General features: G+C 38.5%; 1 protein-coding gene across 1 annotated transcript; it reads right to left on the minus strand.

The window, feature by feature from the left end:
- Positions 1-11949: 11949 nt before the first annotated feature.
- LOC309392187 (uncharacterized protein) lies at positions 11950-177056 on the minus strand (the record flags this gene model as incomplete). Its single annotated transcript, XM_081953188.1, has 18 exons — positions 11950-12281; positions 23669-23875; positions 51504-51663; positions 56728-56891; positions 61026-61143; positions 61788-61864; positions 64052-64304; positions 65036-65254; positions 113138-113259; positions 131517-131605; positions 136806-136929; positions 138305-138559; positions 161221-161460; positions 164679-164802; positions 169624-169691; positions 172517-172698; positions 176873-176959; positions 177041-177056. The coding sequence occupies 18 exons, from the start codon at positions 177054-177056 to the stop codon at positions 12180-12182; spliced, it is 2607 nt and encodes an 868-aa protein (XP_081809314.1). The 3' UTR covers positions 11950-12179.
- Positions 177057-288358: the final 111302 nt, after the last annotated feature.

Raw genomic sequence — 288358 nt, forward strand, 5'->3', positions numbered from 1 at the left:
TGTGGAATTTAATATCATTGTCAATCTATAAAACTTTTACAACCTAGTCTTATTTGCACAGAGATTACATCCCTAAAGCTCAGTGCCAAAGACACATGTTAATAAGCTCACAACTTTTAATTAAGCAATATGTATAAGTAGATTCCCATTAAGCTGTGATTTGTGGGCAAGTTCATTACAGTGGGTTTCAGCCACTAGACACATATTCAATACAAATCAAGCAGCCTGCATATTATCCAGCTTAATGTGAGTCTACTTGGGATATTTTATCACCCCTTCATGATGGTGATAGAGAGAACTATATTTCCTGTAAGATCGGGGGCAGAGACTAAAAACCTTCTAATGACCTCTTGTTGCTTCTTTATCCTGGGTGTTATTTACATTAGCTGGCCATTATTCACATCGTTCCTCATATTTCTGTACAGGTAACAAATGTCAGCAACTTGGGGCAAAGACCATGGGAGATATGAGAATTAGGAGGAGGTGAGCAGAAGATTTATTTCCATTCTCAGGGGTATAGCCCAGCAGAAGGTCCTCCTAGCAGAAATGAGAGGCCAGGTTTTGCCAGCCAGCTCTTTCTTCCTTCTGCAGATGGTGTCACCTTGTTCCACAAGGTCTGCCAGTGATCCAGAACAGATGACAAGGAAGAGACCATCCTTTCCTATTATCTCTTTTCCTTCTGCTCATGGAAACTGCTTCCATCACTCACCATATTTCCTAGATAAAAATTGTTAAAGGGAACACTAACACCATTTGGGTTGGTGAGGAGAATAAGAGTCTGTCATGCACCACATACTATACCTTTATTAATTGATTGGTTGGTTGGTTGGTTTGATAATTGGATTTTCATCCTGTAACTCAAAGTGGGGAACATATCCAATACTCCTTCCTCCCCATGACAACAATCCTGTGAGGTGGGTTGGGATGAGAAAGATTGACTGGCCCAAAGTCTCCCAGATGACTTTCACATCTAAGGTGGGACTAGAACTCACCAACCTTTGGATTCTAGTCTGGTGCCTTAAGATTAGAAAATACTGCATCTCCAGCACTCATAACCTTTGTTACTCTGGTACTATAATTTAAGAGGATTCTAGCTGACTTCTATTGAACAAATAGTCTGAGAACCAAGCTAAACTTTATATTATATACATAATTGCACATAATTGTTTGGTTATTGTAAAGCTAATAGTGGGTGGGAATGAAGGTGAATAATAACAAGAACAGGGATAAATTATTATTATTTCCTTATGCTGTTGCTCTAAGACAGGTGTGTCAAACTCAATTTCATTGAGGGCCATATCAAGGTTGTGTTTGACCTTGGGGGTGGGCAGGAGACTTGGTCAGGATGGTCATATCCAGCTTAACATAATTTGTGGCGGGGGCACCTGTGGTGGCCCAAGCACTCTGCCAGCAAAAACGGGCTCCCAAGCTCCGTTTTCAACTGTCATGGCCTCCTGCAATCCTCTGCTAGCAAAAACGGCACTCAGGAAGGCCACCCCCAGCCCTCCTGAGCTCCATTTTTACTGGCAGAGGCACAGTCCTTCACTGTTTCCAGGGCAGCCCCACGGGCCAGATCTAAGCACCCCATGGGCCATATCTGGCCCCCAAGCCTTGAGTCGACATCCCTACTCTAAAATATTCTCTCTCTGAAGACAGTTTTATCAGAATACATTTTACTGTATTAATATGGCAATAGTGGATAGTTTTCATCCATCTGCAAGTAAGCACAGGGCTTGCTCTTCAAGGGAGGAACCAATTAAATTCTTTCTTCACTCCACTCTGATCCTATTAATTAACAGTTCATGCCCCTGGTTTATTTTAATTTTTTTAAAAAAAAAATCCGACTCATTACATACAAAGACTCTTTGAAAAATATTTGAAATTTAATTTACTCTCTTTTTCCTAGTTCACTAATTGCACTGACTCATGTGAAATATAGTAGTTTTTAACAAGATAATAGTCTCTTCTAACATCTGTGATTGGGTTGAAGTCCTAGAGAAGTGCCGCAAAAATGGAACATCTCTACGTAATCCGGCTGTGTTATTTTTCAACGTTCACATTCCATGCTATGGAACAGAGTTGCATAAGTCCGACTAACCCAATCTTGCTTCCAATGGTATGATTACAATGACATCATTGCAGTTTTATTCATAAATTTAAATATAAGGTGTACAACAATGGTACAGTCTCTCTACAGAAGTAATAGCTTCTCCAGCTCTGTCTCTGGAGCTTCTTTTAAAATAAGAGGATGGACAATCATATCTCATTTATGGTTTAATTACAGGTTGGGTTTTTGCATATTGCAGAGGATTGGATTACCTCTGGGGTGGAATTCAGCCGGTTCAGATTGGTTCGGGCAAACCGGTACCCCCGACGATCAGCTGGGGAGTGAACCGTTTTGCTCCGATGATCAGGTGCCCACCGTTATGCTTTACTTACCTATATCGTTTCAGCTGATTTGCGTGGCAGAGCGGATTGCCGCGTCTCAACTTTGTTACTCCCCAAAAGTAACATGGAAGGTAAGTTTTGTTAAAACTGTGCACACGTGCACAGCACACGATCACCAAAAGGTGGGTTAAACCGGCAGTGGTGGCACTGATTATGCAATTGCTGTGGTCCCTTCCTACTCTATACTTTTAAGATTCTAGGGTTTAGAAAGGAATACAAAGGGACGGGAAGGGGGAAAGGGAAGGGGAAAATGCAAGGGAAAATTGAGGAAGGAAAAAAGAAAGGGAAGGGAAAAAGGGAAGGGAAGAGGCCCATTTTTTTTAGCAGCAACTGGGACTAAAATGTGTTCAACACATGTCTGATGCAATCATCAGTTTGTGTATAGTCTGGAAAAGCAAATCAATTGACGGGAATAAGGCATGGCTCAGTTTTTCATATTAAAGAACACAGCCAATATGTCATCTCACAATCCACCTGAGAAATATTTGGGGCACTGCATCTAATCATTTCTTTTCCACAGGTAACTTTTAAGTTATTGCTCTAAGTAGTTTCGGGACTTAAAACTGCCAAGTTGTAACAGGGTTTATGTCAAGTAGCTGTCAATAATAAGTAAGGATGAGGAGGAATTCAGAAAGCTATTTTCTTTCTCAGATTAATGTATGAATCAATCAATCAATTTAGGTCTACTTCACAACTGGCACCCCAGCTTATTTCTTAGACATCATAACTGTTGCTATCACTGTTATCATTCCTGCTTTTTCCCTCTTCCACCCCCCATCCTTATTTCTATTTCTTCATTTGTTTAAATAAATGCCTTCCCAGGATTCCTGCTACATGTTCTGAAAATTGCCTTGTGAAATGTCTTCAAGGATGTTATCAAAACTGATATTTTATGTTTTTCTCTTAATTATAGAAGATCCCCTCAGCCCTTGCTGTTAATCAGGTTTTCTGCCACAAAAATTGAAGTGAGAGGAAAGACATGTCATCAAACTAGTATTTTCAAGGCAGGTTTAAAAAAATTCAAGATGGCGCCCATGATGGTATCCAAGCTCCACCCCTTTTTATGTGTGGCATACTTTTAAAAGGTTTAAAGAGGTTTATATACACCATCAGGGCTATCATCTTGACTTTGTTAACCACACTTGCAGACATTCCTGCATCAGGCCCATCATCTCCAGAAAGATATCCACAGCATCATTTACAATATACATACCAGAACCAGAGATGGGTTCCTCCCTGTAGGGTATAGTACGCCAGAAGAGGTAGTAAAAATCTGGCATACTGGACCAGTAGCAATGGCGGCCTGACCACACACCCATATGGGTTCTCTGGTCACCACTCGCTCGCCCGCCCAGTCTCTGCTCTGCAGCTTGCCTGCCTGAAGCGCTGTGACCCTGATCTGTCTGCTAGGTAAGCCTGTGAGTTGAAGCTTAGCTGGCTTTGGCTGCGCCCGAGCTGGAGGAGACAGTGTTTGTGAGCCTCGGAGCTCCCAGGTGGCTCATGTGCTCAGGGCATCTGAGCTGGAGTAGACAGTGTTTGCGAGCCTCTCAGTTGGCCCATCTGCGCAGGGTGCCCGAGCTGGAGGAGACAGTGTTTGCGAGCCTCGGGGCTCCCGGTGGCCCAAATGCACAGGGCACCCGAGCTGGAGGAGATGGTGTTTGCGAGCCCCGCTTCTTCTAGGGATGGCCTTCTCCTCCCTTTCCCCCTGATTTCTCCTCCTCTCCCCACGCCACAATAAGTGGTGTGTGTGTGTGTGTAAGGGGGGCTGGATGGAACAGATGGTCGAGCATATCAAAAGGGAGTCCCACACCGGCTCTCAGAGGAAGGAGGCAAAGATGCCAGCATCGGGCTTGCCTTGCTTCCCTTACTGCCCCCTCCTCGCCAGCTGCAGCTTGGGCCCTGCCTGCCCTGCTTAGCTGCAGCTGGCCGGGAAAGCGGCAAGGGGGCAAGTGGTAAGGGAAGCAAGGCAAGCCTCATGCCAGCATCTCTGCCTCCTTCCTCCAAGATGCGGCGTGGGACTCCCTTCCACTCCACTCACCCATTCACAGCTGCCTGCGCTTCGGCCTGCTCCCCCTGTGTTTTCCCTGCATCTCTGCCTCCTTCCTCCGAGAACTGCGACAGCAGGGAAAGGGAGGCTTCTTTGCCAGCCTCCCAGCTGGCAAAACAGAAATTTTCACCAACTGGAAGGGATGTGTGTGAGAGAGAGAGAGAGGAGGGGGAGAGAGGGAGAAAGAAAGAGATAGATAGATGATAGATAGATAGATAGATAGATAGATAGATAGATAGATAGATAGATAGATAGAAAGAGGGAGAGAGAGACACAAGAAAGAAAGAAAGGAAGGAAGGAAGGAAGGAAGGAAGGAAGGAAGGAAGGAAGGAAGGAAGGAAGGAAGGAAGGAAGGAAGGAAGGAAAAGAAAGAGAACTTATGACCACAATTAAGCCCAAAATTTTGGTTGCTAAGCAAGAGAGTTGTTAAATGAGTTTCACCACATTTTACAAGTTGGCCACGCCTACCGGGTCACATGACTGCCAAGCCATGCCCAGAAAATAGGCCACACCCACAGAATAGGTAGTAAAAAAATTTGAAACCCACCCCTGATCAGAACCCTACCTTCAAGCCATTCAGATGCCTAACTGCATAAGAGATGCAGCCCAAAGATCAGACACTGCAATTATTTTAAATCTTGTTTTTTAAAGCAGAAACAAATGAGCAAATAAATAAAAACCTATTGTATTTTTCAGAGTGTAAGACCCACCTTTTTCCCTCAAAAAAGAGGCTGAAAATCTGGGCGCGTCTTATACACTGAATACAGCATTTTTGGCCTCCCCAAAACCCACTCCAAGCAAGAATGGCCATGCATAGCCTTTAGGAGGCTTCCAGGGTGCTCCTGGGGGCTGGGGAGGGCAGAAAGGAGCGAAAAACAGGCTGTTTTTTGTCATCCCCCCAGCCCCTGGGAGCATTCTATAAGCCTCCTAAAGGCTATGCATGCTTTTTTTTAAAATGAAAAACAGGACTTTTTTGCTTGTTTTTGCCCCCCCAGCCGCCGCCCCCCCCCCACCCCCCGGAGCACTCTACAAGCCTCATAAAGGCTCTGCATGCCTTTTTAAAAAAAAACAAAAAATGGGCCCATTTTCGTGAAAAACAGGCCGTATTTGGGAGGTCTGCAGAGTGCAAAATCTTTTTTTTTTTTATTTGCCTCTTCAAAATCTTGGTGCATCTTATACTCCGAAAAATAGGTTAATATTGCAAAATATACAGACTTCAAGGAATTTTTTTTTCTTAAGGATGGTTTTGGAAAAAAAATTGACCAAATAGTTATGGGCATCAGTAGAATTACGAATTCTACTGAAGAATTATGGATTAGACTAGATTCAAAGTAATCTGTTCACCCCCAAGCAAGATTCCAAATACCATTTAGGGGAAATGACTGCAACATATTTATTGTGGATCAGCTCCCATTTAGAGATACTTTGTGCTTTCTGAACAAACGGCATTTTCTTACCCAAACTAGGTAACATCATCAGTGGTAGTGACAATTAGCCTTTGATGAGGTTATCTAGCTTGGATAATGAAATATCTGCAAGAAAACAACCAGGTTCAGAAAACACCAAAGACCCCTCATTTCAATCCTGAACTACAAATATTCTCCTTGATTAGCTCCCGTTTGTTTATTTGAGGGGAGGGAATATTAGTTTATAGTACTGGAGACAGGCCCTTCATATTATTGCTGCAGCAATCAATTTTCTATAGCCATAGTTATTTTGATATGGGTTATTACAATTATATGAATAAAATAATAGCTATAAACCATCAAAGAGCTATAAGGATTAATCTCTAATTCAGATCTGTTTGTAATCAGAATGGAGAAACCCATTCTCTCCGATTTGTAAACTATTCTTGGAATGAAAGAAAGCAAGAATGCCTATATTTATCTTTGTACCAACTTTGTATAGCATAAATTGATATGCCTCTTTCTTAAAATATACATTTTTAAATACAATTTTCTTTAGAAAACAGATTTAGTACATGATGTTCCCTTAACATGTGATTGTATGGTCTTTGAGCGGGGAAATGCATCACAAAATTCAAAAATATGGAATTTGAAGGATGTTCTAATCCCCTAAACAAGTTGAAAAGTAAAAATGAAATGAATTTCCTTAAACAAATTTCCTTGGACGTCTCTAGCCATAAATAATTAACAAGTTACCTTAATTAGGCATGAATAATTGCAGAGTAGCAAATATAGAGCAGTATTTTTATAGGCCAAGTCATTCTTTTTTGAAAAATAAAAAAGAAAGTGTATGAGAAAAAAATTCACATTTGGAAAGTTCAAAACAAAGTTAATCAATATTTAGCAAGGAAAGAGCAAAGAAAACATATTAAATATGTTGTTAAGAAGGATAATAAAGCTGTTCCCAATCACAAACCATTTTCAGCTAATTTCATTCTACCATTTATTCACTCACTCTAATTCGGTTTATTTTTTCCTACATAAGTTGCTGCCAGTCTTGATTCTAAAACATTAGAATGTGGGTAAGGAAAGCAAATAAGACAGTGCTTATCTTTCTTGTCCACATTAACATAGAAATCAGGAAATGACCACTTTTCACTGAATTATTACCGTTCCATCAAGTTTAGTACCTTGCACCTACTATGCATAACCCCTTGACATATATCTTTAAAAGTCAGTGTTTCCGAATATGAACTCTTTTTGGGATGAAGGGAGGCAGGGAGGCAAGCAGGAAAGTAGGCAGCCAGGGAGTGAGGAACGAAGGAAGGAAGGAAGGATGGTTTATGGTGGATTAATTTCAAAGTTATGAAATTTCTGTTCCATGGGGGACCTATTATAGCAACAAAAAGAAACGGTTTTATCAATTTTATAATATAGCTGGTTTCTCCCTATTTTTTTCTTGAATATTTTTGACAGTGTTGAAAAACACCATGTTTTGTTCCCATTTTGGAACATACTTCCTTGTTTGCTTAAATGAGTTGCAGTCCAGGACTGCCTTCTTCCCCGTGAACTCTGAGGACCATTGAGGGTGCAGCAGCAGTGTCATTTGAATGTTGGTGGAGATAGAAGTGAGATTTTCTGTATAGAATTTGTGTTCTTGTCTTTCTGGTAGTACATGCAAGGGTGAAATTCAGCAGGTTCTGACAGGTAGCGGAAATTTTTGAGTAGTTTGGAGAACTGGCAAATACCACCTCTGGCTGGCCCCAGAGTGTGGTGGGAATGGGGATTTTGCAGTATCCTTCCCCTGCCACGCCCAGCAAGCCACACCCACAGAACCGGTAGTAAAAAAAATTGAATTTCACCTCTGAGTACATGGGTTCGGGTTTCGGCTGTATCTGATACACCGGACCCAAACCCCTGTTTTTCTCTGTGTGTGTTCACTTGGGATTATTTAAAAGAATCTCCTATGAAAGTGATGAATTTTGAAAGCTGGGTGTTGAGCTGCATTTAAGGAGTTAACACTGTGTTGCTTTAGGAAAAAAAAAAACACTTGCACTTGGTCCTGTCTTCTTGCAGAGACAGGACCAAAGATGCAACTATTAAAATCAAATGTCAAAAAAGAGACTGTTCTTATTAGCTTCCAGAAGCCTAAAACGAACAGTTCCATGTTATCAAGCAAATGGTTTGCACTAACCAATTATTAACTTCTGATAAGCTCCATGTCAGTTCTGAAATTGTACGACTGGGTCTGCAGACGAGAGAAAATAAATCTGTACCGTCTCATAAAGATGATAAAGGAAAACCAGGCTATTACAGTTGTAACATGCTAATGACAGACCTTCTATTTTATATGAGAAGTAAGAAAATACATTTCGTGCAAGTGGTAGCAAGTGAAACAATCCCGGGTGTATTTATATGCCAACTCCAGTCTGCAGATTCTTTGCAACACATTTTGCTCTCCAGCTTTCAAAATCTCTGTGAAATATAAATTGACAAAAACGTTCACGTCAGGGAGGTTTCATGGGTAACTATTAAAGGCTAACTTTCTTAAAAGATTTAATTGACCTCTCAAAATATACTCTGAACTTTCAGCTCTCTCTTAAATAGCATTAGGATTAGGATGCTATTTAACCTATTCCTAATTTTTGCAGAGAATGAAGAAGAGCATCTAGCATTCTTTCAAAGAGCAGTTCTATGCATACAATGTGATTAAGATACTGCAAAGAAAAGATACTAAATAGTTCTTTAGCAAATAGCTTGGTTTGTCCACAAATAATATTTTAATATTTTATGCTGTTTTGTTAATATTGTATCCTGTTTTGCCACTTAAGTCATACTTTTGTCATTAGTTCATGACAGTGTAATTCAGAGGACTGACATATTCCAATAAATAGGCAAAAAAATTACACAACCAATGAAAAGATGAAAGTGTGATACAAATGTGAAAAAAGTGAATATTGGCCTTCGGAAATGAACTCATTATTTTTAAAATTATCATGCATTTGTTTATTTGATGGTTTCAAATAATTGTTAACTTCTGGTGACTGCCTGGTGAAATCACTGGATATATATATATAATTATTCTCTTGTTGAAGTGTTCAGTTTTGGAGATTAACCTGGTTCCTTCAAAATTAATTTCATGTGCTGTAGCTTTAAGGTGCTGGAAAAGGGAGGAAATTTTTTTCTTTTTTTCTTACTGCGTTCTTGTGTTCTGCGACACGTGCATTTAAATACATACATACACACAAACACACACACATGCATGCATGCCTACGCACACAAACACGAAAACATTAGTCGAAATTGTCAGGAAATGTGGAGACTCAATGACAAAAAAGGACCAAAAGAATCATCTTTTCCATCAAAAATCAGAGAAGCTAATGTAATTTTTGACTGGAGGTCAACATTGGCCATAGACATGTTTAGTTTATTTATAAATGAAATATAAAACCTATCAATAGACTCTGCGTTGTCCTTCTCAAACTCCTACGCTGATTCTTTACAGTGGTGCTGATCAAATTTTAAATGTGTGCCGAGATTTAGGATGTTCTTGGGAAAGCTTCATGGGCAAATATCCCTGCAAAAGGATGTATGGATTGATCCCACAGCTTAAAAACTCCTTCAAATATAAAAGTATTTGCTTGCATTTGGGAACTGGGTGAGTTTGACAAGTGTACATGTATAATTTGGTTTGAAGAAATATTTTGTTGAAATTACTCTCATGGTAGATCTTTTGCATCAAGCAGGGGGTTTAATTTGATGGTTCATATGGCTCTCTTCAATATTATATTCTACAAAACACAAATTTAGGAAGCCTTAATGAAAATATGAAAGATTTAACAGCACTGGTATTTAAGTGTGTTGTTGCTCAGAATGAAATAGGTATAATGGAAGTTGGTTGGTTTACTGCCAATTAATTCTGCATACTGTTTTATCCTGCACTTTCCCACTTAGGTTATAATCCCTGTACAATTTTTCCCATACTTGCACTCATTCAGCTGATTCCCTAAGTATTGCCAATTTATTTATTTAATAATAACCAATGGCTTAGCAGTGCTGAAAATACTGTTTCCAATAGTAAGCTCTCATGCTGTGATTGGTGAAGTGGTAAGTAATTTGCTTTTAATGCTAGCACATACCACTTAGCACTATATTTAACTGTATGATGAAAATCTCTAATTTTTCATCAGTTTGCTTTAACTGGTTCTCACTGCAATCCATCTACTTGCAGTGGGAGCTTTTCTGCTGGGTTGGTTTTAATAGACCTTCTCTCCAGTCTACAACAAGCATTTTAATTTTTAATTCATACTTATGTCTTTATCTTATAATAGACTGGAACTACAGATGAGGGAGTATGTTGCAGATAATAAGAGCACAGTGGGTACCTAGGGAAACTATGCCACTAAAAAGGTTCCTTATTTACACTTTTCAGTAATGACTATATATATTCACTTATACAGGAGGAAATTGTAAAAGGAATTCCACCATAGGCAGGCAATTATTATGTGACTATAACTAAGTGATATGAATGGGATAGTTAATAGCTGCAGAAGAGAATGCAATTTGTACAAGTTAAGTGCCAAATTCTATTACATATGCATCTTATCAGTTAAAAAAACAATAGGATTCACACAGGATTTAGAAAACAGTCATAAGAACTCAATATACATTTAAGTCTACACTTGGATTAAATGTTTTTTTAAAGCCACAAAATTTTTAAAGTTCTTTAACATTGTTATGCATTTATTTACTAGTTATAGGAATTAGCAGGATAAAATGAGGACTAGATTAATCATTGGATTATGTCAACTACAAACAGTGGATTTAATCATGTTGAATTCTCATTTAAAAGACCTGGATATGTTCCTATTTTCCTGATTTCAGCTGTTGTTATATACAGTAGAAGGTATTTGTTTCATAATGGCATTGAAATATTATAAAGTTGCTTAGACCAGTAGTTCTCAAACTGAGTAACTTTAAGATTCACAGTCTTCAGCTCCCAGAATTCTGCAGGCAGCATGTGATAGATAATTAGATAGATAGATGATAGATAGATAGATAGATAGATAGATAGATAGATAGATAGATAGATAGATGATAGATAGATAGATGATATATATGATAGATAGATAGATAGATAGATAGATGATAGATAGATAGATAGATAGATAGATGATAGATAGATGATAGGTAGGTAGGTAGGTAGGTAGGTAGGTAGGTAGGTAGGTAGATGATAAGTGGATAGATAAAAAGCTAGAAAGATTAGAAAGAAAGAAAGAAAGAAAGAAAGAAAGAAAGAAAGAAAGAAGGAAGGAAGGAAGGAAGGAAAGAAAGAAAGAAAGAAAGAAAGAAAGAAAGAAAGAAAGGTAGACAGATAAAGATAAGATAAAGATAAAGATAGATTTGCATTCCTTATCTCACCAATTCGCTTACCAGCCTACCAGATACTTTTCCATCCACATTTCTACATTTGGGGGCCCTCTGTCAGAGACATGCCCGGTTCTTAAATATGAAAAAAATAGATAACATAAATTTAAGAATTCATTGAACTTACAATTATTTTTACTTATATGGAATGCAGGGCAGGAAAACGCTTCATTTGGCCCATTGATCTAGGCAACAAAATGACTGCAGCCTTAAATTCCAAAAATATCTCTTCTGCTTACATGTTAGTGATGCATGCTTGAGTTCTGCTCCAATGTTCAAAGAATGCACATCAGGGGCAAGGAAGACACAAAGAAGGTCCTGTAAAGGACACAGACAAAAACATACCCACCTACCAACCCATCCACTCATACACACATGCACGCGTGCACGCACACGCACACACACACAAACAAACACCAGCTTTCCTAGAAATGCCATTTGAAGTCCATTGTAACAGAATGCCTCCCCCATTTTACTATGGCAAGATTACCAGGACGTAGAAAGAATCCAACTCATCTTACTGTCTTCTTTTATTAGAAGTGCTCAAGATTTCACTTTGGACATAAATCACTGCAATCAATCAACTTATTCCCAGATAAGCGTGCATAAGACAGAAGCAACTATTTCTGTTTTATAGGTAGCAAACAAATGTTTCTGCAAACAAGTCTTCTGTTAGTTCCCCCAAACATTACTCAACAATCAGGGTGAAGAAATGAGGGTTTGGGGAAGAGGGTTGAATAATGTTTTTTGGTTTGGTGTTTTTTTTTTGCTGAACTCTTTTAATTATAAGGCTCATTCTGCTTGACAGTTTTAGTCATTTCCAGCCACTGAACTAATACCTTCCCATCTTCTTATTTCCCTGAAGAAGAAGCTTCCATTCCACTTCTGTGCTCCACAAAGTCTGCATTGACTTCATGACATGCAAAGTTGATTCCACTGACGTCTCCAAATGTCTAGAAAATACAAGATTCAGAGTGATTAACGGTGGGCTATTTCAGAGAAATATTATGTCAGATCAAAGAGAGCTGGAATTAATATGTACATTCACAACTGAAGACTTAAATACACGATGAGAGTCTAGTCATACCGACCTTTGCTTTCATGGGAAAATTAAATATAACAAAATAGAAATCGTTGCTTAGGGCCAATCTTTTTCCTTTCATAGGATAATTGGCAGGTAGGAAAGAAAAAAAAATTCATGGGGAAAAATGCTTGACTTGGTTTGTGAAGATCTTGAAGATCTGAACAAAACTATTGCAGTTTCATAACTAAAAGGTGATCCGATCCACTGCTATGTTACATATGGATGATGATCTTATGAGTTTATGTGAATCTCAAGACGAAGCTAATGGGAAAGTTATTCCCATGGAAGTGGTCAGTCAGTTCATGTTGCCAGAAAAGAACAATAAGTTACTGGTGATATGGGCAATTCTCAAAAAAAAATCCATTACAAAAATTAAAGAAATAGAGAGAAAAATCTTATCATATTTTTACATTCTAAACCAGGACTGTCAAACTCACGCCCCATGGGTTGGCTGCATCATGCGCTGGCCACGCCCCCTGCTCAGTTTAGCGAAGGCAATACATTACGTGATGCCACCGTGATGACCCAATCCTTAAAATAAGAGTTGGAATAATGACAGCGTTCTAAATACCATGCATGAAATCAATCAGAGACCAAGGCAGAATCATCCTTAAGGTTCCAATTTAATCATACAGGCATGTTAGCACTTTGCTATCGAATTCCAACTCTGATCTTCTTCCTGGAATTCCACCCAGTTGAAAGTTCATGATCTTATCCCCACACCCACAAATCCATCACATGTTCCAATCATCAACTTCCACGCTGGCATCTACACCCCTCTGCTTCCGGTCAGGTGTCGAGGTGTGGAGACAAAAGATGACCTTGAGCTTCTATAAAAGAATGACAACAATACATTCCACAAATCTACTCCTTTCTATTCCCCCCTCCCAACTACTACACTAATGAAACAGCATAGGAAAATTAATAGAAAGTGTGGCAGGCCAAAGATCCTAAAAAGAACATTACAAGCCTGACACTGAGTTTGACACCTCTGTTTTAAACCAAGGATGTCCAACCTTGGGAACTTTAAGACTCATGGACTTCAGCTCCCAAAATTCTCCAACTAGCATTGCTGGCTGGAGAATTCTGGGAGTTGAAGTCCAGGGGTCTTAAAGTTCCCACAATTCTAAACCAAAAGCTTCCCAATCCAATACTCATGAAGCTGCCTCATCCATGTCATTTTTCAGGCTCCACAGCAATCTTCTTCCGTAACTATTTAGAGGTTCTGGCTCTTGAAGTTCCACAAATCCAAAGGGCACCTGAACTGAGTAATACGCAGGTTTCACAAACCATTGTTATTAATGTAGCTGGCTGGGATCACCTCCCTACAATCCACTCATCCTCGGGGTGAAGAAACTCTGAAACATATTGATGAAGCTGGAATGCAACTTTATTCATTTGGATCAGTTGTTTATGGATTGGTTTATGATTTTTGGCTTATAATTTATACTCTCAGACTATCTTTATTTTATCCTCTAGTTCCCAATCTTAAATATTGAAATAATGCAAATAAACATAAGTATTTTGAAGCTGTGCTGATTTCAATAGAAATAGTTTAATATATTAGTTTGTAAGCCACCGAAAGTGTATGGCATACAAATCATTGTAAATAAAGCAATGAATAACTTCCACATTCAATTTTTGATTGAAATTAATGAGTTTTTAAAGGTTTTAAACTATGCTGAGACTGATCTACATATTCCAGTTTAATGGATACTACCACAATGTTTAGATGTGCTGTTACAAACATTAGTTTTGTAATGTTTGTAAAAACTGACATATAATAAATTGTAACATGTCTTATAAATATATCTCAAATGTGCTAAGGTATTGGACATAGCTTGCATATTAAATTAATTGAAGGCCAAGTCATTGTTTTTAACAATGACTCAATGGCAGTAACCTTTTATAATTAATCAACTTCTCCCAAAAGTTCACTTCACGGTATAATTATAAAAGTAAGCAAAATTATAATTGATGCATTTTGTCAATCTGTGTAGCTGGAAGGTACTTTTTGAAAAGGTTATGTTTTCATTTAAGTAAATTGAATTAATATTGCTTTGGAACTATCTTTGACGTTTTATGATTTTTTTTAAAAAAAATCTTAAAACAGCAATACCGTATGCTAAAGAAAATTACAAAGATTTATATGCTTAAAATATTGCTTAAACTTATGATTGAGGGCATACATTTGGAAAGAGAATGAAATCAGACACAAAATCTAATCTGATGGTATCCATTGTGAAAAGCCTTAGTAGGCCCCAGAGAAATTAAAACAATAGTTGTCAACTATCATGTTTAATGTGACAAAAAGGGAAAATTGATTAATTACATGGCTGGGGAGTAATAGTATTAATTGTATTTAATTCTCCTTAAATGTAAATGAAAATAACCTGAAATATAATTCTGCAATATAGTATTTTGCCCTGGTCTCCGCTATTATTTTGAGGAATTTAGGACTCAGCATTGCAGTTAAGGGCCGGGTACAAATGAGAGGCTAAAAAAAAAACCATGAATTCTTTTCTTAAACCAAGTAAGTAATATGCTGACTAGTCCTTCCTCTTTTCCTTCCTACCCTAGAATAGGCATATGCTTGATTCCTTGACCTTCATTATCATATGTTAGGACGTATGGGCTTGCTACATCTGTGGGACAGATGTAGCAAGCTGAAATTTCAAGCTTGTGCAAAGATCCTTCCTCATTTATAAGATGCAATAGAGAAGCTACCCTACCTTCATAAATTAATCTTTTTTTTTAGCAATCTAGATTGGCTAAAGTGCACTGCTTCCGGGTTGAAGTTGAAACAAAATTCAAAGGGATCCTTGAGTGATTTTCTGAGGTGACTAATGTAAAGCTTGTGGGCATCATTGCCTCTTTCCTTCCCATGGAGTTGTAAGCCCGCCTGGCCCATATTCTCAACATCTTCTCTTCTTTCTCTTTCCTGTCTCCCTCAAACACTGCTCCCGCCACCATACTTGCCTGTTCATCTCTTCCTTACTGAGATGGTCTCTGCAGGAAGAACAGCCTGCCAGGGTAGCATATGAATACCCCATAATTCCATTCACCTATCAATCCTCCCCATATCTTCATTTCACCAAATATTTAAAATATCTACTTTATGGTCCAGGCATAGCCCAATCAAATGTTCTGTGCATAGGAATTTAGTGCATAGAATCTGTGGCTCTTTCCCAGTTTTCTGTATCTCTTCATTGACATTCCAGATATGGTAACCCAGTCATTTTATGATCTATTCCATTGTCTCTGACAGTAATTGTCCTTTGGGGGAGGAGGTGCAAGTGTTCAGAATAACATTTTTGCTTATATATACTGTATATATATCATTGCATATTTTTATGCTTGATTGAGGGTTTCCTTCTTGAGCGGGCGTTGGACTAGAAGACATCCAAGGTCCCTTCCAACTCTGTTATTCTGTTATTGTGATTCTATGTTTGTGTAGTGCATTGAAAATATTAGGATAATGCTTCTCAAAGAATAGAAGATTTTGTATCTGCTTCTCTACCTTACTCTCAGAATTCTTGAGATATATCTGACAGTTTTCACTGATATTTGCAACTTTAGCTTGAAACAATTTGAAATTCCTCTTTGGGAATTTCTCAGCAGTTCAGCTGCAATTGAATTAGTTACATGAGAGGTTAGCTAATCATTGTTATTACTCACTGATTTAGAATCTATTGGAAGTCTTCATGCTTCTTTTAAACTGCACGAACTAGTGATGTTTCATCTATGGGCCCGAAACCACTGATCTACTGCATCTGAGCACATTATTGACAAAACCAAGCTCGCTTTATATGTGCCCAATTTCAGTAAAACAATTTCTCACCAGGCATTGAGTTAATCAGAAACAGAGCTTCAACTCTAAACATAGAGCTTCAAATCTAAACAGCATGAAGTTGCTGGGGATTTTTTTCCCCTCTCCAAAATAAAATATTAGATAACGATCTTATTTTTCAAAGATCATCAGTAGCTGTAAACAAGTATCTTAACTGAGAGCTGTTTTACACGCTATTATTCCAGAGGAGAAAAACAAATAGCTCTTCATTTGATAAAAACACTTTTTTCCTCAAACAGACACAAAATATTCATTGCTCCTGAGATTAAATATCTAAATATTGCTTCTGAAGGAACAGCTGTCAGCTTAAATCTAAAATCTAGTTTGTTTACCAATCGTATTTTATATTCGTTAGAAAATGACACCAAATGGCAATAACATTGAAGGAAGTGTTCTGCTGGGGAATAGATGTGCCCTTTGGTTATAGTATATGTATCTTGATACATAATGCCAGTATATCTTTCCTAGAATTATGTTAAATATGTAAAAAGCCTTACCCTATAAAGGTAAAAATGCTGGATGAGTCCAAGCTATAATTTAGCATTAGTGTCAAGACTGTTTCAGAAAATAAGCTACCATTACTGTTTCATTCTTTTTAAGTGTCACTCAGCATACTGTATCTGATCTTGCATTCAAAATAAGCCCTTGATGAGTTTATTCACTTTTCAAGACAGAGAAAGGAGCTGGAACTTCATTCACAGCATATGGATGGATGTAAATAGCTTTGCAAAGTAATAAGCTAGTAACCACCCTCCCTCCAGTAAGGGAGCGGGGAGACAGTAGGATATCCATTGAGGAGAGGTTTCTGTTGATTCAAGCAGCACATACATGTTAAATGCAAATAATCCCCCACCAAATACTTAATCCAGACGATGATGGAGCTTTCCTGGTCAGTCAAATAAATGATGACATTTTGAAAGATATAAAACTAATACAAAACTTTCCATGGCTTTCTCAAAGTAGCCTGCCATGCTACTTCACTCAGCCTCCAGTCTCTGCCGCTTTTTATGTAAGGCAAGACACTGAAATATTTTCACCACAGAATATTTAATAGAAAAATATATCCAGCGCAGAGGTGGGTTGCTAATTTTTTCACTACCAGTTTGGGCGTGCTCCTGCGCACGCTCCCGTGCGCATGCGCAGAAGCTTCTGGGCAGGTCCATTGCTGGGAGAAAGTGGCAAGAAGGTGACAAGCAACAGGGAGAAAGCAGAACTATTTAACTCATTTTTTGCATCTGTCTTTACACAAAAGGATAAAACAGTCCAATCTATCAAAACAAAAATCAGATTAGGAACACAAATTGAAATAGGGAAGAAAATGGTAAGTGAGCACCTGTCTACCCTAGACGAGTTCAAATCACCAGGATCGGATGGATTACACCCCAGGGTTCTGAAGGAACTGGCAGATGAGATCTCAGAACCACTGAACTATATCTTTCAGAGATCCTGGAGCACCGGGGAACTACCAGAGGACTGGAAAAGAACTGATGCGGTTCCCATCTTCAAAAAAGGGAAAAAAACAGATCCAGGAAACTGCAGACCTCTCAGCCTTACCTCAATACCAGGAAAGATTCTGGAAAAGATAATCAAGCAACGAATTAGCGAACACCTAGAAGTAAACAAAGTAATAGCCAAAAGCCAACATGGGTTTGTCAAAAACAGATCATGCCAGACTAACCTTATTGCATTCTTTGACAAAGTGACAAAATTAGTGGACCAGAGGAATGCCGTCGGTATAGTTTACTTGGACTTCAGTAAGGCATTTGACAAGGTAGACCATAACCTACTACTAGATAAAGTAGAAGAATGTGGGTTGGACAGCATCACCACCAGATGGATTCGTAACTGGCTGACCAACCGCACTCAACGTGTAGTCCTCAATGGAACTGCATCTACATGGAGGGAAGTATGCAGTGGAGTACCCCAAGGCTCTGTTTTAGACCCAGTACTCTTCAACATCTTCATCAATGATTTGGTTGAGGGAATAAATGGGGAACTCATCAAATTTGCAGATGACACCAAACTGACAGGAATAGCCAACACTCCAGAAGACAGGCTTAAGATACAGAAGGATCTTGACAAACTTGAACATTGGGCACTATCTAATAAAATGAAATTCAATGGTGAAAAGAGTAAGGTTCTACATTTAGGCAACAAAAACGAAATGCACAGATACAGTATAGGTGGTACCTTGCTCAATAGTAGTAACTGTGAGAGGGATCTTGGAGTCCTAGTAAACAACCATTTAAATATGAGCCAGCAGTGTGCAGCAGCTGCCAAAAAGCCAACACAGTTCTAGGCTACATAAACAGAGGCATAGAATCAAGATCACGTGAAGTTTATAATGCCTTAGTATGGCCACACTTGGAATACTGCATTCAGTTTTGGTCACCACGATGTAGAAAAGATGTGGAGACTCTAGAAAGAGTGCAGAGAAGAGCAACAAAGATGATTAGGGGACTGGAGACTAAAACATATGAAGAACGGTTGCAGGAACTGGGTATGTCTAGTTGAATGAAAAGGAGGACTAGGATAGACATTATAGCAGTGTTCCAATATCTCAGGGGTTGCAACAAAGAAGAGGGAGTCAAACTATTCTCCAAGGCACCTGAGGGTAGAACAAGAAGCAATGGGTGGAAACTAATCAAGGAGAGAAGTTGTGAATGCCCCAACACTGGAGGTCTTTAAGAAGATGTTGGATAGCCATTTGTCTGGAACGGTATAAGGTTTTCTGTCTAGGCACGGGGTTGGACTAGAAGACCTCCAAGGTCCCTTCTAACTCTGCTATTGTATTGTATAAGGTGAGCAGAGCCTCTCACCACCACTACTATTAGTTCGGCCAATCCAGGCCAAACCTGCAGTAACCCACCTCTGATCCAGTGTTCCAAAAGACAGGAACAGACTCCTCGTTGGAAAACAATGAACAGAAAAATTGCAGCGTTTTAAAAGCACTGCTGTTATTTACATCACAAGTTTTAATCTATTACAATTCTACTGCAATTAAATTTTAAATCCCTTCCACTGCATTTAATCCCCCCAAGAAATTGGATTGCACAGTTCTTCCTGCACCAATGGATAATCTACCAAACTAGTTTTTGGTGCTGATATAACTCATAGTCTTTCAACCACTTTTCTTCTCTACGACATGTAGTCTTCCATAACTAAGTGGCAGAAAAATAGCTCTCTTAAAAAAAAAAAAATCTAAGCTGAAAACATTACAAGCCCTTCCTGTCTGTCCCAGCACAGCTATGCAATCATAGTGGCACCAGAAGCCTGGTTTATGTAATTGCTTTTATGGGGCCAATAAATACTTTCTACTAGGGAAAATAAAAATAGTTCTCCAGCTTCCTTTGTTCATAGTTGTGTGTCAATTGTTTTTCTTTTGGAATGTTTTTAAGTTTGATGTAGCTGTTTTTGATTTGTCAGAATTTTTCCCAATAGAACTGTTCAAGAACTAAATCATTCTAGAACGGCTCCAAGCTGAGAAGATCCCACTTCAAGTTCAGGAGACTTCCAACACAATTTGGAACAACCCATTTTGAAATCAAAATAGGGCCTATTTATAAGGTGACCAATCGTCCTCCTTTAGGGAGGACAGTCCTTCTTTTGTAAGTTCTGTCCTCCCTCGAAAAGTGTCCTCCTACATGTCCTCCTTTTCGATATTTGAAGACTAATCTGTTGTGCGTTATGTGACGTATTTGTATTTGACATGACAATTCGTCAAGGCTCGATATAGTGCAGTATAAGACGCGATTATGAGATGCATGCGCTCCACACGGGAGACCTTGAGAGAGAGCGCCGCACGCAAGTGGCTTTGTTTACTTCTTACCGAAGCACGACACGGCACATATGCCCGCAGTAGACTCACGGCACATCAGCAGTTGAATGACTCATGGTAATTATTTCTTTGTCAGTGAATATTTAATTATACAGAGGTAAGTACAATTCACGTTTTATTAATTCATTATCTATTTAATAATTTCCAAATATGTATAATTTTATTTATAAGTTTATACAACCCTGTTGTCAACAGAAGTGTAAAATAATTTAAATTTTAGTGAAGTTTATTTGCTTATGTTATTAAAGTTTCAATTGCAATAATTAATTTTATTTATTCATAATGTGCTTGCATCGTTCGTGTAGCTTTATATTTTATTTTTAATTTTAAATTTCATTTAGAGATGGAAAAATCAAAAAAGAGGAAATGCCATTTCAACGATCAATTGAAAAAGGAATTTCCATTCCTCATATCAAAGAAAGATGCCATTGTTTTCTGCAATATTTGCAGAGGAGAATTTTGTATTGCAGTTGGGGGCAGAGCTATAAGGAAACACTTGTACACCAACAAACATAAGCAATCATTAGATGCATTAGCTTCCAGTCTAAAGTAACAGTTTTTTAAAAAACTTCAAATTATTCTGAAGATGAAAAACAGTTAGCTGCAATGGAGGGAACATTTGCATATCATACCACAATCAAAGTTTTTGTAGTATGGATTGTACAACTAAATTATTGAAAAAGTTTCACAATGCTAAATTTTCATGCGCCAGGACAAAATGCGAGGCTATTATTAAATCAGTATTTAAAATGACTGTGATAAAATATTTACAGCAGACTTGAAAACTGCAGCATTTGTAACGGTTTTATCTGATGCATCAAATCATAATGATACCAAATTGTATCCAATACTAGCAAGATATTTTAATATTACCAAGGGGATTCAAGTAAAAATTTTAAATTTAGAATCCATTGAGGGTGAAACTGCTGAAATTTTGTCAAACCATCTATACAGAGTAATAAATGAAAACAATTTGAAATCCAAAGTTGTTGCACTAACAGCTGATAATACAAACACAAATTTTGGTGGGCGAAGACACAAAGGGGTGAATAATGTGTATGTAAAATTACCAGATTTACTCCAAAAGAAAATACTAGGAATAGGTTGTAATGCACATATTTTGTCAAATGCAATCAACACGGCGTCATGTGCCATGACAATTGATGTAGAAGTAGTAATAACCATAATTTATTTGTATTTTAGTCGTTTTACCGTTCGTGTGGCTACTTTAAAACAATTTTGTGAAGAAGCGAATGTTGAATACAAAAAACTTTTAGGATATTCAAAAGTTAGATGGCTTGCTCTAACACCTGCTGTAGAGCGTGTTCTACAATTATTTGAGCCTCTCCGTTCATATTTTTAGACAAATGTCCTAAAATCCTGGAATCGTTTTTCAATAATGAAATATCCGAGATATTAATGTATTTTGTACACAATCAAGCATCTATTTTTCACCAAACGATTCAAAAGATTGAAGGTGAACACATTTCAGCTACAGAAGTTAGTCTTATTTTGAATGACTTTATCCTTCAATATAAATCTCAATTTGAAGATCAATTTCTTCCTTTAATTATAAAAAGAAAATTGTCAGACTTGGAGGAATCAAATCCGGGCATAACGGAAAAGTTTATCAAAGAAGTGCAGAATTTTTACCAAACATGTTTTCAATATATCGAAGAATGGTCTGAAACAAACATCACGGGAAATAACAGTTTTCAATGGTGTTTTTTGACTTCATCGCAAGTATATTGGACAGATATTGAATCTCGTGTTGAGTTTTTATCTAAAGAAATGCCAGACATTAAAATAGACGACAATTGTCTCTTTGAAGAAATTAGAAGACTGAATGTATATTTAAATTCTGAAAAATTAATACAATGGGAAAATCAAAACGTTGAAATTGATAAAAGATGGGTGGATATTTTCAGCCATTTCAAAAATGAACATATTTCATGTGAAAATTTATTTATACTTGTTCAATTTATGTTTTGCTGCCCTGGAACTAATGCAGCAGTTGAAAGAGTTTTTTCAATTGCCAATGATTTTTGGACAAATGAGAAATCGAGATTGAATGTTGATACTCTAGCTGCAGCACTTGCCGTAAAATTCAATATGAAGGATATTTCTTGTTCAGATATTTCCAATATATTGTTAGAAGATGATACATGGACAAAAAATATTAATTCAATGGAAAAGTACTCATTTAAATAATAATTAACAGGCATGTAAGCATAATTACAGTATAAAATGTTACAAATGTTTTTATTATGCATATATCATATTTTAGTGTATTATTGTTGCAATGAATAAAATATTTCTTTTATTTACGATATTTTTCCCCAATTTATTTGTCCTCCCTTTCCTTGTAAAAAAGTTGGTCACCTTACTATTTAGACATATGAAATGCTTACATATCTCTATTCCTTCATTGTCAAAAAAAAAAAAAAGACACACAAAATAGTGGAGCAAATTACTCTACATTGTCTCTATTTCTTAGAAGAAAGGGTTAGAGACAAGTTTTAAAAAATAGCTGAAAATCTGAAGATTATGGCTAACCTAGATGGCAAGTGAGATAAGCAGAATATGTCTATGGAGATTCTAAGAAGCTTCTTAGATAAGAAGCGAAATGTCTTCAAAGAAAAACTAGAAAGTCCAGTTGCCTCTTCAAAAAGCACCTTTGGGATAAAGAGAATATGTAATAAAACTGATACCAGCATTTGACAGTTTTTGTATTTAGTTATTTCCTAGTTCTGATTTAAATATACAAGGGTTGATTTAAGATAACTCATGAGCCAGAATAAGGAGTCTTATTGGAGTCCAAGGCCCTGGATAGTTTGAAAGTTTTGATTCTAGTTTTTGTTTCACTCTTTCCCATCTCTCTGGGTTTCCAGAAGTTTCCCTGCCCTAAAGAAAGGGAAGAGGCAAGCCTTAACATTAGGTAATTAGTTTGTTGCCTCACAGACAAGGTTTGATTTATTATAAAGGCAGAGAAAATGATTATTTATTTTGTTTCTACCTTTTCTTTTTTTAAAAAAATGTCTGGAATAGAAGAGATCATGGCTTGCTGAGGCTATTACAGGTAGTCCTTGACTTATGACCATAATGGAGCTTGCTCATTACAGTCATAAATTGGGACAGTCATAAAGCAGGTCGTCATGACAATTTTGCAAGCTTTTTTTTTGTGGTGGTCATTAAGCGAACGTCACAGTCCTTAAGCAAACCAATTGTTCACTATGAGCTAGTCTTTTTCAAAACCCAAAGGTAAATGTGATTTTCCACAAAAAGATCATAAAATAAGGTCATGTGACCACGAGTTATTGCAAATGACTTTAATTGTAGGTTGGCTGCCAAGTTCTCTACATGCAGTCATGTGACCATAGAGGAGAGGTGGCTAGATAAGATCCATCCTAACTTCGCACGTCGAGGACTACCGGACTTCAGCTTGGTAGGTTGGAGGACCAACCATTGTTTTTTCTCAGGCGGCGAAGGGTTTTTGGATCAGCTCACTTTTGCAAACATTGTTTTCAATGAAAATGCCATTGTATTAAACAAGGATGCTTGTACTTACCTCAACAATAGCCCCACCGGGGAGTCTAAGGAAGTGCCTGTACAATTCTTGGAAACCTCCAAGATGAACTGTATATATCATGACATGAATGGTGATGCCTCTGGAGTTTCCTGCAAATTTCAATTTTTCATCTTGGGTGTGGGTGTCGCTGCAGGAGGTTTGGGGCTGCTTGGCATGGTCTTCCCAGAAGTATTCATAGACAACCACCTTTCAAGACAGAGATCCTTGGGTTAATTATCCATTTTTAAGGAACAGCTTAGCTATATCATCCAAATATTACAAAAATAAAATAATCCTATCACCTAGAGAACACAGCATCTGTCATGAACTCTCCATCATTCTAGGGGTGGGCTTCAAAAATTTTAGCAACAGGTTCTCTGCCCTGTTTCTGGGCATGGCCTAGCCAGCCTCCTGCACCATAGTGTGTGGGGGGGTGGGGGAGTTCGCCTTCCCCAGGCTCCGGAGGCTTTCCTTGAGCCTCTGGGAGGGCGAAAACTGCTTCCCCCAGGCTCTGGGGGCCAAACAAGGGCCCATTTCCAGCCTACCAGAACTTCCAGGAGGCCCATTTTTTCCCCTCCTCGAGCCTCCATGTGAGTCCTGTACTTATTTCATATCCAAAATGGGCCACGTGGGGATTCCTGGGAGGGGAGGGGTAGGAGGGGAGGAGCACGAGGGGCAGGGGCAGCCAGGGGTGAGATTTTGAGGTTCTCCGAACCAGCCATAACGCTATGTGTTCTCCTGAACCCAGGTGAACCTGTAACAACCCACACTGCATCATTCCCAATTCCTACATGTGGTGAATTAAACCATTTTGCCCTTTCTTTCTTTACTCTGATAAGAGGAAGGAAAGGCACAAAATTCATTTTAGGAGCATGCCAGAGCAACAAGAAGCCTCTGGGAATGGTGAAGCCACAAGCAGACTTGGAGCCATCATGGCAACAAGACCTGCAGAGATTTCAGGAAGAGGTAAAGGCCTAAGAACAAATACTGTTCTTATTCCATTCATCTAGTAGAGAGGAAGATTTTCTACTTGCAGGTAGTTCTCGACTTACAATCATCATTGAGCCCAAATTTTATATTACTAAGCAAGACAGTTGTTAAGTGAGCTTTGGCCTATTTGACAACCGTTCTTGCACCATTGTTAAGTGAATCACTACAGCTGTTAAGTTGGTAACACAGTTGTTAAGTGAATCTGGCTGCCCCGTTACTTGTCAGAAGGTCTCAAATGGTTGATCACATAGCCCCGGGACACTGCAACCATCATAAATACACACCAGTTGCCAATCATCCAAATTTTGATCACATGGTCATGGGGGTACTACAGTGATCGTAAGTGTGAAGAATGATCATAAGTCACTTTTTCAGTGCCATTGTACAGTAACTTTGAATGGTCACTAAACAAATGGTTATAAGTGATGGGATTCAAAAATTTCTTATTATCAATTCTGTGGGCATGGCTTGGTGGGCATGGTGTGGTTTGGTGGGTGCGGCAGGGGAAGGATACTGTAAAATCCCCATTCCCTCCCCACTCCAGGAGAAGGTTACTGCAAAATCCCCATTCCCTCCCGATCAGCCGGGACTCGGGAGGCAGAGAATAGATGGGAGTAGGGCCAATCAGAGGTGGTATTTACCGAGTCTCTGAACTACTCAAAATTTCTGCTACTGGTTCTCAGAACTGGTCAGAACCTGCCGAATACCACCTCTGGTTATGAGTAGAGGACTACCTGTACTGGATTTTGTGGAGCCCGCCAGGAACTACTGGATTTCCTAACCCTAAAAATGTAGATATATAGTAAATGCATATGTTAAAAAAAGGTACAGTATTGTAGCTGTATATATTTCAAAAATGATTCAGAAGAATTGGTTCAGATTTCAGTCAAGACCAATACTATCTCTCTGCTATTCATTAAACCAACCCATATGTTTTCAGGCTTCCACGCAAGCCAGGGACCGGTGGGGGAGAGTTTTCACTTCTCCCAAATAATATATCCATTCATTTCTGAATAATTCAGAAGGCAAATCTGTTAAGAGGCAGGACGGTTGATATCTAACATGCCTGAATAACCTGAAGTAAGTGCCAAGAAGACAGCTCTGTTGTCATCCGACATCTCTATCATTAAGTTAATCAAAACAAGTCCACTCACCAATTCATAGGCCAAATGTGGCCTCTTAAATCTGCTGAGACAGACTAGTCAAGAAATGGTGCATATCAGTCATGTCAGAGGCACTGAAGACAGTGAAGATCTCAGTTCACAAGAGCTGACAAGACAGCTCAAAATGCCAGAACAGCATCCAGGAGCCCTTTCATGAAATCCATCCTTCAGCAAAAAAACACATTAGGGCAGTAATTCAGTGATAAGAGGCAGGCCGGAACAGGTTCAAAATGCTGAATATTTCACAGTACTGTTAATTAAAAGAGGGGTGCCCTGCTTTTAATCGCATGATAGCCATTTCAATCTGATAGGAAGACAGACACAAATGTCCTTGTAGTTGGTTTAGCTTGTTATGACGACAAAATGTTGTTTGGATCTAACACAATTTACTAGTAATTTAAGAAGGCTTTTCATTTCGTATTTCCTATTTCTTGGGAAGGAAAAGGTAGGAGAAAACTGAAACCTGTACGCACACTTCAGAAAGCCTCACAATAATTTTGAAGGCTTTGTTTTTCCCTTCTGTGATGGATTTTTCAGGTCCTCATTTACCTCAATGGTGAAACTCCAGTGCTTATTTCACAAGAACTGCACAAAAGAAAGAATTTGCACCCTTCTAGCATTCACATGCTGCTTGACTGCTACAGACAAACAACTAGCCAATATTCTTTCTATCCAAATTTAACAGAGAGAGAGACAGAGAGAATCTTGAACATTTAAAAGTTGCATATTTGATGTTTCACTAGGAACAGTGGGAGAAACAGTATTTGGTTGACATTTTCTTTTTCAATAAGAAAATTGTTGCAGCTAATATTTTTGACTTCAGCTTTGTATTAGACTTTCAATGATGTATTGTTTTGTCTGAACAATATTCTCCCTGCTGGTAGAATATAACGACTGCCATTCTGGTTTTATAAATGAAGATCAGCCGATTGGCCTAACTGTAATTTCGGACATGACTCCCTGCTGTGGGCCAGCAGGAGCCGTTGGAGCTGCAACCAGATTTTGACAGTGAGGGGCCTTATGAGTCGGTTCTGGAAGATGTGGAGGACCCTGGACAGGGTTCTGACTCTGAGCAGGGATCAGAGAGGCTGGTTGGCCACCAGGAGGAGCCTGAGGCATGGAGCAGTGGTGAAAGCCAAAGGGAGTGTGATCCTGATGTCATGCATTGGAGCAGTGGGGAGGAGACGAGGGAGTGGGTTCTGGAGGCTCGGCAACGGAGGGCTGATAGACACAGAGAACAGCTACGCAGTTACAGGAGATAATTGGACCCAGGTGGTTATAATTAGGCTCCTCTCAAGACGGTATATAAGGAATGACTTTCCGGAAGCTGTTTGCAGGATTCAACATATTTACAAGCGCTGGAGCAGCTGTCTTATCTGTGTCTTATCTTGGCAAGCTGGATTGCTGCCAAGGTCTAGTCAGTGTGTTAATAAATCGTCTTGCAGTCTTCTTGTCTTGGAGTGCTTTGGTATACGAAGAGGGGGGTCAGAACAACTCCCATATCCAAACTCTTGATGGCAGCTACAGGTAATTCTCAACTTACAACCATTTGTTTAGCATCAAAGTTATAAAGACCTGGAAGGGGTGGGTGGGTTGAGCCCCACAGTCATGTGATCAAAATTCAGGCGTTTGGCAACTGGCATGTGTTTACAATTGGTGCAGCATCCGAGGGTCAAATGATTGCCATTGGCAACCTTCCCAGCCAGTTTGTGCAAAGCAGAGTCAATGGGGAAATCAGGATTGACTTAATGACTATGGTTCCTTAACAACTGCAGAGTGATTCACTTACAACTATGGTAAGCAGTTATTAAAGTTGGCCCAATTCACTTATCAACCCCCTCGCTTAGCCAGTTATGGTTGTCAAGTCAAGGATTACTTAACATGCTGGATGTCAGGCTGCCCCCAGTTATTCCCCAGGAAATAATAACCCTTGACTCCATAAGTTTTAGAGAAAAGGTACTTTTACTAGAGATGCTGAGTGCAGTTTGAATGAGGCAAGCTCTGAAGAAAAATTGTGTGAAAACTGTATATTGAAAGCAATCCCCATCGTCCAAAACCTTCCCCCTGGGAGAGCAATCCAATCAGGTCTCGTTCTGATGTTTCAGAACTCGGTGCCTCAGCTGCTGGTGTAAATTCCTTTCCCAGGACTGACGTCCTTGAAGTTGGACCTCTGGTTCCTGTTAGGGTCCATACTTCCCAATTTCCAATGGCATTCTTTCATACTTCCCAGATGCCCCCTCCCCCTGGTTATGGCAGTTGTTAGTAAGCTTCAAAGAGAGTGAAGATGAGCAGCTGACATATGAACCAGATTGAGCTTCATTCTCTGTCCAGTTGGAAAATTTATTGGATTTGAGTTTGGTTGGAAAGAAATAAAAGAGTGGAACATTGTAAAGAACTGTAAGATGCAACGGTGATTGGTACTTGTTATTATGCTTGTCTAGGGCAGGCTGAAAGCTACCTGGCAGCACACTTTATATCTGGGTGATTAACCTAAAACTCCAGGATGTATTCATTAACAGAATTATATGGTTGCTGAGGTCCATGTAGGATGGGCTTTGTAATGTTTGCAATATGGTTTTTGTAGTACTGTTGTCCTGCCTAACTAACATGGGTTTTCATGTATTTTAAATTTGCTTTTTTCAACTGTATTAAAACTTAATCTCCAAAAAGAATGTTTTTAAAAATCCTTTTTTTAAGGAACCTGGACTGCCAGAGCATTCATTACCTTGTAGATAGTAATAGCAATAGCACTTAGACGTATATACCGCTTTACAGTGCTTCACAGCCCTCTCTAAGCAGTTTACAGAGTCAGAATATCCCCCACACACACACACACACACTCCAGGTCCTTGTTTTATCCATCTTGGAAGGATGGAAGACTGAGTCAACCTTGAACCTGGTGAGATTTGAACTGCCAAATTGCAGGCAGAAGACCGTCAGCAGAAGTAGTCTGCAATACTGCACTTCAACCACTGTACCACCATGGCTAGATAAAATAGTTTTATTTTCAGCTAATGAACAACAGAAGAATTTAAGCCCAGCGTTGATTGTACTATATACTCTTACCCATTCTGACTTCTTTTTTTTTTTTGCAAATGTTTCTTTTACTTTTATTCAAATAAAAACCACAATGCTGTTTTCTATGGTGATGCTCACATACTATTGAATCCTCTAATTTTAAAGATGTAACTGGGCAGATGATTATTTCTAAACCAATTGATTTTTACTTTGACATTCTTATTTGTGCTAGGTATGAAACCAATTGTAAGCCATTTTTCCAGGTTCTTCTGACTCAGATTGGAGACAGTGTACAGTAGGTAGAACCTAAGGCCAGATTTGGCCATCACTGCCCAACTTAGTAGGGAGTCTTAAAGCAAACCAAAGAAGACCAATTGGCAAATACAGCCAATTAAAAACCAGACAATTGTTAAGATGTAATCAGGGCTCACACTCAGGTTCCCAGATGGAAATGCTAGTAGAGGTCTTCTAGTCCAACCCCCTGCTCAGGCAGGAAGCCCTGTTAAGCCAATTTGTCATTTCAGACAAATTGTTGCTTGTCCAATCTCTTCTTTAAAAATGTCCAATGTTGGAGCATTCACAGTAGCAGGTTGTTCCACTGATTAATTGTTCTAACTGTCAGGACATTTTTCTTTAGTTCTAGGTTACTTGATTAGTTGCTGGATAATTATTCCATAAACATCTGTTACCATAATTGTTGTTGGTTTCTGTTTCAATCCAAAATGTGGATTGAATCCCACCCAGGCATCTAACTCTGCCTTGCTTTGAAATATATGGTATGTAAAGGAGCCATTCTTTCCTAAACTTAGTTAAATTTGTGTTAATTTAACTATCAATTTTACCAATGCAGCACATTCTCCAAATTTAATCCCCTAGTCTAAGAGTAGTCACTGTAAGCAAGATGATTCTTTTTTTCATAACCTCCTAGGTTTATCCTTACTGAAGTCATCAAGTGTTTCAAATTTGCCCTCTTTCTCAAATTGCTTTTTATTTTTCCAGGTATTTGTAAGTACATTAAACCATGGTAAATTCCTTCTTTCGTTGAACAGTTCCTGTTGTGTCTAAATTCTGACAGCCAGGACGACATGATTCTACTCTGAATGTGTAATATTTACCACTGCAACACATGTTTGCAGTTTTCTTCCAGATGCATGCACGCTTCTTATTTGAGAGCCACATTGCACGAGATTTATATGCCTACATAGATTAAGAAAATTTGCCAAACTGGGAATTTGCCAGCAGGTATCAAGAACTGAAACAGAATTCAGTTTGGAAGGAAGGATATGAGTATGTTAGGAGAAACAGATGCATCAATTACAAGTACAGAACTGATCTCTTTAACCGATACCAAGATCCTGGAACAGTAAAGTCAAATCCTCCCTAAAGAAGACTTTTTTCCCCTCTATACTATTATTATTATTCTCTATATAATTCATGTTGTCTTGTATTTTCTGTTATGGATTGCACCAGTAGAGGCTAAACCAATTTCATTGTATACATGTTGTACAATGACAATAAAGGCTATTATTATTTTCTGCAAAACATTAGGGTGAAAAACAATATCAGTAGGGCTACCTATTGTGAGTTTAACTTGTCCCATCCTGCTTTTCATAAGCTTAACCAATAAGATGTAATTTACATTACAAGCATTTAAAGCTCTTTCCTAGTTAAAAGTTAAACTTTCCCCTCACACATATGTGCTACTCATTCCCGACTCTAGGGGACAGTTCTCATCTCCATTTCAAAGCTGAAGAGCCAGTGCTGTCCAAAGATGTCTCCATGATCATGTGGCCGCAATAACTAAATATTAAATGTGCATGGAACGCTGTTATCTTACCTTAAGAAACTTGGGAAGGTGAGAGTAATCATTTCTGAAGATGGCAAAATAAGGTTGCGGGGAAGCCTATTGTATAATGCTATTTGCATTTATATAATGGATCAGTTCTTTTATTTAAATTTCCCAAATCTATAACAATAAGGAAAGGTGCTAAGCACTAGAGTCAGCATTTACAGTGTTAAAAATAATTAGAATATCTTCCTCCCTTCCTTTTTCTGTTTTTTTTTTAAAAATCCATTCAAAATGTAAACAATACTTCTCTCCAGGCAGACATTTTTTTTTTCAAATTGACAAAATGCCTTTGAATTTTTATGGATGGAGGACAGATTAGGTTATTTACACACCATTTTAAAAGATGGGCGGATGACTTTGCCAGGACTGCCTAAAAACCCAGGAAAATACCTGAGAACCAAATGGGCACATTTTTCTTACACAAACCATTATACCCCAATCAATATAGTAGCTGGTTAGAAGTTTAAAAGACAGCATCCCTACATTGCTTCGAACCCTGAGGACGAGCAGTGCAATGTAGTGACTAGTGCAGAAGCTGAGTTTGTTGTGAAAGTAAAATTGTTAGTTCTTAATTGGTGGAATATTGGCAGGAGGAAAATATGATGGGCCACATTCGTTCAGCAGAATTAATTAGTCCGGTATGTTAGTCCAGAAGCAGCAGATGCACCAAAGGTTTTCCATGACCTTTGATTTTTTCATAATCTGAAAGGGGGAAAAAAAACCCATTCCTAAACCATGAAATAGGATTTACTCTCTGTGATGATATATATATATATATATATATGAGAAAATGTGCATTTCACTGTCAGATCCTTTCAGACATAGATATAACTAAGCTTCTGTTAGAAAAGTAATATTTTGGGAACATTTCTCACCCGGGTTCACATTCTCAGTTCACACTGTGAAGGGGCAGTCTTTACCACGCTGGCGAAGTATATAATTCATTTGAAGATCTGGAGAGCTGTGCAAAAAATAATAATGATAACCATAACTCAGAGGCCAAGTGAGTCCAAATCCATCTCTTTGTGACTCTGCTCCAAGTCGACATCATTATCAGCTCAGCAGCTTTACTCCATGAACTGAGCTCCACTGTTCAATCAATGTCAGAATATTTTGGGTACTAGCTATTGGGGGGAAATGGCTTGGCAATGTGTCAGCTTGCTGTTTTCCAAGCTTGATTCATCATAGGTCTTTTCTTGGACACGCTATTCATAGTCCTGGCTTTCAGCATCCAAGGACAAAAAGAAAGGAAAAGGCTGGGGGGAAAAACAGCAAATGACTTTCTATCATAAAGAACCATTTCGTTGGGTTGGACCAATTAAAAAAAAATTGGACTAGGTTTGAAAGGGACTTTGCAGGGAATGCTTTTGGGGTTTCCCTTCCTACTTTTCCATAGTTTCAGAATATTGGGGAAGGTGTGAATGGGAGATTTGGGGTGTTGGTGGGGTCCGTATGGTCTGAAATCCTTTGGGTGCTTGTTGTGGAATGGAAATGGCACAGGTAGTCCTCCACCTATGACCACAATTGAGCCCAAAGTCTAGGTTGCTAAGTGAGACAGTTGTTAAGTGAAGGAACGATCATGTAGGGCAGGGCTGTCAAACTCCCGGCCCATAGGACGGATGCATCATGCACTGCCCATGCCCATGCATGGTTTAGCAAAGGGGGAAAGTCCTGATACGTCACGTGACAACGCCATGACGATGTGAGTTTGACACCCCTGATGTAGGATATGATTTGGATATTACCAATTGTCTGATTGAGATCAGTGCCACGCTATCCCATAAAGACAGGATAGGGATTCTGCTGGCATGCCAGCTACTTAGTAGCCTGACAGTGGCTCTCAATGAGTCCTTGATGCACAGTGGGGATTGGGATAAAGTGCCAAAGGCAAATACATCGGGGTAATTCAATCTCCATGACTTAGGAGAGGAGTCTGGTCCAGCTTGTATGTCCATGGCCTGTCCTTGATATACTCAGCTGTGACATGCACGAGTAGACTTATATTACATCTGGCCTTTACTTTGGGGCAGATGAGACATGATCTGGAGGTGAAAGACACTGTCCTTTTCTTTGGTCACATTGTACCTCATAAATGCCTTGGACCTACAGGGAGAGCTGGCCCTTTATTACAGTGGTGAAATTCAATTTTTTTTATTAGCAATTCTGTGGGCATGGCTTGGTGGGTGTGGCAGGGGAAGGATACTGCAAAATCTCCATTCCCACCCCACTCTGGGGCCAGCCAGAGATAGTATTTGCCAGTTTTCCGAACCACTCAAAATTTCCACTACCGGTTGTCCAGAACCTGTCAGAAACTGATGAATTTCACGTCTGCCTTTATATTAGTCCAGTGGTTCTCAACCTGTGGGTCAGGACCCCTTTGGAGGTCGAACGACCCTTTCACAGGGGTCGCCTAAGACCATCGGAAAACACATATTTTTGATGGTCTTAGGAACTGAGACACCAATTTTATGTTGGGGGTCACCACAACATGAGGAACTATATTAAAGGGCTGCGGCATTGGGAAGGTTGAGAACCACTGTATTAGTCCATTACAAGCCTCTAATGAATCCAGAGGAATTTCAGTTTAGGGGATTTCCTGACAATCAGATGGGCAGCTCCATTTTGAACCTGGTCAATTTCTGGAATGTTAAATGAGATTGCACCTATCTGCAATCTGTTGAGGTTGCTATAAAAGTTGCTGGGAGAGGCCATCCATCAGTTTATAGCGTGATATCACTATCAGCTGTACATTATCATTTCAGGTAGAGCTAAGGATGCTCTACAAATCCTGAGCCTGGTAGCAGTCACTAAGATCTGGATGGTGTAAAATGTCATTAGATTGAATCCCTCAAGACTGAGGCCCTGGTAATTACTCTGGCTGATATTAGGTTCCTTTTCAGCAAATAGGTTCAGGGTCTGGTGCAGTGGTGAAATTCAAATGTTTTTACTACCAGTTCTGTGGGTGTGGCTTGGTGGGTATGATGTAGCTTGGTGGGCGTGGTTTGGTGGGTGTGGCAGGGGAAGGTTACCGCAAAAACTCCATTCCCACCCCACCCCTGGGGTCAACCAGAGGTGGCATTTGCCGGTACTCCGAACTATTCAAAATTTCCGCTACCAGTTCTCCAGAACCTGCCTGAACCTGCTGGATTTCACCCCTGCTCTGGTGACCTCTAGAATTCACAGCTCCTGTTTAAACCACATACAGAGATTGTCCAGCTTCAGTTGGTGCACCAGTTACAATCCTACCTGAACTAAGATGCTCCTGCCAATATTTATTTTGTGGACTGATCACCATATGAACAGATTAGCATAGTGCCCTCTGCACTTGGATTGCTGACAGGTGTCCTGCACGAGTTCAAGAAATAACAACAATCTGTGAGTAGTAGCCAATTTTATAGTGAACTTATTAATTAATTTGAGAGGTAGAGATAATGCTTTGTCTGGGAGGCTATAAATCAAGAGCCAGGAAATACGTAGAAATGAACTCTTATCTTTTAGCCAGAACACATCACCAGATGTAGTTCAAAACTTGTTTTAAAACAGAGAAAACCAGGACTTCAGAGCCAGAATCCATAAAATCATTCCATGGTTATAGCTGAAGGTTCAAATTTCAGGTCAAGACGAAGCCAAAGGTGCATAGGACTAAAGATAGGAGAATTGTTTGCACTGCGCTAAGAGAAAAGAGTCTGGAAGTTCTTATGACTAAGTTAATCAATCAAATCAATCAATCAAATTTTATTTGATTAGCCGCAACCCTCTCCCGAAGGACTCGGGGCGGCGTACAGTCAAAAAGATAAAATACACATAGGACACACATACATACGAAAAAACAAGGACAATTACATTTGTGCATGGAGGAGAGTAGACCTGCAAGTGAAAGACAATAAACACAGCTAAAAACACAGTTAAAACACAGTTTAAAATCCCCTAAATAAAATTGCTGAATTAAAAACCCCTCAGGAGCGTAACGAAGTTATGGTTGGGCCAGGCCAGATATTTGAAAAAGGTGGGTCTTGAGCTTAACACGGAAGGAGCGGAGGTCTGTAGTGGTCCTAATATCCGGGGGGAGGTCATTCCACAGGGCTGGGCCCGCCACAGAGAAGGCTCTGCTCCTAGGCGCCGCCCCATGACATTGTCTAGTGGACGGCACCTGGAGAAGTCCCTCTCTGTGCGAGCGAATAGGTCGTAGGGATGTATGGGGCAGAATACGGTCCCGGAGGTAACTAGGTCCTGAGCCATGGAGCCATGGAGTTAAGGGAGTTGGCATCCTCTCCTTGCCAGAAGATAACCTAACCACCTCTGCTTGGCTATTCAATGGCTGCCAGTGTGTTCTTGGGTTAAGTGCTGTATCAACATCAGACCCATCATTATGTGAGTCATCCCCCACCTGCTCAATTTTGTTGTCCCTAGAACAGGGTGTCAAACTCACATCATCACAGCATCATCACATGATGTATCACAACTTTTTCCCCTTTGCTAAACCGGGCATGGGCGTGGCTAGTGTGTGACGCATCCAGCCCGCATCCCGGAACAGTTTGACATCCCTGTTCTAGAAGCTGCTTCTAGAGCTATTGATTGCCTGTTAAGTTCAGACTAAGTCTGAACTTTGAGATTCAGGCAGGCAGCAGCCTCCTTAAATGTTAAAATAAACCTATTTCATTTTACTTTTCACCCCTAGCTTATTGTTTAGGGCAGTCACTGGGTGATAGGGTTGGTGGTGAGAGGAGTGAATTGTTATTGTGCTGGTATTAGGCTTCTCCTTGGTTGAAAAAAAATACTTTTTTTTTAGAAAAATGTATGTGTGTGCAATTAAAAATGTTACATAAAGTGTACCTCTGAATCAATATTTGTAGAAGTGAAACAGTGTTATAGGAATTTCTTTTGCCCACCAGGCTCTTTTTCTTAAAATATTACCTCAATTTTTTTCTTTACCATTTATATTAGAGGTGGTCAACTATGGCCCCTTTTTGACCTGTAGATTTCAACTCCCAGAGCATGGCTGGCTCAGGAATTCTGGGAGTTGAAGTCCACAGGTCATAAAGGGGCCATTGTTGACCAACCCTGATTTATATCATAGTATTCATACAGCAACATCAATGCCATCAAGGATACCTCTGTCCACTATTGTTCTTCTTTATCCGCCTCATCAAGGTTTTTTTTTGTTCAGCCAAAACATCAGACAACACAAACAAACCAACAAAAAGATTGTGCCGATTGTTTAGCCAAAGCTTTAGCTGAAGTAACTAATGTTTCATTCTGAGGTAACCAGAATGAAACATTATTAAAATGAAATTTCTGAATTAAACACCACCTGAGTATGTCTTCAGAGTAAATTTGTTTACTGGTTGGCATTGTATATGTCAAGCCCCATGAAGGGAAGCAAGATTAAAGAAGCCAGAACAGCACAGATTTCAGTAAGGCATCTTTAATGCTAATTCTGAGATAAACAAAGAATCTTGAAACGGCCTAGTTCAGAGTGAGCTAATTAAGGAGCATCTTTATAAATTTTTGAAAGACTTTTTCCTGTGTTTAAAATAAAAAAAGAAACTAAGCAATCTCAGACAAATGAGAATAAGGATTATTTATGGTCTTTCTTCCCTAGTTGTGATGTAACTGCTAAAACATGCATCTGCACATCGGCTGGAGAACCATGCCATAATGAGTAAGAATAAAAAGTAAAAAGGATGGTTTCATGTGTTAATCACTTGAGATTTTTATATGAAACATTCATAAAGTGCACAAATTCAAGTGTTCGATAGACTAGAATAAGGGTGTCAAACTCAAGGCCCGGGTGCCAGATGCGGCCTGCAGGGTGCTTAGATATGGCCCCTGGGGATGCCCTGGAAACAGCAAAGGACCCACAGTGCCTCTGCCAGCGAAAATGGAGCTCAGGAGGGCCCTCCCAAGCTCTTTTTTTGCTGGCAGAGAGTTGCAAGAGGCAGTCACAGCCAAAAACGGAGCTTGGTAGCCTGTTTTCTCTGGCAGGGCACTAGGACCACCACAGGCGCCTCTGACATGAGTGACGTTAAGATAGCCACACCTATCCTGGCCATGCCCACTCCAACCCCCTGAGGTCAAACACAACCCTGATGCAGCTGTCAATGAAATTGGGTTTGACACCCATGAACTAGAATGAAGGAAAACTAAGTATTAATTAACTCTCAAGATAATTTACAAGTATGTTCATCACCCCAGTTGCCCAACCTGGTGATAAGATCCTTGATCAATGGCATGTGCTGAGAAAGACTGGTTAAAACATGAAAGACAACAGGGGAAAAGATGAAGGAGCAATCAGAAACAACTATGGATCACCAACCCAGTGGTGGGATTCAAAAGTTTTTCCTACCAGTTCTGTGGGTGTGGCTTGGTGGGCATGGCATAGCTTGGTGGGCGTGTCAGGGAAGGATACTGCAAAATTCCCTCCCAATCAGCTGGGACTCAGGAGGCAGAGAATAGATGTGGGTGGTATTTACCGGTTCTCTGAACTACCCAAAATTTCCGCTACCAGTTCTCCAGAACTGGTCAGAACCAGCTGAATACCACCTCTGCATCAACCCCAGCATGCTATTAGGCATACAAGCATAGTTCTAATCCCCAGTCCAATAATTCAATTTTCTCAAATATTGTGAATATGTTTGAGATACTTGTGTGATTCTTCAGTTGTTGCTTTTGGGGAAAACACATAACCAAAGTTGGATTATGCCATTGAACTCAAACATAAGTGACTGTAATCAATCTGTGATTGGACTAGAAGAATTTAGTCTATTTTTATGTTCTATGTTTCTGTAGAATGTCATCCCAAGCACGATCTTATATGGATTTGTGCAGGAATGCATTAAATGGGTTTTAGTCCTGAGCTAATATAGCAGAATTAGAAGTTCATCATGTCATATTGTAATATCTATATTAAAGTGGTTAGAAACACCTTCAATGTAAACTAGAAAAGTACAAACCATGAAGCTAATGATCTCTGAATGAAATAAAGCTGTGTGGCCTAAAAAGGCGACAATAACAGCATTTTATTTAGGATTTAGTGGCAAGAATATCAGATCACTTCCATTTACTTTTATTCTTTGAACAAAATATGGGGTGTTTTATGCATTCAAGTAAAACGGCTTGTTTATTCTAGCTGTTTAACATTTGTCAAGGGATTTACCAACCTCAGGCAACTTTTTCAAGGCTCATTAAAACCAGACCACAGACAAAACTTGTGGGCTCAAGTCAGGCCAATGTAAGCCTACAGTCTGTGATAGTGTTACACAAGTTGACTAAAGTTGAATAATGCTTCTTGGTGAGATATTTTGCTTGTGCCTTCTTTGCTGGCTTCCATATACATCCATGGATGATAAAAGTCTCCCATTGGAAATCAGATTTCTACTTAGTGAGGAATAAATCAAACTTTCATGAATGGCTCTTGAGCTGATGATGTTATCATCATATGAAAGCCATAGGAAAGTCAGGACACTTAAGTCCCATTAAAAAGAAGAGGAATTTAATTTTGCAAGGATGCATAAAAATGAAATATGAAATATAAGAAGAATACATCAAGAAAAGGTGAATCCTTTTAAGAAGAAAGAAAAAGTTTTTAAGTGAATGATTTAGAAATAAGTGAACTTAGCTGAACTGAATGATGATTAGACAATATACTATTGTATCAGACTATACGTATAAAGAATAAAAGAGTAATGAACTTGAAAAGCATATTGCTATATATGAACTCAGCCATTGCTCACTGAACAACAGAATATCTATTTTCACTGGTGTATAACCAACAAACATCAATGTTATTCAAATGTATACTCTAAATTGTAGATGCACTGATGGTGAGCCTGAAGAATTCTATGGTAAATCACCCAAAGTACTAAATCTAGAAAGGATTTAATACTACAGGAAGGTGACAAGCAAAATTGGAATTACAGGACATTGATAACTATTTGAACACAATACTACAGGACAGAACTTAAAAGAGTTTTGTGAAGAGAAGCTTTTCTTAATTACCAACATCTGCTTCTAGCAACATAAATGCAGATTCTACAACTGGATATCACCAGATGAATTGTAGGAGAATCAAAATGACTACATAACAAGAAACAGAAGCTATAGGATAAAATCCAATTACTTAGGACACTTCCAATTATGAGGTATGGAATTGATCAGGAATTACTGATATCAGATATCCAGGTTTACTTTGTAACTTCCAATTATGAGGTATGGAATTGATCAGGAATTACTGATATCAGATATCCAGGTTTACTTTGTAACTTTAACCTGGATATCTGATACCAATAATTCATGATCTGTTCCATACTTCATAATTCAAAGTGTCCTGGTGTGACAGCAAAATACAATTTGGGGATCATACTGTTAATATAAAAAGATAACTGTAAGGAACATATTTACTATGCTTAATTTATGCCAAAGGGGTTCTGAGAAACTATGGGAAAGGGTAAGAAAAGTTGTGAAAGCTGAAAACAGGGGCAAAAAATCCCACAAATATCAAAGTGCATTTAGGATAAGCTATGATGATAGGCAGGGAAAAGCAAAGAAGAAAAGCCTTGGGCAACAAGAAGGACATGTGACAACCGAAGAGAAAGAGAAGCTATCTCAATCAGGAACATCAACAAAGAGAAAAAAGTAAGAATAAAAAAAAAAGATCTTTATTAAAGATTAGAGAGTTTCAAGAAAATTTATACCTAATGTTGAACTACGGTAAAGTACTTACGGGAGAGATTAGGCAGAAGCAAATGGGGTTAAAAGAAGTTACACTATATTTAAATACTTTACCAGAAGGATTAACCACTGAAGGAAACATTTACAGAGGGATAATTTGTTCAGAAATTAACAGAATAATAAAGTTGGAAGGCATCTTGGAGGTCTTCTAGTTCAACCTCTGCTCCCCACTCAAGCAGAAAACCTTATACATTTCAGACAGGTGGTTGTTCAGTCTCTTCTAAAAACCTCCACTGTTGAAGCCCAACAACTGCTGGAGACAAGCTGTTTCACTGGTTTATTGTTCTCACTGTCAGGAAATTTCTCCTTAGTTCTAGGTTGGTTCTCTCCTTGAGTAGTCTCAGTCCATTGCTTCTTGTCCTGCCTTCCAGAGCCTTGGTGGTTCAGTGGTTAGAATGCAGTATTGCAAGCTAATTCTGTTGAATGCTGTCTGGCAGCAGTTTGGCAGTTTGAATCTCACCAGGCTCAAGATTGACTCAAGATTGTCTTCCATCCTTCTGAGGTGGATAAAATGAGGACCCATATTGTTGGGGGCAATATGCTGACTCTGTAAACTGCTTAGTGAAGTTGTATATAAATCTAAATGTTATATTACTATTGCTTTGGAGAATAGATTGGCTCCTTCTTCTTTGTGGCAGCCCCTCAGAGATTGGAGCACTGCTACCATGTCACCCTAGTCCCTCTTTTCATTAAAATAGACCCAATTCTTGCAACAGTTCCTCATATGTTTTAACCTTCCATCCCTAATTATTTTTCTTGCTCTTCTCTGCATGCTTTCCAGAATTTTTCTAATGAATTGACTTCACTAGAAAGTAACATATAATAGGGCGTACATCAGCTGTGAAATAAGGAAGCAACAGGTACAGGCAAAATACCAACTAAACCATTTAAATAGATCAAATAGCTAACGGAAGATGCATAATGAAGAGACCAAAAATTATACTTTTGCTTTATTTACAGAAAGGTGTTTAATGATGTAGATAGGAGTACAAATTTGGTCTTGTGTTTAAGATACCATCTAGAAACCAAGAGACTGTGATTTCCAGTTCTGCCTTAGGCATGAAAGCCAGCTGGGCGACTTTGGGCCAGTTACCCTCTCTTAGTACAGAGCATCAATCTCAGGTGATAAACAGCAGGTGAATTCCTGTTACAACCAATAGGTCAACACTTAATTGATCTGAAAAAAGAGGACCCTGAACTTGCAGAAAACTCTAAGAATAAAATAAACTGATCATGTAGATAATACCTAGTGATTCTTTCCAACATAACTTTAAAATGAACCTGTAAAAATGAAATTGGAAGGTATTTCTGTGACAACAGATAAAACAATGAATTTATATATATGGCTATGAAAGATGGATGTTAAGAAAGGACAAAAAATGAGTACCTTAGAATTATGATTTTAGAGGCAGTTGCAAAGATAATAGTGGACAGCAAAAATCACCTCTCAATCATTCCTGGACAAGAAAAAAAACCAGCTGCTCTCTTGATGTAATGATCAACAAATAGAGATTTATTTACACAACAAGGCAGAATACTAGATATTTAGACAGTGGCTGATTAATCCAGAAAACGGACAGACTGGAATTTCTTTGGAGAGAGCTTGATTTGACCATACACCATAATCAAAGAGAGTAATGGTTACTATAAATGACACTCCAGGCATGTATTTAACAACTTCCCTTTCTCTCCTATTAAAACAATTTGCCATTTACTAGTAACTTATGGTGTTGTTTGTGAGTAGCACCCAAGATTCTGGGAGATATTTTTTGGTTCTTGGACTTCTAATATTTAACTTTCGCTCTTAATAGATAGCAATATAATTAGTCAAGAACTTTTCTTCTTCCTAATGGGGCTAGCCCAGACACAGTATTGAACAGGTAGAACTTCCATGAAGATATTTCAAATCACCTCATGTCTGCTTGGAGCAATTCTGTTAAATGAAGAACTTCAAGCCACCTGAAGTGTTGAAATGTTAACAATGTCAGAAAACTAATTATCATATTTACACTTGCACACTTCAGACCTGCTTGCTAATTAATCTCTGTGAACAGGATGCCATGAATCAAATAATAATGTCGGATCATATGAGCTTAAATCTGTAGAGTAACCCAACCTCTGAGCAAACACAAATGCTTACAATAGAAGTGACACAAAAGTCCTGCTTTATACCGAGTTTTTTTTTTTTTTTTTGAAAAAAGACATGTCAATGAAGTGTTGCAAAATAAAAGTCAGGAGGTTTTATTATTCTTATCTGCTCATTAATTCACTAAATCGGAGGAGAAAGTTATGTAATTATTTATTTCATTTCAGGAATAATTAAAATAACTATTCTAAACCTTAAAAATATCTGTCATGAACAAAAAGCATCAGGATCAGAAAGAATATCATAAACATATCAAGGAATCATCTTTTTAAAATGTAATAATATACTTTTGAAAAGATATGCCAGACCAAGGATATTGAATTAGAGAACTATTCTGACAGGTTTCTTCTTGCAATTTCTTCTTCGATACTGATTGTACCATTGGAACAAATGTTTCATTTGCCCAACAAACAAGCCAGGATCAAAAGCTATTAGCTCATGTCAGTAGAACATCCTATTAATTACCACAAAACACAACCACACGCATGCAACGCACAGAGCACTTCTTCTTTGCAGTTTTCCAAATTGCTCAGATGAATAGTTTGCATATCTGCTTAAGTATTATGGAATTGTTTATGGAAATCAACACCTTCATTCCAGGTATGAGAATCAAAAGCCTGGCAAGATGACAATTGATTAGATATTTCTGCATCATTGCTTTATGTAATTAATCTTCTCATTACAACTTTTCAAAGTTTTAACTTTATCAGATTACCCCAACATTTTTTGAAGCCTAAATATTTCTGGTCATCCTGGAAGTTTTATTTTATTTATTAAATTTATTTGCCGCTGATCTTATTTCAAAGTGACCCTGGGTAGTTTACAGCATTAAAACCATAAGAGAAATATTCCTAAAACAATAAAAATGGAGTTACAATAAAACATAAAGTTATAATTAAAAGATGATGAGGGAAGGATCAGGAGGGGAGGTGCGTTTGCCTCTTAAGTCATCAACCATCTCCAGTGCGATGCTTCCCAATTGAAGCCCCATGCCATCTGGCAGAGCCAGGTCTTCAGGCTCTGAAGAAATGTGTACAGGTGCTTTTTGACTTACATCAGTTCATTTAGTTCATTTAGTTAAAAGTTACAGCAGCACTGAAAAAATGACTTGTGACCATTTCCCACAGTTATGACCGTTGCAGCATCCCCATGGAGACATAATCAAAATTTGGATGCTTGGCAAGTGATATTTATGATGGTTGCTGTGTCCCTAACCCTTTTGCAACTTTCTTATAAGCAAAGTTAATGGGGAAGCCAGATTCACTTAACAACTCTGTTACTAATGTAACAACTACAGTGACTCACTTAACAACTGTAGCCAGAAATGGGGCACAACTCACTTAACAATTGTCTTGCTTAGCAACAGATATTTCGGGGTCAATTGCGGCTGTAAATTAAACACTGCTTGTAATAAGCAAACACATAATATTCACAAATATTGACGTTTTACTACAATATGTCATTTTGGCTTAAACTGTAGTGTGGAACAAATGCACTGCCCAAGTATCAGATTTCATGTGGAAAAAATAAAAGTCCTTGGAATACTTCCCAAGAGCTGTTCTCTTCCTCTTCTTTTTCTGTTTCCTTCCAGAATGTTGTAGCATGTGATCATCTGATATAAACCACAGAGACCTTGCCTTATTTCATAGAACCATTTTGGGCTAGAACTTTATTTTCTTCCTTGATGATTCATGCAAAGAAAAGCATGCCACCAACATTGGACAATGTCTGGCTATGCTACCACTGAAAATCCGCAGGATGGTTTCCATTAATTCATTAATGAATAACATTCATTTTTCATTAGGATAATTTATTAAAGCAAACCTTTGTGTGTCCCACATCTGTTAAAATGATACTTTTTAAAAAGTGCCTGCCTAACATGTTCTCTGGGCAAATGAACGTTGTTTTTCATCAGGCCTGTATTTAATTTTCTTTTCCTAATCTCTATTTTCTCCTACACACAGATGTAAAAAAAAAAAGATCCATAGACTTCAGTACCAAGCATGTTACCATACTGATCTAGTTAAATCCAGGTGCCTCTTAGAGATGCCCTCCTAGCTCGTAATGGTTTTTTTTAATGTTTCTGGACCCAGAGGCAAACGCCAACCAACAATGGGAAGGACTGTTCACAATGGTGGCTTTGTTGTTTGTGTTTTGTGTTCAATTTTCCTATACTTACTCTTTAGCAAATTCATAAGCAGTATGCCAATTCATAAAAAAAGACAACACTATTTTATATCTATCTGTCTGTGTATATACACATATATACATACATACATACATACATACATACATACATACATACATACATACACACTAGTAGCTGGCTACCATGTTTCGTGACAAAACTATGTGATCAGGCTATGCAGGAGAAATTCAGTTCACAATCCATTGGCTCACTGGTGGTGAGAGATTGAAACACATAAGGGAATATCGCTCCTTCTGCCTTGAGTCTGGAAGCTGATCCATAGATGGAAGGTGTAGAAGGTGTAGACATTTTGGTGAGGTACCGACATTTAGTACTGTAAGGAGCCCTGGACCGCTCCTGAATGAAAAAGTGGAATGTCTGTCAGTTTGAACTGAGGTAACGGAATGTGAGGCAACTGGAAGTTGGAACAGAGCTCTTTTCAGGTGGGGAGGGGGAGTAGAACTCCTTAGCATCCGAGCGTGTTAATTACTGTATAAGAAATAGTCATGATCTGATGGTCATTTCGAAAAATCCTTTCTTAGCAAACACACACCACACACACACACAAACAGGTATACACACTTGAATTCACAAAAGGATGCTGTTACTAATGTTGCCAAAATACCACCATCAACTCCATAGATATTTATTTGCTAATTTTCTGTTTCATCCAGGAGTTCAAGCTATCATACACAGAATTTCCTGTGTCAATTTTCCCTTAAACAACCCTGTGAAGAACATTGGAATAAGAGACCATGGTTGATTTAAAGTCACTAGTGAGCTTCCATGACAGAAAGCAGAAATGAACCAGGATCTCCCCTTTCCTAGGAGAAGTTTTAAAAAAATGAACCCAATGAAGACTGATAATCGATACAGGATACTGAATGGAACAGAATCCCACAGAAGGTCCATGTATTATAAGTTAAGGCTTCAGTTATTGCCTACTGTAAATCTAAAAGCCTGGGCTCATGATTGAAAAATGAAACAATCTTCATCAGATAATAAAACCATCTGGTTATTTCACAAAGTTATACTATCTATGCAATAAATCTATTGACTGTGCTGCTGTAAAACGCAATAACAAAGCACTTGAAAGAAATAGCCCTGGCTTTTTGCTGCACCCTGTTTCTGTATGCTTTTAATATAGTTCAAATGATCCATAGTCCTCCATTCACTCCTGATTATGTGGCTTCTGATGTTTCTCTTTATAAACTGCTGAAGCCCATTAATAAAGATTGGCTAGATATGGCATGTTTCTACATCAGATATTTGCAAAAGCTCTGGAGAACAACGCTGCAAAAATAATTCAAATTGTGGGCATCTCCAGATGGTATATTCCCACACAGAACTGGTAAAACCCACCCTTACTACAGCTTGCATATAAAAGCAAACACTGAGAGCAGACCAGAAGTGGTATTCAGCCAGTTCTGACCAGTCCTAGAGAACCAGTAGCAGAAATTTTGAGTAGTTCGGAGAACTGATAAATACTATCCCTGACTGGCCCTGCCCCCATCTATTCTCTGCCTCCCAAGTCCCAGCTGATCAGGAGGGAATGGGGATTTTGCAGTAACCTTCCCCTGGAGTGGGGAGGGAATGAAGATTTTACAGTATCCATCCCCTTCCAAGCCCACCAAGCCGTGCCCACAGAACTGGTAGTAAAAAAGTTTGAATCCCACCACTGGAGTAGACCTAGCTAAGCCGGCTTTGAAAAGTTCAGCGGGTAGTTGGAGTTAACTAGTTGGGGTTGCAGAATGCTGGCTGGGGTATTCTAGAAGTTAAGTCCATATAGCTTAAAGTTGCTAAGATTGAAAGACTCTGTCCTAAAACAAGGCAGAGACTATCTATTACCATTTTATTGGCCCGTAAACTCCATGGATTAAATCAAGGGTTCCCAAAACTAAGGGGAGGAGCTCCATTTTGGAAGATGAAGAAATTCTAAGGACAGATGTAAGGAATCTATTTTTTTTAAAAAAAATAAAATCTGCATGAAAAATAGAATTTTTCAATGAAGAATTAAATGGACTAAGAAGCTTGGCAGAAATAAATGGACTATTATGGAAAATAATAAATTCATTTTACGTTTATGATTTTATAAGTTGAATTTTTATTTTTATTTTTTTTAAATTGCCTAATTCTACTTACAAACCAAAACAGTGTATCTATTTTTTATTTTTTATTTTAATTAATGAAGTGATTTTTGGGGGGTTGTTTTTATTCAAAGGGACAAGACCTTGAGTGGGAGAGAGGTTTGACTATTGGACTGCTGAGAGTCAGACTGATCGTGAGGTAATGGCTCACCATCAAGAGAAGGACTATAGTGACAACAGACCCACCAAAATCATTGGGTTATTGCTGAGTTTCTTTTAAAGCAATGTTCTTGGGAAGCTTGAATCTGTTTTTATTATTTACAGACTTTAATTAACACTGGTGACCTTTTTTTGCAAAAACATATTATTCACTTTCCTTAGCATTCTCCTAGAAAAAACACATGTTCTGACATAACAATGTGTCTTATAACTGAGCAATGAGAAGTATTCAAGGCAAAATTAAAATCCTTTTCCAGTGTAGGGCCTGAATTTCTAACTGTTAACAAGTAATAATGCATAATAGAAGATGAATAGCAGCTAATATAGGGTAGTTAAATAATATATATTAATGACTTGTTTATTAAAACATTAATAAGTTGGCCTGAGAGTAACAAATGTAGCTTACTTTGACAGAAACTATGTTTATTACAGACCCCACCCCCAAAATCTTGCGTGTTCAAATTAATTACAAATATATTTTCCATTTACAAAAACCCTACTGATGACTGGTTTTTCAACTTTTCCTATAATGCCATATAGAATGAGGAAATTATTCCTACTCTCATTAAACTAATTTTTCCATGAATTGATTTCATTTCCCAAAGATAACTTGATGGGATTTTGTGAGGATGATACTCAAGCTGTATGTTATGAGACTTTTCAAAGAGAATGAGATATCTCTGCTGAACATTTAATTGCAGTTCATTTCTATTTTTTAATTGCCAAGTCAATGATTCACATATAAACATCACCAGGTGTATGTTCCTGTGGCTATATTTTCCACATAGGATCCATGGGGTGCAGTGGTTAGAATGCAGTATTGCATACACCTGGTGATGTTTATATGTGAATCATTGACTTTGGCAATTAAATAATAGAAATGAATTAACAATACTAGAACTGCAATTAAATGACCAGTAGACATATCTCATTTGCTTTGAAAAGTCTCATACCTTACAACTTGAGTATCATCATGCAGTATTGCAGGTTGGCTCTGCCCACTGCCAGGAGTTTGATCCTAACTGGTTCAAGGTTGACTCAGCCTTTCATCCTTTCGAGGTTAGTAAAATGAGGACCCAGATTGTTGGGGGCAATATGCTGATTCTGTAAACCACTTAAATAGGGCTGTAAAGCAATATGAAGCAGTATAAAAATCTAAGTTCTATTAGACTATTCAGTCTCAAACAGTTATGAACAAGCATTGACTTTCTGCAATTCACCCTTGAGAAAACACAACCACAGGGCTATAAAGAAAGAAAAAACCTCACTCTAAAATTGTTGTTAGGTAGGAATAGAACTACTTTAAAAATGCTTTATATTGAGCAGATACAAATAGCAATTGCTTCCAAAGATTTGGGACAGAAGTTTTTCCTCCCATTTTTGAAAATATGGAGACTTCAACCTGGAAACATCACCACAAAGAACAGATACTTCGAACTAAAATGTATCCATCTATTTACTGCATGACTTTCCCCGGGGTATGCTCAAAAAATCAATATTGGCGCTGCAATCCACATAAAAAAGCTTGTGGTCACCATCTTGACTTTTCTGTAAATCCCCTGGGTTCTTTGATATTGAAAGATGCTATATTTTTCCCCACCACAAGTAGCATCAAATGATGAAAAGAATAAAAATCCCTGATCAACCTTCGCCACACATCCAAATGAATGAGTAAATTAATAAATTTGTACAGGCACTGAAATTGCATTCAAAATCCCCATCATAAAGCAACAATTATACCATAAATACATTTGAGGACATGCAATCTGTGTAGTTCAAAATGGTATTATCCTACTGCTACTAATGAAGTCCTAAGGCACAAATTTGTTAAACATATACTTTTCCATGGGGAAATAATTGGGTCAATAATATAAAATTCATTGTCCTATTATTTAATTGCAAGGGAAAACCATGAATATGTGTGCTACAGTGTGGCTTAATGGAAAACATTATATCCTGACCTAATCATATCAACCTTATGCTGTCTAATTAAGAATGCAAAAAAACCACCAGAGTTGAAAAGATTAGTTCCAGTTTTAGCTGTTTGTTGCCTATTATCACTATATGTGATAAATATAATAATGGAGGGAAAAAAATATTTGTGGCTTGGAAAATGTCTTCAACACTGTGAAAGTAACCCTTTTTCTTTTAAATAAATAAAACGGGGGGAAGCCACCTTTTAACTTTTCTGGAATGTGGTTGTCTTTTCACCAATGACAAATTGCTCTGTTGAATAGTATCATACTTAAACAAAGAGAAAACCCCTGAATTCTCATTCTATTGAAAATATATCTGCTGTAAATATTATTTTAATCAAAGGAGTTCATATTCTAGAGTATGAATTAAGAAGCAGTTTTTTAAAGGACATGCATTAAGTTTAAAATTAGCTGGGGTGAAAAGTTTCTTCTCAGTTCATCAGTTTTTTCCAGCAAGAACCTGATTTTAAGCCCTTCAAAGCAGCAGCGAAATCCTCTGAAGTCTGCTACCGGTTCGGTGAGTCTGCTACCGAGCATGCACTTTGTGACATGCGCACTTGAGGAGCACCCGCACAGCACTTAAAAAGGAACATTTTGAAGCCTTCCGAGTCTACAAAGGTAAGTAGAACAGCAAGAGGTGGGGAATCCACTGTGCCACGTGATTTATATTAGCTAGAATGCAGGAAATCTAACGATTCTAGCTAATATAAATCGTGCATCACAGCTGATCATTGCCCAGCTGGTTGTCAGAAATACCAGTTCACCCGAACTGGTAGCATTTTTTACTACTGGTTTGGGCAAACTGGGTTGAACCAGTAGCATTTTACCCCTGCTTCAAAGGTTCTTTTAAAGACCACAAGTATTGTAGAAATGGTACTATGCTGTTATGGGATAGACAGTAATAATAAAACTGGAAACTGTTTTCTTCCATCACTCTGCCAAATTCTGTGTCCAGTTCTTTTCATACCTAAGAACAACTAAACTCACAAAGTACCAAAAAGATAATGGCAAAGTTGGGATAGGTGGAATGAGTGTCTCTCTAAATCCAAGTATACTTAAGTCACACTGAAAACTAATTTAAGTTTATTCCTTATCGTTGTTAGCAAGAAGACACAACAGATCAATTGAAAAATGGCAATGATCTGAGATCCACAATGATGTATAAATTTTGTCTTTTACAGAAATATGTTTTATTAGGTAGTAAAATTCTCTATCAAATTTTCCTGAGACAAAAATTCTTACTTTATACTAGGGAAATACTTTTGAATTCTATAAGCTCTTGATTTCCAGTGTGGCCTGAGGACATGAAGGTTTATCGGTGTGCACAATCTTCAACTGGTCTTCAACAGTCCTGAAGCCAACCCTTTTCTAGACCTAACATGTCATAACATTAATTTATGTCATTAGTTTGGATTGCCTTCAACATTTAAGAGACATTGAAGCATTGGATATATGGGAAGGGAGTTGCGTATTTGCAACTTTGGAAGGTGCTTCTAACAATAGGAAGAACTAATGTTCCAGAATCCTCCAGTTGTGCAAATTTTTGCAAGGTCAGAGGACATCCTCATTTTTAATGAAGTTCCTGTATCTCAGGGACACAATTAAAAAAGCCTTTGGATCTCCATAATAATTGACAGCACTTCCAATGGTCCAATGTTTCTTCCACTATCTGCAGATTATGTAATTATTGGATGCAAATATGGTAACATCTCTTATCTCCTTCCGCTTAAACTCCAATGCAACCCCAATGGACAGAAATGGATGGGGTTGATTTTTTTCCCCATTATGAGATGCTGTCTGATATTTTTTTAAGAGACAGACACCTGTGAATGGTTCCATTTCTTAAGCAACTCTCGCTTATCTTTTGCAACTCTTGCAGCCATGTTCTATATAGTCTCTGGCTGAACTTGAAGAGTCTTCCCCTAATTTCCTCATCAATATCTATGTACTGAATGTGCCATTGATTGGGTATGATTTATGATATATATCTTTTTTTGCTTTCTGACTTTCTTGTACATAGGCAGTCTTCGATTTACAACAGTTCATTTAGGGACTGTTTGAAATTACAATGGCACTGAAAAAAGTGACTTACGACTCCTTTTCACACATAAGGAAGAACATTATAACATCCCCCATGGTCACATGATCAAAATCAGATGCTTGGCAACTGGCATCAACCTGATATTTATGACAGTTGCAGTGTCCCAGGGCCATTTGATCATCTTTTGAGACCTTCTGACAAGCAAAGTCAATGGAGAAGTCAGATTCACTTAACAACTGTGAAATATTTCACTTAGCAACAGATATGTTGGACACAATTGTAAGTCGAGGACTACCTGTATTTGCCAATTGCTCCAAAGAAAACACTTGAACATTCAGTTCATGTTATTTTACATGTATGCATTTATTCATCTCTTCCACATTCTTATTACAGTAATGTATTTCTCCTCTGAAAAAGTCTTAGAAGCCACCTGTCTGAAATTTGATGCATTTTCTCCTTACGGAAAAGTTTCTCTGATGTTTTTCCTTGGCAACAGAAAACAGAAGTGGTTTGAACATGGTTTGCTTTCTTCCTAGATTGCTCTTTTTTACTTCCATCTTGGTCTATGGCCTTGTTAATTCTGGGGCTGTTCCATTCTAGAATTAAAGAGCTTCCACCTTGTTTCAATTTTTTTGAGAACAACCAAGGTGAATTGTGTCCCTAATTCCAAACAACCAATTTACGGGCACTCTAAAAAACAATCCACACAGATTTTAAAATAGCCTAATTATATATATATATATATATATATATATATATATATATATATATATATATATATATATATATATATATATATATATATATATATATATATATATATATATATATATATATATATATATATATATATATATATAACTATTGTAAAAATAAATACTTTTATGAACTTTGGAGTGCTTTACCCAGTTTCTCAACAATTATTGTCTCGTTTGGCTGAGGGGAGAAAAGCTGCAGACATTTGTATTTTCTCCCGTGCTAGTCAATAAGATGAATGGAGCTTCCACCTCAATAAATCTTTCTTTGGATTCAGGCACTGGATTGACTGAACAATCTGTAGTTCAGTCTGGAGAGAATTAGGCCATATATGAAGTTCCAGAGTAGTCCTCTGAATTAAATCCTGTGGTTTATACATGGTTCAAATCGTGTCATTTATTGACTAGGATATTTTTTATAAAAAGCCACGGACATTTTGTTGGAAGAAAATGCATTCAAGAAACCCTTTCACTGCTTCGAAAACATTTGTAATTTGTATGTTTAGCTTACTTAAATCAATCAGCCACTCACAGAATCACCAACTTTTTGTCTCTCTGGTATGAATGACCTCATTCAGATTAAATCAACTATCTTGCGGCCTAACTCCATTAGCGGGAGGGGGAGAGTGAAACACTGCAGAATGAGCAAGCCTGTTTCAAGCACTCTACTCACCTTTCGTCTTTCACCGCCGATTCCCCTCCATTGTTCTGCCTTTTTCACAAGGTAGCTTAACTCTTGGAGAGAGATTTCCAGGTCACATGGGACAAAGAAAGAGGTCTCATCACCTCGAATCCTCTGGAGCAAATCTAATAACCAGCTTTCATTGTATAGCCTAAACAAGAAGGGAAAACCTTTTTACCCATCTTCATATACTCTTTTACTTTGATGGCGTTGCTCTTTCAGTTTATCCCTTTAAAGGGAAACTTATTTGTGGGACTGTTTGCATTTGTAATAAAGAAAAATAAAGTTTCACTTTAGCTTGTGGAAGAACACTGCTTGATATTTGATGCACTGATTGCCTGCACTTTTACTTAGAAGTAAGTGCAGTAGGTGTATCTTGCAAGTATACACATTCATTTAAAAATATAGTTATGCCACAAAAATGTGTTTGGTCTTTAAAGGGTGACAGAGCTTTGTATTTTGAAATAACATTTCTTCAAAGCTAAAGTAAACCAATTCATTGTTTAAGAACTACATAGTCACCACATGTTGCAGTTTATAATCAGAAAATTAAAAAGTGGTTTTTTTTTAAAGATCAATGTTGGTATTAAGCATATCTACATCTGAGTCCTTTTGGAGAAGGGCGGCATATAAATCCAAATAAACCAAACCAAACCAGTATATCTATATTTTAGAGAAAAAAAACAGTAGCTGCATGAAGGAGAAAACACTATCAGACAATTATTGTGCTGATTAATAGACCTAATATAGAAGTCCTCTTGTGGCTAGTTCATAACATGGAAATTAAAATTTGCTTATGTTGTCCAACCATGATTCATAATTCCTGTGTGGGTGCTTCGACTTGAAGATTCTTTCTAAAATATAGCAAATGTGAGCCGTTATTCATATTAAGAAAGTAACTTGATTTCCCACTTACTGTCCTACTGGATGAGAATAGGCTTTTCCAATTATATTTGCTTGGTTAATGAAACGTTTTTAATTATGAAAGTTTTAATTTGGCCTGATTATTTCCAGCTTCCTGTCATTTTCTATATGATGTTTTAGACTGTATGACAGCTTTCTATCTTTAATTTCACACTGAGGAAATTTAAGAAAGCATGGCTTGGTAATAGTCACTCCTTCACAGATACATCCAGAAATATGTGCCTCTTGCCACATTTTCATCTTTGTTTTGTCCTTGTCTCAGGAGATAGATTGATTTCATAATATTTGATGCCCTATCCAAATAGATTCTAGAGTAGGATAAAAGAACAAACAACAATGAACAATCTGAATATCATCAATGAATAATCTAAAACATTTTAGACATGATTAAACTAATCTGACATCTAATACAAGAAGACTGCTCTGTTTTCCTAATACTAATGGAGAAAGGAGTCATCCAAGCCTCCAATGTCTCACAAAATAGAGACTGCTCATGAGCAGGTTGGCCCATATCTCTTACAATGAGGAGTCATCCATAATTGGCTTTCACTTTATGGCCAGACTAGATGGCCATCTTTGACTTTGGCATAGAGAACTATTGGAGAACACCAACATAAAACTAGAGCAGGGATCTAGTATGAGCTAGACAAGAACACAAAATCAATAGTAGGTGGTGCCAGTTTATACAATACATTATGTCAATAACTATATTTGTATACTTTTTCCAAAATGTAGGTTAAATAGTTTGCTTTTACTAGTTAGTGATGCTAAGGCATGATTCATTTTGACTGATTTATATTGAATCTGAACTGTATTTTCCATGCCTCTTTTATTCCTTACTCTTGATTAATATATTAATTTGCAACAATAATTTGTCATGGTTGATTAATTTTTAGAAGCTAAGCTTGATATAACAGCTTGTAGAGGATAGATAGTGAACCTATTGACCTTCAGAAATAGTTGATCTAACACTCCTAAGAACTGACATTGTTGGCACACCAGTTAGAGATGCTAAATAATAATTCATTTGTACCTAAAAAGTCACAGGTTCTCTATCCCTGAATTCCATACAGATTTAATTCAGTATGACATATTCCTACTGAATATTGTATGGAGCTCTCATCTGATTCTCTTAAACTGTCAGCTTCACTGTATAGGCTTGTGGGAGGAACCTGTACAGCCAAGAATCAATCAGAAAATAATCAACTGTAATGGAGATAAATCAGTTTTATAACATGGCTATTTGCCATTCCAAATATAAGAATTGTGTAAGTCCCAAGTTAATTTTACCTATAAAAATCATTTGAATGTGATATGCATAGAAGTGCAAAAGAGCAATAGATGTAATGCTTATGCATGAAAAGATGCTTATATGCACATTAAACCGAAATATCTGTGTACAATTTGATGTCTGTAGCCACTCGGAAATAAATTTATAGACAGTTCAGTTCACAATAACAAAAAAGTTTTTTTTTTCAAATTCAGGTTATAATTATAATTTACGCTCCAAGTTTTCCATACCGTAACATGTTTAGAAAGTTGTAATGTAACCAGTTTTGCTGTGCATGCTTTGTTTTATTATTCTGTTATGAGAGTTTTGAAAGATACATTGTCCAATGAAATACTCTTTTCTTTATTGCAAAACATTATGGAAAGATTGATTCAGAAGGGGGGGAAAATGTTGATGATCCTCCACCTGTTCCTTAGACAATAAAGATGTTCATAATATTCTGATTGAAAATCTGCCTTACGAATATTTTAATTTAAATTAATTTTCCTGAGTAATAAATGACAGCAGCTAAAACTTATAAAACCATATGAAATCCATGAAGCCGGTGATGAAGAAGACATTAACATCTACAAAAAAAAAATGAATTAATTAGATTGCCAATACTTTGAATTTGCATACTGCTTCCAGGAATGTGGATGATTTGAAATCCTTTGATAGGATGTTAGATTGCCCATGTATTCCTCAAAGCTAAGAGCAAATATGTAAAATTTGCCATCCTCAAAGGTATCTTATTATTGTCTACGGAGGTTCTCTGTCATCCAGGTCCCTTGGAGGTTTATGTATCCTCAGGGTCACCTGAGTAGTGTTCCTGGTTCCTGTAATCTGCAATGTTTTCCTTTGGAAATCCATTTCTACTCCCACTCCATCGAAAGAGTGTTTTAGCTATCCCAAACTTGATAAAAGTCTGTAAAGATTCTCAGTCATCCAGGTCATGGCTATCCCAAAGGTACTTTTTCAACAGGCAACTGGACTTTGCCTGAGTTCAGCAGTGAAGCACAGCTCCCCAACACAGTCCTTTTAGCAGTTCCAAGAAGGCTCCACACTGTTTCGCACTGGTGACCCTGAAGACATAGATAAACCTCCAAGTGGTGTCAGGTAAAGGTTCCCCTCGCACAAATGTGCTCGGCGTTCCTGACTCTAAGGGGTGGTGCTCATCTCCGTTAGAAAGCCAAAGAGACAGCGCTGTCTGAAGACGTTTCCATGGTCATATGGCCAGCATGACTAAATGCCAAAGGCACATGGAACGCTGTTACCTTTCCACCAAGGATGGTTCCTATTTTATCTACTTGCATTTTACATGCTTTTGAACTGCTAGGTTGGCAGAAGCTGGGACAAGTAACGGGAGCTCACTCCGTTACACAGCGCTAGGGATGCGAACCATAGAACTGCTGACCTTTCTGATCGACAAACTCAGGGTCTTAGCCCCTGAGCCACTCTGTCCCTAAGTAGTCTCAATGACTCTCTAAAGGAATGCAAATGACCACCTGTCTGCAAGGAATATAAATCTTTCCATTCACCACTATCCAGTCAGAGCTGAAGAAGTTTCTGGGATGAGAAGCGAAATGTCTTCATAGAGAAACAAGAAAGTCCAGGTGCCTCTTGAAAAAGCACCTTGGGGACATCTTATTAATCTTACTTTCCATTTATGTCTATACCAATATTAAACTTCAGTCTAATTTTCATTAGATTAGAACTAAAGGGTAATAAAACTTGGCTCCTGTAACTAAATAGGATACATGAGTAATGCATGACATTCCCCAACTGTATCTCAGGTGGTCACTGGTAGAATTTGTCATTGTATTTAAGGCACCTGGCTAAAAACCAGGAGACTGTGTGTTTTAGTTTTGCCATGGGCATGAAAGGATAACCTTGGATCAGTCACTCTTTCTCTGTCAGAGAAAGGTTAGGTTCAAGCAACAGGGCAGTTGGTAAATTCCTTTTGCAACCTATGGATCAGTAGATCTGAAAAAAAGCAGACCCCGCAATGGGGGGGGGGGATGCTAGAAAGGAAAAGAAGGGAGGGATCATTATCCTTAACTTGTAAAATTAACCAACAGAGTAAAAAAGAGGGATGATTCAAAAATGGTCATTGATTGTTCCTCTTGCTTTGCTGTGTGTGTGTGTATTATGTATTTATATGTATATGTATATATATATAGTGTGTGTGTGTGTGTGTGTGTGTGTGTGTGTTCCAGCATAACTCTGGAATTCCTTAAGCAATTTCAACCAAACTTGGTACACAGATGACTTACTCTCTGGAAACAAATACTGTGGGGGTAAGACTCCCCTAACACTCCTTGGGGTGTGTTCTGTTAAGCCTGTTGTGCCTTAAAATGGCTTCTATTGTACTGCCGTAAAATGGCTTCTACTATACAGCGCAGTGGAGTTGCCATGGTAACGGCTTCACAACACTCCAGAAGGGGGCTCCCTCTAGTAAGGGGAAAAATCCAACATTACAAATTATGTTTGGTCCCGACATTTTCCCCCTATAAATAAATACCCAGACCGCGCTGGGTTATCGCCTAGTTTTAGCATAAATAAGATCAAACTCTCTGGGAAGTAGACAAAGCTAGGATCACTCTATCAATACAGGGAGTCCTCCACTTACAACAGTTCATTTAGTGACCATTCAAGTAACGACAACACTGAAAAAAGTGATGCATGAGCATTTTTTACACTTACAACAGCATCCCCATGGTCACGTGATCAAAATTCAGAAGATGGACAACTGATTCATATTTATGAGTCAGATTTATGATGCATTGTCCCAGGGTTATGTGATCCCCTTTTGTAACTTTCTGACAAACATAGTCACTTCACAACTATGCTACTTACTTAACAACTGCAGTGATTCACTCAATAACTACGGCAAGAAAAGTCGTGAAATGGGGCAAAACCCACGAAACAAATGTCAAAGAAATTTTGGGCTCAATTGTGGTCATAAATCGAGGATTACCTGTATGTTTGCTGCAGGCATCTTAAGGGAGATCTAGGACTTACCTGAGCCAATATAGATGCAGAGTTGCAGATGAAAATAAAAATAGGACTGCATAAAGTAACACTGTGATCAATGCTCCAGGAATTCCAGTCTGCTCCGTTCTTAGAAAAAGCCAATACAGCTTGGCACAGTCGGCAGTGGGATTATCAGCGGTGTAATGAAGCCGCTGAAATTACATTAAAAGGATCAGGGTAAGAAAACAGTAACGATGAGAAATAGTACCAAAGGTTTGCAAAATATTGCTACACCAGGTCTTGTGGTAGCTTCACCAATAAGGCTTTATTAAGGACTGTTGATGATAAGGCTTCCTGAAAGGCAATTTTTTTCACTGTTTACTTTCCTCTTTTTTTGTTTGTTTTATTTATTTACTATTCTTTAAACTGGTACAGTCCTGATGTCATATGAGGAAAACACAATTGTGGTCAGTTATTTTAGCATCATGGGGATGAATCAGCTTTCTCTGATGTGTGTCTTCACTCTGCACTTTATTTTAAAATAAGTTCCAATCTCATTGACTTTAGTGCAATTTAATCTTAAGTACTCCCAACACTGTAATGGAACCTAATTGTAGGGACAATTTGATTCGGTGGATAAAATGCCGTATTTTTCACTATACAACCCAGCTGTGTTTCTATCTTGGGAACACCAGGCATATTTCAGGTTCAAGACTCAGGGCATAATACAATTATTTTTCATACCTGGCCAGATTTATTCCTTTAATTAGAACCAACTTTTCCCTTTATCCTTTCACCTTCAGGGGACAGGGAAGTGAGGGAACAACAATTGGTAGGCTTGTCTTCACAGCTCTGTGAAACTATTGTAAAAAAAAAATTGTCTTTGTGTATATATGAATCTTTATATTATGTCAATATCTGAGTGACATTAAAATGTACGTCAATCAGAAATCTATCTCGTGGTTAGGATGCTAGGTTGGAGGTTAGCAAACCTGCGTTTGAGACCTAGTACTGCTGAGTGGCTGGGTAAACTCCTATCATTAGCTCCAGCTCCTTGACAGGGACATGAAAGGAGCCCCCATGGGCAACTCTGATGTCACTGGCTAATCCTTTGAACCCAGAAGTGCCTTAAATAATGGTTGTGGCATACTTAGTGCCTGAGCAGCACAGCTGAGAGATAATAAAATAAGTAAGCTATCCATCTTAAGAAAACTACTTTTTGAAAGTTGATTTTCAAGAATACGAGTTGCAGCTTAAAAGAATCTCGTGTCGAGCTATGTATCCTTAAACAGGCAGCAGAACCCAAGGTTCCAAGTAAAGATATGAGAAGAAATGGAGGACGTAATTTATTTACAGTAATGAGGAATTTGCAAGGGTGAAGCTTAAAGAAATGTGGTAAAAAGGGAGGGGAGCTATTAAAGGATTAGGTCACTGAAGAAAATTTCCTTATAAATTAGAAACCATAACAAGTATATTTAACCCCAGAACCATGTGTTCAGATCAATCCCATGCCTAAACCATAGCACTCAGCCGTGTTTCTATTCAGAGCAGTGGATTAATATTGATGGGTTAAAAGTTTTAGAATTAAAACAGTATTCTCTTGCTTTAATTTAAACTTTATTAAATTATGCAAAGAAAATCTCAAATACAAACTTCAGTCTTATATTTTTAAAACAGGAAACAAAGTGAAATTGCTTTATAGTTTTCTTACAGACTTGTTATATTATAAGTAATAGGCGTGTGAGGGTTATGTCACACGTTATATTTAAAGAAAAACAAAACAAAGCTTGTAACTTTCTCTGCATATTAATAAGAAAAAAAAACTGATAACGTTGTAGTGGTTTCACTTGAAAAAGAAAACTGTATTCATTAAATCACTACTAATGTAAACTTTGCATTATCATGAAAGGGTGAACTCTTTAGTGCCTGCATTTAACCTGGTTATCAAACCAACCAACCCATTTTCTGGGTTTACCTAATACATTAAGCCCTAAATTAATCAAACAGAAAGGTTTTACAGACAGCTGTTAAATACAAAAATAGCAATCCAAGCTAATTCCTATCAAGTCTAATATGCTCTTTGGTATATTAAGCTCTTTCAATAGATCTACTGTATTGGCCCCTGAAATAAGCGCTTGGCCTTATTTTTGGGCAGGTCTTATTTTTGAGATGCAGGAGGCCCCTTAACCTCAGTCTGTGGCCCGCAGATTAGCTGATCCAGAGTGGGCCAGAAGTTCTGTCTCTGTTTCTAGCACACTCTTGCCAGCCTTAGCAATACTGCGGCTGCTGCTCTTTTTGCAACCACCACTAAGAGAAGGGATACGGTAGCTAGGGTTTGTGGGAGCAGCCCCCATGAGGCCATTCCATGTAGATGGCAGGTGCATGTGGGGACATGGGGCATGTTCCCCCCTTCCCCCAGGAAATGGCGGGGACTGGCTGCAAATGTGTTTAAATATTTTAGGGGAGGGCTTATTTTCAGGGAAATAGAATAGTTGTGTGACCATAACACAGTGTCTTGATACCTGGTGTTCCTCTGTCCTGATTCATGACTCCCACCACATACAAACGGAGATTATTCTTGAAACTTCACTCTGAATGATATATAGTCATTCCAAGATGAAATGGGAAGCATGGTTGCCCCCAGCAAAATGGAGGTTAGACAATCACAAGTAACTATTGCAATTCTCCCAATAAAAATGCAAACCTATCGAGGCACTTTCATTCTCTATTTTTCCCTACCACTAAATCTTTCTAAGTTCCCATTAGAAAGCTTGTCAAGGTAGAAGAGAACTGTCAGGCTCAGTTCTCAGTCACTGATTCTTCTTAGCTTTTATTCTCATCTCATCTTTACTTTGAATTCCCGGATAGCGGTGATAAATTTATTTTTTAAAAAAATTCAAAGTTGGCACCCAATCTTATAGGTTTGTTATTATCATAATCAATGAACATTGAACGTAAAAATATACTAGATACTCCAGGCAACAAATAAAATATTCAATATCAAACTAGAAGGTGACAGCTATGTAAGATATCCAAGGATCAAAATCAAATGGTTGTTAATATTGTCAAAGCAGTATGTATTTAATAAAGCATAGAAATATTAGACATATTTCTACAATCAAAAATGAATAAACTTATAATGAATTATGGTCTAGAAAGATTTCAAATATTTACATGGCAAAACTTTACTTTATACCCATATTCTTTATACATTTCTTTTCTAAAATACCACCGTCAGATGAGCGATATCATTTCCTTTAATAACAAAAATGAGAGTGAGTCCAGAGGGGACCCTATTTTCCAAGACTATCACTCTGTCTGCTTTCATAAGCACTAAGTCCACTTAAAATTTAAAAGATATTAGATCATTAGAATAGTTCATGTCATATTACCACAACATAATACTTTAAAATGCTTGATCTAAAATAAATTGATTGGCAAGTAATCTAAAATAGCAGCTGAAAGAATGCCAAAGGCGGGAAACAAAATTGCTAATACAAATATGGAAAACATATGTAAAGGATTCAGTTTCATTTCGAAATAGTATATGTCTCTTTACATGGTATTCAGTGAAATGTGTTCCTTGTGAGAATAATTTCTGATAGAGAATATTGGCAAGTTTGTCACAAGACAGCAAAATGTTTTATTCAGAACTTTTCCAATTAATCAAATGAGAAGTGGTTTGGGATCTACAAATTGTAGATCTTTGAAAAATATTGACCAATATTTTGTTTAATATAACAAAAAGTAAATATACTATCTGTAAGGCAAAGTTGATCTCCTGACATCAGCCACAATTTAAAAATGCATAGCCATCATTTGTTCAAATTAATCAGAAAAAATGTCAGTGAAATACAATAGTTTTGATGATCACCATGTGCAGTTCTTAGCAGTTCAAAAATCTGGTAATAAATATATCTTCCAGGAATTAAGATTCTTCAGCTGTACTGTGGCTTACAGTGCCCAAGTTGTCTGCAACAGAACCAAGGCAGTTCATTGAGGCAGTAACCATAGAACTGAATTGAAAAGTAATACAGAAGTCTGGCCAAACAAGAGAACAATGGGCCTCCTTTAGCAGCCTCTGTGCACCTGAATATCTTACTGCCATCAGTTATAAGCCCATTACAAATACCACTTTACAAGTAAAGCAAATAATGAAGCATCTTCTAAAAGTGGTCTTCTCCTTGCAAATAATTTTGCTAGCTCTGATTTAAACATTGGGACACCACAACAATGGTGGATCTGCAGCTCACCAGATGTTGCCAATGATTAGATTTGATAGAAAATCTGTGAAAGAAGGTAGACTTTATAGCAACATTGATTGATTGATACTATCCCTAACTTACATTCACATAGGTCTGGTCTTTTGTCCTTTGCTGCATTGTATTATTTGTTTTGAGGGAGCCCAAGATATGGGGTAATATAAATTCAGAACATCTTGGTAATGGCTGAAAACATATAGAACTTATGAGAAAGAAAGAAATGAGAAATATATATAATGGATTTGATGGTTATGCAGATGTATGGAGAGCTACACCTAAGAACTAGTTATGTAACTTTCTTGGACCAATTCTGAGATGGCGTCAACCATTGTGGATAAGCAACAACCAGATGACTTGATTTCAAAAGATGTTAACTTGAGGCTTGGGGATCATGATCAAGGACTTGACATGTTTCAGAAAGGATCTACATTTGCTGCTTTGCTGTTATGTGCCTGGTTTTCTCCTCTTTGTTCACCACTTTTTGCCTAATCATCTTCTAATTTGTAAGTCAATAAGTTGACATCTGCATCCTTGTAAATTATAGTTTGTATTTATCTTTTGAAACAATGTTCGTTTAAGAACTCATTAACTAATTTCCATAAAACATTTATTATGATTTTGTTGAATGAAATTACACCCAAATTAATGTTAAGCAAAACATTTAACAGCAATTTTGTTTGTGGATTTATTGCTATAATTTGCTAAAAGGGAAATTTAGCTGGGGGTTTCCAGTTAGCCTAAAAAATAGCATTAAAAAGTGTTTTAGGAATTGATAATAGGTTTCCTTGGCTGCAGCCCTAGCAACATACTTGGCACTTATTCAGATCCTGATAAGGTTGTACTTACAACACTCTAGATTCAAGTAATATCTGAGGCAAAGTCATTGTATCTTGTTGCATATGCTCTAGCATGAGAGCGAAGTTCTATAGGATCAATAAGGTACTAGGACATAAACAAATTGAGGATTAATCTCAGCATCCCTGGCAAGGATGATGTTCAGGATGGTCTTTCTGTGTTTGTGGGTACATCACTTTGTGGAGAATAACTTGATGTCCACTCTGGTAATCAGCATAGTCAGAAGTAACATAAAAATACAAAACTTCTTGGATACATCAAATGCACATTTATAAGGAGACTGGGTGAATGAGCAAGTAAATAAAATTAGGATTTAACCATTGGACTTAATAAAGTAGAATTTCCAGTGTCCTTTACTACTAATCATTCTGGTTAGACTAATAATAGCTACAGTTCAACTGTATCCAGAAAGCCACAAGTGCTATTCTCTACATGTTTTTTTTTAAATTTCAGGTGATGTACCTGAAATGTAATTTATGAATAAAATAATCCAGTATCCATGAATATCCATGGATATTCTCTTTCCTAAAAAGAGAAAAAAACATGGAACGAGCATTCCTTGTGTGCCAATATCTCTATATATTCTATACATCATTTCCACACCTAAAAATTGAAAATATTGTACTAATGCATTAAGATTAAAAGACAAGGAAGGAAGAAAACACTAAGAAACAAAGAATGTAACATGAATAATTCTAAGGAATATGTATTCCTTAAATATTCCAGTGCATCTTTTGATAGTAAAATATCCTCTAAATTTGGCTGTTTATTTGAATCACAAGCCAATCGTATCCCAAGGGGCAGATATATTTTGCCCCAAATAACTATTATAGTAAAAGAAGTCCAACTGACAGTTAAGATCCAAGTTTCGTATAAAGCTCAAAGTTCCGTATAAAGCTCAAGACCCACCTATTCCAAATAGCCGGCCTGGCTCAATCATAACTTCATAACGCTCCTGATGGGTTTTTTAATTCAGTAATTTTATTTAATGGGATTTTAAATTGTGTTTTTTAATTGTCTTTCACTTATGAGTCTACCTCCTCCATGCACATGTATATGTCTTTGTTCTTTATGTATATATGTTTGTCTTTATCTGTATTTTATCTGTTTTGATTGTACGCCGCCCCGAGTCCTTCGGGAGAGGGTTGCGGCTAATCAAATAAAATTATTATTATTATTATTATTAGTTTGATAGGAACCAAAACTTCCTTTGATTGCCACAATGTAAAAAAGATGTGGAGACTCTAGAAAGAGTGCAGACAAGAGCAACAAAGATGATTAGGGGACTGGAGGCTAAAACATATGAAGAATGGTTGCCGGAACTGGGTATGTCTAGTGTAATGAAAAGAAGGACTAGGGGAGACATGATAGCAGTGTTCTGATATTTCAGGGGTTGCTACAAAGAAGAGGGAGTCAAACTATTCTCTAAAGCACGTGAGGGTAGGACAAGAAGCAATGGGTGGAAACTAATCAAGGAGAGAAGCAACTTAAACTCAGGAGAAATTTCCTGACAGAATAATTAATCAGTGGAACAACTTGCCTCCAGAACTTGTGATTGCTCCAACACTGGAAGATTTTAAGATGTTGGATACCCATTTGTTTGAAATGGTATAGGGTTTCCTGTCTAGGCAGGGGGTTGGACTAGAAGACCTCCAAGGTACCGTCCAATTCTGTTATTCTATTCTGTTCTGTTCTATTCTATTCCTAAATTTGTTTTCCTTGAACAGCTTTTATTTCAAGACATGGATTGAATGGTACAGAAATATCCAAGTAAAGAGTCAATTTGGCTCAGTTTTTATCCTAGAAAACATGGTTAGAGGGGAGAGAAAACTATCAATGTGAATGGGCAGTCTTTTAGAACCTTGTTACTTACTACATACAATTAACCATATATTGCTGGATGAAATGCTAAAGATAAAATCCCTTATAATAAACACAAATAAATATGTTATCCGCACATCTTAGGCTGTGATTGGAAAGAGAGATTTTACCATCCTTGAATGTTGTGTTTTATTCTTTAAAAATATTTTTGAACTATTTCATTGCTCCTAAGATTGCTGCAATCATTTTTACCCTTCATTAAAATATCATTTTATATGTATTCACTTCATATTCACTGAGTATAATGAATCTCTACCAATTTATTTAATTATTTTTTTACTTGGCCTGCTGTCAGCAGAGGTAGGATCTCATATTATTTGGTGATTCATTGAATAAAACAAACTTCTATATTGAAGTTATTTTAAGTGACTTACCCCCAGGAATGCATCCACCACAAACACTGCCAAAGGGTCTAGTATTGTCCAGAATCCCCAAGCCATGATCAGCTTTGACAAGTAAGAAGGGAAGGAGTCAAACAACAGTTGACAGCCCCATCTCATCAGAATCAAAAGAAGCATCACTGTGTTCAAGGTCAAAGGTCCCACCACAACCAGAGTCATCTCTTCGCTGGCATGTACCAAAGAATTCTGGTAGCACAAATCCACAGTATAAAGGTAGAATTGGAATCTGAATAAAAGAGTTAGGGCAAAGATTCAAGAAACAAGATGATGATCCTTGTTACAGGCACATTAAACCAATTCCTTCAATGACTTATTTTATGCATTAAACATGCAAAGATGTTCTGATTAGAACTGCTACTCTACTAGAATTTGATGATGATGATGAAAATGAAAATGCTTTGTGTTTGCATGTGCACAATTATGCATAAATGGTGAATTTAATGTTCAAAACATAGAACATGGTGTAATACAATAAAAGTCACAACCATCAACAATAAAGATGCAGTATTATAAAAAGATATGTTTTTTTAAAAAAAATCCTTTCGCGCTAATAAGTCCCTTCATTCATGGAAGCTTTGGCCCTATAAAATGACAGAAACAGTAACATTCCAAATGAAATGCTTTCTGAATGACAGAACAGTTTCAGAGGTTTATAGTTTTAAAGTTATTGCAATAATTTCAAATCTCCTCTTTTGTAGTCTGAGAAGAAATGGATATGGAGTGAGATGCCCATCAATGTGCATGTTGTTACTAATTTACATTTGCAATCACAAAACATCATAACTGTGTCCTCCAGAAGTTCCCATCATGTCTCAGCACTGACAATACCAGTTAGTGAGATGGAAGCCAACATGGATTAAGTGAATCCCTTGACTTGCACTCTTAAATTGATTCTAATGATATGTAAATTTTCTTCTTAGACTTTGTACAGTTTACAACTACATGATCCATGCTTACTTTGTGACAGGAACTGTGAAAACATGGAGTAAGATCCATTGACTAAAATAATGCAGATATAGACGGATAAACCAAAGGAAAGAGATTAGCAGCACACTGGACCAGAAATCCCAGGAATACCATTGTCCTCTTCCAAGTTCAAAAAAGGCATCATACGCTCCGAAGTAGAAATACTTGGTGAGTCTTGTGGATACCTTTGAGTCAACAGCAGGGTGACAGCTATAACAAGAGAAATGATACAATGAAAGATGAAGCTATGTGCATAATTTAGAATGGATTACTTCACGGTTTCACTATAAAGGTTCAGAAATGTGAAACATAAATAAATAAAATAAAGATGAACTTACATATTAATTGCTGTCTGTATACACATTTTAGATTGCTATCGCTAAAGAGGAGTTACTGCTCAGTCTCACCAGAAAGATGAACTGGCATATTAATTGCTGTCTGGATGCAAGTTTTAGATTGCTATCACAAAAGAGTAGTTTGAGGTGTCAATTCAGTTTAATTACATTTTAATTGGGATATAATGGAGAGTAAGCAGTACCCAAATTTGTCAAAAGAAGAATGTTGAGCTCCAGTGTAAGATCTTTGTCTAAGTGACACTCCTGAAAGCTGAATCAGCCACAGATCATCCCAACCTAAGAATTACGTCTAGAATTTGGTGAGCAATATGGGAAGAAGAAAAGCAAATGAGAATTAATAACTGTAATGGTATGTGGGAATGACCTTGGCAGACTGAAGGGAGAGCTGCAGACTAAACACAGTGACAGGCAGCAGCTGAACCCACAGAAGGTTTGGGATGTGTGGCAAATGTCTCAGAATGGATCTTCCCTGGTTTCTCCAAAGAGGGGAGAGCTGTAATTTATATTCAGACTGTCAAAATTAGGTTAATATAAGAGTACAATAAATTTAGACCTAGTATTTCTGCCTTTTATCTCAACTACTCACAAGACTGACAATTACATAGTCACCAACGAATCAAGCTTAGCTTCCAGGGACTACATGACAAATATTTGACATCTCAACTGATTTACAGTAACAACTTGTAGCTTTTCTATGGACATCCCATTAATATATTTGATCTTGTCCCCCTTACTTATCAAGTATCTTCCTACTCTTTTAATTCCTCAATTAAATTTAAAGTTCCTTCTTGTATTATTTGGATCTGTCCATGCTAGCTATCTGGTTTCACACCTATGTATCGGTACTTCCTGTTTATATATCCTCTTTCCCCTATTACATATGTGTGGGTTAGGTGTGGGTATGTTTAACACTCCAAGCATCCTATAAATAAACAAATATTTTAGAAATTTAAGCGGATAAATGATGATGATATAATAGATAGATGATAAATAGATGATATAATAGATAGATTATATATATATATATATATATATATATATATATATATATATATATATATATATATATATATATATATATATATATATATATATATATATATATATATATATATATATATATGTTTTCTGAGGTTTTCGCGGGTGTTTGTATGTATGTCTTTGGTTGTTCGGGTTTTCTCCTGCGTAGAATTGGAAGTATCTTCACGACGTTTCGATGAAGTCTCATTCATCATCTTCAGGCTGCTGCTTCCAGCTTGGTGCTTCTGTCTTGGTGCTTCCAGGAGCAATGTGAGATCTCAGCCGGTTCCTCTTTTTAACTGCCAGTGGGGGTTTGTGCTGATTGGGTGGGAGCTTGGCTGCATTCTGATTGGGTGGAGGTGTATTCTGATTGGTAGGGGGCTTGGCTGTGCTCTGATTGGATGGGAGTGTGGCTGTGCTCTGATTGGATGGGGGCGTGTTCTGTTTGGGTGGGGGCCTGGTTGTGCTTGTGTTAGTCTGAGTTGCAGAGGGATTTGAGCTGGTGAGCTGCGTTACTGTTGTTTGGCTTCGTGTTTGTGGTCGTGCCACATCTCCGTGGTGGGCATCAGTTTGCTTCATGTATGGATTGGAGGGGTTTAAAGTGGCTAATAATGCAGCTGTGGTCTGGCTTCTGGTTTGTGGTCGGGCTTCTGGTTTGTGGTCATTATCGGTGTGGGTTTGGGCTTGCTTTTTGCGTGGATGTGTGATAGTGACATCCTGTGTGGTTTTCGTGAGTGTGGGTCTGGTATCATTCTTAGTGTTAGGGACTCGTTTGTCAGTGAGGGCGGGTTTCCAAATGGCTGGTAGGCGGGAGGTATCATCTTGTTTATTCATGCTGTGTGGTCGTTTTTCTATCTCAATAGCTTCTCTGATTATTCTGTTGTTAAAGTGTTCAATTTTGGCAATAGTTCTGGTCTTTTTAAAGTCTATATCATGTCCTGTGGCTTTGAGGTGTTGGACCAGGGAAGAAGTTGGTTCCTCCTTTCTGACTGAGTTTTTGTGTTCTTCAATGCGTGCCTTTATTCTTCTGTTGGTTTGTCCGATGTATGTGGTGGGGCAGGTGGTGCATGGGATTTCATATACTCCTTGATTTTCTAACTCTATTTTGTCTTTGGGGTTTCTCAGGATGGTGGATATTTTTCGGTTTGTGTAGAATGCTGTCTTGATGTTGTGTTTGTGGAGGATCTTGCTGATTCTGTCTGTGGTGCCTTTTATGTATGGGAGGAGGGCTTTGCCGTTTTCTTGTTCACTGTCTTGGATTTTAGTGGGGTTTTCTTTTTGGATTAGGTTAGTGATATTGTTTCTTCGGAATCCGTTGGATGTTAGTACGTTGGTGAGAGTGTGTAGTTCGGTTTTGAGGTGTTGTTCGTCAGCTAAGCGTTTTGTTCTGGAGATGAGTGTCTTGGCTACAGAGTTGATCTGTGCTGGGTGGTGGTGTGAGAGTGCGTGCAAATAGCGGTTTGTGTGTGTTTTCTTCTGGTAGATGGTGTGTCCTAGGGATCCATCGGATTTCTTATAGACTAAGACATCCAGGAAGGGGAGTTGGTTATTGGCTTCTGTTTCCATGGTGAACTGTATTTTGGGGTGTAGGCTGTTGAGGTGTGTGAGGAAGTTGTCCAGTTTATCTTTCCCGTGTGGCCAGATTATGAAGGTGTCGTCTACGTATCTGAGCCAGAGTTCTGGCCACACGGGAAAGATAAACTGGACAACTTCCTCACACACCTCAACAGCCTACACCCCAAAATACAGTTCTACACAAACCGAAAAATATCCACCATCCTGAGAAACCCCAAAGACAAAATAGAGTTAGAAAATCAAGGAGTATATGAAATCCCATGCACCACCTGCCCCACCACATACATCGGACAAACCAACAGAAGAATAAAGGCACGCATTGAAGAACACAAAAACTCAGTCAGAAAGGAGGAACCAACTTCTTCCCTGGTCCAACACCTCAAAGCCACAGGACATGATATAGACTTTAAAAAGACCAGAACTATTGCCAAAATTGAACACTTTAACAACAGAATAATCAGAGAAGCTATTGAGATAGAAAAACGACCACACAGCATGAATAAACAAGATGATACCTCCCGCCTACCAGCCATTTGGAAACCCGCTGACAAACGAGTCCCCAACACCAAGAATGATACCAGACCCACACTCACGAAAACCACACAGGATGTCACTATCACACATCCACGCAAAAAGCAAGCCCAAACCCACACCGATAATGACCACAAACCAGAAGCCCGACCACAAACCAGAAGCCAGACCACAGCTGCATTATTAGCCACTTTAAACCCCTCCAATCCATACATGAAGCAAACTGATGCCCACCACGGAGATGTGGCACGACCACAAACACGAAGCCAAACAACAGTAACGCAGCTCACCAGCTCAAATCCCTCTGCAACTCAGACTAACACAAGCACAACCAGGCCCCCACCCAAACAGAACACGCCCCCATCCAATCAGAGCACAGCCACACTCCCATCCAATCAGAGCACAGCCAAGCCCCCTACCAATCAGAATACACCTCCACCCAATCAGAATGCAGCCAAGCTCCCACCCAATCAGCACAAACCCCCACTGGCAGTTAAAAAGAGGAACCGGCTGAGATCTCACATTGCTCCTGGAAGCACCAAGCCGGAAGCACCAAGCCGGAAGCAGCAGCCTGAAGATGATGAATGAGACTTCATCGAAACGTCGTGAAGATACTTCCAATTCTACGCGGGAGGAAACCCGAACAACCAAAGACATACATATATATATATATATATATATATATATATATATATATATATATATATATATATATATATATATATATATATATATATATATATATATATATATATATATATATATATATATATATATATATATATATATGCACACATATACATATACAGTACTGTGCAAAAGTTGAAGGCAGGTGTGAAAAAATGTTGTAAAGAAAGAATGCTATCAAAAATATAAATAATGATTGTTTATTTTTGTCAATTTTCAAAATGCAAAGCGAGTGAACAAAAGAAAAATCTAAATCAAATCAATATTTGGTGTGACCACACTTTGCCTTCAAAACAGCAGCAATTCTTCTAGGTACACTTGCACACAGTTTTTGAAGGAACTCGGCTGGTAGGTTGTTCCAAACATCTTGGAGAACTAACCACAGATCTTCTGTGGATGTAGGGTTTCTCACATCCTTCTGTCTTTTCATGTAATCCCAGACACACTCGATGATGTTGAGATCAGGGCTCTGTGGGGGCTATGCCATCACTTCCAGTACTTCTTGTTCTTCTTTATGCTGAAGATAGTTCTTAATGACTTTGGCTGTTTGCTTGGGGTCGATGTCCTGCTGCAGAATAAATTTGGGGCCAATCATATACCTCCCTGATGGTATTGCATGATGGATAAGTATCTACCTGTATTTCTCAGCATTGAGAACACCATTAATCCTGACCAAATCTCCAACTCCATTTGCAGAAATGCAGCCCCAAACATTCAAATAACCTCCACCATGCTTCACTGTTGCCTGCAGACACTCATTATTGTACCACTCTCCAGCCCTTCGATGAACAAACTGCCTTCTGCTACAGCCAAATATTTAAAATTTTGACTCATCAGTCCAGAACACCTGCTGCCATTTGTCTGCACCCCAGTTCTTATGTTTTCGTGCATACTTTAGTCGCTTGGCCTTGTTCCCACGTCAGAGGTATGGCTTTTTGGCTGCAATTCTTCCATGAAGACCACTTCTGGCCAGACTTCTCCGGACAGTAGATGGGTGTACCTGGGTCCCACTGGTTTCTGCCAGTTCTGAGCTGATGGCACTGCTGGACATCTTCCGATTTCGAAGGGTAGTAAGCTTGATGTGTCTTTTATCTGCTGCACTAAGTTTCTTTGGCCGACCACTGCGTCTATGATCCTCAACGTTGCCCGTTTCTTTGTGCTTCAAATGAACTTGAACAGCACTTCTTGAAACCCCTGTCTGCTTTGAAATCTTTGTCTGGGAGAGAACTTGTTGATGCAGTATAACTACCTTGTGTCTTGTTGCTGTGCTCAATCTTGCCATGACATGAAACTGTCTTTCACAACCTCACCTTGGAAGCAGAGTTTGTCTGTTCCCCACCCAGTTTTAAGCCTCCTGCACAGCTGTTTCTGTTTCAGTTCATGACTGGGTTTCAACCTACCTGTGACATTGATGATCATTGGCACCTGTTTGGTATAATTGGTTGATCATACACCTGACTATAATCCTGCAAAATCCCTGACTTTGTGTAAGTGTACCTATGAGAATTGATGCTGTTTTGCAGGCAAAGGGTCGTCACACCAAATATTGATTTGATTTAGATTTTCCTTTTGTTCGCTCACTTTGCATTTTGAAAATTGACAAAAATAAACAATCATTATTTATATTTCTGAAAGCATTCTTTGTTTACAGTGTTTTTTCACGCCTGCCTAAAACTTTTGCACAGTACTCTGTGTGTGTGTGTGTGTGTGTGTGTGTCTTGTTGTATTCAGGTCCGTGTAAGATTGAGATTGTCTTGGCAACGTTTTGGCGAGGTCTCACTCGCCATCATCAGGCTAGTGTTTTTGGCCAAACACACACACACACACACACACACACACACACACACACAATGTCAAGGCTATCTTACTAACAGATAACAAATGCTGGTAGCATTATACTGTATATAATAATTCAGATTTCATATGCTGCCTTCAATACAAAATTGGCCAATACTTAACCAGTATATATTATATGCCCTGGAAAAAAAACCTCTTTCTGTAGACAACTTATATTTGCAATACAGCTCAAATAGTGGGGGGGGGGGGGGTGTCATTGTAGCAGTGCTTGGATTTTCATTTCATCATCAATGAATTAAAAGTTTAATAGTTCTGTGATGTTGATTGTTACATTTTAAATATGAAAGAGCAGAAAGTACTCCTGACATTGGCGTTGGTGGGAGAAAAAAGGCAGAAAGGAACTTACTCTGTACGACCATTTATGGATCAATGTGGTGTGATCTGCCCTTTAGTTAATTACAAAACTTTTTCAAAGAAAGGGAAATGGCAGACAAGCTTGGCATTCTACCTGCAAGAAGCTGGAAGGTCCCTTCTGATTCAAAGCTAAAAAGACAGCCACTTCTTTGACCTTTGGAAACTTCTAACTCTTATGTACATCTCTACTGATTAAAATGACTAAGGCTGATCAGGCCACCAAACAAAATAACAACATGCTCATACCTTGCTTTTTTAAAATGGATGAAGAACTGTAAATATTCCCAGAACATAAAAGTCTTGTTAATGATGTAAAGGAACTATGTAAATCATCATTTCAAAGTTTTCAAAACTTCCAACTTTTCTACTTTTTAAGATTTGCTTAGTTGTTGCAATATCTTTCCAATTTAGGTAGTCCTCAACTTACAACCATAGCTGACCCTGGAATTTTGGTTGTAAGTCATTGTGATTGTTAAGGGAGGGGCCTATTTGATTGCCTTGCTCAACAATCCCAATCCTGGTACTCCCATTTGTGGTTGTTAAGCAACCACACAGGTCATTAAGCAGAGCATGGGATACCTAGGGGAAGTGAGGGCAGCCTGGAGAGGGCCTTGGACAACTATAGGCACTGGTGAGCTGTTACGGGTTCTCCCGGTTTCAGGAGAACCCTCTATCAAATGTTATGGCCAGTTCGGAGAACCTCCAAATCCCACGCCTGGCTGGCCCCTCCCACCCCACCCTGCTCCTCCCAGGAGTCTCCACGTGGTCCATTTTGGAAGCGAGGTAAGTGCAGGGCCCTTGCAGATGTTTGGGGAGGTAGGAGAAACAGGCCTCCTGGAAGTTCAGGAAAGCCAGAAATGTGCCTGTTTTCGTGCTCCCCAAGGATTGAGGAAAGCCTCCAGAGCCTGGGGAAGGCAAAAATGCTCCTCCACCATAGTGCTGACTAGGCCACGCCCACCATGGCCATACCCTCCCAGAAACCAGGCAGAGAACCTGTTGCTGACATTTTTGAAGCCCTGACCCCGACTACAGGATCACTGGCACACACAAAGCTTCTACAGGTCAGGATGCATTGGGCTTCCTCACTTCCCAACCAGATAACTCAGGCCTTGGGCCTCCTCTCCACCCGCCCCCTCCCTTAGTTCCACAGCCTTTGGCCAGCATCCTGGCCTGTTTGAATGTGCAGTTTGGAAAAGGATCCTTCCAAAAGATTGTGAGAATGGTAGCTGCTTGTAAAATGGCGGCTTTTATAGGAAGATCATGCATCCCCATAGCTAGGTGCACCTGTCAGCAACTGTGGAAAAATTAAAAGATAAATGAAGCAACATATTCCATGTATGAACACGACAAACTCATCTGCTGCCTTGGTGCATGTCACTGATAAAAATATTGAGAAGCTTTTCCATAACTACTTATGACAATTTACTGTATTCTTGTATGCTGCTCCATTTCCAAAGACTCCAAATAGCACATCAGGTGATCCGTGAAACAGTGGTGGGTTTCAGAAATGTTTAGAACCCATTCTTTAGGTTGGCCTGTTTTCTGGGAGTGGCTTGGTGGTCATGTGATCGGATGGGGGGTAGCTTGGCAGTCATGTAACTGAGTGGGAGTGGCTTGGCAGTTATGTGACTGGGTGGGAGTGGCCAAGTCAATGTCACTGAATTCTTTGCCCCAAAGAATGACCTACAAAAAGAAGATATAAAAAAAGAAAATTTATTATTTTGTGCACTTACTACTTAAAGAAGAATAAGATAAGTACACAAAACAATAAAACAGCTACTTACAGAGAAAATATGGCTGTCCTTGCAGGTCTTCAACATTACTGACCACCTTACACACACACTTCCAGCCCCTCTGCGTCTTCCCTCTTCCTGGATTCACTCAGACGTTTTTAAAACTCACAGTCTGTGCATAGCACATACTCTTCTAGCAGGTCCTCTCCCTCTTCCCTCTTCCCCAACATCCTCCCCACCCCCACCCCCACCCCAGCCACTTACCAGTTCTTTCTTCTTCTGGTTCTTCTTCTGAGAACTTTTTGGTAGCATGGTGAGGATGGGTGGGGCAAGTAAAAGAGCAAATGAGGGGAGGGAGCATCCCGGTATGGGCCTCCTGATCAATGGGTACGGGAAGGCATGCTAAATTTAACCATCCGGTACGGCCGTACCAGTCCGTACAGGTTGAAATCCACCCCTGTGGTGAAAAATCATAATCTGCTCAACTCCAACCTTGCTCTTCTCCAATGCAGGAAATCTCTGTGGTTGCTACTAAACTCTAGAATTCCATCCCGAGGAAAGTCTACATGGTCTCCCATTTTGTCAGTTTTCTTTTATTCTTTTTATTTCTTGGTCATTTTTTAAATGTATTTTTCTTTATTTTTATTCCACCTTTATTATTTTGGGAGCAGTGCAATGGCTCAGTGGTTAGGATGTTGGGCTTGTTGTCTAGGAAGCCAACAACCCAGGTTCCAGATCTGAGTGTCCCATCCTCACCCTAGCTCCTACCAAATTTGCAAATGCAAGCATGCAATGCAAGTAGATAAATAGGTACCACTTTGATGGGAAAATGGGAGCACTCTGTGATGTCATGCAGGCCACATGGCCACCAAAACATCTTCGGACAGAGCAGGATCAAAGACCCTCGAAACAGAGAAGAACATCATCTCCTATAGCCAGCAACGACTAGGGAAGTAAAATAACTGAAGACGGCAAGTATATCCAACCCACCATCCTCCTCCTATCTTCCCCACAACAACCCTGTGAGGTGGATTGGGCTGAGAAAGAAGTACTGGCCCAATTGGCTTGCCTTTAAAGGTAATATTTTAAAATTAATTATGAATTGCATATTATACAAAAAAAAATGCAACCTTCCCAATAGTTGGATGCAAAGGAAATAAGGAGAAATTGTAAAAAAAAATTTTTTTGGACAAACTGTCATTATTTTATCACAGCCTCTTTTTTTTTAACAAAGTTTTATTGGTTTTTTTTAATTTTAATAAAGGGAAAAGGTACGGGAAAAGTTACAAATTTTGGCAGCTGCGAAATACGGTAGATGTACACCCCCTCCAAACTCATAGTATACATTTGCATAAAATTCAATATTAAGTAATAACATAATAACATGTAGTCAGTGTGGTAAATTCAATTGGTAATTTCGATCAGTTTATATCAGATGACTTTTCTTACTCATTTATGTGATCTGAGCTTTCTTGTTGTCGCCCCATCTCCCCCCGCTGGCAGAGCTCCGGCCCCTCCCGTGTCTTGTATGTCTGTTGAAGGATCTTCTGGTTTTTCTAGGAGCAGTTTATTTTTCTCCATAAAGGCCTGCGCCTCTATGGGTGTATTAATCCTAACTCTTGTCTCCTCCCAGAATATTAACATCCCTTCAGGCATCAACCATCTAAACCACACCCCCTTCTGGTATAATTTATTCGCCAATTGCGAATATTGTTTTCTTTTTTCCCTCACTTTCTTGGGGATCTGTTTCAGAATGGTTATCTCCTTATCTTTATATGTCAAGGCTTGCCCCCTTTGTGCATTCAGGATTTCATCTCTTGTACTCTTCCTAAGAAATTTAATGTGTACCTCCCTGGGAACATTGTGTGTTCTAGCATAAGCTGAGTTTACTCTATAAGCCAGGTCTATTTCCCACCCCATCTGTTGTTTCTCCTTCTGAATATACTCAGCCAAAATGTTTGTCATGATGTCCCTTATGTTTTCATCATCTGTCTCCATCACGTTCTGGAATCTAAGATAAAAAGACATTCTCTCAAACTCTATTTTCATTTGTTGGGTGTCAAGTTCTTTGTTTCCCCTTTGCACACCCTCTATCCCTCCCTTCATCTCAGCCGCCCCATCTTCCAAAAGATCCAGTCTCTGTGAGTTCTTATTAATTTTATCCTGGTTCTCTTTAATTTCTTCTTTCATCTCCTTCAATTGTCTCTTTATTTCCTCTTGTCCCTGTAGAAGTTGTTGTAACATTTGATGAAGCTCCAGGTCCGTAGATTTAGGTTGCTTGAAGGCTGTTAACGTTGATTGTGTGCTTGGACTGGAGGTTGCAGATGTTGGGGCTGAGGCAGCAAAGCCTGACTTTCCAGGAGGTGGTCTTTTAGATGCCATTGTTTATAAAGTAAAGAGTCCAGTCAGTATAAAAAAGGATCAGTCAGAAGAATAGAACAGCCAGGAGAGTCCAGGAGACAGAGACTCCAAGCAGAGGGGAATTTTCTAATCACCCTGGCAGATGAGCAAAAGTTTTCCACTCCAAGGAGTTCAAAGGCAAACAGTCCACAAGAAAGTTATCCAAGTAGCACGGAGACAAAGACCAGAAGCCTGAAGTTTGGAAGGTGGAGTCAAGTTTCACATTTCATAAAGACAACGGAAGTGTGCCATCTTGCCCTGCCAGCTTCGGGTGTCGAGGCAACAAATAAAGTTTTCAAAGTTCAAAAAGTCCCAAAGCTTCCAGATCTCATTGTTTTGTAGGTTTAAGTCCAAAAATCCACTTAATTAGGATGTGGCATCTTTGGTTTGGCTCTCCCCCACCTCCTTCCCTTGGGGCTGAGAGCTTGTTTCCAGCCGCTTGTCCGAGGGGGGGGGAAATCCCCCTCCCCTCCAGCCGCACCTCTTTAAGTCAAACCGAAAAAAAGGTTTGCACAACTGACAAGTTTTTAAATTGGTAGTAGGAATGAACAGAGTCTACGCCTCACCGCTCCGCCGCCGCATCCTTCAGTTTTCTTTTCTTTTCCGAACAGCTTCTTAGCGAAGACGCCCACGCGTCCTCCGATCTGCTCCCCGGTGCCTTGGGCGAGGCGGGGGACATCCCGCCGGCCGCCGCCGATACAGGGATCCCCGGCGGTGCCGCCCTTCCAGCAGGACGCCTCTGCAGGGCGTCCTGTGCCCCCCAAGAAGTGGGGAAGCCCACCGGGGAGCCGGAGAGAGCAACTAGTTGCCCGTCGCCGTCAGCCGCCGGAACAGGAAGATCATCACAGCCTCTTTTTGTTCTAGAATGCACACTATACAATAGCACTTTCATGCACCCAAAATACAGCCATTTTCATTATAATGCATTATTTAAAAAATAGCTGTTCCAAGAATAAGAACTGACATTGTGCTGTAGTAAAAATACATCTGCTGTAGTAAAAATATAAGATAAACTAGCAGGGCAAATTTTTTTGGCTATACGATAGAATTGGATAAATGGCAGAAATTGTGAGACAGGAATTACAAATTAACAATGTCAACTGCATATAAAGAGAATTTGTATAAGATGTTTTACATATGGCATCTACTACCGGTGAGGTTGGCAAAGATGTTTAAAGACAACTCAGCTAAATGCTGGAAGTGCCACCAAATACCTGGATCTTACTATCGTACGTGATGGACATGTGGAGAGGCAAAGAAGTATTGGATAAAAATTAAGACATGGTTGGAAGAGATGATACAACTACGTATTGAGCTGAAGCCAGAAACATTTCTGCTAGGAATTCTACCTGAAATGTATAATAAAGAGAATGTATATTTAATCATTTATGTATTAACTGCAGCTAGAATTGTATTTGCACAACATTGGAAAAGTGTAGAGATTCCTATTGATGAGAAAGTGATAAGGAAAATAATATTAGAACGTGCAGAAATGAACAGATTAACATTAGCAATTAAGGAGAAAGTGCAAACTGAATATTATATTATTTGGGAAGTATTTTACCAATGGTTGGAGGGGGGGAAAGGAGTTTGGAAATGAAGAAAGCTAAAAAATAATTACACAATACACTTAGATAGATATAAATAAGATAAAAACGTTTAGTATGTGTATGATGAGAATAATGATGTTTAATGTTGATATGATATTATTACTAGAAGATATTAAGAAGAAAAATGAAGAGATTTATAACATTTAAATGCTCAATATATTATAATACTAAACTTAGGGAAATAATGTTAATTTGAATGTGAAAGATGTGGCAAAAGAGGAACAATGTTGCACAGAGATGTTTGTACCTAGACGATACACTGAACAAGGAAAGATGGAATATTTATTTTGTAATTGAAAAATAATAAAACTCATATATATATATATATATATATATATATATATATATATATATATATATATATATATATACATACATATACATGTATACATACATACATACATACATACATACGATCTGATCAACTAGGAAATGGCAGAAATATTGAAATGTTTGAGAGATTTGCCTATCATTAAGTGATAAACGCTTTTTCAAGTTCCTTGAAAAAGCGTATATCTGCTTTAACAACAGAAACTCAGAGGATCTGACCCTATAAATGCTGTATGAAAATGTTAATCAAGTTCAAGAGAAATGCAGAAGGGTGCCATATCCTAAGAAGGGAGGTGGTTTAAAATGAAAATGTACTTTCTGTAAAACTGATAACATGAGATTCAGCACTGACTATATCCCGAAAATCTCTAGAGTGCATTTCCTCAATTTACGAGCACATTTTCCTGTCCCTAAATGCTAGGCATGTAAACTCAGCATGGAATCTGAAACTCAAGCTGTGTTATTTCTAGCTCATATTTCATCCCCTCTGTTAAAGATCCAGAAAGAGAAAGTATGCCCTCGGTTACACTACAGGGACCTGGCTTTTTAAAAATGAAATTACACAGGTATAACTCTTGAGCTTTTAAAGTGGGGAGATGGGTATTTGCACATGTGGACCTATAATTCAGAATATTGGCCTTGAAATATGCTTGCAGTTCAAATGAAGACTATGAAAGGTCAGGAAATTTAGAAGGTTCAATTCACGCACAAAAATTTAATATACCAATGTCCAATATTTTTTTCTCAAAATAGGGACGACATGAAAATGATCAAGATGTCTTGAACTAAAAGCTGTTTTTCTCAAAAATACCGGATTTTTAAAAGTGGTATTTAAAACACATAGCACGTGCCCTTATTAACAATGGTTCAGTTTTGTTTGTATGATCCATTCTGAGTATTTGAGGCAAACCTTGTATGCTCAAATACTTCCACGTTAACTCTTCAATTAATGGAATTAATTCAGATGTGCTTGTAAAGGACCTTATTCATAGCACAATGGCTGAGTCCATATTGTACCAAGTTATGATCTGCATAATAATGGCTTATTGAACAATAAATCTGTAAGCCATCACATTGCACTAAGCCAAAAGTAATAGTTTGAAGCCACAAAACCTCATTTTGTACAACAGCTAAAACCAATCACAATTCTAATGACAGCACAAGGTGTTCAGTAAATGTATCCCTTCTTCTTGTTGTATTTCAAGAAACCTAGGATTGCTGAGAATCAAACTCTGGACGCTCACCCTTCGTAGAAGGTGCAGACTTTATTTTGTAACTCTGCAAGCAGTAATAGATGACCCAATGGGATGGACACTGAATTCAGTTTGATTTCAAGAAATAATAAAACTAAAATATTACCAAGATTGTATAGCAACAAAATCCACTGCCCTCCTTGCCCTCCATATTTAGACATAAACCTCTGATGTGTCCCAAAGGTGCTTCTTTTAGGAGGCAACCGGACTTTCTTGTTTTTTTCTTTGAAGGTGTTTCACTTCTGATCCAAGAAGCTTCTTCAGCTCTGACAGAATAGTGAAGAATAGAAGGATTTATATTCCTTGCAGACAGCTGGTCATTTGCATCCTTTTAGAGGGTTGTTGAAGCACTTGGAGGTTTATCTGTGTCCACAGAGTCACTTGAGTAACACATGGTTCCTGTAATCTGCAACTTTTTTTTCCCTTGGCCTATATTATTGAGTTATGGCCACCCATTGAGTTGGTGATTGATAAACAATTTGGATACCCAAGCTTACATTTTGGTCCTTATATGTGACATCCATTGTTAGATAGAAAGTTGAAATAGTAACTTTGAAAAATAGTGAAAGGCATTATGCACTTGGAAAAGAATTTTCAAAAAAACAGGTTCTTCCTCAAATCAAAACCAGGCACCTTTCCAAGCTCATTTAAATAAACGGATGTGCTAATATTGGAGAAATGTCAAAGAATACAGCCTCAACAGTATAATATTGCACTTCTAATAACTGTTATCCAATCAGTTAATTCTAGAAAATTATGGCCAGGTTCAAAAGAATATATTGCAGTGGGAAAGGACTCTAATATGTTCTAAGTGGGAAAATAGCACAACTGTTTCATAAATTGTTACAATATCTTCTCAATATTGTTTGGAACGATTTGGTCAAAAAGGAAAATGAAGAAGCAGACAAATAGTGAGAGTTTTAGTAGTGTATAGATTCAGCAGGTTTTATTGATTTTAGAAACAGAAATTCAAAGCCCCTCTTTAATAATCCACCAATAAGAGAAAGAAAGATAGACTTAGAATAATTTATTATATTAAAATGTATTATAGACTATCAACATTATATTTTTCTTTCAAACATTATTGTTTAGGTAACGCTTTAGGGTATAATCTGTGTTGATGGCTCTGGGGGGGGGAAATCATTTTTTTTCAAAATTTAAATTCATTTCTTTTGAGCCACTCTGACTTAAAAAAAAATCTTTCAACATATCCCAGCCCTGTAGAATCTGACAAAAAAATCCACCTTGAACTGTGTGCACTTTCTCTCTGTCTAGCTTTCTGCATTTCCCTAAGGCTCAAAGATCCTATGCTCAGCCAGGTTTTAATGTATTGTAAAGGACTCATACAGAATGTACCAGATAGAACTGGATTAAAATGTCACCCCTGATAGAAATTATGATCAAGACATGGTGGATACATAATGAGAACCTTATCTGTTTCACAGGAGCTCCTGTTGGGAGAATAGCTTTGGAAGAAGGGTTGTTTACAGAAATCAAATTTCCTCCCAGGAAATTTTTCCCACATGGAAAAAATGTGACTTCGTTCAAAACACTATATCATTGGTGAAATAGACAAAATTATATTAAAGTATTCCATTAATTTAGGAATAGGAAACATTTCAAAGCTAGACAATATTTGCGATGTCAATAGCATTCAAAGGTTTCACAAAATGGCAGTCCCAAGGACCAGCTGGCAAGATTACTCCTTCCCATTCATTTTTTTTCTTTTTTTAGTTAAGTATTTATTAAGAATTTCCTTATATAATAACAGACAAAAAAGGAAAGAAACAAAAAAGTTCAAGAGAAGAAAAAAGAACTAAAGAAATGTGTCAATAACTTCCAATCCCCTTTTCCACATTATAATTACAACTAATTAGTTACAAATATTATATTATAAATACAAGCACATTAGAAATACAATTAATTACAATCTTATTGTCCTTCCTCTTCCCATTCACAATTTATCTAAAGATCTTCACCACTCTAGCTCACGTTCTGTTCTGTTTTGTTAGGGGTGATTTTTCCCTAGTTAGACACACTTCCAAACAAAGCTGTGGACCAGAATCAACCATTTTGGGGAATATTTGGAGAATGTTTTGGGGCAAGGGGAATCTATCTGTCTGTCTGTCTGTCTGTCTGTGTGTGTGTGTGTGTGTGTGTGTGTGTGTGTGTGTGTGTTCCAGCATAACTCTGGAATGCCTCAAGCAATTTCAACCAAACTTGGTACACAGATGACTTACTCTCTGGAAACAAATACTGTGGGGGGTAAGACACCCCTAACACCCCTCAGGGTGTGTTCTGTTAAGCCTGTAAAATGGCTTCTACTGTACAGCACAGTGGAGTTGCCATGATAACAACTTCATAGTACTCCACAAGGGGGCTCCCTCTGGTAAGTGGGAAATCCAACATAGAAATTACTTAGGTCCAGACATTTTCCCCCTATAAATAAATACCTGGGCAATGGCAGGTTATCAACTAGTGCATACTAAAGAAAAAAGGAATGGTAGAAGAAGGTAGCTAGGTTCTTAGAAACAGATGTTCATGCTCCAAGAAAAAGAAAAGATTTTTTTTTAAAAAGAAAACAAAAAACATGTATGGCAGAGAGCCTAGCGAGAAAATTCCTAAAGATACATTGATGTAGAGCATCCATATAATTTATTGTTATTAAGCAGACATTTTCTTACAAATCAATCCAACAATTAAAATGCTTTACCTCTGCACTATTCTGGCTCAGAAATGAATAGCTTCACAGTTTAAAAAAGAATAGTCTTTCTAATATTCTTTTTAATTTTAAACTTTTTGAGGTCAACAACTTATTGGCAACTGGAAACAAAAAAAGGACATCCAGATTTAACAGTTATGGAAATTCTTGGATATGTAGATTCATAGAAGGATGAAACCAAATGATTCATGAAGATTCAAAGCTTCCAAGATTGTGGACTTGGAAGTAAGGAAAAGATTAGAATCAGTAGCTTTATTATCTCTGAAGGAATATATGGGCCTTTGGCAGAGGTGGCATTCAGTCGGTTCAGGTGAACCAGTAGCGCCGATGATCATTTGACCCCGCCCACCCATCCCTGCGCTATCCTGCATTTCCTACTCTCTAGCTCATCTCAATCACGCAGCACAGCTGATTCCCCCTCCCGCCCCCTTGCTGTTCTACTTATCATTGCTGACTTGGAAGGTAAGCAACTGAGCTTCTAAATGCTCCCTTTTCAGTGCTGCACACAAGCGCTTTATGTGTCTGTGTGCACAAAGTGCGCATGCATGTGCAAAGCGCATGCTCACCAAACCGGTTGTTAAATCAGGAGCATCCCTCCACTGGTCTTTGGTTAGCTTTTTTTCTTTTTTTGATAATACTGCTGCCTAATTTTAGCTAAAGTAAAATTATGGATTTTTCTAGGAGCAGGAAAATTGACTGTCTAAATTTCCAGTTGCATTTGAAAAAACAAGTTGATTTAATTCAAAAGTTTATTTCTTTTTAAAAAAAAAAAAGATGCCTCGAAATAAATTCTATTGTTTGATCCAATTCACTAATATGATTATGAAAGTTGATTTATTCAGGTTCAGTCATGTTGCCTCCAAACGAAATATCTAAGCCGAAGCTCTAAATCCCCACACCCACACTTTTTTTGCCTGTTTCTCTTCGGTGTCCAATCTTTTGTGCTTTTTAAAGTTGTGGACTACACTACAAAATTCAGAAAAAGTGTGGATTTCTGTGTGCTCACACATTCCAATTTTGCCTGTAGGTTCAGCAAGTGTGAATTAGTTAGCTTGAATTTCTCATCCATCCCAGGCTAGAGAGTAAAGTGACAAAAAGACTTGGCTGAGAAAACTAAAAAAAATCCCAAGTGAAGTCAGTTATAAAAACCTCTGGGAGGCTTTAGGCAATTCTTCCTGGGCTTATAGCTCACCTGAAATAAGAGGGTGAAAATACCAACCTATTTTAAGTGACTGTTTTAAAGCCTTCTGACATAATATATACCAATTTCACCCACTATGTCCAGAGATTAGGTTGGTAATTGTTGCCAACGGATTAACGGGTTAATCTCCAACAGATTCCAAAGAAAAACAATTACCAACCTAATCCAAAAGGAGACTCCCCCAAAAAACCAAGATATAGAACAAGACAACGGCATCACCCTCCTCCCTTACATCAAAGGCACCATAGCTAAAATCAGCAAAATTCTCCACAAACACAATCTCAAGACAGCTTTCTACACTGACCAAAAAACAGCCAACATCATAAGAAACCCCAAAGACAAAATCCAGCTAGAAAACCAAGGAGTCTACAAAATACCATGCCAAATCTGCCCTGCAACATACATAGGACAAACAAACAGGAGAATAAATGCATGCATCGCAGAACACAAGAATGCAATAAGAAAAAAAGAAAAAACTTCCTCCTTTTTCCAGCACCTTAAAGCTACAGGACATGAAAGTAATTTTGAAGGAACCAGGTTAATCTCCAAAATAGAACACTTCAACAAGAGAATAATTATGGAAGCTATCGAAATAGAGAAACACGCCCACAACATGAATAAACATGATGATACCTCCTGCCTACCAGACATCTGGAAACCAGCCCTAGTCAACAAACGAGCCCCACCCACCACCCAGGCTGTTACAACATGAAACAACAATAGACACACAGCCAGCACAAATCAGCACCAATCTACCAATCATGATGCAACCATACAACCAATCATTCCACTTACTGAAACAAAGCCAGCACTCCACACGCACATACTAAAATTTATAGAAAGATGGCAGCTCCGATCACACTTTAAGCCCAAAACCCAGCCTGAAGATGGTGAGTGAGACCTCGCTGAAACGTTGAAATATATATACATACATACATACATACATACATACATACATACATACATACATACATACATACATACTGGTCTTGTTATATTCAGGCAAGACCAGCATATATATACTGTATATATAGGCTCTAAAGACCACCATGAAAATGGCCCTATATTCTTCTGCAACTGTGAAAGACTGTCACCTCTTTGAACAGAGCATAATTAAAAGCAAACTCAGCTATGAATCAGAATATAAAGAGTTCTTTAAAAATTTGCCCTTGCCCTTCGGATTTAGTTCCCAGAAATGTGTCTTTTTCAAGAAAAATGCCAGTGTCCATATTTTAAGATAGGGAGGGGGGAAGAGAACAACAGAGAAGAGAGTGCACAAAGCTGAAATCCGTGCATCTATAGACACCCACAAATGCACACACACTCAAGTGTGTCAATATGTTTTATTTTTATGTAGGAAAGTGAGAATACACATTTTATGCCTATAGTTGGCATAAATATAGTTTTCCCACAAAATTTTTAAAGAACTCAGCAAATTCCTTGAGCAAAAGAAATACAAAGGCAGAGGGGAAGGTCTTCCATACTGATACATACAGCTTTTTGTATTTGGGGGTCTCACACCATAGGATTTCAGTGGGGGCTGCCTGCTTTATCACATTTCCCAGAGCAGAGCAAAAAGTTGAAGGAAGCTGAGAATAATAGAATTCCATTGAAAAAAAAGAGGGGGACATGGAAAGAACAGTAGAGGAATTGTGATGTATTACTATTTCCTTCTCTAAGAAAAAAAAAGAGTAACACAAGATCAACTTTGATTCTATTAAACTTGTTTGCAATCCTGAATATGCTCACTAGCAACTAAACTCTTCCCTGTGAATCAAAATGCACTGTCTTTTCAGGGACCACCATCAAGTGCGGAGCTCACTGCACACTTTTGACATGAAGAAATTGTGGCAGTTGAAGCCTTATTGAATTAGCTGGAACCCAGTGGCTTAGATATGCACTAATGATGCAAAGAAAACTTAACTCATGTAGTTTAATCGTGCACTTGCCGTCTCTTCCATGACTTGATGCACTCATCGTTTTTAATCAAGTTGAGTTCTTTTTCTTTTTCTTCTTTGTTAAAGAAACTGAAACCAACATCTTTATGATTGCTAGAACTGTTCCATGTCGTTCTCCTTATTGTCTCCAAATTGTTGACTTCTTAACGGGAGGGAGGAAGTATACAGTAAGTTAGAGGGCTGTTAAAATTGCCCGGCTCTTAAAATACGAGTTCTAGTGAAATAAATATAGACGGTGAACTTTCTATGGTTTATTGGACAAAATAATTTCCTTTACATGGAAGAACTAAGTCCAATGTGGATATGCTGTTTTATTTGGACAATTCAGAAATTTATTTGTATTATTTAAAAAATGTATTCAAAATAAAATATAACAAAGAAGAAGTGCAAATGATCTCTGTGAGCACTAGATAAAGAACTGGACATGAGCAGCAGAGATTTAACTTAAATTCCCTCTTCGGTTATAAAACTCACTGCACTATCTTGGATATACTACTATCATTTTCTGTATTTCTGATGTGAAAATGTAAGGGCTGTTCTTACCCAGCAATACTTAAAGGAATGTGTTGCAAAGAACATTAGCACAAGCAAAGCACTCCTGCTTAAAACATTAAAGCAGTGTATCACCCAATTACTCTGGGACTCTCAGAAAAGTAAAGGACCTGGGCACGATAGTACATGTGGAGGCAGCCAGGAAAACCTTTGAAGCAGCCATGATCAGTCTTCTAGAGGATTCTGTTAATGTCATGACCACTGAGATTATAATAAGGGCTGTGTCTTGGCAAGGAGGAGAGAGTTATTATTCTGGTGACTCCTGAAGAAGTGGACAGAAATTTCTGTGCTTGTAGCTTCAACACTGCAACTCCTCCTGGATTTTAAAAGCAGCCAGAGATAAGCTATGTTTGCGTCCATGCTGTAGTGTCAGCCTCTTGAGGGAAGGCCTATACCTCCTGCCTTGAAAGTGGTGCTGGAGTGTCCCCTCCTCAGAATCTGTACTTTGATCCAACTTTTTTCAGGAGCTATTGTCTCACTCCCTGCCATCCCCCCCAGTCAAGTTTGTGAAGTTGGTTTGAATATCTTTTATTAGTTGGAACACCTTCTATTTTATGGTTGGTTGAACATCCTTTATTCTCATACCACTGTATCATTGTTTTCTTTTTCATTTTTTTATCCTATTGTTCCATTACTTTACTGCTATCACGTTTACACTTCTTTTCATTTCTTGCAATTTTTATTGTTATAAGCCACCATGAGTAGCCCCATGGTGAGGTAGGCAGCAAATAAATTTAACAAATAAATAAATATGCTCAGTAAACTCTGAAATGTTTAGAAAACATATGGATACATAAAGAAGAACCAATTGTGTTCCTTTTCCCAACACAGACTAAGATGCAGGAGAAAAGGAATAAATAATTCTCATTTTCTTTCTTTGAACTCCATTATTCCTTTTCCTATTCCTTACCTAAGTATATGTGGCAATATGGGAGATGAACATTAATTAGTCTAGCCCTGAGTGAATCACTGTTTCCATAAATGGTAATCAGCATGAGGTTAAATGAGGAATATACAACACAATCTATTTCTGATCCATATTAATTTCATGTGCTTTCATCCAATTATCTAGTCTACATTAATCTATTTTTTTTTTAAAAAAAGATCCATTCTGATCCTATATTTATTATAAATGTGCTGCCTTGGTATGAAATGCACAATTTGGTCAGATTATCCAGCAATTGATTGAGGTTTGATCCACATAATAATCTGATACGCAGAGTAAATAATTTCATGTTGGAATTTGTAAAGGCTTAATTTTTAAAGCACAGGCAAATTAAGTGGCAAATGATAGAAGCTCTTGTAATTGGGTAAATTACATTTGAATATTAGGATTCTGCCAGACAGATAGCAAAAAAAATTTTAGGGACAAAGAAGGTGGCAGTAGAGTACCATTTTCTGAAAGATTTTTTAAGGTTTGTGAGCTGTGAAGAATAGTGGCACACAACAAAACTGAAAGAAAAAGCAACCCCTTTTTGCAATTAAAAGATAGTAACACTGTACTCTAATTAGTTCTCTCAGGAAGTAAAGATGTCGCCAGTTAAGTGAATGAGTGACAATTACTTGGATTATTGTCATACTTAACATGTCAATGCTGAACGACCACTTTCAGTTCATAAGAATAAATTCTACCGTGTTTCCCCCAAAATAAGACAGGGTCTTATTTTCTTTTGACCCCTGAAATAAGCACTGGCCCTTATTTTCGGGGAGGTCTTATTATTTTTGAGGTGCAGGAGGTGGTGAACATGGATGCTACTGCTGCATTGCAATATTTTCTGGGAGGACTTATTTTCAGGGGAGGGCTTATTTTAGCACATGCGCTCAAAAGCCCGATTGGGCTTATTATCTGTGGAGGTCTTATTTAGGGGGAAACAAGGTACAATTTAGGTGTCAGAAATAATAAATAATAATAAATGTGACTAATATAAACATACATTTGAGAATTTAGAAATTACATATAAAATGTGGCCAATGGAATGTAGTTCTAAAATAATGAATGCTTTACAGGTGCCATTTAGACCAAAGTTACAATAATGGAAAATAGATATGTAAATACTGGTTCAAAATTCATCAAATGAATTAGCAGTTGTTCAAAGTTACAACAAACTTTCCTAAGGGCAATTAAGACACAAATGTGAAGTTCTGACCCCAGGAGCTCAGCAACTGGCCCACATTTAATACTATTTGCAGTTTCTCACAGTCTTGTGACTGCGTTTTGTGAGAATCTTGCCAAAAGCCAGCATTTTCTTCTGGTTTGGGACAAAAAAATGCCCAATAGGACGGGTGTCAAACTCACAGCATCATGTTGCCATTACGTAACGTATCACGTTTTCCCCTTCACAGAGCTTGGGTGGACATGGCATGCCTGTGATGCATAGGCCTGCAAGCCACCAGTTTGACACCCCTGACCTATAGCGAGCACTTGGTTCACTTATCAACCATGGTGGTCACGTTACAACTGTCACATTTGCTTACCAGTCACTGCAAAGAAGGTTGCAACATTGAGTTGGTCACATCGGTGGCCCAATTTACAAGTATCCTGACTGAGGACTGTGGTGGACAGTCTCCATTATGGTCATAACTCGAAAACTACCTATATACAGTGAATTCTGAGAAATTAAAATGACCAGCTGACTTATCCATCCAGTGCCTCAAGTTGTTCAGAATACTGTTGGCCGCCATGCACAGACAAATCCAGGTGGCCCAACAATGCAGGGCCTTTGTGTCCAGAGGCAACAATGATTTAATAAATATTAAATTACAGATTTGTGAAGAAAGGTCTTCTGGTGGCTATCCACGTATCTACAGTTTCTTGGCAACACTTTGGACAAAGTTTGCCATGGCCATTTTCTAGATCTATTTTTCAATATCCCAATATCTACTCTATAACCTGGGATTTTCAAGTGACCTCCCAAACCAACTGCTAATCAGATCTGGTCCTTTACAAGATCACTCGAGGTCATTTGTGTGCTACCACCTATCAATCATACCACAGAACAGTGCCAGCATACAAACTATTGCCACAATGGTTTTTCCATAACTTCTTCCTATTGAATGCTGTCTTATTACCTATTTTCTCTGATCACAGATAATATTGCACTGCCCTCTTTTTTGTCTTTTTCTTTTAGAGACAAAATAGTGTTGCTGTGAAAGATACTTATAAAACAAAACATTTCTTTCTACCATAAAACAAAACAAAATTCCTTTTATTTCCAATCCTCTTCTGAAAAATGCTACTTATTTCATAAGATGGAGAGAAGTGAAAAAAAAAAATTAAAGTGATATTGCAATGTGCAGATTTTATTTTGTCCCTACAGTCCTGAAAGGCATCTTTTGTTGTATTTAAGTACAATGACAATGAAGATTATACTTATACTTTTAAAAAAATCCTTATTGTTTTCAGTGAAAATATTAATTTGTTTTATACCTGCTGTGAAAGTCAGAATGCATTTGTTTGACATACCAAAAAAAAATGTTCTTTTCTCATACAACATCCCAGCTGCAAGATTTATCATGCGATTACTTTGTCATTAAATCTGTCTATAATATAAGAGATACTTATTGCTAGCTTGTCATTTTGTTTAATGAAGAAACAACATGGCTGCAAGCCTTCTTCATTGTGCTTGGCCAGGAAACTATTTTCATTTAAACATACCATAATTTGCTAATTGCTTATGTTCCCAGTATCTCAAACATTGCTTCTGGCATAAAGACTTCCTATAAAAAGAAGAAGCAGCCACACTGCCAATTAATTAAATAGCAAGGCAGTTATATGCCCATGTATCCTAAAAAAGCATCTTCAGAATTGAATGCTAGGTGAAAATTCACTGAACTGCATGCACATTTACATTTAGCATTTTATGTTATGACACATGTAAAGGAGTCTTGCTTCTTGTGTAAATCCCAATTTACAGGTAAAATTCATTTCTGGGCCAACATAAATATGCAGAAATTAAGAAAACCATATGATTGATGGAGTATGAATGACAAACTGTAGTTCCGATCTAAGGTCTTCCTTGTCATTCCAGGATGAATAGCCTTTAACCATCTGCATGCTGGTTAATTCCATCTTCCAGCAGCCACAACCAGAATTGGTAATCAGTGTTGGAAATTATAGTTTTACAATATCGGGAAGATCAGAAAAGACCCCGTGTCATATAAAAAATGTAAGTTTTATTAAATGGTTCCTTAAATTCACCTGAAGATTATTTAAAAAAAATAATGCTCAACTTATAGCAACTTTTTATGCCATTCAACATGCCAATCAGATTTGTCACCCAGGAGATCCAATGTATTCATCAGACAGATAACAACGAAAGACCAAAAATATTCTATCTGAAACATATAAAATTTGGTTGGTGGCAAATTGATTTAGGCAACTATTTCTGGGACATTATCGGGGGCAGTTTTTTTTTCCCAGCAACTAAACAAAAATCTATCATTCCAGCTATTGTAGAAAAACAAGATCTATGAAACAAACAAAAACAGATCTAAGGAAAATTCATGAATATCTTAAAAAGCCAAATTGGAAATCAGGAAGGTTTTAGAAAGCCTATGTGATTATTCTTATCCTGACATCAGAAGCAACATATTCAGGATAACCGATATGGAATAATAATCTTGTTGATGAGGGCACTAAATGTGTTAAATGATGGATAATATTTTGCTTTAGCATATATGCTTATACATTTTCATTACTTGTTCACACATTATTTCTTTTTTTTTTTTTGAACCGGGGTTGGGGAGGTTGTCAGAAAAATAGGATATTCTGGAGTTAGGAGAATGGGAAATGATTTAGGTTAGCTGTATCATGAGACTGGTAATTTCAAAGGAAGGGGCCATCCATGCCCTGAGCTATTTTGAAAGCAGACTAGCAGGAAACTGAACTGAACAGAGCAACAATTGTAGAGTAAGAAGCAACGGTTGTGTATACATCACATGGCATCTCCTAAAATATGAATATGGCCAAAGATTAGATTATCTTCAAAAGGATATATGTCTTTTAATTTCATTAAAAATCCTGTGAATTGATCCAGTGCAGTAAGCGAGATATTTTTCTTTTTAGGTGCCTTGAATGCGAACTAAATTCAAATCCATTCAACTAATGGAAGCAATATAAAAGACAAAGATAAATATCATATTCATCTTACACAAGATTCTTCAAGGTTTTTTTCACCTTAGGCAAAACAAGGTTTCCAAATTTACCTTTTGAGTCTAGGTTTCAGCATTATTTAGCATCCCAGACAAGATAGTCCAACGTCAGACCAGAAGAGAAATTACAGTTCTTTTCTAACATTTCTCATAGAATGTGATGCAGTAAACAAAAATGCTACAAGGCACTCACACTGGCATAACAAATTTCAAGTCAATAAGTCTTCAACTACTGCCAAGATATACACTGAGATTTGGTGGCTGGCATTCAAATTAGATATCCTTACTTCATTCACTGTACGTACAAGAACAGTGAATAAATCAACAATAACTGAAGTACTAAAAGTGTCTAATTTCCTGTACAGTGCTTCAAGCAACAACTGAAATTAAAACACTGTTAAAAGGCAGCTACATACCCAGAGCATCTTGTCATGAATGCACTGAAGCAAAGGTTAACGGAAAGAAGGAATTTGCGTTCTTAGTTGAAAATCATGCTTTCCATGTAGGGGTCAAGATGAACTAAGCACATATCAGAGCTCAGGTGAGGACCGGAGATTTCATTCTGTGGTTCCTTTTGCAAAAATTTCAAGCAACAAATCCAGTGACTTTTATGCATAATCAGGAATATTTATGGCTGCACAGTACCATGGACTCTACATTTCCCATTTTGGGCAGCTTTTGTAGAATTATGAGATGTAACCTTTACAATAAGCATGTATTACATATTTATGTATTTATTTATCACATTAATTTATATGCTGCCTCTTCTTAGCAATAGCACTTAGATTTAAATACTACTCCATAGTGCTTTACGGCCCTCTCTGAGCAGTTTACAGAGTCAGCCTATTGCCCCCAATAATCTGGGTTCTCATTTTCCCAACCTTGGAAGGATGGAACGCTGAGTTCAACCTTGAGCTAGTCAGGATCGAACTCCTGGCAGTGGGCAGAGCCAACCTGCAATACTGCATTCTAACACTAGGCCACCAGAGCTCCTTAGGACTCTAAACAGTTTTTGATAAAAATTTACTGAAACCCATTTCGACATAACTTAAAACAACATACACTGCTATTAAGTTAAAGAAAAAGTACAAACCCATTATGTAGCCTCAGCCTTCAAAATACTTCCCTCTGCTTTTAACTAATTTGCACCTTCAAAGACAACAGTATAGTTTTGAGGGCCTTTCAAAACAGATACAAGGGAGGATGCATCTCTGTCAGGCCTGTAGTTATGTTCCTTTTAGGATCTTTGGCCTGCCACACTTTCTTATAATTTTCTATGCTGTTTCATTAGTGTAGTAGTTGGGAGGGGGGAATATAAAGGAGTAGGATTGTGGAATGTATTGTTGTCATTCTTTTATAGAAGCCAAGGTCCTCTTTTGTCTCCGCACCTCAACACTTGACCGGAAGCAGAGGGGTGTAGATGCCAGAGTGGAAGATGATGATTGGAACATGTGATGGATTATGGGGTGTGGGGATAGATCATGAACTTTCAACTGGGTGGAATTCCAGGAAGAACATTAGAGTTGGAATTCCATAGACGTGCTAACTTGCCTGTATGATTAAAAGGGAACTTTAAGGATGATTATGCCTTGGTGTCATGATTTCATACATGGTATTTAGAACGACTGACAATCTCCACCTCAAAGGGGCAAACTGTTTCAATGATAGTCTGGCAGCTGAGAAGACTTGCTTCTTAGCTTCCTTCCCTTGGCTTCTCAACTACTGTCTTGGCATGTGCAGATGTGAAGATTGTACCTAGGTAAGATGGTCCCAGAAATAACTGTAACTATCTCAACTATGTATCTCAAACATCTGCAAAAGACAAAAGAGAAGCCCTTCTTCTTCCACTGCTTCTCTGCAACTGATGTTTAGAAGCATGCTGACCCCAACCTTGAGATTACATTGAAACTTTGAGATGAACAGCTGTTGAGAGACCTGCCTTCCATGAATGTCAATCTAGTTATAGCATTCCAGAAAAGTGGATTGAGTTACAAGCAAAACTGCACTTCAAAGGAACATTTTGCATTTATAATACAGTGTCAATACATCTTGAAACCTGGATTGCAATATATATTGAAGACTTTCTTTATTTAATTTTTCTTCCAGAAGGATCCTATGAGTTAATTGTAAATATCAAGGTTTGTCCTAAAGACCAAGAAAGGATTTGAAGGACTCTTTCTAAACATGAACGGCACAGCAAATGTTTTTTTTTCCAGAGTGCCCTTTTTCCTGATAATTCTATTGCATAAACAGCACTTTTTTTTATCAGCCAAATCAAAACTATGCAAAACTCTCAATTTCACATAGGAGTGGATTCTATAAAATGATGGTGTTACAATTTGTTCCAGCAACGTGCCTTTTTGTTGCTGTTCCCATACTTTGGAACGTCTTACCGCTCTGATTACTGAATGTCCTGATCTCCTTGTTTTTTGCAAATTTATTCAGAACATCCTGTTCAATCCAGCATTGGTACCAGTGGTGGGATTCAAATTTTTTTACTACCAGTTCTATGGGCATGGCTTGGTGGGCGTGACTTGGTGGGCATGGCATGGGAAGGATACTGTAAAATTTCCATTCCCTCCCAATCAGCTGGGACTCAGGAGGCCGAGAATAGATGGGGGCGGGGGGTCAGTCAGATAGTATGTACCAGTTCTCCAAACTACTCAAAATTTCCGTTACTGGTTCTCCAGAACCTGCTGAATACCACCTCTGATTGGAACCATAATGGTGAATGGGTTGCCATTTTGACTGTGACTTCTTATTCTTGTTTTTATTATACTGTACCAATTTCCTTGTTTTTGTAAACAACTTGCATTCCATGGAAATAGGCAGTGTATAAAACCATGCAACAGATAAAATAAAACTACATTTAAAGAATTGAAACTTGAACAGCCATTTCAAAGAAACAAAATCAAAGAAACAGTGTTTTTTCATATGTAAGAGGGGAATAAGACAGCTGCTGCACTTCTCTGTGTCCTCTCAATAATCAGTAGAAATGAAGAAGAATCTGTCAATAGCTATTGGAGGTTCTGGCAGTAACTTAGGATATCAATTCTAAGAAAAAAAACTCAATAAATTAAGAATAATGTTCAAATATATTAGGTATCTTTGCATGCATGTTCAACTCTGTAGTAAGGGTAGGGAGAGGTAAGTAAGGGGCATGATTATTGTCAACTCCTTTACCCAAATCTCTGGAACTAAAGTGTATTTAAACATTCTCAAGTTCATACATTAACATTTTCATGTCATGTTTTTATGTGTAGACCAATAGATAACTATTGGATAATAGAAGGATGATAAAATTGTCATAAGGAGCCATGTGCCTTGCACATTTAAAAGGCCTGTCTAGACACTCAATTTTAGTGGAGTGCCAAAACAAATAAAATTACAGGACTATCGTTTTCTTATAGTATATATGGTTGCTGGAGATGATATTGTTTCTTTAATATAAAGGAAGTTTCAAAGGAAAAGTTATTTGGAGGGTTTATAGGAAAACAATGCACAGAAGATACACATCAGAGGGTAATTAAACCCTCCATAACTCTAGCAGTCATGTATGATATGAAGACATTTGTTTCTTACATTTTGATTGAAAACTGAAAGGTGAAAAGGGTCATTCTTAGAAAAACAGCATTTAAAAATAATGCTCAGGCATGCTGCAAGAAAGACTGATGGAACCCGAGGATTATGTCTTACACGGACAAACTAAAACCTGAAAAAGCAAACTATTTAGAGTGCTTTCAATCATGATGCCTCCGTGGAAAACTAAAAATCAAAAGTGAGCAAGATCTAGGATTAAGCACAGGAAGCATTTTCTCCTCCCAGCTTAAATCATACCACTCTGTTCCCCTTATTCTTTTAAAGTTCAGCTGGAGAATTCCCATCTTCATAATATTCATGAACAATTGCTGTGGTTTACAGGGTTTCCCTGCTGTTTTATTCACAAGTGAACAAATGAACTTTAAATGTTTTATTAAGAAAAGTCCATTTGCTCAGGGACTGATTGCTGTAAATCCCCTTCCATACATTGCAGGACATATAGTTACAGGGTCTCTCTCTACGGACACTGAGTTTGATGGAGCAATTGGATGATTCGAAGAAGCTGCTGCTGGATTTGAAAGCAGTATTAGGCCCGCTGAAGGCAAAGAACGTGTCTTGGGACCTCATCAACTTCCCATCTTGTCTGTCATGTACAAAGCTAAAGGTCAGACTAAAGATGACATCAGCCCAGCCTGTAAATTCTTTGAAAAAGAGAGGAGAAAACCAAGCACAATAGAAAAAGTGATAGAGGGAGGGAAAGGAAGTAATAGGATGAGAGGGGAAAACAAACAGGTAGAGGGATAAAAGGAAATGGAGCAAATGAGCCACCACAGAGAGTGCAATGGATTAAGTGGAAGAGGAAGCAATAGAGCAATGAAATGATAAAGATGAGCAAATGAGAGCAGGTGACAGAGAACTCATAGCAGCATGAGGGAGGGTACATAAGAGGAAAAGACAAAAGGTGAGTCAGGAAATATGTCCAGAAGACAAACGAGCAAAAATATATGAGATAACAAGCAAAAGAGAGACAATAATAAAAAGACTGTGGCTCATCCACAGGGTGGGTGAGAACTCCAGCACCTGATTTGCAGGCTGGTGGGGGTGTTTCCTGGTGAAGAAGGCAAGAACGAAAGCCACCATCCATCCCACGAAGCACTTCTGTCTGATAACTAGACCTTCCTGTCAAAACTTGCTTTCTCATCATACCCACCCCAGGGAAATGGATGGAGAGATGCTGAATGTGACTTCCTACTGGTAGGAAATCTACCAGTGGCTTTCCTTAACTTGATCCACATCAACCGGATCATTCACCCACCTCATTACTAAGGCAGAAAAGGCATTGGTTGCTAGGCCAGAGCAAATTATAACAGCTGTAATATAAGTGACTCCACAGACCCTGAGGAGGAAGTGAGAAGATAGTTTTCAGAACTTTGCAGGGACAAAATAGCGGCTGTGCTCTTCCTGTCGTATGTAGGAATTTAGTACCTTCCCGCTATAGTTAAAAGGCTGTCAGACATATCAAAAAATCCTTACTCTAACAAAACTTACTGATAAATGGGATGCTCATGTACACATTTTCAGTTTCAAGATTCTGTAACTTTTTCCTTTCGATATATATGCTTAATATATATTAATTTTTTTCTCAAAGGCCATCACTCTAGTCAACAACTAATTCCCACAACACTGTGAAATTATTTATTAAGACTGTATTACTTTTATTCTTCTCATCCTTTCTAGTACCTATCTCTTCCCACTTATGACTATAACCATGTTGCTTGTATCTTTAAATTTTATATTGTTTTATTTGTTTCCTAGTTTCCTTGATGATGGCTTATTAGTAACCTAGGACAATCACTAAGTGTTGTATCTTATGATTCTTGATGAATATATTCTATTTTATATAGGTTTTCAGAAATCCATCAAGCAGTGATGCCCAAAATGTCTGTCTGCCTTCCACAGAGTTTTTTTTTTGTGTGGCTTTTATACAGTTTTAACAAGCAAAGCACAGAAAGCAACAGTATTGTTTTTTGTTTACTCCCCCATTTTTCCCTTGTGAATCCAGAAGGCTATCCCAGCCAAGGTTGAATCTCACATAACTCCCTGATACGGCTTGTCTCTGCTCAGGGAGATAATGGGCAAAAAGATAACCGGCTACTTGAGATCATGGCTTAATGTGCATGTCTGTACATAACCTTTCCTCTTTTTCCACATCTGGTTCTGCTAATTAGGTGAGCTTGTAGGTATCCAAGATAACCAGCTACTGAGATCATGGTTAGCTTCCTACGCATGTCTTTACGTAAGGTTACCTCTCATTCCTTCAATTTTATTTTTCTTTATGTACACTGAGAGTATATGCACCAAAGACAAATTCCTTGTGTGTCCAATCCCACTTGGCCAATAAAGAATTCTATTCTATTAATAAGGCTTTGTGAGAATTTAACCTTCTGCTTTTGAGGCAGCTGCTAGAGACTTGATTATGACTTATTTTTGTTCTGTCTCATGAACTGAAGGCAAGTCGATTAAGCCCATAAGTCATATAGCTTACTCTTGGACTTCAAATTAGTTATTTAAGCACTTTCAATTCATTTTATCTTCTCAATAAATAATTGCTGGAAGTTTCCTATATCTTCATTATGCACACTCTCTTAAATGTGCAAGTTCCACTTTTTTTCAGGTCAATCAAGATATAGGGATTTTTGAATATAGGAATTTGCTTTCTAACACATGAAACAACTGAACCAGTACATTTATTATTAAATGAAATTCAACTCTTCATATTTAAAGTTCCTGGCTGGCTTTCCTTTCACTGGCAGGGGCCAAGAAGCTTTCCCATGTAAACACTTATCTGTTACTAAGCAGCGAAACCCATTCCATGTCTTCCTGGTGTCCCTTTTTCCAGCACACCTTAATTTGTATGAAATGGAACAAATGGAACAAATACATCATCTGGATCACAGGGAAAAGATAGGCAAGTTGCATTAACAGCAGCATGCCTCAGCTGAAACAATTTTAAGTCTCTGTCATCTCCATTGTTCTGTGATTCTGTAGGTACTAGCATATTATTTAAATTAATCCTATTATAGTAAAATGATGGAGGTTCCCCCCCCCCAATAAATCGACACTGAGGTGTGACTCACATGGACATTAATATTCAATAAATCTTTGTAATATTATAGCTAAGTCTTGAACCTTTAATAAATGTCTTAAACGCTTTCAATTCATGTTCTTTACTCAGTAAGTAAGTAATTGTTGGGTTTGTCTTATTTGTGGAGGAAAGGGTACATGTGAATGAACATGTCTTTGTGTACTTACATGTTGTGTATACACATAATGTCACTTCTCAGCCCAGAATTAACAATTAGCCTTTTAGTACAGATCTAGAGGTGGCCCAGGAGAGAATAAAGTAATCAAACAATATGAAAAGAAAACCATTGAAATAGCGAGATCAAAATAAAGGTGATCCTGTTCAAGCTAAATTTTAAAATAGATTAATAATCCTGCTCCAAAGAAGACACCTGCCTGGCAAAATACAAAAAGAGATATTTCATGAGAAATACCTGCTCACAATAGAATCCCTTATGCCACTAGGCTCAAAATTTTGGGCTTGGACAATATGGAACTGCTCTGCCTACGGTCGGACCTATGCATAGTACACAAAATTGTCTGCTACAATGTCCTACCTGTCAACAACTACTTCAGCAACAATTGATATAAACTTAAGGTAAACTGCTCCAAACTCAATTGCAGAAAATATGACTTCAGCAACAGAGTGGTAGATGCCTGGAATGCTCTACCTGATTCCGTTGTTACATCCTCAAACCCTCACAGCTTCAACCTTAAACTGTCTACCATAGACCTTAAACTGTCTATGGTATCTTAACACCACATTCCTAAGAGGTCCGTAAAGGGGGCATGCGTAAGTGCACCAGCATTTCTTCCGTCTCTGTCTTACTTCTCCATTTATTTGTACTCATTTCCTTTGTTCATGTCCATGTTTATACTTATACCTGTTATCTTGTACATGTTTGACAAACAAACAAACAAATAAATACAATCTAAATGTCTATTTAGTCAGCATCCTATCTGCACTCTGGCCCTGGCTCCTGCTAATGAGAAGCTCAGAAGCAAACAGGACTCCCCGTTTCTGAATTCTGCATCATGTGCACAAGTCAGCTCTGAATCCCACCATACAGCTTTACATATAAGTATATTAAAATGTATATTCAAAATGAAGCCGATCCCATCTTAACACCACATTGGGTGAAAAATGTAACACCTTTCCTCAGGTGTCTCAAAGGTGCTTTGAGAGGCAACTGTTCAAAAGGCACCTACGACCTGGATGACTGAGAATCTCCACAGACACTTTTCCTGAACAAGAATGCCTTAGAAAAGGATATGGCTGTTGGCCTTTTAGGCCAAGAAGAGTAGAAGAGAAAAAAACTATTAAAAAAAACTATAAATAGACATGTTACACATATCTACCAGGAGCCACCCTTACCACCACCCACCAGACCATGAGAAACTATTATATAGTTATATATTTGTGTTATATTATGTGATGCTTTAATTATATTCATTATATAACATTTTTTAAAAAAATAATTGCCCATGGACTGATACATCTAGGCATCCCATTAATAAAATCCAGTGCATCTTCTTTCTTTCTATTATGTATGCCCTTGCTGATATATAGGTGTGTGTGTGTGTGTGTGTGTGCGTGTGTGTATTTCTTCTAGAAGGATGGATGGAGATTTAAAAAGGAACACAAAAGTCAATGGATCTCAGGTAAATAATGACTAAACTCAAGAGAAATCACAAAAAGGGGTTAAATGCATCAAACAACAGCATCTCCCACGCAACAGCTACTCTGCATAGTAATTTGGCCTGTTGTCATTTGCATGTCATAGAATCATAGGGCTGAAATGGATCTTGGGAGTCTTCTAGTCCAACTTCATACCCCAAAGCAAAAGACCTTATATCAACCCAAACAAATGGTTATCCTATCTTTTCTTGAAAACCTTCAATGATGGAACACCAAGAATTCTGGGAGGCGAGCCATTCCATTGATCAATCATTCTCACTGTCAGGAAATTAGTTCCAGGTTGGATCTGTCTTTAATGAGCTTCCATCCATTTCTGCTATCCTCAGTGTTTTGAAGAATAAGTTGACCCACTCTTTTCTGTGACAGCCCCATGAGTGCCTGAAGACAGTTAATGTCACTCCTAATCCTTTCTTTTTGTTAGGCTAGAGATATTTCCTTAACCAGTCATCATATGATTTAGCCTCCAGATTCCTTATAATCTTTGTTGCTCTTTTCTGCATTCTTTCTAGGGTCTTAGCATCTTTTCTGTATTATGGTGACCAGAATTGGACACAGCATTTCAAGTGTGTCCTCAGTAATAAAGAGGTAGTATAAAGAGGTAGTATAAAGAGATAGTATCACTTCTCATGATCTTGATGCTATATCTCTCTGTTGATGAAGCTTAGAACTGCATTGGCCTTTTTGGCTCTTGTTTTCAGTAGCATCTGTTCTTTGCTATTTAAAATCTTTAGGCACTCTGAAATCGGCTGTTATAAATCTTTGATATGGTAAACTGGATCTTAATTAGCTTCTTGGCTCCTAGCTCTGGAAACAGCTATTATCACCAGACCTTAAATTTACTTATACCTTAATGTTCTTACAAGACACAAATTATCTAGATCAGTTTTAAAATAAATACCAACATTATGTACATGATGAATGTGATGACATTCCAATGTTATGTAGCAGTACTGAAATAACTGAACTGCTAACAAGTTCACTTAAGTTTCAGTTAGGCAAGGTTGTAACTCCCATCTCCCACCAAGTTCAAGAGAATTGGGTCTGCCCCATCTAGTTCCTACTGTAACTCATCCATCATGGTGAGCAAAAACATTTCATTTTTTAGCCCAAATAGCATTGGAAAAGGGGATAGATCAGGGGTGTCAAACTCAAAGCCCGCAGGCTGGATTCGGTCCAGTCCATCCACCCACCCAACCCCCAAGCTCCATTTTCGCTGGCGGAGGGCTAGCAAAACAAACAGGAAAAACAAAACAAAAGGAGAAATGTTTCCCCTTTTGCATTTGAACATGCAAGAAGGAACAGGAATGGGGAAAGGGAAAGAGGAAAGACACAGACAAAGAAAAAGAAGGAAAGATGGAAAGAGAGCAAGGAAGGAAAAATAAGGAAAGAGGAGAAGGAAGAAAAAAGAGAATGAAGAGGGAAGGAAAAAAGAAAAGGAAGGAAGGAAGGAATTATAATGAGAGGGAGGGAGAGTCTCAGGGAACTCCTGCCTTAGCACTTGGCCACCACAGGTGCCCCAACACAAGTGACGTTGAGCTGGCCACACCTACCATGGGCATACCCAGCTCTGGCCACAGCCACCCCCTGGCCCTCCAAGATCAAACACAACCCTAGTGAGGCCTTCAATGAAATTGACTTTGATACCCCTGGCCTAGATAGTCTTCTTCAGCAGGTAGAATTGAGAAGTCTCACTTTTTTCAATTACTTTGACCAGAGTTGGCATTTGTTTTTGTTTTTAAGAAATGGCCTAGAATTATATGTATGTATGTATATGTGTATGTGTATATGTATATGTATATGTATATGTATAATGATTGCTTTCTTTCAGAAGGGAATATTCCCCAAATAAAAACAAGCAATATTTATTTTCCTTTACCACGAGGGTTTTAACATTAAATAAAATATAAATAAATGATAAATGATAAACAATGATGTTGTCATCTAAGTAGTTCTATTTCAGCAGCACTGTGTCTACATATTAAGACAAAAATTTAATAGCCTATATATTGCGCAAAGTGAAATGTACTGTAACTGCATCATCAGTTATCTGTTTCAGTGGATGTTTGAAATCTGCGAAGCAGCTGAATCTCCAGATTGCCGAACGTTCAGGTTTCTGCCCTTTCTTCATATAAATTATACATATCTTCACATTATACTGCAGAATCTCTTTCTAGCAGTTTCAAGATATCTGAAATGTATCTGTCATGTTATATTGGATTTTAGACAGTCAGCTCCATTAATTTTGGTCACCCCAGTCTTCATTTCCACAACTGCATCAGCAAAATATACAGGCTAGGGCCGATTAAGTTCTTCCCAACACCAGCTCTATTCAGAGCATTCATTTCAGTGGAATCCTTGACAGCAGACAATTACAGCAACAAATAAGATGTTATTATTGAAGGTGAGAGAGACAGTTTTGTGTAGCGGTTAAGGCATCAGGCTAGACACTGGGAGACTGTGAGTTCTAATCCTGCCTTAGGCACAAAGCCAACTGGGTGAACTTGGGCCAGTTACTCTTTCTGCCCTGGGAAGGAAGAAGTGGCAAGCCGCTTCTGAAATCTTGCTAAGAAAATTGCAGGCCGTTGTCCAAGCAGTTTGTCAGGAATCAAAACTAACTCAAAAGTATTAAAATAATTCCACACTGTATGCACTTGTATGCAAAGAATAAAATGATGATACTATAAAACATCCAGGGAGGTTGTAGGTGACAAAAAGTAGCAGCAAAGATTACTGATTCACAAATGACAATCACACGTTGAGACAAAGGCAACAGAATAAATCAGGGATGTCAAACTCGATTTTGTTGAAGGCTGTACAGGTTTGTGTTTGAACTTGGGGAGTGGAGTGGGCATGGCCTGGGTTGGGTATGGCCAGCTTGACATCACTCATGTTGGGGGCACCTGTGGTGTCCAAAGCGCTCCACCAGTGAAAACAGGATCCCGAGCTCTGTTTTCAGCTGCGACAGCTTGCTGCAACCCTCTGTCAGAGAAAACGGAGCTTGGGAGGAACGTGTGCATCTCTCCCGAGCTCCGTTTTTGCTGGCAGAGGTACCACCAGCCAGTCCTTCACTGTTTCCATGGTAGCCCCGTGGGCCAGATCTAAGCACCCTGTGGGCCTGGGCCTTGAGTTTGACACCCTGGAATAAATGTTAGCATCTTTTGAGTGTGTTGCTAAATGGTTAGACCTATCTTTTAAGATCTAAATTAAATTAGATCACTTATTAATTTTCTTGCCCTTTTAGCCATAATTTTGGACATCTGTTGAAATGATACTGTTACTGTGAAAGTCCAAAATCTGGTGAATGTCGACATTCACCGGTGAATGAAAGTCCGAAATCTGGTGAATGTCGACATTCACCAGTGAATGTCGACATTCACATAGTCGCTTGGTGTATGTCCTTATCCTCTCGACACCCTTACCCTAATACCCTTACCCTTATACCTCGGCTCCTCGCTTCCTTTTAAGCGTCTTCTATTCGCGGACTTTTTTTAAAAAAACCTGCGATCCTGCGCGGTTAGAACGAGTAGTTTCCAGGACCGCGAATTGAAAAGCAAAAGGAAAGTGTTACGCTGAGATTTCGGACTTTCACAGTAACATATATGTCACTGTGAAAGACCGAAATTGGTATGTGTCGACATTCACCGGTGAATGTCGACATTCACCAATTTCGGTCTTTCACGGTGACAATACCATTTCAAACAGCAGCTTAGCTGAAACTGTAAAACCTTTTAAATAAGTCCTCAGTGTAAACAAAATGTTAAACAGATAATCTGAAGAAATCCTCCCCCCCCCCCGAGCAGCCAAGTTTAATTTCAAATATTTTTGTACATCCAGGCAATTATTTGCTTCCAATGGATAATTCATTCTGCTCCCTACTTACTCAGTGTAAAATCAATCTCTTCTGTTTGTATGACATAAACAACAAGCAGTTTCACAGGAATGAAGCAAACCATATGTGAAGGTGTTTAAAAAAGCACAACAGGGAATACGCTGTGCAAAGAAGCATCTGCATTTATTTCAATGTCAAATCACTTGTGTGTTATAAAAAAAAGGGAAGTTTATTGTTTTTATTAAAAACAAAGTTGCTACAGCTGTAGTGCTTTTTAATTAACTCTTGGTTTCCCTCAAGCTCTGCCATAGCTTTATCTGCGAAGGCAGAACTAAGGCCTTTTTTATTAGCTTTGCTCTGTTGTGAACGTAACCCAGATTTTACTGAACTCGGCCACAGAAGAATCAATAGACAAATGAATTCATTGACGTTAAGTATGTAAAATGCCTAGTAAGTGGTCATGAGACAAATATCATGACTGAGACCACAGGGCGAGTAATAGGTGCTGAACTTTCTCTTTCACATTATAATATATGCCATATTTTTCGGATTATTAAGATGCACCAGAGTATAAGACACACCATGATTTTGAAGAGGTAATTAAAAAAAAAGTTTTTGCACTCTGCAAGCCTCACAAACTCTCTGCACGCCTCGTTTTTTGTTTTTGTTTTTGTAAAAAAAAGGGGGGGGCATGCAGAGGGTTTGGGAGGCTAGTAGAGTGCTCTGGGGAGGGTGTAAAAACAAGCAAAAATGACCCATTTTTGCTCATTTTTGCCTTCCCCAGCCCCCAGGAGCATTTTGCAGGCCTCCCAAACCCTCTGCATGTCCATTTTTGCAAAAGGGGCGGGGTTTCAGTAGACCAAAAATACTGTATTCAGTGTATAAGATGCATCCAGATTTTCACTCTCTTTTTGGGTGGAAAAGGGTGCGTCTTATACTCCAAAAAATACGGTAGCTACCCAGAGTTACCCTGTGGTAAGATGGGCAGCCAATAATTTTAATAAACAAACAAACAAATAATTCAAGCCCATATCCTAGGAGACCAGGAGTTTTATAATCATATCATTCTATGGCAAAACAACTTTTTTAAAAAAAAAATGTTGACCAGTCAGTGGGCCATACAATTGGAAGCAGGATGCAGAAGGAGAAGACCTCTTGATGTGTTTACAAGCACCACTCCGACAGACAGGTTGTGAGGGGTTCTTTTATACAGGTCTACTGATCTTCCATATTAAAGCTCTGAGGACAGCTCCAATCCTTGATCTTATTGATGAGGTCCAGACAGCCTTAGGGCAGCATGTATAATGTGATGCTGGCTTCTAGTACAGTTGCTTTTTTTTAAAGGATATGACAAACTCAGGGAAATCATGTGGAACAAGGCTGTTAACCTTGATTCCAATGGCACTGCCTCTTAAAGTCATCTGATAGGAGACCTGTAGAATTCCTTTTATAGTTCTTGGCCACTGTGAGAACAGAACTGCTGAAGTGGAAGGGCCAAAAGTGCAATCCAACAGCATATTGATTACCATACTTTTCAGAGTATAAGACACACTCTCCCCCCCCCCCAAAAGAGAGTGGAAATGTTGGTGCATCTTATACACTGAATACAGCCAATTTTGGCCTCCGGAAATACCACCCTACGCATCCCGTTTTTACCAAAAACAGCCTTTTTTTGCAAAAATGGGGTGCACAGAGGGTTTTGGAGGCCTGCAGAGTGCTCCTAGGGGCTGGGGAGGGAAAAAATGTGATGCATGGGGGGTTTGGGAGGCCAAAAATGGGCTTGTTTTTCACAAGAATTTGTATTTTTGCCCTCTGTGTGCCCCATTTTGGTGAAAAACAGACCCATTTGTGGGCCCCCAAACCTCCAGGAATGCCGTTTTTGCTCTCCCCAGCCCTTAGGAACACTCTGCAGACCTCCCAAAGCGTCTGTGTACACCAATTTTGCAAAAAAAATGGAACACAGAGAGAGTTTGGGAGGCCTGCAGAGTGCTCCTGGGGGCTGGGGAGGGCAAAAACTTTTTCTTCTTCTTTACCTCTTTGAAATCTTGGTGTGACTTGTACTCGTTTTATAGTCCGAAAAATACTATGTACTTATGTCAACATGTTTTTCTGCCAATTTCAGGATGGGAGAAATATATTATGGAAAGTTTATAAAATTGATAAGTAAATAAATAATAATTAAAACTTAAAACAATAAAAAATTCATTCAAACAAAAAGGAACAAAAAGATAAATAGAAAGTGCAGAAAAGAAAAATGGAAGGAAAAGTATAAAATAAAAATATAATAAAAGGCAATATATCAAGTGACTTCCCCCTTCATCACATGTGTAAACAATATTAATAACTTATTAATTTTATTAACCTCTTAATATGCAACAAATGATCTCTTCTTGCCATGTCTCATCTCTTATCTTCCACAAAGAATCAATATATCAGTAAAAGTTCATCTAGAATTACCAGACATATCTATTTTTAAACTGGATCAAATAAACCAACTTTCTGTCTTCTTATTTATTTATTAGACTCTTCAAACATTGTCTTAGAATTTGATTTCTTACATTTTTTTGTTCCCATTTCACAAAATCTTTCAAAGCTTTTACGAGCATTTTTTTTTTTGCAATCCAATATAAAATAATTAGTCAAATCATTCTCTTTCATTTGTTATTTGCATATCTCTTTATTAAATCATTGGATAGTTCCTTTTGTATGTCCAGTGTAACATCTTTTTCCATTTCATTCTTGTAACCTATCAATTTCAGATCAGTTTCAATCATGTCAGGGAATATTTGATCCTCTTCCACAACCTCTTTTACATATAGTCTATCTATAGAGGCAAACACTCTTAAAATTAACATCTGGGTGCATTGTTCAAAAATATTATTTAATATGCCCAGTGTTAAAGTATATTGCTTCATTTTGTTTTAGCACATCAAGTGTGAGTGTTCTTCACCTTTAATTTTAATCTTTAGTTTTTTTCTATTTCCTCTAATGCCTACTTCTTAAGGTTATATCTATCGTATTATTTTTCAAAGAAAACAAAAGCATTTCTCCATGAGAGCAATTCTTTATAATTAATTCCAAAATCTGATTTATAATTTATCAGGATCTTTACACCATTTGTAACTTATAAATTTTTTTAATCACCCTTTTATTGTTTATTCAAAACAAAGTCCTTAAACTTGTGTTTAAATTTTCTTTTGCTGAGGATTCACCCAGGACTATACAACTTGTCTACCCAAAGTTTCCTAATGACTGAAAAGTAGTTGACAAGCAATTTTCCGAATGTGATTGGAAAAGGAAGTGTGCAAACCTTGTGTCCTTTCAAAGGTTCCAACCATGGTTTCAACAGGATGGCTATTCCCTCATCTTTCAGAGAGCTAAACTTCCCTGTTGTTCCCAAAGATTTCTTATCAAACAATAGCTTCTATTGTTAGGGGCATGCAGGAGGTGGAAAATATGCCATATATCAATGAAGGCAAACCTTTTTCACCTTGGGTGCCAAAAGCACACCCGTGCATGCCATTACACTCGCTCGCCTGCCTAGTGCTGTGCTCTCTGTGCATGCATGTGTGACACCCCCCACACTGCTCGTGCACGCGTGCATAACTTTCTTGGACCCTGGGGAGGGCAAAAACAGCCTCCCCTGCCTCCCCAGAGGCCCTCTGGAGGCCAGAAATGGGCCATTTTTCAACTTGCAATGAGCTAGTAGTTCCATTTTTCATCCTCCCTAGGCTCCAGAGGCTTTCTAGGAACCTGGGGAGGGTGAAAAATGACCCAACATGCAAACCAGAAGTTCAGGAATGGACTTCAGGGAAGCCTCTGGAGAGCAAAAAACAGCTGAAAATCAAGGCTGAAAATCAGCTGGCTGGAGCTGACAGGGCAATGCCTCGTGTGCCCTCAGAAATGGCTCTGTGTGCCACCTGTGACACCCGTGCCATAGGTTTGCCATCATGGCCATAGATGCTATTGCAATCATCTAGGTTCATTTCTGTTATCTGACAACAAAAAATAAGATGTGTTCATTCATTTAATGTCCCACAAAATTGATCCTTTTTCAAATCCAATTTTGACTACCAGTACCGTTTTGAATATGGGATCTGTTACACTCAGACAGATTTCTTTTCATCCCATGGCATGATGGCTTCAAGATAAAGCCAACATATAGTGTAATTTATGCATTTTCCCTTAAAATCACTGAGAAATCTCAAAATGTTCACTTTCACAGGGCATTTTGAATTGCTCCATAAGGAAATCCATTTACTAAAAAATGTACCATTACAACATAAAAGACAAGGAAAGTTCAACTGTCTAGCAAGAAAACAAATGCTTGAAGAAATAATAAATATTTCCCCTCTTTGTATTGTTTTAGTTCTTTTTTATTTGCTACTTGTTTCCAAAGTCTTCCCAACAGTGAAGGAACACATACAGGAATTTACTACACATGGTATGGTGCTTCTCCTGTACTGCGTACAAAGGCATTTACTCCAGCCTGATTTTGCTTCATATCACCAAAAACAATCCTTTGATACAAGCCCACTCTTGAGTGTTTCTCAACAGCTTTGTGTTCATATCAAGATTTCTCAGACACAATTCCTGGGTCTGTGTGTCTTCCAGTCTGGCCAAGACTGGCAATCCTAGATATGTAGAGGATATCAAATCGGGAAAGGCTGAAACACTCTTTGAAATAATTGGATTACAAAAGTATCCTAGGAAATTATATTTCTGACTCAATTTTAACATGGCTATTTAGTTGGTCTATAAAATAGTATTGGAAAATTACATAAAAAGTCTTGGCCTAATGCAGGAAATGTAGGAGAGAGCTAGATATGACTTGTATGTCTATCATCAAGAACAGGGCTATCAAACTCGCGGCCCATGGGCCAGATGAATCACATGCTGGCCACACCCACACCCATTTTAGCGAAGGGGGGGAAATCCTGGTACGTCATGTGTCGACGCAGTGATGACATGAGTTTAGCATCCCTGATCAAGGACATAGAAATCCAATGTAATTACTAATATAACAATGGGGAAACTGTTTCTTTACTCTATTTTTTTGCAATTATTACTTCAAAAAGTTCTTTTGGTAAAAAAAAAACATTTATAAAGATGAAATTCACATATCACAGCTTGCAGTCTCAACAGGCAGACCAGGCATTCCATTGACACAGGAATTCCACAAAACTAAAAACTAAGGATGATTCAGCTATAAGAGCAGTAATAATGCTCAATGAAATTTGATTTCTATGGTATGCACATCCATAGAAAGTCTGGTTTTTAAACATTACACTATTAGGACTTATGATGTAGAAATTTCAGGAGCTATATTTTCAATATATCTAGATTCTAGAAATATCAGCTTGGGAAACTAATGATCAAAAACCATAATATGTATTCCGTGCAGTACTTTTGTTCTACTCAGGTTATACTTGTCTAAAACTGAATGGACAACTTGGTCCTATGAGCTGGTCAGTCAAATTGCTTCCTTTCGTTTTAAGGAGATGTAGTGATAACAGAGAAAAATAAAATAAAATAAAAATAGACAAATACTATATGACTATTTATACACATAAATGTGTGTGTGTGTGTGTGTGTGTGTGTGTGTGTGTGTGTGAGTGAGAGAGAGAGAGAGAGAGAGAGAGAGAGAGAGAGAGAGAGAGAGAGAGAGAGAGAGAGAGAGAGAGAGAGAGAGAGAGAGAGAGACTTTATATTCGGGGGAATTCAAAACTCAGGTTAAGATTTAGTACCAATATTAGCTGTATTGATTGGGAATTTTGGAAGATGGAATCAGACCACCATATTCGGGAAAGCTGATTTAAAGCCTTGTTCAGTTGGGTCTCTGGGCCTTTTTATAGCATTTTATGAATAATAGCATGATGTACTGAGACTTAGTGCGGTAGTTTGTGAATAATAGCAACTATTGGCAGGAATAGGAACAATACTTCTTGAAAAAATATTTCTTGTCATTACCTCTCCCTTCTGCAAAAAATAATGTCTCAGGAAAGCCATATCTTAAAATGTATATATTACATACTCACTTCTTGGAATATACAGTATATAAATTTACAAGGTGAACATAGAAGGGTACCAGGATGGTGAAAAAACCCAAACTATTTTCAAGGGAACTCTAAGCTAATGATAATTAATGTACTACATGCATAACTTTGAAGATGGGTGGTAGTACAGTATTTTGTATTAAATAGATTTTATGGGACTTTAAGAGTTTATAAAAAGGCTGCCCCCATAAACGATTTACAGTTTCAATAAAAGATCAAGGAAATTGTTCAGATTGCATCTCAGAGTATCTGAAACTCTTATTTTATGGAAGCCTGAAAACCTCCATACCTAAAACTCCATTAATTTCTTTTATTATGTTTTTGTCCCTAATCATATAACAGAATATATATTTAGAGATGAAGTCTAACAGAGAATATCTAAGATTAGAGGAAAGACTGATCCCTTTGACTCCAAGTTAAAATAAGTTGGAGGGTAGAAAAAGCAAGAATATAAGTAAGATTAAGCTAAATTGCTTGTCCAACCAAAGTCCTTCTTGACGTTTTAGCCTGCAATATCTATCAAGCCTAGTGAAAATTGATTAGGGAGGACAGAGATTAAAGACAAAAATATCTGGAAAGACTCAGAATGAGAAACCCTGTTTTAAGGCCCACCATTTGATGTAGTCATTGCTTCCATCAATTGTTCCTAGTTTTGTATGTCTATTTGTACAATAGCATCACTGTAAGAAGATCATTTCATTAATACAGGGGAAGATATATGTTTTGAAAAGAGAATATTTGGAAATACAGAAGTCTGTTTTATACTGGGTAAGGCAATTTGTCCAACCTCCCAATGATTCTGATTGGCACCAGCTCTTCAAGATCTAAAGTATTAGTTTGTTAATTGACAGCTTTCTATCACTTTATTACTCAAGATTGACAGAGATAGTACTTGTGGATCTAGTACTTGTGGAGATAGTACTAGTGGATCTTCTGCTCCACAAGTAAGCAAGAAGAGTGTGGGCAGACTATCTATTTTATCTGTTATTATTTTTAAAATAACTCATTTAAACTAGGACCAGAGGTGGTATTCAGCAGGTTCTGACCAGTTCTGGAGAACCAGTAGCGGAAATTTTGAGTAGTTTGACAAATACCACCTCTGACTGGGCCAACACCAACTATTCTCTGCCTCCAGACCAGTGGTGAAATTCAATTTTTTTTACTACCGGTTCTGTAGGCGTGGCTTGGTGGGTGTGGTGTGGGTTGGTGGGCATGGTTTGGTGGGTGTGGCAGGGAAATGATACTGCAAAATCTCCATTCCCACCCTACTCTGGGGCCAGCCAGAAGTGGTATTTACCAGTTCTCCGAACTACTCTGAACTACTCAAAATTTCTGCTACCGGTTCTCCAGAAATCCTGCTGGATTTCATCCCTGCTGATTGGGAGGAAATGGGGATTTTGCAGTAACCTTCCCCTGCCACACCCACCAAGCCACACCCACAGAACTGGTAGTAAAAAAAAATTGAATCCCACCACTGGCATACAAATCAGTAAACAGCTATTATTATTTACCTTCTTTTTTGAAAATGTATCTCCTCTTTTGAAAGAAAGAAAGAAAGAAAGAAAGAAAGAAAGAAAGAAAGAAAGAAAGAAAGAAAGAAAGAAAGAAAGAAAGAAAGAAAGAAAGAAAAATGTATTCTTCCTCAACGGATGCTTTTACTTCTTTCGGTGAAAGCCTCCTTTTACTGGAGTTCCCCACTAAAAGAAGAAAGTGTAAGATGACACTTGCTAAGTAAAGGTAAAGGTTTCCCTGTCATGTCCAACTCTAGGGAATGGTGCTCATCTCCATTTCTAAACTAAGGAAGCCAGCATGGTCTGAAGATATTTCTGTAGTCCTGTGGCCAGCATGACTATATGCTGAGGCACATGAATGTTGTTATCTTCCTAGTGAAATGGTATCTTCTCACAGAAGCGGTATTCACTTTTGAACTACGTACTAGGTGGGCAGGAGCTGGAGCAAGTAATTGGAACTCCTTCCATCATGCAGCACTTGGGTCCCAAACCCGAGATGTAAGCTTTCCAGCTGATGAGCTCAGCATCTTTAATGCAGCCCCCTCTTTGCTAGGATGCTCTGGCATCCACCTGATGGAATGAAACACCACTAGAAAATGACTCCTAACTATGGAGTGATGTGGAGGTTGTAAATGAGAGCCTGAACTTTTGAAATGCCCTATTGACCATTCACTGACGGTAACAGTAGAGACTCTTTAGATCAATCTAGACTGGACTACTGCAATGCTCTCTACATGGGGCTGCCCTTGAAGAGCACCCGGAGGCTTCAGCTGGTCCAGAATGCGGCCGCGCGGGTTATCATGGGGGTACCTAGGTGCTCCTATGTTACACCCCTTTTAGGCGGCCTGCACTGGTTACCGGTTGTCTTCCGGGTGCGATTCAGGGTACTAATTATGACCTTTAAAGCGCTCCATGGCTTAGGCCCAGGGTACCTGCGAGACCACCTACTGCCACCAATAGCCTCACACCGTCCAGTACGATCCCACAGAGTTGGCCTCCTCAGGGTGCCGTCGGCCAGACAGTGTTGGCTGGTGATCCCCAAGGGGAGAGCCTTCTCTGTGGGAGTGCCTTCCCTCTGGAATGAGCTGCCCCCGGAGCTTCGCATAATCCCTGACCTCCGGTCCTTCCGACGCGCTCTAAAAAGTTGGCTTTTCCAGCAAGCTGGCCTGGCCTGTTAATTTTATTTAATTTTTAAAATGTGAGTGTTATATAAATTGGGTTTGTTTTTTGGACTGTTTCTAATTTCCTTTTAACTTTTGTACTATGTGTTTTTTAATGCTGTACGCCGCCTTGAGTCCTTGGGAGAAGGGCGGCATATAAATCTAATAAATCCAATCCAATCCAATCTCATATAGCAATTGTACATTACCTTCTAAATGGTTTGGACTGGCAGGTTTCCCAAATGATGCCCAAATGTTATGCCATTGCAATGAAAATCAGAAGTCACTAGGTCTGGGGTGGGGGCACTCTCTATACATTAAATCTCAGTTGCATGCCAGACACAGTCTCTTTTAATGGGTATTTGTCATTCACATTCTTAATTTTGTCTTGCTTTGGTCTATGACCATATATTTTAATAAATTAAATTGAGAGCCTAATGGGCAAAAGAGCAAGAATTAACCCTGGAGAAAGCAGTGAGCAATATCCACTGTGATTAAAAGGAGAATTAAAACTGTAAGTGGGAGAAGGACAAAAAACCAGGAAGGTCTTTGTTTTCTTTGTTGCTGTTGTAAATAATCAGCTCCTACTTTGGAGACCTTTCTTAAACTTTTAGGAGAGGGGAGCATATGGTCCATAAATTGTGCACCTTTGCATTAGATTGTACTAATCCACTCCCATGGAAATCCACACTAGATTTTGTCTGTAACTCTCATTTGGACAAACAGGAGAATTGGGGCAGTCTGAGCCAGTAGATCTTTATGGATTGGAGGCAGAGGTGGGTAGTGGAATTCACACCTGGGTCGCAGAAATGGCAGCGACCCAGGCCTGCCCTTCCCCCGAACTGGTTCCCTAGCCACCGCTGAGCCGCCACCATTTTTAGTGACTGCACATGCGCAGTTCACTGTAAATTGTTCTGCACATGCACAAAGAACAATTTACATTGAACAGCACATGCACACACAGCGCATGTCTGGCGTACGTGCGGGTTGCGAACCCGTAGTAAAACTGGCAGCAACCTACCCCTGATTGGAGATAAGAAGGAGAATTACAGCTGAACAAGGTAAACAGTAACATTAGAAAAAAAGAACAAAACAATCCCAATAAGATCCTTCTTTTATTAAGGTCCCCCTACCGCCCATCATTAATTTAGGATTAGATTCTGAAGACAATTACATTAATCTTGCTCATAAGTGAGCCACCAAGTACCAGTGGAGGCTGTTAGAAATATTCCAGCCCACATATTTCAGAAGCGCTCATCTAGGGAACAGGGGCTGGGGTTTTAGGGGAGTGGGCACAAGCAGGATGATATTGAACAATTTAAATATACAACTGTTGTTACATTGCAGAAGCATTACACAGTTTTTGTGCCCCTCTCCTCTTTTCAAAGTAAAGTGAAAATTACTTTTTCAGTTATTATCTGTTTTGAATGGTTTATGACGACTGCTTAATAGGTGGTGGAAACACTTTTGGGTGAAGATGAAGGAGAGAATGGCAGAGGCAGGAAGTTTTATCTGAAAACCCCGGGCAAAACTGAAGCAGGCAGATTATAAAATTAGGATTTGGCAAGAATATTGTGGTTAGAACTGTTACTCTAGCAACTACCCTTTTCAAAGAAGTGCCCAAGGGCCTTTAATAACCACAAATGGCCAGGAACTCATTTTTATGGCTTATTCAAACGGCATCACTTCCAGCAACAGGAGAAATGAAATGTATTTTCTGATTCTTGAAATGATGAACAGCTCTGGTACTAAATCACCACTTGTTTCAACTGTCACATTGCCTTAGAAAGTTTTGCCTGTATTTTTCACCATCCCAAACACATTTTACATAGTTCTTCACGAACGAACGAACAAAAAATAAACCACCAAATGTAGGTTGGCTCACCATACAGAGAATCTATGTTTCTCCAATTCCTCCTGATAAGACCGTAATACGCCGTCATCAGCATCAAGTCTGATCTTAGAACTGCTTTGCATGACCACATCATTTGGATCATTCTTCTTCATCTAAAATTAACATTCATAAATAACATTCCTAAAACAGCTGAAAATAGCAAGCAGGAGATCTTAGGACTCTGACTCAAATTGCCTATTTTTAGAACGACTATATTTGTACAAGAACAATTCTGTTCATTCTGCAACATGTAGGATTTTAACTGATAACTACCAAGGAGATTCCATTAGCATTGATCCCCACACTTTCATCTTAGGTCTTGCAAGAGTGCTGAATTCATCAATGTTGCATTTCAATAGAAGAGAATATATGTAGCTCAGGGTTGTACTTTGTGCTCTGTGAACTTGGTAATTTGCTTGCAGCTGTTTAATTACCTGTCTAAGTAATATCATCAGTGCTCATATGGGTTGCTGCTTGTTTATACACAGTCTGGTAGTGCAAGCTACTGTATATAAACGGGGAACAAACCCCTCATTCACAAGCACCGAGAGCACCAAGGATTCCCCAATGTTAGTTAACAATAGCAATAGCACTTAGACTTATCTACCACTCCATGGTGTGTTACAACACTCTCTGAGCAGTTTGCAGAGTCAGCTTATTTCTCCCAAGAATCTTGACCTTGGAAGGATGAAGGCTGAGTCAACCTTCAGCCAGTTAGCATCAAACTCCTCGCATGTGGGCAGAGTTTGCCTGCAATAATGCATTCTAACCACTGTGCCACCATTTTAGGCTACAATTGCTTTAAGACTATCTAAACCAGGGATGTCAAACTTGCCGCCCATGGGCCAGATGCTTCACATGATGGCCACACCCATGCTCTGTTTAGTGAATGGGAAAAAAAGTCACGATACGCCACGTGATGCTGCCGCGACGACGATAAGGTGAGTTTGACAATCCTGATCTAAAACATTAGGGAATAAGTTCCTGGTGGTTTGACTGGCACCATTGTAAACCCAAGGGCATTGGCATCATTGCAGTGCCAATGGTATTCAAGTGGTGCTACCGATGCTTTGAGATTGGATTGCATCCAAGGCACCTATTACTATTGGTACTACCTTTGTTTTCTTTTGCCACAATCATTCTACCTTTAATTTGCAGCCCTTTGTATTTTGCCATTTCTTCCTGTTCTTTCTCTTCTAGTCTGATGTCTCCAGGTACTGCCACATCCACTATGCAGACTTTTTCGTCTTGCTCACCAACAGTTGTTTCGGTTTGGGGATGTTATGTGGCAGGTGACTGCCTGTTTGAGTTCCGTAGTCCCAAAGCATTTTAGCTTCTTCGTTTTCTATTACTTTTTCTATTTTGTGGTCCCACCTGTCTTGCTTGCAGGCAAATGATATTTCTTGCAGCTATTCCAGTGTGGCACTGTTGTTACTTTGTCATGCTATTATTTCTAGGTGTTATGCTATTATTATTATATTTCTAAAATATAAGCATAAAGTGGATGCATCTTTTTTCCCCTTGCCTGTTCCCCTAAGGTTTTCTAATATGTATCTCTGTAATAGGCCCTGCAACTTAAGCAGCAGCAGTGTGAAAAGCCTTTATGATTTCAAAACAGATTCACCTGCAAAGTGCAGATACTGAAGGCACACGTTGCGTAAGCATCTGTATTGTTATGCGGAAGGTGCAACACAGAAAGGCATTAAATGGATTACTGTATACATGAAAATCATTCACTGGGCTACGTTTGATCATGCACATGACTCAAAACCCATTCAGAGACAGGAAGGTGTGGCTCCAGGAACCATTTTCTTTCTCACAGTGACTGCCTGGGCGGAGACACTTTGTGCCCTTTAATAACAATACATTAATAACTTAATTGCACGCAGTGCAATGCTCTGATCAGCCTCAAATAAGATGTCACTGCTTTCCTCTTCAGGCTAACAAAACAGCAGAAGAGCAGAGATAGCAGCAACTAAGCTGAGATATAGAAGTCTCCTGGATGGCTCTGAAAATCACTCTTCCTCTAACTCAGGGGTGTCCAAACTTGGGAACTTTAAGACTTGTGGACTTCAACTCCCAGAATTCCCCAGCCAGCTCTGCTGGCTGGGGAATTCTGGGAGTTGAAGTCCACAAGTCTTAAAGTTCCCAAGTTTGGACACCCCTGCTCTAACTGTATCCTACCAAGACTTTTCTTCCAACAATGGCTCTTTTTCTTTTGTTTGCTTGTTTGTTTTAAGTAAATAGTAATGGACTTGGCTCAGCCAAAATTAAGCAAAATTACATTTCGTTGAAATCAACTGCACTCCAGTCCTTTACATATCTAAACCTAAAACCGTTTATATGAATGAAAAAAAATCACTGAATCAAAAAAAACCCTCACCTTCTATGTCAATTTTCAATAATTTAACACCCAATCTCAATAAGCCTCTAAAAAACATTCCACAAGGCAGTGGCAATCACATTGGCACTATTGCCAAGAAGGCATGGACATGCCCGTCACCAGTGGTGTATTAACCATTAAGCAGACTAAGCACGTGCTTAGAGCACCAGGCCCAAAGGGGGCATCACAAAGTTGAGAAAGAAAAAAAAAGACCAATGAAGATTTGTACAGTATGTACAAATATAGTGGTGGGTTCCTACCGGTTCAGATCGGTTCGGACCAATTCGGCCAAACCGTAGTAGTTTGGCAACCTGGGTCACTGGAACTGGCAGCAACCCAGACCTGCCATTCCCCCAAAGCAGTTCTACCGGTGGCACCGTACACACCGCCATCTTGTTTTTTGCTTTTGCACATGCGCAAAGCGCATCAACCACATGCATGGGGTGAACCCACAAGTGAACCAGCAGTAGTGACTGCCAGAACCCACCTCTGGTACAAAGGACAAGATTTCTCAGTGCTTAGGGCACCAGTGAGCCTTAATTCACCACTGCCCATCATTTTGGATCTCTTCAGTCTCCCAAAAAGAGTTATGCCCCACCCCTTTTCACATTGTTTTCCTTAAAAGAGAAAATTATGCAGAAACATGCTATTTTTTTCTTGGCACCACTGAAACTTTCTGGGTTCCAGAGACCACAAAAAAATGGGTCAGTGGGTGTGGACAGAAAGTTATGGAATTTTATTCCTAAAGGCATGCATCAGGCTATTAATCTATTATTTGATATACTGCCTCTCTACCACTGTTTATCTAATGTTGATGGAAATAATCCAATGTTAAAAAGAAAAACACTATAAATTATCTTTTTTTCACTGATGTAGTAATATTTTAATGATTAATGTAATTTAATTTAATATTCCTAATATGAATGTGCGAGCAGAATAATGGCATTGTAGAGAGTACCAGGAATAAAATATATTTCAAGCCTTTGTCTTGAAGGCTAGGTAAGTTTCAGGATAAATTTGAGGCTGAAGGCACAGATTTTATAGCTATAATTTTAATATTATGATTGACTTGCTATAGCAAGGAGGGCATAAGTTATAGAATTATCCAAGACTATCATTACACAATGATGAATAATTGTCAACATGCAAGTACGTTTTTTTCTATCAACCTCATATATAGATTGTTGGATCTCATGCTGCAGATATGCAAGTTCCCAAGTCAAGTTAAATAGAATAGAATGGAATGGATGGAATGGAATGGAATGGAATGGAATGGAATGGAATAGAATAGAATAGAATAGAATAGAATAGAATAGAATAGAATAGAATAGAATAGAATAGAATAGAATAGAATAGAATAGAATAGAATAGAATTCTTTATTGGCCAAGTGTGATTGGACACAAAAGGAATTTGTCTTAAAGCAAAATGTGCGGGGGGGGCAACTGTTTTCTATGGTGTAATCTTCAGCATAGGCTTCCATTTTTAAGGAGTACATGAGAAATTGCTTTGAAGTCCTGAACTTCATTGTTTGGAAAGCAGAGGAATTGTGGAGTAAACTTAAATAAGTTGTTAAATATGAATGTGAAAAGAGAGTGCCAAACATGAAGAAACAGAAGAAAACAAACTGGATGTCAGAACTAACAGTGGAAATTAATTAGATGAGAATAAAATACAAAACAAAGAAAGACAAAAATTTCAGAAAGGATCTTGTTAGATATCTACAATAGCAGCCATGGTTTCCACCAACGTCCTCTGTTCCGGCAGGAACAGAGGTTTGATTCTATTGGTTGAGTGGTCTGACAGCTCCCTATAAAAGGGCTGCTGTCAGACCCAGACTTCGCTGGATTGTTCTCATTTGTTGCTGTTAATAAAGAGCTGTTGCACTGTTAGCCTGTGTCTGCCTATCCATTGCCCGATCTAACACTGGCGACGGGGATGGGATTGGAAGGCAACTAGATGAACCAAAAAGAGCACAGAAAATCCAGCAAGTATATCTAGCCAGGAGCTCAGCGTGGCGTCAAGCGGCCATTTTTGAGCGGCAAACTCGAATTGCCCTCTATACGAAAAAATGGCTATGCACACCCCACCGACTCCGTTTGACCCAGTCACCGAGCACTGGGAGTCATATATGCTCCGATTCGACTGTTTCCTAGAAGCAAACGACCTCACGGGCATACCAGACGCCCGAAAAAGAACATGTTCCTCGAGTACTGTGGCTGGGAAGTGTTTGAGACGGCAAAGAATCTTTCAGAGTCGACACCGCTGCAATCGGTTGCCTGGTCTGTACTCCAGCAAACGCTAAAAACTCATTATGCACGAAACTTTCCAAATATGTTCACCAGCATGAATTTAATATCAGAAACCAGAGGGCGAAACGATAAATGAGTAAGTGGCGGCACTTCGTAAGGCTGCCACATACTGTGAGTTCAGAGACCTAGACGACCTGATTCTGGACCACATAATATGCGGCATACGGGACATTAGCTTACAGAGGAGGTTGCTGGCATGGACAAACCTCAATCTACAAATCGCCCTGGATGAAGCCAGGGCATCAGAATCAGCTGTCAAATCGACAGAGGCATTGCAGTGCCAGAGCGTGGTTCCAGAAGCATGAAAGAACACACTCGTTCATTGCGAGGCCACAGAGCCCGAGAGTTCTGAGGGGGAAGAAGATGACAGCTGCTGCATGCGCCCAACCAGCGCACAAATTCAAGCAACATCTCCCAGTTTGTGCTAGCTGTGGTGGAGATCATGCCAGATCCGGTTGCCGTTTCAGAGATGCGACCTGCCAGCGCTGCGGAAGGACGGGACACCTCGCCAAAGTGTGCCGGAGCGAATTCCCTGAGACAGCCTGGCAGCATAGGAATGCACCACACCGCTGGCCGAAGCCAAACCAAGGGGCCTGGCAGAAGCCCCCAAGACATTCCGAAGGGGACAACAGAGTCACCTACCACACATCGATCAGACAAGTCTGCACCAGATGGCCAAAAAAGCTGAGGGTCACTGTCCTCATAGAGGATTCTCCATGTGAAATGGAGATAGACACAGGGTCTTCTCTGACTATTATTCTTTGGTCGACCCTGAAGTAGGCTATCCATAGCCTCACGAAGCAACACCTTCGGACCCCTGACATCCACCTAAGAGATTACCAGGGGAACCAAGTCCCCATCGTGGGCCAAGGCTCATTCCACATAAACTTCAAGCGGAAAACTCCCAGTGACAGTGGTCAGTGGCAACCTGCAAAGCCTCCTAGGGCTAGATTGGTTCCAAGCCCTGGGCCTCCAGGTAACTGGTATCAACACCATGACAAACACTCCCACATCGCACGCTCCGAAGGACAACGGCGCTGAGGCAATATTTAAGGAGTTCAAGGACATTTTCGGTGCTGGTCTGGGTAGGTATGTGGGACCCCAATATCATTCAATTTGGACCCCAACATAGCCCCAATAAGTCTAAAACCCAGGAGAGTCCCTTTCGCTCTCTGCCCTAAAATTGACAGGGAAATTGACAAGCTCATGGGCCAGAGAATACTAGAGCTGGTCGATCATGCACACTGGGAGACCTCTATAGTGATACCTGTCAAATCTGACAGGTCAGCCCACATCTGCACAGACTACAAATGCACAATCAATAAAGCGCTACAATAAAGCGCCTACCCTGTACCCTTTGTACAGCATCTTCTCCATTCACTAGGCCCAGAAAAAATGTTCACGAAATTGCACATGCCGCAGGCATACCAAAAATTGCCTGTAGATGGCACTACGGCGGAGGCCCAAATCATTGTGACACACAGGGGTGCATTCAAATGCTACCGCCTGCAATTTGGCGTTAGTATCGCCCCTGGACTGTTCCAAAGCATCATGGAAAGGCTTTTGCAGGGGATTTCAGGAATTATCTCCTATTTTGACGACATCTTGGTATCGGCTGAAAATGAGGCACAACTTTTGAAACCAGTATGAACAGTTTTGGCCAGTATTAGAGAAAAAGGCTTAGACCGGCTACACCCAAATTATTCTGCCTCATCACCCCCAGACTCCACAAGCAAAATTCGGAATTTTAGCATAGGGGACTCAGTATACGCCCACAACTATGCCAGGGGAACTCTGTGGATTCCTGCCACAGTGATAGGCATCACCGGCCCTCATTCTTACATTCTAGAACTCAAGGACGTTAGAAACTGCAGAAGGCACATTGACCAACTCCGTGGCTGACTCTCCAATTCCACACTTAGACCACCAGAAGTAACTCCTGCATGAGTTAGCCAAAGCCCTACCCAAACAGAGCAACCTCTCGCTCCTCCTACAGTCAGTTCAAACCCAAGTTTTCCGGAATACTTATCTGGTGGTGTTGCAGGCCCGCAGCGAGCTCCGCGCGAACCGGCTCTAGAAGCTCCAGCCGCGACCTGTGGTAGATTCCAGGAGCTTCCACCAAGCGGAGCTGCAGAGCAAACTGGTTGGTCTGACCTGTCCAAGGAAACCCCTCCTACTGAACTGCGCAGGTCAGGCAGAGCTACACAAAAGCCTGCCTACCTGCATGACTACGTCACCAGTAAGATTGTTCCATCTAAGAGGGGAGGGGTGTTAGATATCTACAATAGCAGCTATGGTTTCCACCAAGGTCCTCTGTTCCAGCAGGAACAGAGGTTTGATCCTATTGGTTGACAGGTCTGACAGCTCCCTATAAAAGGGCTGCTGTCAGACCCAGACTTTGCTGGATTGTTCTCACTTGTTGCTGTTAATAAAGAGCTGTTGCACTGTTAGCCTGTGTCTGCCTATCCATTGCCCGATCTAACAGATCTTAATGAATTATTTCAGACAGCTATTAGAAGAGAGAATTAGTAACACTACACCACCTACAAAAATAGGAGAGATAAAAAGACTCATGTTTTAAGAAAATTCCAAAAGGTTCCCATACTCAAAAGGAGAGTTCCAAATTTGAAATGACACAAAAGAAAAACATTGAATAAATAGTACCTGCTTTCAAGAAGGTCAAACAAAAATGGAAAGAATGTGCTGAAATTCTGCAAGTAGAAATGTCAACTTCCAAGAGAATACCATTTAATTAGATGCACATCTAGTACAAAATATGATATAACCACTCTGGTTATTACCAAGTCAGAAGGCAATAAGAATTGATGGAATATTTATAGATATATGAACAGAGAAAGAATTAGTTATGATCAAGATATACCAGCAAATCTGGAGAATGACACAGTGGCCAACAGATTGCAAAAGACCAAAGATCAATAACAAAGGACATAGACTTAATAGTGTCTTAATAGTGAAAACTATTACGTAATATTCTTAATTTTATACACCAGCAAAATAATGCTTAAGCTTATGCAATGCAGATTAATGTCCTAATGGATACCAATTGTTCAAACTGGCATGAGATGTTATTGATGTTGCATCCTAGATAAGTAAGAAAGACAAAGAATATTTTTTTTAAAGTCAGTAGGTGCTAAATGGCATTTGATTGTGTTGAACATTCTTAGAAAAAGGGCAATTCTAGAACATTTCATTTTCCTCATGCAAGAATTAGACACAGGTTAGGAAACCCCAATCCAGGCAGAACAAAATGGATTGGTTCCAGGTTGGAAAGCAAGGCAGAAGGCTATATACCTTATTTATTCAATCTATATGCAGATTAGATATTGAGAGAAGGTGAATTGGAAGAAGATGAATGTGGTTTTAAAATTGAAGGAAAAAACATCAATAACTGATGACTATGTCAATGACACTACTCTGATACCTGAAAATGAAAATGTTCTGCTCATGGTACATTCCCAGTGAAGTCCTTGGAAAAGATATTCAAATGCCAGGATATGTCCACAAAGATCAGAATCTTGCAGACAATGATAATCCCTGTGACACACAATAAAAGCAACTTGATTCTGAGGCAGGATAGAAAAAAATTGATCCTTTCAAACTTGGGTGTTAGACATGATTTCTGAGAACATCAAAGGTACGCAAGAAAATAAATGAACATATTTATTTGTTCAAAGATTTGTCTTTGAACAAATCAACATATCTTACTTGAGGTATAAAGGACCTTAAAACATTATTATATTTTGGAGACATTTTTCAAAGACCTAACTCACTTGAGAGGTTTATGATTCCAGGAGTAATTGAAGGAAAGAAGAGAAGATGACCAGCATTTAAGATGGAAGATCTTAATTTTATTTATTTACTAGCTGATAACCCGGTATTGCCTGGGTATTTATTTATAGGGAGGAAATGTCCGGAACAAACATAATTTCTAATGTTGGATTTTCCCCCTTACCAGAGGGAGCCCCTATGAGGAGTACTGTGAAGCCATTACCATGGCAACTTTACTACACTGACAGTAGAAGCCATTTTAGAGCACAACAGGCTGTATCTTAACAGAACACACACCCCGAGAGATGTTAGGGATGTTTTTTCCAGGGAGTAAATTATCTGTGTACCAGGTTTACTCGAGAAGTTCCAGAGTTATGCTGGAATGTGTATGTATGTATGTATGTATGTATGTATGTATGTATGTATGTATGTATGTATATATATATATATATATATATATATATATATATATATATATATATATATATATATATATATATATATATATATATATATATATAATCTCCATATTTTTATTTTTAATGTTGCCTTTTTATATTTGTGTTGTATTTGTGCTGATAAATAAATAAAGGGAGACTAGTATGGATATATCTCATCACAAGGCGACTCTTAATTACAGCAGCAATGGATCTATTGTAGGAAGACCTGAATGATCAAGTTGGCGAGAGATTACCATAGAAAAAAACCCCATCTAGCTACATCATCTCTAAGAGCTGACATTGATTTGATGGTGCATAATAAACTAATAAAAAATGAAGATTTGAGGAGAGGAAAATAATTTTGGACTAAGCAGCACTCTATGTCCAGGGAAGAATTAATTGTAGCAACTAATATTTTGTTAATGTGAGTTACAAAATATTATCATTATTCAAATGATGTAAATTGACATGTTGATGTTGGTGTTGCATTTGTGCCCATTACAATAAAGTTTCACAGAAATCTGTTTTCTTCATTTCAGAGGAGAAAAAGCACTTCAATAGACCAAGTTCCTTTCTTTCTTCTGATTAAGAAAGGAAGTTTCTTATGTCATCCTTGACCCCATAGTGGTTATTGCAACTAAAGCCACCCAAGCACTTTTCCAACTATATATGAATGCATGGTATGTATTTTTGCCTATGTGCTCTTGCCTAGGAAGCTGTCTAGCACATAATACTCTGATAGAAATGAAAGGATAAGAAGGATGAAAGCATCCATGTGAAAAGCTGAAATGAAAATAAATGTAATAGCATTGTTTAATCATTTTCTTGTGAGTTGGGTGACTTTAATTTGTGGAGGGCCTTTTTTTTAAAGCTTGTATTCTTTCCTTTATTTTCTGTATCACTGAGCTCATTACTTTTAACTCTAGATAGATTTCCTAGTAGAATGCGATGTAATTCTTCAACAGCCATAAACAGTGAGGAGTTGCTTAAATTAAAGATCAATAAAAATACAGAAGGAAAAAAGAAAATGTGTCATAAATAAAAGAAAGGGAGGCTGGCAAAAGGCTGTGCAATTAAACACGATGAAAATCTAAAATGAAATTACATTTGGTTGTGATACATTTGCCATTCTTTTCTTCAAGACATTTACCACAGAATTAGAAGGGATTTTCCCCCCCCTGTAATTTAAATGTTAAGCGGCCAGATGTGTGTCTTATGCTTGAAGAGTTGAAGCTTTGCATTATTTAGCATATTAAGATTCACAGAATTTAAAAAAGGCTCCTTTTATTGCCTCAAGGTTCTAATTAAGTAAACCTTAGCTTGGTACATTTAAAACTTCTTTTGGGGAATTTTTTTTCTTTTTGTACTTTCTATAGGCACATCAATGCAAGAAATATGGAAAATACTTAAGAGGCTACCAGGTTTTTTTTACTCAAAGGAATTAAACCAATCTATTACTTCAAGACGATCTTAATGGGGCCAGCAATCAGATAGATATGTAACATCTTCAGACTATTTTTTTAAAATAAAAATGTAATAATCATAGGGGAGTTTCATAGGTGGTAGAAGAAAACATGCGTTGTAAAATTCTGTGTAAAATTTCCTTTTAAAAAAACAATGTGAAAGACATACAGTAGTTAGTTTGCCTTTACTAAACTCTTTTTATAGCATTTTATAATTGACCACAATATGTTATACAGTGCTAATTAAATGCCCTATCAACTACGAGATGATGGAAGATGAGTTAGAACAGCTGCACCAGAAATTGTAATTAAAATGAAAATCTTACTGACAAGACTGCAGATAATTATATACTGCATTCAAATATAATCATTTCTATTGACCATTTGCTGTAACTGTTGTAGAAATGACCCCCCAAAAGATTACCCCATCCATTCTATCATTCTCAAACTTCTCATGCTGAAGATTTGTCTCCTGTATCACAAAAGGAACATCCCATTGAGTTAACAAATGATACGTCTAGTGTTTTTAATTTTTTCCTACGTGTAGGGTATTTCTGTTACTACAACCTTACCCAATAGAAACATGAGATTCCATAACTGACTCTGAAATCTATCACATCACCCTGTGAGGACTCCAAGTTATCATCTGGTTTTATCCAATCTTCCTCAATTTGATGCTGTTCAGATGTATTCAGTTATAATTGCAATATGTCCAAGGAGATTAACAGTTTAGCACATTTCAAAAAAAAGATGTCAGATACTCTTAGATAGGAATTTAAGTAATAAATAGGGAACCTGAATAAATTTCTGAATCTCTACTGTGGTCTCTATTTCCCTATGGCATTGAAAGGGCATCTTTGAGCACAATGAGGCTATATCCTTTTAACTTTTGTGCTTTTTAATGTTGTACACCGCCCTGAGTCCTTTGGGAGAAGGGCGGCATATAAATCCAATAAATCCAAATCCAAATATCTGCTGAACAAAACTCCGCATTGGCAACAGGAAGGGCATCTAGCCAGTAAGCACTCAGCTCCATTCAGTTGCCACAAGGGATTATGGGGTCATTAAAAGTAGAAGAAGATTGAAAGTGCATCTTTCTAGAGATAGAAGTATGAAGATTTAAGGCAGGGGTAGGCAGCCTGGCTAGCTATATGTTTTGTATCAACCATCCCTGGCCATTAGCCATAATGGAGATCACTTGTGGTGGTGAAGGATAAAGTCAGTTTTTTATATATTTTGTTTCTTTACCATATCGTTATTTTCCATTTTTTTATTTTCTGTACTTCCTCTGTTTTCTTTATTCTTTTATTTTTTCCTAATGTGTATTAGTTTTTCCCTTTTTAATTATGTTTCACAAAATTACTTTAAATAAATCTTTAATCCATTTTAAATCGCCAGCTATCATCCTGTGCCCTCCTCCTTTCTCCATTTAGGTCTACCAATTCTTTTGTCTCCATTGCCAGCATTTCAGTTCCAGTTTCCCATGAGAAAGTTTCTCTCTCTGAGAAAAGTATGCCTCCTAGCTTATGTCATCAGCTTCTATTACAATTCTGACAGATTATTGATGAGAAAGCTTGGAAGGGAGTTACAGAATCAAAATGCAGAATCAGAATGCAGCCACTGGAAAAGCCCTCTTTGGCTAACATAATTTTCATTCTGCATTTGTGGTACAGTGAAGTCAACTCTTTCCACTCTATGGCCTTAAACTTATCATAAGAACAGCCAACAATTCATAGGTTTCATCTTGACAAGCAGCCTGCCTGTTTCTGTTCTCTGTGGAAATGAAAGCAGATTCACTTTAGAATTCACTGTAGAAATGAAAGCAGATTCACTTTAGAATTCACTGTAGAAATGAAAGCAGATTCACTTTAGAATTCACTGTAGAAATGAAAGCAGATTCATAATATGGAGCTGAAGGCAAATATATATGGATATTGCTCCTGCTTCAACATCTACATTGGAAATTGGAATTGGAGAATTTAGTAATAAAATTGTCAATTGACCTATTAAGAAATCCAGTGTCAGCAAAATGTTCCACAATTAAAGACGATAATTATAATAAATTAGTGATACAAATAAAGAGAGATTTAGAAAATTGGAAAAATATTTAACTATCACTCATGGGACGTATAGCGAGAATTAAAATGAATATTTTACCAAGAATCTTATTCCTGTTGCAAGCCGCACCTATTAATCCGGGTAAAACTTTCTTTCAATAATTAAACAAAATAACCGCTAGGTTTATTTGGCAGGGATGAAAAGCGAGGATTAAACTAAAGTCAATGCAAGACAGCAAGCAGAGGGGAGGTTTGGCATTACCAAATTGGGATCTATACGCATCAGCAGTAACAATAACATGGGTGAAAGATTGGATAGAGCTAAAGAATAAAAGAATTTTGACCTTGGAAGGCCATGATTTGCAAGCAGGCTGGCATACATTCCTATGGTATGATAAAAATAAAACGCACAAATACTTTCAAAATCATTTAATTAGAAGAGTGTTATTGCAAAAATGGCTCAAAATAAAAAAAAATCCACTATGTGAAAATTCCGAATTGGCTATCACCGACAGAAAGGACGACCCATCCAAATTTTATAGATTTGAACAAAATGCTAAGATATAGAAACTTAATTGATAGACAGGGAAACTTAAAAACAATTGAAGAATTGGCAGAACAGAACATGAAAGTTGACTGGCTAACTTACCTTCAAATCAAAACGAAATACAATAAAGATACCAAATTATATGACATCGAAACAGAACCACACGAATTGGATAAAATTATTCAAAGCTCAGGTAGAAAGATGATAGGGAGAATATATAAATTTCTCCTGAAGTATAAAATGGAAGAGGAAATTGTGAAAGAACAAATGATAAAATGGGTGCAGAACTTTGGCTATAATATTGAATTAGACAAAGGGGAAAAATTTTGGGGAACAAACTTAAAAATGACACTATCAGTTGCATACAAGGAAAACCAGTACAAAATGTTTTATAGATGGCACCTGGCACCAACAAGGTTAGCTAAAATCTCAACAAATACCTCCCCAAAATGTTGGAAATGTGAATCGATACACGGAACATATTACCATTTATGGTGGACCTGTGAGGAGGCTAAAAATTTTTGGAAAAAGATCAAAAATTGGCCGGAGGCAATAACGGGCATTAAAATAGAATGGAAACCTGAAATTTTTTTATTAGGAATAATGTCTGCAAAATACAAAAAAGAAATCCAGTATTTAATACTACATATAATTATGGCGGCAAGGATTGTCTTTGCCCAGAAATGGAAAAACAAACTAACTCCAAGTGAAGATGAAATAATAAGAAAGGTTATGGATTGTGCTGAAATGGACACTCTAACTAACTAAAGAAATTCAGGGAAAAGAAGAATCAGAATTCTACCACATATGGGATGAATGGTATAGGTGGATGGAGGAAAGAAACAAGAATCAATGAAGGAATGTAACAAAACTCAAAAATAATAGTTATGAGTAAAATAAGAAAGTTAAGAATGGTGAAACCCAAATGAAATACAATTGAATGGGATATAAGGTGAGCGGTATCGATTGATAATTGCTACTAGAAAGAACAGGAAGCTCCTGTTTGTATTGCACTGTGTAAATGTGTTGTACGTCTAAGTTTTGTGCATGTGTATTTTACATGTTTGTTAATAAAATTGAAAAATTAAAAAAAAAGAAATCCAGTGTCATCCATAGCAAACTACAATGCCACCAGAATAACATGTGTACAGTGACATCATCGCACATATGCTGCAATTATGAATTTGTGTCCCCACGTACTTAAACTCATTGCATTTGTACGATGTCATCATGCACATGTCATCATCTATAACCTCTTGCTTCCCTGTAGCCATCTACAAGACAATTTCCCTGTCTATTTTGTCAATTACCTAGTTCTGAGTTAAGGATATAAATTCTTCATCATTTCTTTCCTATTTGCTGTAGCTTGTATGTTATCATATTTGTCACAAGTCATCAGTTATTCTGACTTCCTGCTACTTTAGTGCCTATTAGATTTTCATCACATATATGGAGCTAACTTGCTGCAGTGTTTAAGGAGAAGATGTCTAGTGGTCATGGTATCCACTACCTAAGCCATGAGCCAATGCCAGGCATTGATATCGTTACATTGAAATTAGGGAGATAGGTATCCAGTGAGTGAGATTTCAAAGAACCTTTAGAAAATCATTTGGCTCAACAGTTTTCAAGTTGAACCATTATAATAGGTTCACTACTGTTCCTGGATAGGTGATGGATGCTATTAAATATACATTCAATCAATTCAATTCAATCAGAAGAGAGCTGGAAGGGACCTTGGAGGTGTTCTAGTCCAATCCCCTGCTCAAGAAGGAGACTCTATACCATTTCAGACAAGTCTCTTCTTAAAAACCTGATGAAGCACCCACAACTTCTAAAGGCAAACTCTTCCACTGGCTAATTGTCCTCAGTGTTAGAAAGTTTCTCCTTAATTCCAGGTTGCTTCTCTCCATTGTTTCTTTCCTGTCCTCTGGTGGTTTGAAAAATAAGTGGATTCCCTCTTCTTTGTGGCAACCTCTCAAATACAGGAATACTGCCCCTAGTCCTTCTTTTCTGTAGACTAGACATACCCAATTCCTGCAACTTTTCTTCATATGTTTTGGTCTCCAGGCTTTTATTCTCCAATTGTATTACTCCCATTGTATTACTCCAGAGAAGGACATCATTTGAAGTCCATTAAAAACCATGAGACTGCAACTCAACTATCAATGGAAGTCTATATAAAACTATTTTTATATAAATTGTCTGCTTTCTGGTCCAGCCCACTGATAGCCAGCTTGTCTGAATGAAGCTGTTCTGAGGTGTGGGTAGCAAGCACATTCTTTATCATTGAGCTTTGACTCTTTGGGCCCTCCAAGCCATTCTATGTTATCAATAAAACATCTTGTTTCCTTTGACTGGCAGGAGGTCTTTAATAGCTTAAGGAAATAGTGTCTCTCTGATGCTCTTAACTGGAGATACCAGGAACTGAATTAAGAATATTACAAATGCAACGCAAGTGCTGTCACATTGAGTTTCAGTGTCCTCTACATAAGTCTTTATTATAGGCAACTAACAAAAAGCCAATAAAAATAGAAAAACAACAGAAAGAATTTCAAGTACATCGTTCATAGGACATATTAAGATTACTTTAGAGCTTACTTTAGACATTCAAACCAATAATACTCTATTCTAAACTACTGTTATAGAATATAAAGACAACACAATGTTAGTTTTTCATTAAATATGTTTTTAAAATCTATGAAAAGAGATTACTGGTTTATTCCTAATATTTTTGGGTTGACATACTGGAACTTTGGAGAGGGATTTATATTAAAAAATATGATCTAACATATTTCTGGGCACTTTTTTCCTACCACACTCAACAATTTAGAGCAGTTCCCTCCTTCCCAAATTCTTCTTTCTATGCAGAATGCTCACATACAGAGAATGTATGATGGAATTGAACTCATTCCCCAAAATTAAAGGATTAGGTTAACCATCTGTATATCCATATATTTGAACAGAGACATTTTTAACCCTGTACTCAACATCAGTACAGAAGCAATTCCCACAATTCCCCAGCTAGCAAACTAACTGGTGAATAATTGGAATTGAAGTCCATACCTCTTATACTTGGCAAGTTTTAAAAACACTACAGTAGATCTGCTTTTTGATGCCAGTACAGCCATTAGTATAAGGCTAGTTTTTTAAAAAAAAAATCATATACTGCATAGCTCTCTCCTTTCTGCCTAACTTTCTGTAAGTCTCCACTACAAGTTTAAAGTACAATGAAATATGGGGGGGAGGGGGGGAGAGAGAGAGGGAGAGAGAGAAAGACACAGAGAGAGAGGGAGGGAGGGAGGGAGAAATGTGATGTAAAAAGACAGTGTAATATGTAGAATAAAACATAAGCATCAGTGGTGTGATTCAACCAGTTTGCACCTATTCAGGACAAATGATTGTTAACTTTCTAAGCAGTTCGGAGAACCAGTTGTTGGAAGAAATCTCATTTTGTGTTTTTCCACTTTATGAGGCTAATCCTGTAAGAAGACAGGAAGGAAACATTCTGGTATTGTTTCTAGCCTAATCTTTATTGCCCTGATTACAGAAACTGCCTTTCCGGTTAACCTTTATTACATTGTAACAGCTAAGGCGAAACACCCATCGAAGTGTGTAACGTTGAGTTGGCCGCGCACACCCAGTCACATGATCACCAAGCCCCACCTACCCAGCTGATCATTAGAGCAGAGAACTAGTTGTTACATTATTTGAATCCCACCAGTGCTAAGCATCATATTAAGTCTTACTAGTGAAGATGTCCTGGGAGCAGGACTAAGCATCTGAAATGAAATGTAGACTAACAAGCCAGTGATTTTGTTCATTTGTTTTTGCAAATTATACTATACATACCCTATTGTGTTGCCATACGGCAGTAGGTTTGCAGAATATTTGTGGCATAAAAATCGTATCTGTTCAAACCCATGTGCAAGTTTTCTAGGTATGAAGAATGAAGGTCACACACTCTTTTATTTTAACAAATGTCAGTGATCCTTTTGAAACACTGCCTCTAAGGATTTATTGATGGAAGAAGCCTCTGGGTTTTTTGTTTTTTTTCAGGTAATTACGTTTACATCATATATCTAGCAGATACAAAGAAGCATGTTCCAGGCCAGGAACCATACCTCTATGGAAATTGTATAAAATGGGAAGTGATATAAGGAAAGCCCACTGTATTCTCGCAGCTCTGGCTTCATAAGTCAGCTATAAATGTCAACTCTCCTAAGATCCTTCCAGGTGATACCAAATGTATCATTTTCTTTTAGCCCTACAGACACATCACTGCAAATCAGCACCCACAATCCCAGCTTGCAAGGCATACTTTACCAGTCATGCAGATTGGTTTACCGTAGCCTATAAATGCCAACTATTTCATATCACCTGGAAGATGTTAAAGATGACTTGCAATATGTTGCCAACTATGCTGTTGTGGTTCTCATTTTCTCATCAGTTTTGGTTTGGCCTGTTTTTGCTGAATATAGAAATTCACCAAACTTTGGTTATTTCTTCTTTTATTTTTTTCCTTTACATCTTTCCTAAAGCCATTCTAAAGCAATGGTTTTGTACACAAGCAGTCCTCATTTACCAACCACAATTGGGACAATCAGCTCAGTTGTTAAATGAAAGAGTCACTAAGTGAAACCACAACTGTGACTACGATCTTACTTCAGCTTTCCTTTCCTTTACATATTTGTGAAGATCCTAAATGCAAGCATTGGTTGCAGTTGCTTTTTCATCACTGTTGTAACTTGTTAAAGTGGCAGTCACTAAACAAGGACTACTCTTACTGCTAGTAGGAGTTTTAAAGAGTGACTTAAAAAAGAAGCATCCAGCCTTGTTTAGAACTAAGATTGCTGCATTTGTTCAGTCACTTATTACTGATTACTAGAAATAGAACAGTGTACAGCAATCTGGAGAAAATTATTTTGGATATCCATAGTTTCATCCTTATTGCCTCCTCAATGAAGCTATACATGTCTGAAACCTTATTCTACTGTGATTCCAGCTTAGACATTATGACAGTTAATATAATTAGTATATACCTTTTCTGTATTTCTCTTAATACATGTATACTTTTTTCTGTACATAAACTTTTCCTAATATAATTCATTTTTTAATCTTTATCACTGTCTCTTTGCCTCTCTTTTGTGTGTACATGTCACCACATATAATTTCGACTTCTCCCTGGCTTACTAAATGTGTAAGATTGTAGTTGCTGTTACTGTTTTCATAATTTAAAGAAATATACAGAATCAATCTAGTTCCAAAATGTTAGCAAATTACCCACCATACTGAAAGTTTCTAACCTGCTGGATGTTATCCATGAGGGCATTTGTTATTTTCCTCTAAATTTGTTCTAATATGCACCATTTCCCACCTCTCACCGTGTTCAACCGCTTTCTCACTTCCTTTTCAACACTGGGAATACTTCCCTTACGAGTGTCAGAATCTCTCCGAGGGGTCAGAGGTTGCCCTGTGAAGGAAATGACAACCTGTGAAATGTGCAAGAACAATTCCTTCCACATGTTTTTATGCTTCGGGACCAGCAAAGTACTGTCAGTCGGCATCACTTTGGGATGGGCCAGGTCTCTGCAAAACAGTTCTGTCAAAATATGTTTCCCATTAATAACTTGCAGAGTTGTTTAAAGTCTCTTTTTTAACCTTTTATCCAACAGATCTGAACATTACTTACTGAAGCCAAATTCTGCAACTAGATGTCTTCCAGAGACCTTTGACATCAGGAGGCCATGAGATCAGAGAATGGGATTGTCCAACTGAACTGAGGCTGCTATTTATCTTTTACATCTCCATCAAAAGTTTATTAGATACTTTTTTTTTTTTGCAATGAGACTAAATTGCATTAGGCATTATACATACATGATCTTGGGTTTGAGTTACATGGGAGAACAACAAATAAGCCAGGATCACACAACATGTCTAATAATTTGTTTGATGTCTTTCTGTTTAATATTAACATCTCATCTCCTGTTATTTAGGACCAGTCATATATAAATTAAACAATGAAACATATTTAGATATTCAGCCAAATGCATGGAAGAGGTGTATGGATACATAGAGAAACTTACTGATTATAGAATAGAGATTCTAGTAATGATTATTATATAAGATTTGTCTGTTCTTCCCAATCTCAATTATCAGACATACTGATGTCCATGAGATTCCAGGCATAGAAAGCATCCCAAGTCGACTGCTTTACATTGAGTAAATTGTAGGTCTTGAGATGAAGATACTTGGAGTAGTGAAGGTAATAGGTTAGTAATATTTCCATTCTTTCTGGGAAGCCTTTAGGAGTCAGATTCTAGAGAACCATATTGTATTGCAGTGGTGAAATAACTTCAGTAGGCAGTAGGCTGGCCCAGAACCAACATCTGATAAGTTTGCCTATGCACTTTCTTTTAACACTCTTTTTTATTGTTCTTATTTGTATTATTTCCCCAATCCTATCTTTCCCTTCGCTCTTTCCCTATGATACCTTATTTTTTCCTCAGGAATTTAGATGGAAAGGGATCCACCACTCCTATTTGGAAACGGAATTGTTTTCAAATCTTTACATTACATGGTGGTTACAGTGTTTTTAGGGCTATATATTGCTTACTGCATTCTAGAAGGATCCATATTTGAGTGCAGTTCAACTGAACAATGCTCAGAACCAAAGTATTAGCCCATAGAGCACATAAATGAAGGTCTTGATTTGCTTCAAAGGTACCCTCCTGAAGTAATTCTGGCACCATACCCTGGAAATCAATCCCATCATTTCCAACACAGTGACCCTGCCTCTATTCCTATGTGCAGAATGTATCAAAAGATGTTGTCCTATTTTCTTCATTTACCTCCCTCTGAAGAGTTCTTACAACAGAGAAGTTGTCTGTATAAACATGTCCCATCCACCATAATGAGGTACATTTCATTAATGTTGTATTGACCTGTTCATGTCTCTGCTAATTTATTAAACAAAATGAGTTTGTGGATTACTACAGACTGACAAATGACATTAAACTAGCCTCTTGACTTTCTCTTGATTATCTTTTTTTTTAAAAAAAAAACTGTTATTGTGTCTGCTTACAATTTAATTGGATAAAATAGTTTTAGATTTCAATAGGAAGGAGCAAGGTAGTGATGCATCTAACAGTTGTGTGGCTTATGTCACAATAAGTAGGTCTACCTAATGGAACCTAAATCTGAGCTCAAAAGGTGCCTGGACTTCAAAACATATGTAAAATGGATTATTCAAATGTCACTCCTTTCCCCCTCCCACCGAAACATATGACATTACTTTTCTGAAGTAAATTCCCCCAATCAGAGCTCATGGGAACTCATGGGCACATGAATGAGCTGCTGATGTCTTTCACAACAAAACATCTGCTACTAGGGTAGGGTTTGAAGGCTTTGTTGCCTCTAACAGAAAGATTTCCTTCAGAATTCATAGCATGTTGATAAAAGCTTTGCTTCATAAGAACTGCTATCTTGATAGGACTGTTGTTTTTACCTGGATAATTGGTGGTATTTGACTTTAAATAGGCTAACTGGTACTACACAGAAAGCAAGCTGCTTTTGGGAGGTGGGAGGTCATGTACATTCAGTATTATGAAAGAGACCTTGTTTTAGGATTTTATTTCAAAGGACAAAAATTATTATTTAGTTATTAGCTGGCCAATGAGTGGATAAATGCCTTTCTTTTCATCACACACTCATCAGCAGTGCCTATGATATTCCATGCTTTATAGCATTAGTGTAGTATAATGTTTTAGAGATAGAGAATGTAGATCATTAGAAGGATAAATGTTTCTGCATATAGAAATGTAAACCAAGTTCAAGCAGCACATAGCAGGTAATTTGGACTACCTTTTCCCATCATACTGGAAAACAGGCTACTGAGACGTGGACACTTGGAAAAATCTGAACTGGCATAATAGCCTGATCTGGCTATTATAAGGGCCATCTAATAGGGGTTGAACGCTATTAGCTATATGGATATAAATCTGCAATTTAAAGTTGTCCTCAATAGATATTTCAATGCCTCTGCTTGATTAGTGTTGTCTACAATTGTAATCAGTTCTTATCAGAAATCAATACAGCTCGTGACTTCTTCCAGTAGATAGTACTCATAATACATTGTACTCTGTAAGTTATCTTTGTTCTGTGGTTCTTTCTCACAATCTAGGTTTCAGAGTCATACTTGACCAGTTGAAAAAGCTATTGCCTTAACTGTTCTGAACTTTTGCGTACTGCTTTTTTTTTTTGTAGGATTAATCATGTCTTTACTTTTCTATCCATTTGAATCTTCAGCCCAAGAAAACAATCCACCCCTTTTACTGTCAGATCTAAGTTAGCTAGGGTTGTTGGTAGATATTATCTTGCCTTTATAATAACTGACATTTTTTCACTTTCCTTTTATAGATTGTTAATAATCTGTTCTACATCTTCTTTCATTTCAGCTTCGACAATAGTATTGTCTGCATATCTCTCTGTTAGTGTTTCAACCTCCCATTGTCATCTCTCGCAATCATGCCACTCTTCAAATATTTTCTGTGGACCAGTTAATCAAATGAGGGACAATATTCAACCAGACTAGCACTATGGGTGATGTCATTCAGCGTTATCTGGGGTTCACAGATTCCACACCCTGGAATTAATGATTGTACTGAAGAGTAATGACCTCGGGAAATGAGGGATAGAGTTTGTCTTCCAATCAGAAACCCTAGATACTCACTCATTCTGGCTAGAGAATTCTGGGCGTTGAAGTCCAGACATCTTAAAATTGCCAAGATTGAAAGTAACTTAGAATTAAAACTGTGTTTTCAAGCCAAGCTACACTTTGTAAAATCCCATATACTGATTAGTCTCTCATTATTAGAGTCTTTCAATGAGTCTTCTTAAGGCGCAGACTTCATTGTCATTTAGGTTCGTCTATTTTCTGGCTTGCATTTCAACATTAGCGTCACTTTAGCACAATTTTATGTTGTGTCCCAACCGAATAAATAGAGTATTTATACAACCTATCAGTTTGTTGCAGATCATAAATGTATTTGTTCTCTTGGAAAGAAAAAGCTGTAAGGTTTACCACGTGATTCCTAGTTCCCTAAGGTTTGCTCCTTTAATTGTAAATAGCCAGAAAGTCATCAAGCTAGCGTTTAATAAACTTTTAATTTGAAATGGATTACCACATGTTGTGTTTGTTTGCCCATTATTAAATCTCTTAGCAACATATCACTAGAAGAAACAGCATACTGTAGCATTGAACTGATATATATTAGAAAACAAACCCACAGGGGATATTAACAGCTAACAATATCTTTAAAGAAAGCTCCAAGTAAATAAATAAATACAAATGATACAGAGAATTATTGTTAAGGATATCTGTTTTCAGACTGGGGGATGTAGAGTTTCAATTATTCAACTGTATATCCAGTAGATATTTTTTTTCTAAGCTAGGGATCTGAGCATATTCATTTAACAGTGCATAACTCATCTATGATTCTTTGCATCTGCCCCTATGGTACAGTGGATATATGCAATATCTATGTATACGTTTTCAGAGAGGTATCATATTCAAATCAAGGATTTACAACAATCCATCTGTTAGATTAAGTCTACATAGAATGAAGAGTGGGACGTATACTGTCCTACTTCTTCTGTGGTTCCTAATACATTGTTTGGCACATTCAGCATCTGGTAATTTAGAATGGTGTATCAATTGTAAGGTAATAGATATTGTAAAGGTATCTCCAAATCTTTAATATCCTTTTAAGTTTCCTTTCTGAGGTTGAAATGGCATTTCATGATCCTTTAAAAGGTAAAGGCTCCCCGTGCACATATGTGCTAGTCTTTCCCGACTCTAGGGGGCAGTGCTCACCTCCATTTGAAAGCCGAAGAGCCAGTGCTGTCCAAAGACATCTCCGTGGTGATGTGGTGAAGGAGCATGGAACACTGTTAACTTCCCACCAAAGGTGGTTCCTATTTTTCTACTTGCATTTTTACATGCTTTCGAATTGCTAGGTTGGCAGAAGCTGGGACAAGTAACGGGAGCTCACTCTGTTACGCGGTGCTAGGGATTCGAACCACTGAACTGCTGACCTTTCTGATCGACAAGCTCAGCGTCTTAGCCACTGAGCCACTGCATCCCCTATTCAGGTTCCTTAAGACATTTTAAATTTTGCAGAGACATCTGAGAGGATATATCCAATATAAAAAACTCCTTCCTGCTCCTTGGGGTTTCAGAGATCAGATCTTTTTTTCCCAGTGTCAAGAATGTACTGGGAAAATACTTTGGATTGGCTAGATCCAACCCATCACCTGGACAAACATTTAACATAAGAAATACCCTGTGTTACCTCTAGCATTGATACTTTCCCCAAATAAAAGAGTGATAGATTTTCCTGGCTCATATCAGCAAGACTTTGGATTTCAAAAGATTTATCGCTACCATAAATGATTAAAACAACAATTTGCTTCCATAACTGGATTCTTCCAGATGTGTTAAGGCAACAACACTTATAACCGTGGCATATAGGTAGAACAAGGCGGGGAAGACAACTGTACAATAAGATGTTGAATGGGTTTTTTTTTTAATTTAATGACTGCAAGCCAAATAATATGTTAAACAGTATCATAGTAGACAGGAATTTTGCTTAGTCTGTCATTTCACAACCCACCTATGTTTTCTTTTGAAATCCCATCCTTCTCAGCAATACTTGAATATTGAAGAATTTTTGAAGACGGCTGAAGGCCCACTTCATATTTATACTGTTCATTTGAATACCATGGAAGTTTAATTATCTGATAAGAGAAAACATTTTTATATGAATAGGTCAGCCATATGCAAAATTATTCTGCTAATATTCTCAAAGGTTCAATCAAAAGGGTAAATCTAGGATTCTTTGGGAACTCCCACCACATGGGTCCACCAGTTATTAGCTATTTCTTAATTCCTGTAATTCTTGTCCTAAGTGCTCTCAGTGTGCAGTGCAATAATTTAAAAACACAACTGTCTATCAATTTGTGAATCCAAGGAGTCAATTATTCCCCACAGCCATAATCCTCAATGGGCCTTCTAAGCTGACTTTGAAGTTCAAATATGAAAGGAAATTTTAAGTCATACAGTTTTAAACGTTACTTTATAGCTAAATATAGCCAATTCATATTTTTAACAGTTTAGTTTCTGAACAGAATTCCAGTCCCTTGTATAAAGGTAGAGAAAAATGTAGTTTCTTTTTTTGTTTTTAATATTTTTATATATATATTTTGAATACAAATAATACAAAATAATATACAAAGAAAGAGAGAGAGAGAAGAAAAAAGTACAAATATTATAGTGCATTCCCACCCCCTGGAGACCATTTTTATTACTTATATTTCTTCTTCTAATCTATAACAACTCAAAATATACAATATATTCCAATTGTGCCCTTATTCCCTCAAAAACAACACATATGCTTGAGTAGGTTTATTCCCTTTGCCTTCCACTAACAATGTTTTTATAAAATCCCCCCATATTTCATTATAATTGTTTACTTTATTCATCAACTAGAGGGAAGTCTAGTTTCAAGGCATATCAATCTTTTTCTTCATTCATATCAACTTTACTTCATCCATATTTATTAAAATTATAGTAAGACAAGTAGAAATAGAATCGTCAGTTAAACACAGATATAGCACCATTATTATTAGTATTATTAGTATTATTAGTATTATTAGTATTATTAGTATTATTAGTATTATTAGTATTATTAGTATTATTAGTATTATTAGTATTATTAGTATTATTAGTATTATTAGTATTATTAGTATTATTAGTATTATTAGTATTATTAGTATTATTAGTATTATTAGTATTATTAGTATTATTAGTATTATTAGTATTATAGTTCACATTGTTTTTGGAAGAAGATAAATAAGGAGAAATAAAGAATTGATTAAATATTAAGCAATGGAATACAGGTGAATAATACATCCAGAATATCATAAAGATGATTATATTTTAGAGTATCCCTAGAGACTTATATTGTCACATTATCTACTTTCTAAACAGCAAATGAATGGTCTTATTGAGCTTTAAGTAAAAATGCTTGATTAACACAGTGTAAATCATTAGCAAAAAATCATGAACAATATATTAAATTAAGATGTAGCACTTTAAAGTCATTACACCTACCTGGAAATAAAGATTGCATAGCCAGTGATCTAAATCAGAAGAAATCAACTTTTCAATTTTTTGGAATCTGTCAATTCTTGAATCATAATGACCTCTGAGAAGAGGACACTTGAACTTCCCATCCACAATGTCCAAATTATTATTACATAAAGGAAAAACTCCCCAGCCCACAACTCTGTCAGAAGTTCCTTTGAGAAGAAACAGCTCAAAGAGAAGTATCTCTCCAGGCTTCCCATTCTTTCTAACTGGAACATCCTAAGTAAGAGACAAAAGAAAAATCACCAAGATAGTTCACCAGCATCATTTCAAAAAAGTTTAACACAATTACATGAATCATAACATTAAGCCTGCGATAGGTGCTGGATATTTTAAAAAGAGATATATTCTTCCACAAGCCATGTCCTTTCAAGAATTATAATTTACAGCATTCTAATTTTATTTGCAATTCTGCTATTTCCTTAATACTAAATTCTCAATATAGTTCAAATGTAATGTTCAAATGTAATAAATCAATTGATGTTTTGTTTTCCTTCTCATTCATAGAATCCCTATATTGTTGTATGTACTTGCATACTGTTAAATCCGCATGCGGATAACCAACTTTCAAAATTTTTGCAAGCTTCACTTTTCACCATTGGCTTCTCTATGTGTAATCCACAGATTACCCATTTTTCATGGTATTTTTATGATGAACTCATGGGTCACGTTATCCATAGATGGACTTATGTGCAATTATATATGCAATATATGGGTACCTTTTTAAAGTATACAATAATACAATAGCAGAGTTGGAAGGGACCTTGGAGGCCTTCTAGTCCAACCCCCTGCCTAGGCAGGAAACCCTATACCGTTTCAGACAAATGGCTATCCAACATCTTCTTAAAGACTTCCAGTGTTGGGGCATTCACAACTTCTGGAGGCAAGCTGTTCCACTGATTAATTGTTCTAACTGTTACGAAATTTCTCCTCAGTTCTAAGTTGCTTCTCTCCTTGATTAGTTTCCACCCATTGCTGCTTGTTCTACCCTCAGGTGCCTTGGAAAATAGTTTGACTCCCTCTTCTTTGTGGCAACCCCTGAGATATTGGAACACTGCTATCATGTCTCCCCTAGTCCTTCTTTCTATTAAACTAGACATACCCCGTTCCTGCAACCGTTCTTCATATGTTTTAGTCTCCAGTCCCCTAATCATCTTTGTTGCTCTTCTCTGCACTCTTTCTAGAGTCTCCACATCTTTTTTACATCGTGGCAACCAGAACTGAATGCAGTATTCCAAGTGTGGCCTTACCAAGGCATTATAAAGTGGTATTAACACTTCACGTGATCTTGATTCTATCCCTCTGTTGATGCAGCCTAGGGCTGTGTTGGCTTTTTTGGCAGCTGCTGCACACTGCTGGCTCATATTTAAATGGTTGTCCACTAGGACTCCAAGATCCCTTTCACAATTACTACTGTTGAGCAAGGTACCACCTATACTGTACCTGTGCATTCCGTTTTTGTTGCCTAAATGTAGAACCTTACTCTTTTCACCATTGAATTTCATTTTGTTAGATAGTGCCCAATGTTCAAGTTTGTCAAGATCCTTCTGTATCTTTAGCCTATCTTCTGGAGTATTGGCTATTCCTGCCAGCTTGGTGTCATCTGCAAATTTGATGAGTTCCCCATTTATTCCCTCATCCAAATCATTGATGAAGATGTTGAAGAGTACTGGGCCTAAAACAGAGCCTTGGGATACTCCGCTGCATACTTCCCTCCATGTAATTGCAGTACATTGAGTGCGGTTGGTCAGCCAGTTATGAATCCATCTGGTGGTGATGCTGTCCAACCCACATTCTTCTACTTTATCTAGTAGTAGGTTATGGTCTACCTTATCAAATGCCTTACTGAAGTCCAAGTAAACTATATTGATGGCATTCCTCTGGTCCACTAATTTTGTCACTTTGTCAAAGAATGCAATAAGTATGACTGTATATATTTGTGGATAAATCTACTGCCAATAAACCAAACAAAATGTTTGGTGCATATTACCACCTAAAATTTTCATCTTATTCACAAATGTATATGGTGATTCTCTCTTTTTCTCTCCTTCAAAATGTTTATGCCATGGGTAGTATGAGCAACAGAATGCAAAACCTAAAAAGAAAGGAGTTACAATATACAGCCATATATGATTAAACCATAAGGCAATTTCATGCAAATAGAAGTTGCTTGTCGTCTTCCATGTTAAGGAATATTCTGTGGTTATGCAAAAGCATATGCATGATCCAAGGCTTTTTCATTTGGGTAAATTACACAGACAGAAGTTTCCACCCTATTCATACATGTGTACAACATCGTAGCTCATGCATAAAAGAGACGGGGCTTACATTGCATTGATGCAACCTGATTTCAACAGTTGCCCCCCTGATGATCTCACCTGGCATCTGTGGCTATGTTAGTACAAGAACTAGTGAGACTACACAGTGATGGGGTGGGTGTAGTTCAGCAAACTTCCCACCATTTTTCTTCTTGTTTACTTTGTTTTTTACCACTTTGGGTGTTGAATGGGAACCAAACAAAACTTTGGTTCTTGCACTTCTCTTGTCTTCAACCATTGTCATTTGATGCTGCTGTAACATGTCTTTGATGTTGTCTTTCCATTTTCTTCTGTGTCTGTCTCATGCTCTTTGATCTTCTCTTTTTATCTATGCCTTATGGAATCCTTAAACATTCTCTCCAGATGGCAAACCATTTTATTTACTGTCTTTGTATGTAGTTTAATATTGGTTCTATTCCATTTCTTTGCTTTATAATCTCGTTCCTAATTTTATTCCCTTCCAGTCACTCCAGCAGCTTTCCTCAAACATCTCATTTCCATAGTAACTAACTTTCATTTATTTGTTATTGTAAGTGTCCATGTTTAGCACTGGTAACATAAGGTGGGTATGAATATGCTTTTGTATGAGATGCTTCTTCGTAGTAATCTGTACTGCCTTTTATTGTAGGAGTGGAGTTAGCTGTCCATCTTCAGTAAACCTTGTAAATGTTGTTCCTAAATATTTCAACTCTGATACTTGTTTTATGCTTGTTCCTTCTATTATTATGTTTAGGGTGTAGTTTTCTCTTTTGATTACCATTACTCTGTTCTTTCTTTACTAATTCTTTATTAATTACTAATTCTCATATTATTTGCCTTAAATTCTTGGTTCATGGACATGAGATGTTGTTCCAGTTGTTGTTGTACCACCATTTCTGGCCATTTAACTTAGCATATTGCATGAATCAGACGTCAACCTTATAGATCAGACGTCAACCTTATAGATCAGCAGATTTTTAAAAAGGCGCCATGCAGAACTAAAACTACTGTACTTTATTAGAACAGAACAAATTTAAATTATATTAAAACTAACAGGTTTTTTTAAAATAACAGAATCTTTCCAGTGTGAATGTGCCAGCCTTCCTCCTGCTTTTATTTACATGAGAATTGGAGGGGAAGGTTCTCTTTTTGCAAATTACTTTCTTGGCCCCAGCTCAAAAAAAATTTTATCTGATTGCTGTCTTGGGAGCAGGTCTTCTTCTTGTCCTTCAAGGCCACCCTTCAAGGTCTTCTTTACTAAATCAGATTATCATTAAACCATAATGTCCTTTATTTGTGGGGGAGCATATGTTCACAGAATAGTGTGTGAATATAGGAAATGTGTTTTGTTAAGCCAACCAAATTATATAAAAAGCAAGGGGGTTGCATGAATGAAGGTTTCTATACCAAGAAGCCCACCACACTCCTTCATTAAAATAATTCCTTCTTTTAAATATAATCCTATAAAATAAGATATTTTCGACATTTCTTCTTTCTAAAGAGAACCATGAATCGCCTAAAACAAATTTAAAGAACATAGCAAAAAAAAGCAATAACAGAATAGTAGTGGGATGAACAAAACAAGAAAGGGGAGAATTTGGAATCAGTTTAAGCCTTCAGATTCAGAAGTGGATTTGAGGAGACATACGTAGGTCCAGGTGGAGTCAGCTGATTGGAAGGCTGATCTAAGCAGGTTTCCAAGCTTAGCAACGTATGATATATTGAAAAATGCAATGGCAGTTAAGCTATCTAGTAGAAAGAAAGCGAGAGTGATTTGTTAAATTGGTAGTAACAGTTACTTCTTTATATACAGGAACATGAAACATAAGAAAAGATGGCTAGGGTGGGGGAGGTGTGGATTAATAGAGTAACAATAGATCCCATCTCCCCCCCACTCCGTCCCCACCTTTCCCATGTGTCCTTAAGTTTTAATGTTTTATTTTAACTATGTTTTAATTGTATATATATATATATATATATATATATATATATATATATAGAGAGAGAGAGAGAGAGAGAGAGAGAGACATATTTTTCTGATTGTAAGCCACCCAGAGTTACTCTATGGTAAGATGGGCAGCCAAAACATTTTATAAATAAATACACATAAATTAATACAACTTGACTACTCTTTGTGGTAATCATTGTTCAATTTCTGCCTGCTGGGTTTTCATCTGTATTCCTTTTTGTATTGCTTGGATGAACTTTGAACTGGATAGATTGATCTCTCTTGGGTCACTTCCAACCTTGTGCTTGCTCTCTTAGGAATATCTGAAAAGTAACTTTTGCGTTTTATTCTTTATGCAAAGTGTCTCAGCAAACATTGTTCCCACCGAAGAGGAGTCTGAACTGAAACTTTAACTTCTGCCCCTAAAGATCAGTTGCTCCAACTCTATGTCATAATTTATTAGCTTCAAACAGGACCAAAGCTTGAAATGCAACAATTGGAGTTTCTGTGCATTACTGTCACTGACTGGTAGCCTCTATGTCACCACCAATGAAATAGCCAATTCTACATAATAGTCATAGAGAATAGTAACTACATCACAAAGCCTGCAACCCAAACAAAATAATAAGAATAATAATGTATTGGAGATAATTATCTATCCATCTGCATATACAGTGTAGTATCATGAGCCCTGCTTTATAATCAGGAAGAATCAGAATTTCATCCCTCTCAGCTGTGAAGTTCATAGAATGATTAAGTTCATAGAATGATTAAAAACAGAGGGGGCTATTTGTATGGCAAACTGCTTCTATCAAAGATAGGTTAAAAACATGCATTCTGTTTAATTATTTCAGTTATTATTAATGTGAGCATTTGATAAAGAACAACAGCAGAGATAAGAATAAACAAAAGAAATCTCTATATATCTATCTATACATACATACATATATGCATACATACATACATGCATACATACATATATCCACCATCTATCATCCATCATAATTGTAGTTTTGTGCCTTTAATAATTTTAAAATCTTTAATAATAGTAACATTAACCTTTATTGTATATATTGTTTTAGTTTGTTGTACACTATCCAGAGTCATTCCTTAATACAATAGCAGAGTTGGAAGGGACCTTGGAGGTCTTCTAGTCCAACCCTCTGCCTAGGCAGGAAACCCTATACCATTTCAGACAAATGGCTATCCAACATCTTCTTAAAGACTTCCAGTGTTGGGGCATTCACAACTTCTGGAGGCAAGCTGTTCCACTGATTAATTGTTCTAACTGTCAGGAAATTTCTTCTCAGTTCTAAGTTGCTTCTCTCCTTGATTAGTTTCCACCCATTGCTTCTTGTTCTACCCTCAGGTGCCTTGGAGAATAGTTTGACTCCCTCTTCTTTGTGGCAACCCCTGAGATATTGGAATACTGCTATCATGTCTCCCCTAGTCCTTCTTTCTCTTAAGCTAAACATACCCAGTTCCTGCAACCATTCTTCATATGTTTAGTCTCCAGTCTCCTTGATCATATACAGTAAATATGAGTAAATAGATATGATCATATACAGTAAATATGAGTAAATAGATAATAAATAAATGTTATTACACTTCAGAATTTATGATTGCAATAAGTACCTTGTCTGAAAAAAGTGGCTCATGAATGGAGGCATTGGAAACAAAATACCTGTCTGAGATCCATCCTCTTATTTTTGGTTTACATGTCCTTGCTAAGAAATGTAATCCCGCTGATGTAATTTTACTTGCATCTTTTTCATTTTGGAAACTGTTCAAAATTCTTTCTAAAGAATTTTGGAAATTGTAACAAAGTACTGAGAAGGAATAATAATAATAATAATAATAATAATAATAATAATAATAATAATAATAATAATAATAATAATAATAATAATAATAATAATAATAATAATAATAATAATACTTTTATTTGATTAGCCGCAACCCTCTCCCGAAAGACTCGGGGCGGCGTACAATCAAAACAGATAAAATACAGATAAAGACAAACATACATACATAAAGAACAAAGACATATACATGTGCATGGAGGAGGTAGACTCATAAGTGAAAGACAATTAAAAAACACAATTTAAATCCCATTAAATAAAATTACTGAATTAAAAAACCCATCAGGAGCGTTATGAAGTTATGATTGAGCCAGGCCGGCTATTTGGAATAGGTGGGTCTTGAGCTTTACACGGAAGGAGCGGAGGTCAGTAGTGGTCCTAATATCCGGGGGGAGGTCATTCCACAGGGCTGGGCCCGCCACAGAGAAGGCTCTGCTCCTAGGTGCCGCCCCATGGCACTGTCTGGTGGACGGCACCTGGAGAAGTCCCTCTCTGTGCGAGCGGATGGGTCGTAGGGATGTATGGGGCAGAATACGATCCCGCAGGTAACTAGGTCCTGAGCCATGGAGCGCTTTAAAGATCGTAATCAAGACCTTGAAACGCACCCGATAGACCACAGGAAGCCAGTGCAGCTCACGCAGGAGAGGTGTCACATGGGAGTACCAACTGCAGTCTCCGAGTGCATTTCAAGGGAAGCCCCATGTAGAGAGCGTAACAGTAGTCCAGGCGAGACATCACCAGCGCATGGGTGACTGTGCGTAGGGCGTCCCGGTCCAATAGGGGGCTCAATTGGCGCACCAGGCGAACCTGGTGGAATGCCCCCCTGGCCACGGCTGTCACATGGTCATCCATGGACAGCCTGGCATCCAGGAGGACGCCCAAATTGCGCGCCCTCTCCACAGGGGCGAGTTGAATGCCCCCAATGGCCAGAGATGGAATTAACTGGTTGAACCGGGGGGCAGCAACCCACAGCCACTCCGTCTTGGAAGGGTTGAGCTTGAGTCGGTTGTCATCCATCCAGACCCGTACGGCTTCCACACACCGGGACATCACTTCGACAGCCTCGTTGGGGTGGTTCGGGGTGGAAATGTACAGCTGAGTATCATCAGCATACAGATGATATCCCACCCCGAAACCACGGATGATCTCACCCAGCGGCTTCATGTATGTGTTGAACAGGAGTGGCGAGAGGACCGACCCCTGTGGCACCCCACAAGTAAGGGGGCTTAGGGTCGACCTCTGCTCCCCTGCCAACACACGTTGCGTCCGGCCAGAGAGGTAGGAGCCGAACCACCGCAAAACGGTGCCCTGGACCCCCAACCCCTCCAGTCGGTGCAACAGGATACCATGGTCGATGGTATCAAAAGCCGCCGAGAGGTCTAATAGGACCAGGATAGAGGAACAACCCCTATCTCTGGCCCTCGAGAGATCATCAACCAACGCGACCAAGGCCGTCTCTGTGCTGTGCCCGGGGCGAAAGCCGGACTGGCGCGGGTCTAGATAATCATTCTCCTCCAGATGTCGTGGGAACTGAGAAGCCACCACACTCTCTACAACCTTCGCCAAAAAGGGAAGGTTGGAGACAGGACGATAATTGGCCAGCTCCGTAGGGTCCAGGGAAGGCTTCTTGAGCAAGGGTCTCACCACCGCCTCTTTCAAGGCGGCCGGAAGAGACCCCTCACCCAACGAAGCGTTCACTAGGCCCAGGAGCCAGTCGCGTGTAACCTCCCAGGATGCCAGTACAAGCCAGGAGGGACACGGGTCCAGTAAACATGTGGTAGGTCGCAGTCGTCCACGCAATCTGTCCAAATCCTCGATGACAACCAAGTCAAACTCCTCCCAAAAAGGTTTCTCAAGACTCGCCACTGGCGTCTCGACTGGGCCATTGAAGGGGACCCAATCCTTCCGGATTTGAGCGACTTTATCCTGCAGATATTTCCCAAATTCCTCTGTCCTACCCTGTAAAGGGGCCTCCCGCGGCCTCTGAAACAGAAGGGAGCGGGACACCCAAAACAGGGCGGCAGGGCGGTTCTCTGCGGATGCAATGAGAGCGGCACAATATTGGCGTTTGGCCATTCTCAATGCCACTAGGTACGTCCTTAAATGGGCTCGTACCTGTGCTCGGTCAAATTCGGATCGGGAGGATCTCCAACAACTCTCTAGGCATCTCTTGCGGCGCTTCATCACCCTTAGCTCCTCGGTAAACCAAGGAGCCAGGGTGGATCGTTGCCGCCGGAGAGGCCGCAAAGGCGCCACCCGGTTCAAGGCCCCGGTAGTCGCATTATTCCACGCGGCCACCAGGTCCTCTACCCGAGGGCGGGTCAGGGCTGCAGGAGGTGGCCCAAGCTCCGTCTGGAACCTATCTGGTTCCATCAGGCGCCTGGGGCGGAACCATCTAGTGTTTTCCGGTTCCGCCTCCCCGCAGCAAGGGGTAGCACCAGGGAAGTCAAGTCGGAGGAGTGAGTGATCTGACCATGACAGAGGAGTGATGGTTAAATTCAAGAAAAGCATTTCAAGGTTTCTTTCTTTCCTTCCTTCCTTCTTTCTTTCTTTCTTTCTCTTTGAAAGTATAAACAATATCACTCTTAAATATCTGCCCACTTTGCAAAAATGATTGCGCTTAAAATGAAACAAAAGCCTCAACTGACAATGCGATAACCCTGCGACAATTGCTATTGTACCCTTGATAGTATGAGATTCATTTCAGCTGGATTTGCATTTTTATAGGAAATAACATGTGTGGGGGTTTATAAATATTAGTTAAAAATTAAGAGTGAAATGACCGCCTCTTCCCCATTTGCTTCCTTGAGTCTTTGATTTGTACAGAACAAGTGCCATTTAAAATTAAAGGGAACTTTTTTCCCACTGAATTCATTGGAGATAAATTGCTGCATACTCACTTGTCCAGAAACAAGGTATTTCAGTTCAGAGGCATTTATTTTCTTACATCTATGGAAGCTAGATATTTTACGCAGGAAACGTTTATTCACTTTTCAGTCAGAAAAGTCACCCTTGCTGCTATTTTCATCTTACAAAAGAAGCAGAGTACTCTGATCTTTTACCTCATAAAATCCTATAGTTGCAAATGTACTTTAACTTATATGCAATTTTGTACACATTTTTGAAAAACACTGCAAAGTTTGGCAAAGTGGAAGATTCACAAATAGCCATTTTCTGGTTTTAGGGCACACAAGTTTGATAAGTCAGCATCAAAGTGATAACAATTGTTTTTCCCATCCGTACACAAAAATTACGCCCCATATTATGCTTGCAAAGAATGGCAAGAATGGGACACAGTACACAGAACTGCTACTTGAGGCCGTATCCCATATGCTCCAACATGTCATGCTCTGGAAAGCATTCCTATGTGAATTTGTCCAAAAATTAGATGCCATTAGCAGAAGCCATGAACTTGCAAACATGTGGCCTTTCATTCAATTACTGCCTCTCCTGTATTTTAGCTTCATTGTCTCCCCCACCAAACTATCTAATTCTTAGTTTTTATTTAGAAAATTAATATGCCACCCACTCCGTTAATAGCTCTGGTTGACTTATAAAGGAAGAATAAGAATTCCCATAAAAACAATAAAAAATGCATAACAGATGGAGAAGTTTTTTAGAACAAAAACAAATTCAAACGTTAGCCTTACAAAGCCTGGATAATTAGGTATGGGGCTTGCAACTGCAGTGGGAAAGTCAGCTTGCTTAAAATCCAGTGAGATTTTTTCTTCTCTTCACAATATAGGCCTCACAATGGAGAAAGCAAAATTGGTCATCGGATAATAAATGTATCCATGGCGGGATCTATAAAAGGATGTGAGTAGATTGAATAGTAGGCAGACCTGTAAGGCTTTATTTGCACATCTTGTGTTCAAAACCAACCAGTGAAGTAATATAGGATATTACAAACAAACTGCTCATTACTTAGGCTGTGGCATTCCGGGCCAGCTGTAATGTCTGAACACTCTTCAAAGGTTACCTCATGAAAAGTGCATTGCAATAGTCCAAGTTGCCACACTATAAGTCAGGACTCTCTTCTCCAACTAGAGACACATTTTATCAACAAAAGTCCTCATTGCTATATATGTTAAGTCAGGGGTGTCCAAACTTGGCAACTTTAAGACTTGTGGACTTCAACTTCCAGAATTCTGGGAGTTGAAGTCCACAAGTCTTAAAGTTGCCAAGTTTGGACACCCCTGTGTTAAGTGAATATCGGTATCTATGCTGGATCAAAGAGCACATCCAGACTACATACATATCCCTTCAAGGGGAATGCAATTCCATCAATAAAATTTCTGTCTCCCTTAATTCTGAAGCTAAGTCAACCAAACCAGAAAGAAGTACATTGTATCTGAATGCAACTTCAGCTTCTTCTCCCATGTCTAGTATAGAAATTATAGAGATTCAAGACACATCAAACCATAAATACATAAGAAAGCAGAGGATTATCATATATTGATTAGGGGAGAAATCTGTAAATGGTCTTTCTCATGGCTTGGTATAGACATTAAACAACATGCCAGACACAATAGAATTTTACAGAGCTATCAAAATAGCTCCAGAGCAGAAGTCTCCAAATAATATGCTGTGTTAATAACCCAGAAAGTAAGATTTCCAATCAAGAGTATCAACTTTGTAGCCAAGGTTATGCAAAGCAACCAGGATATCCAAGAGTATCAACAATGTCCACTCTTCTTTCCTTCTTTCCATTGTGATCCATCAAGGCAATCTACAGTAAGGGCCAAATCTTAATTAAATCCAGGCCAGAAAGATTCAAGATAATCAGTTTAATATCCTAGAGTTGTAATGCCACCACTCTTTTCTATAGCCTATTATTGAAAATTGAACAAGATCTGACGGATGTTAAATATCACTGGATTAACTATGGCTTTTTCACCAGAGGCATAACCATTTTCTCCTTTAAATTGGCACGAATTCCATCTGCAAAAAAGAAGTGATGCTGATAGAAAAGAATATTTGTAGCTCAGAGTTGAGTTGTTGGGTCCTTGGTGTCTCTTTGTGGTTTTCTTGCAAATGTTTCTTTACCAAACTAGGTAACGTAATAGCCTGATGATGTTACCTAGTTTGGTAATGAAATGTCTTCAAGAAAACCACCAAGCTCAAAGAGCACCAAGGACTCCACAAAAAGAAGTGATCTGAGCAATTACTGGCAGGTCAGAATCATTGGAGTTTCTTCATAAGGCAAGTAGGGAGAGATCTGTGACAGCTCAGTCTCATACAGTCAAATTTGAATAAGCTGACACCAGATCTGGCTTTAACAAAATAAGGAACAGAGAGAAATTGACTCAACCAAAACTCTGTAAGTTTTAGCTGTTTACAAAGAGTGATTGGATGAAAGAAGTGCAGGACATTGAACACTGATGGCAGTATAAGTAGAATTTGTATTGGGTGGCAGTTTGCTGGATCTTTTTGTAGTGGGTTCTTAGCTTTTCTACAACAAATGTTCCAGTCAAATTTGCCAGAAAGAAGTCTGATAGCGTATAATATGATTGTACCCTCTTTCACCAGGGCCAAGCAATGAAACTGATCCAGACAAATGTTTGTTGGCAATGCAGTAGGCAGATACTGAAATATGATATCAAGCCAAGCATGAATCCAAACACTGGCTTTCTTTTTTTTTTAGAAGTAGATAAACCATTTGAATTAACTCAAATGGCTGCTTTATGATAAAGTTTTCTTGTTTTGTTTTTGTGCCTTTGAGTCAATATTGGCTCCTAGTGCCTGCTTGGACTAGCTTTTTCAGAAGTGGTTTACCATTTCCTGCTTCCTAGGGCTAAGAGAAAGTAACTGGCTCAAGGTCACCCAGATGGATTAGAATTCATGGCCTGCTGGTGTCTAGGCTGGTGCCTTAATCACTACACCGAACTGATTCCCCCATATGTTTATTCATGTTTAAAAGATTTTAAAAGTTCTACAGCAACTGAGAATAAAAAGAAACAATTTCTGTCCTGTTTTCTTGCACTCTGTAGCGCTCTATTTAATTGAATTAAAACACAGCGAGCTAAACGCATCTCTTGATACTTTTTCAGAAATCAACTGCAGTATATTAGTTTTGTTGTCATATATTTTACTTCCCCATATGGCGCTGCATTTCAGCATCAATACTCAAGAGACTGAATGAGATCTATTTGAATGTTTCAAATTAGCAGGTTCAGTTTAGGGATTTTTCTCTAAAATATGCTACCAAAAAGTTCAACTCACTCTTGGGTTTATCACCGTTTTTAAAACGCGAGATAAATCTTTACTTTCCACTTTGTTGTTTTTCCCTAGAGTTGAACTTTGGAGAGTACTGCACAGAGCCCATTACTTTTACAATCCCAAAATGACAAAGCCCCAGTACATATAAAGATGTGATTTTGAACATCTGCTGTTCAATTAGATCAACATCTACCAAATCCCAAATCAATACAGCATAATAATGCAATCAAACTCCAATATTACTGGATTTATGGCTAGTTTCCTCCCTCCCAAATAACAAAAAAGTAATGTTTTAGTCATTCAAGTAAAGATTTTTAGTAAAAATCTAGCTTCCTCCGATACCATTTTCTGCTTCAGTAAAATACAAACTAATGAATAAGACATTGTAGCTGTCATTTCAGCTATCATAACACTGAAAATTATTTACATTTAAAGTTAAAACTGTAAAGAAAGGTTGTTGATGAGCAACAAAACGTAAGAAAATCATGAGAAACACCAAAACCAAGAAAACAGTGACAGCTATACAGTATATATCTCCCACAATAATGGAGCTGAAACAGTGATATATGCACAGCTTATCACCAATGTTTTATTCTTCATTGTTGCATTGGAAAGTAGTGCACTAACCTACTAAATTAGAGGTGGAGAACTATGGCCCCTTTATGACTTGTGGACTTCAACTCCCAAGAATTCCTGAGCCAGCATGTCCACAAGTCATAAAGGGCCACAGTTCCCCATCCCTTTACCCAAAGCATGGTATATTCCCCATACTGCCATGGAATCTGGTAAGGTTGCATCATCTCTTCTCCCAAACTCCTTCTACATTATCAGGTTCTACACAGAACCCCTTTTTCCTACACATATTTTGGCAAAATAGAAATTGTTTGCTTATCTGCCATACTATTGTAGTTGATTTGGCTTGGATACAGCTGCAAGTGTAAAGGAAAAGTCAAGTTCATAAAAACATCCAAGAATGGATACATTGTGTAATAGCTATAAATCTCATGGGCACGTCCAGATCCCTATTGTTTTAGTCTTATCATTGATTCAGGTGCCGAAAGGGCATTTGACATAATTCCGTAAGAAGTGCAAAGGAACTGGGCACGGGCAGTATAAAACATGTCACTTGCCTTTCTAGATACAGGAAAATAATTGTTACATTTTGTGCATCTGGGGCCAATTGGCCATACACATCTGCTACCAATATTTATTTCTTCTTCTTCTATGAACAGGAAGGAATAAGGAGAGTAAGGTGTGACTGTTGTTAACCTTCACTAAATTATTTTCATCATATCACTTAGTTTCTTCTGAACGTTTATATCTGAATATTAGGTTTGCAAGCCTGGTTTCACTGAGGAGAAAGCTGAAGAAGGAGGACAAAATCAAAACAATATTTTTTCCAAATAGAACATATGAAACAAATTAAAAGTCTTAAAGATCTGACAAAGTCTGAGCATTAATTCCCATTAAAATGCATTAAGAAACGGTGACTCCAAAATAAATTATTTTTTTTAAATTAACACAGGTATCATAGATGGACTAGTATATGGGAATGATCTTGGAAGACAAGAAGAGAGTCAGCCAAACCAATTGTCAGAAAAAAAAGGCAATTTAATCCTCGGAAGAAACTTTCTAGTTTCATGGGTTGTAAAGAGGATGAATGGAGAAAGAAATGTACCTTCAGATTTTCAAGATTCGGTTAATGTAACCTTATACTTAAGTACAATTAGCTGACCTGGTTATGTATCCTGTCTGGTCCACCCCACAAGACTGACAACAATAGACTGAATTATTGTTAGCAATAATAGGAAAAGAACCCTTAACAATAATATCTTCAAAAAAGAATCATTTCTAACTATCGATGCTTGGAAAGAATGTGATCTTTGTAAATTTCAGTACAAGTCAATCTATTACACAACTCCTAGACTAATATACATTCTGAAAATTAATTACCCACTAGCTTTTGTATTTCCAAAAAGTTCTTAGATAAGTAATATAGCCAGTGTGTTCTCACTTCTATATCGTTTTCCTGACATCAGTCTTTGAATCTCATGTAATCCTAAATCAGTGTTTCTCAATCTTGGCAACTTTAAGATATCTGGACTTCAACTCCCAGAACTCCTCCAGCATGCTGGCTACAGAATTACAGGAGTTGAGGTCCAGACATCTTAAAGTTGCCTACATTGGAGGGGGGGTTAGGTCTCTCCGGATCAGTCGTGTCTGATTCAAGGGGGGCGTGTTTATCTCTATTTCCTAGTTCAGTGAGCCAACATTGTCTGAAGACACTTCTGTGGTCATGTGGCTGGCATGATTATATGCCAAGGCACATGGAATGCTGTTATCTTCCCACCAAATTGGTACCTGTTTATCTTCTTGCACTTGCATGCTTTCAAACCGCTAGGTTGGCAGGAGCTCGCCCTATCACACAGTGCTTGGGTCTTAATCTGCCAATCTTCCAGTCAATAAACCCAGCATTTTAACAGTTAGTTCACTGTGCCCTTTAACATTGGGAAATACTGTTCTCACCGAGGAAGCCTACATTAAAGTCAGTTTTCAAGAAAAGCAATGGGTCAGAACATAGCTGTATTTTTCTCCTTCATGAAGTTGGAACTGCAGAATGAACATGCCCAAATAAAAATATTTGAAAAACATCTGGAATATATTTAATTTTTTTATAAGTGCACTTCTGATTGCACAATGGGGCTTCCCTTTGCTGTCTCTGTAGCCCCAGTCATATCTATTCTCGGGGATCCTCCAACTTTACGGTATAGAATAGAAAGAAAAAGGAAGCAGATTCCATTCTGGAGCCAGATGTCATTTTGCCACATGAATTACATCATTGGATATATAACCAGTTATGCACAATATATTTGGAGGCAAGCTGTGATAAAGTTGTAGCTCTTGTCTCCCAAGGTATATTTTCTACTCGCTGCTTCCCAATGAGAAATCAGAGATGCTTGTGATAATCTGAAGAATTACCTAAGCAGCTTCAGGCTAATACAACCTAATTCTTTCTTAACAGCTCTTTTGCAATTCATCACTTCACTATACAGAAGTCGGCTGCTGCTCCCTGGTTTAGACACAGATGATTCCAGCCATTTAGTTTTTATGCAGCAATCACATTTTATTTGTAAACTGTCACTGCTTTAGGTGATTGTAGTTTAAGAATCTCATCTACTTAACCTTTTTTTTTTCAACTGGGGGGAGGAGGGTTTTGTCAGGTGGGTGGAGCAGGCTTAAATGTTTCTTATCTTGAAAAGTGCATTTGTTTACTAGCAGGTACATCTATAGCATTTCGAATGCTGAGCTTAGTATGCACTGAGGCATTCCCTACCTATGAAGTGTGCTAAAGTGTAGCATAATAGTAATAATAAGTAAGGCAAAAAAAAGTCTGGCTAGAGTGCATGGCAGCATCTGTAGATAGCAGAGTAGAAGAGAAAGAATTGGAGAAAAATAGAAAGAACCTACAAAAAGGAGAAGGGGAAGGGGAAGGAGGAGGAGGAGGGGAAGAGGAGGAAGGAGGGGAGGAGGAGGGGGAGGGGAAGAGGAGGAGGAAGAAGACGAAGAGAAAGAGGAGGGGGAGGAGGAGGAGCTTTGTGTGCAATCCAAAAACAATTGGTGCACCAATTCAACACCACAGACATTGTCACTATCTATCTACTTTATTATTACTATTACCACTGCAAAAAGTAGCTTTACTTGGAACAGGTTACATCTTATGACGATTCCATTAATATTATTAAGCAATAACACCTGCCTATCCTAAGTCTTTGGGAAGGACAGGAGGACAAAAATATCAAACCCATCTAAACATCTGGCTGACTTTGTAACCAACCATAACAAAAAGGTTTTTCCCCCATTAGCCTACCTATTAATACTTTATATGCTGCTGTTAAAAATATCTTACCTCCTAGTCAGATGCTGACTCAGAAAAACGGAGGCTTAGGAAATGATGGTGTCATCATATTTTAGAATTGATACCTTAGGTCATGTTAAATAGTTTTTGATATACGTAGCTTTCAGAAAGGACTTCAGGGGAAAAATTGAGGGTGTGACTATTAAGGACAATGATATTATGAGATATTTCTCATACCAATCTCGTTCAGAATATTACCAAGAAACTGCATGATATGGATTTAGGAAAGCCTTACATTAAAAATAAATTTATATTTTACAGTAAAATTGTTCACGCTCCTCTCCAACTCCTTTCTAGGCCAAAAAATGTTGTGCTTATTATTTTGATAGCTATAATTTAAAATTGGTGCCAGCATCAACTCAATGACTGGATGATAAGTGTCTTGAAACTTCAAGAGAAGCCACTAAATTTTTCACAGCATTTGGGTGTCATTTTTGATATAATAAAAATATGGTGCCCTTTTAATAATGAATAATACATTATTCCCACAGTTTGATTTACATGCATGGATTAAATGTCATGTTTGAAAAGGTGCTGTTTTATGCTTCCTGAATTTCCCTTAAGTAAAGCCAAGGAGCACCCAGCGAAATCTAGCAAACTTCTTGCTTTGCCAGGTTGACACAAAGTGTGACAGTACCTCTAGATTTGAACCTCTATATGAATCTCTTCCAATCAGTGTCTATATACATATTCTGAATGGCCAAATTTCTGAGTGTGTTTTTCAATGAGAGGACCACACTAGATATTATTTTCGGCTAGGCAGTTTTATTAAAATATTAAATATAAGAATTTAGGTTGCTTGTAGTATTCCTATTAGTCACATGAAAGTAAAGGTAAAGGTTCCCCTCGCACATATGTGCTAGTCGTTCTTGACTCTAGGGGGCAGTGCTCATCTCAGTTTCAAAGCCGAAGATCCAGGGCTGTTTGAAGACATCTCCATGGTCATGTGGCCGGCATGACTAAATGCCGAAGGCGCATAGAATGCTGTTACCTTCCCACCAAAGGTGGTTCCTATTTTTCTACTTGCATTTTTACATGCTTTCGCTGGCAGAAGCTGGGGCAAGTAATGGGAGCTCACGCCATTACACAGCGCTAGGGATTTGAATTGCCGAACTGCCAACCTTTCTGATCAACAAGCTCAGCATCTTAGCTAATGTGCCACCACATCCAGTTGTGGGATTCAGCCAGTTTGCACCACTCCGGGAGAACCAATTGTTAAGTTTCTGAGCAGTATGGTGAACTGGCTGTTGGAAGAAATCATTAGGGCAGAGAACCGGTTGTTAAATTATTTGAATCCCACCACTGACCGCATCCCTTTTATTAGTCACATTAATTACATATATATTGATACTGATGTTGAATAATATTATTGTTCTGTATTTTTATTGGGGAAAGTTTTATTTTTTTAATGCAGCATCATTGTGTTTAATTTTAGGAAGAATATATTGTTCAATACATTCAACCTTTTCACTTTTTATTGACGTAATGGCAGATGGCTCTGATCTTCAATATGTAACCCAGTTTGCATGGCATTAAGTGAAATAAATATCCGTATAGCCTTAGCACTGCAGCAGCCCATGAATAATAGGAATAAGAAGAATTTGGGAATAAGAGCCATTTTACTTATGTGTAGTTACTACAGCACATAAAGATTTGTGCATGTTGATCTCCGATTTCTAAGGGCTTCATTGATGTACAGATGGTCCTCAACTTACAACCAATTGTTTAGCAACAGCTCAAAGTTACAACAGAACTGAAAAAAGTAACTTATGACCAGTGCTCAACTTATGTTTATCACAGCATCTCCAAAGGCATGTGATCAAAATTCAGGCGCTTGGCAACCAGCATGTATTTATGATGATTGTAGACTCCCAGAATTATGTGGTCACTATTTGCAACCTTCCCAACCAGCTTTGGACAAAGTCAACTTTCGACAAAGTCAATGAGGGAAGCTTAACGACCTCTGATTAACTTAAGAGCTGCAGTGATTTGTTTACCATGGCCAAAAAGGTCATAAAATCAGATGCAACTCACTTATGTTATTTATTTACTTATTAAACAAATGTATATGGCAGCCCAAGTCACAAAGGTGACTTCAACAGCTTACAATACTTAACACCCACTTTACTTAGCTATGCACAATCTGATCCTTATTGTGGCCATTAAGTTGAGGTCTACCTGTATATAGCTGGTATGTATATTAATGATTACCATTTTTTTTACTACTGGTTCTGTGGGCGTGACTTGGTGGGTGTGGTATGGTTTGGTGGGCATGGCTTGGCTTGGTGGGCATGGCTGGGGAAGGATACTGTAAAATCTCCATTCCCTCCCCACTCCAGAGGAAGGTTACTGCAAAATCCCCATTCCCTCAGCTGGGACTTGGGAGGCAGAGAACAGATGGGGGCAGGGCCAGTCAGAGGTGGTATTTACCAATTCTCCAAACTACTCAAAATTTATGCTACCAATTCTCCAGAACTGGTCAGAACCTGCTGAATACCACCTCTGATGTATACCTATGGAATAGCAATTAATTTGACAAGCGTTTTACCTTGTTTGTAGTTAATATTAATAAAAATTCATCAATTCAATCAATACACTTTTTTAACCTGACCTTGCTCCTTTTTGGAGTGTGGCCTCTATTCACTGCATGGTAACAGTGGAGCTTGTATAGGAGATTATTTTGTTTGTTTATCGTCTTTTTTCAGCCTAATGTTTATGGACATATCAGCTTAAATTTAAGATTGTGTTTTTTCCAATAAATACGGGCAAGAGGGAGAAGAATAAATGAGGGAGGGAGGAACATTGATCGGTGTCCTAATATTCCATAATTTACTTAGCCATATTTTAATTGGAAAAATATGAATTTTGGTTTCAATGCAGATTTTATTTTTAACATTTTCTGAATGTTAAAAATATTTGAAGGTTTTTAAGTAATCACCAAATGTGGCATGATGTTTTTACTTTATTATTGCATTTCCAGCATTTGTGTATTGTCTGATTTGTCCATTTGTTAATAATGTAAGTGAATTATACGTACACCATCTATAAAACATTTTGTAACATATACTTCAAACTATAGCTTGGAGTGGATTTTATTGAATATTTTTTATAGATCTTTACATTGTTTTAATGTAATTGTTTCTTTGAAGTTTTGCATTCATTTTATCAAGCAGTTTTAAACTTGTTCTGTCTCCACATATTTCCATAACAAACGTATAGATGTGTCCCTTCTTTTTTTTTTTCTTTTGTTTCTTTGTACCGTAGATATATGTGAAATTCATTGACTAAGCCAGATCCTTTTAAAATTGATATTCTGCTATTTTGGAATTTTTTATTCATTCTCCTATCCATGAAAAACAATTTGCTTCGTAATGATTTAACATCAGGGAAAGCAGGCCCACCATTTTCTTTTGTGTCTTGGAAAATTTTGATTCTTAAATTCATTTTCCTTGATTCCATATGAATCTGTTTGTTGTTCTTTGACAATCTTGCAAATTTGGGCAAGAAAGTTTTTTTTCCACTTTCCAAGTTTGTCTTTATTTTTTCCACATAATTTGCTGCAATTGCTTTAAAATGTAACTATTACATGCTGCCACATCCGGTACGTGTTTCATTGGATTTTTATTGTCTTACAGTTAGACATCAGGAAGGGCATCCGGCCAGTAAATGTACAATTCAATTTAGTCGCCCCTCCCCTAACCTGACTCCACTCCGAATAAAGGGATTAAAATGTAGTAAAAAAAAAAACAATCCATCTTTTTTCAACAATTCTTCAGAAATAAATTCCTTGTTATTATCCTTATTTTGTGCTTGTTAATTTTGCATCAATTGTTTAAACTATTGTTCATCAAGTCTCTCACAGAGAGATTTTGCATTATTGCTCAGAACTTCTTTGTCTGCATAGAACTTCTTGATCTGCACCACTGATCTCCGCTCCTCCCGTAAGATGCTCAAGATCCACCTGTTTAGTTTAGCGGGCCTGGCCTAATCCCGATCTAATCCCTCAATTCTGTACTTTTAAATTTTTGGGGTTGTTTTTAAGCTGATTTTTAACTTTTATTACCCTGTACAGCTCTACTGTTTAATTGGTTTTTAAGTGTATCTATTTTATATTAGGTTTTAATCTGGTGTCTGTACACCGCCCCGAGTCCCTTCGGGGAGAGGGGGCGGTCTATAAATTTAATAAAATAAATAAATAAATAGCATTTTATTCTGGACTCATCTCCTTGAATATTAATCCCAGTTATTTGTTTGCATTTTTGGATCTTATTTACCAGGACTGCTAGAGCAACTGCTGAGAGTTAGCATGCTTGCTTATGCCTTCTTTTATTGAAAAGTTCATAGACATCGGTCAGTTTGTTCTCATTTTGCTATTGATACAGCCTGGGGTGGGTTGCTCCCGGTTCAGCCCGGTTTGGCCGAACCGGTTGTGGAATTTACTGGGTTGCAGAACTGGCAGCGACACAGGCCTGCCACACTCCTGAACAGGTTCCCTCGCCGCAGCTGGGCCACAGCCATTTTGGATTTTAGTGACTGCATGTGCGCAGTTCACTGTAAATTGTTCTGCCCATGCTCAAAGAACAATTTACATTGAACAGCGCAGCACACATCTGGCGCACAAGAGAGAAAAGCGAGTATGTGCACATGTTGTGAACCAGTAGTAAAATCAGCAGTAACCCAACCCTGCTACAGGCTCTCTATCCAAGTTTTGTCATTTCTCTTAGGTTCATTTTGTCAAATACCTCTAATAGGAAAGTCCAATTCAAATTGTTGATATATTCTCTGTGTCTAAGAATAGGATTTCCTTCTTTTATTTCTTATTAATGTATTCTTATGCATTTATTAAATCTAATGTTGTCTCTCATCTTTCTCTTTTCAACGCAACCAGTTCAGTCTGTATGTATGAATTTGGACATGTGCTTCTGCATGGATTCAGCTAATACTGTGCTCAATATCTTATGATCATCATTTAGTTAAAAAATGTTTTTGTTTTTTTTTGTATTTGAAGAATACAAAGGATTTGAAGAAACCTAGAACATACAAGCCAAATTTTTATTATGGTTCTTTAATTCATTTTCTTTTTTATAAATCGGTTATATATGCTTCTTTCCAAGCCTTTAGTATTGTTTTTGTTACTTGAGTTTCATTTACTGTCCTCAATAGTAGTTCCATCAATTCTTCTTCTAACCTTTTGTAATATCGAGCTATCAGTTAACCTGGACGTTATGCCTTTTAAATTTTAGTTTTCTTTATAGCTTCTTTAATGTCCTTCATGTATTACTGCCTTGTCATGGCAAAGGGGCTTGCATAACTCAATGAAGCTATGAGCTATGCCGTGCCGGGCCACCCAAGATGGAAAGGTCATAGCAGAGAGCTCTGACAAAACGTGATCCACTGGAGAAGGAAATGCCAACCCATTCCAGTATCTTTGCCATGAAAACCCGATGGACAGCATTGTCCATGGGGTAGCGATGGGTCGGACATGACTTGCAACTAACAACAACAACAATGTCCTGAATTGTAATTGTTTGGGTAATACTTGTCTGTGTTCTTGGGGTTGGTTTTTTTTTAATTAAGTCTTCAACACTGTATATATTTTGAAACTTTATTCGTCAATTTTAAGCTTAAAGTTTAATTCTGTGAAAAATTATGTAATTCTTCTTTAACAACCCTTCTTTCTTTTTCTTTTCTAATTTAATGCCTCAAAATGTTTCCCTGGTTTGTTTAAATTCTTGAAGTGATTTTGTTTGTCATATGCTATTTGTTTTTGGAATTTTTTCATTTGAAAAATGTCTATTTGTTGTTTGACTTTATTCTATATATAGCTATCTATCATCTATCTATCCACAAACATACGCATAGATACTCACAAATACTCATGTGCGTATGTATGTATGTATGTATTTATGTACGTACTGTGGTGTAGTAAAGTTTCTGGTTATAAGATAAATGAAAAACTCTTGAGATTGTTCCCCCCACTTCTCTGAATAAAACTATTCAATAATGACATCATCAGCAACTTCTCTTTTTCCAAAGATTTATCTATTTGGCATTTTGGTCAAAAAACTTTGCTCTTTTTCACAAGTAGGCTTAAAACATAGAAAAAGATCTATACATTCATATATTTATCTACAGTTACTTACTCATTTATTATTCTAAATCTCCTTTATCCAAATCATGTTACATAGATGACAAGCTGCATAGATTTTTTAAGAAGCAAGCAAAAATCTAAACGTTTCTGACAACGCTGCATAATCTAGGGTTTAATATATCCGGTAATTTTGGAATACTGTCATAAACATATTACTTGCTTATTTGCTATATAATGCTATATATGTGCCCAAAAGTGACTAAAATAATTTCTATGTTACAAAGACAACATGGAAAATTCTGCCTGTGCTCAGATTTAGCCCAAAATATTAAATAAATTATAAGCACAAGAGTGTATTAAATATTTCCCAGAAAAACTGATTCAGCTATGGTGTTCAGTTCTTAGAATATCCAGCCAACTTGGAAAAAAAGGAACTGGCCCATCACTTCCCTGAGTGTGGAAGGCACTCAATTGTGGAAAGTAATGTAGCTCAATACAGAATACTATTTTTTCCAACCACAAAACATATTAAAGACATTTCACTTACTGTGTATATGCTTTGTCCGAAATAAATCTCTACGTCATAGAAGTTCCCATTATGTCTCACAGGCAGTGACTTTTCAGCCAAATGTTGTCCATCCACTTTGGAGGAAGAAAGAAATTTTCCATCAAGTTGTTTACAGATGGAAACCTTAAGACTGTAACTACCTTGTGGCACTTTGTCTTTGATGCCCCGTAAGCATTTTAGATGGATATCAGTCAATTGAGATTTTTTAGTGCGGTTAACCTAAAGGAGAACAGAGGGAGAAAGAGCAACAATCATTATCAGTACTTTTTTAAACAGTCTGAGATCAGTTGGGATAAAAGCTTATTTTGAAAGCACCCCTCATCTCATTTTCTTTTCAGTATATTCTACTCTGTTTCCCTGAAAATAAGACCTCCATACATAATAAGCCCAATTGGGCTTTTTATGTTAATGCACTAAAATAAGCCCTCCCAAAAAAAGTAAGCCCCCGAAAATATTGCAACACAGCAGCAGCCATGAGGTGACCGCACTCACCACCTCCTGTACCTCAAAAATAATAAGACCTCCTCAAAAATAAGGACAAGTGCTTATTTCGGGGGTCAAAAGAAAATAAGACCCTGTCTTATTTTGGGGGAAACACGGTGTGTCAATATAATATTTCTCCTCTCTCTCTCTCCCTCTCTCTCTCTCTCTCTCTCTCTCTCTTTCTCTCTCTCTCTCTCTCTCTCTCTCTCTCCCCTCCCTCCCTCCCTCCCTCCCTCCCCCCTCCCTCTTCCTCTCCCTCCCACCCTCTCTTTCTCCCTCCCTCCCTCCTTCCCTCATTCAAACTCAATAGTCTGGTTATCAGGAATATACAGAAAAACCTGAAATTCTGAAGAAACTCTTGGCAATATATTTCAATATATATGTTTTTTTCTAGTTGAATGAAACACATTGATGCATTCAGTTGTTTCAAATATTGAAATATGCTTCTGACTACATCCCCTAGGAGGGGGACCTTGGAGGCCATTGCCCCCACCTCGCCCCTCTAAAAAATGATATCACTTCTGTTTGGCAACACCAAGAAGTACTTTAAAGTAGTCCTTAACTTAAAACCATTCATTTAGTAACCATTCGAAGTTACAACTGTACTGGAAAAAAAAGCATTTATAACCATTACTGTTGCAGCATTCCCCCATTGGTCATATGATCGTATGCTTGGCAACTGGTTCATATATTTATGATGGTTTTAATGTCACGGGGTCATGTGATGACCTTTTGCAGACTTTTGACAAGCAAAGTCAACAGAGAAGCCAGATTCATTTAACAACCAGGTTACTCACTTAACAACTAAGGTGATTCGCTGAATAACTGTTGCAAGAAAGGTCAAGAAATGGGGCAAAACTTACTTGGCCATAAAACTTTTGAATTCAGTTGTAGTCGTAAGTCGAGGAGGATCTGTTGTCTGTTTCTCACAAAGATAATGGATTGGTTACACTAACCTTTTGAATAAGCAGGGCCCTCCCTCAAAAAAACACATATCCTTTAAGTTGAACTACAGGTCTAATTATTCTCAAACAGCATATTCATTGTCCCATTGTATCACCTTTGTCCCTCCTGCCATCACTGGATACTGCCACCAACATTGCCTAATTTGTACTGAAATAAAGAAGGAAAGGCTTCTGATTTTTTCCACAGACACCTTAAATTAGAATAGAATAACAGAGTTGGAAGGGACCTTGAAGTCCCTGCTTAGGCAGGAAACCCTACACCACTTCAGACAAATGGATATCCAACCTCTTCTTAAAAACTTCCAGTGTTGGAGCATTCACAACTTCTGGAGGCAAGTTCATCAAACGAGACATACCCAGTTCCTGCAATCTTTCTTCATATGTTTTAGCCTCCAGTCCCCTAATCATTTTTGTTGCTCTCCTCTGCATTCTTTCTAGAGTCTCAATATCGTTTTTGCTCGTGTTTTTAGAGAGATTAAGATTCTAATATTGTAAGGTGTTTAGTAAGCTTTTGCCTTATTAATACCATGGTGCAAAAAGTATTTCTTTATACATTAATTTCAAAATAAATACTTGATCCCAATTGTTTAACATGAAATCGAATAACACATGAAAAAAGCATGTGCTAGCATATTTTAGAATGGCAACATGCTCACTGTCACACCATCCTACAACCTCTTCAAGATCTGAAATGTTTTATTTGATATATCAAAGATATTTAACCATATGAGTAATGTTACCTTAGTCATATAATATAAAGATGTGTGATAATATTATGAGACTATATGCAATGGAAATATGTATTTCTCTTGGGATGTATTGTTATGACAATGTCCACAGAATACAAAAGCTTTTAATCCCAGCATGCCTTAAGGAATATAGTGACCAATAATCTCTTTTTAAAAACTCCTGGCTTCAATTTATAATAGGAGAAACAGCATATTTCCATATAGATAGAGAGCATGTGAAGTTACATTCAGCAGTGTTTTTTTAAAAAAATCACTTGAAGGAATTAAGCTTCTTTTGTTTTTGTCAACACAATCTATACTTAATAAACTAATCTCAATGGCAATTATTTAAGTTAAATTAGAAAATTCTTAATTAACAGTGAAGAATTAACCTTAATATTTTACACACACACACACACACACACACACACACAATTAATATCATGTGAATGAATAAATCAGACAATGCTTCTAAAACCTCAAGGCAGGATTACTGATGCAGTCAGACTGAGTTATTAAACACATTCTAAATTAAACGCCTCTATGAATTTTATACTGAAATATATTGTGATAGTTTTGCATACCAAATGTGACATTTCATATTTTAGATTCATCTTCTGCAGTAATTTTGGAAATGTCACACAAACAAAGATTTTGCATTCACCAATGGAATTACTATGCATGGCCAGTTAGCTTCCTCTTTTTCTGGCTCTCCTAGTTGTTTCAAGTCAGCAAGCCATAAAAAATCTTTATCTCTCTGAAACACAGCAATTTGGAAGATAATCGAATAGTGACTGGGGGGCAAAAACGCCAGTCTGAGGAATTATACCACAATCTCTCTTGCATTTACAACATTCCCTCAAAGCTAGTGTCAGTTGAGTAGGAAAAGGAGATACAAGATGCATCGTATCTCAAGCTTGTCTCGTTTAAATAGTGGCAGGGTTGTCTTTCTTTTTCCCATATCTCTCTTCGCTTGGCCAATGTGCTTGAAAAACTCTGCCTTCCCAACGTGATCCGTGGGCCAGAGGTACTTCTAAGCATTTTGTTATAAAGCACATCTTTGCATTTGCAAAAATGTACATGTTAAAAACCTGCTAAACTCCTTGCATATTTTAAAATCTAAATATAAAGGGTATTTTCTACAAAGAAATCCATATATCTGATCATTTGCAATTTTCCTTTGAAAACACATATAGAAGGAGAGAGAGGGAAGGAGGGAAGGAGGGAGGGAGGGAGGGAGGGAGAGACCTAAACTGTTTACCTTCCAGCAAGGAACAGCTGTTCCATTTGAATTATGACTCACTCCTGGAAGGTTACAAAGTTTGGCTGCAGCCCTCATTTTCCAGGCATTTGAGACAGTTTCCAACACCTGACTTTCTGGCTTGCTTTGGTGACAAAGGGAATGTAAAGAGAATATTTTAAATAACATGCATAAATTAAAGACAGCCATGACACTTGAAACTTCCTGCATTTCTTTATTTATTTATTCATTTAATATCTAAAGCTGTATCTCTCAAACAAGTGACTCTTGGTAGTGATCATCAAATCAATACATACAATCATACATGCATGCATACTACATATCTGTGCTTCTTAAATATCCAGGAATGTAGTCAACTAAAGTTGCAAAAGAATAATATAACAGTTGGGAGATCCTCGACACTCTCTGACCTTGGTTGTTTTCTGCAGACGTTTCGTTAGCAGGCAACATCAGCAGTGCAAACCAGAAATAACCAAGTTCAGGGAGCACCAAGGATCCCTCATGTCAACCCCGTGCTACAAATATTCTCCTTTAAATATAACAGTATTGCCTATCTAGGTCTAAATTGATGTGACAAAAATAGTAAGCTATAATCAAGCAAACACTGGAGTTCATATTAAAGTCCAGATTAGCAAAAATAGATTGTTTATTGCAAACTTCTTGGATGAGAAGTAAAATGTCTTCAAAGAAAAACAAGAAAGTCCAGTTGCCTCTTGAAAAAGCACCTTTGGGATAGAAGGTCTATTGTATCCCAATAGCATAGCTTGGGCAAAATCTCACACCATCTTCCAGCATTCTAGGATGCTGATTCTGGATATAGAGTGGTAACATTTTTCCTTCATTTATGACAGTGAATCTCTAAAGTTTCCGGGATTTGAAATATATGAAGGATCAACATTTTGTCTATCAGTTTTGCAAAAAGAAAAAAAAAGGTAGCTCTTTCTCACTAGTTTTTACCCAATGAATGAACAGCACTAATTGATATAAACATTATATGAAGGAACAGCTTTTAAAAAAAATTCATGTTAGAAATTTAATTTGGAAATCTAGGTTTCAATTAGCAATAAGGTATGTTTAAACCGAGCAATTATATCAAGACAATTATTTGTAGTATTTCCAACTCGAGTTTTATTTTTGAAATTGTTTTGGGGGGAATGCTTTTTTCTGGTAATTCCTAAACATTTAAATGAATGCAAATGAAGTCTGTAATTGTTATATAAAGGTTCTAAAAAGAACAACAACCACAGAAACAATGAGATTGGTTTAATTTAATTCCTTTAATGGTTGTTTTTCTTCTGGACTGGGACAGGGATGGTTGCTGTTTGTTTCAATTGTTTATTTTTTTACTCTATGTTGCCCAGAGTTATTATATAATTGGGCAGTATTATAAATTGCTAAAATAAATAAATAAATGTATAGGAGACATATGATGTAGCCTTCCACTTTCCCAGATATTAAATTTACCTTTGTGTACCAATAACATATGCCATTAGCAGCTGGGCCTTTCACATGCATAGTTATAACAAAATAACAGAGTTGGAAGGAACCTTGGAGGTCTTATAGTCCAACTTCCTGCTCAGGAAGGAAACCCTATACCAGTGATGGCTTACCTTTTGTCGCCGCATGCCAAAAGCACATGCATGTGCACACCCTTAATGCAATGCGTGCACAACCCCCTGTGCACCCCACCCCCACACATATGTGTATGACCCCCCCATGTGCACCCCACCTCCACACATGTGTGCATGACACCCTTACATGTCCCACACACACACATGCATGCATGTCTCCCATATGCACCCCCCCCCGCATTTGCGACATTAGCGGCAGGCTGGCAGGAGTCACGAGCCCATGTGTGAGAAAGCTGAGCTGGGGCAATGGCTCATGTACCCACAGAGAGGGCTCTGCGTGCCACCTTTGGCATGCGTGACATAGGTTCACCATCACGGCCCTATACCATTTCAGACAAATGGTTGTTCAAACTTTTCTTTAAAAGGACGACTGGAAAGCATCCCTTTCTATCATTCCCCTTTCTTTCTCTTTTTCTTCCATTGGAACAGAAAAAAAATCCCACATTGACAAGACTGGGATAGAGGAGGCCTGGGATGTTTTCTCAAATGATTTCTTGTAATGGATTTAAGTCAAGCTGATCTGATCACTGCCTTTCTTCAAGACCTTTCCCTATGCCAATAGAATCTACTGAGATCCACTTTAGTGTTATCGTGGATTAAAAACCGGGAGACCTTGTGTTCTTGCAGGATTAAGAGCATAGATATCAGCTCGGTCCATCACTTTTTCTTAGCCCAACCCATCTCCAACGTTATGGTAAAATACGATGAATTGTGTCTACAAAGGGGAAGGTAGTGATGGTCTACAGGGAAGAGGCAGTTTCCAAGAAAGGAAAGAGCACATTTGAAGATGGGGGACGAAGACAATCGACATCATAGCCCGAGATAGATTAGAGACAGAGATTTAGGATAGCCACTCCTTTGAATCTCCCAAGGTATATGCATTAGAATTTGAGTAGTATAGGTTTAGTTTGGCAAGGTTCTGTCTATGTGGTATAAGCAAACAAAGGAGTTAACTTTGCTTGGTTTTTCTATGTTGTTCTTGAGCTGGGCCTGATCAAAAATAGTAGCCAAGACAAAGTAGAAGATGACCTACATCTCTGAGGGAGGAGGTCAAATCATAAATCATGAATCCCTGGGCACCCACACAAGATCTAAGTCCAGCCTACTTTGAATGTCTTTCTTATCTCCTGCTCATTTCCCATGACTGTTAGTTGATCAGATTCTTGTAGAGAGCTTAAGCTTGCAATAAATATTTAAACTCATTTGAACAGCCTGACTCTCCTGATTTCCTTGGTACTTGACAAACAATTAGATATTTATGTTGCCTTGAGTTAATAAAAAATAATGGTGGGATAAAAATATAATAAATAAACCTCCTCCCCATAAACCTAATGGGCATCTTGACTGTGCTTATGTGATTCACTGTACATTGTACTATTTTCCTGTAAGTTCAATATTCCATTCAGAACGGAAGTTTAAATTACCTGGAAAGTTTATAGCCATACAAAAGGCTACCTGCTGGAGGTGCTTCAGCACAATTATATGGCAAAGGAGCTGGAGCCAATAAGAGTTATACCACAGCTAGCTGAGTTTAAAAATATAGTCCCCATCATGTCCTTGCAATCACATGGTTATTGAGTGCTTAAGCAGGACTTCCGTTTTATATTGCTCCCTTCTTGTGAGGATTAGATGTGATGAAATTAGCATGGATAACTTTCTCCATGTCATAGATATGTTATCATCAGATATAAGACCATTCTTACAATAATACACTTATCTTACCAAATCATAAAAACTTTGCTATGCCTCTACCATGTGAAATAATATATTAATATTAGATATTATCCAGAAACCATGGTAAGACTAGTATAGTACTTAGATCTCACTTACTAGTATAGTGCTTAGATTGGTCCCGGATTTTCCCTGGCTCAACTAAATCGAATCCCAAAAGACTGTCTCTGAAAGTGATCTGATTACATAAACAAAAATTAAAAGTGTACAAGAGTAAAAGTGGAGCGTGCCTCCAATGTTAAGGTAAGAGGCAGGCGATGGCTATCTGAAGTGGGAAACACTGCCCAAAATCGACAACCCAGCACTCTGTAGCATCCTTTTCTTCCTTGACCTGAAGGTTAAACAAAGCTTAATCTAATTACCCTAAAACTAGAACAGAGGCAACTTCTATTGTGAACTTTCTTATCTAATTCCTGCGGTTGAATCATCCACAAAAACCTCTTTTCCCAGGAAGAATGGTGGGTTTGAAACTTTGTACTTATTTAGTTTGCTCATGATGGAAATTATTTCACTTAATTTGGTTAGAGCTACATTGACACAGGGGTTCATTAGGACACCCATTTGCTTGCAATTCAATTTAAAATTAAATACACTTTGTTGTGGATTTTATTACTTTTAAACTACTGTATCTATTGCCTTTATTAGCAGCTATTACACAATTATGAAGGTAAACAGTTTTCATTACCCCATTTGATCTCTTTTAGGGATACAACATTTTTCTTTTTGGTTCACATAGCTAGAAGTTGGAGAATAGTGAACTGTCTGGCTGAGAGAGAGCAATTCAATAAAATTAGTGGAAATAATGAGTTGGTAATTCAAGGAGAAACATGTCAGTGAAATAATTCCTCCCCCAAATTCAATCTCTCTGATCTCATGGAGCAAAGGTGTGATATAAATATAACAATCATAATAATATATTTGGCTGGAGGGATGTATTTTTATTTGGGTTTGTGCTCAGGCAATGGTTTTTTTTTTTTATTAGGCGTGGATAAAATTGAATTGTTAATCTTTGATGGAATGTCTTTTCAAGCTTTAGGTCATTTAAAAAAGGGATCTGCAGGGAAGATAGATCAAAAGATTTATATGTCTTTTTCAATACCTGTTCTAGGAACAGAAAACAGCTGGTGCTTGTTGTGTATTTCCATGACCACTTGCTATAATATATAGGCAACAGATAGAAGTAAAGGTTTTAAACAAATAAATGTAGTGATTCATATTTTAAAATTATAAATATAAAACAGCTTGTTCCAATTGTATAATTTTCACATATTTGTTTCAGTCACTATCTTTGTTTTGTCAAAATATTTAACAGTAATCCTCTCAGGTGGCTCTGATTCAAAATCAGCATTTTCTGGCAAAAACAAAGTAATTGCTATCAATTTTTTCGCACTGTCTTAGAACTGATATATAGACAAAACAAAACACCCTATTTTTGAAAAGATAAAAATTACCTTATGAGAACTACTCATACTCTTTCAATGACCTGTAATGTATTGAGCTCAACTCTAATTTCCATTTAATGTTTACTTTCCTTAATTTATATATAGGATTATTATATAGGAACTATGCCCAAATATCCATACCTTTGAAATGCTTTAGAAAGTTTTCTACTGAACTTTCCATCTTGGAAAATAGCTTCATGTTTTAAATCCTGTATAAAAGAAAGTTTCAAATGTTTAAATTCTGAGAAGAATATTAATTGTAACTATTATTTAAACATTTGGTGACAATATTGATTCAACTTAAATGAATCTACTTCAAGTGACACAATGTTCTAACAGAAGTACAGAAAGTATTATATGATACACATATTATAATACATATGTAATACTTATATTTACATTTAATAAAGAAAGTATTATATAGAAGATTTTGACTAGTTAACAGCATCTATACCAAACTGCAGTCATGTCATGGTGACATAATCAAGTCGAAGATTAGCTATACAATATATTCTCCAAATCCACTGTAATATGAAATGTAGAATAAATCCAGTTAACTACCTGGTCATCTGAATATATTGTAAAGACTTCAACAAGAGGCAACACTTGATTAGTCAAGAAAAAAAAATACATGCACTAACAGTATCCATAATGCTTTTTAAGGCCAATATCAAGTCAACGTGTATTTTAGCATAACCTTATTATTGTAATATTCACCTTCAAATATATTTTATATTTGTAAAGGGTGGGGTGGTATGTCTCACTATGGAAAGAGCTGACAGTCTAATAAATGGGGCAAATGGGTAGATGCCCTGAAGGTATCACGTAAGTAATGAAATACCTTTAAGTTCCTACCTGAAGGTAACTGACAAATCAATTAGAGTACCATAAAAAGGTAAAAACCCAATTAAATGATTGAAGAGATAATTGTGACTATTAAGAACTAATTAAATTCTATATGTTCTATAACATGTGGATTCAAATGTTCCCTTGCCAGTTCAGGAAAAACATTCGGTAGTTATAGATGTAGAAATATTTGAATATCTATGGAATATCTATATCTATGGATCCGGGCCTAAGAAAGTAGAAAAGTAACATTTAATAACAGATATCATACAAAGATGTCAGAAGTACACACCAACAATTTTTAATAGTCTGTAAACTGAAGATCCTACTTTCTGTTCATTTAAATACTTCTTTTCGTGTTTACAATTATATAACCCTGGGAAGATTATATCTTTATTAAATTACCTAACAGAACCAGAAATATTTCTATTCTGCTCTCATTTACACTGCAATCATCTCCTAATGGGACTGTGCTGTAAATAATCTATAGAAGATATCGTATTTAAACTGTGCAATTACTCAATACTAATTCCCAGTGAATTCAATGGAGCTTTCTTCTTAGTGGGCATGCATGCATTAGTTTTCCATGTAAGTACAGAAAATAAAAGCTGATAGTTCTGCAGTACAAATTGCAGTTCCCCCCTAGAGTTGAATTCCAATTGATTCAATGTTTTGAAGCCATCTCTCCTTTGGAAAACCCACTGATGAGATCCACTGTTCTTATATATACTACTTAATTTAGTACAGTTTCTCACTAACTGGGCTCAATTCTTTGTTTTTTGCCGTTACCTAAATGTTTCACAATTAATAATTTAAGGGAAGTGGTAGTCCTGTCCACATGAATTTTGGGGCAACACCATTTTAAGAACTATTGTCATGCTTATTCATGAAGAGAATCCTTGTAAAAATTATATTCATCTATTCAGAGAACTAAGGAAAAATGTTTTAAGTGAATACCAATAATAAATGCAATAATCATAAGGAATCTGATCTAGTGGATGAAAAGAGCCAAAAATGGTCCTCTTATATGATATGACAATATAGTCTTATATTCTTATGCTTGACTGCAAATCAATTTTATGTGATTAAAAAAGCCAGAATTTAAAAAAAACCCTTTCTTACATTTCTTTAACCATAGTATTTAAGTAAAAAAAAAAAGTTGAAATATTAAGGCAGAGTTTTTAGTCAAATCAAGTTAATCCTCCACATAAAAGAACACATTGTTTCTGAGAACATGATCCCATTATTTTTAGGTAAGGATCTTATAACTAATCGCTTGATAAATGGTTTGCTATCAATCCAAAAGTGTGCAAATGTTGAGAGGCCAAAAGTCATTTTTAGTTTGATAGAAATTAAAAAAATGAGTCACAAGAGTAAATTCTATGCCTACTTCCATTATCTATGGTGTAATAAAGAACACACAACAATATTTTAAGCAATAGCAACTAATTATAAAAGCATTCACTTTTATCTTTAGTAGAATTGTTTTTCCAGGCTCTATGCCTACTTTAGAATTACGGAGATTAATCAAGCAACACATCAGAATGTTTTTACAATGCTTTTGATAACTTCTATACAATGGTTAGTACCACCATTTAATTGACTATAATTGGAAAGAAAGTGAAGTGTTTGACCTATTTGTTGTCTCAATGTTTTTGTATCTTTTATTTTTTATATTATATCTGAAAAGGGGGTTCATTTGAAACTCTGTCACTCTGTATTAATAAAATTTTCCTCTCTGGCGTTTGGGATTGTCTTCTTTATACTCATGATTTTCAGTGCCTGCCTTTATTTTCATGTTTCTTTGGGCAATTTCAGTTTCAACAATTGAACAATTATGAGCTATTTCCAAGGTTCAGGAAGCACCACGACAAAGAAGCAGATAAGATTACAATACAGATATTAGATTAAAATAATTACATTAATATAAACAATCCCCATGTATTTCATAATTTTCTCTTTCCATCCCTTAAAAGATTACACTTTGTTGGAAACTTTTTGAAAGATTTTGGAAGTCGTGCTCAAAGGCTATCAGGGACTGGATGGAGATTCTGGAGCCCAATTGTTAATTGTTAAAATGTCAAGTGGAAGACACTGTGACATCACTTTGGCTATGCGTCAGATGTGTAGAAAGTAAAACTAGTTATGATGCAAATCATGAGTCAGACTGTTGATACTCCACTCTGACCTGTTTGCATGGAAAGTTGCCCAGGAGAATAACTTCATTGTGAACCTCTTTCTCAAACTGCTCGATGTAAGGGAGAATGTCTTCATCTTCAACTTCATCACAAAGATCAGAGGTCTTAATGCTGCTGACAAGGCATGTAGAATCCAAAGTATCTTCACCTTCTATCTCTTCAACTTTCATATCTAGAAAACAAGAATATGACTGATTCTCATGGTGAAATGCAGAATAACAGAGTTGGAAGGCCCCTTGGAAGTCTTCCAGGCCAACCTCCTGCTCAAGTAGGAGACCTATATCATTTCTGACAAATGGCTGTCCAATTTCTTCTTAAAAACCTCTAGTGATGGAGCATCCACAACTTCGGCAGGCAAGTTGTGAGGTGTCCTTGATAAAGTTCCATCTGTTACTTCTTGTCCTGTCTTAAGATGCTTTGGGGAATAGGATGACCTTGGCCCTTCACTTCTTTGTGACAACTCCTTAGATGTCCCAAAGGTGCTTTTTCAAAAGGCAACTGGACTTTCTTTTTCCCTGAAGATCTTTCATTTCTCCTCCAAGAAACTTCTCCATCTGGAGAATGAAAGGATTTATATTCCTTATAGTCACCTGGTTGATAGCACTATTTCTGAAAGACATTGAGGCCACTTAGAGGTTTTATCTGTGTCTTCAGGATCACCAGAATAATGCAAATGGGTGTAGAACCTTCTTGGAACTGCTGGACTGCATAGTTAAACCTCCAAGTGGCCTCAACAACTCTCAGAAAGAGTGCTATCAACCAGATGACTGCAAGGAATATAAATCCCTCCATTCTATACCATTCTCAAGATCTGAAGAAACTTCTTGGATGAGAAGTGAAACTTCTTCAAAGAAAAACAAAGGAAGACCAGCTGCCATTTGAAAAACCACCTTTGGGACAACCATGACCTGGTTGACTGGGAATCTCCATAGACATTTAGCCTCTTAGATGTTGCGTGTATTATTATATTGCTATCATGTGTAATGTAAGTATTTGGGTGGGTTTGGCCAACTACAAGATGCTCAGGGTAAGACTGAAAGCTGTATGAACATTACACATTGGCTTTAATTGCCTCGTATAATTATTTGTAGCAGTTTACAGTTATTGCCTTATGTTCTTCTCATCTGACTCAACTCTCTGGCATCAACAAGAGAAAGAGACAGAAGCATTTCAAATGGAAATTCTGATGCTGCCAACAGAAACATTACAGCAGCTAAAGAGAAGTTTCTGTTGCAAGAAGAGAATTCTACAAACTGAATGACCTGTCATACAAACTGAGCTGTGTTACATCCCAAAAACTATCGTCCTGTTTTATAAATGTAAGTGAGCTAATCACCCAATCAGATAGTAATCTTGCTTTATGTCTTTCGTTCCAAGAAATTATGACTACAATTGGCCTAGTAATTGGTTCAAAAATTGTTTTGGCTTTACTCTCCCAATTTATTGGATGTGTACAATGAAACAAATCCCTATGTATTTAGTTTTAATATCCAAACTGGACAAGGAACTTAAATACACATTCTGATAAGAGATTTGTTTCTTTGTTAAATGTGGCAAAATGTAACCTACTTTTGCTTATTGATTGCAGTCTGTTCTTCCATGCTTTGTGTACCCAGCACAAAGCATAAAAACACAGGGTGGTTTTATGTAGGTTATTAAGCTTCTAATTATATCAGATATTCAACTGGTGTTTTGTTTTGTTTTTTGCCTTTATTCAAAGTAGGAAAAATCTATTATCTTCTTTTTTATATGAATTCTAGAAACCATGGGTTTTTGAGAAGGGTTTGGCTTTTTAAAATTTCCCCACATTTTCTTTGAATTGTTATGGTGTATTAAATATCTCAATTGCGCATGATTGTTCATGATATTACTCCTTTTTTCATTAAATTTATGCTAAGATACATGCCAAGGTCATAATCCTTGTCCTAAGTCCTTAATCAGGATTTATAATGTTTTTCTTTTAGAAAAAAGATTCTGAAGAGGAATTGTTGCGCATATAGTTTACTAGTCTGCATATTTCACTCATCCCAATAGTGAGACATAGCTCTTTGTCACATACAGTGAGGTATTACCTTGCACCTCCTCCTGCTGGATATAGAAAAGGATTGGTTCTTTAAAAACAAAGTAGGATTCAACAGAAGTCCAGAGGCTGATGCTGAAAACAGTAGAGTCTTCCATCTCTCCAGCAGCCTCAGTTTAATATTTTGGAATCTTTAGGAAGTGAAGATTCCAAGAAACTGACACAGAAAATCGATTTCTACAAGAGCATGCTCTTTCTATGAAAATAGGCAATGCATTGTACCTGAATTTTGTGCTTGGCTTCTTGTTTCCCTTTGTTGTGTGATGCTAAGTCTTAAATTTTTTATTACTGTGTACAAGTTATGGTACTGGGTATTCAATGTCAATTGAATTAGTTCTCCCTTCCTCCTTTGCTCCTTGTGACAAACTCATCTGGGTTATCAGACTTGTTCCAAAAACTATTAAGAGCTTAGACCTAATTAATGAGCCGATCTAATAGAGAGGTCTTACGAAGTTACCAAGATGCACCTTTGTTCTGTTGTCTGTGAAGAGTTTCAACCAGTTGATCCTGAGGAAGTAGACAGAGTGCTGCTATGAGTTGTGCCACCTGTGCTTGGGATCCACGATCCTCCTGACTAGTTAAGGCCTCTTGGGAAGTGGCATGCATTGAATCCAAACAATGGTCCTTGTGGGTCCTTGGTGCGCATCACTAGCACTGATGATGTTACCTAGTTTGGGTAATTAAAGATCTGCAAGAAAACAACCAAGCTCAGAGAGCACCAAGGACCCCTAATTTCTACCCCGAGCTACAAATATTCTCCTTCAATGGTTAATTAATGGTTAATGTCTCATTGTGGGAGGATGTAGTTCCACCTACCTAGAAGCAGGCAGTGATTCACTCCCTTCTCAAGATGCCAACTATGGGGTTGTTCTGATTGTTGAAAAAAGATAGTGACCACTGGGTTTCAGACTGCCCAAAAAGAAGCAGATTATCTGAACCTATCACCTGGTTCAGACCAGGTAATAGCACCGAAATGGCATTGGCCATCTTTGTGCATGATCTTTGAGAATATGAAATCAGGTGGTAAAGCCACCCTGACCTTCCTGAATCTTCTGGCTTGCTTCAATACCATCATACCTTTCATATCCTTCTCGATCAGATTAGGGGGATGATAATGGTATTGTATTTTTATCTGCATTTGACTGTACACCGCCCCGAGTCCCTTTCTGGGAGAGGGGGCGGTTTAGAAATCCAAGAAATAAATAAAATAAAAATAAATAAATGGGGATGGGGTTACTGTTTTTCAGTAGTACTCTTCCTGACATAACTAGTAGGAGGCAAGGCCTCGTCCTAAGCTCATTTTTTTAGAAAATAGCAATCAGTAATGGAGATCAAGTAGATGTAGCTCTAACTTTATAGCTGTATCTTTTAAATAAATATTAGAGAGAAAATAAATAGAAGGATCAGACACATTATGTATCTTTTTTCATATGTATGTATGTGTAGAAAAACAACACACACACACACACACACACCTAACCATTTTGTCAGTATCAGCCTGCCCTGACCTAGGATCTTCAGACCTACAGACTGTAGTTCTCAATGAGACAGGTGAATTCTAAAGTTATTACTATTACTACTACTATTTTATTTATTTAAAGTTATAGTCTAGTACATCTAAAATGGGTCCAGATTAGAGAAGATTTCTGTTTATATATGTTTATAATGAAAAGTGCCAAAGTGTTTTTAAAATGTGTTTTAACAGGACCCATATATTTAAGTAAACCGCAAAAAGAAATATTTAAAATTCAATATGAATATGATATTTTTGTTTGCTCTGCATTCCATTCATACAACAGGATTTAAAGCCTCAGAAAATATTTGTTTTTCTCAGCAAAAGACTCAAGACTCACACAATAATACCTGTAGTTCCACAATACCTTTATTCAAAGCCAAGCCAATATTGAACATCTTGTTATACCAGTTTTGACTAGGTATTTTAAATATTTTTAATTCATTAACATGCTTAGCAGACAATTCCCGCTTCCATTCTTCAACTACACTTAAGAAACTTGGCTTAGCAGACCTATAAACACAATGCCAGAACAAATGTAACTCACAATTGCTTGTTCTATTGTCCACTAACACACTGTCCTTCATCAAAGACTCCCAAAGCTTCCTATCACATTTAGAGCAGCTAAAACTTATAATTTAAATTGTAAGCTGGATATTTAAATGGAACTGAATTTGTGATCTTTGTCACCTCATTTCCATGAACGGGAAAGAATATTCTGACACAAAAATTACATACTTAATTCTGCCTCACCTTCTTTGCTGACCTCTATCCCACACTGCCTTGGGTTTATTTCCTCATCCATCAGAGGGTCAAAGTAATTTCTGCTGCATTCATTTCCTGTGGAAAGTACATGAAGTAAGGGTCAGTGATTATTAGAAGCACATGAACCAAAATGTTAATTTTGAAATCCAACACTACCATGCAAGAGGGGCATTTCTGCTACTACTTTATAAGATATATTTTTTTTAAAAAAAACCAAAGTCTTCTAAGCTGACTGCTTTCATAATTATCATCTAGGAAAAGGTCAGAAAAGGTAATTTTGGAAACAAGTTCAGTTGATGTTACTTTTGCTCAGAAATTAATGAGAAAATTCTCAAATGAAGATGATAGGTTGATTAAAATAACACCCTTAAACCTACTCCTAAACCAAAATTATTCTTGATTCCTGCTCTAAAAGAAACTGTTGAGAAAATTGTGTTTCACAGGTGACCCCCTTCAATTTTAACAGTTTTAAGTTTCACCACTCAGCTTTCAACATCTGGTACATCTTTAATACTATTGTCAACCATGGAAGTGTTTAATTACAGAGGAGATTCTGTGAATGCTGCCTCATTAATCTGAGCCGCAATTGTATTCGCTTGGGCTCAGCATCCACATAACAATTTGATGGGATAAAACTACTCATTTAGCAGTTTCATTTCCATAGCTGGGTGTACATAGTGCTTCAGGAACTAATGAAATTTATATTTTGTTTTTAAAAGTGAGAGGAGGGCATGGCTGACACAAACCCGTATCTTTACAAGAGAAACAGTTTTAGTTCTTTATTCTTTTCCAGTAATGAAGAAGAGTTCAAGTAGTCCTTGACTTAACAACTACAATCGAGCCCCAAATTTCCGTAGCTAAGTGAAACGTTTGTTAAGTGAATTTTGCCCCATTTTATGACTTTTCTTGCCACTGTTTTTAAGTGAAACACTGCAATTGTTAAGTTAGTAACATGGTTGGAAAAAATTAATACGGCTTCTTCATCAGTTCACTTGTCAAAAGGTTACAAAAGGAGATCACATGACCATGGGACACTGAAACCATCATAAATATGAGCCAGTTGCCAAGTGTATGAATTTTGATCACATGACCATAGGGATGCTACAACAGTTGTAAGTGTAAAAAACAGTCATGAATCACTTTTTTCAGTGCCACTGTAACTTTGAATGGTCACTAAATGAAGTGTTGTAAATCGGGGATTATCTTTAGAAGCAGATTAACATTTACATCAGAGAATATTACTGAATGAGTAGTGGCAACAATATTACTCTTATTCTCCATCTATAAAAGGATTGCTATAATATGGGAGTGGGAGTGCAGTCTTTGGGCTTTCCATGGTAGTAACGATTAAAGGCATAAATAGAAAAGATGTGATCCTTCTGTAGCAATGGTACTACTAAACAATTGTGAGGGTGCTACAGTTAGGCAAAGCAGAAGGATTCTGCCTTGTTAAGTAGAAAAACTGCCGTTGTAAGCTTCACAACTGAATCAGCTAAATCGGAGGTGGTATTCAAATTTTGAGTAGTTTGGAGAACCGGTAAATACCACTTCTGACTGGCCCCGCTCCCATCTATTCTCTGCCTCCCGAGTCCCAGCTGATTGGGAGGGAATGGAGATTTTACAGTATCCTTCCCCTGCCATGCCCACCAAGCCACACCCACCAAGCCATGCCACGCCCTCCAAGCCATGCCCACAGAACCAGTAGTAAAAAAAATTGAATCCCACCACTGAGCTAAATGTTTTTCTTGGATTATTGTGCACACTATTTTTTAAAAAATTTGTTATTACTTTATTACAGGAATGAAATAAATGAATATCTTAACCTTCATTGGATCCATGTGCCATGAGATCGGGATACATATTTGGGATGTGAAAATAAAGAAATTTGGTCTTATATTTTTCAAAAATCTTCCCTCAGATAAAATAAATTAAAATGAAAACACACACCCAGAGACACGGGCAAGGATCAAAGAGATATGACAAGAAAACAAAGCCAAGAAATACTGAAAAACAATATATTTACTTTTGCTTTACTTTAAAAAAAACATAATGCCAGCAGCCGCTCTTTCTCAGCAACTAAATGAAACTTTGATATGAAACTAGGTTTAATTTAGATTTCTGGACCGGCCACACTTTGACTGTCAGGGTCTATTTTTTACACGCAGTAAGTACAGGACCTGAAAATTTGCTTTACCTTGAGGTCTCAATAAAGGGGAAAAAAATAAATGAGTTTCATTTTTGTTACTTTATCTGTCAACAACTACTAGCTAGTATGAATCCTGGCAGCATGTAATCAAAGTCTCACGTACCGCAATAACAGAGCTAGTCTACCTTATATGGCGTAATTGTTTTTCTCTAGCACAAAGTGGTGTGAGAACATGCTTTCTTGCAGATGTTAATGTTGACCATTCAAAGTGAAAATGGTGATGCAAATTCTTCAGTGCTAACCATGCTCCTGATCAGTACTCGCATAAAGACAAATAGGTCTTTAAATAGACTGGCCTTGAATCAATTGACATTTATACTGTTGGATCCCTTTTTAACTTATAGCAAACAATTGCAATGAAACATAGATAACCTAATCCATTTTGCAGCAGTTGGCATCCTGGTATATATATTATTCTCAACAATTGATTATATGTAAGTTCTTTCTTTGTTCAGACTTGTACCTCTCTTGAACATAGGTAAAGCCAAATGCTTTCTAACTAGAGAGTTTCTGAGCATCTATAGATGCTCTTTGTCCTCTTCCATGATTAAAAAAACTGTCTATATCTATTGTTGTTTGTACAATAAATGTTCCTTTTACAGGAAATAGCTACTCTTTTTAAAGAGTATTTTTCCTCTTTTACCGGAAAAATAACTCTTGTTAAATGCATGCAAGAGAGGACATCATGCTATGCAACATCTGTGGAGATGGGTGATTTTAAAAAAATGATCATATTAATAGAGCTTAATAATAAATCATATTATACTATTTATCCTTTATTATGCCCTGTTTTTCCCAAAATAAGCCCTACCTGGATAATAAGCCCAATCAGGCTTTTGAGGGCATGTACTAAAATAAGCCCTCCCTGAAAATATTGCAATACAGCAGCAGCCGTGAGATGACCACGGTTGTCACCTCCTCCACCTCAAAAATAATAAGACCTCCCCGAAAATAAGGCCAAGTGCTTATTTCAGGGGTAAAAAGAAAATAAGACTCTGTCTTATTTTGGGGGAAACACAGTATTCTTGAAGCCAAAGGGGAAAAAGAGATAACAAATGGACAAAGAATCACTGTAATTTTAAAATTACAGTCATTTTGTCAATGGTAAAACAGCTTAATATACAGAGTGCATACCAGATAAGACATTTACCTAGAATAAATAGGCCAAATTTATTTAATTACTTGTTAGTTTATCAAATGTGTAAGCCACCTGTCTTGCAGTACAAGTAATACTAGCAACTTATATCAGTAACATATATGGAAGTAAAAAAGAATTATAAAATATAAAAACAGATTAAAATTACAGTGATTAAAACAAACTAAAGAACCATGAGTTTAGAGCAGAGAGATGGTGATGGCCTTCAGTCAACAGCTTCCTCTTCAGGACCCCATGCCAATAAGCACAGCCAATTTTTATGGCATTTCCTGAAGGCCAGAAGGCAGGGCGGACCTCATGCCTTGAGTCAAGATGTTCTGTTAGAGAATAAGCTCTCACTGGGTTTCGCTTCTCTCTGGTCTCTCTAGTCACTCTGGACTGTGCCCATAACTTGTCAGAGTGTGCACAGTTTTGAGACAACCCAGGAGAAAAATACAGTACACAGAGGCTTTGTCTTTCAAACAGTGGTTAATCTAGAAGGCATACATACATACATACATACATACATACATACATACATACATACATACATGCACTAGGCAAAACCAGGCAAGCAAGCAATCTTCAACGATAACATGGATGTACACACTGAAAGAGAAACTGCCCTGGTTTTCCTCCCTGATTGTTTCCTCTCTGTATTGACATTGTTATCTCTTTGCTCACTATAATGCCACCCAAAAGACCACCCCCGGGGAAGCCGGGTTTCGCAGTTTCCGCCCCGACATCCTCAGTGTCCAGCCCCAGCGGACAACAGACTTTAACCTCCCTGCTTCAACCCAAGCCTTCTGAGGTGGACTTCCAGCAGATGTTCCAACAGATCTTAAAGGGACAGGAGGACTTAAAAAATCAATTCAAGGAGATGAATGCGCAGCTTAGAGAGAACCAAGACCGGGCGATTAATAACTCACAGAGACTGGATCTTTTGGAGGATGAGACGGCTGAGATGAGGGGGGAGATAGGGGGTGCAGAAAGGGAACAAAGAGTTAGAGAACCACCAGATTAAAATGGAATTTGAAAGAATGTCCTTTTTCCTCAGGTTTCAAAATGTGATTGAGGCAGATGATGAAGATTTAAGGGACATTATGATAAACCTTTTGGCTGAATACATTAAAAAAGACAAACAACAGATGGGGTGGGACATGGACCTGGCTTATAGAGTAAACTCAGCATACGCTAGAACACATAATGTTCCAAGGGAGGTACACATTAAATTCCTTAGAAAGACTACAAGAGATGAGATTCTGAGTGCACAAAGGGGGCAAGCATTAAAATACCAGGATAGAGAAGTAACCATTCTGAAACAGATCCCTAAGAAAGTGAGAGAGAGAAGAAAAAACTATTCGCTATTAGCGAAGAAATTATACCAGAAAGGGGTGTGCTTCAGATGGTTGATGCCTGAAGGTATGCTAATTTTCTGGGAGGACACAAGAGTTAGAATCAACACAACCACAGAGGCTCAGGCCTTTATGGAAAAAAATAAAGACCTCCTAGACAAATCTGAAGATACTACACCAGACACACAGGACACGGGAGGGGCCGGAGCTCTGCTGGCGGGGGGGAGAAGGGGCAACATCGAGAAAACTCAGATCACAAAAATGAACAAGAAAATCTGTTTGATGTAAAATGATTGAAATTATTTGAAGATAAAAGTTTATATGCTGACAGAATACCATTCATTTGTAATAATCTAATGTATTAATAAATGAAATGTATGAGTACGGGGGGAGGGACCACCCCCTGCATATTGTAACTGCCAAAATTTGAAACTTATTCCACTACCCCTTTCCTTGTCTATTTTTCTTAAAAACCAATAAAATTTTGTTTTAAAAAAAAGAAAAGAAAGAGAAACCGCCCTCACAGGACCTCTCTTATATAGACAGCCTCTTAAAGTGATAACCCTGCTGACTCATTCTCATTGCATCATCTCAGTTTACAGCCCTACAGCAGCTGGTCAGATATTAAATCATCATTACCTTAACAAGTTCCAAAAGGTGGGAGTTGTGGCAGAATAAACTCTCCCTTCGACCCTTCCAGCTACAATTAAAATTTAGAGGCAACAGAAAAAACGATATTATTAATAGTGATATATGTACCAAATCAGAAACAAGAGGAATTATATAGGAAAATACACAACAAAATAAATGAATTAGAATATGAAAATGTTTGCTTAATTGGGGATTATAACTCAATAGTGAACATAAAGATGGACTATGAAAGTAAAAGAAATAATAGGACAAAAAAAATACGTTACCTAAATCTTTTTTTGAGATGGCAATGGAATATAAACTACATGATACTTGGAGAAAGGCACAAAACAAGAAAGCAATATACCTTTTATTTGAACCCCCACCAGTCTTTATTGAGAATTGACAGGGCCTGGATATTATCTGGACTGTGTAATCAATTAGAGGAAATCGAAATTGAAACAAATAAGTGGACAGATCATAAGCCAATAAAATTAAAATAGAAAGGCCAAAAAAGAAGAAAAAGATGGACGATGAACTCAAATATCGTAAACGAAATAGTATACACTTAAAACTATTTTTTAGAATAAATAAAAAAGAAGACACCTCAATTCAAAATCTCTGGGACACCATGAAAGCATACATAAGAGGCCTCATGATCGCCTATATTGCAAGAAAAATCAGAAAACAAAAAGAGAAACAAGAACGTATGCAAAAAGAATTTAGGGAAGCCAAAGCTGAATTACAGAAAGACCCAAAGAATAAAATTAAAAAAGGAAAAAGAGAGATGATAAAACATAAGATCAACTTAATAACTCAAAAAGAATTAGCACAGAAAATTAAAGCGGCCAAACAAAATTACTTTGAACAAGCCAACAAACCTGGACGATGGCATACAGATTGAAAAATGAAAGAGAAAAAAGGATGATATACCAATTAAAAGATGACTAGGGAAATATTCAACAAAAATTGGAAGAAAAGAAGCATATTATTCAAAAATACTTCACAAAACTATACGCGCAAGATAGCATGGAGGAAACTGATAAAATATTGATAAAACAATATTTAAACCCAGAAAAGATAATCCCAATCTCAAAAGAACAAAGGGAGGCGATAAACAGGCCAATAACGATAGCCAAAGTGGAATTAATTCTGAAAAACCAGAAAAATAATAAAACCCCAGGACCAGACGGAATCCCGGTGGAGTTATACAAATATAATAAAATAATACTGGAAGAACTAGGAGTGGAAATGTTTAACTAAGTCTTAGGAAAAGCCAAGATGCCTGAATCATGGATGGAAGCAATAATATCGCTAATCCCAAAAGAAGAAGCCAACCTACAAGAAATCCAAAACTACAGACCAATTTCACTATTGAATTCCGATTATAAAATATTTGCAGTAATTATGGCAGGAAGAATTAAACAAGTTTTAAATGAATGAATACACCCAGACCAAAATGGATTTTTAATCCACAGACACATTAAAAATAATACGAGAGTCATCCTAGACATAATAGAATATTATGAGGTGCATCCAGAAAAGCAATTGGTACTGATTTTCCTTGACGCACAAAAAGCATTCGACAACATAATTTGGAAATTTATAACAACACAACTAGATAGGATGAAATTTGGAGAAAAATTTACAAAAATGATAGAAAAACTTTATAACACCCAGACAGCCAAAGTTCTGATGAACGGAGAACTAACAGAGAAGATAGAAATAAAAAAGGGAGTTAGACAGGGATGCCCCCTTTCTCCTTTGCTGTTTATACTAACTCTAGAAATATTATTAAATGAAATGAAGGACCAGGGAATAAAAGGTTTAAGATTTAAAAATGAAGAATATAAGACCCAAGCCTATGCCGATGACTTAGTATTTATTTTAGAGGATCCACTAGAATCCAGTCTGAAATTAATTCAAAAATTAGAAGAATATGGCAAAGTGGCAGGATTAAAAATTAATAAAAGCAAAAAAAATGATAACTAAGAATATGACAAAAAAGCAAGAAGAGGAATTGGAATCAGTAACTAAAATGCAAATAACTAAGAAAGTGAAATACTTGGGGATCTGGGTGTCGGCAAAATTTTCTACAATTAAAGATGACAATTATAATAAACTAGTGACACAAATAAAGAAAGATTTAGAAATCTGGAAAAATATTCAGCTATCACTAATGGGACATATAGCCACAGTTAAAATGGATAGTTTACCAAGAATTTTATTTTTGTTGCAAGCTGTACCTATTAATCTGGGTAAAACTTTCTTTCAGGAATTAAATAAAATAACCATTAGGTTCATCTGGCAAGGACAAAAAGCGAGGATTAAACTAAAGTCAATGCAAGATAGCAAGGAGAGAGGAGACTTAGCACTACCAAATTGGGAATTATACGCATTAGCAGTAACAACAACATGGGTGAAGGATTGGATAGAGTTAAAGAATAAAATAATCTTGACTTTAGAAGACCATGATCTACAAGCAGGTTGGCATACATTCTTATGGGATGATAAAAATAAAATGCTCAAATACTTTCAAAAACATCTAATTAGAAATGTGTTATTGTAAAAGTGGCTCATTTTTTTTTTAAAACCACTATGTGAAAATCCTGAATTGGCTAATTCTGACAGAAAGGACGACACATCCAAATTTTACAGATGTGAATAAAATGTTTAAGATACAGAGACTTAATTAACGGACAGGGAAATTTAAAGACAATTGAAGAATTGGCAGAACAAAACATGAAAGTTGACTGGCTAACCTACTTGCAAATCAAAACTAAACACAATAGTGATACTAAATTATATGGCATCGAAATGGAGCTACACAAATTAGATAAAATAATCCAAAGAAAGAAAGATGATAGGGAGAATATATAAATTTCTCCTGAAGTATAAAATTGAAGAAGAAATTGTGAAAGAACACATGGTAAAATGGGCACAGAACTTTGGCTACAATATTGAATTAGACAAATGGGGAAAAAATTGGGGGACAAATTTAAAAATGACACTAGCGGTTGCATACAAGGAAAACCAGTATAAAATATCTTACAGATGGCACCTGGCACCAGTAAGGCTAGCAAAAATCTCAGCAAATACCTCCTCAAAATGTTGGAAATGTGAATCAATACACGGAACATATTCACTTATGGTGGAATTGCGAGGAGGCTAAAAAGTATTGGAAAAGGATTAAAAATTGGCTAGAGTCAATAACAGGAGTCAAAATAGATTGGAAACCAGAAGTTTTTCTTCTAGGAATTATGACTGAGAAATATTTTTTAAAAATCCAGTATTTAATTTTACACATAATTACGGCGGCGAGGATTGCCTTCGCTCAGAAATGGAAAAATAAATTAATACGAAGCGAAGATGAAATAATAAGAAAGGTTATGGACTGTGCCGAAATGGACAAATTAACAAAAGAAATCCAGGAAAAAAAAGAAACAGAATATTACCAGATATGGGATAAATGGTATAGGTCAGCGATGGCGAACCTTTTTTGGCTCGCGTGCCACAAGTGGGGGAGCGCAGGGGGGTCATGTGTGGGCATGCTGCATCCATAATACAACGCGCGACCCCCCCAGTGCGCATGCGCGCACAACGTGCGAACCCCCCCATTTTTACATGCTTTTTTCACCCTCCCCAGGCTCCAGAGGCTTTATAGGAGCCTTCGGAACGCTTAAAACCACCCTCTGAGCAAACCAGAAGTGACTTCCGGGTTGCTCGGAGGGTCGTTTTAAGCGTTCCGAAGGCTTCAGGGACCGTCCAGAGGCTTCCCTGACGCCTTCGGAGCGCTTAAAACGATCCTCCGAGCAACCCGGAAGTGGTTTTAAGCATTCTGAAGGCTTCAGGGAAGCCTCCGTACAGTCCCTGAAGCCTCCGGAGGGCCTCCGGGGAGGGCGGGGGAGGCTCTTTTCTCCCTCCCCAGGCTCCTATAAAGCCTCTGGAGCCTGGGGAGGGCAAAAATGGCTTTTAAAAAGGTGAACTCAGCTGGCCAGTGCGCGCATGCGCGCTGGCCAGCTGACAGGGCAGCGCCTCGCGTGCCCTGACAAATGGCTCCACGTGCCACTTGTGGCACGCGTGCCATAGGTTCACCATCACTGGTATAGGTGGCTGGAGGAAAGAAACAAGGATCAATGAAAGAAGTCAATAAAACCCAAATATAGTAGTTAAGGAGAATTAACATACATACATACATACATACATACATACATACATACATACATACATACATACATACATATATATATATATATATATATATATGCACTCAAGAGAGTTTAAATTTACTAGAGGAAATCACCCAATATAGCAGATAGATGAGTAAAATAAGAGGGTTAAAAATGGTGAAATGCAAATGAAATATACTAGAAGGGGAAATGACATAAGGAGAATTGTATCGATTTGTAATTGCTATTAGAAAGAACAGGAAGTTCCTGTTCATACTGTATTGTGTAAATGTAGTGTAAATCTAAGTTTTGTGTGTGTGTGTATTTTGTATGTTTGTAAATAAATAAAAATATACTTTTGAAAATGTTCTTTTTACAGGAAATAGCTACTCTTTTTAAAGAGTATTTTTCCTCTTTTACCGGAAAAATAACACTTGTTAAATGCATGCGAGAGAGGACATCATGCTATGCAACATCTATGGAAATGGGTGATTTTTAAAAAATGGTCATTTTAATAGAGCTTAATAATAAATCATATTATACTATTTATCCTTTATTATGCCCTGTTTCCCCCCAAATAAGCCCTCCCTTGATAATAAGTCAAATCGGGCTTTTGAGGGCATGTACTAAAATAAGCCCTCCCTGAAAATCTTGCAACACACCAGCAGCCATGAGCCACACGTACTAGGCAAAACCAGGCAAGCAAGCAATTTTCAACTATAACATGGATGTACACAGTGAGAGAGAAATCGCCCTCACAGGGCCTCTCTTATATAGACAGCCTCTTAAAGTAATAACCCTGCTGACTCATTCTCATTGTATCATCTCAGTTTACAGCCTTACAGCAGCTGGTCAGCTATAAAATCATCATTACCATAACATGTTCCAAAAGGCGGGGGGGGTTGTGGCAGAATAAACTCTCTCTTAGACCCTGCCAGATACAATTCCCAGTGAGTCCACAGTAGACCCTTTCCACTTGCAGGAGTGAGATGGGCCAATCCCATTGGGGCAAGATGGTTCCTTAGAAAGCCTTGTCTTATGCCATAAACAGCTTTAAAGGCAGTGACCAACACCTTGAACTGGATCCAGAAGCAAATTGGCAACTAGTGCAACTCACTTCAGAGTGATGTTACATGTGCCACCCAAGGGGCCTTCACTGTTACATTCTGTATCAACTGTAGCTTCTGAATACTCTTCAAGGGTAGCCCCATAAAGTGCATTGCAGAAGATGGTTAAGTTTGGAAGAAAATGAAAGATGTAATTCTCTAGTAGAATTAGAGCTGACTATTAATAAGTTCCATGTCAAGCACAGGAAATCTGGAACCAAGATAGTTTGAAAGAGTACAGGTTTCTTGCATGCCAACACTCTACAAGAAACTGAACTACTAATGTTCAAAGCAAATTGTTGGTAGATAAGAACTAACAGAAGCCAAAGTGGACTTAAATATTTTGTGAGCACAAAGCACTCAAGATTGATGACACGCTTAACCCTCTGCCTCATTCTAAGCCTAGTCATTTCCTACATTCCATTTACCATCACAGCTAAATGGATTGTCCACCATAGATTATCCACCCTGGATTTGATTAATCTCTTCAGGCCAAAACTGAAACACATTTTTGTTTACAGTCCAAATTCAGAGTCTAGGCCTTACAATGATCTCACTGAAGTTCTCACCTTCATAAAGTTCTCTACTCTTTTAAATTAAATGCCTTCTGAAAACTGAGAAGCCAGAAAGCAGTCTGAGAATAGTTTCCAAAACACTGGTTCCCTCTTATCTTTCTCAACAAGAAAACCTGAATTGAGAAAATCAGTACCTAATTAAATTACTGTTTTAACCTTTCTGGCACCTGGGACTGATTTTGGAAGAAAAACTGTCTTCCACGGTCCAGAGGAGGGATGATTTCATGCACAACCTAGATTCTGTATATTTGCAGGTGCAACTTCTCTTTGTGCGGCCCGGGGGTTGGGGACTTCTGATCTATATAGATCTGATCTACATTTCATTATTCTGTGAATACCTTGATGTGGAGTTTATTATTCACTATCCCATTCTTGTTCCCACTGGAAAGATGTAGACCAAGTGGTCCAGAGCTACAACCTTAAGCTGAGAGAATATTGAGGTGATGGTTTAGCTGAATTTTGTAACATAATTGGGAGAAGACTCATGGTAACTTTGCTTCTTTTTGCCAGATGGTCTACTAACTCTGCCTCACCACCCTAATTCACCCCGCCCTATTTGGCACAGACATTATTTTTATTTCCTCACCAAAAAATCCATTCTATTCTGAGTTGCACAATATACTAATTGATTAGGTTAAGCTGAAAAATCTACTCTGCAAAGAGTAGATATTTAGTAAACATTCACTGTGCCATATAATTGTGAAGATTCTTGTTTTGAAACAGTTTAGCGATTAAGTTACTTGGATTGACTGAAGTAATCTAGTATATTTCAAGATTAACATCTCTAGACTGAATATGAACATTATGTAGAGGCCTTCACTTGACCCAATGGAGCTAGCTAATTATCGTCCAGTCTCCAACCTTCCCTTCCTGGCGAAGGTTGTTGAGAATGTGGTGGCGCAGCAATTTCCACATCACCTCGATGAATCCGACTATCTAGACCCACGCCAGTCCGGCTTCCGACCCGGGCACAGCACAGAGACAGCCTTGGTCGCGTTGGTTGATGATCTCTGGAGGGCCAGAGATAGAGGTTGTTCCTCTATCCTGGTCCTATTAGACCTCTCAGCGGCTTTTGATACCATCGACCATGGTATCCTATTGCGCCGGCTGGAGGGGATGGGAGTCGGAGGCACCGTTCTACGGTGGTTTGGCTCTTACCTCTCCGGCCGGATGCAATATGTGTTGACAGGGGGGCAGAGGTCGACCCTGAGGCCACTCTCTTGTGGGGTGCTGCAGGGGTCGGTCCTCTCGCCCCTTCTGTTTAATGCATATGTGAAGCCGCTGGGCGAGATCATCCGTGGTTTTGGGGTTGAATATCATCTGTACGCTGATGATACCCAGCTGTACATCTCAACCCCAAGCCACCCCAACGAGGCTGTCAAAGTGATGTCCCGGTGTTTGGAAGCCGTCGGGGTCTGGATGGGGGACAACAGACTCAAGCTCAACCCTTCCAAGACTGAGTGGCTGTGGCTACCGGCACCTCGGTTCAGCCAGCTGACTCCATCGCTGGCCATAGGGGACGAGCAATTGCCCCCTGTGGAATGGGCGCGCAATTTGGGCATCCTCCTAGATGCCCGGCTGTCAATGGATGACCATGTGGCAGCCGTGGCAAGGGGGGCGTTCCACCAGGTTCGCCTGGTGCGCCAATTGCGCCCCCTACTGGACCGGGATGCCCTACGCACGGTCACTCATGCGCTGGTGACGTCTCGCCTAGACTACTGTAATGCTCTCTACATGGGGCTTCCCTTGGGACGCGCCCGGAGACTGCAGCTAGTCCAGAACGCGGCCGCGCGGGTTGTAATGGGGAGTACCAGATACTCCCACGTAACACCACTCCTGCGCGAGCTGCACTGGCTGCCTGTGGTTTTTCGGGTGCGTTTCAAGGTTCTGATCACCATCTTTAAAGCGCTCCATGGCACAGGACCTAGTTACTTGCGGGATCGCATCCTCCCACATACATCCCTGCGGCCAATTCGCTCTCACAGGGAGGGGCTTCTCCAGGTGCCGTCCACTAGGCAATGCCAGCAGGCGGCGCCAAGGAGTAGGGCCTTCTCTGTGATGGGCCCAACCCTCAGGAATGACCTCCCCCCCGATATTAGAACCACCACGGACTTCCGCTCCTTCCGACAAAAATTGAAGACTCACCTGTTCCGATTAGCTGGCCTGGCATAATTATAACTGTTATAACTGTTACCTCCTGGAAATATATTTTTAACTGGTATTTTAAGGGTATTGTTTTAAATTTAATTGATTTTAGGAGTTTTAAAGCCATATTTATATTCTTGCTGTACAGTTCTTTTAATTCTTTTAACCTCCTCCATATTTATTTATTTATTCATCTGTTTATCTATTTAATGAATTTTACTGTGGATGATGTATTTGCTGTGTGGACTGTACACTGCCCCGAGTCCCTTTTGGGAGAGGGGGTGGTCTAGAAGTGCAAAGAAATAAATAAATAATAAATAACTGTGATGACATAATATACATGGGAATAAAATACTTCATAAATTAAAAAGGTAATCATTGGCTGACAAACAGCATTTTGAAGGCCTCTGATATCTAGTTTTATTTTAAGATTGACACTACTGTAGTGAAAAAACTGTCCTGCCCTTTATCATGTTGAATTCCAGTGGGTTTTTTTTTTAACTTTTAACATAACAATACAATACAAAGAAAGACACTTTTGATGGAGCTTCTTCTAGCATGCACTTCTCTAGAAACTACAAGTCATAAAAACAATTCTACAAATAATTATATTTTCATCAACCATATTGCTTTATCAGTTTCAGCATAGCAGGTTTTAGGACAACTATTGCAGGGGGGGGGGGTCAGAATACAATGTTTGAATCAACATGGAATGGACAGGTTAGATCAAGGACATAACCATTGTCACTCAAGCTGATGATGATCAAAAGTGAAATCTCACCTCTTGGTTCAGTTTGGGCTCGCAACCTGAGTTTTTGTGGGTGAGCTGCAAGACTGCTAGTCAGCTTGTCATATCTAATAAGTCCCACCTTGTAAGTCTGATGTGCTGAAATATCAGTATTGCTGATGTTAAAAGCTGGATTTTCAAAGACTTCAATTGAAACTTTCTCATCTTTTGCTGTCGGAATGGGGGGGGGGGAAGCAACAAGGTCAAAAGTGTACCCAAGACAATGACAAGCAGAGCATTCCTTCTAATCCTTCATTGACTTGTGTGGTATCGGCATCAAATATAACCAAAATAGAATTAAATTAAAATTAACTCTTTATTAAAAAAGAGGGGGGACACAAATGATTAAAATAATTACAAACAGCACTCTGACAAGCAAGAACAAAATTTTGCCTACAGCCATTTGTCTGTAATTATTTAATTAATCCTTACACAAATTATGAGCAATAACTCATCGAGCAAAGCTCAGCCATCAGAAAGTCAGACGACTTAGATTTCTTCTGCTTAGTTTGTTTCAGAGCCTTCTGTTGGAACTTCTGGAGGGAAATTGTTAAATGAATAAATGAGCTTAAGAATGTAGATCATCCTTTAAGAGCCACAACTAACACAGGATTTTAAATATGGGATGGCATTGAAATGTCACTTCATTTACATCTCCACTAAAGGGGTCAACTACTAACTGAACAACAGAAGTGGAAAAAATATATAAGAAAAAGAGAAGAAAAGTAAAACAAATGCCAAATGAAGGTCACATTAAAATTCTTCACTTAAAAAAATACTTTTGGTTATGTTTCCAAAAGAGTCTTCACCCTTTTTACATATAGCATTCGGTAGATGTTTTATGTATGATGTTAAATATATTTGTATTTCCTTCTCCTTTCACTAGGGCCAGTTACATTAAAACATTGATAAATCAAAGAACTATTAATATAATCAAGATCACTATCTTTGAGTGAGAAGTGCTGTTGAAATAATAGGAAACACTGTTTTGTTTCCTGATTTTGCTCAAAACTCCATGAAAACAGGGGACAATCCATTCTGATAGGATGTTAACGTGAGATTTTAATACATTATCTCACTGAAGCTCAAATGATATTGAGAGGGTTCTGCTTTAATTGGTGAGGGGCCGATTTTTAAAAAGATAAGGATCTGCAGATGGAATTAGCTAATTGTTTTCTCTACTTCTGTCTTACTATCACCTATTTCCAGACTCTTGTGGATCTCAAACTGTTGGGAGATATATCCATCTGGTTCAATTCCAAGCTGGGAGAAAGGCACTGGAGACAAAATGAAGGCTAAAGGCTAATTGGAAAGAGGGTCCGTTTTCTGATGAAGCAGAAGCACATAGGTGGTTCTGGACACCTGGACACATAACAGCAGTCTGCAGCAGCCAGCACAGTTCTAGGCTCCATAAACAGAGGGATCAAATCAAGATCACACGAAGTATTAATACTAATTTATAATGCCTTGGTAAGGCCACACTTGGAATACTGCATTCCGTTTTGGTTGTCATAATGTAAAAAAGATGTGTGCCTTCAGAAGTTGTGAATGTTCCAACATTGGAAGTTTTTAAGAAGATGTTGGATAACCATTTGTCTGGGATGGTGTAGGGCAAGGGGTTGGACTAGAAGACCTCCAAGGTCCCTTCCAACTCTGTTATTCTATTATATGGAGTTGAGAGTGGGGGGTATTTATACCTTCTCTTTGCACTTGAGCTTCCTGTTCCTATGCAAGAACATGTATTCTATTGGCTGTTGTAAGACTCCCATGGTGCCATGTACATATCCTACGAGTTTGTCTGAGCTACATTTGGTTGAAGTTTAGGCTGATGCAAAGAAAGGGCAATTCCTATTGTGGCTGAGGGATAATCTTACCTTTGTTCACACCTTGCTGCAGGGAATTTTTTTCCTATGAATAGAGCTAACTAGATCTCAATGAGCTCTATATCTTTTAAGTGCTGTATTTGCAGAGGACTATTTTAAAAGGTGGGGGCTGTCTCCAGGAGCATGTTTCTCAATTTCTGATCCAGGGAAATATGATCTGCCTTTTTTAATATTTCCAAAAATATTTAATTCTTCTAGGAGATGGGTGGGTGCTAACTTTCTACACAAACCATAGATATTTGGCCAGCAAGAAGAAAAATTGATTGAAGTGGCCAAAAGGAAAGTAGGCACCTTTAGGCACCCCTTTTACTTTGAAAATTTCATAGTTCTCTTGTGGCTTCTATTTCTTTCTCTTTTTAACGTCTTTTTAAAGAAATTCCATTCATAAATATACATGATTTTTCATATAGATGACTACAATGTTGACTGATCAAGGCTGGGGTCACATACAATTAAACAGACGTGTACTTTTTTCTGTTGAGTATATTTCTGAGTAGACACTGATGAGATTGTAACCTTTATTATATTCATATATAATTTTACTAGATGATATTTCTTTAAAAAATGAACCAGGCATAACATTGAACTGAAAAATATGTTTGGAGATGTCTTGAGGACATTTTGAGGTTACTCGGTTAGAATGAAATTTTAATTGGGATAAGTTCAATTCCTACCTCCAATCACCAAAGAAAGAATAAAAGAGTACAATTATATTTATCTATGTGTAGTTCTAATGCAATGAAATTGTGTCATCAACCTAAATAAGCTTTTATCAATACACAGATTTATCGCACAGGTATTGTGCAGTGGTGGGATTCAATTTTTTTTACTACTTGTTCTGTGGGTGTGGTTTGGTGGGCATGGCATGGCATGGCTTGGTGGCCGTGGCAGGGGAAGAATACTGTAAAATCTCCATTCCCACCCCACTCCAGGGTAAGGTTACTACAAAATCTCCATTTCCTCCTGATGAGCTGGGACTTGGGAGGCAGAGAATAGATGGGGATAGGGCCAATCAGAGGTGGTATTTACCGGTTCTCCAAACTACTCAAAATTTCCACTACCGGTTCTCCAGAACTGGTCAGAACCTGCTGAATACCACCTCTGGTTTTGTGATGATAAATCTTCAATACTTAAATCTTCATCTCTTTGATTAACTGATGGCTGGATTAATCATGGGCTATAAATTTGGCCTTGACTTTAGTGACCATATAGTTAGGTTTTTGTTTCTTTAACTAGGCATGATAGTCTCCAACATCAACATTCAAAAGCATCAATACTCCAACTTTTGTTTTAATAGAATACCATTATTTGCATGATTGTGATTTTTGTAGGCATGGACACACCGCAGTATCTGAATATATTTTGAAGGCTGTTCTATCAATTGCTAGTTTTCAGTGTATTTCTTGACTGCTTGTTCCTTTAATGTTGATGACTGAACCTAAAAGACATAAGCTATCTATCACTTCAAAAGATATTCAGATATGCATACTTATTTGGTGCCACATCTACAAGACATATCTGATGTCACATCCTTTTTAGTCATTGATATTTGCTTAGGTTAATATCCAAACTATGCACCAAGGCAATATTTTGAAATAATTTCATTTGAGCATTTTACTAGGCTATAATGAAGAAAGCAGCAATCGGATACCAAAATTTAAAATGAAATATAATTCCTAGCATGCTGTTGTATTCTAATTTCAGCCACCCCTCAGTTAAAAAGTTGTTATTTACAAAAGTTGGACCTATCTATGTTGTGGAGAGCAAAGGTGTGCTATTTGCAAGATGCTAAGCTCCTCTTTGTTTCTGATTAGAGCTGAGTTCAACTCTGAACTTAATAAATACAGTCAGTTCACCTTTAGTGTCATTGCTTCTTCATAAATGAATAATATAAGGTGTCAGAAGTGACACCTGAAGCTGAATTCACATGCAGACTGGTGGCAGGCTAGAGAAACAATAGCTACCTTGAATTGTGATGAACTCATTTTGCAATAGAAAGACACGTTGTATGCAAAATCTACCAATAATATTCAGGTACCGTACTTAGATATCCAACGAAGTATTTTAAAGTGAACTGTTCTCATAACCTTTCTCCAGCAAATGTCATCACATGGAAATGATTAACTACAAATTAAGGAATGTTCCCCAAGTTTTTTATGTTTATACATATATATTAATCTTTATTTTATATGTGTATGCTTTTACCTGATTTACTAATATACAATTGGAGCGGCTTATAAACCCAGCAAATAAACAGATTGAAGAAAACTACGCAATTCAGCATATAGAAATTATATCTTTACTTCCTATATAAACGTTATTGTGTGTCCTAATATTTTTTCTACCATGACTTCCCAAGACAGATTGTCAAACCTGGCTCTAGTGGTTACACAGTAGTGACGGGGAATGAGCTAAAAATTTTAAGTGACACAGATTCAACCAACAGTCAGAATGTAGACCCATTCAACAAGAGATGCAATACATGAAGCCAACTTGGCTATCTTGCCAGAATACATACACACACACGGCGGGGGGACAGAAAAATCATTATTTTGTCAGATGCAATATGTCCTTTGTGTTTTTTTTTCTTGACATTTTTTTATAATATACTAGCTGGATACATGTGCTTCACAACAAAACAATGTGATCGGGCAATGCAGGAGAAATCCAGTTCACTCCAGTTCAATCTGTTAACTCATTGGTGGCCGGTGATTGAAACACATAAGGGAATATCGCTCCCACCGCCTTGAGTCTAGAAGCAGTTCCATAGGTGGAACGCATAGACATTTTGGTGAGGTACCAACGTTTAGTACTGTAAGGAGCCCCAGACCACTCCTGAGTGAAGGAGTGGAGCATCTGCCAGTTTGAACTGAGGTAACAGAATGTGAGGCAACTGGCAGTTGGAACAGAGTTCTTTTCAGGTAGGGGGGAGGAGTAGAGCTCCTTAGCATCAGAGTTTGTTATTTACTGTATAAGAAATATGAATGATCTGATGGTCATTTCAAAAAAATCCTTTTTTAGCAAGCTCATAGAAGCCAAGAGGAGCATTCGTGCCACATTTCAAGTTTATAGGCTTTACGGTTCTGGAGATTTCATGAGTGAGTGGCATTTGGCTTTTCTATATATAGATTATGACCTGAAGTAAATGTATGTATGGGAAGAGGAGGACAAGAAGAAGAAGAATCAAATTTAGTTATGTATCCTCTGAGATTGCAAATGACAGTTCAACAATCCATTTCTGGGACTCACCAATCTGCCTCAACCATATGAGAGTATTACCAGTATTCTCAAACTGAAAAAACTAAGACTGTAACCAATCTAATGTTTATTTTCATTTTTTCCCCTCTTAAATTAACAGCGTATATTTTTAAAAAGGTCCCCAGTGACATATTTTCCATTCATTGCACCAAATCCTCCAAGACGATGACTTAAAAAACAACAACAACCAAACACATTATTTTGAAGGATGAGTCAATCTGCATAGTTTAAAGGCGCAAAGAAAGCAACTGGAATACCATTTTTGTAAATCCAGTGATCTTACGCCAACGGAATAACATAATAAAATAAAATAGATTCTGAAACATTCTGTAATGTCTAAAACTGCAAAATACTAGAATTGCAATAGCTGTACTTATACAACTACCACCCCTTCCCCCCCCAAAAAAACCTTTATATATAACCAGTGACAACTAAAACCGATGAAGTTTTTAAAATAATGTGATTGTTGTCAGAAGAAATTGGGTACAAGAAAGTTGCGTTCAGTTCTGGTTCCACTCAAAGCCATGGCCCAGGGGTTCTGCAAAAGCTGCTACAAGGCTGGTGGGCACAAACCAGCAAGGAAGTGAATTTTGCATACTGTACGGATCATCGCTCAGTCGAGGGCAGTCAGATTGAATCTGCAGTCAACCAACTGTGCTTCATGAAAACGTCAGCCCACATTTGTGTCTTCCCTATTTTCTCCTGTCTGGCTGTAAACAAGCTATGCTCTGAGCTGTCTTTCCTACCCTTATCGTCTCGGTAAAGCTCACAACAGAGATCATCGGATTGCTTAGAATCTGAATTAAAGTTACCACTTCCAGACAGCAGTCCCCATGCAAGGCTGAAAGCAAAAATGAAGACAGCCTCCGCAATGACAGAACTTTAGTTCCGGTTAGGAAATGCATACTTTAGATTTAGACCCAGACTGGCATATACTGTCTCTTTGGTGAGTTTAAAATGAACAACTTCAGGTGTGCTTGAAATGAACAATGGCTTCAAAGACCACCAAACCAATTCTGTAGATTCACCCACCATGAACTCCTACAATCTTTTATTATCAGAGTCTTTTTGTGTGTGTGTGTTATTGATTATTGTTCCACCATCTACATTCTTCCTTCCTCATCGGAGTAAATCTGTTTAGAATCCATTGACTCTTTAATATATAAGGCTACTCCCTTTTTGTTGTTGTTGTGCTCATGTAAAATAGTTTCCCAATTTTTACACAACTACGACAATTGGATACAGAAATAATCTGTCTGCAAGAAACACACATAAAAAAACACTATAAATTTTTAAAATGCCCCAAAATTGGGAAACTATATTTTACATCAGAACTCCTAAAATCTTATGTAGCTCTGGAATCCTTAGATAGCTAAAATAGATGGGATAATTAGATACAGATTATCCAGACATTGATTCTAAGAATGTGATAATCTCTAAAATATTCTCTGGATTAAAATAATAACACACACGAACAGATATGATGCTTCTTAATTCATTTCAATAAACAAAAATTTATATATATAAAATATATAAAACAGAAATCATGCTTCCTAGATAAATATGGATAGAGCCTCATCCTATAATACATACATGCCCTTCTTTGAACTAGTATAAATTAATTATTTTAAATTAAAGCACTATAAATTTTTATAATCAGCTGATCCAGCTTTGCTAAAGTTTTCCTTTGTGCACGTGGACCTGGAATCTCTGATCACCCAGATTGTTCCAACTAGTTAAAAAGCAATGAATAAAATGCAACAGTTTATTTGCATTTATCCAACTTAAAGAATATTTTCAGGTTTGGAAATGTCACTAATCTTCAGTAGCTACCACTGTTGAAGACTAGTGACATGTGGATCAGACAGAGAAGTGGTGGGTAGTTTTTTATATATATAGTATATATATGTAGTATAGTATTTAAATATAGTATTTCTTATACAGTAATTAACACGCTCTGATGCTAAGGAGGTCTACTCCCCCTCCCCACCTGAAAAGAAGTCTGTTCCAACTGCCAGTTGCCTTATATTAACACGTTCGGATGCTAAGGAGTTAGACATTCTACTCCCCTCCCTACCTGAAAAGAACACTGTTCCAACTGCCAGTTGCCTCACATTCTGTAACCTCAGTTCAAACTGGCAGACGTTCCACTCCTTCACTGAGAAGTGGCCTGGGGCTCCTTACAATACTAAACATTCGGTACCTCACCAAAATGTCTACGCCTTCCACCTATAGAACTGCTTCCAGACTCAAGGTGGTGGGAGCAATATTATCTTATGTGTTTCAATCACCGACCCCCACTGAGCCAACAGATTGTGAACCGAATTTCTGCTGCATAGCCCGATCACATAGTTTTGTCGCAAAGCATGGGTGTCCAGCTAGTATATAATAAAAGAACTAAAGCAAAAATTCTCAATAATAATTGAGGTTCCCATATGTGCAGGTTCTATTCTATTCTAATCTAGTGGACAACCATTTAAATATGAGCCAGCAGTGTGCAGCAGCTGCCAAAAAAGCCAACACAGTTCTAGGCTACATAAACAGAGGGATAGAATCAAGATCACGTGAAGTGTTTTAATACCACTTTATAATGCCTTGGTAAGGCCACACTTGGAATACTGCATTCAATTTTGGTCGCCACGATGTAGAAAAGATGTGGAGACCCTAGAAAGAGTGCAGAGAAGAGCAACAAAGATGATTAGGGGACTGGAGACTAAAACATATGAAGAACGGTTGCAAGAACTGGGTATGTCTAGTTTAATAGAAAGAAGGACTAGGGGAGACATGATAGCAGTGTTCCAATATCTCAGGGGTTTCTACAAAGAAGAGGGAGTCAAACTATTTTCCAAGGCACCTGAGGGTAGAACAAGAAGCAATGGGTGGAAACTAATCAAGGAGAGAAGCAACTTAGAACTGAGGAGAACCTACCTGACAATTAGAACAATTAATCAGTGGAACAGCTTGCCTCCAGAAGTTGTGAATGCATCAACACTGGAAGTCTTTAAAAAGATGTTGGATAGCCATTTGTCTGAAATGGTATAGGGTTTCCTTCCTAGGCAGGGGGTTGGACTAGAAGACCTCCAAGGTCCCTTCCAACTCTGCTATTGTATTGTATTGTATAGTAGTCCCCATGAGTCATAGGTATGGACTTAAAGGTGCACCCCCAAAAATTCAAAAAGTGTAATATTCAGAACAGACAATGAACAGAGTTCTTCGGGTGATATATCAAATATCATTATAATATAATAACTTTACATTAGAATGTTACATGTCTGGATTACTTCCTAATACAGGTAATCCTTGATTTAGGAGCACAACTGAGCCCAAAATTTTTGTTATTAAGTGAGTCATTTGTTAAGTGAGTTTTGCCCCACATTACCACCTTCCTTGCCACCGTTGTTAAGTGAATTTGCCTTTCCCATTGACTTTGCTTGTCAGAAAGTCATAAAAGGTGAACATAGGGCATAGCAATCATCCTAAATGTGAGCCAGCTGCCAAGCATCTAAATTTTGATCACATGATCATGGGATGCTGCAATGGTTGTACGTTTGAAAAATGATCATAAGTCACTACTTCAGTACCGTTGTAACTTTGAACAGTCACTGAATGAACTGTTGTAAGTCAAAGGCTACCTAGCAGTATAACATATCAACATATATATCAGAATTTCTTTTAGAGTATGTCTCTGTGTTGTTTTGTATAGATGTAGGTATATATAATTCAACATAATATACAAGCATTTCCCTTTTTCTCGGCATAATATGTATTCTAATTCATTCAAAGACATTTCTAAATAGTAACATGATGTTCTTGTTTACTATGTTTTAAGAACATTACTGGGAAAAAAAAACTTCTGAAGAAGCAACATTAAATAATGAACATTCAAAAAAACCAAACAACAAATATGTAATTGATTCTGTTGTGGTACTGTATCATTGCATTTCAGCTTTTGCTTCAAATTAGTACCCAACTGCTAACATGGCACTGATAACGTAAGAAGAAGAAAAATAGTATAAGCATTAAAATGGGTAATTCATGACAAAATACTGCCATTAAATTTTGATTCAACAAGCGGTCCTTTGGTTCAACTTTTCCAAACAGCAAGCAACGCACACAGGATGGTAGGTTCTGTGTAGTTGAGACTGCCACAAATCTGGCCTCGGGAGTAATTAATGTAGTTTAATATGGTTGTTAGCACACATCTCACATAACAGATAATGTTCCAGCATGCCATTGATAGAATCTTTCAGCGCAGCTTTAGGAGATCTACCAGGCCCTGCCTAGCTTGGTTAGGTCAAAGAGTTGAACCATGTGTAATTCAGAACAGAGGAGGTCCTAGAATCACTCGACAGAAACAATTACACTACTTATTTCTCTCTGTCCCTTGCCCTAAATTCACAAGCTTCACAGTTTCAATGGAGTCCATCTCATTCCGCCCCTGGGCTACAAAACCACGTAAAAATATGTGGCGCTGAGTTTATACATTTAATCAAAACTAGAAATAGTAGACAGGCCAATTGAGGTTTTACCATAGATCCCTGGGAAAAGTCTAAATTCTTGAAGGCACTTTTGTCTAAATTCTATGATCCCCTCCCCCATTCCTACTACATTGTCTACAACTCTCGTTAATCATCCCCTTTCCCAGTGACAGCAAAGGGAAAACTGCCTGCCTGACAGTTTTCCTCTCTATTACTCTTATAAGTAGCATTTAAAAAGAGAACAAGATACTTTAAATATCCTGCCCCCCCCCCAAAAAAAAAAATCACTTACTGGCTTTTCTATGCCTTGCTTTCAGTTTAGGGCTCCACCAACAGGAATAACAAAATGTTTCTGCGTATTAGACATGGCAAAAAAATATGGCTAAATGGATGTTTGTTTTGCACAAATTTTACCTCGTTCTAATTTACTTTCTGATTTAGCAGTGCAGATTTTGAATAGACAGCTGTTATACACATGGTATTGGCAGTAAATGCTCACATCCACCAACAAACATTGATCCTAAATAACTCTCAAATTCCGTCCCTTAATGTATAAAGGCTAAGCCAACATAAGCTTTGGAAGTCACTCATAAGATAACAAATAGATGAAACCAGTGGTGGGTTTCAAAATTTTTTAGAACCTCTTCTGTAGGTGCGGCCTGCTTTGTGGGAGTGGCTTGCTGGCCACGTGACCGGGTGGGAGTGGCTTGCCAGCCATGTGACTGAGTGGGAGTGGCTTGGCAGTCATGTGACCGAGTGGGTGTGGCCAACTTGTAAAATGTGGTGAAACTCACTTAACAACGCTCTTGCTTAACAACCAAAATGTTGGCTCAGAAACTCTGGCATTTGAACCACTCAAGTCTTAAAGCTGTCAAGTTACAAGATCCTTGCATCCCTAACCCTTTAGAAAAAAAAAATCCAGGGATGTTCAAACTTGACAGTTTTAAGATTTGTGGACTTCAACTCCCAGAATTCCTCCTCGAGTCATGTTGGCTCAGGAACTCTGGCATTGAAGTGTGCAAGTCTTAAAGCTGTCAAGTTACAAGACCCTTGCACTCCTAACCCTTTAGAAAAAAAACCCAGGGGTGTTCAAACTTGACAGCTTTAAGACTTTAAGTTTTAGATAGGATTCTTAGAGGTGGGCAGGGTGATTGGTGAGCCAGCCAATCAGTGAGGGGCGGACAGGGCAAGCGTGGTGCGGACAGGTGGGAGGAGGGAGCTGGAACCTGTTCTAAACGGCATAGTAGATTTGTGGAACCTCTTCTATAGAAGAGGTTAGAACTGGCAGGAACCCACCCCTGGATGAAACCCAAGGATTGGTATTTATTATTCATTGGCATTTAAAGTTAATGCTATTGCTTCCATTTGTAATACAATTTAGGGTGTAACTATCCTAAAACTGGTATTTTTGAGAGTAAATATCTTGAACTAGAATGTTTTGACTGAGGGGAAAGGATTGGAACAATGATGCTTTTTTCTGAATGCAATGTTTAATCAAACTGCAGCAGAAGAAATTAATTTATTGTTTCAGCTACAAAAGCAATTTATGGTCCAGAATTTCTGTTAAATCTCTCAAACCTGAGGAAAGGCTGTTTCAGGAGACAGGAGGTACAGAAAGAAAGAAAATGTCAGAAAGAAAAACGAATCATCAGGCAAATTGCCTTTCACTTATGAAAAACCAAATCCTCATAACATCTGGATAAGCAAGTCAGAGTTTTTAACAGGCTGGAATTTGCTGAGAGTCAGGAATGTCCTATCTCTTTGGGCACTATCAGAAGATGATCCTGGGAGACATTCACTTATCCCTTGCAAATTATCCTGAAAGATTCTGTCTTGTCTCCCAGATTATTTAATATGTGTCTGAAGTCACCAGTAGAACTCATTTGCAGCTTTGCAGCTCATTTGCATTTGTGTACTGAGGAGTTACAACTATACTTCTCCTTTCCTGAGAGCTTAGGGGTGGATATTTCACAAAGCTCCATAGGCAGAGATTAGATGTGGAGAACAAGATGAAGCTGAATTCAGATACGGTTGTTGTTTATTTAAGAGACTGGATGCTGCATTGGTATATCCAATTCATAACAATGATAGCAAATGGGGGAGAGGAAGTGTCTTGTATTAATTTCAGCTGATTAACCAGTTGTAGATTAACCCGGTCTTACTGCACTATAAGACTTCATGGGGCAGTCTTTGAAGATGGTGAGGAAATTGCAGCAGGCCAAAGATGTAATGCGGTGGCTCAGTAGATGACACTGAGCTTGTCGATCAGAAGATCAGCAGTTCAGTGGTTCGAATCCCTAGTGCCGCATGACAGAGTGAGCTCCCGTTACTTGCACCAGCTTCTGCCAACCTAGCAGTAAAGCATATCAAAAATGCAAGTAGAAAAATAGGAACCACCTCTGGGGGAAAGGTGACAGCGTTCCGTGCACCTTTGGCATTTACTCATGCCAGCCACATGACCACGGAGATGTCTTCAGACACTGCAGGCTCTTCGGCTTAGAAACGGACATGAGCACCATTTCTAAGGGGGGGATACCCTAGAATCGGGAATGACTAGCACGTATGTGCAAGAGGAGCCTTTACCTTTAAAGATGTAATGATGTGGTGTCAAGTGGCAACTCTAAGAGTATCATGAAACCCCTGTATTGTTGTTGTTGTTGTTTTAAGAAAATGACTTTGACAATTGCTTTCCAAACCCTATAGAAGATCCTTACTGGGATATACAAATCCTTTTATATCCCAACCCCAAATTAGCTGAAGAATCATGTATTTCTGAATAGCATTCCTCATTCCTATAGTATTCAACAGATTATTGTGCAGAGTATATTTAACATCAACAACATATTGGGGGGATGGGGTTTCCTTCTCTGGTAAGGACTACCATGTAGTATAAATTGCCACGAGAGTTGGCTTTAGAAGTTGGAGTGTTAGGCTTTCATTTTAACATTAGATTTAGAATTTTTAAATAATTTTAGAAATGTATGCATGTTATATTACTTTTGTAATCCATTTAGAGCCACAAAAAGTGAGTGTCATATATATATATATACCAATATAAAAATCACAATTATTCGGAGAAAGTAAAATAAGGATAAGTGGTTTGTCTGTGGCCAGTTTATAATAAAAGACCCTGGAAATCTGAGTCCTCTCAGTTTATAGATTCTTGATCACTACTAATCTGTTAGAAAGGAACATTCAAATTAAGTGCTTAAACTAAATGCTGCACAAAAGACATATACTATGGAACAAGCCAAATATCAGTGACAAAAATCACACTTGCACACACAAATACCCTCTGTATTGCAGAGGTGGTATTCAGCAGGTTCTGACCAGTTCTGGAGAACCGGTAGCAAAAAAGAAATTAAGTAGTTCGGAGAACCAGTAAATACCACCTCTGACTGGCCCGGCCCCCATCTATTCTCTGCCTCCCGAGTCGCAGCTGATCGGGAGGAAATGGGGATTTTGCAGTAACCCATTTTTAAAAATGAGGAGTTAATGAGAAGTGGTAGCTTGCCTAAGACTACCAGTAATTCTGCTGCATCCTTGGAAGATGAAACCTAATTCTGTGTGTAGGAATCTTTGTGTCTGTTTATATATCTTATATCCATCTCTCTACTTATCTATCAGTCTATCATGGGCACAATCCAGAGTTATTAATATTAATGGAAAAAAGATATGTGGTGTTTTTATCTGAAATAAAATAAAATTCTTATCTAAAGAAGAGGGAGTCAAACTATTCTCCAAGGCACCTGAGGGTAGAACAAGAAGCAATGGGTGGAAACTAATCAAGGAGAGAAGCAACTTAGAACTGAGGAGAAATTTCCTGACAGTTAGAACAATTAATCAGTGGAACAGCTTGCCTCCAGAAGTTGTGAATGCCCCAACACTGGAAGTCTTTAAGAAGATGTTGGATAGCCATTTGTCTGAAACGGTATAGGGTTTCCTGCCTAGGCAGGGGGTTGGATTAGAAGACCTCCAAGGTCCCTTCCAACTCTACTATTGTATTGTATTGTATTGAAATGGATTGGCATGAATATACAGTATAATCAGAGGTACTATTCAGCAGGTTCTGACCAGTTCTGTAGAACCGGTAGCAGAAATTTTGGGTAGTTCAGAGAATCAGTAAATACTACGTCTGACTGGGCCTGCCAGTCTCTGCCCCACCCCCCTAGCTCCAGCTGATCAAGAGAAAATGGGGATTTTACAGTATCCTTCTCCTGCCATGTCCACCAAGCCACGCCCACCAAGCCATGCCATGCCCACCAAGCCACGCCTACAAAACCGGTAGTAAAAAAAAATTAAGCCCACCACTGAGTATAACATTATATGTAGTATAACACATAGTACTCTTATATTGACATTATTCAATTAGCATTAGCTTTATTTTTATAATTTTTGTAAGGTCGATGAAACTTTCTGCCCAAATAAGCTCAGAATCCATTGCAATTTAATAATGCGATTAAAGTTCAATTTCAATGCCCTATTGAGACTTCCATCTAAATTCACAAATTGTACAATATATGCTCCCAAAACAGTGTTTAGATCAAACATACCAAAACGCTGCTTCCCAATAGACCATGCATTTGCTGCAAATAGTATTTAAAATTAGAATTTGATTACTTACATCATCAAATTTGTTTATTCTCATGTGAATTTTATAACCTATTTCTTTTCAAATAGCCTGGTAGAAGACACGTAATCCTAAATCTTTGGCACTAGTTCCTTTGCATTATCTACTTTCTTTCAACATAGCTATAGTTCATAATAGATCAGTGAAGTCAGTCTGAAAGCAGTGAGACAGAAATCATGCCGTATGAGCAGTCCCAGAAGGAATACCTCAAGTAGTTCATAACATATACTCCAGTTGCCTCTGGCATTGGCTCTTGGATTAGTGTCATATATGTGTCAGTATGAAACAACATAAACCATTTGTTTATACATTCTCATTACTCCTAGTTATTTTACTGTATTTCCTATTTGACATTGACTGCATATATCAATGCACTCATTGCAAAGAATTTGCATTTAGCTGCTGTACATTGAACAACCAGAAAAGAAAAATAGCTGGAATACTTCAGCTTGCACTGGGAAATGTTAAACTTCCCTCAACAAAAAAAGTAGGGGTTCCTTATAGCAGACTCTGCATATTGTTCTGGCAGCTTTTGCATAGCACTAGTGCTAACAATTACAGGCATCTGCAAATTCATATTCAGTTAACTGTTATCTCCCACTCCCCCAACCCATTTTATATTATGTTTAATTAAGTGAGAATCATATTTGAAATAGATACGCTTAAACATCTTTTGCAGCAACTGTTGGACAGAAACCAGCCACATGAAAAACATTTAAAAATTATCATCAGCTGAAGAAAAACTGAAATTAGACAAATACTTCCTGTGGGCAGCAGTGAATTGCTGCATTTGCTATCTCCAGATTAAGAATACATTTGAGAAGATAAGGCATTCCTCCCAAATAAGAATTTGTCATCAAAAACATACACTATATTGCCAAAGGTATTTGCTCACCCATCCAAATAATCAGAATCAGGTGTTCCAATCACTTCCATGGCCACAGGTGTATAAAATCAAGTACCTAGGCATGCTTTTACAAACATTTGTGAAAGAATGGGTCGCTCTCAGGAGCTCAGTGAATTCCAGCGTGGAACTATGTTAGGATGCCACCTGTGCAACAAATCCAGTTGTGACATTTCCTCGCTCCTAAATATTCCATAGTCAACTGTCAGCTGTATTATAAGAATGTGGAAGTGTTTGGGAATGAGAGCAACTCAGCCACAAAGTGGTAGGCCACGTAAACTCGTCCAACATCAGTGTGTGACCTCACAAATGCGCTTCTGGAAGAATGGTCAAAAATTCCCATAAACACACTCCTCAACCTTGTGAACAGCCTTCCCAGAAGAGTCGAAGCTGTTATAGCTGCAAAGGGTGGACCAACGTCATATTGAACCCTATGGATTAGGGATGGGATGTCACTTACAGTAAATTCATATGCGAGTAAAGGCAGGTGAGCGAATACTTTTGGCAATATAGTGTATGTGTATTGCCCATAAATTATACTCCAAGGAATATTAATTCCTAACAGGGGTATATTTGTATAAGAAACTTGTTTCTTTATAATGAATCATTAACTAGTTTTAGGTGGACTAGTCTTCCTTATTCTGATGATGTCCAAATGTGCTAGGTAACAATTTCAAGAATGTTAAGTCAGAACGGCCAGTATTCTAGATCAGGACTGTCAAACTCACGGCCCGCAGGCCAGATGCGTCATGAGCTGTCCACGCCCACACCCAATTTAGCGAAGGGGTAAAAGTCATGATACATCACATAACGATAACATGATGATGCAAGTTTGACACCCCTGTTCTAGATGTTTCAATCCAATACATTTAGAGTAGCGTTCCTCAACCTTAGGCAACTTTAAGGTGTGTAGACTTCAACTCCCAGAATTCCCATTTATTTAGCATGTACCAGATTGGAGAAAGCCAATAACTTAATATAAAATAGAATCCCGTGTTTCTCTTCAAATGAACAATTCAAAGCAGAATCTGGAGAATGGTTTGGGTGGTGATTTAAATCAACATTATTACTAACTGCAACTACAGGCATATGTTCACTCCATAGGTGGCCCTTTTTAATGTAAGTTTTGCTTTCCCTGTACCATGTTGGAAATCTACTTTAGCCATTTTTAACCCTTTTTTCCTGCTGAATAACCATTTAGTAATTTGTATGCAGCTTTTATACACTTTTCTACTCAGGAAGGATGGAAAAAATAATAGCATACAACAGAATCACTCACGCAAAGATACTCTAAATTAATAATTTAAATATAACTATTTGGGAAAAGTTTTTCTGCTTTTCTGGATATTTTCAGTTCTTTCAGCCTATATCTTTATTGACATCTTTTGGTTTGAATAGGATTAGATTAGGTCTATTATGGTTACTTTATGTCCATTTTGTTTTACTTAAAAAAAAAACTAGAATAAACCAACATAATGCTCTGATATAAAGCAAACTTTGTAAAGCTTAACTAATGTAAGGCTGTTCATATGCTTTTTGAATACAGATTATTGAATATTCTAATCTGAGGAATATTGTATGAGTTCTCATTCTTTTTGAATTGCCAAATATGGCTTCAGTACTGTTATGTTCAACATATCTCAAAATAGTTGACAAATGAAAACCAAGCGAAAGAATAAACAATGTGATGACAATCCTAAACAAATGCAGAAGAGCAATAAAAACCTGCTTCAGACCAAACAAAAACACGAAAAACAATATATTAAATACCATCACTTAAATACATTAGAAGTTGCCAAAAGATCATTCAGTTAGGAGTTAAGCAAGAGATGATATTCACAGGATATACCACCATTCATAATTCAGAAAAGAACAATAGATGATGAACGATAGCAATGCAGGTAAGGAATAGAAAGTTGATCCCAATGTACAATTATTCCTGTCAGTAGATAAAATTAGTGATAATTGTACTTCAATTTGGATGTTACAGTCTATTGCTACAAATAAGGGCAATCACAAGTGACCTTTTGAAATTCTCTATCAAATTTGTCAGCAGAAAAATTAGTTTCGCAATTTGGTCAAAGTTAGCAGGAATTCTTCAATAATTTCTTGAAGACAGGATTGCTCATTACCATTATTGGTAATGAAAGTGCTCCCTCATAATGTTTGCTTGGGATTTAATTGAAACACAGGAAACCAAGGAGAGATCATTGTTTAATGAAAGGCAAAACTTTCATATATATCTTTTAATGTTCTAAGTAAAAGAACACTACATCCATGGGTTTTTTTAAAAAAATTGTAAAGTAATTTGTTTTTTTACCTCTGATTGTAAGAAAAATGATAGAAAATAATGAAAGAGAGTTTCTTGCTCTGATATTAATTAGTGATAATTGAAATGTATTTCTTCTTCTGTTACATGGAGACATGGAATCTTTTGCGGCTTTACAGGGATTGACTATATTAGGATCCATTTTCATAATTCTTTTTTTTTAATGAAAGCATCATTTCCTATCTTTCTGAGAAACATTTGTCCTGAATAACTTTATTCGTTCACTTAGGGTAAAGTCTTGCCTGAGCTAGTTCCTTAATGCACTGGCTCTCTGCTTTCTTTGCTTAAGCATTTGTCACTCAGCTAGACAAAATGAGCTTTATGTCAGAAGTCAAAGGAAGGCATAATTTTGTCATCACTCTCATCAAACCAATCCTGATGTTTATCCTGAACAAAAGTAATCATAATAACTTAATGCACTGGATCTTCAAAAAAACTTTCATTTGGTTTCAGTGTCCTCCTCTATATACAGTTCCAGTTGCATAATTTTATGAAATCCGTTCTAAAATTCAGACAGCTTTCTTTGCACAAACCTCTTCTCAGTGCAAAGCATACTACTTGCTTAATAAAAGCATTCTAGCACACAGCTAAAGTTAACCACTTAGAGTTGGGTTGGGTTCAGTGGTGGGCTGCAACCGGTTTAACAACAACCGATTGCACCTAACGCGCTTGCGCGCAGCGTTCAAAATACAGGAATTTGAAGCTCAGCTGCTTATGTTCCAAGGGCAGCCCCAGGAAGCAGAACAGCAGAGGCACGGAAATCAGCTGAGCCTGAAAGAAGGAAATATAGGACAGGATAGGATGGTTGTGGGTAGGCGGGGCCAGCTGATTTTCAGAAATACTGGTTCGCCCGAACCAGTCCGAACCGGCCACAGCCCACCACTGGCTGGCTTGTAAAATTTAAATTAAATAATATTTAGCTTAATTGACTAATGCGAATAGGTCCGTTACCATTCACTCTTTTGAAAGTTTGCAACATCATAAATAATAAGAAATGGCTGAAAAAAAATGAGATGCCATCTACTGATCAATTACATAGGAGGAAATGTTACCATACCGGGAATCCCAAAGGATTTAATATGCCTCACCATGCATAAACTAGCCTATTTCAATATGAAGGGTTTTGTACAGAGCAGGTATCTCCTGCAAGATACCTATGGATAAGAAGATACTGCCATAAACTGAAATAACCAAGTCAGTCAGGTGGATGTTTTGTACACAAAGAATTCATAACACATCCTTTCTAAGCAATATGAAATGCACATCTTTAGAGGAAATAAAAATGAAACTGGCAGGTAGGTATGGTGAAATAAAAGGGGAAAAATGATATATAGTTAATAAAAGAAAGATTATTGATTTTATTCGATATTATGGAATGTTTATGGGATAAGTTGAAGCCTGCAATATTACTGGGTTTGATCCATAAGAGACAAAGCAATAAACTGATTCTATTTTCAGTGTAATCTGTGCTTTCTTTAAAAGAAGATATGAAGAGAGTCGAAGCCACAATAATAATAATAATAATAATAATAATAATAATATATTTATTTCTTAGCCGCACCCTCTCCCGAAGGACTCGGGGCGGCGTACAACGAAACATTCGAAATAAATATGTAAACAAAACAAACATATAACAAAGGTACACTAAAACATACAGACATACAAAAGGAGGAGATCGATTGATAAAAACAATTAAAATACTGTATTTAAAACCCCTAGAAATTAAATGAATTAAAATACCCAGTTAAAAACCCGTCAAGAGCGATATGGTTAAATCAAAGTTGAGCCAGGCCAGCTGCTTGGAATAGGTGGGTCTTAAGCTTAATACGGAAGGAGCGGAGGTCAGAGGTATTCCTAATATCCGGAGGGAGGTCATTCCACAGGGCTGGGCCCGCCACAGAGAAGGCTCTACTCCTAGGCGCCGCCCCACGACATTGTCTAGCGGACGGCACCTGGAGGAGCCCCTCTCTGTGCGAGCGAATTGGTCGCAGGGATGTATGGGGCAGAATACGATCCCGCAAGTAACTAGGTCCTAAGCCATGGAGCGCTTTAAAGATAGTTATCAAAACCTTGAAACGCACCCGATAGGCCACAGGAAGCCAGTGCAGCTCGCGCAGGAGCGGTGTCACGTGGGAGTACCTAGTACTCCCCATAATTACCGGCGCGGCTGCGTTCTGGACCAACTGCAGCCTCCGGGTGCATTTCAAGGGAAGCCCCATGTAGAGAGCGTTACAGTAGTCCAAGCGAGACGTCACCAGCGCATGAGTGACTGTGCGCAAGGCATCCCGGTCCAGTAGGGGGCGCAATTGGCGCACCAGGCGAACCTGGTGGAACGCCCCCCTTGCCACGGCTGTCACATGGTCATCCATGGACAGCCGGGCATCTAGGAGGACGCCCAAATTGCGCGCCCGCTCCACGGGGGCAAGATGGATGCCCCCAATGGCCAATGATGGAATTAATTGGCTGAACCGGGGGGCTGGTACCCACAGCCACTCCGTCTTGGAAGGGTTGAGCTTGAGTCGGTTGTCATCCATCCAGATCCGTACGGCTTCCACACACCGGGACATCACTTCGATGGCCTCGTTGGGGTGGTTCGGGGTGGAAAAGTACAGCTGAGTATCATCAGCGTACAGATGGTATCCCACCCCGAAACCACGGATGATCTCACCCAGCGGCTTCATATATGTGTTGAACAGGAGTGGCGAGAGGACCGACCCCTGTGGCACCCCACAGGTAAGGGGGTGTAGGGTCGACCTCTCTTCTCCTGTCAACACACGCTGCGTCCGGTCAGAAAGGTAGGAGCCGAACCACCGCAAAACGGTGCCCCAGACCCCCAGCCCCTCCAGCCGGCGCAGCAGGATACCATGGTCGATGGTATCAAAAGCCGCCGAGAGGTCTAATAGGACCAGGATAGAGGAACAACCTCTATCTCTGGCCCTCCAGAGATCATCCACCAACGCGACCAAGGCCGTCTCCGTGCTGTGACCGGGGCGGAAGCCAGACTGGCGCGGGTCTAGATAATCATTTTCCTCCAGATGTCGTGGGAACTGGTAGGCCACCACACTCTCTACAACCTTCGCCAAGAAGGGAAGGTTGGAGACAGGACGATAATTGGCCAGCTCCAAAGGGTCCAGGGAAGGCTTCTTGAGCAAGGGTCTCACCACCGCCTCTTTCAAGGCGGCCGGGAGAGACCCCTCTCCCAACGAAGCATTCACTAGGCCCAGGAGCCAGTCTCGTGTAACCTCCCAGGATGCCAGTACAAGCCAGGAGGGACACGGGTCCAATAAACATGTGGTGGGTCGCAGTCGTCCACGCAATCTGTCCAAATCCTCGATGGCAACCAAGTCAAACTCCTCCCAGATAGAAGCCTCAAGACTCGCCATGGGCGTCTCCACTGGATCACTGACAGGAACCCAGTCTCTCCGGATTTGAGCGATTTTATCCTGCAGATATTTACCAAATTCCTCTGCCCTGCCCTGTAGAGGGGCCTCCCGCGGCCTCTGAAACAAGAGGGAGCGGGACACCCGAAACAGGGCGGCAGGGCGGTTCTCCGCGGATGCAATGAGAGTGGCACAGTATTGACGTTTGGCCGCTCTCAGTGCCACAAGGTACGTCCTTAAATGGGCTCGTACCTGTGTTCGATCAAATTCGGAGCGAGAGGATCTCCAACGACTCTCTAGACGTCTCTTGCGGCATTTCATCACCCTCAGCTCCTCGGTAAACCAAGGGGCCAGGGTGGATCGTTGCCGCCGGAGAGGCCGCAAAGGCGCCATCCGGTTCAAGGCCCCGGTAGTTGCATTATTCCACGCAACCACCAGGTCCCCTACCCGGGGGCGGGTCAAGGTTACAGGAGGTGGCCCAAGCTCCGTCTGGAACCTGTCAGGTTCCATCAGGCGCCTGGGGCGGAACCATCTGGAACTTTCCGATTCCGCCTCCCCGCGGCGGGAGGTAGCACCAGGGAAGTCAAGACGAAGGAGTGAGTGATCTGACCATGACAGGGGAGTGATGGTTAAGTCACCTCCTCCCAGATCACTCAGCCACTGGCCAGAGACAAAAACAAGGTCCAGAGTGTGACCTCCCTCGTGTGTTGGGCCCTGAATCATTTGAGTCAGGTCCATGGCTGTCATGGAAGCCATGAACTCCCGAACCCCCTCTGATGCTTCTCCCACCGACGGCAGGTTAAAATCCCCCATCACTAAAAGTTTGGGGGTCTCAACCGCCACCGATGCGATCAGCTCAAGGAGTTCAGGCAGGGCCGCTGATGTATAGCGAGGAGCCAGGTATACTATCAGCAGGCCCAACTGTCTCCCAGGCCCCCATTTCACAACAAGGGCTTCACATCCGGACGTCTGTGGCACAGTAGACTCCCTCGGCTCTAGATCCTCCCGAATAATTGCTGCCACCCCACCGCCCCTTCCCTGGGCCCGGGGCTGGTGAAATGCTCGGTATCCTGGTGGGCACATTTCCACGAGGGGACGACCTCCCTCGTGGCCCAACCAGGTCTCCGTTATTCCCGCGAGGTCCGGCTCCCCCTCTAAAATTAGATCGTGAATGAGGGGGGCCTTGTTAACAATACTAGTCATTGAACACCAAAATGAAATGCATGCTTTTTATTCTGTTAATTAGTCCCTCCCTCTAATTGTCACATTTAATAGCAACAATTTAAAATTGTATCTCACGGAATCCTGTGGATACTCGGTAGTTTTGGGGAGATTTCCTTGGAAGTGAAATAATACCAGGCAAATTGCTCTGAATAAAAACTTTCCTGTTGCTATAAAACTTTTATTTATAGGTAAAAGAAAGACTTCGATATCTTCCATCTCTGATCTTAGAAATGGCAATACTGAGGTTTTAACAAGCCTTGGACAAACATTCCATCACAATTTACTGTATATTCTATAAGACCGTTATGTGTCCTTTAACATGCTTATATGTTCATTCACATTATGAAAACTCCTTGTGGACATTTGTGGAATGTCTTTGTGGAAAATAGGAAAAAATATATAATTTATGTTTTGACAATTAGACAGGACACATTATAGAAAGAAAAAAAGAGGCACGTTGTAGCTTTAGAAAAAAGAAGTACATTTATAATTATTTTTATAACTGCTATAAAGAAAATCGGAAGCCCTTTCTTTGTATATTTTTTCTTTCTTTTTTTCTTTTCCATTTTTCCTTTTTTGCACTTTTAGCTTTCTCTTTGATTTTTCTTTTTGTTTATTTCTCACTTTTTATTAGATTGTATTAGTTATCATTTTTAAAATAAATTAATAACATTATAAAAAGATCATTGACTTTTTTTTGTTATTTCTGATTGTCAAAGACTTTCCTGCATTGTAGCTCCAATAATATTACAAGTTGCATTTAAAATAAAGTGTTGTGCATGTAGCTTAAAATGCCCTTCAAATTCCTGACTGGTTGATGTAGTCTTCCTTAGCAAAATCTTAATGTATAGCAATTTGGAAGATTGCATTCCAGATGGATGCCTGACTGAGGATGGGTGGATTAATTCTCCCCTATTATTCACTTCACTCTCCTGAACACGCAACAGAATGACATTTTAGTATCAAGTTACTGATTTGCCTCTAGGTTTAGCTAAAAGCTTATGTTAGTCACTTTCTTAAAAATTTGATTTCCCTTAAAGGTGACCTGACATAAAAGAATTGGTTTGTACCCTTGTCTTCTTCTGTATGATAAGAAAAGAATGTGTGTCTGTGTCTGTCTGTGTGTGTGTGTCTGTGTGTGCGTGCGAGCATGTGTATGTATGGAAGTCTAATGAGAGAACAAAGCAAATGCAATTCCCTAAGTTGTTGCATGAATGTATGTATGTATGTATGTATGTATGTATGTATGTATGTATGTATGTATTTGTGTTACAACCCCTGGTATGCCCAAATATGGGAGGGAGCTCACTACTCCCTCTTTCTGTCATTCGGCTCATCACAGAAGACCATCCAGGCAAAAACCCATATTTTATTTTTAATGTTGCCTTTTTATATTTGTGTTGTATTTGTGCTGATAAATAAATAAAGGGAGAATTTATCAGCACAAATTTATCAGCACAAATACAACACAAATATAAAAAGGCAACATTAAAAATAAAAATAAGGTTTTCTGCCTGGATGGTCTTCTGTGATGAGCCGAATGACAGAAAGAGGGAGTAGTGAGCTCCCTCCCATATTTGGGCATACCAGGGGTTGTAACACAAATACATACCTATTTCCCTGGCTCAGCTGATAAGGAGGAGAGCCTGTGGCTTAGTGGCTAATATATTTATTTATTTATTTATTACTTGAACTTATTAGTCGCCCCCTCTCCCCACAGGGACTCGGGGCGACGTACAAAGGTATTATATAGCGTATAGAGGAGGTAAGAATAAATAAATAAGTTACAATACTTAAAAAAGTTAAAACCCCAGTGAAATTAACCCTTAAAAACTAAAATTACAATTAAAATATAACTGCCTAATATGTAATACAGCCCTGGTTCGAATCCCAGTAAGGGTATGGCTAGCTGATGAGAGCTAAATAGCTTGAAATAGATCTATACTAGTCTCCCTTTATTTATTTATCAGCACAAATACAACACAAATATAAAAAGGCAATATTAAAAATAAAAATATGGTTTTCTGCCTGGATGGTCTTCTGTGATGAGCCAAAGGACAGAAAGGGGGAGTGCTGGCTTTGTTTCAGTAAGTGGAGTGGAATATATATATATTTGTTTTCGTAGATTTTCATGTGTGTAGGTATGCTGGTCTTGTTGTATTCAGGTCTTTTCCCATGTAAGATTGAGATTGTCTTGGCAACGTTTCGGCGATTTCTCATTCACCATCTTCAGGCTGAGGATGATGAGTGAGACCTCGCTGAAACATTGCCAAGACAATCTCAATCTTACACAGGAAAAGACTCGAATACAACAAGACCAGCATACCTACACATGTGAAAATCTACGAAAACAAATATATATACACACATATATACATACATACATACATACATACATACATACATACATACATACATACACAAGCACATTAAGCAACAATGAATAAAGGAACACTATATAAAATTCATGCCACATATTAATAATATAATAATTTGATATTATATTTTATGTATGCATGTATGTATGTATATAATACTATATATTATTATAGATAATATTCAATTATCTGATATTATCCAATATTATGTTACTGGTATTTGCTTATTTAATATTCTATCACTATCACCAAGTGTTGTATCTTATGATTTATGATGAATGTGTTATGATAATTATGATCATGATTTATCATTTATAGCTTTTATGTACACTGAGAGCTTATTAACTGAGGACAAATTCCTTGTGTGTCCAATCACATTTGGCCAATAAAGATTTGTATTCCATTCTATTATATATCCCAAAATGTTCCTTAAAAAGTTTAGGCCAGTCCAGGTAACTTTAAATGCCTTAAGAACAAATCATTTTATTTAGGTTGTGAAGGAAGTTTAAATACTATGTTAACACAAGTTTTAATGAGCACTAGAAGTAAGTGTATAACTAAGAATAGTTGGGTTAGGTGCCAAGCAAAAGTTGGTCAGAATAGTTAGAGTTAGCTGAAGATAATTTAACCATACATTTAATGCGTACAGCACAGCAACTCGGATCTATTTTAAATTAATGATTTTTATAATTAATTTGTAACCAATCATATTCATAATTTTGTATTTTCTTGTTGCTGAATTATAAAGGCTTCCAGTTTCCTGTTTATTGGGGTATTCCCATAGAATGTTACTGAACATGCCCATGTGCACCTGATCTGGCTTTCCAAATCTGTCATAAAGTTTTTGGAAACGTAAGACCTCTATGGTCCTGCTTCAGTAGAGGAAGGGAGACAAAACTTGTAAGTTGCAAGTAGGATCGAACAAGAGCTCCATTGTACAGTTCTTTCTCCCACAGTAAGCTTACATTACTTTTCCTTGTTGAAACTAAAGGTAAGGTAAAGGTTCCCCTCGTACAAGTGTGCTAGTCATTTCTGACTCTAGGGGGCGGTGCTCATCCATTTCAAAGCTGAAGAGCCAGCGCTGACCAAAGACGTCTCTGTGGTCATGTGGACGACATGACTAAATGCTGAAGGCGCATGGAATGCTGTTACCTTCCCACCAAAGGTGTTTCCTATTTTTCTACTTGCATTTTTACATGTATTCAAACTGGTAGTTGGCAGAAGCTGAGGCAAATAACAAGAGCTCACTCCATTATTCACGCTAGAGATTCAAACCGTCAAACTGCCGATCTTTTTGATCGACAAGCTCAGCATCTTAGCCACTGAGACACTGCTTCCCTTCTCTTGTTGAAACTACTAGAATTTAAATATGCTTTTCTATTTCTAGATTAGGAATAGCAGACCTTTTGGGCTTGGTACATTACAAATTCAGAAAATGCCTAATTTGATTCTGCTGGTGTCACACACACGATCACATTCAAACGAAAGAGAAATAATTCATTTCATTTATTTTAAAACTGGAGTGTAAACGTGTGTGTGATCCCCAGGATCTGCTGCTTGTCACTTACCTTCAGGTGTCCCAAAAGTGCTTTTTCAAGAGCTGAAGAAGCTTCTTGGATGAGAAGCAAAACATCTTCAAAGAAAAATCAGAAAGACCAGTTGCTTCTTGAAGAAGCACTTTTGGGATAACCCTAATCTGGATGACTGAGAATGTCTCCATAGACATTTACCTTCATGTGGCTTTCCCCCCGCCCTCTTGACTGGCCCCTGTAGCCTACTCAAGGCTACTCTGGTCCCACAAGGCCTTTGCTCCTTGAAGCAGCTTTGGAGAATTTCTTCTTCCCCTTCTTCAGTCTCTTCAGCCTTCAAAAACCACATGAAAGAAGACTCGTTCGGCAAGGTTTTCAGAGTCCCTGGCGAACACATGGGAGTGTAGCCTTCTCACACAACCTCTGGAGAGTCCAGATCCCATGCATTTTTCAGAGGCTCTGGAAGCCATTCTCACATGCCCTCCAAAGCCTCTGAAAATCATTTGAGAATGAGGCATGCTCTTGCAATGCTTTCCAACCTCCAACCCTTGCATGAGAGGTAAATGCTGGTATAGCACACAAAACGTTGTGGTATTTCACCTTTGACACGCACACCACAGGACTGCCATCTCTGGCCTAGATCATTCTTTGTGGATTTAATTCACGAGAAGCGTTTATTATAAATAGTAGCTGTTTATAATTATTTAGCAGATATTTGATTTTACAGCTAGAATATATTAATTTTGCCAAAAATGTTCCCTGGAGGATTAAAAATCCCAGTGTAAATATTCTCCATATAATATACCGAATTAAAAAATGATTCTAACTCTGAAGTTCACTAATATAAAAAACAAGTATTCAGAAAAGAGGGACTAGCTCTTTTAAATGTGTATTTTATCATTGCATATATCTGATTAACCCCAGCCAAACATAAGCAGCGTTCTTCTGCACCAAGGGAACGGAAGTAGGGAAGTTACATTTTATAGAGCCATGGAATTGCTGCATTCACAGCGCTGCTTATGCACCAGAATTTAACACCAACAAATCAGATGGTGCTGCTGTTAAACACACTTCACACTTCCGGGCTCCCGTCTCTCTCTGGGGCACATTTAACATGCCAGTCAAAGAGAAGAAAAATTAACTCAGCATAGGATTACTAGATAGCTGAACAGGCAAAGGACACTGACAATTGGAGAGAAGGACAGATGGGGTGGGGGAGCCACAAGCTATTTAAGTTTCTTGGTATCCACAACAAAAAAATACGTGCAAAAAAACTATTTAGGCCTAGATGCATAGGACATTCTTTTTTCTAGCATTAGAGAGACTCCCCCCAACCCCCGAATTGAAGGAATGTGCTAGAGAAATTAGGAGGTAAAAGTCTTCAGTGAGTAACTGATTAAGGTTTTGTCAATTTCAGGCAGCAGCATAAACAGGCCAAAGGTTCTAATCAACTAATTAAAGTCACAGAGTGAAGCTTGTTAACTTGCCATTAGCATTTTTAGGGAAGCCCAGCTCCACAGATAAAAGCTGTTCTGGAAGAGATAAGCTTGTTAGATACACAAAAGACCAGGCAACCTTAGTTTTTAAGGCCAAGCCTGCTTGACAGAAGACATGAGGACAAAAAGGAGGACCTGCCTTCCTTTTGCAGGACACCTGACACCTCAGTGTCCCAATACAGCAGAACTACAAGGGAAGCCAGATGTTTAACCAGGATTTGGCATTTTTGTCCCCCTATTACACAGGTGTCAAACGCGTGGCATCACATTGCCATCACGTGACATTTTGCAACATTTTTCTCATTTGCGGAGCTGGGGTAGGCATGGCCTGAGTGTGACATATCTGGCCATTGGGCTGCCAGTTTGATGGCCCTACCCTATTGAGTCCTTCCCAAGTACCAGGGATAGGGAGATGTTGTTGTTTGATGGTGTTAAAGGTATAATTGCAAGATGTAAACTGTTCCAAGTAAAGCTACCTTTTGCAATTGATTGACAATGATTTTGTCAATGCTAATGTTGTTCAAGTTATACTCCAGATGTTTTGGGATTGCACCAAAGTGCCTATCTTTGCTTTGTTATAGCTAGAGACTTTCTATTTGAAGGTCTTTGTACTTTGTGATTTTCTCCTGTTCTGTGTCTCCTATTCTGCTGTCTCCAAGGACCGCCATCTATACTATACAGACTTATTTTTATTATTAATATGATTGAAAACAAAAATAAACATTTATAGTGTTTGGCTGGGCCAAAGCTTTTCATGTTTACAGATGTACTGAAATCCATATCTGATTTAAATTAACCACTGTATAGTTCATTCATTGATTTATTTCATTTATTTATTTCTTAACCACACTTTTGATGTATAATTTAATTTCTTTGCCTTTTTCCTTGTGGGCAACTCAATGCACCTTAGAATATTGCAGTATATAATAGATATTCAGTTCAGCTATCATCTACCTCATAATAAGAGTTAACCTGTAAAGTAAAAAATAGGCAGTTCATATTCTGTCACATTGCATCTAACAGCACTCATTCATGCAATGTTAATCCTAAGGGTTGCCAATAGAAAAAATATGAAAAACTCCAAACATTACTTTCCTGCATTTTCAAGGAATACGGACCCATGTGGCCTAAAATAACAATATAATGATCGTAACACAACAAACAAGCAATTCTGTATTTGAAAAAAATAAAAATAAAAAATTGTGTAAAAATAGGTAATCATAGGCAAAACAATGTTAAAATATTAACTGTTCAGAAGGCAGTCATAGGCAATCTTGGGTACTTAATTCCCACTATGTCAGTATATCTCAATTTTTTGAATAACTATGAAGTTTTCTTCTGCTAACTATGGAGTTTTGTTCTGCTAATATATTCTGCTTATTCAGATAATATATTCTGCTTATATCTGCTTCCTGAAGAGTCCGGAACAGCATTTAAAAGGATATCCTTCTATGAGCAACCTGCAATAGAAAAATATACTATTTCAAATAACAAATTCATTTTCCAAAACCTGAATGTAGCAACATATTTTTCCATCTATAAGATGCCCCAATGTGTAGGCTGTCCCCCACTTTTCTTACCCAAAAATTCAGAAATCGATATTTTAAACATTAAATACAAGACATTTATTTTGCAGAATAAGACATTCACTTATGGGTTCCAGTATTTCCTTTTTTATGGGCTCAGAACACTCCAACATTCCCACTCCCTGTTGCATGTGGGCACTGGCTACACACTCTCCACATCATCAGCTGATGCCAGTTACATAAGGCTCATGATTGGAAGAAACCTGTTAGCTAGTCTCTGCAATCAGAAGTTTAGCTTGTGAGGCTAGTTTGCAGAGATCAAGTATCGGCAGTCTCACAACCATGGTTCTCTTCTCGGCCCCCTGTGTATAAGACCCCCCCTCCATTTTTACGTGTATGTATATGTATATGTATATGTATATGTATAATGTATAATGTATAATGTATAATGTATAATGTATAATGTGTGTGTGTGTGTATATATATATATATATATATATATATATATATATATATATATATATATATATATATATATATATATATATATATATATATATATATATATATATATATATATATATATATATATATATATATATATACACATACATACATACATACATATATATATATATATGTATTTGTGTTACAACCCCTGGTATGACTAAATATGGGAGGAAGGTCACTACTCCCTCTTTCTGTCCTTCGGCTTATCACAAAGACCATGCAGGCAGAAAACCATATTTTTTATTTTTACTGTTGCCTTTTTATATTTGTGTTGTAATTGTACTGATAAATAAATAAAGGGAGACTGACCATTGGCTTACCTGAAGGGTCCTTTTCTGTACACCGCGGGAGAGTCCAAGCAATGGTTAATTCAGTCTGCTTGCCCTTAGGACTGAGGAACTATTTTTCCTTAAGCCACACCTCCTCCTGGTGTGCTCAATCCCCCAGAATTCTTTGAAGGAGTCAGTTCGTGCGGACGGAGCGAAGCGTCCAAGATGATGTACTGTTGACACGAGGAACCCGAATCCCGGCCTTGAGAGCCAGGGTGGGTTGGACTCTCCCGCGGTGTACAGAAAAGGACCCTTCAGGTAAGCCAATGGTCATTTTCCTGTACACCGCTTGGAGAGTCCAAGCAATGGGACATACCAAAGTTATTGTCCATCTGGGTGGGCAGAAGAAGGCTCCCGGGATTCGGTCTCTGACACAACCGCCTGGAGCACACGCCTGCCGAAAGACGCCTCAGCCGAGGCGAAAATGTCCAGTTTATAGTGTCGCACAAATGGAGAAGGAGAGGACCACGTAGCGGCCCTGCAGATGTCCAGGATCGAGGCCTGGGTGGCCCAGGCCGCTGAGGTAGCAGCACTTCGTGTGGAGTGTGCAGTGATGCCGCGCGGAACGGCCTTGGATTGACTTTCATAGGCAGTCGCAATGCAAGCGCGAAGCCACCTGCCAATTGTGGAGGAAGTGACCTTCTTCCCTAAGGAACCGGGCTGGAAGGAGAGGAAAAGAGCCTCTGACTTCCTGAATTCCGCAGTACGAGCGATGTAGACCTTCAGGGCCCTCCTGACATCAAGATTGTGCCAGGATCGCTCTCTGGGATGCGACGGATGAGGACAAAAATTTGGCAACACAATGTCTTGCGCTCTATGGAACCATGAGTTTACTTTGGGGGTAAAGGTCGGGTCCAGCCTCAAAATGACCCTGTCAGGGTGGATGACGCACAGATCCTGGCGAACAGAGAGAGCCGCCAGCTCCGAAATCCGGCGAGCTGACGTGATGGCAATCAAGAAGGCCGTCTTCAGCGTCAGGAATCGAAGAGAAGTAGTGCGTAAAGGCTCGAATGGAGGGCCAGAGAGGGCCCGCAGGACCACGGACAGCTGCCAAGTAGGATAGCGATGAACGGTGGGAGGGCGAAGGTTAGAAGCGCCCTTGAGGAAAAGACGCACCTTCGGGATTTTGCTGAGAGGCAAAAGGTGGTCGCCCGACCAGACAGTAGACAAAGCCGCCCTTGGCGTCGAAGGGTGTTCGGGGCCAGGCCCCTGTTGAGTCCCGCTTGAAGGAAGTCAAGCACTCTGGGAACAGGCGCGGTCGTCGGCTCGATGAGCAGCTCCTCACACCACTTGGCGAAGGCGGCCCAGGACGCATCATAAATCCTAGTGGTTGAAGGGCGTCTAGCCGCCTGAATGGTGTTCACTACCTCCTCCGACAGGCCTTGGCCTTTCAGTTGGTCCCCCTCAAGTGCCAGACGGCCAACTGGAGCCACTGGGGCTCTGGGTGAATCACGGCCCCCTGGCTGAGGGAGATCTGGTCCGGAGGAATGCGCCACGGAGGAGACACCGACAGGTGGACAAGGTCGGCAAACCACGACCTGCGGGGCCAATGCGGGGCCACGAGAAGGACCTCTGCTCCCTCTGCGATGACTTTGGAGATGAATTGAGGAAGGAGAGGCAGGGGAGGGAAGGCATACAGTAGCTCGCGGGGCCACTTGCAACGCAGTGCGTCTGTCCCCTCCGCCCCCGGGGTGAAGAACCGGGAGTAGAAGCGGTCGAGCTGCTTGTTGTCCCTTGACGCAAACAGGTCTACGGCCGGAGTCCCGAATCTGTCGGACATCTGGTGGAACAGGCGAGGGTCCAGTTTCCACTCCGCAGGATCTATGGTCGTCCTGCTCAGCCAGTCGGCCTGTGTGTTGTCCACTCCGGAGATATGGTCGGAGCGAAGGGATTCCAGATGGCGCTCCGCCCAGCGTCCCAGGGACTCCGCCTCTCTCATCAGTGCTCTGGATCTGGTGCCGCCCTGGCGGTTGATGTGGGCCTTGGTGGCCACATTGTCCGTCATCAGAAGCACATGTTGGCGATGGATGGGCCGGCTGAAATGGCGCAGGGCCAGGCGAGCAGCTCTCAGTTCCAGCAGGTTGATGCTGTAGCTGGATTCCACTTGGGACCACTTGCCCTGAACAACCAGGGACCCCATGTGAGCTCCCCAGCCGGAGAGGCTGGCGTCTGTGGTGATGATCAACCTCTCGGGTTCCTTGAATAGGTGGCCCTTGAGGATGGCCGGAGACACCCACCAACGGAGAGACCTCTTCACGTCCGGGGGAACTCGAATCGGCCTGGTAGAGTTGCTCCTGGATGCCCTCTGGTGCGGCAGCAGCAGCCACTGGAGAGACCTGGAATGCAGGCGGGCCCACGGCACGATGGAAATGCAGGAGATCATTTTTCCCAGCAGCTGCGACAGAAGGACCACTGGAGCCTGCCTCAAGCTCAACACCTTGTGGGTCATGGACCTTAGACCGGTCAACCTGTCTCGGGAAAGGAAAACCCTGCACAAGTTGGTATCTATCACCGCCCCCAGGTGTACAAGTCTGTTGGTTGGGGTGAGATGGCTCTTCTCTATATTTAGAGAGAAGCCGTGGTTTCTGAGGGATCTCATAGTGGTTTGGAGATCCCGAAGGGCCTGCTGCCTGGACGACGACTGGATCAGGATGTCGTCCAGGTAGCACTGGAGCCTTATGGGCCTGCGTCTTAGCTGAGCCGCCACTACCGCCAGCACTTTGGTAAACGTCCGAGGAGCGGACGAGAGGCCGAATGGAAGAGCTTTGTACTGGAAGTGGCGACCCGCATAAAAGAAGCGCAGGAACTTCCTGTGCTGAGGACGGATGGGGATGTGGAGATATGCCTCTTTGAGATCTATAGATGTGAGAAGATCTCCCTGTCGAATCCCCGCCAGAATGGACTGCAGAGACTGCATCTTGAACCTCCGGTAGGCGATATGCCTGTTGAGGTTCTTGAGGTCCAAGATGGCTCTCCACCCCCCCGAGTTCTTTGGTACCAGGAAGAGGATGGAGTAAAACCCCCTCCCCTCTTCGCCTTGGGGAACTGGTTCCACGGCCCTGATGTCCAGGAGATGACGGACTTCCTGGTCCATACGCTGCCTCTTCTGGGGGCAGGACGGGACAGGGCACCGGATGAAGGTCCGAGGGGGAAGGGACAGGAATTCTAGGGAGAGGCCTTCCCTGACTGTCTGCAGAACCCAAGCATCCTCGGTGTTCTGGGCCCAATGAGAGGCGAACAGCTGGAGGCGACCCCCGATGGGCGCCAAGCCCTGGCAGTCACTTTGACTTACGGAACGGCCTGTTGGAGGCCCCACCGCGGTTATACTTGCGGAAGCCGAACTGCTGCCTGCCTCTGTCCCGAAAAGGCGCTCTGTCTTGGGACCTGTCGCCCTGCTGGCCGAAGGACCTATTAGAGGGAGAGAAGGAAGAGGCAGAGGTGGAAGGCTCGGAGGCACGAAAGGACTGCCTCCTAGAGTAGGGAGCGGCCTTACGTTCCTGCTTTTTATTTAAAGAGGGTAGGATCTTCCTCTTGTCCTTGGACTCAATGAGGAGAGGATCCAGGGACTCGCCAAACAATTTGGACCCCTTAAAAGGGGCGGAAGCCAGTTTCCATTTGTTTTTCTGGTCCGCTTGCCAATGTCGGAGCCAGATCAGTCGACGGGAAGTTATGTTAGAACCGAGGGCCCTGGAGGCAAATTTGGTGGCATTGAGGGACGCGTCAGCGGCATACTGGGAGGCCGCGATTATTTTTGACACGTCCTGGTGGAGACGGATGTCTCCCGCCGGGAGCTTGTTTAGGAGCTCGCGCAGCCAGATCACAGAGGCCCTATTAAAAAAGGAAGCGGAAGAAGAGGCCCTGATGGCCCAGGCAGCCGCCAGATGGGTCTTGTGGCACGCCTTTTCCGCCTTCTTGTCCTCCGCCTTAAGGCCTTCCAGGAGGTCGGCCGGTAGCGAGGAGTTGGAAGTGAGCGCAGCGATGGGCGGGTCGACAGTGGGAAGGGCCAGAAGGTCCTCCAACACTGGCTCCATAGTATAAAGCTTCCTATCTACCCCACTGGGAGAGGATTGCGTGGCTGGCTGAGCCCACTGGCGCTGGATTAAGTCGAGGAACAGCCCCGGGACCGGAACCAGCTCTTGCTGGGGCGCTGGCACATCAAACATGACCGCATTGGGATTAGCCGGAGGGGCATCATCCGCCGGCGCGGTCGGCTTGGGCTTGATCCCCACCCTGGTGGCAGCCTTGACCTTGTGAAGGACCGATTTAAAAAGGCTGGGCTTGAAGAGACCCGCAAAGGCGGGCGCTTCGGGGGGAAGGTCCTCGTCGTCCGAGAGGCCTAGCACCTCCGGGTCAGGGTCCTCAATGGCAGAGGCCTCGCTGACCACCGAGGATTCCAGGGAAGGATGGCGAGCACGCTTGCTTGGGGGCGGAGCTGCCTGATCGGGTTTGGGACCCCTAGGGGCCGCTGCGGTAGGACTTTTAAATTTCATGGCCTCCGTGATGCCCTTGGCAATGGCACGGGCCATTAGCTCCTGCATGCGGGGCGATAACTCCTCAGAGTCAGAATCGGGATCCAAGCCCTCTACTAGGGGGGGTGAAGCCTCACCCTGCATATCGTCTATGCTAGCATCCCCAGGGGGAGGAACCTGTTCACAGGCCCAGGAAGGGACCGGGGAAGCCGGCTCTGCAAATGACCTATTAGGGGATAGGTCCTGGGATTCCACCTCCTCGGCGAGGACCGACTGGAGATCTTCCCGGGAGGGAGGGGCTCCTGAAAGGGACTGCACCCTGTCTGCCTGGCGTCTGGCCTTCTCGAATTGCTTGTCAAGGGCCCGCTGGCGCCTTTCAGCATCCTTGGCCTCAGCTACCGAAGGGGTTCTGGAACGCTGTTTCCCAGAGCTACCCCCACCACTCTTGCCCGCACCCCCACTCCCCGAAGAGGAGGAACCCTTGCTAGGGGCCTGCGAGAGGCTCGGCCTAGCGTCTTGGGAATCGGGAGGACTGGGCAGGTCCATAGTCAATGACCACACAAGATGGAGCAAGGCTATGATAAGGCAGAAGGATAGATATAGACTGGGTGCTGTAATGGGAAACAAAACGAAATGATCGTTAAAATTGCCATATATACAATTAATCGAATCAATACTATAAAATCATCCCATGTTTCACACCAGTCGGAGGCCCAGGGGTAGGATTGGGGCCTGCACCGAGGTGCAAGGCTCCGCAGGAGAAGCAGGGAGGAGAATGACTATAGAAAAATTCTTTAGGCCTGCGCTTACTTAAGGCCTCCTCCCTGAGCCGGTATGATGACCGTTGGAATGGCACAGGAACCAGCGCCGCTCGCAAAAATAGACAAAAGGCGAAGGTGGCGATCCTAGCCCGAGAAACCCTTGCTAGGCCCTGCCACCTCCAGCGGCCTCCTGAACAACGAGGCTGATGCAAAATGGCGGCCATGGCTGGGCGCGCTATTTTCGCGCCTAAAAATGGCCGCCGCAACAGCGTGGGGCTAAGGGAGAGCGAGGGGCGAACGCGCCTCGCAATGGCGACGATCGCCCACTCCTCCCTGCGGCAGAGGTCCTCTAGCAGGCCGGGGAGCGAAAAAACTTCGACGAAAATAACAAACGAGGGGCCTGGGGACTTAGGAACCTCGCCGCTGCAGCCGCGCCGTTTTAAACGACAAGCGGCAGGCCTCCGAAGCCGTCCCAAGAGGATCGGCTGAGGGGCACCCCCCACCACCTTCCAGCTTACCTCCTGGCCTTCAAGTGCAGATTGTACTGAAGAAAGTCGCAGAATTTAAGAGAGAAACGTCTCACGATGTTGGAGGAATAGTAGAGAAAAACTTTAAACGTAATTTGAGAGTCCAAGCCAAAAAAAGGATCAATTTAGCTCAGAGCTCTAACTAAATACGTCCAAACGGGCTGACTGAGGAAGAATTCTGGGGGATTGAGCACACCAGGAGGAGGTGTGGCTTAAGGAAAAATAGTTCCTCAGTCCTAAGGGCAAGCAGACTGAATTAACCATTGCTTGGACTCTCCAAGCGGTGTACAGGAAAATAGGATAGATCTATTTCGAGCTAATTAGCTCTCATCAGCTAGCCATACCCTTACTGGGATTAGAACCCGGGCTGTATATATCTTAGGCAGGAGTCTTAACCACTAAGCCACGGGTTCTCTTCCTTATCAGTTGAGCCAGGGAAATAGGTATGTATTTGTGTTACAACCCCTGGTATGACTAAATATGGGAGGAAGGTCACACTATATATATATTTATTATATATATATATATATATATATATATATATATATATATATATATATATATATATATATATATATATATATATATATATATATATATATATATATATATATATATATATATATATATACACATACACACACACACACACACACACACACACACACACACACACACACACACACACACACACACACACACACATATATATATATATATATATATATATATATATATATATATATATATGCTGGTTGAAACCAGCATACCTACACCCGTGAAAATCTACGAAAACATATATATATGTTCCCATTTTAAGCCCACAATTTGAGCCCACGCTTGAGGATGGCAGGTGAGATCCTGCCGAAACGTTACAAAGACAATCTCAACCTTACACGGGAAAAGACCCGAATACAACAAAACCAGCATATATATATATATATATATATATGTGTGTGTGTGTGTGTGTGTGTGTGTGTGTGTGTGTGTGTTTGTGTTACAACCCCTGGTATGCCCAAATATGGGAGGGAGCTCACTCCTCCCTCTTTCTGTCTCCCTTTATTTATTTATCAGCACAAATACAACACACACACACACACACACAGATATATATATATCACCTTATACACAGAAAAATACAGTAGTTCTCTTAATCCATTGTAAGTGAAAGTCCAAAAAAAAAGTCCATCTGTACCAAAAGCCATTGAGACAACCTGCCATCCTACTATCTGCCTTATTTATTGCTGACTGATCCAGAAATACAGTAGTCCACCAGTTATAAAGCTCTGCCAATGGAATTGGATATGCTTTTTCATAGGGTGGGGCTGTTCCTTTTGTAGGAAGGAAAATATTTTTGGAAGCTGCAGATCATAGCATATAGGGCATGAATGGCATGGCATCATGTCGAAGGCAGAAGCTCTGAATTAAATAAACCAAGAATGTTTTTTCTAGATATGGAAGGAAATGTATTCTCTTCTGCTTTAGGTATGCTAGGCCATCTGAAAAATTAACATATTCTGCTTCTGTACATTCACATATAACATTTTATCTTGATTTTTTTTTTAAAGTTCAAGTACCTATTTTTTTCTTAAAAATAAAGACGAACCAAAATCACATTTAAAACTTTGAAAGACATAAACTTGGGACCCCTTTCTTCCTCAAGAAAAAAAAAGTCAGGAGAAAATCAGGGATAGCTACCAGGCTGAATATTGTGGACTGTATTCCTCTCTTTAAAAGGATTTAGGTCTTGCATCAGTTTCCTGGAACTCAGCATTAAAACAAGATGCAATCTTAGAAACGACATTAAGAAAGAGCGTGTGGCCACCAGACCTGCTTGTTCCAAAAGGTTTGTGAAGATCAATGATATAGATGGCCATCCTTACAGTGGGTCATGGTGTTGCTGGTAGGACTGTATTTCTTGGTATGTCAATTGCTAGGAAGTTAACTGCCACTGTTGGGAGAGGATTTTTTTCCCCAAAGCTTTCTGTTTAGCTCAGGAATGTCAAAGTTGTGTTGTCACGGCATTACCACATGACGTATCACAACTTTTTTTCCCTTCACTAAACCGGGCATTGGCGTGGCCAGCGTGTGATGCATCCAGCCCACAGACTGCAAGTTTGACAGCCCAGGTTTACCTCATTCTCAAATGAGCCTTTTGGGAAATGAGCAGCATGTCAATCCATGCATACAGCCATACATAAGCAACAAAGGTTCTGACTAGTTCTGGAGAGCTGGTAGCAGAAATTTTGAGTAGTTCAGAGAACCGGTAAATACCACGTCGGACTGGCCCTGATCCCATCTATTCTCTGCCTCCCGAGTCCCAGCTGATCGGGAGGGAATGGGGATTTTGCAGTAACCTTCCCCTGCAGTGGGGTGGGAATAGGGATTTTGCAGTATCCTTCACCCAGGAGTGGGGAGAGAATGGAGATTTTATAGTATCCTTCCACTGCCACGCCCACCAAGTCACACCCATAGAACTGGTAGTAAAAAAAATTGAATCCCACCACTGATAAGCAAGAAAGCAAGCTATCCTATTTGAGGTTTACGGGCCGTCAACAAATGTTTTGGTTCAGAGCTATATGACACATACAATCCTCTTTCAAAATTTCCATATAAAAAGGTGGCATCAGAATCAAGTCTTTATCTGCCCCTAACCATTCCAACTTAAAAGAGAGACTTCTGCCATAAATAGTTCTGGATTCTTATCTCTGCCTATTTTTATGCTTTTACCTTACACAATTCTGACTGGTTTTAACACAGATATCAGGCAATAGACAGATTATGTTGGCAAAGCAAATTGGAAACATGTTATTCTTCTGCCTCCACTAAGAGACTTGAGGAGTTTTCTTGTGCTTCTCTATAGAATTGCATGCAGCACATCTTCAGCAGTTTATTTGAAGCAGTGCGGCAGTGTTGCATTGGTAGAAACCAAGACAAATATTTCTGACAGTGGAGATAATAAGAATATGTCTTACTGATTTGGCTCTTCCAAATAGCATATTTGCATCCCAGCATGTATATTATTAAGCTGAGCCTCACACATTCAATAATTGTAGATTCAGAAGTACCGTTCTGAGTTGGACGTATTTAATTAAGAATGGAGACTATAATCAATGAGATCTTTATGGCATCTTTGGAATTGCCCTGTTTAGTTTGACACCCGAAATAGCATAAAGGTTAGCACAAAACTTTACAGCCGCAATTTAATTGGTTATGTGCATCAACATTAAGTACATTTAGTCCATTGAATCCCGAAACTGAAAACAGTAGTCTTTCATTATTTATATATGCATTTTTTCAGTGTTCTTTCATTAAAGAAAACAGGAGTCATTTATGACATTCCTATTTTCATCCTTACACCTAATAGTTTGGGTTCAGATTTGCATTCGACATTGCAATGGAAATAGGTTGGTGATTTTCTCCGGTTTTAACTTTATTCTGCAATCCCAAGCATTACATCCCATACGATTCTGAAGGATTTGAGAATCCTTTGAGGACAGCGTGATACTGGCAAGGGGAGTTTCAGGGGAAGAGGTAATATGAGAAGATTGCCAGCCCGGTGCCTTTCTCAATGGAGAATCTCCATTGGATCTGTTAAACCTTCAAGGTAGTCAGACAAAAAGCTAACACTACCTTTATTGTAAGATTTAGGTAACAGAATCTTGAAAATCTAAAAATATCTTTCCCCCCCTCCCTTTTACTCTCCCCAAAATAAGGGAGGACTGCTTCTGACATGCTTCCTACACCCCTTTAACATCTATGGACCGAGACATTGTACCTTTTATATGATGGTTAGGTATGGTGCAGCTCTTCCCCCTGTCATCTCACATACCATTATCAGTTCACATTAGAAACAGAAATGCTCTTTCATTCACAGATGGGCAAGTCTGGATCCAATTGGATTTATATTCTTTGGTATTACGCCTATTTTATACTTATATAAGTATAAGTAATTTGAGTTATTTATCAAACAATAAAGCCAGGATAAAAATGTAATAAATAAGTACTTACGCCCACTTTGTATAGAAGACCCATTTCTCATGTGAGTTACTCTATGGAATTAGAATGGAGTCTTAAAACTGCAAGGTATTTAATCTGTGCAGTAAGGATTTCTTTTTCTTGTCTTCACTTTCCTTGTTATTTAGAGAAAACAGTGGCCCTCTTGAAAAGTTCCTAGTTGGCTATGCGCTCAAGCTGCTTTTACTACAAATCCAAAGCGGTGGACGCTAACGACTAAAATTAATAATAGCACTGCATATACTGTGTTAACATTTCTTTAGAACACATTGCTGGTTTTGGGGGGAAAAAACATTAAATCCCCAATATGTCAGACAGAACCTTTTTTTTAAAAAGTCAGAAAAACAGTTCTAAAGTTCACTTGGCCTTGGTTGTTGGATCTACGGTTGTTAATAGCTTTTATAAGAAATGGGAACCTTTCCATCATAATACCAAACCCAACAGTGAATAGCCATTCAGATATCTATTTGCATACATAATAGCAACACCCATACCTACATGTAGATCAGTGGTGGGTTACTCTTATCGTTGCTATTGGTACGCTGTTCGTGCATGCGCTGTATGTGTGCTGAGCATGCGCCTGTTGTGCACTGCGCACGCATGCGCAATCCACCACCCAGCTGTTTTTGGGAGCTTGGACAGGCACCCCACGCTGTGTGCTCATGCGCAGTGTACCTTTCAGCATAAATAAAGCTATAGATCACGGGCAGGCGGGTGGGCCGTACCGATACACTTTCAGCTGCTCCAGGCCGCTACCAGTACGGCCGTACCAGGCCATACCCACAGCAACCCACCACTGATGTAGATGTAATTGCACAACATAGAAGACAATGTTACATCTCTCTCTCTCTCCCTCTCTCCCTCTCTCCCTCTCTCCCTCTCTCCCTCTCTCCCCCTCTCTCTCTCCATGTGAGTGTGCACTGTACGTACTATTTAAGAAGGAATAACTAAATTTAGTCTTCGCCATCTAGAGAGGAAAAGATTCCCTCACAGCACTTAAAGTTAGTGTGAGACTTCTTCAGCCTAACTGCTATGAAAAGGTAGAGCTAAGAAGATGTAAGGGCTGATCAGGAATTTCTGGAGACCAGCTCTGAGCCATTAGGCTATAAGTTTCCCATCCATGTTTTATATGAGTCAGAATAACAGACATTTTGAAAAGAAGACAAATATTTACATACAAACTGTTTGCAGGCTTTTGCATATCGCAATCTCCAGCCCTGGAGGTTTCTGCAACTGAGATATAAACATAAGACTAAGTCTGTTCCCATGACTAACATCTATTTGAATAAGAGGAGGGGGGAATTAACATATAAGATCCCAATACTGATAAGATCCCTATGAGATACCAGAGCTGAATCATTCCTAACACTTAGCAAGTTGAGCTGACATTAGTTGACAAGATGAACATTAGGCTAATGAAGAACACTGCTTTCAACCTGAAGGTGATTAAAGCATGGGTGGGGTGTGTTAATTACTAGGTATGATCTGTGCCTCCTCATGCAAATCAACAGTTTAAGCTGCTTTTTGTTACTACAAGTTACTACAATATGCAAGGTATGTATATCACCTATTTGTGCCACACCACAATACAGAATCCTGTGCAACCATGAGAACAAAAATACACGATTAACTTACACCAAAGGCTACCTTTGACGCAAAAGGATTTGTATGTGTAGAACTTAGGAAAAAGATATATTCATTAAGTAATAAATGGGATACCAAAATGGAAATTTTAACGTAAGAATAAAAATAACATATCCTTGCACTTTACTTGTATTTCAAAGTACATACATAAAAAAGATATATCTTTGTCTTCGTAGTCTTTGTAAATTAATTTACATTAATTTTCATTAATAAAACAAAGAGTAGTATTTAAAATACTGTTCATTCATATTGTGAAGATAGTTCCACCTTGTTGCATATTTTCCAGAATCAGATATTAGAACTTAACATTGTAGTGTTTTGTAAATTAGGCTTTAGACTGCCAAAAAGATTTTTTTCTCCACTCTAATAGCTTAGTTAGCAAGAGTAATGAGAATGAATATATATTGACCATTAGCAGCCTAGCCCGAGGGTCTTTCATGATAGGGAGTAAGATCTTGTACATCCATTCATGAACTTCAAAAATAAGACTATTCTTTATGGAAAAGTTTATATAACTCAGAACTCAGAAGGATGACTGGAGAACCGCGGAAGATAATGTGAACATTGACTCAAGAGGCTGACTACCATCATTAAAGACACATAAATAGGATGCTAATTCAAACATATAAGAAAAAAAATAAATATTTTTTTTTTAAATCTAACATACAATGTTATCCAAGTCTGGAAATATAATTATGGAAAAGATGTAGTGCCTAATTCCATGGTTTTTAGATATATTGCAGTACCCATTATTTCTTCCATCACAGGAAAGGTCTTAGCACAATTCAGGTAGCAGTATTTTTTCCTGACAATTGATCAGCTCTTTGAGGTAGCCCAGGCCAGACAATAGACTTATAGGGACTATTTGGGGTACAATCAGGGGTGGGCTGCTAGGGGTTCAGAGGGGTTTGGGAGAACATCTAGCTAAGATCTGTGCAGTTCGGTGAACCCCCAAATCCCACTCCTGGCTGGCCCCACCCTGCCCCTCCCAGGAGTCCCCACACAGCCAGTTTTGGATGCAGGTAAGTGCAGTGCCTGCATGGAGGTTCAGGGAAGGTGAAAAATTGGTTCTGGCCTCCGGAACCTGGGGAGGCCGTTTTCACCCTCCCAGAGGCTTGAGGAGAACCTCTGGATCCCACCAGCAATCAAGACCCAGATACATTAACATCAGACCAACAATCAAGAAGTAAACGATTGAGGAACTGCCAAACAAGCTAGCCCACTTCCTCCAATATTGAGAGGGCAAACTACTGGAATATAAATTAAAGACAAAACCCATTCCTTACTAGCACTGAGGATGTTACCTAGTTTGGGTAATGAGAAAAATGGGGGGGGGGGGGAAACAACCAAGCTCAGAGAGCATCAAAGATCCTTCATTTCAATCCTGAGCTACATTTCAATCCTGAAATCCTTCATTTCAACCCTGAGCTACAAATATTCTCCTTCGAATAATCCCTGTCTATTTTTAACTCATCATTTTTAAGCAAATACAACATGAGATTGTTGGTCATTCAAAGTAGCTGAAGGCCCAGAAAGCTGCAATTTAGTTTCAACATCTTGAACACTTGACTGACAAAGCCATCAGAAGATAAAAAGCTGGGATTTAAAAATCAAGTTTAAGGAGTTCTTAAGTTTGATTAAAAATCCCAAATCTTTACCTATCTGCTAATAAGGCAAGAAGTAAGAATACTTAATAATCCAATGACCACAGGATCTCTAGTTTTCACATATACACCAGTGGTGGGATTCAGCCAATTCACACCTATTCAGGAGAACTGGTTGTTAACTTACTAAACAGTTTGGAAGAAAAGCAGTTGTTGGAAGAAATCTTACACTGTCTTTTTCCACTTTACAAGGATAATCCTGTAAGAACGGCAGGAAGGAAACATTCTGGTGTTGTTTCTAGCCTAATCTTTATTGCCCTGCTTACAGAAACTGCCTCTCCGGTTAACCCTTATTACATTGTAACAGCTAAGGTGAAGCACCCATCAACCTGAGTGACATTGAGTTGGCCACGCCCACACGGTCATGTGACCACCAAGCTACGCCTACCTAGTTGGTCATTAGGGCAGAGAACCGTTTGTTAAATTATTTGAATCCCACCACTGATTATACACATATATGGTAAATAACAACAGATCTGGAAGGAAGGAAGGAAGGAAGGAAGGAAGGAAGGAAGGAAGGAAGGAAGGAAGGAAGGAAGGAAGGAAGGAAGGAAGGAAGGAAGGAAGGAGAACAAATAGGTAGATTGATAGTTTGCCATTCTCTTCTCATTTCTTCCCTGCCTGTACAAACTCAGCAAGCCTCTGGATACAGCAGTTTTTCTACCACTAGGCAGGTAGAATTATCTGTCCCAAAGCTACAACACTTAACCAAGTCTTTCGGATTTTAATCAATTTTTCCCGTTGCAGGAAAATATCTTTGTGATTACTGATCCCTTTCAGCATGATGTGTGAATTTACACACATCGCTGTTTCACCTGTGTTTTAAATAATCAACCTCATTAACTCTAATCATTAGGTTTTTTTCCCCATAAGAAGCCCCACGAGCACAAACCATAAATAAATACCCCTTTATAAAGCTATGGAGCTGTAACAAAATTATGAATAGATTAATGAACAGGGTGAACGTGGGTGTTTTATGTTTTTAAGTATGAATGGGGGAGGGGAGTCATACCTGAGCTGCAGTTCATCGCTTCACAATCCTTTCTGAAACTGTATCCCTACTTTGGTTTCTATAGCAATGGTGACGCACAGGTTTACTTCGTGATGGGAACTTTAGTGCAGGCTCAAGGTGTATAGTAAGTGGCCGCTGTCACTCTCTTTTTTCTTAACTTAACCTCATAGGTCATGCTCATTTTTTAAAGGAATCAAATGGGTTCCTAACTAAAGCTATATAAAGGATGATCAACCTTTGTCACTTAAAGAAAGTTGGACTTCTAAACAGCTGCAGTCAGTCATACTTAGAAGCTGCGAGGTATTTTAACTATTAATTGGGCAGGTGGAATTTTACATGCTACCTATAGACTGAATTTCTATCAGCCAGGGGGTGGGGGGAAAGGACAAGTGTATTTGGAGAAATGAGATGTGCTCATTTTGGAGATGAATTAAATGTACAACAGTCACAGAGAAAGATCAATAGAATATTTGGAGACTAAAGAAGCTAAAGTAAGACACCCCTAGGCAATACTTTAGATAACTAAATGTCTATTATGTCTGCAAATCTGACAAAACTAAGTAAGATGAAACTGTCGCATAAGAACTAAGTGCTATGAAAAGAAACAGAAACAGCATTTGAAAATGACTTTGAAAACCTCCCAGAAAATGTATGGCTGACGGGAGCTACGTAAAACTTGAATCCAACAAACTGTACTGTGAACTAGAAACATTGCATAATTTGAAATAAATTGTTTGACATTTTATTTATAAATAAGTTTTCCTACAGGGCAAATCCATGTCTAATTCTCATGAGAAAAGTAAAAAAATATATATACACAAAGAGAAGTTACTTATAAATACATTTTTGTGCCTGGAAGTGCAAGTGCAATATAACCGCAGGTAAACATGTTTGGGGGAAACATTTCCTAGTGAAAAGGAGCCAGGATTAATAAAGAATGCCTTCCAGATATAGCTAAGTCAAGGCCAACAGGTTGTTTTGGTTAGACTGCTATTGCCCCGGGGCGGGGGGGGTCTTCCTTTTTTCTTTTTGCCTTTCCTCCCCACCGTACTAGGAAGGGTCTCTGACAATATGCTGATAACCAAGAAATAAACAATTTTTATTTCTGGAGTGTCCATCGACTTGGCATGATGAATATGCGGTGACGGAGGGATGCTTCACATCTCCAGTGAAGAGAGAACAGGACAGATGTTATCAACTGCTAACTGATGAGTAGCAGGTGTGCAATATGGGAGGGGCGCCTTTGCAGTCACACTGACTCCAGGAGTGGCCCTGGATGACTTTCACTCAAAGGGAAAGATTTATCTGAGTCAGAGAGTTAATTACACAACAGCCAAAGCCAAATGAACCAAATGAAGCAATAGTTTTTGGCACAGTGCTCAGACCCACATGCGTTACATTACGTGCATACCTGAACCAGCAATGCTTCCTGCCCAAGTGGGAGATTTACCTCTGGGAAGAACAATAGACACTGTTGCCGCCATTTTCTCATCATTAGTTTCCGAAAAGTCAAGCTTCATTGCATATTAACAATAATAAAGTCACGATTCCCCAACTTTTATTTTCTTTTTCCTTTCTTTACTTTTGTTTTGTTTTTCCTTTTCTTTAACAGCAAAGCAAAAATGGTATTTTATTGCTTTAGAGCTAGTGAGTCTGCAATTTCAGAGAGGCAATTTAATGCTAACTATGGCACACGAAGTAAAGGAACAGGCAAGGGCCATTCTCAATTATATTTCAGTGCAGGTGGGATTCAGGTAAATTACAACTTCAGGTAGAAGGCAGAGAGAAAAAGCCAAAGTGAATTAAAGTTCTACCTTGGTGAAGATTCCAGCTGGTAGCCATAAACTCATAACCACTCGTGGGGTATTTCTCATACTCTAATTTGTGCTCTGATATTAAGACCCATTTCTTTTCAATTACTTAAGTGCATTTTATTTTATGCATTTTAAACCATTATAAAACCTTCTTACTGTGGCGTTATTATATGGGACAGTGGTATGCCCATTTCAACACTTTATGCAAAATCTTTAAAATGGCCAAATCACAAGGAGGCCAAGGATAGGCATTTAGTATGACTGGTATCAAGGAAGAAACAAGCATTGGGGTTAAATGATAGGCAATAATAATAATAATAATTGGTCTTTTATAATACTTTTACACTATTAAAAGGCAACTTAGTTCAAATGTATTTTTGCATATGTATATTTCTTCCCTCCGTGACAGATATATATCAAATAGCCCGTGATTTGAGTGGTATATCTGGGGAATTGACCACTGGCATCATATTTATCACCATCATTCCAATAAATACCACAGTCAGAAGGGATTCATTACAAATTCAGATGTCCCAGTTGTTGTTGTTGTTGTTGTTTTATTTTAACTCCAGAGCAGAAAATTTTATTACTTTCAAAAAACCTGCGCTATTCATGGATTCAAGTACAGTGGTACCTCGGTACCATGGGTGGATTCCTGCCAGTTCTAACCTCTTCTATAGAAGAGGTTCCACAAACCTTCAGTGCTGTTTAGAACCGGTTCCAGCTCCCTCCCCCCTGCCCGTCCGCACATCATCAAGATGAAGAGCGAGAGGAGGAATACTGGGAGTTGAAGTCCACAAGTCTTAAAGCTGTCAAGTTTGAACACCCCTGGGGGGTTTTTTCTAAAGGGTTAAGGGTGCAAGGGTCTTGTAACTTGACAGCTTGAAGGCTTGCGTGCTTCAAATGCCAGAGTTTCTGAGCCAACATTTTGGTTGCTAAGCAAGAGCGTTGTTAAGTGAGTTTCACCACATTTTACAAGTTGGCCACTCCCACCTGGTCACATGGCTGGCAAGTCACTCCCACAAAGCAGGCCACACCTACAGAAGAGGTTCTAAAAAAATTTGAAACCCACCACTGCTCTGTACTCATTTTAACTGGTTCCAGGAGACATGATGAGTACCAAAAACGATGAATACTAAACAAATTTTTCCCATAAAGAATAATGTCACAAGCCAGCTGACACCGACAGGTTTTAGCTTGTGCACTGAGTACCAAACAAATAATGAGTGTTCAGTGTTCACTTGAATCAGTTGTACTGGGCCATTGTTTAAGCCTAAACTAGAAGTGTGAATATAGCTGTGGTTCAAAGTACAATATTACAAAGGATTTGTTTAGCTAATATGTACCAAATTTTCCAAAGGCAGTAATTTTAATAGAGTCATCACTCTTTGAAATAAAAATTATGACTCATGACTTCATCCCAAAAAAGATTTTTTTTTGACTGTGACAAATCCGTAATTTCTCTTCTGACACATGACTAACCCTAAGGCTAACCAACACAACAAATCATTCTTCTTGCAAGTTATCCAACAACAGACTAGGAGTGCTTGAAATATGCATGTTAATAAGTTATTTAACATAAAGTAATATATATCCACATAAATCACAACATTTGCAAAGTCAACAATATGGCATTGCTTCACACATTATGATCGTTGCACTGTCTGCTTTTAACAGGGAAATCATATGGGAACATTTTTTTCCCTGACTCATTAGGAACTCATCAGGAGATCTCAGATGGCCACATAACCATATGTTTTCCTTCAACAGAAAATAAGAACACTATCACAATAGTTTCTTTTTGAAACTTAAAACTCTCGCTTTACACACACACACACACACACACACACACACACACACACACACACCATATGGGCTTTCTTTAAATAGTCATCTTGCAAAATTAGTTGCCTTAAAGTGAGTATGTATTATTAGCCATAATCAGGATGAGCAGTTACTTACAGCCCCAAAACAGCTAAAGCAAGGAAGAACTTCCACAACGGAAGGAAAATACATAATCCTGGCAATGAGCTAATTCTACTATCGTAGACCACTTGTTCTTTTATTTAATGTATGTGCAGCCGGGGTGGGATTCTACCGGTTCAGACTGGTTCAGTGAACCTGTAGCTCCAAAGATCAGCTGGGAGCAAACCGGTTCACTCCCACTATCAAGTGGGCCTGCCCGCCCGCCCCTGTGCTTTGCCTACCTTTATCTTCTAAGCTGAGTTGTGTCGCAGAGTGGATTGCCGCGCCTCAGCTGTTTTCCTTCCCAAGCATTAATCAGGAAGATAAGTTTTTTCCAAACTGTGCACGTGTGCACAGCAGGCGCAAAGCATGCGCTCAGCCAACTGGTTGTTAAACTGGTAGGATTCCAACCCTGTATGCGGCCAATCTCACTTTGCTCATTCCCTTAAAAGGAAAAAAACCAAAAATCCCACCTACAGTTCAATTTATTTTGTGCAACAACTACAGCCAACCAGTAGGTGACAGTGGTTATAAGTTTGCATTTACGGTATACACTCTATATCTTTTTGTTCTGAAAAGAGTTTCCTGTTTCCTGTTGCAGTTAAGCTGAAAGGCCCATGTGGACTGTGCACTTTGTTAATTCGGAAGGGCTATATACAGAATTTATAACAATATGTCATTCCTTAGTCTTATTTTGCTCCATAAGAAACCCTTGAGATAGGTTGATTGAAAGAGAGAAAAATTAAGAGAGAAAAATTGGCCAGAGTCATCCATTCTAACTTCAATGACTGAGGACTGACTTGGATCTAGGACTTCCGTATATTTAATCACTACATCTTACTTTTTCATGTTTGCATTAATAACATTTAATAAAATCCTGTTATATTCTGTTCCAGTGAACTTTATACTTTATTTTGGATATGTGGTATGCTGTCTTATGTTACACTCTAATAGTTACAGAAGACTGTAGAGTACATTGTTACACATCAAAATGCTATATAAAACAAACAAAGTAAAACCACAATAGGGACCATTTCATTCATTTTCTGAAATACAGAGCAAATTTCCCTATTCATCTCATAAAAGACAATCTAACACAACAGCAGGAACCATCCACCTACACAGACTATTTAAAGTAGATCTTTGGAGAAAAGCAAGAAGATGTATTTAAAGGCAATGGCCCTATAGTCACATCCAAGTGCTCCTCAACTTGAAGAAGGTAACTCCAATGCAAAGAATCTTTATGGTGACGATTCTCTTGGATATTTTGTCTGGCACCAGCATTGTTTTTCTTACATTACCATGCTTTTGTACTAAGACCCCTAAGTCTTCTACATTACTCTGGAAAACTTTGTCCCAAAGGTGCTTTTTCAAGAGGCAACTGGACTTTCAAAGGTGCTTTTTCAAGAGGCAACTGGAAAGTCCAGTTTGGGACAAGGTTTTCAAGAGAAATGTAGAAGACTTAGGGGTCTTAGCAAGGTCTCTTGGAAAAGCACCTTTGGGACAACAACAACCTAGATGACTGAGAATCTCCATAGACATCTGGAAAACCTTGTTTTCCATTGTATATATTTGATATAATTTTTGCTTTTTGCTCTTAAATGGTTCTAGAGCTTCATTTATGTAGCTTAAATCAGAAAGCCAGAGTATTTTCTAGTAGGCAAATGAGAAAGATCAAAAACCTAATTGTGTTCCAGCAAGGATGAATTGGACATATGTTTAATATGAATACTGTTTGCTATCAGATGTAGTCCTAATCCTTAATCTGATGCAACACCAACATCTCTCCATGTTGGAGCAACATTTATTTTATACCCCAACAAGATCTGGCCTTTCAATTCAGTTGAGGGAACTGTGGAAAGTTATCACCCAGCCCTCTTCCAGAAAAATGAAATAACCTAGGAAATATTGAAAAGGCAGAATATTTCTCTGGATGTGAAAAGGAAGAAACGTGTTTTAAAAGACAGAATCGCATCCCCCTTTGTCAATGAGCCATTAAAGCCTGAGCTAGTTCACTTTACATAATAAAGAGTTCTCCCCTCCAACTCCAGAGTGATGGGATTAAGGGATGATAATATTGGCCTTTTACCCAACTCCCCACACGGCATCTGAGAACTCAACCAAACCTGGATTCAAAACACAGCCTAGAGAGATGCCCCTTCATGGCCCCATGGGAGTCTGACAACCAATCAGAAGACAAGCTCAAGATCAAAGGCCAGAGAGGGCATAAAACCAGGAACTCGGCTTCTCTTCTTCTCCACCAACATTGAAGCATGTGATCACCTTTTCTGTTCAGGACTCAAGCCATGCGGTCCTGTCCACCATTAAAACCATCTTTCCAAGCAGCTTCCATGTCTCCAGTGTCTTTTTCCCCCCTTGGAGCTGAACCCAGAAGGACATTTCTTTCAACAGAACAATTACACCATTTGCTCAATTTCTAATCCAGCATCCAGATGGCTTAATTAGCAATATTGAAAAGGATTCTTTCATTATTTATGTTGATTCAAATGTACCTAAGTGGCTTTTAACAATTGTATTTATCCAAGTGAGCCATTCTGTTAGGGGGGGGGGGGAGAATGGGGGTGGAGCGCAAGTAAAATAAAGAGGTAAGGATTGTTTTATGAAACAAGTAATAATAATAAAGCTGTTACATTCAGCCAAGAGACCTTTTAGTAAATCGTTTATTCTGCAATTTGACAATATTTACAGAGGTTTTTACATGAATTATTTACTTGAGTTTTTATAACACAGAGCATACTATACAAAAGAAAATGGGAGGAGGGGAGAAAATCATATTAAAATTACAAACTCAGGAACAACAGTGACAGATGGTAGAAAGGATTCAGACCAAAATAATGCCTGTGTTATTTTTTGCGTATTCTCAATAAAAAAAGGTCATAATATGTGAAATATGACTAAATGGAACCATCAGTCTTAAATTATAGTATCTAAAGAGAATTAAACAAATTCATATAGAGCACATTTACCAGTGACTATTAGCCGCAATGCATAATTAAAATTTCCTGTATTGCTGGCGGTAGTCCTTTAAGGATTACCTACTAGCCACTGTAACTATAACTATTGTTCATTACTAGCAAGCTTCCAGAAGTCTTTGCTGTACTAGATGGATTTTTTAATAAGTCCTGTCAAGATAGTTTATATTTTCTGATAGCAAATATAAATAAAATGTGATATATTTTCAATATTTGATATTATTTATTTATGTTTAATATTTATTCATTTAATATTTGTTTCCATTTTTATATTTATTGTCAATAAAATCTGATATATTTTCAATAAAAAGACCTAATACCTATTCATTGTAAAAAATAAATAAATATGTGACTGTGATGAGGAACTTCCAAAAACCAGGTTGTTCCCATGTCAAAATGGAATATGCCAACCTGGTGTTGTTCAAAAGAGGTGAAGGAACTTTTAGCATCCAAATGAATTCAGAGGGTCTGAGCTGCACCATGATAGTGGAATCAACAATTGGCAACAGTCTGAGGTATTTTTGAAGTAGCCACTCCTATCTGTTGAACCAAATAGGGGCACAGTAAGCATGGGTTATTTGGCAAATTAATTGCATGATTACTGTGAGTTCACTGAACTCAAACTAAAACAAAATACAGTAAAGTTTGGTAAACCCCCATGTCATGTGAATGACTTCACTTGAATGAACCATATCAGGTGGATAATAACTAATCAGAGATTATAAACTTTTTTCCCAAAACTTGCTGTTTCGGTGTTGCAGTAACAGGGTTTGTTGTTGTTGTTTTTTGTCTCTCTCTGTCAGTCTTTCAAGTTGACCAGGCAGGAAATATGGCACCATGAGTTAATTCTCCTTTATTATAAGACTACATTAATGGAATCTTGCAAGTCTAAAAGTACAAATCTCCTGCTGTCACTTTTTACCATCTGATAAGTTACAGCAGATTTATTCGAAACTTCTTTCTCTGCCCTTTATTCAGTTGTGGGCTTCTCCTTTTATTTCATCTGTTCCCTAAGCAACATCTCTTCCCCCACCCCTTCTTCCAAGATCATTCTCACATTCCATTATACTCCCTCTGTTACCTCCCAAAATTCTAATTATATTTCCTTGCTGTTAGTTTTCTAAACAAATTTCCTAAACGCAGATATGTGTCCTTGCTCTTGTTAACCGCTTTCAAAATATTTCTGCTTGTGTCAGTAATTGTGCTGTTGAGTGAGCTATTTCTGCAGAACTCTATTCTGAGTACGTTGCTTATGTGTGCTGTGCTCTATAGCAAAACCTCTGATGTTTCTTGATCTGATTACACGGCGGTTGAATAAAAGTTGTGTGAAAAATCAAAGCCTTATTGGTGAGAAATATCTGTAATGTTGACAACTTCAGCTGCCATTTAGTGCTCAGGATCTCTTAGGATTTGCACCTAGGTGAATTATAAAATGCATTCACCCAAGCCATCTTGGCTAAAAATGACTGAAGTGTATTCAGAATGATTATGGAAGTTCAGTCATACAGTAGTTCCTTCAGCAAGTTTTAGGGCATTTAAACAATACATAAGTGGAAGCCAATTTATTGAATAATTTTTAATGTACTCTTGATTGATGCGGTCAAACATTTTCAAGTAAGATTCACTGCAGGTAAAAAAAAAAATCACACTATTTATTTGTTTAATGCCAAACACTTCCCAGATTTTCAGATAGCATATAATTGTGTCTTTTTGGTAAATTTATGCACATCTTAGTGCCATTGGAATAAATAAGAATCAGAAGGTAAGCCTCAAATTCCATTGGCAACGATTACTAATTGTTTGTTTATTTATTAAATTTATTGGCCACCCATCTTATCAAAGGGTAACTGTTACATATGAGACCAAGTAGCTACTATAGAGAAAACTCCATATAAAACCTTGTATGCATTTATATGAAACTTAACATGTTTCCCTCTTCATAGTTATCGAGCTTAGTGATTTTCAAATTCTTTCAGATCATAGAATTTGTTAGTTAAGTAACAACAACAACAACAACAACAACAACAACAACAATGTTAATAATAGAAATCTAGGAATTCTTGGAAAAGAAAAAAGAGTAACTGTTTATTGCAAATGCAAAATTAACTTTTCTAATGTGGAAAAAATGCATTTTGATTTTATAATTACTTGGGAGGTTAATGTTTTAACCAAACAAATCAATGTTCAATTACTAGAATGCGATAGCTTTCCCTTGCCTAAAAGTTCAATATTTGGAGCAATTGATGTTACTTGTCAATAGAAATCATCTCCTAAGATTAGCTTATTTCTATACTTGTTTTTGTTACTGTGTGTAAAAAGAAATTTGTGCTGCTACAAATGACTTTTCAATGCCTGAATGGCAGTTTCAGGATATTCTTTTAAAAGCTCTATCCAGAAATTCATAAGTTCTGCATGAACAAATGTTTTTTTCTCGTGGGAAATCAAGCAAATGTAATTTTAATTCTCAAAACTTATAAATGTAAGTCACAACACCAGCAGCAATAGAATTCATTTTGCTTGTTCTGTATTCACATTTTTCTGTATCATCTGTAATTGTACTGGTTTGTACCCAATGATCCATATCTGGAAAATGTTCCTATGACATAAAATGTTATTAGAATTAATAAAAAAGAAAGCAAAGTAATATTCATATAGTGCGGGATATATATTTAAGATGGGTATTGATGGCTTGGATATTTTTGGCTGAGAATGCCTAGTGGAAACCACTTAAGTATCCATTTTTCCCCGTTTGCCTCTCTTTGCAAACACTATTGTCATGTATGTTTACACTAGAGGAGGTCCCATTCCAAAGACATTTGAACAGGATATGTATTGACACTGAGCAGTATAATCCTACATTTCTTTATTAATTCTAACACACCCCAGTAAGGCGTACTCCTAAGCAGATGGTCAGTATGTCATCTTAATTATTAAGCAACTCTCTTGTAGATACAAACATGTATACACAGAGATACCATCTGCTCCATGAGCAGTGAAAAACTCAGTTCGTTAGGTCAGAGTTTGTTAGGCCAAAGTTGCATTTTGTGCACATGTAAACATCGTAAAAGAAAGGTCAGGAGGAAGACTTGCTGTTGTGGCCTGCCAGTGGCCAGCAAAGCTGGCAACAGATTTGGACAGTGAGGAGGTTGGGGAGGAACATGACCCAGTCCTGGAGTCTGGGGAAGGCTCTGATGAGGGCTCTATGTTGGAGGCAGAGAGGGGGCCAGAGCAGTATGCCAGTTATTAGCTGCCTTCAGGGTCAGACATCAGTGAGGCAGATGAACAACTGGAGCCTGTTCCTAATGTGCACACGCACAGAGTTGCCAGACATAGGGAACAGTTAAAGAACAGGGGTCGACTTGGGAGTAAGGCCACAGGTGGACAATGAATGGCCTCTCCCAGAGGAAATAAAAGAGGAGCGAAAGGGGAGTGGAATTTGCAGGAGACAATTAGTTTGCTTAATTGGTTTGTGACTCTCCGAGAGTCCTTGCCAAGTTTTGCAGATATCGGCTTGGCAATTCTCCAAGCCAGATAAGGTTTGTGACTGTAAATCCTCCCTTGTAAAGACTTTGCCGGATGTGAATGAGCAGAAATCACAGTACATTAATACAAGGAGTTTTTGTCAGGACAAGGGAAGCCTAGATCAGAATACTTGCTATAAAGACAATGGTTAGATAAAAGAAGACTGGGTCTAAGGCAGGAATGTAAACTTCTCAAACAACACCCTCCCTAATTCTCACAAAGATAAAAGGAGGGAGGGGAGAAACACATTTAAACTTGAAAGATTTTACTACTATAGTTTTACAATAAAAATAGCACTGACCTTTATGGCATTACTTTCTTGGGCTGATCTACCTTGACATTCTCTCACAAATTGCATTTTTCTTTGGTTTTTTTAAAAAATGCACTGATGTTGTGCCTCCTTTAATTTTTTTTGCATGCTAAATAAACAGATTTTTTTCCAATTCACATTCCAGAATTGGAGATTAACTGAGATAAGCTACTCCCCAGACTGACACGTGGTGTGAACTACTCACTACTGAAGATTGCTGTTCAAAATTGACATTTTAACTCTTAACCTATTTATGAAAGAAAAAAAATTACGAAAAGCTGCTATGATGAAACAGAACATTAGGAAAATTGGTACTGGTGGAAAGTGCTAAACGGTGCGATTTTGTTTTATTGCTCACATTTTAAAGCTATGTTAGGTAAAGCATCAATAAAAGTTCAACATTATATAAAGCTCAATTCTTTCCCGAATGGTCGAAATGTAGAACAATTGGAGTTCAGAGGTAAAATGTAGCAACAGATTTTAACCCTGTAAATAATGGATTCATTAAGAGGTGTATGTAACTCCACTGAAAAGTCTGACTATTAAAACCAGTAATAAAACCATTACTGAATGAGTCAATAAAGTTATTCAGCATATCATAGGATCCAAAAATAATCTAATGAGTTACCAGCCAACCAAACTGCTTAGTAAAGTATCCAAATAGCACCATAAAAAGGGGGTGCCATAAAAAGCTGACAAAACAGTGCAAAATTTACCTGACTAACTATAAGTGCTAATTATTTGGAGATGCTGCCAAGTTAAAAACATAGTTAAGGTGCACAATGTTATGAAGGAAGCCAAATAAGATGTCTTGTCACTATTCAAATGTTATTGACCCATCTAATCTTATTTGTCCATATTGGATGCCATTATAAACTCTAACCCTAACCCCCCAAAAAACCTTGACTGCAGGCCATAAAGCCTCTCCAAAAGTTGCCATCAAACAGAAATTGCTATTGGGACAAAAGTAGATATTTATTAAATTCATGAGTAGTAATCATACAAATTAATGAAATCAAGCCCAATTTTAAATTAAATTAACGTCATTTGGTGCCCTGGCTAAATAGGCCTGTGGTTTAAAAAGAGGTTGTACAAGCTCAATTCACAAACTTTCCAATTTTTTGAATCTCTGGATAATCTAGTGCTATAGGGCAAAATATAGGGATGTGGTGGCTCAGTGTCTAAGACATTGAGCTTGTCAATCAGAAGGTCGGCAGTTCAGCAGTTTGAATCCCTAGCGCCGTGTAACAGGGTGAGCTCCTGTTACTTGTTCCAGGTTCTCCAACCTAGCAGTTCAAAACTACATAAAAATGCAAGTAGAAAAATAGGGACCACTTTGGTGAGAAAGTGCTCTGTGTTGAGTCATGCCGGCTACATGGCCATGGAGACATCTTTGGACAGCAATGGCTCTTGGGCTTAGAAACGGAGATGAGCACCGCCCCCAGAGCCAGAAACGATTAGCACACATGTATGGGGAAATCTTTACCTATAGGGCAAAATGAGTTTTTACTTTCAGGGAAAATATTTAGGGAATATTTTGCTTTAACAATTGGTTCCCATATTTATGTCTATAAGAATCCTGGAACTTTCAGCTTTCCAGGGTGAAGCATTAGGAAGCTGATGTATCCAGAGTTATTTTCCATTGGCCATCTATGTTGTGATCATACCATATTTTCATTTAATTACATACTTCAACATTTGTTTGCTTTTGCAAAAACCATGTACAGTAAAGCGATATTGGGGGGGGGGGATCAATCTGTTTTTTAAATGAATAGTACATTGCACATTTCAGTTATTTTAAGAAAGGCATAGAGAAAATAACAATTGCAATTATCTTGAAATCCAGAAGATTATGCACATTTTTAATGTATTCTTTAAAATATTATAACATACTCTGTGCCTTCATAATTATTAAATATTTCAGTAATTCTGAAAAAAAGGCCAAATATGTGTATAATACCCATTTAACTAAAGCAATACTCTATATTACTTTAGAGTTTCTTTGCTTATCAAAGGAGTTACAGTTAGCACCCATAATAAAGAAACCCATACATCGTTATATTTTCATTTCTAGTTATTTTGTTTATTCTGCTAAAGCTAATTAGAAGAAAATAAATCATTCCTTTCTAGGAAAATTATACTTGAGACCAACTTCATAATTTTTAAATGGGAGCACAGAGCCTTAGAAACAAATACAAAAAATATATTTGTAGCATGTAGAAATGCAAACACAGCAACTATCTGCTACTGTTTAAAGCAACTGTCTTTTTCTGAGATCACATAGCTATGTGGGCATGGCTTGGTGAGCGTGGCAGGGGAAGGATACTGCAAAATCTCCATTCCCTCCTATTCTGACCCTCCCCCCTCCGTCCAGTAACGGATGCCAATACAAGCTTATCTGGAATGCCACAATACTTTATTAGCAGGACTACAAATCTTGGTGGCTGAAAGCCCAAACACGAAACTAACAGATAAGAACCTTGGCAGCAATACAGACTCTGACGGATACAGATTGTAATGATGTGTAAGTTTTATGTTATATTTTAAGTGCAATTGCTGTGCTTAGCTCTTTAAGAAGGCTAGGAAACAGTTAACCTTTTTTAATGATGTCATCTAGGGCAGAAGTTAGTTTACAAATGGCTGCCGCTGAATAAAGACGAGCTCTAGTTCAAGCTCCTTGCTGTCTGCCTTTATTTTATGCCAAGGTCATCACACAGATAACAGCTTCTCCAGCGTTACAAACAGGAATCCAAAATAGTTCAGACCAGACATACTGCAGATTGCTTTCAATGGTTCTGTCCTGCAAGAATTATCCTCCCAACATCTCTGTTTATATAAGCTCTTGGGAGAGGCCACGTCCCAACCACCTGAGCTTCATTATCTTTTATGAGCTTGTTTCCTGAGCAGCTGTTGCCTTCGTTTCTCCGCCCTCCTCTGCCAGGCGTCAGAGACCAACTCCCTCTGATCTTCTCCACTGCTCCATGCCTCAGGTGCCTCCTGGTGGCCAATCAGCCTCTCTGATCCCTGCTCTGCGTCTGAACCCTGCTCAGGTCCTCCACCTCCTCCATAGCCAACTCCCAGGGTTCATCACTATCTGAGTCGTTCAGCAGCTGCAAAGGATCCTGCTGGGTCACAACACCTCCTGATCATCTGGGACTTGGCAGGCAGAGAATAGATGTGGGTGGGGCCAGTCAGAGGTGGTAGTTACCAGTTCTCGGAACTACTCAAAATTTCCGCTAACGGTTCTCCAGAACTGGTCAGAACCTGCTGAATACCACCTCTGGTTTCTATGTAACTGAAGGAAAAGATGCACATGCTTTAAAAGAGCTGCAGACAGGTGCTATGTTTGTGCTCCGGTATACTCTGTGGTACCTTTTGATCAAGAATCCAACATAGCTCTCATTTTGAATCATAAATAATGAAGAAATTTTCAGGAAATTATTATTTTGTCAGCTTTCTCATTTAGCAAAGCAGCTTCAATTTATTAAGAGTGTGGAGTATGAGTGAATCAATATGTTTCATTGGGCAATATGTCATTTGTTAATCGGATATTGATGAGATTATTGACGCATAGCTAATTAATCTTAAACCCCATGGTAGCTTTCATATGTTTCCTTAATTATGCTCTTCGTCTTTGTCTTTCCACTTTGGCACATGTGTGCTGTGAATGAAAGTCATCCGTGAGTCTTTTCCCTGTTTTATATTTGTAGGAGTTGTTTGTTTATGTATTTACAATCCCCCAGTGGTGGAATTATTATCCCTCGTTGTAATTAGGCTTATAAAACAGATACTTAATAATATTTGTCAGAAGACGGATATTGATTTGGCAGAAAATTAGATTGGCATGTGAGCTTTGTCTGAGAGGCAGAGTTTAAAAATATATTACAGCTCACAAAGCACACTTTTTAGTACGTATCTGTATGCAAACTTTGGAAGACATTAGTCAGGCATAATTATTTTTAGACCTTTGGCCAGAAGTTAAAAGGGATTCATCTAGTTTTCTTATTATTATTTAGTTTTGAATTACTTAGAAGTAGCAAACAAATAGCTCTGTGTATATGTGTTCATGTTTACATATTCATCTCTTTATGCATTAGAATGCACACACACACACACATATTGTATAACATAAGCAATAAAGGGCTTTAACAGAGACATGGGAGGCTAAGAAGTGATTTTGACTCCATATGTGTTTATTCTCAACTGCACAATTTGTTTTAATCTAAAGTTATCATTAACCCTACAGTGGGAAAACCACAATTATCTCAAAGATCTTTCACTTTGAAGGTAACATTGGCTTTTATTCAAGGCACCAGTGGAATTGTATTATCCACCACCTGAACAAATTATTCTTCTCTGCTTCTTGTGCCCTCCCCAGAAAACATAATTTCATCTGGATTTTGTTTATTTGTTTATTTTATTTATTAAATTTCTCTGCCACCCATCTCACTGATGCAGTGACTGTGGGCAGCTTTCCATGCAACACGCTGCAAGCCCATCATGTTTAAAATGCCTGGTCTCCATTTTCTTTCATTCTAATTAAAGAAATCTTAATCTCGACTACAATAGCAGCAATACTTCATTGTGTTCAATGTTAGTTTTGGCATATTGAATAAGTGGGATAAACAATGTAGCCACAATTGCATCTGTAGGGGAGAGAAGCAGACTGTACGTTACTCATTAACAAGAATGTGGGTAGCAGCAATTAGAAAACTTCTTTTTTATGCTTCCATTTATTGAGTTACAGCAGCAAGGCCCCCTCCTCTCTCCCCCCCTCCCTCTCTGTCTCTCTCTCACACACACAGATACACACACACAACACACAACACACAACACAACAGTTTTTCTGCACACAAAATCTGCACTGAAGCTACTGAGTATATGATACACCAACAAAAGGACCCATTAGCTCTTACCCTCCCAGGTCAATACTCCTGCAGGTCAAAATCACCATTGGGTATTATTATTGGCAGAGGTGAGTATGTGTGTGTACACCCATCCAGAAGCACACAATTTTACAATTAAGATTTAAAATCTCTATTCTCCCCCTCGCACAAGTATAACCGGCTTTGCCGTTTGATTATTGTTTATAGATTCAGTAACCCAAGAATTAAAGAACAGCCTTGAGGCAAGAGTAATTATTTACAGCTGAAGCGTCCTATTGTTATTAGTGTGCTCCTAATTGCTTGAAGTTATATCAATGTTAGTTCATTTAGCACATTTTTGAAAACATGCGTGGAAATTGCTTTCCATTTGAAGTGTGAGCTCCACTTTTGGAGGGCTTTTTCATTTGTAGAGCATTAAAATAATTTGCCTTTTGCTTGTCATTAGGAAGGGATAATTTTTATATGGAGAAAAGATGGAAGGTAATAGAAACATAAATAGGAGAAATTCTTATTTTACTACTTCTCTCCGTTTGTCTCTGTCGTATTTAATTTAGCTTAATGGAAATTGTTCCTTTTTCAGCATTCACACTAAGAACATAAAGTTTGCTCTGAGTGATGTGATCTGATGACTTTAGTGTGACTGTGTACTTTGACCAGCTTGAATTCACCATGAAGACATGAAGTCTCCTTTTATGTGAAGCAGCACATTTCCAGTTTATTGAAGTGATCAAAAAGAAGACAAATCAGCCATACAGCCTTACATATTTTCCAGTAACACAATAGTAAATCTTGTAAGTATTACATTGGATGAAAGAGAACATTTCATCACAACTCTTGCCCATTTCCTTTCCTTTTTTGCTTTGCCAACAATCTAAAGTTAAAGCTATCTTTGCAATTTTATAAATATACTAACTGATAACCCGGAGTTGCCCAGGTATTTCTTTATAGTGGGGGAAATGCCTGCACCAAATGTAATTTCTAATGTTGGGTTGTTCCCCTTACCAGAGGGAGCACCCTTGTGAAGTACTGTGAAGCTGTTACCATGGCAACTCCACTACGCTGTAGAGTAGAAGCCATTTTATGGCAGCACAGTAGAAGCCATTTAAGGCACAACAGGCTGTATCTTAACAGAGCACATACCCTTAGGGGTTTTAAGGGTGTCTTACCCCCCACAGAATTTGTTTCCAGAGAGTAAGTCATCTGTGTACCAAGTTTGGTTCAAATTGCTCAAGGCGTTCCAGAGTTATGCTGGAACATACATACCCACAGCCATTATATATATATATAGATATAGATACTAACAGTGCAACTTTGTACAAAGTACAGGTTATTAAATCTCTTCATGGCACATGAAAAAGTTATTTATAGAAGTGCCTATATTTTATGGTTTCTGCCTGTTCCATGAGATAAGATAGGCATGCTTCAGGTCTCATTTATAAAATAAAGCCATCTGGTGTGATCTGGGAGGTGTATACTTTGTTGTGGTGCATCCTCTATAGAGGAGTATGCATCCTGATATTCAAATAATCTCGACTCTGGTGATCTTTTATAAGGTCTTCAAAAGCTGGCTCTTCCTCAAAGCATTAGGTCAATGTGTTAAATAAGCCTCTTTTGAAATGATTGAGATTATGACTATGGTAGCCCTTTGTTGTATTATGTTTAGTTTTGTTTCATTTTTGTGGATCATTTTTGTTTTTCTCATTTGGTCCTAAGTAAACTGCCCAAAGTCGCAATTATGAGTTGGGCAGCCAAAATAAAATAAACAAATACAAAATTCATATAAAATAAACAAACACAAAAATAGAATCTCCTAGAGGCCTCTTGAGTAACTAGCATAGTTTACTGAAGCCAAAATGAAGCTTTCATCTCAAATTCTGTACACTCTAATTCAGATAACTGGTTTGATCTCTACATGTGTTTAATAATTTTTCCCATTTTGCTAGACATTTTGGAAGATATTTTTGGAGGGGTTCAGGCAACAAACAACACTGTGGGAGTTGCCATGCCTTTGGACTTCAGATTTTTCTCCCCAACCATGATAGCTGATGACAGCAACCTCAAAACTAACCCTAAAATACACTCTGCTTTTGCTTTTGCTTCTGAATTTCTTTGCAAACTAAAGGGGAAACATAAGAAGAAAGCAATGTGGCAACTTGGATTGCCAGTGGAATGCTGAAAAGGGAGTGTGTGCATGCTCGCCAGGGCCAGAACCCACAAGAGGAGCTGCCCAGAGGGCATGTGCGTGCAGAAATATGAACTTCCTGCCAGCTAGTCTTCTGGTTACTTGTGCGCATGCACACACGATGATCAGCTGGCTGGCGTGCATGCTCACGGTAGAAAATGCAAGACCAGCTCTTCCAGTTTCCAGCACTGCTGCATCCACAGAGGCCAGCTGACCATCACGCACACATGTGTGCCAGAAACCCAGAAGAGGAATAGGCAACACCGTACGTGCCAGATGACATGGTTCTGTGTGCCACTTTGGGCATGCATGTGCCATAGGTTCGCCATCATGGAACTCGGCCATATTCTTTTTTTCCTCATGTACATATGTAAAAAGGCCAAAGTTACAACTTTGTCTAGCTTTGTAATCAGTTTGCGTGATTTTGCAGCACTCATATATTAAGTGTGAAGCAGTTTCAACTTTGTCATTGCAAAGTCGGCAGTTTGGATTGCCAGTGGATTTTTGTATCTTCACTTTCATGGCATTAGTTTGTAATGCTTGTTCTTGAGCAGCAAATATTAAACCTTCCATTTCTTTCTTGATGGTTCCTCTCTTAAGCCGTGCTCATATCAAGTTGTTATCACATTTCCCTTCATTGTTTTTCAAGTGCTGTCCATGCAAAGCTTTGGTTTTCCATCTATTTAATCTGTCATCCAGCTGTTTTTCCTTATATTCTGCCTTTGTTTCTGTTGTTTTTGTAATGTTCTCCATTTTCTCAGCCTGCAGCAATCTTTCTGTACTTTGGTTCACATAATCATTCAAACTTCATTTTTCTTCTTCTACAGTTTGATGGATTTGCAATAGCCCTCTGCCCCCTATTTTTCTTGGCAGGTACAACCTGTCGGTGTCACTTCGTGGATGTAAAGCGTGGAACATATTCAAAAGTTTACACGTTTTCCAGTCCAGGTTTTCCAGTTCAGCCACAGTCCCGTTGATGATTCCGGCTGGGTAGCGTCTCATTGGAACTGCCCATATATTAATGGCTTTAATTGTGTTTCCAGCATTCAGCTTTGATTTTAATTTGATTTTGTGTTGACTCTTTGACTTTTCCATTCAAGATGTTATCTGCTTCCAATATGCCTAGGTATTTGTAACTGTCATCCTTTGCTAATGCTTTCACTATGCTACCATTTCCCAGTTCTATTCCTTCTATTTTTTTCATTTTTTCTCACTACATGGATAGTACACACATTTTTCAAGTCCAAAAATTCATTCTGATGTCACTGCTGAATAGTTGAACTGTGTTGAGTATTGATTCAAATTCAATGGGGCTTTTTGCATACAGTTTTAGGTCATCCATGTATAGTAGATGGTTTATCTTGCCATATTGGCTTGAAATTTGGTAGCCCAGTTTTGTGTTTCATAGGATTATTGTCAGTGGAATTAATGTGATGTTGAACAGTAGTGGTGAAAGTGAGTCCCCTTGGAAGATTCCACATCTGATGTTGACTTCGCCAGTATTCTCCCCATTTGCTGTTAGAACTGTTTTCCATTTTTGCATATTTGCTTTCATAAATGTACAAATAGTTTGCTGATTCCAAAGTTTTTCAGACAGGCGTTACTCTAGCTGTGGGGTAATGCATCAAATGCCTTCCTGTAATCTATTCATGCCGTATTTAAATTTCTTCTACTTCACTTTACATTTTTAGTACCATTTTGTCAATGAGCAGCTGATCTTTTGTTCCTCTTGATTTTTTGTAATTTTCTTTTTGTTCTACTGGGTACGAACTGTTTCCCATCAGATGATTGAATACTGAATTTGCCAGTACTCTTGTAAAAAGTTTGAATGTTGTTGGCAGACAAGTAAGTGGGCGATAGTTGCTTGGTTCTGTGCCCTTTTCTGGATCTTTCATTATCAAGTATGTTCAGCCAGCTGTTAACCATTCTTCGCTTGTTGCATTTTGAAGTATTTCATCAAATTGAGTGGCCATGCGGTAATGGAGGCTGGCCAGGTGTTTTAACTAGTATCCATGTAGTTCATCCAGGCCAGGTGCGCTCCAGTTCTTGACCTTATTTACTTGTTGTGCAACCATATCAATTCTTATTATAATAGTCTCCATTTTGTTTCCGCCATATATTATTATTATTATATACTTTATTCATTAAACATGAAACTCAGTCAACTGAACATTCAAAAATGTGTCACAAATACCATTGACTGGTGCTAATGGTTGATATGGGTTGCTGCCAGCATCCTAGGTATCAACCAACTACCTTCTTAAGATGCATGATGCTACGAGTGGCACATTTTTTGCAGTTCCGCTGGTGTTATTGCAGGAAGCTACAATTTCTTGATATGTTTTATAAAATTCTTGGACATGGTGCCAAGTGTCCCGATGACAATAGGTATCACTGTTTTATTATTATTGCTGCTGTTGTTGTTGTTTTATTGTTGTTGTTATTAATTACTTGAGCAACTGTAAGAAAATGTCAAGGAAGATTTAATAAATGTTTAAATGTACCAAGTCAGGATGGAATAAAAAAATCTGATTGTGATTCCCAGTTAGATGAATGGTTACATATCTATTATCATTTGTCCAAGGATGGGTCAGAGCAACACCCCAAAACTATCATTCTCTCATTGCACCATAACCTTTGTAAAAGTCATAAGATCTTCTTCCTAGATTCCTGCTGTTACAGTAACTGGATCCAGTCACTACGAGTCAGGCATGTGGCATATGACAACAAGAAGCATCCTAGCTATCAACTCCACTTGTCAAAATAGAAAAGGTGAATTTTTATGTTTTCACTCACCTTCTTGAAGCAATCACTGACGCTAAAAGAATGCGGATGTTTTTTGCCCACTACAATTTTCTTTCTTTCTTTTTTAGATCTTGAGCACCTCAATTGATATAACAGATTCATAAATATCTTGAATAATTCTGACCAAGTAATATATCAATGGAAATTTCATTTTTTTTCATGTCAGTTCTTTTACAATTATACACAAATCTCAGAATGCTACAGCATATCCAGTACTGAGCAAGAGATTTTTGGATGCTGTAGGAAAATAGTTTCCAACCAGTTGTTTCCATTTTTAAAAAAAAGCTTACTAAAGCTTATTTTAATCAAGGGTGGCAGATATAACTGAAGTCTTTGCTACCTCATGCTTCAATTACTTAAAATATCAGGCCACTTACAATTTCAAGAGACAGAAAAGAAAATATAATAATAAAGTCCTGTCATAGCTTTTCACAGTTCAGACACATTAAATTGTTAGCAATATATCAAGTTTACAAATGAAGAGTATTTTTTTTCACAAGGAAGCTGATAGAATAACTTTTGAAAGTTCTTGAATTTCTGCTTCACAGATGCACTAAGTACACAACGTTGTAAAGAATACATTTGGGGTCGGCAGCATGGCTTTAAGAGGGCCAGAACATTCATAAACCTCCGGATAGATTTTCCAAACTATCAAAATCATTTATTTTTTAATTAAATGCATTTTTAAAAGTCTGCCAAATGTTTTATAATTTCAGTTTTTTTGAAGTTAATGCTGTTGAATTCAGTTGCTCTTATAATGAACAAGCATCTACTAATGAGAGCCACTAACATTTAATTGGTGTGGAGAGATCTGGTTCATAATCTTTCCAAAGGTGCTTTTTTAAAAAGGCAGCTGGACTTTGTTTTTCTTTGAAGACATTTCACTATTCATCCAAGAAATTTCTTCAGTTCTGACTAAATGATGGAGGATGGAAGGATTTATATTCCTTACAGCACAGTCCTTTCAGCAGTTCCAAGAAGGCTCCACACCCATTTACACTATTCAGGTAACCCTGAAGACACAAGTGGCCTCAACAACTCTCAGAAAGAGTACTAATGACCAGATAACTGCAAGGAATATAAATCCTTCCATCATCCACCATTCAGTCAGAACTGAAGAAGCTTCTTAGATGAGAAGTGAAATGTCTTTAAGAAAAAACAAAGTCTGGTTGCCTTTTGAAAAAGCACCATGACCTGAATGACTGAGCATCTCCATAGACATCTGGTTCATAAGCTTGATTTAAGACTCTATTTATAATAATATAAATATAAAAATTAAGATGTTGACAGTAATCAGTGGTCTATTTTGTATACATTTTTGTTTGCTTACACTGTGTATCAAGAGTTTAACAAAGACTATTATACTTTTAAGATTTCCAAGGTAGATTTTTTTAAAATCTGTGGTTAACCTAAACTCAGCTGAGGCCAGAGCATTGTCAGAGAGAGGTAAAACTGAGCCAAGATACATCCAACATATACATGCATATGTATACTTACCGAGGCCTAACTGTTATCTCATAAAAATTGAGGAGACATCATTGAACTTCTGAAGAATTAACGATTGGAATTTTCAAATAGATCTGAGTTTTCATTCTAAGATGAGCTATCTGAGAGGGTTAATTTGTTGATCAGATTGGGGATTTTTCATTTCTTTATAGAAAAAAAGGGTTTCTGACAGTGGTGAGATTCAAAAAATTGTTACTTCTGGTTCTGTGGGTGTGGCTTGGAGGGTGTGGCATGGCTTGGGGAACATGGCTTGGTGAATGTGGCTTGGTGGGCGTGGCTTGGTGGGCATGCCAGGGGAAGGATACTGCAAAATCTCCATTCCCTCCCCACTCTCAGGGAAGGTTACTGCAAAATCCCCATTTCCTTCCGATCAGCTGGGACTAGGGAGGCAGAGAGTAGATGGAGGATGTCATCTTCTTCGCCTTCTGAGCTCTCAGCCTCTGCAGCCTTGCAATGAATGCGTGCATTCTTTTGCGTGTCTTGTGGAGTGCTTTGGCGCTGCAGGGTTTCTGTTGACTTGACGGCCGATTCAGATGTCCTGGCTTCGTCCAAGGCAATTTGTAGAGTGAGGTTAGATTTGGCGAGTAACCTCCTCTGTAAATTAATGTCCTGCACACCGCATATGATGCGGTCAAGAATAAGCTCGTCAAGGTCTCGGAACACGCAGTACACTGCGACCTTTCCTAGTGCTGCAACATACTCATTGATTGATTCACCCTCCTTCTGGTTGCGAATATTAAATTCATGCCGGCGGACGTGCTTAGATGGCTTGGGAGCATAGTGAGTCCTCAGCGTCTGCTGGAGCATGGACCAAGCGATCGATTGTAGCGGCATTGGTTCTGACAGGTCTTTGGCAGTTTTGAACTCTTCCTGTCCATGGTAACCGAAGAACATGTTCTTCTTGTGGCCTTCAGAAAGACCCATGAGGTCGTTGGCTTTGAGGAAGCAGTCGAACCTCAGCATATACAAGTCCCAGTGCTCGGTGACTAGGTCATACGGAGACAGTGAGGCGTGCATGGGCATTTTGTGTTCTGAGGGCATTTTGAGTTAGCTGCTCAAAAATGGCTGCTCGAAGCCACGCTGAGCTCCGGCTGGATTTACTTGCTGGATTGCTCCGCTCTTTTTGATTCTCCTAGTTGCCTTCCAATCTCATCCTTGTTGCCAGTGTTAGATTGGTAATGGAAAGGCACACACAGGCTAACGGTAACAACAGCTCTTTATTAAGTCAGTAGCAACTATGTACAATCCAGCGAAGGTTGAGTCTGACAGCAGCCCTTTTATAGGGAGCTATCAGACCCTTCGACCAATGCGATTAAACCTCTGTTCCCACTGGAACAGAGGACCTTGGTGGAAACCATTATAGCTGATACTAGTATCTAACACTGCTGAATACCACCTCTGGTTTCTGGACAACTTTTAGGGAAGAATTAGGCTGTCCTTAGCACTCCAGTGTCTTCCCTAACTATAACAGATTCATCTGGCACAGTCATCATAGGAAAAGCTCCAACATTTTCATGAAATAAGACAAGTGGAAGCCAGGAAGCAATACTTTTCAGCAATGGCTCTGCTATTATGAAGACGTCCCCCTTAGTTATCAGGCTTGCTTCAAAAGTGGTAACTTCCTAGAAAGTGATAAAAGCTGGGCTGGAGTAATTTAAGAGCAGATTCTAATCCTGTAGATAGCTGTTGAAGGTGCTGTACTGTATTACTGTCAGATAGTTTAATATTTTTAATTAGCGGTTGCATCAGAACTTTGTTATGGATAATAATTGTTAACGTTACTTGTTTTTAATGTGTGTCATTTCCTGTAGATGTTTTATTTACAGCCACCTTTTTGTGTTCATTTTATTGTTTTAAGTTGTGTTGTGGATGTTTGTTATGTTGTACGGTAGATGAATTGTTATTCTGCAAATCATTATGAGTCTACATTTGGTAGAATACAAATCCAATAAATAAATATATGTTTTAATTAGGACCAGAATTTCCCATGAGTATAATGATATGACATGATACATTATTTCCAGATGCATTTTGGAGAGAAAATATCACTATCTCACTAAGCCAACACTTTTCATCAACATTCATCTGGAAAGCACATAATTCTTTCTTCCCTAAATGAACAGAACATACGTCAATGTACTTGTTGAATTAAAGCAGGCTTCAGTCTGGTCAATGTCTCAGCAAAAGATTAAGAGAAGATCCCACCTCAACCCTATTTCTGGTTTTAATTTTTTTAAATTTTTCCATCAATATTCTCCTACATTTTCTATTTTTTCCCCTTTTTTGTATTTTTTATTATTTTTATCTCTTTAACTATAATGTTTAATAAGATTATTATTTAAAAAGGAGCATTGTTTTACTATACTGGAGCAGTTGAAAGTACTTATTTTGTGGACACCAACTAATTATTGGTGCATGCACACATGTCTGTTTTATATTATGTACATATGCATATGTTTTATTAGTATTAATTAGCTTCAAGTAGCAATTTTTAAGCAATGTTTGCCCCCTCCCAAAAAAAATTAGGTAGGAACAGGGCAATATTACATGGTTGGAAAGGAGTGGATGAATCAATTACAGAATATTCTAGAGCACATGAATTACTGATTCTTTTATAGTCAAGATTGAGCCCTAGATATGGGAGCAAAATGATACTGATCACTCTAGTGCAGGGGTGTCCAAACTTGGGAACTTTAAGACTTGTGGACTTCAACTCCCAGAATTCCCCAGCCAGCATGGCTGGCTGGGGAATTCTGGGAGTTGAAGTCCACAAGTCTTAAAGTTCCCAAGTTTGGACACCCCTGCTCTAGTGGATAACCATTGGGATCTGGATTGAGGGAATGCTCTTTTTGGTCTGCTTAGATCTCACAGCAGCTACTATGACAATTGTGAGCCATTTCAAGGTTCTTCCATTCATACTAGCGCTGGCAGTTCTAGCTAGTGGTCACACTGGAGCATTGCTCAACCTCCTAGGAATTTCAGTGTGAGGGTCCATAAGATCAATACTTCCCTCTATACTATTTAAAGTCTATGTGAAACTACTGGGCGGTGAGGTGTTACCAATTAGTTTTGATAAGGTTCTTCAATATGTTGATGAAATGCAGTTATAGTTTGGACACTTCAAATCAGGTTCTGAATTGATATCTAGAGGCTGTGATGATCTGGATGGGATGAAACAACTCTGGATTCTTTTTTTGTGGTGTTTCTAATTTACTTACATGGATTTACACTATATATTGTTATCTGTTCAGAATTCATTAGTTTTGCAGTGGAAAATAATTAATAAATTCTAGAAAATAAATTAATTTTAGATCCCAGCTTCATATGATCAAGAGTTAGGCAGTGGTGACATGAAAATTAGTTAAAAAATAAGAACAGGCATAGCCAAAATAACAAGATTGTTGTTCTTTTCACATTCCAACTAGAACTGCAGGGTGACAGTGAAAAAAGGCCAATTGAATAAATAGAAATTTGCAGTCAGTATGAACCAGATTAGTTAATTGGAATAGCAGAAGTAAATATCAGATAGTAACTCAAGCATGACCCCTATGATCATAGTGTACTGTTTCTGTATACACAGAAACAATGGAATGATTTGGCAATTAGTGGAAATACATTCTTTAAGCTTTCAAGTCATGCCAAGCTGAAAATTGTGGTCAATTCATTTGGGAGAAAGAGGATCAACCTGGATTTCATGTCAACATTTGTAATTCAACTTATGTGTCACCTTTATTTAAAATTCTGTTGTAAACCCATGGTGGTTTTGATATGACACACAGAAAATTTCTTGGAAACTCTCATTGAAATGATGACATCTCATTTCACAATAAATCTGTGCTTATTGTTATTGCTGGCCATCCATGCATGTTCATCGGCCACGAATTGACATCATGGAAATTCAGTTATGTGGAACAGACCAAATTCATACTTATCCAATGTTTTTGACAAATTGGGATTATGCTGTCATGATAATTAATACAACTGCATTATATTTATATAATACAATACACACACACAAACACAGAGATATATGCATATACATGCATATGCATATGCATACGCATACACATACATACATACATACATACATACATACATACATACATACATACCAGGGGTGAAATCAACTTACCTTTGCTACCCCTTTGCAAAAGTGAATGCCACCTCCACGGATGCACAGGACATTCTGCGCATGCGCAGAGCGTCAAAACAGGACGAGCCTGTTACCGAGCATGCCTGCAAAGTTAAGTAGAACAGTGAGGGAGGGGAATCTGCTCTGCCAGGTGATTTAGTTTAGCTAGAAAGCAGGAAATCTGACGATTCTAGCTAATATAAATCGTGCATCACAGCTGATCGTCAGAAATACCAGTTCGTCTGAACTGGTAGCAATTTTTTTACTACCGGTTCAGGCGAACCAGTTCAAACCAGTAGCTTTTCACTCCTGAAACATACATACAAGCTAGTTTCTGGCAAATGTACTATTTATTACTTTCAACCTTTCTATGCAACGGCCTGTGATATATTCATTTCAAACATTTCTTCACCTGACAGAAGTTGGTCATAAATTTCACATCTCTGTCCCAACAGAAAATAGTATAGATATCTAGAAATAAGCCTGGAAATGAAAAAGAATTAAATCAGGATGGTTAGCCTAGTGAAATGATGAATAAGAAGAGGCATCATAATAAATCATACATTTAAAGACTGATTACACAAAATACTGTGTAGGATTCTACTATTCCAGAGAACCAGTCTAGAATTAGCAAATGGAAAGTGTGAGGAAGTATAAGGAAGAAATCCCAATAATATCTACTTCAGGAAATAGTGGACACCCTTTGGCCCAATTATTTAATAGATTGATATCTGCCAGAAATGCTATTAATGTATCCTGGATTGAGAAGTTCCTTTCAACTTTATGATTCAGTTTTTTTTTTCCTTTCTGTAAATCAAGGCTGCTATTGTCTCTCCTCCATGCACATATGTATATGTCCCTGTTCTTTTTGTATATATGTTTGTCTTATGTGTATTTTTTATCCATTTTGATTGTACGCCGCCCCGAGTCCTTCGGGAGAGGGTTGCGGCTAATCAAATAAAATTATTATTATTATTATTATTATTATTATTATTATTATTATTATTATTATTATTATTCAAGGGAACCTGTTTTCTTCAAAAGGCAACTGGACTGTTTTTTCCTTGAGCAAGAAGGAAGTTGTTTCTTCTTCTTCTTCTTCTTCTTCTTCTTCTTCTTCTTCTTCTTCTTCTTCTTCTTCTTCTTCTTCTTCTTCTTCTTCTTCTTCTTCTTCTTCTAGGAAAAAAAACATAGTCCAGTTGCCGTTTGAAGAAAAAAGCATCTTTGAGACAACTGTGACCTGGATGACGGAGAATCTCCACAGACAAGGCTGCTATTCATTTCTTTCCCTGTATTTGTTAACAATTAACAATCAAATACACTTAAAAATTTAGTCAAATCAAATACCCTTTACATACATACATACATACATACATACATACATACATACATACATACATACATACATACATACATACATACATACATACATACGTTGCTGTCCTGGGCAATAAATATCAATAAATATGCTTTTCCATCTCATGCAGCTGTGACGAACTTTCGGAATTCTTGCTTCAAGCTTTCATTCCTTCTTAGTTTAGTTTAGGAGCCAAGGTAATCTGCTCTAACCATTTGTACGCTTTTGACCGTATGTAAAATTCTACTATACTGTAGCCTAGTAGTCCACAATCATTCAAAATTCTGCAAATGCCAAAATGAAAATGATATCACATTTTTTTTTAGAAAAACCTTGGTTAAAGTTTGAGGTGGAATTCTCAAACCCCTTGCCAGTACAGAAAGATGCAACTTTGTCAAAATTGCAATAAGCAGTCAGTAATACATTATTGTTGAGTTAGAAAAATATTGCATCACTAATCAGATAATATTATCTAAGTGCATCTGATTCCATATAACTCTGTTTTTCTTTTCTTTCTGTTTCTTTACTTCCTTGCACTGTCTGAAGTAGTGCCAATAATACACTCCCCGGAAAAACTGCATTCTTTCCTCTGAAGTTGCTATTCAATTTCTATACTTACTGATGTTTCTCTGTAAATAAAAATTTACCTGAAATTTTTCAAGTAATAGACTTTATTTCTTATTGTTGTTGCTGGTGAAAAAAAAATACTGTACGTATATATTCACCAATCCAAAGATAAAGGGTAATTTAAAAGCCTGAATGAGCAAACAGATCTTCCTCTGGTACCAAAACCCATTAAAAATGGCTTTAATCTTCGTAAGATTTCCAAAACATGCCTCCCTAAATGACACTTATCCCATGTCCTTTCATGAGACCATTTGAGATGGCTTTCAGAAGATCAATTTGGGGCTTGTACATAGGACATAATGAAGTCTTTCCAGTAGCCTAAAACAAAATTGGTAATTTAAAATTGTAACTTCAATTTGGCTCGCGGAGTAGTTGAGAAATCAGCACAACTGACAAAATGAAAACTGTCATCAAGATACAATACGGATACAGTCTAATTCTGGACCAGTGATTTTTCAGATTTTTTATAATGGCTGAGGACATGCAGTACATTGTAGTAAGCATCATGAGAAGTCATCTAAGTTAACTAGCACGGTATAACTTAGAGAAATATCCAAAGCTGATATCAACAACTTGGAAATACCGATATTCCTAAAACTTAATCGTAAACTTGATTCTTAATGGAAAATCAGTAGATTATTCCAACAAACATTCCAGGAGATTGTGTTATGACTGGAGATTTGAATGTGATGAATGCAACTTTTTGTACAGTTTCCTCTTTTGTATGATTTTTGATATAGTGTTTGATTTATTTTAAAGATGGATTGATTTATTATATTTGAGAATTGTACCTTTTTTATTTTGCTTTGGTTTTGACTTGGTGATGTTTCTGAGTGTTTAGCTACCCAGAACCTGTGGAAATGGGTAGCAAAAAAGTGAATAACTAAATAAAGCAATTATTCGGGAAAGCCAAGCTTACATATATCAGATGAAAAAAGAGAGAGAAAACACATACTTGTGACTGCCCAACTTTCTTCTCCAAGCAATTCATGTAGGAAGAGATGTAAATTTGCTATAGTATATTAGTTAATGGTCCTTAGAACCAGCTTATCAATATATTTGAATTTAATCCAAACATTAAAAATCAGCAAAAAGTTAGATACACAAGTTGGCAAATACCCTGTGAAAATTGATTTTTTTTGTGTAGTACTACAATAAGAGAAGCACAATTTACATAGTGGTAAAGATTCATGTTCAGATAAAGAAAGATCCTCTTTTTCTAGGAAAAGTTGTGGTTTAGGCATGTCAATCAACAAGCATCTTGTCACTATCACTGGGTTCTATATAGACTGCCTACAAATGTGTGGGTTTTGTTTTTGGTGTGGTGGTATTGTTTTTGAAGATTTAGCAACACTAACTGTTAGATTCGGGCAACAAGAGACAGACTCCAGACGATAGTGACAACAACAGCTCTTTATTTAGTAGTAGTAGTGATCCAGCTTTTTATGGGGTCGAGTAGCTCCCCTTTTATAGGGATCTGGTACGCCTCCCGACCAATCAGAACAACCCCTTGTTCCCGCCCTAGTGGTGGACCTGAGTGGAGACTTACAGCGGTTGGTGGACCTACTCGGGTGGACCGTCGAAGTTCGGGTTGAGTTGGAGCGGGTGTGAGATCGGTGTGTTCTTCCTGTTCCGTTTCGCTGGTAGGGGGTGGTAGGTTTCCCTCGCTCGGAGGCTGCTCCGCTCTATCGCTGGTCTCCGGTTCCACCCCAGGCTCCCTGGCGCTGTAGTCCTCTGTGTTTGGATGATCGGGTTGTTACATTGGCTGACTTTCCCATGGAATGAAGTCTTCGTTTGCTGATCGGAGGTTGGAGTGCATTACGCGACCACGGAGTTGGTCAATGTGCCTCTTCCAGTTTCTACCGTCCTCTAGTTCCAATAAGTATGATCGAGGACCCGTGATACCAATTACCTTTGCTGGAATCCACAGCGTCCCCCCTGCATAGTTTTGGGCGTATATTGAATCCCCTATGCTAAAGTTCCGAATTTTGCTTGTGGAGTCTGGGGGTGAACCGGAACACTCCATCTAAGAGGGGAGGGGTGTTAGATATTAGCATAAACCGCTGTAAGTCTCCACTCAGGTCCGCCACTAGGGCGGGAACAAGGGGTTGTTCTGATTGGGCGGGAGGCATACCAGATCCCTATAAAAGGGGAGCTACTCGACCCCATAAAAAGCTGGATCACTACTACTACTAAATAAAGAGCTGTTGTTGTCACTATCGTCTGGAGTCTGTCTCTCGATCCCACCTTCGTCGCCAATGTTAGATTCGGGCAACGAGAGACAGACTCCAGACGATAGTGACAACAACAGCTCTTTATTTAGTAGTAGTAGTGATCCAGCTTTTTATGGGGTCGAGTAGCTCCCCTTTTATAGGGATCTGGTACGCCTCCTGACGAATCAGAACAACCCCTTGTTCCCGCCCTAGTGGCGGACCTGAGTGGAGACTTACAGCGGTTTATGCTAATATCTAACACTAACTCTTCCTGAAAATTTCAAATTGAGTTATGTCTTTTATTAGCTGTTTTGTTCACAGGCAAATAACATTAGATTCATATTCCTTCCAATATAAATGTAATATTTTTAGAGTTACAGGCATGCAGAACAACAGAAACTGCCTTAAATTTCTATCAACTTGCCTACAAAAACTAAGAAGGAAATCTCCAAAGTTTCTCATCGTTTATGAAAAGATGCCCAGAAATAAACTTGGGACTGTTAGCACCTAAACTGGACTACATTTTTTCTCTATAAGGTGACATAGTTAAAAAATGGTTATTTCACTTGAATTGTTTCTGACTTTAAACAATATGTGCTTATGAAATTTCACCCCCTTATATTTTAACCAAATTCTTTAAGAACATTTTTAGCCACAGTAATGCTATGTAAATTATTCCCACAATTGATTCTGTCATGGGAGAAAGTACAAAAAAACACCTTGTTTTAGAATTGGCTTTTTTTTAAAAAAAAAAATTGAATTAAAATGGGCCTGCTAAACAAAACCTGTATTACTACTAATATTATGGAAGCAGTAGAATATGGAAAGGTAGCTATATTAGTTATGAAGACAACAAGCTAGTAACCCACATGCGCACAAGTAGATGTTGCGCATTATCTAATGATCATTTGAGGACAAGGAAAACATGACAAATACGATCAACCATTGTAGGTAGCAAGCTTTTTGCCATTATTAAATAACAGAAGTTGAATGTGTTATCCAGCAATTCAGTCACAACTCCCTGAGGAAATCCCCCATTACTAATCTGTGAACATAGATTTTCAGTGTTCGGTTCAAGTGGCCATTAGTAACATTTTAAGTATGTCTGGTTTGAAGTATTTTCATCAGAATTATACTAGCAGCACTTGCTGCCTTTCAGCCTGATTCTTTGCTCTTCTGAGATTTCATCTTCATCTTTAGCATTGTTTGGAACTGGGCCATGTGACTAGCCAGTAAAAGTGCGCATAACTTGCCTAGACTGCGGGCCGGTTCCCCTTTGCCCCCTGACAGGCCACCAAGCCTTAAAGGTTGGGGACCGCTGGTATAGAGTATGTGTAGTAGTTATGTTAAAGCAGGATGTAGGATCTTTTTCACTGTGAAAGTTTCCAATTAAAAGATTCAGTGGCATCAGGAAAATGTAATTTATCATACTGAGGTGGGCTGAGGTCTAAAAAGACCTGCTGGGAAATGTTCATAGTGTCAGGCCTGAAAGCCATCTTTTACATTGGGCCTTCAGGCCTGCCACATGTTGAACTGTGAGAAAATGGGAGGGGAGATTATATGGAGTGTGGGAGATATATAGTCTAAATAACATTCGTTTTTCAGAGAGTCAGGGACATCTTGCCCTGCAGTTGCGGTGGTATGGCCGGGAGGTACCACAAGTTTTGGATGGTGTCTGATTGGGCCATGTGATGGACATGTGGGTGCTGGGGAGGTACTTGAGCTTTCACGTGGGTGGGAAAAACCTGGAAACTTTCAGATTCGGGTTTTCCCAGGTATGCCAATATGACATCTCTAATAAAATGGAACTTTGAGAAAACTCAAGCTTCGGAGTCTTCTTTCATCGGTGACACATGGCCTATGAATTACTCCCCTCTGTAAGAAGAGACACCATTTACAGAACGATATTGACAATTGGAGCAGAACGTCATTGAATAAATAGATTGAATCCAGTGAGTTAAGGACTTTGTAAATTTTGAATGATTAAGAGCATTCTTAATTGAATTATTCAGAAATAAGTTTTCCGTTTTCTGTTAGAGCAATTTAAAGGACAATATAGCAAAAAATGTCTAGTATGAAACTCCACCCAAACCTCTTTAGCCAGGTAACACATATACAGAAAAGATTAGACTTGCATCTTGATAATACTGAAAAATAAAGGCAGAGTTATAAAAGTAGATGTAGAGATATATAGACATAGGCACATGAATGCACACATACACACACACACACACACACACACGGTTTGTTTCCTCTCAATATGGTGTTACTATTGCAATAGTAGACCAGGGGTGTCAAACTCAAAGTCTGCAGGCCATTTCCAGCCTGTGGAGTGCTTAGAACTGGCCCACAGGACTGCCCTGCAAACAGCGAAGGACTGGCCGGTGGTGCCTCAGTCAGCCTCCCAAGCTCCATTTTCACTGGCAGAAGGTTGCAGGAAGCCATCACAACTGAAAATGGAACTTGGGAGCCTGTTTTCACTGACAGAGAACCGCAGGCATCCATGACACGAGAGATGTTGAGTTGGCCCCATCCACCCTATCCACACCCAACCCGGCCCCCAAGATCAAACCCAACCCTGATGTGGCCCTCAATGAAATCGAGTTTGACATCCCTGCAATAGACAGTAACATGAATACTGAAGGTAGTTTGTCAGTCCAAAACAGGCAGTTTAGAATCCTGGCTACATTTTATTATCGTGTCCCTGAATAAGAGTTCATAGATGGAAGCAGCCAAGCTGAGTTGACATTTGCAACAATCCAGAGGTTACAAGAGGAGAACTGAGAGTATTGTGGAAATAATTTTACCTTTAAATGCCTTGATTTTTTTTTTTAACCCAGCAAAGAAATTACGTGCACAGGAATTTTAGGCTTTGCTCTCTTCCAAAGCATGTTTTCCATCAAAATCTTTTCAAAGGAAGGAAGTGAAAGACTACGAAGACATGCCATCGGATCTGTCTCTTTTGAACCATTTGGCCTTGCCTTCTTCCTGTTGACAATGAAAGAAGAGGGAACAGAACAGTTTGACTAGAAATCAAAAAAGCTGTCAGCAGCAGCCACTGTCCATATTCATGTTTAGTTTTACTGCTTATCATTTGTTTGTTTGCTTTAGCAAAAAGATACCCTGTGTATAGAGCTGGAGAGAGTTATTTCAATTCAAAAAGGTAGAATCATCCTAGCAATTGGGAAAAAAAACAGTTTTGCAGTTACTTACTCTACCCAGCATTTCATGCTGATACCTCTGAACATTATTGGCCCCCAATTTGCCCTTGTAATATGATCGCATGAAAACCCCAAAATTGAGAGGTTCCATCAGAGGCTTAATTCTGATTCTCCTATAATCTGACTTGGATGCTCCTTATCTTTAGCCTTGTCCCCTCCCTAATTTCAGCCAATGCCGTCTCATGTGCTTCTGAAGCATGAACCCTAGCTTCACGTAGTTTTTAATTTCACCAAAGCTTTCATTTATTATTATTACTGGTTTATTAAATTTTAATCCAGTTGTCTTTTATAGCTTTTTTTTTCAACTATGCTATAGTATTTTCATCCCAATGACCTATTTCATAACCTATATTTTGAGGGCTTGATGTCTAGGTGTAAAAGGAAGATGAAGGGGAGGGAAAGGAAGAAGAAATAGATGTGCTTGTGTGACTGTAATAGTAGATTTGCTGTTCACAATGACACCAAATAAAGGCATATATAAGAATTACCTTTCCCTCGAGCAGGACACAATGTGGAAAACAAACTCATTTTCATGAGCTTTAAGAAAAGAGAGAGAGAAATCACAAAAGGAAAAAAAAGAAAACCTACTTCTGCGAGCTGAGCAAACTAGCTGCAGAAAGGCCATTAAAAAAAGAAGGTGGTAAGAATAGCTGGAACCAAAAGGAAAGAAAACTATTTAAAATAATTAGAGATGGAAACTGCAAGTGTAAATAAGGATGCCTGACAGAAATACTCACAACATGATTGGATTGGATTGGACTGGTTACTAGTTTTTCTGCTTTTTCCCATGCAGCAGTTTTTTTTTTATTTTTCCCAGGTTTAAGGCGGACAAAGCTTCCCAGTCTAATCTGTGAAGTTAGTTGTGAATGGAGTGGAGTGGAGTATGGTGGGGTGGGGTGGGGTTGTTCTGACCTACGCTTCCCAAGATCATGAAGCAGACTCCTCGTCCCGATAAAACCTCTTTTATTTAGGTTAAAGGGAATTCATCTCCAGCAAAGTCCTGGCAAACAGTCTTTCATGAGATTTCACAACTACGTGCCTTTATCAGACTTGGAGAGCTGCCAGCTGATATCTTCCAAACGCCACTCTTTAGCAGCAATTACTTGACAAGAAGTCAGGAACAGATCTTCACCCTAATGAATTGAACTAATTGTCTCCTGCAAACTCCCTCCCCTTTTGTTTCTCTTTATTCCCTATGGGAGGAGCCATTCACCATCCACCTGTGCCTCTACTCTTGAGTCAGCCCTTGTTCCTTAGCTGTTCCCTTCTCCTGGCAGCTCTGCATGTGTGCACATTGGGAACAGGTTCCAGCTGTTCTTCTGCCCCACTGATATCTGACTCTGAAGACAGCTGATAGCTGTCGGACGACCCAAGCTCCATCTCTGCCTCCGACGCAGAGCACTCATCAGAGCCTTTCCCAGACTTCAGGACTGGCCATGTTCCTCCCCAACCTCCTCACTGTCGACTCTGCCACCAGATCCGCTGGCCACTGGCAGGCCACAAGAGGGGTGGGGTGTAGTACCTCCTCCACTTATTTTAGTAGGATAAACATAGCTTTCCTTCTTTCTTCCTTGACTGGAGAGGTGTATGTATACCTGTGTCTGCCCATGTGTGTGTGTGAGTGTGCATGAATTTTAAATGTATGTTGAAAATGGAACCCAAGAGTCAGTGTGCATTGGGTAAATTTACTGCATTATTATCTCTACTCATGGGTTTTGTAGTGCTTTAACCAAAAATAAATAAAGATTTTTTAAAAATGTATCAAGTGCACGTTAGAGCTATTGTAACACCTTTTTAACACATGGGAGGGAAATATTTTCTTTATTGGACAGTTTTTTCTTTAGTTCCATCATTTATTAGGGAGCTAAATATTTAGAAACATAGTTAGTGAGACTATTAGTCCATCCAGCTCAATAGTGTTTACACAGAATGGCACCAGTTGTAGGTTTTAGAATAGGGCTACGCCAACTACAAAGCAGACTTATGAGATCTGCTAAGAGAGACTCAAACTCACCCACAGCAGATGGCAGTACTTAATAGAGACTGCTGGAGTCCAGTTTTCTCCAGACAAAAGTGCATAGACACATTCACATAGTATGCCAACAAAAATATATGCTTCTGAAATGTGTATGCAGTATTTTAAAAAATACCTGATAATTACATGTTTTGTTGTTGTTTTTTAAATTACATCTCCCGTCCCACCAAAAATAGAGTTTAAAAAATGCTCCATTGGAAAAATTACAACAAAGGAAAAGAAATACTATCATTAAAATGTTCAGAAAAGTATTTTGAAACCCTGAAAACAAATACTTTTTTAAAAAAAAACCTCTCTTTTTGCCCATTTATAACACGCACTCGTACATATTAGCAGAATAAACTACTGATAATTTTACTGATCGTCAGGAGTTGCATGCAAAAATCAGCGAGGCAATGAGATTTCAGAAAAAAATGAAAAAGGCTCAAGGTGGAGGAGGATTGGGAAGGAAAAACCCAATGAAAAGGTTAGGTGTTTTTAACCTGCATATCCAATATGCATGTGATTTGACCCACAGCAGAGAGGAAGAATTGCCTAAACATCAAGATAAAGAGGTAGTATGCAAAGCTTGTCTGTACCTGAAGCCTTTCCTAGCATTTTCATCATCTTTAGCAACATTTTAGCATTGGCACAGTAACAACTGTATGTTGCTTTCCTAACGTACATATCCTAATCATCACTAAGGTAGGTAGCTTTGGCTTCAATTGTACAATTCAGATAATTTAGTATCACAAATTATTCCCAAGTATAAGTTTGGGAATAGGCTCCCCAGTCTCATCTGTGAAGTTACCGGTAGTTATTTCTGGAATGGAATGGAATTTATTTGTGACTCAGAACTGAAGAGATGCTCTAGGAAGATAAAGATAAAATCACACATATTTTGGATAAGGGCTTCTAGACTAAGCCACCAATCTGTTAATGCAATGATTTGAAGCCAAAATATACAGTATTCGAGTCTAGGAGGGAGTTGAATTCTTTTACTGTGTACTACACAGTTTTACGTTTTGGGAGACATGCAACTATATAAATATGATGAATGAATGAATGAATATGTGTGTGTGTGTGGTGTTACATTTTTGCTGATAAATTAATGAAGGGAGACTAGTATAGATCTATTTCAAGCTATTTAGTTCTCATCAGCTAAGGATTCCCTTGCTGGGATTCGAACTTGGGCTGCTTACATATTAGACAGTTGTATTTACCTCTAAGCCACAAGTTCTCCTCCCTTGATTAGCTGAGCCAGGGGAGAGATTAAGTATTTTTTCTTCTGTCCAAGCCCCATGTATGCATACTGCTTCAGGCGAAAGAGAAGCAGTATGCTTCCTCCCATATTTGGGCAGACCAGGTGCTTTGACAGAAGAAAAAAAAACACTTTGTAATATACGTGTGTGTGTGTGTGTGTGTGTAGTATGTGTGTGTGTGTGTATATATGTATATGTGTGTGTGTATATATATACATGCATACATACATATACATATAATATACATATATATACATGTATATATACCATTTAATCCAGTGAAATTTGACAACAGCTATTCTCTGTGTTGTTGAACTGTTAAACAGCTAACTTGTCAAATATCTTATTCAAATGTCTGATCTGTCTCTGTTCTTAAAAATTATGCATAACTCAATGTCTGTAAATTTCAGATTTTTCTGTCTGTTGATGTACGTATGTATGGTGCTTCCAAACAACAGCAGTGATCTTGTTTTCATAGTTGGAAAGTCAATTCTATAATGTTTATTATAATAAGAATAAAATAATTAAAAACATAACAAATTTTCTTATGCTAATAATACACTCCCTGTCCATTTCTCTAGCTTCAGTTAAGGTAAGATGAGATGTAACTTTTAACTCGGTGCTCTGAGCTTGTCTTTATTCTACAGAGAAAACATGGATGAAGTAAAAACATTCCTAACAATAGGTATTTTATGTATCTGAATCGTGAGAAAGCAAGGGTATATATGAGTGTGTAAATGAGAAGATTTTAATTAAACAAAATCAATTTAATTAAGGATTGGGATGGAAGAAAATCAATTGCTTTTTTTAATATGTGAGGAGGTAGTTGGGAAGTAATCATGTTAAATATTTACTTAATATAATTTAAGTTTCTTTTTGTGATCTCATTTTAATTGTTTCATGCTGCACAAGAGGAATAAACTCATCCACTTTCAAAGCAGTATACCACAGGTTATAAAAATCATTTAATCAAGACAAAAAAAAATAAAAAAAACCTATTCTCTTTACTCGTTCCTTCTCAGAAATTATTATTCATGTGTTTCACCCCACCCTCTATACATTCAGCTTGTTAAAGCTGCTTGTCTGGATTTAATGATGAAGATATGGTTCAGTTACTACACTAAAAAATGAATTGAATAGATTAATTTTTAAAGTGTAGATCACTCTCAACACTGTCTTGTCTGTACAATCCATAGCTGCTATTTATCCAAACAGTCTTAAGTGTTGCTCTATGAAACACTTTCTTTCTCTGGAAATTTCATCCAACCAAGGCAAAGATATAGAAATTTTCCCCCTTTGCTATAGTTTAGAATGCTCTTCGCAAGATTCTTGGGCTTATATTTTATGTTATAAAAAGCCTGTTTGTATAGCACTATGTTCTCAAGTCAACATTTGTTTTCTTTTTTCTATGCAACCACATACTTTGGGGGTTGAGCCCAAATATTGTTCCTCCAGTTTGGTGCCAGTTTGATATTAAGGCATCAAGCTAGAAATCAGGAGAATGTCAGTTCTAGTCCCATTTTAGGCATGAAGCCAGCTGGGTAACTTTGGGCCAGTCACTCTCTCTTAGCCCTATGATCTAGACAATGGCAGATCACCTCTGAAATCTTGCCAAGAACATTGCAGGTACTTGTCCAGGCAGACATTCGGAGTCAACATTGATTTGAAGGCATTGTCTCCTCGCAAACCTTTGCTTCTCTCTGTTAAGGGATGTGTCTTGTAGAGAGATATGGTGTTCACATTAACTGTAGTTAGAACCATCTATGGAAATCTGTTGGTTTTGCCTATATTTATCTCACTTTAATTCCATTGGACATCTGTCATCACCGGTTGAGATGAATTTGAATAAGTAATTGAATGACTTAGTAGGCTTAATACATTTTTGCTGGCCGGCGCAAAGAAATTAATGGCATTAAGCTTTTCCAATCGGTTTATCTCTATTCCAAAAGAGTTGCACATATTCCTATTTTGGCTTAACGACTGACTTTTAAACTGAGGAGAGGGTAAGTCTTTATAATACAGGGATTCTTTTTTATTATGGTTATTTTAAAAACAAGATTTCAAAGCTGCCAAGCATATTCTATGAATTACAATCTTCCCTCTAGATCTCAGAAAAATTCATGAACATCTCGCATACCATTTCCTCCTCTTGCATTAGAATTTCAGTAAATCTCTCATCTGTATTAATTTGGATGGATGACAATATGCACATACACTCATATACAGAAAAAAATGTCTGATTTCTCAAAGGCAGATTCTAATCTAAAACCAGAATCCCTCTGAAGCTGCATTCTAAAACAATACTAGTAACAGATAGAGATAAATGGGCAAAATGCAGGTGAGTCAATCAAAGATACATGGTAAATACAATTTATCACTTGGATAACTACACCACATGTGTATCTTCTCATACTGTCTACAGGGACAATTTTCATGACTCCAAAATGCTCTTCAACTGCAAACAGCTTAACAGTATATTCTCAACTTCTCCCTGGAGGCTCCTGCTATCTCTTCCAGGACCAGCTTCTAATGTTGCTCCATTTAACCCTATTACATTCTAATGAGAGCTCTCTCTTGTAGAGGACATAGCGGAAGGCAAGTGGCCCTTAACAGCAGATCAGTGGGTTGCCATTTTAACCTTGATATTTGCACATCTTTTCCTGACTTGAGTCTTTAGAAAAGCAGGATTGAAACCAGCTGAACTGGATTCATTCTGCAAGTGGCAAAGAATGGCACATTTTTACATCTGTATTTAACAGCAATTGTATTGTTAAGAGTAAGGGGAAATGGGGAGTGGGGTTTCCAACACTGTAAGCCAACACTTTAAAAAATATGATTTATTTCTAAAATGTCTATTCTACTTTTGGGCGATAAGGAACAGCCCAATGTAATCAAATAGTCAAATTAATCTGCAATGATGGAATGAAAAAGGATGGTCTCTGCATGTGGCTGAGATGGTATTTCCTGGTTTAGATTAGACATGATCAACCAGCATCTCTTCGCTTGCATGCTAATTTCTATGTCTTCTGTAAACAGTAAGTTCGGCACTCAGACAGCTGCTTACTTTTGAAAGGGGGAAAAAAAGAAGAAAAGAAAGGAATCTGAAAGAAGCAAGACCACACACTTTCACTTTTGCTCCCTCCTGCTCCATTGCAGATTAGTTCCATAGTGGTGGAAGAATTGTGTGGTTCTGCAGGGGCATTTATTAGACTGCAAGGAACTTGGGGGGGGGGAGTTTTATCTTGTAAACCATCTTACTGCTATGTCCCAAGATCCAGATCTCATCTGGATCTCATTTTTTTTTATTTGCCCAAGAGCAGGTTGGGTTTGTTCAGTAGACGAATCTGAATCCTGTCAAAACAACGGCAAGAATATCCAAATTCAGATTCATTTCCCAGGCAAGGTCCAGCACATCAGAAATTGCCTTTCAAGAAATCCAAGAAGAGTGGAGAGACAACACCCAAGATAGCTCTGTGTGAAACCGTGTCTCTAGAGTCATACGGGCAGGCTCCAGTGTTGCTTCAGCAAAATGCATATCAAATATGAGCGCTGAATAGAGCTGCAACACTATTCTGACGGGATGAAGAAATTCTCCTATAAGCATTGAGATTGTCCTCTGGAGTCAATTTTGAAGGAAATCCTGTCATTGATGCTCCTTACTATATGCAGCCTCTATGCCTTAGAACAGGGGTATCAAAATCAATTTCATTGAGGGCTGAATCAGGGTTGTGTTTGACTTTGGGCAGTGGCCAGGGTGGGTGTGACATATGGTGGGGCTGCTTGTGGTGGGCTGAGCGCGCTGCCAGAAAAAATGGAGCTCGGGATGCTGCGATGGCCTCCTGCAACCCTCTGCCAGCAAAAATGGAAGTCAGGAGGGCCGCCCCCCCCCCCCCCCCAAGCTCCATTTTCACTGCCAGAGGCACCTTGGGCCGATCCTTCACTGTTTCCAGGGCAGCCCTGTGGCCAGATCAAAGCACCCACAGATCCAGCCTTGTGTTTAACACCCCTGCCTTAGAACAATGGATACGGTAGTCCTTGGGATGGCCAGAGAACGGAAGAATTTAGAGATCTAAGAATGGAAACCTGAGCTGGAAAGTGATTGTCTCTGCCAAGATCGGGAGCACTTCCATTCACAGAAGAGTAACTCTAAAACCAATCTCACTGCTCTTGGATAGCCCAGAAAGCAAGAGCAGGCTTCCATATATATTATATTACATAGGGGATCTCTGCTCCTGACATCATCCAACCTGCAGAATCAGATTCAAGTAAGCTGTGCTACAGGCTATTAAATGTTAGGTTTTAGATCAACCTGGCATGCTTTCTGAATCACACAAAAGAAAAGGGATGAAAGGTGTTCACCTGAGGAAGGGCAGTATAACTTCTTTCCTTGGATTTAACTCAGCAGTAATTTGTATAAATAAAGAAAGCATGACTACCCTGTAGTAAATAAACAGACTGAATCATGAATTATTATTATTTTTTACTAGAACACTGTCCAACTCCCGAGAAACCTGCCAAGCCCTATAAATAAAAATAAAAGTTTAAATCTTTCCCCGGTGGTTTTTTTTCTCTCTCTCCATTATAAGTTATGATCTTTTCAGTTTGTACTAAATAATCAATATTAGTTTAAAAATGCTATTTTCTCCAGGGGATAGTGTGCTGGGTTTTTGGTAATGAAATATCATAATGTTCACCAGGTTTATATATCATATATACATTGTAAAATAAACATCTGATGGGAAATTGGATTGAATTTCTTCTCTATACAGAGTCTGAAGAATCTTCTATTGGAAGCTTAGTCTGCATTTGTTCTGTGTTATGGAGTAGAGATGTCTTGAATGTTACTTGGCTGCATTTGCATCTCCCTGAAATTACCTGAATTCTCAGTGAGTCTTCCATGCTTCCTTATCTTGGCTGCCATGAAACACAGTCATTCAAAGAAGCAAACTTAAAATTAATTGCCAGAGACAAGTGTTAATAGATTTTAATAATGCTTTATTAGAATTTATGCAAATGGGGCTGCGCTGAGAAACTAAATAAAATCCCAGTGTTATAATCATTCTTTTTTTTTTTAATCTGTTGTTTTAAAATGCAGCTAAAAGAAAAGGAGAAAAAGCAGTTTTAATTAGTGCGTTCTGACAAGATCGTTGATGGAAATGTTCTCCTTCCGAGCAGAAATAGGTGTCACAAAAATTAGCTTTAAAACTGTGAGGTTCATAATTCATTAATTAGCACTGATGTCTCTTTTCCAAGAATGGTTATTTAATACAAATATTAATCTGCAGATTTAACACTAGTATTTCTCATTTTAGCGATTACTAAGTTGGTTTTTGCAGAAATTAGACACAGAGCTCTCCAAGGGCAGCATCCCCAATCTAGTCCTGATAAGTTCAGCCTACAAGAATGGCTGGAAATTCTGAAACTATGTCCACAATATAGCTAAAACTATCAATTTTAGAAAACGCTTCCATAAAGTATCAGCTTATCATAATCCATGAGTCTGTGTTATCTAATTTTTTTAATATCACCTAATCAGAAGAAGTGGGATGCAGTGGCTCAGTGGCTAAGACACTGAGCTTGTCAATCAGAAAGGTCAGCAGTTCGGCAGTTCAAATCCCTAGCGCCACTCAGCTTCTGCCAATCTAACAGTTCGAAAGCATGTAAAAAGGCAAGTAGAAAAATAGGGACCACCTTTGGTGGGAAGGTAACAGCATTCGGTGCGCCTTTGGTGTTTAGTCATGTCAGCCACATGACCACGGAGACATATTTAGACAGCGCTGGCTCTTTGGCTTTGAAATGGAAATGAGCATCACCTCTTAGAGTTGGGAACAACTAGCACATATGTGCGAGGGGAATGTTTACCTTTACCTTCAAACTGAATAAAATTCTCATTCAACTGCACCAGCCAGTATTCCCAGTATGGATAGGATCATATTTTACATGTTTTCCATGTAATTGTTGAAGATGAGGTACCTACCAGAAAAAAAGAGGCAGCAAATCCTAATTAAACATCACAAACATGACTGAATACACAGTATTTTCAGGCCTAGACTTAATAGAACTAAGCATTCTATTCCTAGATGGATGGATCTGTCAGTTCTGCTTTTGTTCACATTCAAAAAAATTTTAAAAAAAATCCAAGTTCCTCCCATCCCACAAGGAATTTGAGGAGCCTGGTAAATTCTTAATGACATTCTTACCCATCTCTATCTTGTAAGAATCACAAAAGATATCACACATATACTTATTGAGTGCATATGTTTTCCCTACAGCATCTTGGGTGAGGGAAGCAGGACTCAGCACCCAAGAAATCAGAAAAGTTACAAAGAATGGTACCCCTTTATGCATAGCTCCACGGCTACATTTTAGACAACAGTACTAGGGTTCTAGTTCAGTATTCAGACATTTTATAAATATAAGCAGGGCTTCTCTTTCTTCAAAACATTCCATTTAAGAATTCTGATAGGAGATTTTTTTCCCCCTTCTTGAACTTCAATATGCAGTGAGCCAGCTTAGGAACGATAAAGCATTCCATTCATCCAAATCAACCAGCACCACCACCTGTCTCCCCAGGCATATCCCCCCCTCCCCAACAAAGTGTGGGGTGAATTCTGGAATATTTCTGAGAGAAATGGTGAGACTTGGCACATGTAAATTTTCCTGCCTTACTTCACCGTAACTGATTACAGCTGACAGAGAGTTAATAAAAGAGCAAAGCTAGCTGTCAGGGCATATTAGTGTGTGCAAAGGACAAGACAAAGGAATAATTCTGCCATTATTTATGGTCATTAACCAGGTAGAGTTCATTCCTACAACATCCCACCTGAGCTGGAAAAAAGGATAATCTAATCAAAGAATATTGCATTTAATTTTAAACCAGAACATTTTTTTTTGTGAATTTCAGGGTCCTGTGAAGTTATCTGATGCATGCAGCAGATGGAATGAATATTAAATAGTTTGATGTGCACATTATCATGTTATTTGCTCTTATGAAGAATATCCACTTTGTATCCATTAGAACGAGCAGTATCTAACATTAAAAAACAAATCACTTCTCAAACTCATCCTCTGGGTATTTTTCTGGCTTTGTTGAATCTCATTTATATCCCCAAACATTTTTAAAGGAAAGAACTTGGAGGAGCACATTTGACCAGAAAATTTTGCTTTTCTTAAAATTTCAGGGAACACGTAACCATCATTCCTTACACTTTTATCAATGGCTTAGGAACAGGTAGCTTTAATTCTAATTCAATCATCTAAATTCTAGATGATTTTATAACGCATTTCTTAACTATTAGGGCTGCAACCAGCCACCCACTTCCATTCTGGAGTTAAAAGGTAATGGTAAAGGTTCCCCTCACACATATGTGCTAATCATTCCCAACTCATCTCTGTTTCAAAGCCGAAAAGAGCCAGCACTGTCCGAAGATGTCTCTGTGGTCATGCTGCCAGCATGACTAAATGCCAAAGGCGCACTGTTACTTTCCCATCAAATGTGGTCCCTATTTTTCTACTTGCATTTTTACATGCTTTCGAATTGCTAGGTTGGCAGAAGCTGGGACAAGTAACGGGAGCTCACTCTGTTACACGGCACTAGGGATTTGAACTGCTAAATTGCCAACCTTTCAATCGACAAGCTCAGCGTCTTTAGCCACTGAACCACCACGTCCCTATTCTAGAATTAAGAAGCACTTAAATCTTCAGGCAAGAATTTTACAAATTTTCCAGATTTCACAAGGACCGAGCAAGTTATCTGCATGTATATTATGATCTATGAATCCTTCAAATTATAACCTTTGACTACACGTGATACACATGTGTACAGGAAACCTGGGCTGCAATCTTTTCTACTTTTCACCATGGGGGCGGGGAGGGCTAGATTTTCTGAGATTCATAAATTGACAACATTTAGAGGACTTCTTGCTCTACAGTCTGCTTGTGGGAATTCATTAACAAAAGTCTGAGTGTACAAAATAAGTTGTCAATTAAAATGTTCCACGAAATTTTAGGGAAACAAGCAATAGGGGTGTGTGTGTGTATGTGTGTGTCCTTGCAAATACAATTAGATAACCAAAAGGACTAATGACTTTGTGGGCAGACCGAGCCATGATATGTACGGAGGTTCAGACAATTTGTAAACTGGCAAGAAAGGACCAACCCAATTATGATGAGTGATGTCAGTAAAACAGGACTTCATATTCGCGAATTTCATTGAAACCCAAGTAACTGTTTTCTTATGTGCTAAAATATATCTTTTTCTACTCAGTAATCAACTGTGAAATCAAATATATATTACGGTACTTTTTTCAGTATGTTCTGCACTTGGAGAATATAATCAACTATGCTCTAATTGCATCAAGCACATTGTATCAAATATATCATCAGAATAATTAAAAATTAAGTTTTTGTGGGAATGGCTTTTTCAAATTGACCAGGCGGAAATTTTATTTTGTCATTTAGATTCTTGTTACTGATTTAACTATAGCAAGAAAAACTCACTCTGTCAGTTACTTTTTACATTTTTACAGCTGAGTCATAAACCTCTGAAAAAGGAGCAGATAATGGATTCAAATGCTTCAGCCATAACTACATAGACAGCAATCACAATAAAACTGAGGACTTCACTTTAAGAAGGGGGGAGGTGTTATATTCTGTCCTCATACACATCCATTAGCACTAGTCAGTGGAGAAATAAGTACTACAGCAATTTCTTTGAAAAATAAACATTGTTGTTAAATGATTTCAAAATCAGCATCTGGGGAGAAAAGAAGGAAAGGGGCTGAAGGAAATACTCCGAATTACTTGATGCCTCAGGAGAACTTAGTGATGCTGCTACCAAGAAAAGGGCCCTTCTCCAGTGGCACTTTCTGATTCCATATACTGAATTGAAACACCAGAGACTTAAGAAACCATCACTGTTTTTTCCACAGTGCTATAGAAGAAGCTGTGAGCTGGAAGGCTATAGATGAGGCCAAAGTCCTATTTAGTCCAACATTCTCACACAGTGGCAATTACATACTCATAGGAAATAACTGCCTATGAATTTGCACGGAAGGGAGAGCAGTTATTCCAGTGCACGGATGTCAAATTTGCATCGTCATGGCATCATCATGTGAATTGTTTTCCCCTTCACTAAACTGGGTGTGGATGTGGCCAGCGGGGGACGCATCTGGCCCATGGGCCGTGGGTTGGACAGCCCCTGGTTCCATCTACCCTGGTAGTACTAAAGCACTAACTCAAAATATGAGTGAGAGATAAAATGTAGGGTTTGTCAATCCAGAATTCCTCAGTCATATGGAATTTGACATTCCTATCTAAATCTATCAAAGGCAGGAACAAAGACGGCTTGTAGCACAAAACCAGCATTTCTGTGAAAGTAATGAGAATGGATTGTGCCTGAAACATCGAACGCTGCTAGCTACAATAAGCAGGGTTGATTACAAACATTTTGCTGCCTGCACTAAAGAAAAGATATCTCTGCCCCCTTCCTATTCTATTTATCCAAACTGGTCAGATTGACTGTTGAATTATTATTATTTTTTTAATTTTATCCTGAAGATAGACGGCGTTCTTAGATGCAGAAGTTCAGGCTGTGTGTTTTACATTTGCAGATTTGTGGATTCGTGATCAGCTGAAAAGGCACCTTCAATCTCCTTAATGTTAGGATGACTGAGTTAGTTCAGAATTCTGTAGGTATTGCAATAGACCTACTGGAAAGTTAGCATCAAACCATTGACTGATTTCAAAGTCAGTTTCTTTGGTTCCAAAAATGCTATGGAGAGTTGCATTTTATTCACATGGGGCTGTAAAATAAATTTTAAAAGCAAAGCTGTAACCCTCCATGTGTGCCATTGCAATCTTTCCTCATTTAAATACAGTGCCATAAAAATAGAAGATTATGTTTTAAAGGCTGGGTTGTCAGCAAAAATAAGGTGGCTATCTGAGCTCTCTAAGAACAGATTGCTATTTTTGCAGTAAGATGAAATAAAGGGGAGGGAGAAAACTGGCTAATAAATTATATTACAGGAGTAAAAAGAAAATAATTATGTTATCAAATTTGTTTAAAAACATCTGGAGGAAAGCAAATGTTTGTTTTTATACATATTTTTTTCTGAATTACAATATCTTAAAATAGAGCTTTGTAACTTTTGATTATTTTGATTATGCAAAATAACTTTTTGGCCCATAAACGATCTCTCTCTTGAATTAAAAATGCATTTCCTCCAATGACATCATTTACTTGAGGATAATCGAGAAGGCCCCAGAGGACTTCCCTAAAGGACAGACAACCCAAATTATTAGGTATGAGAAATGTCTGACACTGTGAGTACGCAACGAAGATGCAATGCAATTGAATTACATATTGCTGAAAACACCATGAGATATCAACTTTAGCGCTGCAGACTATTGAGAATGAAAGCGTTTGGATTTGAAGAACATAGAATATGTAGTAGAACTCATCCAACCAATACATCGTAAAAATAGGCTAGCACCATTTTCATCTTATTCATTGCTGTTTTCCTATTTGACCTATTTTAACTTCATGGATCATTCTTTAAAATTGCATCCATCTATTTGTCATTTATTTCAATTACTGGAGAGGAGAGTTTCCTTTTAAAATGATTTTGTAGTGTGTGCTAAGATTTTTCGCAGACTGGCACAACATCCAAATAATGTTTTAAAAAACAATATTGTAAGCCATTTTCAAATAAAAATATTCTTCTTCCATCTCACAAAGGTGGAAGAAACAGTATTAAAAGGGTTGTTTTTTAAGTGGACTGATTTATTCGTGTAATTCCTCAATGCACTTATTTTGAAATAAATAAATGTGGGCTGAATAGAACAAATGCTAGTCTAGAAGGGTATCTTAGAATTCAAAAAGAGCTGTGGACTAAACATTTCTAAGTAGGCTCCATACTGAGATTAAATTTCTAATTTATTCTATGTTGGGGTTGTTTTTCCAACCCAGAAATTCACTTTGGAAAAATGCTAGGTCAAAAATATATTATTATATCTGAAAGGAAGACAATTTCCTGTCGACCCTTCAAAGGAAGAGAACATAAATTATAAATTCAGGCAAAAAATCCCATGCAATGGCCAGCTCCCTCACCTTATCAACTTAAGAGTTGCCAACTCTACCTTAAGCCAATCCTCCATCTCCTTTTATATAACTGTAATTATCACAAATATTAAATCTCTGCCTGAGGCTGGTAGTGAGGTAAAGAGATTAGGCCATACACACTCCTGCATCATCGTACTGTTGATAACATACAACTGCATGCCTCCTTCGCTACACAAGCCAGTCGCTCTCTTGCCAAACTGATGCAAATGCTTGGCACACATTGAGAGATGGAGGCGAGCCATCTGGCTGCAGTTCAATCTGGACACGTTGTACTAATCAGCAGGGAGACATGCTTGGAGGACCTTATGGCATCTGTAATTGCTGTATCAAATGGCTGCACAGTCTTAGCTATTGTTTAATGGTGTGCCGATGGTAAGTCCTAGAGAGGATTCGTGAAGGAGGGTATCTGAGGAGGTGAAACCACTGAGAGTGCCAGGGGTATACGTGGCACTTATGTGCTAAAATGATCGTTTACTAGCTAATGAACTGCTCTGGATTTTGTGTAGGTGGGTTTTGGGCACAGCATTTTACTTCACAAATAAAGTGAATCGATTTACACATGAACACCATCATGTCCTCACCAACTACTATGCATTTCGTACTTAGCAGAGCTGGGCCTGAACAGATACCACTTTCTCCCTTTTCATTTGAATTTCTCAAATTGTTTGTTTGAAGCAAATGCTTTATTCTACCTTCTTGGTCTCAGAGAAAAAGTCTTTGTTTTTAGGACAATTGTCTCTTTAAAAAATAACTGCGTTATCCCTTTTTGCTTGATCTTTTCTGAAATAATCCTCTTCTCCCCCAGAGTATTTCACTGAATCTCTCCTTTTATGTCAGCCTCTATAATGGGAATAACTACCAATTGTTTGCTTTTCTTTTCCGTTTAATTCTAAGTTTCATGATTAAATTTTAAGCTGCCTTCCTACGTTTATTCTTTCAGACTAAGTTAATGTTATAGCTATTACACAATTTACATTGGCAGGGTACCATTGAGATACTCGTCGCATGAAGTTGTTGGAAGAAATGTCCTTCTAGGTTCAGTTCCAAATGGGGAGAAAGACACTGGAAACATGGAGACTGCTTGGAAAGATGGTTTAATGGTGGACAGGATCACATGGTTTGAGGTTCTGGGCAAAAAAGAGCACATAGGTGAGAGATATAGATTTATACCATAGGTGATATTTTGCTGTTTCACACAGTTCAAGCAAACCGGAAGTGGCGGCGGCAGGAGGCTCCGCCCACCTGCCCAGACATCATCACACAGGCTCCACGCGTACTCCCGGTTCTGAACCGGTAGCAAAAGTAAGAGGATTTATATCTTCTCTGGGGCCCCACCTTGGAGCTTCCTGTTCCTGTGTAAGAAATGTACTCTGATTGGTTGTCAAACTCCCATGGGGCCATGCAGGGGTAACTTTGTAGGTTGTCTTGAGTCCCAGGTTTGGTTGAATCTTGCTGGGTGATGATGTAATGAAGAGGGTTTGGGGCAATTCCTATTATGGTTGAAAGCTAATCCTACCTTTGTTGGATCTTGGGTGAGGGTATTTGCTTATGAATAGACCTAGCTATCTCTATATCTCTTAAGTGCTGACATCTGCTGAGGCTATTAAGAGTGAGTCTCCTTCCTGCCTTAAAAAAAACATGTTTCTCCATTTCTCATCCAGGGAAATATAATATTCTGACTGCACATGAAATATATTGTTCTAATATCCCAATAGGCTGGTCATCTAATGTGTGATACAAAATGCCAATCTCTCTCTTTCTCATAGCTGACATTCAAATAATATGTATGCTATGTCTTCTGTCACTGGAGCTCCACAATGGCAACTCCTTTTGTCATAAGGAACATGACTAAACTATCCATATTTAACCATTGTGTCTGCTGTTCAAGCTTTGATTATAGATTTAAATTTAAGAGTTAAGAATTTCATAACTCCTCTTTCAGCCCATGTGTTATGATAAACACATATTGGTAACCTTGTTTGTTAAGCAATTGGTTTCAATTGTGGTGCTTAATACAGCAAAATATATATGGAAGCTATTTAATCCTAGGTATAGTTTTATCAGTTTTTAAAACTTTAAAATTAAATTGGATTAACCTCAGAATGCCACATTGCAATTTATTAATTCAATTAATACATTTGCTCTGTTTTATCTGATGTTACTGCTGCCTTTAAATCTCTATATTTCTTCTAGAACTTGAATGAATTAATCAGTTCTCCAAGGTAAATAATCTTTCTTATAAAAACTGAAGTGCATAAATTAAGGTGATATTATTTGCATCAGCTTTGGAAGAAGCTTGAATATACTTCTAAAAAATAGAAGACAGTTGTAAAACTTGGTTATTTATTCATTACTCAATTTATATGGCACCCATCTTACCAGAGGCAGCTTACAATCATTCAAGTAATGTGCAATATAAACATCAGAACAATAAATAGGGATCTAGATTTAAAATTCAAATTTAAAATTCAGTTAAATAATGTGATACGTGATTAATAAAACAGAAAAAATGCTTCAGGTATATTGGATATCTCAGAAAATGTTCAGTAAAGGTTAGTTATGAACACTTTGCTACTGAAGATGAACTTCAGAGGTTGGAAGTTAAATCACAAGATTCAGCCTTGCTCTTCTATTATCATATATTCATTTGAATATCTTTAGAAAACTTTAGAAAAACAATTCCTTATTAAAGATGCATATGTTCCTCTTGGCTGTATCTTCCATACTTGAAAGTATTAAGAATTATGGATCCTTCAGGCTTGGGGATTAGCTGCAAGAAATATTGGGCAACATTGGAATATAAATCTATCATTGATTGACAACTGTCATTGCTATCATATGATGTTTGTCAACATCTGAACAAACTTGTGCTTCAGAAGGGAAAAAGAAGATTTACAAGCAATGTGGCCAAATATTCTATGACAGTGATGGTGGACCTATGGCACGCGTGCACAGGTGGCATGCAGAGCCATTTGTCAGGGTACGCGAGGCGCTGCCCTGTCAGCTGGCCAGCGTGCATGCCCATGCTGGCCAGCTGAGTTCACCCTTTTTTAAGCCATTTTTCGCCCTCCCCAGGCTCCAGAGGCTTTATAGGAGCCTGGGGAGGGCAAAAAATGCCTCCCCCCCCCGGACGCCCTCCGGAGATGTCAGGGAAGCCGGTTTGCTCGGAGGGTCGTTTTGAGTGCTCCGAAGGCGTCAGGGAAGCCTCTGGATGGTCCCTGAAGCCTTCAGAGGGCATCCGGGGGGTGGGGGAGGCTGTTTTCGCCCTCCCCGGGCTACCATAAAGCCTCTGGAGCCTGGGGAGGGCGAAAAAAGCATGTAAAAATGGGGGGAGCACCTGTAGTGCGCGCATGTGCACTGAGGGTCGTGCATTGCATTATGGGTGCGGCACGCCCACACACGACCCGCCTGCGCTCCCCCCATTTATGGCACGCGAGCCAAAAAAGGTTCGCCATCGCTGTTCTATGACATAAATACTCAGGCTGCTTTCATATTTTTCCTGTATTAATGTGGAGTTATAGACTCTTAATTATTAAGACCCACCAAACTTTTTGTAAATGATGACATAATATAAAATGTGAATTTGGCATTTTCTATTTGTAATATTATGATGATAGATTACTGTGTTCTTATTGTGCTCTTGCTCTTAGTGTTTAAGAACCTCAAAAATACTTCCACAACGCTCACTAGCCTTTTATTTTTACACCTCTAATTAGGTAACTCGGCTGGCAAGAGCAAATCAAACTAATAATGTTAGGATGACATTTTTATTACACATAACCAGAAGTCATAACCTAGGGATCCATCTCCTGAGATACCCAGAAGGCTTCTTTGTGCTGAATTAAAAGGGGAAATGTAGAACCACTTATTGGAACTCCTCTCCTGGAGTTTGTAATGATGGGTGTGGACTGCAAATCGAGGTTGCAATTCCGATCTGATTGATTAAATTAGGATAAAGCATTACAGGCCTGCAGACGCTTCACTTGGCATTCTCCCACTCTCCCTGCCCTGCATGACTTAGATGTGTTTAAAACAAATCAATGGGAAGGTGTCATTTAGCAAAGGAAACCTCAAGCAACATGTTTATTTACAGGAGTGTCTCTGAGACTGACTCACGTCGTCCAGGCATTCTGAGAAAATAAAACAGGTATGTAGTTGATGCCCAATGATTTATTTGGAAGGATGACTACCAGCCCAGGAAAATTGCAAAGGAAAACATGGATGGAAAAAGAACATTTGGTGGGACCAGCATTCTCACTGTTGTGTCTTTTTATACATGAGTAGTTTATGACTCGATGGACCACCAAGGCAACTTAATTTTTGTGTGTGATAAAACAAGCCTCTCATGGCAGACATTTTATGAATGTGCATTCCCCACCCCCTTGCCCAGTTTAGCGACTTCTCTATTAGGCAATAGGTCCCATTCATTGTATGATTCTGCCGTACGGGTTTTAGAGCTGTTGCTGGATATTATGTTCTCTACACACACATTTGATTCCTTGTACCGGATCCAGGTCAAATCCAGACAGGATAAGCTGGAGTTGGATAAGCTGGATAAGGTATCGATTTTTTGCAAGAGTAGGACTGTGTTTTGCTAGTCTTTACTTGACTAGCTGGAACTTTTCCCCCCTTTGAAATTCAGGGCTCATATATAGTTGACTATTATATTAGTTCTACACTTATGGTATCGTGCCTCTCCGTTTTTAAGCACTACGTTCAGCATTGGATGCAACTTAGTAGTGCTAGGAAGGAATACGGTGCAGGGTACTTTAGCAATATAACCAGTCTTAACTCAAATTAGTTTCTGGGCAATTTCCTAATCCTTGCAAATAAATTTGTATGACTTTATTGTTTCTGATTATATAAGCAACAGCATTTGCCTCAATGCTGCTTATATAAGCAACAATAGTTGGCCAAGGAAACTATTAATTCCTTTCCCTTCCCAACCAGCCTCGCTCCCCAGCAACAGTACGGATGGGTGGATCAAAACAGTCAAGATGATAGTCACAACCATGAGGTTGAAGCCATTCCTTTTTTTGTGGGTCAATGTGCTGCATACAAAGAAACAAGGCTTTGATTGTACTGCCAGCTTGACCTCTTTGATCCCTCTATGGATGATGCTGACTCACACACACACAATCTAGAAACATTTTTATAATGCCTATACCGTATAGTATTCCCAGGAACAAAGTTAGCCCAGACGTTTTCATGGAAAGAGAAGGAATATCGCTTTTACACCAGCAGCTGCTTATTTATTTATTGCAAATGGCCAGACAAATCCAACATGTATTTAAAATGGGAAGTGGGTGTATAGTTGGAATTTTGTACGGGGGTGAGATGATGTTTGAATCTCATTTTTATCCTTTACCCAAAGGAACGTTGGAAAGAAATTCTGTAAAAGGTTTAGAACTCCATCTGTCTATCATTCTGTCAGCAGAATAACTCTCCAAAAGAACAGAAGCAAATATGTGGCAGGGGAGAAGCTGG

Source organism: Natrix helvetica (assembly GCF_964273705.1).
Source record: "Natrix helvetica genome assembly, chromosome: 4".
Classification (NCBI taxonomy): Eukaryota; Metazoa; Chordata; class Lepidosauria; order Squamata; family Natricidae; genus Natrix; species Natrix helvetica.